General features: G+C 52.0%; 15 protein-coding genes, 2 long non-coding RNA genes and 1 pseudogene across 31 annotated transcripts in view; 9 read left to right on the top strand and 9 right to left on the bottom strand.

Annotated features, from left to right (window-relative positions):
• The window catches only part of NALF2 (NALCN channel auxiliary factor 2), an 18914-nt gene extending 1886 nt beyond the window's left edge, over positions 1 to 17028 (top strand). Inside the window, exons 2-3 of the mRNA XM_069015108.1 lie at positions 15953 to 16124; positions 16619 to 17028. Of these exons, the coding sequence (XP_068871209.1) occupies positions 15953 to 16124; positions 16619 to 17028 (582 nt within the window). The remainder of the gene's footprint in view (positions 1 to 15952; positions 16125 to 16618) is intronic.
• Positions 17029 to 22143: 5115 nt separating this feature from the next.
• LOC138110351 (SAP30-binding protein pseudogene) lies at positions 22144 to 26303 on the bottom strand (annotated as a pseudogene).
• A 9879-nt stretch (positions 26304 to 36182) lies between these two features.
• On the top strand, positions 36183 to 97699 carry EDA (ectodysplasin A). Of its 5 annotated transcripts, none has more exons than XM_069015106.1 (8): positions 36183 to 36531; positions 71974 to 72079; positions 88361 to 88390; positions 91472 to 91651; positions 92459 to 92493; positions 92597 to 92648; positions 94954 to 95069; positions 96447 to 97699. In XM_069015106.1, exons 1-8 carry the CDS (start codon positions 36253 to 36255, stop codon positions 96696 to 96698), a joined length of 1050 nt encoding a protein of 349 aa, XP_068871207.1. In that variant the 5' UTR covers positions 36183 to 36252; the 3' UTR covers positions 96699 to 97699. The 5 variants fall into 5 exon arrangements, with proteins under 5 accessions (XP_068871207.1, XP_068871206.1, XP_068871208.1 ...); XM_069015105.1 differs by having other exon boundaries at positions 94954 to 95075; XM_069015107.1 differs by having other exon boundaries at positions 94945 to 95033.
• Positions 97700 to 101235: 3536 nt separating this feature from the next.
• On the top strand, positions 101236 to 104236 carry LOC138110197 (transforming growth factor beta activator LRRC32-like). Its single transcript, XM_069014910.1, has 2 exons — positions 101236 to 101733; positions 102281 to 104236. The coding sequence occupies exons 1-2, from the start codon at positions 101236 to 101238 to the stop codon at positions 104222 to 104224; spliced, it is 2442 nt and encodes an 813-aa protein (XP_068871011.1). The 3' UTR covers positions 104225 to 104236.
• Positions 104237 to 110728: 6492 nt separating this feature from the next.
• Positions 110729 to 114544, top strand: LOC138110196 (protein Wnt-11b-like). Its single transcript, XM_069014909.1, has 5 exons — positions 110729 to 110799; positions 110887 to 111107; positions 111517 to 111794; positions 112502 to 112794; positions 113544 to 114544. Exons 1-5 carry the CDS (start codon positions 110729 to 110731, stop codon positions 113716 to 113718), a joined length of 1038 nt encoding a protein of 345 aa, XP_068871010.1. The 3' UTR covers positions 113719 to 114544.
• Positions 114545 to 118554: 4010 nt separating this feature from the next.
• On the top strand, positions 118555 to 123453 carry IGBP1 (immunoglobulin binding protein 1). The gene is made up of 6 exons (XM_069015102.1): positions 118555 to 118774; positions 119287 to 119586; positions 120755 to 120950; positions 121833 to 121918; positions 122562 to 122665; positions 122933 to 123453. Exons 1-6 carry the CDS (start codon positions 118584 to 118586, stop codon positions 123079 to 123081), a joined length of 1026 nt encoding a protein of 341 aa, XP_068871203.1. The 5' UTR covers positions 118555 to 118583; the 3' UTR covers positions 123082 to 123453.
• Positions 123454 to 124710: 1257 nt separating this feature from the next.
• Positions 124711 to 129212, top strand: LOC138110346 (diacylglycerol O-acyltransferase 2-like). Of its 2 annotated transcripts, none has more exons than XM_069015099.1 (8): positions 124711 to 124818; positions 126304 to 126432; positions 126508 to 126615; positions 126868 to 126938; positions 127016 to 127220; positions 127935 to 128109; positions 128201 to 128403; positions 128546 to 129212. In XM_069015099.1, the coding sequence occupies exons 1-8, from the start codon at positions 124779 to 124781 to the stop codon at positions 128698 to 128700; spliced, it is 1086 nt and encodes a 361-aa protein (XP_068871200.1). In that variant the 5' UTR covers positions 124711 to 124778; the 3' UTR covers positions 128701 to 129212. The 2 variants fall into 2 exon arrangements, with proteins under 2 accessions (XP_068871200.1, XP_068871199.1); XM_069015098.1 differs by having other exon boundaries at positions 124718 to 124818; positions 126238 to 126432.
• A 761-nt stretch (positions 129213 to 129973) lies between these two features.
• P2RY4 (pyrimidinergic receptor P2Y4) lies at positions 129974 to 135294 on the bottom strand. Of its 2 annotated transcripts, XM_069015096.1 has the most exons (3): positions 135169 to 135294; positions 131881 to 132752; positions 129974 to 131641 (listed from the first exon to the last, which is right to left on the bottom strand). In XM_069015096.1, exons 2-3 carry the CDS (start codon positions 132297 to 132299, stop codon positions 130501 to 130503), a joined length of 1560 nt encoding a protein of 519 aa, XP_068871197.1. In that variant the 5' UTR covers positions 132300 to 132752; positions 135169 to 135294; the 3' UTR covers positions 129974 to 130500. The 2 variants fall into 2 exon arrangements, with proteins under 2 accessions (XP_068871197.1, XP_068871198.1); XM_069015097.1 differs by lacking the exon at positions 131881 to 132752.
• Positions 135295 to 136202: 908 nt separating this feature from the next.
• Positions 136203 to 144403, bottom strand: LOC138110347 (phosphatidylinositol 3,4,5-trisphosphate 5-phosphatase 2-like). Its single transcript, XM_069015101.1, has 25 exons — positions 144267 to 144403; positions 143256 to 143319; positions 142569 to 142701; positions 142372 to 142489; positions 142155 to 142295; positions 141921 to 142008; positions 141713 to 141799; positions 141468 to 141575; positions 141265 to 141379; positions 140973 to 141079; positions 140683 to 140785; positions 140090 to 140286; positions 139717 to 139834; positions 139513 to 139609; positions 139202 to 139340; positions 139023 to 139122; positions 138672 to 138760; positions 138365 to 138446; positions 138175 to 138264; positions 137976 to 138092; positions 137804 to 137892; positions 137548 to 137635; positions 137191 to 137346; positions 136994 to 137075; positions 136203 to 136916 (listed from the first exon to the last, which is right to left on the bottom strand). The coding sequence occupies exons 1-25, from the start codon at positions 144401 to 144403 to the stop codon at positions 136361 to 136363; spliced, it is 3201 nt and encodes a 1066-aa protein (XP_068871202.1). The 3' UTR covers positions 136203 to 136360.
• Positions 144404 to 148337: 3934 nt separating this feature from the next.
• ARR3 (arrestin 3) lies at positions 148338 to 156087 on the top strand. Of its 4 annotated transcripts, XM_069014908.1 has the most exons (16): positions 148338 to 148565; positions 149809 to 149858; positions 150291 to 150321; positions 150651 to 150711; positions 151061 to 151105; positions 151391 to 151590; positions 151695 to 151754; positions 152000 to 152067; positions 152362 to 152497; positions 152574 to 152658; positions 152765 to 152837; positions 153339 to 153476; positions 153912 to 153995; positions 154257 to 154280; positions 154358 to 154415; positions 155888 to 156087. In XM_069014908.1, exons 2-16 carry the CDS (start codon positions 149842 to 149844, stop codon positions 155993 to 155995), a joined length of 1188 nt encoding a protein of 395 aa, XP_068871009.1. In that variant the 5' UTR covers positions 148338 to 148565; positions 149809 to 149841; the 3' UTR covers positions 155996 to 156087. The 4 variants fall into 4 exon arrangements, with proteins under 4 accessions (XP_068871009.1, XP_068871005.1, XP_068871008.1 ...); XM_069014904.1 differs by lacking the exon at positions 155888 to 156087 and having other exon boundaries at positions 154358 to 155803; XM_069014906.1 differs by lacking the exons at positions 154257 to 154280; positions 155888 to 156087 and having other exon boundaries at positions 148340 to 148565; positions 154358 to 155803.
• A 741-nt stretch (positions 156088 to 156828) lies between these two features.
• On the top strand, positions 156829 to 173069 carry RAB41 (RAB41, member RAS oncogene family). 2 transcript variants are annotated; one of them, XM_069015095.1, is made up of 9 exons: positions 156902 to 156991; positions 158350 to 158408; positions 160134 to 160187; positions 162194 to 162293; positions 165100 to 165205; positions 165482 to 165593; positions 168392 to 168485; positions 170109 to 170175; positions 171016 to 173069. In XM_069015095.1, exons 2-9 carry the CDS (start codon positions 158383 to 158385, stop codon positions 171078 to 171080), a joined length of 624 nt encoding a protein of 207 aa, XP_068871196.1. In that variant the 5' UTR covers positions 156902 to 156991; positions 158350 to 158382; the 3' UTR covers positions 171081 to 173069. The 2 variants fall into 2 exon arrangements, with proteins under 2 accessions (XP_068871195.1, XP_068871196.1); XM_069015094.1 differs by lacking the exon at positions 162194 to 162293 and having other exon boundaries at positions 156829 to 156991.
• A 2317-nt stretch (positions 173070 to 175386) lies between these two features.
• PDZD11 (PDZ domain containing 11) lies at positions 175387 to 177541 on the bottom strand. The gene is made up of 6 exons (XM_069014903.1): positions 177409 to 177541; positions 177203 to 177286; positions 176665 to 176721; positions 176312 to 176410; positions 176166 to 176226; positions 175387 to 175503 (listed from the first exon to the last, which is right to left on the bottom strand). The coding sequence occupies exons 1-6, from the start codon at positions 177493 to 177495 to the stop codon at positions 175469 to 175471; spliced, it is 423 nt and encodes a 140-aa protein (XP_068871004.1). The 5' UTR covers positions 177496 to 177541; the 3' UTR covers positions 175387 to 175468.
• A 250-nt stretch (positions 177542 to 177791) lies between these two features.
• On the top strand, positions 177792 to 195356 carry KIF4A (kinesin family member 4A). Of its 2 annotated transcripts, XM_069015092.1 has the most exons (31): positions 177792 to 177854; positions 178058 to 178187; positions 178268 to 178382; positions 179090 to 179280; positions 179527 to 179616; positions 180189 to 180355; positions 180521 to 180615; positions 180797 to 180916; positions 181939 to 182114; positions 182593 to 182654; positions 183339 to 183474; positions 183930 to 183988; positions 184188 to 184293; positions 184926 to 184991; positions 185276 to 185455; positions 185840 to 185943; positions 186175 to 186319; positions 186789 to 186899; positions 187383 to 187466; positions 188072 to 188185; positions 188386 to 188541; positions 189100 to 189194; positions 189625 to 189754; positions 190572 to 190742; positions 191097 to 191204; positions 191379 to 191456; positions 191539 to 191640; positions 192278 to 192427; positions 193191 to 193307; positions 193963 to 194085; positions 194605 to 195356. In XM_069015092.1, exons 2-31 carry the CDS (start codon positions 178065 to 178067, stop codon positions 194788 to 194790), a joined length of 3660 nt encoding a protein of 1219 aa, XP_068871193.1. In that variant the 5' UTR covers positions 177792 to 177854; positions 178058 to 178064; the 3' UTR covers positions 194791 to 195356. The 2 variants fall into 2 exon arrangements, with proteins under 2 accessions (XP_068871193.1, XP_068871194.1); XM_069015093.1 differs by lacking the exons at positions 193963 to 194085; positions 194605 to 195356 and adding an exon at positions 193499 to 193911.
• Positions 195357 to 198427: 3071 nt separating this feature from the next.
• TAF9B (TATA-box binding protein associated factor 9b) lies at positions 198428 to 203777 on the bottom strand. 2 transcript variants are annotated; one of them, XM_069014901.1, is made up of 7 exons: positions 203705 to 203777; positions 203537 to 203618; positions 202782 to 202918; positions 200660 to 200794; positions 199910 to 199991; positions 199214 to 199327; positions 198428 to 198747 (listed from the first exon to the last, which is right to left on the bottom strand). In XM_069014901.1, exons 1-7 carry the CDS (start codon positions 203753 to 203755, stop codon positions 198587 to 198589), a joined length of 762 nt encoding a protein of 253 aa, XP_068871002.1. In that variant the 5' UTR covers positions 203756 to 203777; the 3' UTR covers positions 198428 to 198586. The 2 variants fall into 2 exon arrangements, with proteins under 2 accessions (XP_068871002.1, XP_068871003.1); XM_069014902.1 differs by having other exon boundaries at positions 198428 to 198726.
• A 3216-nt stretch (positions 203778 to 206993) lies between these two features.
• Positions 206994 to 245941, bottom strand: LOC138110342 (fibronectin type-III domain-containing protein 3a-like). Of its 2 annotated transcripts, none has more exons than XM_069015089.1 (27): positions 245867 to 245941; positions 241092 to 241182; positions 229908 to 230043; positions 226645 to 226720; positions 225725 to 225801; positions 223925 to 224153; positions 222723 to 222995; positions 221787 to 221842; positions 220567 to 220721; positions 220249 to 220308; positions 219043 to 219181; positions 218203 to 218256; positions 217402 to 217523; positions 217137 to 217311; positions 216605 to 216691; positions 216151 to 216289; positions 215585 to 215653; positions 215162 to 215280; positions 214954 to 215059; positions 214228 to 214403; positions 213607 to 213720; positions 212938 to 213087; positions 212319 to 212599; positions 211645 to 211857; positions 210913 to 211079; positions 210096 to 210217; positions 206994 to 209507 (listed from the first exon to the last, which is right to left on the bottom strand). In XM_069015089.1, exons 3-27 carry the CDS (start codon positions 230001 to 230003, stop codon positions 209190 to 209192), a joined length of 3573 nt encoding a protein of 1190 aa, XP_068871190.1. In that variant the 5' UTR covers positions 230004 to 230043; positions 241092 to 241182; positions 245867 to 245941; the 3' UTR covers positions 206994 to 209189. The 2 variants fall into 2 exon arrangements, with proteins under 2 accessions (XP_068871190.1, XP_068871191.1); XM_069015090.1 differs by lacking the exon at positions 245867 to 245941 and adding an exon at positions 245712 to 245848.
• Positions 245942 to 249112: 3171 nt separating this feature from the next.
• LOC138110191 (uncharacterized) lies at positions 249113 to 252192 on the bottom strand. Of its 2 annotated transcripts, XR_011150819.1 has the most exons (4): positions 252138 to 252192; positions 251965 to 252060; positions 251629 to 251773; positions 249113 to 249284 (listed from the first exon to the last, which is right to left on the bottom strand). It is a non-coding gene; the product is annotated as an uncharacterized lncRNA (long non-coding RNA). The 2 variants fall into 2 exon arrangements; XR_011150818.1 differs by lacking the exon at positions 251629 to 251773.
• Positions 252193 to 254753: 2561 nt separating this feature from the next.
• Positions 254754 to 258647, bottom strand: LOC138110268 (uncharacterized). Its single transcript, XR_011150845.1, has 3 exons — positions 258581 to 258647; positions 254891 to 254956; positions 254754 to 254808 (listed from the first exon to the last, which is right to left on the bottom strand). It is a non-coding gene; the product is annotated as an uncharacterized lncRNA (long non-coding RNA).
• Positions 258648 to 259751: 1104 nt separating this feature from the next.
• CYSLTR1 (cysteinyl leukotriene receptor 1) lies at positions 259752 to 265367 on the bottom strand. Its single transcript, XM_069014900.1, has 2 exons — positions 265317 to 265367; positions 259752 to 262927 (listed from the first exon to the last, which is right to left on the bottom strand). Exon 2 carries the CDS (start codon positions 262880 to 262882, stop codon positions 261845 to 261847), a length of 1038 nt encoding a protein of 345 aa, XP_068871001.1. The 5' UTR covers positions 262883 to 262927; positions 265317 to 265367; the 3' UTR covers positions 259752 to 261844.
• Positions 265368 to 273789: the final 8422 nt, after the last annotated feature.

The raw sequence follows: 273789 nt of genomic DNA, 5'->3' as shown, positions 1-273789 counted from the left end.
GGAAGACGAGTTTTGAGGGACACCTGGAGTTGCAGGGCAGCTCTTGGAGTGATGTTCTTGCCCTGGGAAAGTGCAGGAGCAGCAGCAAGAGCAGCTCTGGGACACTGAGGTGGTGTCTTACACCAAGGGCACGTTGGTGACATCCTGGCCACTACAAGGGTCGCTTTTGTGAGGAGCTGGATTTGAGCAGTAGCTTGTGCTGGCATTCTGGGCCCGGGCCAAGCCAGGTAATTACAATCTGCTTGCCCAGATTCCCCCTGTGGTTTCCAAGGGACGTAGTATTCAGCCTGCTCCGAGTAGTTTGGTCCTGCTGCTCCGCTTCTGCAGGGAGTTCGGTGCTGTCCATTGTGCTGCTCCTGCTCCCACGGGCCCAGCAGGATCAGGGTCTTCCTTTGCTGTGTCTGGTGGAGCACAGACATTCCAGCTTCAGGCTTAGCTTCCATCCCTGCTGGGAGACCCAGAGAGAAAAGTGAAAGAGGTGAGAAAATAATCGTTACGTTGGGACTCCACAGTATGTAGAAACAGAGCTGTGGTTCGGTGAGTCTCCATTAAGTGTGCCTGGGTTTAACATCCTTGATGGGAGAGCAGGAAATGTGCTTGGGAGACGCAGAACTGGAGGCAGTGGCAGGACTCGTCCCTCTGAACTGGTTCCGTGTTGTGTCAGTGCATCCCTAGAGCATCTGTGAGCTCCAGCCTTGCATTCCACAGGCAGCACTTGGGAAGCAACAGGAGGCACGAGCAGCAGGGACAACCTGTGCACACTCCTCTGGGCCACCTGTGGGGAAGTTCCCATGGGAGTGCCCAAGTCTGCACACTCCCACCAGAGCCCTCACAGCTCCCATCCTTTTGGTCACTCCTGAAAATCAGGCTGCTTAATTCAAGGCCATTCACTCCATATTTAGGTGCCTTACCCTAGCCTTTCACATCCATGAGATTCAGCTTTTTCCTCTCAGTGGCTGTTCCCCATCTGTGAATTGAGACTAGTGCCAGACCCCTCCAGCATTGTGGTGACGAGCGAGTTTTGGCCTGATTTCGAGTCCTCTGGACCTGAGCAGGGACTGCAGTTACTCATTGCCCTGGAAGAATGTGGCTGGCGGGATTTTTGAAGCAGTGTGAGTTCGTAATTCCCGTCCAGATGCTGGATAATACCTGTTTGTGAGGGATGGCAGAGCTGCTGCTTGATGGTGATAACATCTGAGAGCAAATAACAGGAAAATAGTTGAAGAGTGGAGGAAAACAGACTGGAATGTGCAGCTTGGCCAGTGTGAGAGCTCCTGCAGAGCCCTCACAGCAGGATTCTGGCTGCAGGAACTCTGGAGCTGGAGAAACGGGATTTAAAGGATAATTCTGGGACACGGGACCATGGGAGCAGGGCTGTGCATGGAGAATTAGTGCTGCTTCCCTTTCACATCCCTGCCATTCCATAACAGCAGCTGGAAAATTGAAGATGGGGAAGCACAGCAGCTCCAGCTCACCTGCACACGGCTTCCCTCTGCAGAGCCACGGATCCCTCTGGAATTTAGTCCCTAAGAAGTGTGGCTCAATAGACAGCTCACAGGGAGCTCTGTGGCAGCCCAACCACTCCGGTGATTTTGGCTCTTTATTCCATCTGATTTCAAAAAACAGCAACACCAAATCCCAACCGGAGCTGCCAGTTCCTTCCTCAGCAGCAGGTTTAACCCCGAGCTAAAAATTTGGAAGTGTGTGAGTGTTGTGGACTGGATTCAGGAGACACATAATTCCTTGTTAATAAATCATCCTGAGAGCTGCGCTCATGTTTTGGGGGGGAAAGGCAGGTGCTGCCAGGAGGGGAAGCAGCATTCTAAGCATCCCAAACCTGGATCTGTCTGTGCCTGGAGACTGGGGAAGACTGGACCAAAGTCTCCCTGGGAGATAGGAATCCCATGAAGTGGTGGGGTCCGTGTGTAATTCAGATGCTGAGATTACTCAGTGCTGTAATACTCTTCCTTTTTATTTTCTGCTTGGGGATCATTCCTGGGCAGATCCCACTTTCTGCATATGTTGTTATTCCCGTCAGCTTCCAAATCACTCCCTGGAAATGTTTTACTTGTTACTCTTGCAGCTAACCCTAGAAATCCCCTGTGGCAGTGAAGACACTGAGACAGTGAACCATGAAGATGCACTTCTGGAGTTTATTGTTTGCATTTCCCATTTGGTGGGATTTTAGAGGTCTGGCTCCCACAGGGACCCTCATGGACAGGGGCTCTGGCATCCTGTGGGACAGGAGGGAGAGAGGGAAGTGGGTCCACAAGGTCCATCCGTCTTCTCAAACACATTTCACCTCTTGCTGTGAGGATCTGCCTGCCAGCTGGTGTGTTAATGGTGCTAGGTAGGGATGATGTGGAGAGAAGGTGGAGAATGCCTGTTTTTCTGAGCATAAGAGGGGAAAAGTCATTAATTGAGTTGGGAGCAGCTGCCAGCCACCTCCATCTCACCTGTTCCTGTGTGACTTGTACCCTTTGTCACTGCAAGGCACAATGAACTTGGTGCACTGAGCAGTTGTGGGGACACTTTGGAGCATCCTCCAAAGGGGTTTGAGGGGGTCATGACTTGGGGACATGGATACTGGACTCGAACAGCCATCAGGAAATGTGGGGTAGCAACAGCACTCAAACTGTCAGCCCAGGCTTTGCAGGACTTAGTGCAGGAGGAAATCGCAGTCCCTCCAAAGCAATGCCCTGAGGGATGCTTAGGGCTGGTTTGTGCCTTTTTCCCATCTTTCCAAACAGGAAAAGAGCAGTGTTGCTCTGGCTCAGACGCCAGATGAGAGCTTTGCTCGTGCCAAGGCCAAGCTCTGCGTGCTGGCTCCCGCCCCAACAGCTCCCAAAAGTGCCCCCTCCCACCAGCCCTGGGGCAAATCAAGATCTATGGGACAAAGCCCGCGGAATTAAGGAGTCATTAGGCTTCGAGAAACAAAGCTGTGGAGAGAGAAGGGCTGACAGGCAGGAGGGGGCTGGCAGCAGAGCTGGGCAGGCCAGGCTGGACAGGACCTGTAGCATCTCAGATGTGATTAGATTATCAGGTTTCTCTGCACATGGGCCCGTGGCTGTGGGATCTGGTTCTGCACCTCTGGTTTCCCTGGTACCTCTGGCAGGGCAGGATTTCGCTCCCAAGGCTTTGCTGGTGTTTCTGTGCCACGGGTGCGCAGTGATGTGGTGAGAAATGGAGGCTGTTCCTGCTCTGGCATCACCCCTGGCACAGCCCACGTGGAACAGGGAGAAAATCCCCAGTGCCCAGGTTCAGCACCCTCTGGGGTCCTGTTTTCTGGCTCCTGTTTAACTGGGAATAGCATCAGCAATCGGCATCCCTACAGAGCATCCCTCCCTGTGGAGCATCCTCTGGAAATCCAAGCCTACTGGGGGCCAGGAGCTTTGGGAACACCATGTCTTGGGGTTATCACAGTGCCAGGGACGCCTCTTGGGGGAACCAAAGCAGCGTTTTACCTTCACAAAAGTATCTCAAGTTGAGTTTATTTGGGCTTGGCTTATCCAAAATGCTGCTCAACCTGGTGCACTCCTGCTCTGAGCCTGGATGGCTCCTTGCACAGAGGGAAGGTCCCTTGAGAACCACAGCAAAAGTGGTTTCACCAAAACCTTGTGCTTTTTTGAGGGAGTTACTTCAGCAATGAGCCTTCCAGAGAATCTGTGCATGGGTGACTGCAAAGCTGCACCCGGGACCTGGTCCCCTCCGAGCAGCAGCACCTGGGAGGGGAGGAGCTGCTCCCACACATCGTGTCAGCTCCAGAGCTTCTCCTCCAGAACCAGCCTGGCCAGTGAGGCATTTCATGAGGTGAAGAAAGGTTCCAGCGTGAATTCCAAAGTAATTCCAGCAGATCAGCGCAGTCATTTGGCAGCTTGAGCAGGAGCACATGCACGAGCTTAGCCAAGTGTGCGGCTCCGTGTTCCCCACCCATTCCGTGGGAGCAAAGGGAATTTTTTGCAGCCCTGCACAAAGATGTGATTCCATTGTATAAAGAATTTGGGCCAAAGGACTGTGGTGGGTTTGGTGTGCAGGTGCTGTGGCTGCAGCCTCTGGCACAGCCCAGTTCCAGTGCCTTGTGTCTGCTACTTCCTCGATGCTTGAAAACTGAGATCAAGGCTTGGAAAAGAGGAGAAACGAAAACTGAACTGATGGAAGGAGTTTTCCCTGTGGAAAAAAAGGTGTTGAGGTGTCAGGAATGCACCAGTGGTACCTGGGACTTTTGGGAGGGCTGCAAGCCAGGAGGCTTGCGGATGGTGCTTGGACAGTCCTGAGTTTAGCTTGGGGTTGAGACATCTCAAGCTGCCTGGGAGTGTGTGGTACGCTGGAGGCTGGACCCACACAGGTGCTGTGGAGTGAAGCAAAGGGTGCAAATGGGAGGGATTTATGGGGGATTTGGGGGGTGTTCAGCTGCCTCCTTTGCACTGGTTGTCTGTCAGTCCTTGTTGTCTGCCTGTCCTCACCCGTGTCTGTCAGTGATGCTGCAGGGAAAACCCACAAGTTCCCCAAGGCAGCAGCAGGTCTCCCTGGAGCAACAGGCAGATCAGCAAGTGGTGCAGGGATGGCGAGGGAGGGTGAGATCTGTCTCCATCAAACTGTCACCAGCAGAGCTCCAAGTGCCGCAGGCTCCGGCGCCGGTTCCTGCTCTGTGTGCTGCCAGCTGTGCCTGCTGCCGTCAGTGCCGGATGCAAGCCCAGGTTCTTCTCCACGTGTGCCCATCCCTGGGAGCACAGCGGGCACGGGGACTTCGGCAGCAGGGTGGAACGAGCTCCTCAGAGATGCCACCTCAGCAGCTGGAGATGGAAAGTATCTGGCTGCTCTGTGGGGTGCGGGAAGGCTCTGGGAGTCGGGAGCTCAGCAGCGCGTGCGGTGATATCGGCAAAATGTGGGCGCTGGGAAAACAGTACGACCCCCAGCCCCCTTGCTGTGCACATCCATTGTCACAGGCTGCCTGTGGTAGTCCAGATCAGGGTTGTCTTGCCACACTGCTATTCCTACCAGGCAGTGATTCGTGCTCCCCGTGGACAAAGGGATGTGCTAGTGCCATGGTGACTTCCAGCCCCACGCGCATCCCAGGGAGAGGAGGCGGCACCCCCCCACACCAGCACCGGGAAGTGGGGGAGGATGCACAGCGTGTCTGCTTGAACCCAGCTGGACCTGCCCTCACAATGGGCTTCTCCTGGTCCCTGCCTGGGGGCAGGATTCTTTTCCATCCGGAAAGGAGCCGTTCCTGCCCAGCGAGGATCACACATGGCCTGGCCTGACCCCAGCACCTGGCAGTGCCAAGGATCACACACAGAGAGGGCTCGTCAAAACATCCCATGGCCCCAGGCCTGTCCCTAGGGATGTCCCACAGGCTTTTTCTCCGCTTCGGGCTCCAGAGCTGCCCTCCAGGGTGGGAGGCAGGCAGGCAGCAGAGGCAGGATGTACTTGGCTGCCGGGGGCTATTCCCGCTGTCACCGGGATGCCATTAGGATGCGACTCATGCCTGGCTCCACGCAGGAGCTCGGCTCTGCTGTCCTTTGAAGGGCAATGACTCAGGGACAGCAGATCTGTGAATGAGACACAGAGGCTGCCTGGGCAAGAAGTAGCCATCTGTCCACGCTGCTCCAGCCCCATTCCCGCAGGCAGAGCCGGCAGCTGCCTGCCTGGGATGGCTTGGCTGCTTCAATCTCACTCCTCTTCCCAGCTCCTGGCTTTTCCCTGGGGCCTCTCTCCCAGCCATGCTCCTGGGGTGTCACAGGAGGAGTCCCCCAGATGCTGCCAATGCGGCCACTTTGTTAAAAAAGCAGCATGAAATGGCCTCACCTGGCAAGGAGTTGGTTTTCCAGAGCCCTGCCTGCGCCAGCATCCCGGTGTTCCTGGTCCTGGCTGGAGAAGGAAATGCCACCTGCCCTGCTCATCCTCTCAGGAGTAAAAGATACACGTGTTTGGCATCTCGGCTGGAATCTTATCGCTGCATGGCAGCTCTGCAGCGCTGCTGGTGGGTGGAGGCTGCAGATGGACAGGAGAGCAAAGGTAGAGCTGGTGAGGTGGCCTGGAAGTGGCTGGGATGGGGGTTTTCCTGGTGAGGGGTGTGCCAGCTCCTGGGTTTGCCCAGACCAGGGAGCCTGGACCACCCTGTGCCCACAGGCACCCAAGCGTTCCCTGCTGCTGGTGGTTAACAGAGGGAGAGGAGGCAAGTGGAACTTTCTTGGAATTTTCTGAACAGGTGTAGTTTGGGAAGGAGTGAACAGTGCTGGCAGAGCAGGAGCTGTGTTTCTGTCTTTAATGTAATGAGTTCAACCCTCTTCAGACCTGGGCATCTTTCTGACCTGCTCTTGGTGTTCAGTGTCTTCTTCCTCAGAGCTAGTTGTCTTCCATGTCATTTTCCATGGAGCTGGATGTGGAGAGGAGGAATCCACAGGGCTCTCTGCCTGTGTGTGCAGGAGCAGTGTTTTCCTGCCTTGCCGTGTTGTTTGTTTGTCGTCATTCCTTGCTCTCCCATTCAAATGAGACTGTCAGGAGGCACCAGGGGTTCTGGGATGCCAACCTGACTCGGAGCGTGGTCCTGGGACGGCTCTCCAGACACTTCTTGCTCATGGGAATGCAGGGGAAGCACTTCCACTCTGCAGAGCATAATGAGGGAGAGGGGCGGGGAGAGGGAGAGCCCCAGCCTGTCCTGGGCTTGCTCCAGCAGGGCTCGAGCAGCAGGAATGGGGCTTCCCTGCAGTAGCGCATCCCTTGGGATTGGCTGCCTGAGGAGTGATGCCAGCTGGGAGCGCCTGCCTGCTGCTCACCACGGAGACTGAGAGTTATCCTGGGGCTTTCCTCCCCTGGAAGGGAGCGGGAGATCTCTGCAAGTGGTGTTGAGCCAGGGATAGAAAACCAGAGATTGTGGCTTTCGGGTCTGACATGAGCCATGGCCTGTTGTGTGTCTCCAGCAGTAGGAGCTGCCAGGAGTGCTGATAAGCATCTTGAAATCATCTTTGCCTGCATTCAAGGGACCTGTGGGCACAAGCTGATGTGGCTGTAAGGCCCAGCGTGAGCATGGCAAACTGTGCACTTCCCTGTGACCATGGAAGGTTCCCAGGAGCCAGGATGCTGCTGTCTCCCCTCTGCTTGCGCCAGGAGGGAGCTGGGATGGGCCAGATCCTGCTGCTCACCCCTCTCCGTGGGGTGCACAAGGATGACATGAGGGACCAGGTTCCTCCTGCTGCCTTACACCCTGTCCCATTCCCACTTGTGCCAAGTGGGACCTCATGGGATGCTGTGCAAGGGCCTCCTGGCAGAGTGCAGGATTGGGCCCTTCCATAGGCATTGGATGCAAGACAGCTCCACTGTGACAAGCCCTTGCTGGGCTGCACACTCACACCATCCTGAGAACAGTTTTCCAACCTCACCACTTCCTTGGAAGGGGGATGAGCAAAGAAACTTCTCCCTCGCCCCCATCACTGGTGGGTAATTTATGGCTTGTGGCACTGAAGTGTCTCGCCTTTATTTTTTTATATCCTATCTAATGTAACAGGATGTTCTCATTAGCTGTATAAATGTTTAATCCACTTTTGAATCCTGCTAAGCCCCTGGCTGCAGCAGGATCTAATGGGAGTGAATTCCTCAAGCTATCCTAACGGATTGCAGGGACCTCACTTTCCCTCTGTCCCCAACTCCATCGTGTTCAGCTTCAGTTTTGCAGAGGTCTTTAATTACTTTTTTAACTAATTGGGCTGGTAGGATGGGCTGCTAACTGACCCACTGGTCACCGCAGCCTCACTGGGGGCTGGCAGGTGAGGGATTGTCCAGGATGAAGCTGCTGGAGCAAGTCCAGAGGAGGCCACGGAGCTGCTCTGAGGGCTGGAGCCCCTCTGGAGCCAGGCTGGGAGAGCTGGGGGTGTTTACCTGGAGAAGGGAAGGCTCCAGGGAGACCTTAGAGCCCTTTCCAGTGCCTAGAGGGGATCCAGGAGAGCTGGAGAGGGACTTTGGACAAGGGCCTGGAGGGACAGGACGGGGGGAATGGTTTCCCACTGCCAAAGGACAGGGTTAGATGGAATGCTGGGAGGAAGTTTTTTCCTCAGAGTGTGACAAGGCCCTGGAACTGCAGGTCTGATCTCCCTCCTTCCCCCCTGGGGCATGGCCATGTGGTGTCACAAGGACAGAGCCCTCCAGATGCCAAGGAGAGCTGCTCTCTCCCTGGCCACCAGCTGTTTGTCTCTGTCTCCTGGTGTCCACCCCTTTCCCACACAAACCTCTACACTCCATCTGGCCTTGCCTTCCTGACCAGCTGCTCTTCTCCTCTCTAAAGCCCAGCCAAGACCCTTCTTGAAAGGGGAACACAGAGTGGCAGCCTGGATTAACAGCAGCCTGGGAGTGCTGGTCCCTCTGGCCTCGCCGTGCTCCCGGGCTGGGATCTTGGGACAGGGACTGTCTGTGCCTGGGGTCTGGCAGCAGTGTCCACGAGCAGCCCACCATGGCTGGGCCACCGTGTCCCAGGCACTGCCTGTAAAGGGGACACACCCAGGATGTGAGGAGGGGGGACTGAACAGGAGACTGACATCAGGAATGCTGGGATGAGAGCTCAGATCTGTGAGCAGAGCACTGTCACCCTGTGCTCACCCCCCTTTGAGAGAGGATGCATCTACCCTGAGGTGGAGTCTGATAATAAAATGGAAATATTCCATGGGAATTGGGATGTTTTCTAGCAGTGATCTGGGATCAAGAGCCTCCTGCAGTGGGCTGGGGGCTGTAGGAGTGGTCAGGCAGGGCTGGGTGGCTGGACAGGCCAGATCCCAACCTGCACTGGGAAAAGTGGGAGCTGTGGTGGGAGGCGAAGGGCTGCAGACACTGCTGGGCAGGGACATGGACCTGTGACATGCATGGAGACAGGCAGTGGCTGTGGAAAGCAGGAGGGCCTGGCAGTGGTCACTGCCTTCCTGTTCATCCAGCTGTGCCATTAATTACTGTGATTAATCAATAGGCACAGGCACATGGCCATGTTGGGATGCCACGTGCTCTGCCCCTCAGCACAGGAGCTGCCAGAGGTGTCCAAAGCAAGTCCACAAGCTCTGCTCTTCCAGGGGATGCTTCCTGCTTTGGTACAGCCACGAGCACAGGCTCTTCCCTCCTGGGTTTGTTCCAAGGGGAGTGTGGCACCTGCTGGGATGAGACCAGGCTTTTCCCTGGGCTCTGCACACGGCAGCCCTCGCTGCCATGAGCAGATGGGCAAAGCCAGGAGGTGACTGTGACTGTGGTGTCTGTCCCCTGAGAGCATTCCCAGGGCTGGGAGCTGGCACTGCCACCTCCTACCCGGAGCTGGGAGCTGGCACTGCCACCCCCTGGCCCATCACCTGTGGGTGCTGACGGTGTGCGTGTGGTTGCAGAGACAGGTTGGGGTGCTGGTTCTCCCATCCTTTCCCACTCCAGTTCTTCCCAAGGCACATGTAGAGCTGCCTGATATTGTGACATAGTGTGACAGCTGTTACCTGGGTGTTGAGTGTGTCAGGTGTGTGAGGGTCACACTTTAAAGCTGTTTTCTCTTCATTTTGAACAATGAGCACTTGGGGCATTGTGTGTCTCAGACTGGGTTTGAGTGTCTTGGAGGGGGAAATTTGGGGCTTTTCCCTCTAAAATAAGGAGCGTTCAGACAGTCTCTTTAATCAGGAACTGGGAATTAAAGCTAAAATGCTTTATTTTTAAAATGAAAACTAAAAGTTTTAAGCTTTATCAGCTGCTTCATGAGGTGATTGAGTGGTGAGTAAGTAGCTCTGACAATTTGCTTCCCGGTAATTTGGGAGTGACTTCACCACTGAGGTCAAGGGATATGTTCTGATCCTGCAGGATGTGGGTGGGAAGCCACAGTTTGGGAGCACAGGGGATGTTCCACTGCCCAGGACCATCCCTGAGGATGAGCCTGGTCAGTGGATCCGGACCCCCCTGCATCCAGAACAACACACAACAAGCGGGATGCAGGCGGATGTCATGGATGGGATGGTTGGGGGGGAGCTTCTGGGAAAACCAAACCTGGAAGAGGGGTGGGCTGCAGGACGGTGCAGAGCCTGGAATGGGCACGTGCCAGCCAGCCCAGCAGCTCCATGTGGAGTTTCCAGTGGTGTTTGAGGAACACCTGCTCTGGTCAGGATTCCCACCAGTGCCGTTCCCTGCAGCCGGCATGCATCCATCCCTATCCCCATCCATGGCCCGGGCATTCCTGCTGGCAGCCCCATCCCAGTGCCCACCGCAGCCGCCACTCCGTGCCCTCTGGAGCTGGGTACAATGGGCAGAGGCTCCCCTGGTTGGGAAACGGAGAAGCTGCAGCTCCAGCGCTGTCATCGCCAGGCAAAAGGCAACTTTATATTAAAAATGAAGGAAAAACAATGCAAACCCCATAATCCTGCCCAGCTGTTGGGAGTTTAGGATTGGGTTGGTGTTTTTCTCCCCCCTGTCCTAACCCAGAGCATGTGAATGTGTCAAGGCAGGGATAACAACTCTAGAACTATCAAAGAAACCAAAAATTGGCTGTTCCAGAGATGATGTTGGAACAGCCCATAGCAAGGAGAATTTTTTAAAAAGCCTTAAGAAAGCTGGTTTAAAGCTCCACATTGTTACTGTCCCAGTTAATTGAATACAGTGGTAATTGGACATTGCACATGTGTTTGTGACTCCTCCTGGCTGGCCCTGGACCTCAGCATTCCCTTAATCCTCTGCCATCCAAGGGGGCTCTTCTCTCCCCCCGAGCCTGTCCTGCTTCCCGCGCTGCATCCTGATGTGCCAGAGCTTGGAGAGCTGCCCGAGCGGCTCATTAGCAGTGCTCATTTCCCTGTGTCCAAGATTAATGAGGCACAGCCACTCCAGATGCTCCTCTCAGGCCAGGATGGAATTGTGAGTCCCAGGAACTGCTCCGGGAGGGGAGTGGGCTGCTCCAGGCTGGGGGTCTGGCAGGGAAAGGCAGGGATTTCTCCTCCCGTCTCTGCTGGGAGCTGGGTGCACCCAGTGAGAAGAGGGAAAGGAGGAGAGTCATGATGGCAGAGTCCAACTTCCAGACTGATCCTCACCTCTGGTCCAAGCACACTCCCAGGTCTCCTTCTGGGAGTTATTTTGTAGGGAAAATCTCCCTATTTTCCTTTCTGCCCTCATTATCCTCCCATTTCAGTCTGCATCTCCCCCTTCCAGAGAAGTGGATTTTGGGCTGGGGATGCTGCCCCAACCCCTGCCTCTAATTAAGGAGAAGGGTTTGTTACATTTGTGCCATTAGCAGGATTTTCCTTGGGGAAACTTCCCGAGCATTGATTCCTGTTCAGATGGGAAAACAACAGTTTGTTGTGTTAATTACAGCTGGCATTCCCAGTGGGCATCCAAACTATCCCAAGCCCTGCATCCTCTGCAGTGGTGGTGTATCCCGACAATGCTGCTCCGTTCCTGCTCCTCGGTTCTCCCAAAATGTAGCTGGGATGGTTCCACAGGAAGTGCCAGTGTTTCCAACATTCTGCCAGCAACAGGCCTGGCCTTGAAGTGGCCAGATTTGTGCAGAAATCCTAAAGAAACAGAAAGACTTTGGAAAAGCTGTTTGGTGGGGAATGCTGTCCTGGTACTGACAGGAGACAGAGGGAGTAATGCAGGCAGGGAAGAACTCCCATTTGGCACAGAATTCCCTGTGAAAGCGCTGTCCCTCTGGCTGCTGCTTCCAGATCCTGCTGGAAGTGTGAGCAGACAGGGAGCTTAATTCACTATTGGAAATCCAATTCATTTGGGGTTTTTTTAATGTCTTTTATGATGAGGTATTTCATCCCACCTACAAAATTCCAATGTGAACAGATAGGCTGTCCTCCTCCTTCCATATAAATTGGGTGTCTGAAGTTGGCTCTTTTCCTAGCCAGCCAAATTCCGTGTGCTTTCTTGGAGTCATACAGCCAGTCCTCTGAGCTAAAAATGCAGGAAGAGGGCACCAAACTGGAGCTATTTGGAGTTCAGGTCACTTATATTTACTTGGCCAGGCTGGAGATCTGCCAAAAGGCAGACCAGAATGGCAGGAACACTGATTGCAGCCCAACCCGCTTCCTGAAGAATCCAGAGAGGGCAAGGATGGAAACCAGGGAGCTTTCCTAGTTGATCTAAGCAGGGAATAAATTTCTTCCTGTCCTAAATTCCCACATGTCCTTTTTAACAGCAGAACAAAGGAGATTGTGTGGGATAAGCTTGGAGATACCAAATCTTGAGCATCCCAGGGAATTTGCTCCTTGCCTGTGTCATGGATCTCTGTGGATGCTTGAGGGGAAGATGCTGGGATCTCCTGGAGATTCACCTGTCTCTCAGCCTGATCCCGGTTGAGTGGGAGAGCCCTGTTGGACCAGCAGATCTTGGATGTCTCTGGTTTTGAGTACACACAGGCAGTTTCCATCCTGCAGAGCTGCAGGAAATCCTGCTGCAGCACCTGGAGGATCTGCAGCAAGGGAATGGCAAGGACTGGCTGGGATCAGTGCTTCCCTCAGGGAAGATGAGTGCCCTGGAAAGGGAAGGAAAAGCAGAAGGCACCCAGGGAATCCTGGTTCAGGTTCTGGATGAGTGCTCCAACTCTGCCCTCCCTGGTGGTATCACCCGCTCCTTGCAGTCTCTCCTTTAATGTTTTCATTAAATTCATGGAATGTCCATGTCTGTGACCCCAGCCCTCTGCCTGATTCCCTGATGGGAATCAGCACAAACATTTTAGGGGGAAAACCTGTGGATCTATGCAGAGCCTGCTTGTGCCAGCTGTATTTCCATGGGAGAATGGGATGAGCCTGAGCAGCTTCCTACAAAGCTCTGGGAAATCTCCTGTTCCGGCTGCCTTTGCCACCCAAATCTGGAGCTGAGACAGCTGAGCTGACACCCACAATCCTCTGCTGGAGCACCCAGTGTACCCTCCATGCTGGGCTGCACGTGAGCCCAGGTGGGAGCTGGGATGTGACTGGGATCTGGGAAGCAGCGTGGGAGAGGGTCGGAGCTGGGAAGAAGGCTGGCAGGAGATGGGAGCGAGTAAATCAGCCGAGCTTGCCTGAGTTGTGACTAAAGGGGGAGCGTGAGACATCTGCAAATATTAGAGATGTGTAAACACGGAGCAGGGAGAGGGAATGGTGGAGGGAATGATTGAAGGGAGTGAACTTTTGGATGGAAAAATGTAGGTCAAGTATGAAGGAAAACTTGTAGGCAGCAAGATAAGTGCTGTGAAACAACCTCCTTGGGAAACACAAGGAAGTCCCACTGATGGAGATGTTTATCCTAAGGCAGATGAGGGCTGGAAAAGAGGCTGAGCTGGAGGGATGGATTCAGGGTGTCTGTCCCAGACGGGGCCAGGCACACCAGTGATGCCCATCCAGCTCCTTGTGTGTCATAATTCCCCTTTAAACTACAGGCTGCTTGTGGTTTAGTTAATCCATCCAGCTTTTAATCCTGAAAACTTCATGGCTTTGGGGGGAATTCATCCCTCCCAACTTCAGCCAGTTCAAATTCAAGCAGGTCTCCATACCAGCTATCCAAAATCCTGGATGGTCACCAGGGGAAGGAGCAGCTGCTCGAGCCCCTCGCTGCCGGATGCTCCAAGGGTCGGGGTGTTCTCAGGACACCCTCTCCTTGTTGCTCTAAAGGCAGCCCAAATACTTCAGGTGATTAACAAGGCCCCCCTCTGTTTTGCTCCAGATTACACTGGAGTGTGTGTGGAGCATGTGGAAACAACAGCGTTGTGTCCAGGCAGCGTTGTGTCGAGTCCTCGGATTGGAATGAGGATGTGTCCTGTCTGGATAAATCCTGGGCAGTCAGTGGGTGCTTTGGAGCTCATTTTACACCCCCTGGTGCTGTGTCCCATCAGTGTAAGGTGTCACTGTCCCCTTAGCTCTCTAACCCTCCTTTACATCCTGTTGAGGTTCCAGCAATGACAGGTCCTGCTTTCCCAATGGAGAAGAGCTTACGGGGCTTGCAGAGGGCCATGCGCCACCCACTGAGGGGTCCTGCTGTGTCCTCCTTGCTGTCCCCGTGTCCCCTTGCTCCTGACACTGTCCCCAAGGGAGCAGAGGCCATCAGGGAGGGCACGTGTTGCAGTGGGGGTTGTGGCCCATCTGGAGCACGGCCTCTTCCTCCTCAGCTCTAGGGAATCAGCTCAGGCAGATCATGGAGTCATGGAATGGTTTGGGTTGGAAGGGACCTTAAAACCCATCCCGTCCCACCCCTTGCCACAGGCAGGGACACCTTCCAGTATCCCAGGGTGCTCCAAGCCCCATCCAGCTTGGCCCCGGACACTTCCAGGGATGATGTGTTCAAGGATGCAGATCCAGACCTCAAAACCCTCCTGCTTGTGTCCTCACACTCTGTTTGCAGAGTCATTCCCTCCTCTGGAGCTGTTCCACTGTGTCTCAGTAATTAACATCCAACAGGACAGGGAGAACAAGCACCTGCATTCCCACCTCCCAGGGGAAAGGCCTGGCCACGGTACTGGGGACTGCTCCAAAATGTTCACTCCAAAAATTGTGTTCTGGTGCCCATTAAACTTTTTGGGATGGAAGTTTCACCAAAGCTAACACACTTCTGTGAAAATTCTGGGTTTCATGATTTGGCATTTTCCAGGGAAGAAAAAAAACCAAACTAAAATAACTTGCCAAGAATTTCCCAACCAGCTGTAATCCTGAGACACCACCGTGTGCCAAACAAACGATGATAAGGATCTGTGGAGAACACGGGGAAACAAAGAAGTGATGGGTTTAAAGCCTCCAGAAAATGAAAATGCAGCTGGAAGGAGGAGCATGGGGTTTCTCCAAGCATGCAGAGGAGGGAAACTCATTCCCTTTCAATCACAGGGAGCCCTTTCTAGCTGGTTTCAAAGGAGGCTGGATGTGGTTGTGGAATGACCGTGGTGCTGTCACTTGTCCCCACAGGAGTTCATGGATGAGCTGGAAGTGCCACGGGTTTTTTGCAGCCTGATGGATGATGCACTCCAGGAGAAATGGAGTTCTCCCTCCCTCTCTGCTACAGCCAGTGGAGACAAACAACTTCCCCCATGCCTCATGCTGGGGAGATAAGGGAAATTTGGGAATATGGTTGTAACTGAGGCCGTCTGGGCTATGCCCGGCTGTCTGCAATGGGCACTAGCACACAGAGGCTGGAAGGGAAGAGGGAAACCCAGTTCTGGACAGGCTGGAGAGGCAGGGAATGTGGCACAGCCTTGCAGTCACAGCTGAAGCCCCAGGGTGCTCTTCCTTCTGGAAATGTTGCCAAGCACAGCTGGAAGCATCAGGAAGGTGAACAGAGCACATGGAAGCACCTGTACAGCTGTTTGGTACATCCCAGTGCCAGAACATCCATGGGAAATGAGCAAGTTTTCCCTTTGAGCCACAAGAAATGGCACAGCAGAAGTTCCAGATGTTAGGGAATCAGGAATCTCTCCCAGGACCAGGTGGGGAAGGTGAGGAAAGTGTTACTTGGTGGCAGAGAGGGGCAAGCCTGATGTGCAGCTGCTGTGTGTGTTGCATCCCATCTGCTTCTGTCCAGCAGCTTTTCCAGCAGGAAATTTCCAGTAAGGACCATCTGTTTTGCTGTCCCATGTCCCACATCCAGAGCTGGTGGGGACCAAGGCACTTCAGAGGAGACATGAGTCCTTCCCCTGCCCTGGGGAGCACTGGGGTGTTTTGGGGATGTGGACATCCCCAGAGCGTTTGAATTTTTGTGTGACGGACTGAGCTCTTGGGTCGCTGATGCTGGCAGGATCTGTCACGGTGCCTCTCTGTAGGGGACATGATTCCATGTGGTTATTTAGCTTTATTTTTGTGGTGGACTTAGCTGGATAGACGTGTTCCACCATTGTGACACTCCAGTGGCTTGTTTAAATCCATCGCTGTTCAACAAGTGACCCCGACACACATTTCCCACGAGAGCTGGGAGCTCTCCCTTCCCCTTTTACACTCCAGCTATCCCAGTACTTGGGAAGTGACGTGTCCCTCTCCATGATTTCCCCCAGGCTGTCTACAAGGCGTGGCTGTGCTCCGAGTACTTCAACGTGACCCAGCAGCAGTGCCGGCAGCGGATCCCATGCAAGCAATACTGCCTGGAGGTGCAGACCAGGTGCCCCTTCGTGTTACCGGACAATGACGAGCTGATCTATGGAGGTTTGCCTGGCTTCATCTGTACGGGTAAGGAGGGCCGGGCTCACACTGGGCACGGGGTGGTGATGGTGAGCCCTGGGGAATTTCCAAGCCATTTCCTGCGGTTGGAAGGCTTGTGGGGTGGAGTGGGAGGAGGGGCAGTGTGGAAGCATTGCCTGATGCCAAAACGTGGCCATCCCAAGGGTGCGGGATAAGGGGTTAATGGGGCCACAGCAGCATCTCAGCACAGGAGGTGGACGTCCTACCTCTGAAAGCTAAAGCGTGGAAGGAGCTGCAGGTGATGGATTAAAGCAGGGTGGGGATATTGAAGCTCTCTGAGCAGAATTTGGGGAGCCCTGAGCTCACCTTGCTGGTGTGTGCAGGCTCACAGACATGCTGGGGGCCGGTCCCAGGGGGTGTCTGCATGTCCTGCTTCTCAGATGTGCCCATCCCACAGCTGGCACGCACCAGGGCTCGCTCCCTCCGCAGCCTCATCCTCAGTGTCGCGCTGACCCCTCCTCCTGCTTCCTTCCTTCCCGCAGGGCTGCTGGAGAACCAGCTGCCCGACGAGGAGGCCAAGTGCTGCGAGGTGCAATGGGACTCCTGCGAGCACCCCCCAGACAGCAACGAGGACACATCCCCCAAATCCACGGCGTCAGAGTCGCTCCATTTCCACCGCCACGACCCCCACCTCCATCACCAGCGGCAGAACCACTACCACCTCTACCACCACCACCACCACCAGTACCACCAGTACCACCAGCCCCGCTCCCCGTCCTTGCTGCCGGTCTCCGCGGGGTCTCGCCTCGGCAGCAGCAGGATCAGACTGTGCGTGCTGGTCCTGATGCTCCTCCACACCATGGTGTCCTTCTCGAGCGTGCACGGCGGCGCCGGGGGGCTCGGCCTGGAGGCCCCGCCCGCCCTGGAGGAGAGCGTGGCACGGGACGAGTGATGCGGAGGGCAGAGCCGACCTCCAAGGAGAACGCCAGATCTTTTTCCATAAGGGGGGCACATGCTATTCCTCCAATGGGAGGCACGGGATTGGGGGTGGCGCACACGCACCCCCGCACATCCCCCAAGAGCTGCTCGCGCGGGGCATCCCCGTGGTGAAGAGTCTCAAACGCGCACAGGGCTGCGGGACCCGGCGCCAGAAGGGTTCGGGCAGGGGCAGCATTCCCGGCCCCGCAGGCGCTGGGCGGGCAGGAAGAGCACGGGGGCGGGGGGACCAAGGGGAGGGGTCCCTTGGAATCGAGGGGTGTCCCCATGGGACTGCCGAGTGTCCCCCGGCCGCTGCCGCGAGTGCCTTGGGCGCCCGCGCCTCCCCTGCCCGTGCCGTGCCGAGGTTTGACGGTCGGCCCAGCCCTCATTCCTTTTCTCCTGGGTCTGTGAATCCCGAGGGAGCAGGCGGAGGGGCAGCACCTCCCGGCACAGCCTGGCCCACTCCTGTCCCCGGGAAAAGCCACCAGCTCGGGGCAGAACCACCCTGGTGGGGCACAGTATCCTCAGCGCGGCGCTGCCTCGCTGATGGCGCTTGGGGACAGGAGTGGGACGCTGTGACACTGCACTGTGGTACCGCTCGGGGTTGGTCTCACCGCATCCCAGCTGCTCCTCCAGCCTGGCCTTTCCTGCTCCTTTATGCGAGGAGGTGGAGAGGGAGGAGGAATGGAGCAGGAGGGATGTTCCCAGCATTCCCACGTCCCACTTTGCCAAGTGTCCTGATGATTTGGTGTAACCTTTTCTGTTGTCCTTCCTGGCTGGTGGGACTTGTCTCGGTGAGGAGCTGGGGAGATGTGACTCCAGCAGCACACAGGCTGTGAGGGAGAGGGATCCCACGTGGCAACAGTTGGATGCAGGAAATCCCAGAGGCATCCTTCCATGCTTCCCAGCTACAAATCATTGACTGGATGGCAGGAGGACTGGGCAAACGGGCTGGAGAAATCTGGCTTGGAGGGAGAGTCTCCCACACAAAGAGGCACTAATAAAGCCCAGCTAGGGAGGAGCATTTTTGTGAATAGTTTCAATCCATGGATGCTCCCAGATCCGGAAATTTCTGGGAGCCCAGCTGGACTTGGCCGGGCAAGGTGCTGGCTGGTGCAGCCTCATTCGGCTCACTTGGGGTGGTTTTTAACCTGAGCTCAGCATATCCAGGGATTCAGCCCCAAACAAACATCAGATCCCTAGGATCTGATCCCCAGGTCATTTCCTAGGAAACTCCCAATTCTCCACCCCCCCCTCCAGAACTGTTTCCCAGCATGGACACTGCGAGGTGGTGCCTCCGGGCCAGGCACCAGGGGCTGGAATTTGTCCTGGGTGTGGGCAGGGAAGGAAGAGGGGGTGTTTTAGCACGAGGTCAGGAGTTGGGTGTGAACCCACCCCCTGCTCCCAGAGGGGCTGGGATGGTCCCTCTGTTTCCAGGCTGGCTCTTGACAGGAACCTACAGCAGAGCCCTGCGTGGGTCACTGCAGGAGACAGGGATGGAGCAGGAGGAATGTCCTGCTGCATCCCAAATTGATCCCAGATCCCTGTGAGGGTCCAAAAAGTCCCAGAGTTGATGACCTGTAGGAGTTTTATGGTTTCTAGTCTGTTGAGGTGAAGCAAAACCAAGCAGAGCCCTGTGAGCAGAGCCCCATGAGCAAAGCTACTTCCTGCCTGGCTGGAAGAAGGAAGTACCGGGCATCTCGTGGGAAGCACAGGTTTCCTGACGTTTCCAGCCCATTTCCAGACCAAAGAGGCTCTGAGAAGCAGCTGAATGTTTGATTCCTGCTTTGACTTGAATCTCAGAGCTTTGGGGTGATGTTTACACACCACCAGTTGCCTGTTCCCAAAGTCCTGCAGAGACAAGGCCTGTGATCCCATTGTCCCGTGTTTTTGGGGTGGGAGAGGTGGTGCTCATGGAAGATGGAGAGTGTTTCCCAAGCAGATTCCCTTGCTGAACACCCAAAAAAGTAGGATGTCCCTCATTTGACTATTCCTCGTGACATCCACATAATTTCAGCCTAGTTTACACCAATCAGAGCAGTTGGACATGGAGCAGTTCTGCAAACCGGGATCCAGTTCCTTGGTTTTCTGTGAGCAGTGGGTTGTGGAGCTGCTCTGACAAGGAGCAAAAGCTCCCAGGCAGGCCAGGGGAGGGAGCACAGCCTCCAGGCAGCTGGATCCCAAAGGAAATTAGATTTCTCCTGTACTGCCAAGAGTTAAGCTAATTCCAGGCGCCTCTCTCGGAGATAGGCTGTGTCCAATCTTGGAGCGACTCATCGGGAGAGAGAAGAATAGCCCAGTGTGGTGCGTCAGCAAGTGGCCCTGAGTCACTGGCCCTGTTCATTGTGTCTGTGACACTGAGCAGCACTGGTGGGCACGGCCTGGCCCGGCCTCAGTCCCTGCACCATGTCTGGATCCAGATCCGGAACCATCCTGTGGGATGTGTGTCCTTCTCCCTGCCCCGAGGCCCTTGTGTCTGCTGGTGATGGAGCGTCAGGCCAGGCTTGGGGGTGGTGATGGGTGATGTGGGATTCCCAGAGAAGCTGTGGAAATGTCCAAGGCCAGGTTGGATGGGGCTTGGAGCAACCTGGCCCAGTGGGAGGTGTCCCTGCCCATGGCAGAGGGTGGAACAGAATGGGCTTTAAGATCCTTTCAACCCAAACCATTCCATGATTCCATGATTTCCACAGAGCTGCAGGAGTGAGGTCCAACAGCCCAAGACATCTTCAGGGGGTGCTGGCAGGGATTTGCTGGGAGAACCTGGGAGCTGTGAGAAATGGTTTCACCTTTCCTAACACCAGCTGGAGGCTTCCCTCGGGAGGCCAGGAGTGTGTGCTGCATCCCAGTGGATCGGGAAGTGGAGTCAGTTCAGAACTGGGGTGGTTGCGGTGGCTACTGGGGAGGTTTGAGCTCCATTCACCAGGAGTGAGGAAGCCCCCAGGGCAGGAGATCCATGCATTTTCCAGTCCATGGCGCCTGGGGGGTGTTCCCAGGAGGACGAAATGCCAGAGGGAGCACACAGGATGCGGATCTGCTCTGGGAACACAGGATGGGATTTACCTGCTGCAAGTGGGATGAAAGTGCTGAGTCTTCCCAGAGCGAGGCTTTGGAAGATCTTTTCTTTAGCGAGTCTGGGCTGCTGTCAATAAGTTCTGTGGTTTTAGGGCACCATATGCTGCATTCAACACTTTGCCAATCTCCTTAAACAGATCCAGACAAGGCTGTTCCCAGAGCAGGAGCAGCTGGAAGCGGTGTATGGAGCAGTCCATCATCAGGAGCCCGTCGGATAAAATTCCTGCCTTTGGTCTGACATTACAACCTCCTAATCCTCCATCCCCGAGCACTCTGGCTTTGCTCTCCAAGAGAACAGCCCGGGAAGCAGACGGTGACATTGTCTCACTTAACACCACTGGCATTATTTTTATTACAACATGGAGGGAATGTGCCTGGAAAAGGAGGGAATGTGCCTGGATAAGAAGGGAAGGGACTTCCTTGCCCTGTGCACCCAGGGATGCTTCACCCTAAGCCCTGTGTCCATCAGAGCAGGGGCCCTTTGGAATCCCAAATGCTTTCCCACATTCCCAAAGCCACCTTGGAAAACACGAGCTCTAAATGATTTATCCTACCAGGAACTTACACCCAAGGGGCTTTGTCCTTCTCGTCCAATGATCTCTCTTCTCCCTAAAGAAGGTGCCCTGTGTTGGGATTAATATGTAAAACTCAGCTTTTCCTTCAGTGGACAAACTTCTCTTTGCTCAGAGAAACTTCCCAGTGGGAAGCAGTGATTCCTCCCTGGTGGGGGGGTTTCTCATCCCCAGGGAGGTGAGGGATGATGTTGTCTCCACAAGCTCCAGGTGTGGGGAGAGAGAAGGAGCAAAGGGAGCTGGGTCCAGCGTTATTCCCGGGGTTTGCACTTTCATGTAGCTGCCAGTTGTACAAATTAATTAAAAATAACTGAAGAAAAATCCCAAAGAAAGGCCCCGCTTCCTCTGGGGAACATTAATCATTAGTTCAGTCTTTTTCTTATGAAAATACAGATCCATGGTAGCCCCAGGCAGAAGATTCCCAGGGAGAGCCCTCACCATTCGTGCTCGGAGTTAGGGAAATCGCTTTGAAAGCATCGACAACTAAAGCAGAACATGTTGAGTAACTTGGCAACACTGAGAAAACATCTGGAACTGGTTTTTCTTCAACACATTTTGCTTTGCTTCAAGAGGAGATGTCAGGGCAGTTCATTCACTGCCACTCAGGGCTGCAGGCGGGGCTGGAAGATGCTTGACTGCCGCCTGGAGGAAGGGAATAAAGGGAAAATCCCAGATATCTGCTGCTTCTGGGCAGGATCTTTTGGGGCCAGGCTGTGGAGCGTCCCCATGCTGAGCTCTGCAGATGCCTCCTGGTCTCTGGTGGCACCGAGCATGGAGGTTTGGGATGGGTTGTTGAGGTTGCCTGGAAACGCTGTGGCTGCCCCATCCCTGGGAGTGTCCAAGGCTAGGTTGGATGGGGCTCGGAGTAACCTGCGATAGTGGAGTGTCCCTGCTATGGAAGGGGGTGGCACTGGATGATCTTGAAGGGCTCTTCCAACCCAAACCATCCTGGGATTCCATGATTTCCACAGAGCCAAAGGGAGTGAGGTCCCATAGCCCAGGTTACCCTCATCTTGTGATTCATCCTAATCCCATTCCTGCTGCTGCCAGGGAAAGGAATACCTTTAGGGACTGGTGGAGACAAAGTCAGGACAGAAACATTCCTGGATTCTGCCAAAAAGCAATGGGGCAGTGTACTATTTTGAAAGCAAACCAGCAGGAGATTCCAAGTCAGAACTACAATTTAATAGGAAAATTAAAATAAAGGCAGTAGTACAGAAACACTGACAGAGTCAGAGTACAGCCTGACACCCTGTCGGGCAGGGTGCTGGTAGCAGCCCGATTAAATGGTGGCTGCAGTTCTGTTGGAGTGATGGATGTGGTTCTGTCGCAGTGCTGATCCTGTAGAAAGACCTGGTCCTTCTCTGGAGGTCCAGTGGTGGTTGTGGAGCTCTTGTCCTGTGGGAATGCAGCGGTAGTGCTGCTGTGGTGTTCCAAGCCTCAGATTATATCCAGGTAGGAATGTTCGGTTCCTCCCCCTGGATGGGGCATCTCACAATGAGATGATGTGTTCTACGAGTCATTCTATGAGATCCTTCCTCGGCACGAATCACTCCTCTTCTTCTGGGCTCCTCTTGTTCTCCCACAGTGGTGCTGGATGTTGTGGTGGTTGTGGAAGCAGCGCTTGTTGTTGTACCCTTTTTAATGCCAGTCACAAATTCAATCTTTGCATGTTCTCTCTTGGCCTTCAGCAATTTGTCCATCTCAATCTTCTGGGCTTTAGCTAGTGCCTCATAATACGAATCCTCTGACCAGCCATGAGGATCAAACATGTCCTTTGGGTAGTTTGTACCGATTTCATCAATGGAACAAAACTGGATCAGCTTTTCATAGAGGCTGGGGTTGCAAAATTCTTTTTTCCTTTGGATCATGTAGTTCATGTCCATGGCCTCCTTCATTTTCATCTCATACAGCTTTTGAATTTTATCCTGCAATTGGTTAGAACATCTGCCAGGAGGCTCAGGACCGATTTTGATCTCATCTGGAGACATGTTCCGCACTCCCTCTGAAAAATAAACAACCAGCTCCTGAGGATCTCTTTCCTCCACTTCTGGGAATTTCTTTAGGTCACCAGGCTCAGGTTTTTCAGTCTCTGAATCATCATGTTCTGACTGCCTGCTGTTCTCATCATCCTCCTCTTTGTACCCTTCCTCATCCCCATCCAGGCAGGTAAAGTCGTCTGCTCCATACCCAGCTGAGACCAGGCCTCCTTTCTCTCCCGTGGGCACTTCCCCATCGCTCCCTGCCATGCCGGCCTCGCTGTCCGACTCCAGGTCTGACTCCTCGGCGTAAACGCTCAGCAAGGAAAGAGCGCTGCGCTTCGCCATCTTCCACCTCGGCCACACTACCAGGAGTACCCCGCTTGGGCGCCAAAAATGTCCTAGTTTGAAAGCAAACCAGCAAGAGATTCCAAGTCAGAACTACAATTTAATAGGAAAATTAAAATAAAGGCAGTAGTACGGTGTACTAGTTTGAAAACAAACCAGTGGGAGGCACCAAGTCAGAATAAGAATTTAATGGGGAAATTAAAGAAAAGGAAAAAATAAAAGAAAACACTGGTTCAAAATGACAGAGTCAAGATACAACCTGAGTCCCTGTTGTAGCAGTCTGGCAGAATGGTGGCTGCAGTCCTCCTGAAGTGGTGATCCTGTAGAAAGGGTCTGCTCTTCCTCAGAAGGTCCAGTGGTGGCTGTGTAGCTCCTGTCCTCTGGAAATCCAGTGAAGCCCCCCGTCTCTTTGGTGCTCAGAGTCCCAATTATATCCAGGATGGAATGCTTGGTTCCTCCCTCTGGGTGGAGCATCTCACAATGGGGTAATGAGTCACGAGGCCAAGTGTTGATTAGGCTCGTTAACAGAAGATAGTCCGGAGGGAGTTATCTGTGAGTCATGGGGCAGGACAATGATGGGCCATTAACAGCAAGATAGTCTGGGGGGAGGAGGCAAGGAAACACTGCCCCACCTGATTTCAACAGCTCATGAGGATGGTAACAGAATATACTGCAACCCAGGACATACAGAAACACTGACAGAGTCAGAGTACAGCCTGACACCCTGTCGGGCAGGGTGCTGGTAGCAGCCCGATTAAATGGTGGCTGCAGTGCTGTTGGAGTGATGGATGTGGTTCTGTCGCAGTGCTGATCCTGTAGAAAGACCTGGTCCTTCTCTGGAGGTCCAGTGGTGGTTGTGGAGCTCTTGTCCTGTGGGAATGCAGCGGTAGTGCTGCTGTGGTGTTCCAAGCCTCAGATTATATCCAGGTAGGAATGTTCGGTTCCTCCCCCTGGGCAGAGCATCCATCCCACGATGGGCTGATGTAATTCTTTGAGCCATCCCGTGAGAGCCCAATGGCCCGTGAGCAGAGGTAGCCCCCCACGGAGTGGCTGCTGCTTCCCCAGAGGGTGTAACCAGGGCTGACTCACCCAGAAGATAAGAACATTGCCCTGCCTGTCTTTTGGTTACCTCTTACAACCCAAGGTAGGCGGGGAGTTCTGTGTGTCAGCTTTTTGTGCTTCCCTGGGGCCTCCCCTTCCTGGGGGGTTAAACCTCTCTTAAATTATGCTGGAAAAGTTGGGGAGGGCCATGTTTGGTGTTCAGGTTGGATGTTGAGGAGCTCCTTCAGCCCAAAAGTCAGCTCGTGGCATCCCAGCTGGAGGTGCCACCATCACACAACCCCAAAATCATCTCTTCTCCCACAGAAGGAGCGTGCTCGGAGCTCCTGGATCACCGCAGCCCTGGAGCGGCACAGCTCCCACCATGAGTCCATTTTATTCTGGGAATGGAAGGATTTTAGCAGCTCTTTTTGGGTGTCCTTGGTTTAGGTGGCTCTTTGGGTGACCTGCCAGACCTGCATGTCGCTGTGAGGAAGGAGGAAGGGAGCAGAGGGAATGCTCTGTAGGAGGATGGGCCGTTTTTAATTGAGGATCATTAAAAACTAAAGAGTAATTAATTTTAGGAGTTGTTGGGGTTTTATCAAAGCTCTCAGCCCCCCTCAAAGGCCTGGGCAGGAGATGGGTGAGTTCCTGAGCCCAGTCCCTCCACCCTTTCCTACTCCATGTCTCCAAGACTTGTGTTCCAGGCAAGGCGAGGAGCAGTCTCCAGCCTTTTTAGCCTTTCAGGATGATCCTTTTTCAGCCCAGAAAGCCGACAACTCTGCTTGTTGTAAACTGAAACTCAACAAAAAAACCCCAAGAATTAGGTTTGGCTTATGAAATTTGGGGTTGGTTTTACCATTTTTAAACGTATTTGGGAACTGGACATGCCTGAGTTGCAAAACAAAAAGACAAAAAGAGCCAGACAGTGATTTTTTTAAATTTTGAAACTTGTCAAAACAAGCCAGATTGATCATTATGACCAATTTTTTTTCCTTTTTTTATTTTTGCAAATTGAGAAATGTATCCAGAACAACCCTTTCCCACAAAACCTTTCATTTTCCAGAAAAAAACGAAGCAAAAAAAAAAAAAAATCAATCACACTTTTTCTGCTTGCACAGTTGGAACGGGCGGCAGCGGATTGGGAGAGAATAGCAATTTGTAAGGAATTCCAACCAGCTCTGCTTAAAATAGCATCCAGCCAGTTTCTCCAGGGCAGGAGGCTGGCTGGCTCCGTGGAGGCTGGAGCGAAGCCTGGCTGAGCAGGCCGGGATAACACCTTGGGAATGCAGGGACACCTTCCCCGTGGGAACCCGAGATGCTGCTGCCTGGGAGGAGTTCTGGGGATCCCCAGCCATCCCTCTGATGGAGGTTTGGTTTGGTTTTCTTTTCCAACCCTACCTGAATCCAGCTCCTCCGAGCCTCCTGTTTGGACACAGCCTCAGGATGCCTTCAAAAGGGAGACACTCCTGTCCGAGCACGGGGGTGGGAATTGGGAACAAATTCCACGTGCTGGTCCTTGAGGGAGCCAGTGCCGCGTTCAGGAGGGGTGTGGGAAGGGAGAGCAGGAGGAGACCCCAGCCCCCCATGCCCTTCTCCCTCTGGAGCGTGTCCGAGCTGGGGCTCCCTGCCCTGGGCTGGGTGTCCCAGAGCCGCGGGGGCACCTGTGGGGACCCAACCCCTGCAGAGCCCAGGCTGGTGGTGCCCAAACCCTTCTCAAGTGCTTGTGCCATGTGGGTGGTGACAGAGCTCGGCCCAGCCCCAATGAGGTCCTTTTCCAGTGCGTGGTGGTGAAACACAAACCAACATTGCTGAAGTCAAAGTATCCTTTCTAAGCCCCCGGCCCGGTTTCTCTTTCTTTCCAGCTTTTCCTCCTCCGCCTCCCAGACCCTCCCTCTGTTCCCACCCCCCTTCTGTTTCTCTTTCTCCCTTCTGTCATAAGAAAGTGACTGTGTCCTCGAGGGGACAGTTTTCTTATGCCATTTTATACACTGTGCTTCATGTTTAGAACTTTTTTGCACTAGTTCCTATTACATTTATTTTCCAAACTGGTTTGACAAAAAACAAACAGAAAAAACCCAACAAAAACACAATCCCATGCTATAATTCAGTTGTATTAAAATATTATCCTACTACTCTCTGTGTTCAATAGTCTCTGTACCTGTAATGCTTTCAGTTCTGTTGTATTTTGGGGCTGAGGTTTTCTCTGCTCCTTGTTTAACCCAGTAAAGAAATAAAATGTTAAGAATTGATGATAACTCCTCCTCCCTGTCTCTGCTGTGTCATTGGGGCCACCAGGGTCCCACGGGGACGGGCTCTCCTCAGAACCTGCCCTAAACCCCGCCGCTGTCCCGTGGGGGTTGTTTTCCTGCCAAATCCAATCCCAACTGGAGGCCAGAGAGGCGGGATGGAGGGACAATAACCCTGCCTTAACTGAATTTGATTTCGTAACCTTTCTTTATATTCTTTTGTTTCTTGCCTTCACATTTCTTGCCACGGGGCTCACCTCAGAACAATAGGGGCGAAGGCTGTCACCAAGAGATTCATCAGACAATAATGACTCAACCAGGGTATCCAAATTTTGCCCAGCTGAAGTCCACACCCACGCATGATCTGGAATTAATTCCTCTGGACAACAGAGCCCGGCATGGAACAGAGCGAGGACACCGCGCTCCAAATTGAGCGCTGCGTGCCAGGCTGGGAAAGGCCACGGGATAAAGCTCTGGAGTTACACTGTGGCCATCCCCATCCCAAGCTGGAAACCCTCTGTTTGGAAAGAAGACCAGGAAAAGGAGAAGAAATTGGATGGGGATGGAAATAAATGTTTTAAAAAGCAGATTGAGGCAGGAGGCAAATGGGGGAGGCACCAGCTGTGCTGGAGAACCAGGGCACAGAGTGGGGGATGCTGGAGGGGGAATTTGGGGGGCTGGTGGGTCACAGTGAGGGGGGCTGGGGATGGATAATGAGAGGGCTGCACCTCCCCAGCGTGGGCAGCAGGAAGGGGGGATTCTGTCCCTCTGCCCTGCTCAGGTGAGACCCCACCTGCGGAGCTGCCTCCAACTCTGGAATCCCAAAATCAGAAGGACCTGGAGCTGCTGGAGCCAGTCCAGAGGAGGCCACAGAGCTGCTCCAAGGGCTGGAGTTCCTCTGGATCCAGGCTGGGAGAGCTGGGGGTGCTCACCTGGAGAAGGGAAGGCTCCAGGGAGCGCTCAGAGCCCTTTCCAGTGCCTAAAGGGGCTCCAGGAGAGCTGGAGAGGGGCTTGGGAGGAGGGATGGAGGGACAGGACCCAGGGAATGGCTTCCCACTGCCAGAGGGCAGGGTCAGATGGAATTTTGGGAAGGAATTCCTGGCTGTGAGGGTGGGGAGGCCCTGGCACAGGGTGCCCAGAGAGGATGGAAGAGGTGTTTGGCTCCCCAGACAGGAAAGCGCCCACTGGAGCCTGTCCCCAGCCAGCCTCGGGTGGCCCAGGTTGTCCTGCTGCAGACAATTACAGCAGCCCAGGCAATTCCCAATTCCAGAGAGATTCCTCCTGGGTGTGCCCTAAACTTCCCCAATTTGACAGCCCTGGGGCCCAGCTGGGCTTTAGGAACTACACAAAAGTGTCCTGCAAGGGCCTGGGCTGGTAGCCAGTGTTGGGACGCAGCATTGGCCTTTTCAGGAGAGCATTTGGGATCTTTTCCTTTGGGAATGCTGCTGGCAGGACGTGTCCCGGCAATCCTGGTGCCATCTCTCTTTCCCACCAACCTGCCTGGGGAGCAGTGATGCCACTCCTGAGCTCCCAGGGAAGGGTTTTGGTGGCCACGTGGTGCCCAAACTGCTGCAGCAGCTGCAAATCCACCCAGGAACGTGCTGATTCCCGAGGATTTGATTAGCAGGGATTTGAGTTAAGTGGCTGTGAATTTTCATGGCTATAGGGCTGTGCACATCAAAGCTGGGAGGCAGAGGAGCCAGGGAGAAGTTTCTCGGCTGTAAATTTGCCTCGTGACTCCATAAAAGCTGCAATGGGCAGCATGGAAAGATTTCTGCTGGAAAGAGCCTGGAAAATGCTGCACCCCTGAGAAAACAGCACAAAGGGCTGCAGACCCAAATCAAAGCCCAGGCCTGGGAATGTTTTGAGGTGCGAGATGGGACTCTCCAGATGCTGAAATCCTGGGTGGGGTCTGGATTTCGAAGCTCAGCCCTTCTGGATGTGGATTAGGAATTCCTTTTTTATGTCTTTATTTATAGTTTAATAGAAGGCACACCAGCTCCTGCTTTCTGGGTTATCAAAAAGGAAAAGGATCATTTTGAAACGTGTATTTCTGAACAATTTCAGACCCCCTGAAGCTTCTCCATCCTCCCTGAGCAGGGGAGAACTTGGGATTCATGGAAATCCAGAAACATGACTCTAAAAATCTGCTTGAGATCCTTCTTTTTCACACCAACGCTTGACCATGGGAGATTGAGAATCCTGAAGAGAGAATTCCTCCTCTCAGGAAGGCAGTTTCAGGGTGTTTTCCACCTACCAGGAAGCTCCAGGGTGATTTTAGGCCTTTCCAAGTCTGGACATTCTGGATGAACTCCAGCTGGAGCTCCTCATGTTGGTGAGTTCTGCATTTATTTTTCTGGGATCAAACAGGTTTTTTGGGTGTGTTTATGGCTTTTGTGACTTGACAATGTGATGCCACCTCAGCCAACTGATGAAAATCCTGGAGTGAGGAGTTGACGTTATTAATGATCGTCATTTTCCACATTTTTTGCCTGGAGGACTCCTTTGTTCTCTTCTTTTTGTCTCAAGATCTGTGTTAAGTAAGAGCTTACAATTAATTTTTCATTCCAGCCCCCTTTGCCCCAGCAGAGCCTGGAGGGGCTGTGGAAGGTGGGTTTGTGTGGATTTCCATGGATGCTGTGGGCCAGATGGGTTTTGCTGGCTGATTTCTTTCTCCCTTGCTCTGCTTTTCCTGGTTTCTCCTTTGGATCACGGCCTTGGATCTGTTTTGGTACCTGAGGAAGATCGAGGTTTCACCGATGTGTTTTCTCCACTGAAAAATCCATGTCTTTATTAATTCAGCTTTAATTGCAGTGAAGCTCTTGAAGGGAAAGAGTTGGGGAGGGTTGGGTTTGCTGTCTTCACCTCCCTTGGGTTTCCTGCTTACCCTTCACACTTGAACTGTCACCTTTTCCAAGGAATTCTTACCAAGGGCTCCCACTCAGCTCCAATCTCTGCTCTCTGTGACCTGGAACAGGACCCAGGGAATGGCTGCAGCTGTGCCAGGCAAGGGTCAGGTTGGATTTTAGGTAAAAGTTCTTCCCCCAGAGGGTGCTGGGCACTGCCCAGGCTTCCCAGGGAATGGGCACGGCCCCGAGGCTGCCAGAGCTCCAGCAGCGTTTGGACACAGCTCCCAGGGGTGCACAGGGTGGGATTGCTGGGGTGTCTGTGCAGGGCCAGGGCTTGGACTGGGTGATCCTTGTGGGTCCTTTCCAGTTCAGGAAGCCCTGGGATTCTGTGCCTCTTCTTCCTCCAGTCTCAGTATCTTCCCACCACCCTCTTCTGTCCCTCAGCTGTGTTGCTTGATCTTTTCTCCAAAACTCGTTGATTTTGGGTTTTTTTAAATAGAATTATTTGGGTTGGGATCTTTGGGTCATTTCTACCCCACTCTTGTTCCTTGCAGAATGGGTTCTGTCTCCTCCAAATCCCTTCTCCCACGGCTGGGAGCCCAGCCTAGGTGAAAAACCAGCCCCAGGTAAGCCCAGCATGGGCTTGGAGCAAAGCCTCGCTGCCAGGAGATCCCCTGACATGTTTGTACTCATAAACTTGTCAACATTTGGCTTTTTTGGTCCCTCTTGGGGGAAATTACTGCTGTTCCCCACCCCGTGTCAGCTCTCGAGCCGCGTTGGGAACGGTGCTAAAACCCCCAGTGTGGGAGAGGCTCCGGTGGGAGCTGTCACTACCTCGGGGTCAGGAAGCCAACGGGAACCTCTGTTCCATAAACTGTGAGTTTTTCATAAAAGCCTCTCTAATTTGTACCAAAGAGACTCCAGCACACCCTTGGGACTGGTAAAAATAATAATAGTTTGAGTGGTGGAAGACTGTGAATTTGAAACAGAAGGTTGTGAGATCCACGAGAATTTCCCGTAACATCAACGTTGGACATCAATAAATGTAATTTAGATATACAATGAGATAGCAAAGATTCCCACAAAGAACTGTCAGCTCTTACCTCTCCAGATCTCGGTGAGATAAAGCAGATGTTTCCATCCCATTGATCCAGAGGAACCAGCCCTTCCATCCCAGAGTGCGTTGCCTCCAATCGCCCGGGAATTATTCCTCACCAAAATTACAGGGTTTGCTATTTTTTCAATCATTTTTTTATTCATTCTGAGATGAAATGCACATGTTCCCATCAGCAGGTTTAGCTTAGGAATGCTGCATTCCCAAAGCCAGGAGTCTTCTCATGGAGGAGAGGTGAAGGCAAATGGAGCTGTTCCCTCTGGAAAGGTCCCTCTGTAACACCCAATTTAATCTTTACTATTCCATCCCCAACAAATGGCTCCTGCCCCTTCCCAAATCCCCTCAGCCAGGCTCACATGGACTGCTTTATCCTGCCTTGATCTCACATGGGCTCTGCAGAGGAAATTGCTGCTTTAGGGCTGTGTTCTGGAGGATATTCTGTCTGAGCCTTGTGATCTTTCTCCTCACTTAAATCCACAAGTGCTGGCACGCTGGGAAGAACAAACACGTGGGGTTTTCCTTCCCTGGTTATTGCTGTCATCTCACATTAACAATCCCAAGGCTGGAAATCGCTGAAATCCCGGGTCACCTGGAAACTTAAGCCCCGGATGTGGGGTCCTGTAGCTGGATCAGGGCCTGGGCGTGCAGTTTCCAATCACTGTGAGCAGAAAAAGACACTTCCATATGTTCTCCTTATGACTGTTCCTGCTTTGATATGAATTCCTTGGATTTACCCTTTTTAAAGCCAGGGCTTCAGTTCTTTACGCTGGTCTCGCCCTGCCTCACCCAAAATGCTTTAAAGTTTGAGTTTAGACCAGAGCTGAGCTTTGGAAAAGGGCCTGGAGTGACAGGAAAAGAGGGAATGGCTTCAACTTGACAGAGGGAAGAGTTAGAAATAATTTTGGGAATAAATTCTTCCCTGGCACAGGGTGCCCAGAGAAGCTGTGGCTGCCCCTGGATCCCTGGAAGTGTCCAAGGCCAGGTTGGACGGGGCTTGGAGCAGCCTGGGACAGTGGAAGGTGTCCCTGGCCATGGCAGGGGGTGGAATGGGATGGGCTTTAAGGTCCCTTCTACCAAACCATCCTGGGATTCCATGCTGGCGCTGGAACTGTGGCCGTGTTCCCTCTGAAAAGGATTTTGGTCACTTTATATTTGTCTCTCTTAATGCAGAAATTACATCTTTAGGCTCAAATCATTATCCATGGAACTTATATCTCTAAAGAGAGAGAAGTAAAAGCCGAAGAAGCTGAAATGGGAACAGTGGGCCACAAACCCGGGGCAGGGGATTCCCAGGAGCTCTCCTGCCGGAACTCCCCCTGCCTGGAGAAGACACAAGCGGTGACATTGGGGTTCCAGTTTCCTGTGCCCGCAATATGGTGCTAATCCCATGTACTTCTGGCAGCGGGAAGCCATTCCCTGGGTCCTGTCACTCCATCCCTTGTCCAAAGCCCCTTTCCAGCTCTCCTGGAGCCCCTTTAGGCACTGGAAAGGGCTCTCGGGGTGTGGCAAAGCTGCTGCAAACCCTTGTGCTGCGAGAGCAGGCACTGGTTTAGGTGGGGAGGGGTCTGCTCGGGGCTGTCCCACCTGGACAGGGTGTGGCTCTGTGGGATGGCACCTTTCCCCCAGGGAGCCCCAAATCCAGAGCTGTGCTCCCGGGCAAACAGGCCTGGAAAAGCACAGAATCAATTAAGTTGGAAAAGACCTCTGAGATCGTTGAGTCCAACCCAGGACTCAACAAGACCATGGCACCAGGAATGCTGGAGCCGGGAGAAACCCCTGCCAAGGGGCAGGGAGAGGAGCCCCCTCCCTGTGGTCCCTGGTCAGGCTCCGCGTTAGGGTGCAGCTCCCTCCTTTCCCTCCTCCTCCTCCTTTTCCCTGCCTTTTGGTGAGTGATCCGAGGGGCAGAGCAGGCTCTGGGCTCTCTGGCAGAGCATCTTTCATGTATCACGTCTGCTCCTCGAGGCACAGATCGTATCCTCTTTCCCTGGCACCAGCACAGCCCGAAAGTGGCACCCCCAGGACAATGCCTTGGCCGGCTCCGGCGCTGACCCGGGATGTGGGAGCCGAGGGGTCGGGATGAGGGGGCCAGGAGGCACCGGGGAGGTTGAATAACATGGTGTGGAATATCATTGTTCCAGCCAGGATGAGTAAGAGCACAGCTGAGCCTGGTCACCGACAGCACTTCCATGATTCCGGGGGAGGCAGGGGCTCGGAGACGGCTGCACAGTTGAGAATCAAGACAATGAGTCTATAAAAGTTTAAGAACTGAATAGATCCCAAACATTTGGTTCTCATTATCACCAAATAACATATAAATAAACATACAACAGAACCAAGAGCAGCATCTTCCTTACCCCCTCTGCAAGAAGTTGTGTTTAGGCTGAACTCGGCCTCCTCGCCCAAACCTCCTCCCGCATGCTCCAGGATGGAATCGTGGGGCTGCCAGGCCTCATCTTCCTTCAAAACAGAGCAAAGGCTGGTCCATGCAGGAAAATGAGCTGTCAAAGTGCTGCTGCTCCTTAAAAATCAGCAGTGCAGGGGGAAATGTGAAAATGAGCCCAGCAAGAGCCAATACAGCTTTTTGTTGTTGTTGTTGTTGTGAAAAGCCCATCCAGTCCCACCCCCTGCCACGGCCAGGGACACCTTCCACTAGCCCAGGTTGCTCCAAGCCCCATCCAGCCTGGCCTTGGACACTGCCAGGGATCCAGGGGCAGCTACAGCTTCTCTGGGCAGCTAAATGTTAATTGTGAGAATTCACGGAGTGAGATGAGAGGGACGGATGAATGATCAGAGAGACACTGATGGCCTGAGAGGGGAAATCTTGGAAGAGTCCCTGGCAGAGCTAGGAAAAAAGCCATGAATATGATTCCTTAGTACATCTTGCTCTTACAAGATGAGCATATTGCTTAATCCCTGCCCCTATGGAAGAAGCTGGACACAAATAATTACCTTTCCTGCATGGACAGAGCTCACAGTTACTGAAAAAACAGCCTAAAGCAAAGCAGATTGTATGGTACATCTTGGATCTCACTGAGGAAGAGGAATTGAGATTGCAGCGCTGGATGGAGGCTCTATAAAACCAGGATTCTCCTTCCTAAGGGCTTGTAAACGCCTGTGGATGTGCTGTTGGAGTGCCAGGATTTCAGGTTTTAGGAGACTTTATTGTACTCATGTTGTTGAGAACATCACTGAGAGAGCAAGGGATGGATTTCCTCAAAAGAAAGTCAGGAATTCCAAAGCTTTTAGGTCACACATGTGAAACTCAACTCTGCAGCCGCTGCAGGAATTGCAGCTGCTGCCAAAATGTAAATGGGGAGTGGGCTCAAAGCTGCTTTACATCACACGAAGATTCCCTGATCTGTGGAATTCACATGGAGAGGGGCACTCAGAGCTGCCATGGAGTGCCCTGTGCTGTGCAGAGGGTTGTACCCATTCCAAAGGGAAGGGAGATCTACTAAGCTACAGCAGCTTCCTCCCACCTGTGGTTAAATCCTGCTGGGAAGAGAAGGCGATGCTGGAAAAAAACCAGCAAGTTTGGGAATCAAGAGAAAAAGTCATTCCAAACACATCCTCTGTGTGTTCCCCTCCTCTGCAGCCTCTGCCCACCCTCCCCAGGACCCTCTCAACTGCTCTTTATTTTCCCATCCAGAGCACCAGGGATCCCTGTCCCTTCTGCACCTTCCCCACCCTCTGGCTCCTGCTTCTCCTGGACCAGGACCATTGGAGCGTGGGTGGGATACAGAAAACAACTTAAACCTGTGAGGTTCTTCATCCATGTAATGAAGTTTTTCAGGGATGGCAGAGGAAGGGGAGGAATGCTCGGAACAAGAGGAATTAAAATAAAACCCTGGAGAAATGGCTACCATGGGCTGTGGGGCTCGACTGGTCCAGGTGTGGGGATCCCACTCATTAATTACATATTAATTCCATCATCACATGGGATTCCTTTTTAATCAGTGGGATGCTGATCTGCTCTAGGAGGCAGAAATCCCTCAATTTGAGGATTTGGCTTAAATCCCCGACGAGATCCAGGCAGGAATGCAGAGCTCACATCTTCTCCCTGACCCAGCCCCAGGCTGACCTGACCACTAAAATTCACCTTCAAAGTAACATAAATGACTGGAAAATGGGACGAGGATGCTGCAAGTGTGGGTAGGTCCATGTAGGATTGGGGTTGGGATTTTCATCTTGAAAACCAGGATTTTGGTGGTGCAAGAGTTAGATTTGATGATTCTTGCACGTTCCTTCCAACTCAGGATATTCTGTGATTCTATGAAAACCAGTAACAACCCTAAGCACTCAAATAATTATGAATGTTCCTAAAATAATTGCAAGGTTTTGAACAGAGGGTTCATTTGTGTTTATTCGCTTTTTGCTCCTCGGTTGTTGGGGTTGGCAGTGCTCAATGCTTCCAGTTTTGTTCTTCCCAAATATTAGGGAAACATTTCGTTCTTAAATGAAAACAGAGACTCTCATGGAATTCCATGTCTATGACACAGGACTTATAGGAAAAAACCCTACTGCAGGAAAACAAGGCCAGGAAGGGCTGGAAGAGGTCATCCTCCTCCCCAAAGGCAGGACAAGGCCACCACGGGATCCTTTAGGGCTGTGATCTGTAGGATGAAGACCCCACAAACTCCCAGACAATGTGTTCCAGGACTTGGAAGGGACAGCCTTGTGGGAAACTCACCCTGCCCCCAGGGTCTGGGACCACAGACCTGGCATGGGACCACCCAGCTCTCGGAGCCCACTCAGGGGAGCTCACCAGGAGCCCACCCCAGGGATGTGCTGGCGACAGTCCTTGCTTGGTGCTGGGCCCTTCCCGGAGATCTGGGGATGGCTCTGATGTCTCCCGGCGCTGCTGAGCTGCTCTGCATTATCTGATCCTCCAAAAGCAGCTGGAATCCTCCTCTGCAGTGCCACCTCCTCTGCTGCCATTAACACCTTTTATTTAATCCTTTCTTTCCTTTCACTTCTCTTCAGGCCACCTCTCGAGTTTGTTCAGATCATTTCTAATTTCTGAGTTCAAATTTCCTGGCGGCCTGTGAGCATCATACAGCACCTTATTCATCTCATTATCCCTCTCGCTATCAATTAAACCCACTGACTGGGAATAGAACCAGCACAGGCTTTGCCGACTCCTTTTGAGGAGCTTTAAGGTCCTTCCAAACCAAGCCAGGTGTGATTCTATGGTTCCCTCTCCAAACCCACTCCTCCCTCTGGTTCACTCTTTCCCAGGCTGTTTTCCACCTTCCATTAGTTTCCAGCACTGAGAATGAATCTTTAAAAAGCTGGAGAAGACAGCGACAGCCGCCCCAAAACACAGCAGACCCCTGGGCACACCGTGCTCGGCCGTGTCCCCGGCAGAGCGGAGACAACGCTGCCCGTGCCCGGGGTCGGTGGCGTTTGGCATCCTCCGCTGGCTGCAGAGACAGAGACTGGCGAGACTGCGGTCACCGGGACCGGGATCGGGTCCGTCCGCACCGGGATTGGGATCGGGACGGGGATGTCGGCCGGGACTGGGACCTGAGTCGGAAGCGGGACGGGGCCCTCCTGCAGCGCACTGAGCACGGGCCCACCCATCACCAGGGTGACAGGGACAGGGACCGGGGTCAGGACGGGGACCGGGGTCGGGACGGGGACCGGGATCGCAGGGCACGCAGCGGGGCGTGGCTCCAGGCCAGAGCGGCCCCGCCCTTCATCTACACAGCCCCGCCCCGCGGCGGGCCCAGGCCCCGCCCCTGCCCGCCCCGAGCCCCGCCCCTGCCCGCCCGGACGCTGAGGCGGCGCTGCCCCGGCCGAGCCCCGCCCCGCTCCCGCCAGGCCCCGCCCCGTTCGCGGCCCGGCCCCGCCCCCGCGGGCTCGGCCCCGCCCCCTGGCGGGGCGCTGGCGGCCCGGCCGCGCAGCCCGCGGTGCCCGGCGCGCCCCGGGAGCAGCAGCGCTGGGGCCGCTCCGCGCCGCTCCGCCCGAGCGCACCATGGGCGCGGAGCGCAGGGCGGCGGCGCCGGCTCCCCGCGGCTGCGCCTGCGGCGGCGGCGGCGGCAGCTGGCGGCTCTTCCTCGGCTTCTTCGCGCTGTCGCTGGCGCTGCACGTCCTGACGCTGGGCTGTTACCTGGAGCTGCGCTCCGAGCTCCGCCGCGACCGCGGCCCGCAGCCCGCGGCCCCGCCGCGCCGGGACGGGACGGCGGCGGCGCCCGGAGCCCCGGCCGGGGGCCGCCCGCAGCGCGCGGCCGAGGGCGCGGAGCGGCGCCAGCAGGTGGGTCCGGCCGGGGGCGGGGGGACCGCGGGGGCTCTGCGCTGCTCGGGGCCATCCCCGGCTCCATGCCCGCGCTCGGGTGTCGCGCCCCGGGACGCTTCGGAACGGCCCCTCGGGGGTGTTCGGTGGAAAAAAGGGGGAGAGCCCCGAGCTCTCGGTGCGGGGGTGAAGTGTGGGGGGAGCTCGCCTGGGCTGGGGGTGACGGGCTGCGGGGCCGCCTGCGCTCCACCTGCTGCCCGCCGTCTCCCTATCGCGACAGACCCGCCGTGTGTCCCGACAGCCCAGCCTTGGCCGGGGGCAGCGGCTCTACCCCGGTCTTTGCGGGGACCCCCCGGGCGCGGGGTGCTGCGGCCGGGGAGCCCCGCACGGCTCGGCCCCGCACCCGCCGTGGGCGCTGGGTCCCGGTCCCGCACGGCCTCCGCTCGCTCCCCTCCCTTCCTCCTCCTGCGCTGGGTTCGTGATTTCAACTCTCCCCCAACCCAGGTACACCTTTTGGGTGATGCCTCAGTGTCCCCCCCGCAGCAGCTCCTCAGCCTGTGCAGGACAGGTGGGCAGCAGCCTCCCGGTTGTCCCCAGCCCCTGGGGGGGTCGCCTGTCTCGAGAGCCTCTGGGAGAGCCGGAGCGGAGCTGGGGCCTCCGCTCGCAAACTTAGCTCATTTTTTCCAGGCACGAAACCTCGCTGCGAGCAGGATAAGCTGGAGGAAGGAGTTTCCTCCCCTCCGAGCCTCCCGAGCGGATGGCCCGCTCCCCCAAGGTGCCGGGTGGCTTTGCCGCGGAGTCGCAGCGGGGTTTCGGGGGAGATGCCAAGCCCTGCCTCGGCACCCCGGCGGTCCTCGCCTCGCTGGTTATCAGTGTGTGGGGGGAAGGACAAAAATAGCTTTGATAAAGCGGCGAGTTTGGAACTCTTCCTCCCACTTGGCAGCGGGAGCCGTTCCGCCGCGCCGGCCTCGGCTGCCCCCGGGAAAGCCGGGCTTGCGCTTCCTTCGCTGCCTGGATCCCTCAGCTTCCCATCATAAATCCAAGTTCAGCGTTGAACCGGAGGGAAGCCGAGCTCCCGGGTCATCGCTCTGCACTCTCCCCTCGCTGCCCCTCGAGCCGTGTCAACACAGAGGGAGCCGGAGCAGTTTGATGTCGTGCTGGGATTCCTGGGTTGTCTTGGAATAGCGCGCGGCTGGAGTGCCTTTCATGTTATCGTGCTGGATCTGTTTAGGCTTTCGAGCTCTTCTTTCCAGCGAGTGTATAATGAAATACCAGGGCAAATACTTGAGGCGTTCATAAATTACAGCGTTAGATAATTTGTCTCTGGATGCGGACGGAGCTCCGAGCGTCGCTCGCTGCAGCTGACGGACTCCAGATAAGGTAACGCTAATTATTTATTTCTTTATTCTACATCTGGCCTGTCAGGCTTGAGATGAAATATTCTTTGGGGCACATTGAAGCAGTTGGATTGGAGAGAAAGTTTGCTGGTAGTAGGGACATGGGGAAGGAAGGCTGAGCGTCCCGAGCCACTCCGGTTGGGAACGGCTGCTGTGACAACGAGTGATTAATGCGATTTTTAGTGGTGCTGCTCACCCGTGTCTCGCTGATTTTCTGCCGTGAGTCGATGTGCAGCTAATACAAGCACTTTGGGTGTCCTGGGGTGCTGTGAGTGCATCCCTTCAGTGATTAAAGCAGTGAAACGAGGGCTTTGCAAACAGCTTTATTTAGCAAGTTATCATCAAGCTTTGGGGTACGAGTGGGGTTCCTGGCAGCTTTTCTAAGCTGCGCTGCTGATAAACCCAAAGTGTGATCCCATATATGTGATGGTCGCATAAATTAGGCCAAAATTACTAAATAATTAATTCAAGAGATGTGATCAATGACATTTCTCTCCTGGGGACCATGGTCAGAGTCAGGGTTCATTTGAGGGGGACCCGACATCCCAGTGGCCATTGTCATGTGGGCCCTCAAAAGTCCTTCAGCTGCTGAGGTGTCCTCGGTGAAGAGGCCGAGTGCTGACTGTGTGTGTCGTGATTGTACAAGCTGATTTAAACCCAAAAGATACTCCTCTTCCTGACCCATTTTTATTCATTTTTAAATTATTTTGTTCCCCCCCCCCTTCCTGACCTGAGGCAGGAGGAAGAGGAGTGCGGGGGAAAGGATGGGGAGTGATGGTCAGCGCTGAGATTTTGGCTGAAACCTCACCTGGCTGCGTGCCAGAAATGACCTCATGACAGGAGTGAGATTTGGCAGCTCGATAACGCCCCGCTTCCCTATCTCACAGGGTATCCAAATATGTAACTCATTTGGGATAGAAGGGCAGATTTTCATGGCAGAGGTTGAGGCATTGTAGTTCCACATCTTTGTCCCAGAACCCGCCGGGTGTTGCATCACCACATTGGCTGCGAGATGAGGAGTTTGTTAGAGCTGCTTTAATTCGTTGACTCTTCAGTGGCTCAGAGGTGTGAGAGAGGGTTTGGGGAGCGGTGGAGCCTTGCCTGGTGGTATAAAATCCAAATAATTCCTCCGGATGGGTGTGCTGTGGGATGGGAGAGGGATTCTGTCAGGCGGGCTCTGCTTGCAGAGATCCACATCAGGACACTGTGTCCCTTTAGAGGGGTTTGGGCCTAAATTAAATCGTGTTTTGCTGTCAAAAAATCATCCAATCATCCTTGCTATATTTGAGCTGTGCAGAGCATCATTCCCATGCTTTTTCTCCAACCAAATCAGTGTCGTGCCACGTTTCTACCAAAACTTCGTTTTTGGCCAATGCTGGGTGAAGTGAGTGCCCTGAGAGTGTCCCGAGATGGGGATAAAAACTGCCAAAGCCCGGGAATGGGATCAAATGCCGTCTGTTTTGTCAAACTAATTGTGGAGGCACTTGCAGCTGGTGGGGGGAGGGAGAGGAGCTGCTGAGTCATCCAAAAAAATGTGCTGAGCAGCAATTTGCTTGCTGGCATTTCACCTTCCCGGTGCCAAGGTGTCTGTTCTCAGTCTCCACTTTACACCTTTTTAACGAGGGATGTTCCCACTTTGGAGCAGTGCCTACATCGGCATTCCTGACCTGGGCATTGCTTTCATGGAATCCCAGGATGGTTTGGACTGGAAGGGATCTCAAAGCCCATCCAGTGCCACCCCCTGCCATGGGCAGGGACACCTCCCACTATCCCAGTTTGCTCCAAGCCCCATCCAACCTGGCCTTGGACACTTCCAGGGATCCAGGGGCAGCCACAGCTTCTCTGGGCACCCTGTGCCAGGGCCTCACTGCCCTCACAGGGGGGAATTTCTTCCTTTCTTTTCCCTCACCACTGTGAAATTGTAGTTATTTTGCCCTTTTTTGTCAATTCTGGCTCCAGAATAAGAGACAGCACTTGGTGTGATTGGCATAAAGGCTCTAAAAGTGTTGAAGCTGCTTCAGAGGCTTCTCCCGCCCTGAGCATACCTGGAGCTCATCCATGCGTCCTCATCCCTGTGTCTGGTTCCTGTATCCCAGCTGAAACCTGCCCAACGTGCTGAAAGCTTTGAGCAGAGCTCGTGCTGGAAAGGCCTCTCCAGGAGCAGCCTCAGCACTGGGTCCTGTGGGCTCAGACCTTTAAATCCCTGTTCAGGGCCCACGTGTTGGGATTTCAGGGGCTCTGATCCTGGGTTAGGGAAAGGCTGGGTGTGTGCAGAGGAAAGATGGTGATTAGGGCTGTGCCTCATGGTGGGTTTTCTCTCAAATTCCGCTTTGTGGCCGTGCTTGTAGCTAGAGGAAGCTCTCAGAGGGTAATAAAGGGAGCCGGCAGAGCTCTATGGCAAATTCGGCTCTGGTTACCTTCATTCACAACTCAAATTCTCGTATTCCTGCTGCTGTTCCTATGAATATTCCATGCAAAATTTGGCTTCAGTCCAGAACTCCTCCTGTTGAGATGCTGCAGAGTGGCAGGAGCTGGCAGTGGCTGCGGGGTGTGCTGCATCCCTTGGGAGATTAAATACAATGGGAGCTCTTCCCGAGGGCTGGAGGTGCATCCCTGCGTGTCCTGAGGGGTGAATTCCTGGTTTGAGGAGAAACCTTTGGCTGTGTGGGAACAGCCCAGCTGGTCCTTGGGAGCTGTGGAATCACAGAAGGGTTTGGGTTGGAGGCGACCTCTCAAGGCCATCGAGTCCAAACCCTCTGCCACGGGCAGGGGCATCTTCAGCTCAGTCAGGACCTTCCCAAAGTCCTTATTCCCAGATTTATGGTGCTGCAAGAGTGCCTTTCCTTCTGCTCCCCGGTCTCCTCCACAGCTGAGCTGGCGTTCCTTCATTTCTATTTTCTGCTCATTCCATGAAGGATAAAAACTGTGACTTTGTGTGAGGACCAGGATGTTTTATCAGCACTTACTGAGTTCCTTGATGGAGAGTGTTGTTGCCAGAGTAAATGTTTGACTGATCCATGACCAAATTGCAGGGTTTTTCCACAATTTTTTGATGAGTTCCCTGGCGAACCCTCAAACCTGGGTTTTTAACAGCATTCAGTGGCATTCCAAAGTTATCTTCCCCTTAACCCCAGAGTAAATAGTGCTGTATCAACCCCATATTATTTTAACCTTTTAACATTATTTTTCTTACCACATAATAACATAAATCTTCCCTGCTCTCCCATACACATGTAGTGTCTTGTAATGCTAATTAAACTGCACACCACCCTAATTTTGCTCTCAGACTAATCCAATATATTTTTCTTGACTGGAAGCCAAACCCTGAGAGCTTCAGAGCATGCGGAGCTCTCATTCCAGTCTTATTATATGTTAATGGCTTTATATTTTAATATCTTTCAACACTTGGGGAGGTTGTTATTTTTAGAGGTGTCTGGCTGCAGAAGGTACCGGTCTGTGGGGGGTTTGGGGGATGCGAAGCACTGAGTAAACTCCGTGCGGTGAGTAAGTGGGAAGTGTGTCTCTGAAGAGGTGTAATCTGTCAGGATCCATTGTGCACGAACGTGGAGTTACAGGGATGCGATTTTTACCATGGTTAAGAGGGAGATTTGGCTGCAGTTTTGCCGTGGTTAAATGCCTTTATGGGGCGGTTGCAGTGGTAAGCACTCTCTCGTTAAACTCTGGATTTGTGTGCTAATGGTGCCGATGCCAGTCGGGCCTGGATGCTACTACAGCAGGAATAATCACTCCCAGATGGGTGTGGATGGAAACGAGCTCTTTCCCTAAGCCCAAATGAAACGCTGTTGTAAGTGCAAAGTCCTAATGATGCAGGACCCCACTGATGGGGTGCCAGCCCTGTAACATCTTCCAAATGGAATTGCCGGCATCCTCCTGCCTGGCTGCACCTCAGCTCTGGGGATGGAGCTGAGATGCGCTCCTTGGGGATGGCTCTTGCAGTAGAATCCCAGGATCTGCTGAATTGGAAGGATCCCGTCAGGTTTGGGATTCATTGCACGGTGTGGGGTTGAGTTGTGTGGCTTTGCAGCCACGGGCATTGTGTGACATGAGGTGGCATCGTGTGGGGATGGTCTGTGTCCCTGGTATGAGGGTCCATGACCGTGGGGAGCGTTTGTGGGGTGTGGGGATGGTCTGTGTCCCTGGTGTGAGGGTCCGTGGGGAGGGTTTGTGGGGTGTGGGGATGGTCTGTGTCCCTGGTGTGAGGGTCCATGTCTGTGGGGAGGGTTTGTGGGGTGTGGGGATGGTCTGTGCTCCATGATGTGAGGGTCCACGTCCATCGTGTGCGGGTTTATGTCCATGGGGAGGGTCCACGTTCCGTGGCTTTGCCGTGGTGGGAGCCGCTTGCTCGGTGGCTTTGTGGCAGTGACTTTGTGGATGTGGCTTTGCCGTGGTGGAGAGTGCAAGGGGTTCTTTGTGCTGCACGGGGCTGAGGTCACTGCTGCTGTGGCAGGACATGGCCACAATGGCTGGGAGCTGCTGGATGCTCCCAGGAGGGAGGAGGAGGAGAGGGCTGAGGAAGAGTCGCCTCCTGCCAGAGCTGCCTCTGGCTTGGCCTTTGGGAGCTCAGGCCCCTCCTGGCTCCCCTCCTGGACAGTGCCGGTGTCCCAGGGGTTAAATCGCATCCCTGTGTGACACCAGGGTTAAATCCCGTGCCGGGCCAGCGGGGTGCTGTCCCTGAGTGTCGCCTTTGTCCTTTAATCGCTCTTTGCAATTCCTGTCACCTCTGGGCTTTCAGCCTCTCCCCAGGCACAAAGCACTCGGAGCGGGGAGACAGGGACGATGTTCCATGAGCTGGCACTGGAAGTAAAATCCACCTGGGAGTAGGTACAGGCTTTGTGGTTGTAAATTACCTGCAGGTGGGAGGGCTGGGGAGCTGCTGTGTCGGGTTGTCCTGAACAGACCCCATTGTGCTGCTTAATCCCGGAATCCCAGCGTGGTGTGGGTGGGAAAGGACCTTGAAGCCCATCCCATTCCATCCCCTGCCCATGGGCAGGGACACCTTCCACTATCCCAGGTTGTTCCAGCCTGGCCTGGGACACTTCCAAGGATGAGGCAGCCACAGCTTCTCAGGGCATCTTCCCTGTTGTTTCTTCTCCCTTTTCCATTTGTTATTCTAATTGGATAATGCTGGCATTCCTTCCCAGAGAGTTGAGAAGATCAGAGTGCCCTGTCCAGGAAAAAAAAAAATCAAATACCAATTTTTTAATCTCATTCTTATTTGATAATAATATTTTTATTTTCTAAAAATAACTAAATCTTTGAATTCTTCCTTATATTTTCTGATCCATGAGGCAGCAGTGGCTTTCCCCGGGTTTCCCAGGGAAGTGTGGGGCCAGGGATGTGGGGCAGGCACTAATGGCCTAAACAGACCTCTGTGATCCTTCCAATCCTCTCCACGTGCTGGGCTCTGTGAAATTAATCCAGGAAATCATTTTGGAGCAATTATTTCCTTCAACTTTGCAAACAAGTTGCTGAGCTACCCTTAACCAGCACTTTATTCTAATTTTCCCATGGGATAAGAAAATAGGATAAGGCATTTAAAGCTGGCAGCTGGAACTGTTGCCAGCCCAAGAGGAGCAGTTCAGACTCAGAAATGAGGGGTTTATTTTAATTTTTCACTGCAGTTGCTGCTGTTCCTGTGGCTGCAGGAAGGCTCTGCCTGGAAAACTTGAATTCTCACGTTTTCCCATAAAACGTAACCTATGGCGGGAAAATGGGATCAAACAAGGAATCGCTGGATGGGCAGCTGATGAGGTGCATTTAGAGAGCAGGATGAAGGAAAGAGTTGGGTTTTCTACTGCAGCTGTTTGTATCTTTTGAGTGATAATGAACTCAATGAGTAGCTGGCTGCCTTGGGGCTGTGGATGGGCTTGTTGGTGCTTGCTCCGTCTGTCTGGGGTGTTAACTCTTGCTGGGAAGGGGGGAGATCCCATCCAAGGGTAAGGGAAGCCACCAGGAATTACCTCTGTGTGCTGTCAGTGTAAATTCTGGCAGATTTTTAAGGTCAAAAGGAGGTTTTTCTTCTAGGGGGGCAGGAAGGCAAAGTTCAAAGCTGTTAATTGTCAGTTTTAAAGGATTATTAAATCTTCTTTTGGGCATTATCTTTACTGCCAACTTGGGGTTTTCTCATGTTGTTGGCAGGAGTTGTTCTGGCTCAGAACATGGCTCCTGCACAGATTCCTGGGCTGTGCACGGCCTGGTGGTGAAAAGACAAGGGGTGATGGGTTTAAACTAAGAGGGTTGAATTAGACTGGATATTGGGAAGGAATCCTTCCCTCTGAGGGTGGTGAGGCCCTGGCACGGGTTGTGTGGCTGTTCCATTCCTGGAAGTGTCCAAAGCCAGGTTGGAAGGGTCTTGAAACACCCTGGGCTAGTGGAAGATGTCCCTGCCCATGGCAGGTGGTGGGATGGGATGGGCTTTAAGGTCCCTTCTCACCCAACCCATCCTGGGGTTCATTCTCTGGAAAGGGAATGTGTGCAGGAAAAGTCCTTGAACTGAAAGCTTCATCTGAGCCTTGGGAGCTCAGCACTAATCCTGGCTCAGCTGAGCTTGGCCTCTGTGTGTGGTGAGATGCTGAAACCAAGAGAAAAACCCAACCTTTTGCTGGCAGGGTGGGTTTTGCTTAGGAGATGGGAGAGCCTCCATGCTCAGCACCCGCAGGAATGCTGTCTGATGTAATCCCTGGATCCCCTGTATGGAATCCAGCACTCCAGACTCAGTCCGGTGCATCTCCCGCCTGTCTCCAGGGGCTGGTTCTTATTTTGGGCTCAGCACCAGCAGCAGAGGGGCAGGAGAATCCCTGTGCCAATGCCAGGAGTGCTGGGAGCCAGTACATTCCTAATAAAAGCAGGATTTGACTTTAAACACAGCTGCTCGGCAGGTCGTTCACACTCCTCTGTGAGGCTGCGGGGCTTGGGCAACTCCAGATGTGCTGTGTCCATGTCCTGGCTGGGATGGAGCTGCAGGATGAGCTCTGGGAAGTTGAGGTCTTCAAGTGTTAAATCCCAAGCACTGCTCCTGCAGACTCAGCTCCAATCCCGGCGTCTGGCGCACGTTTCCAACAACAGCCTGGATTTGCCAAGGAAAATGACGCTGGATGCAGCAAGGAGCTGTCAACTCTTTCCTCCCTTCGCTGCCGGGCAGCTTTTCTCCTGCTTTTCGGAATAACTGGGCTGTTTGGAAGTAATCTGGAATCTGGGGTTCCCAGCGATGCTTTCATCCCCTTCCCTCCATCCTCACCCCATTCCAGACAGCAGCACCTCACATGGGGGCTGCAAGGTCCCTCTGCAATCCCGTTGCTGAGGTGAGGGCTGGGTGTCACGTTAAGCTGAGAATAACTCAAGTTCTTCTCATCTGGTACCTAAATGTTGGACCGGGGGGATTTTGGCTGGAATATTTAAGAGCTTGTTCCTAAAAAAGGCTTTCTGAGCCTGGATTTGTGCAGATGGGTTCAGGGGAAGATTCCCAGAGATCCCTGGGCTGGTGTCCACCCACCTTGCTGACCATGAGCTTCTCTCTTGGGTCCTTCTGGCTCAAAACTTTTTTCCCCATCTCTGAAGATGCTGAAACCCCAATTTATAAATGATAATTCTGCTAATGAGGGTTCATGGGGTGGTTGGAGCAGCACCCTTCAGTCAGATCCCTGTGAAGATCCCGTGTGGCTTCAAGTGCATCAGGTACTGAAGGAGTTAAAAATTCCTGCTGCTGGTGCACACAAGCAGCGCCAGGTATCTCCCAGGGGATCCAAGTTTGCTCTCTGAAATCTGGCAAATAGCAAAAATTTTGATGTCTGTGAACAGCAATCACACCCTGAGGCGATGACGGCTGACAGGGAAGGGCTCCTGACATATTTACCGAACAATTTTCTTATCATGAAGTGCTCAAAAAGCCCAAACCTGGAGAACAATAGCAACAAAAACCCCACTTCGGGGTTTGTCAGCAGATGCAGCTTGGAGATAAATTATTTTTGCTTTTTGTTTGACTCCTTGGCATTTAGGGGTTAATTGGAGCGAGGCCAAGTGTGGTGAGATAGTGCCTGAATCAGAGTTTTGAAAACACTGGTGTTGGAAGGGTTTTAACTTTTAACTTTTAACTTCTGTGAGGCTCTTAGAGGCTGGTGAAGAGGTAGGTTAGAAACAACTAAAGGAGAACATTTGGGTTGGGCAGTAAAAATTGACTCTGGGAAGGGCAGCCTGGGACCCCAAAAGCATCTCAGCCCCCACCCCAGCTGCGTTTCCCCTTGTGCTGGGGCTGGAATTGGTCTGAAGTATTATTAAATGGTAATAAAGGGGAATTAAATGGGAATAAATGTCTCTGTGAGGGTGTTGTGTCCCGTGCTCATCCACCAGCCCCTCTGTCCTGGTCGTTGTGTGTGTTTGGAGAATGAAGGAAAACTGCATTTGTGAGACATGGGGGGCACTTCGACACGAAACATCAGGAACAAAGTGGTAATGTTGGTCCTGATCCAGCTGCTCCCCTTGAGTTCACTCTGATACAGAAAGGCACTGGCCTGAAACTGGTCCAGAGGGTGTCCAGGATGCTCTGTGAACTCTGGCATGTGGAATTCTGAGCAATAAAACTTTGGAAGTGCGGCCTTCAAGGGCTATTGTGGAAGGAAGGGCATAAGAAACATGACACTGGGATTGTGATTCCTGGCAGGAATGCTTTGCAATGGGGAAATTTCAGTTTGGTTTGTGTTGCTTACATGCCTTTCTTCTCGCTGAAGGGCAAATGACAGCGTCAGCATTAAATGTGAGGAGCTGACATCTTCCCATGAAATATGCCCGCCGTCCCCAGAACAGAGCTGGAATTATTGCTGCTCCAGAAATCTGCCTTCCCTGGTCTCTACTTTTGGTCTCACCCCGAAAGGGACCCAACTGAAATGTTCCTGCTGATAAAGAGGTTGGTTGTGGTGGGAATTGTGCTCCGGGGAGAGGTCTGAGAGCAGGAGGAGCCGTGTCTGAGCTGGATGTCCCTGTGTCCCTTTTGGCCTCTGGGCTCTCGTGTTGGGACGTGTCAGCCTGACGGGTGCCTGAGATGGAACAAAACCCAGGGCAATTGCTTGGATGTTTGGGGTTTTTTTAAGGCCACTTCTCTGGGTTTGAAGATCTTGAACTTCTGTGGGGAAAATTTATGGTGGTTTAGAGATGGAAGAGATTGGCCATGTTCTCTGCGATGCCCTGTTGGTCCTGTGTCCCCGGCAGCTTCTGTTGTGGTGGCTTTTAGGTTGGTTGGTTCAGCTGGGCTTGGTGTAGCCATGGCTTCACCCCACAGGGTGAGTGATTTAAGGAGCTTTGTTGACTGGGAGCCAGTGGAGATGTGTGTGGCAGCTGGAGTTGCAGGAGGATGAAAAGTCACTCGGTTTATCTTTACATCCAGAGAATGGCGCTGCTCGTGTTGGAGATCAGGAATTGCTCATTGGGCTGGCTGAGTTTGGGCCCCTCGTGGATTTTTCCGCCAAGATCTGCCAGAGTTGTTGTCCATGGGGAAGGAGAACCTGTCAGGCTGCTCAGGAGGTGCCGATTGTTGCATCTGCGGAAGATCAGCAGGGTTGGGCTTTGTTGGTCGAGAGGCTTCAAGGGACACCTTGCATGGGAAGGGCTGTGCAGCCCTGGCACAGGAGTGGTGGAGTCCCCATCCCTGGCAGGATTTAACAGCTGGGTGTGGCACCTGGGCACATGGGCAGTGCTGGGGGAGTGGTTGGACTCGATCTCAGAGGGCTTTTCCAACCTGAATGATTCCATGATTATTCTCAGGTTTCTGCTATCACTGCACAGTGCTGACATGCTCCGTTTGGAAGAACTTGGGTTATTCCCTGCAGGATCCTTGTTTTCTTCTTTCCCCCTGAAATCTCCATAACGGAACCATTTGCCCATAAATGAAGCAGAATTTTTGGCCAGCTCTTGCGCACACCTGTGCATTCCCGTCACCCACCAGGAAATCGCTGCCCTGAAATGTTGCTCCTAAAATATTTGCCGAGGAATGGTTTGGGAAAGCTAAAAATTATTCTTTTGAGACTTCTCTCATGGTCACTTGTGAATTAAGGCTGCACAAAAAGAGGTTGTTCAAGCAAATGAACTGTTCTTTGAAGCAGTGGGGGGGGTCAAGATGGGAGCGTCCCCTTCCCATGGGCAGGGACACCTTCCACTATCCCATGTATCTCCAGCCTGGCCTTGGACCCTTCCAGGCATGGGGCAGCCACAGCTTCCTCCATAAAATGATGGAAAACACTGGACTGGAGGGGCTCTGGTGAATATAGGATTATTTAATATACAGGATGATTTAATTTCTGTTTCAGTAGCTCTGTTTGCCATCGGGGGCTGGGGTCAGCCGGGGTGAGGGAGGAGGATGGAGGGGCTGAGGCAGCGAGTCCCTGCTCCACCAAGGCAGGATTTCCAGTAGGAGAATGCCCTTGGAAGAGCGTGTGTTTGTGCCCACAGCCATTAAGCTCCATAATCTTGGTGTCTGTATCGACTTACAAATGAAAGCTTGCAGTAATTTGGAGCAGCATTTGAATTGTGAGTGGTAGTGATGATGCTGAGCTTGTCTTTTAATGCTGAGTTTAGAGGCTTTGAGGTTTGGATTAAAAAAAACTTCAATGAAACCACAAAAAAGACATTGGAAGCATAGCTGAACAGGTGGAACAAATTTGTTAAATCTGTTATTGGGAAAACAGCAACTTGCTTTTAAGAAATAAATCAATCTGCAGCTCAGTGTTTCATAATGAGGAGTGGGATAGGAAAATCTAAAAATATCTCCAAATGAGAGCTAATGCTCCGAAGGAACAGATCCAAACTAGAATATAATATTGCCCATTGTGGTGACAATAAGGATTTTAAAGTTCATTGAGATCCTTGCTGGGATGCAGATGGGACTTGAAGAGCCAGCATATTTCCCTTGGCCGGGTCCAGTTTTTATTTGCATAATAACTTATTATATGTATTGCCAGTAGCTCGCAGAGCCCCTGGTCAGGATTGGGAAACCACGATGAGTTCATCCCCCTCTGCCTGCTGAGACAATATATTCCCCAAGAACTGGGAGGGAGGCATCTCTAGCAACTAAAGCAAGTGATTATGTGCTTGAAAAGGCAGGAGAAAGCAGAGTTTTAACCCTGTGAACCTTTGTGTGCCTCGGATCTTCTCACCAAGACCCATTTCAAGGGTCTTTGTCCTTTGGCTGCCTTTGTCCCTGTCCTTCCTCCTGTGGTGTGAGCTATAGCAGCTGATTTTAATGAAGTCAGGGAGCTTTTCCAGGTGGAAAATGTGTCCTGGGTTTTCAGGCGATGGGGCATCCATGCTGTGGTCTCTGTTAATTGTGGAACCACGGAATGGTTTGGGTCAAAAGGGGCCTTAAGGATCATCTCATCCCACTCCCCTTTTCTGCTCCTTTCCTGAGTTTCCCCTTCGCTGTTTGGCAGCAGAGCCAGCGCCACTTCCATTTTTCTTGGAAAGCGATTCCATAGCCTCATCCCTCTCTCTCAGCAGGTCCTTCCTAGCGTTATTCCAGAGTTTTCCTTGCTCAGCAGAGCCTGGGTGCTCTGTCACACGCAGCCAGGCCAGGCTGGGGCACTGCCATCACCTTTCATGCTCCATCATCCCTTTCCTTTGGGACTTGCTGTGGGCTCCTGGGCTCAGGGGGCTTCTTCCAGCGCCGCTGTGGAGTAGCTGCTCCCAGCTAACCAAATCCACATGGACAGCTGTTGCTCAGAGGAGAGTGGATAAGTGCATCCATAAAGTTTGGGATTTGCGCCGGAGGGAGCGCAGCCGGTGCACGGCCATCGCTCTCTGGGAGCCCTCGGCACTTAAACCCGGGGAAACAAACCCCAAAACCTCTCCAAAGTCCAGGTTCTGGTTGGGGGAAGAATCAAGGTGTTGTGGAGTTGTAAATGGAAATGCCAGTTTTTCACAGCCGGATGTTCCTGTGCACTGGGACCAGGATTGCTCAGGGACAGGGATTGTGTGTGATGGCACAGCTTCGGTTTGGGGGCAGAGAATGTTTACCTGAAACTGCTTTAGGCTGGATTTTAGGAAATGGTTCTTCCCCCAGAGGGTGTCGGGCACTGCCCAGGCTTCCCAGGGAATGGGCACGGCCCTGAGGCTGCCAGAGCTCCAGCAGCGTTTGGACACAGCTCCCAGGGGTGCACAGGGTGGGATTGCTGGGGTGTCTGTGCAGGGCCAGGAGCTGGACTTGGTGATCCATGGGGGTCCCTTCCAACTCAGGATATTCCATGATCCTGGTTTTGGTGTGATGAGCAGGTGGCAGTGCCACTGTCCTGTGCCAGGCTGAGATGCCCTGGGGGTGACAAAGGCCAGTGCTGCCGGTGCCTTTGCCATGGTGCCAGGTCCAACCAAACCATCGGGGCTACCATTTTCCTTTGGAAGCGATTCTGAGTCCAGGGATGCTTTTCCAATGCTGGAATTCCCTAACAGCTTTATAACAGCACTTTCTGCCCCAAACCTCATCTCAAACTTCAAGGATTTATTTCTCACCTTGCAACTGTCACCGTCACCAGCCTGGTCATTGACCCTCCCAGCTGGGATCTGGATGGATCCACAGGTTTGGAAACTCCTTCTGTTGCTTTAGTGCCAAGAGGGGCTGGTGTGGTGCTGATTTGGGAAGCCCTGCTCTCCATCTGCTCCCGTGGTTTGGGAGAGCTGGGGTGTGATGCCCAGGACCCCCACTCCGACCACGCTGGGGCCATGGGATGGGGCGGGGCCCCGCTGGCCGGGAGCCACCCGGAGCGGCCGGGAGGCAGGGATTTGGCATCCATGGGTGCTGCTGGAGGTGCCAAAGCTTTCGGGAGGTGCCAGGGACTCGCTCTGGCCACGCCGCCGGCGATTTTTCAAGGCCGAGGGGTTGGTGGAGCCTTTGTGTTCCTGCTTTGAAGCCCCGGCCTGAAAGTGTTGTAATGAGATTTTATGATGTATTCTGGCAAGGCCTGGTTATTTTGTGTGTGGATTTATTGTCTAATGAATTGAGTGATTTTGAAATGTTTTGTGCAACGCTTTTTTGGAAAGGACATTGTATTTTGTTTATGGGACGTGTGAGTTTTTATGAAACTTTATTTAGCTTTTAGCAAGAATAATCTTTATTCAACAAATAGTGCAAATAAATCTTTAATTGAACAAATATGTGCCAACTTTCAAACACAGTAACAAACAATGACATGAAACAAGGAAACTTTGGAACAATATACAACTTTAAACATAGTATTAAAAAAACCCCTCAAAACCAAAAAAACCACCAACCCCAAACCCCTAACAAAGCAGATTTTGAGCTGTGTAGAAGCGCAGGGATACGTGCAACCTGCCAAGCTGGAGGGAGCAGAGCAGGGAATGTGGTGCCTGGTGGCTTTCCAGGGGTGCCCAGGGATTGGGGTGCCCCCATGCCGGGGTTTGGAGGGAGTGGGAGCTGCTGGATGTGCCTGGGCTGTGGGAGCAGATGTGGAAACTTTCCATGTGTGTCCCTGTCCTTCCTGGGCCTTTCCTTGTACATCCCTGTTCTTCCTGAGCCATTCTTTGCATGTCCCTGTCCCTCCTGAGCCCCCATCCCCGTGGGGCATCTCCCGCCCCAGGGAGGGATGGGGGGCACCCAGGGGTTGAGGATCTGCCTCTTCCAGCCCCACGTTGTCTTCAGGGGCTCTGAGCTCTGTGTTCCTGGGTTGTCCTGTGGGAGCTGCCTGGGAAATGGGATGAGCATTCCCTGCTCCTCTTTATTCGTGCCCGGGCTCGGCTGCTGCCGCTTCGGTTGGAAATGGAGATTCCCATCCCCTGCACTGCACGTAGCTGGAAATCCCTGAAAAACTCTCAAATCCAGCATAAAAGGGTTTGGAATGAGGGGTGGAAACCCTCAGCATTTGCTTCTTTTCAGTTTTTGGAATGCTGGTCTTTAGGGAAGATGGGCAGAATCACCTTTCTGTTTATTTCCTTATTAATCTGATCCTACTGGATTTCCTTCCTTGTTCCAAGTATGGGATGTTCCTTTTGTATCCCTGGAAATATTTCAGGCCAGGTTGGACAGGGCCTGAAGCAACCTGGTCTGATGGAAGGTGTCCCTGCCCATGACAAGTGGTGGAACTGGATGAGCTTTAAGGTCCCTTCCAACCATTCCAAGACTCTTTGCAAATAGTTATCCTAAAGTACAGAAGGAGTTCAGTACTGAGGATGCTCATAGGGCTGCTGCTTTTCCCTGGAATTTCCTATATTGATGACAACATAACTTGGCAGGAGGAGACCAAACTCTGCGTTTAAGTGACTTCCCTACATCTTCAAACCCCAGGAATATCAGGAATATGAACCCTGATATTTCTCCTTTCTCTGGGAGGAGCGTTTTCAGCCCTTCACTGCCCTTTTCAGCCCTTGCAAGTGGAACAAAAGAGCTTTTCTTCTAAAAGTGAGCCGTGGAATTGGGTGTTAATGGAAACTAATTAATGCTGAATGGAAAATTCCTTCTCGGCTGTATTTTGCCATTCTCTTTTGTAGCTCCAACCTACCAGACCTCTCTCGGGCTGCCCATACTTTTCCCGGAAGGATAAATGAGGCTTATGTTTCCAGAATGGGAGCTGGAGGCATCTCACCCCTCCATGCACCCTTGGCCTGATCTGCCCCAACCTTCTCCAGACCTTTGAGTGGCCCCAGAAGGGCCCAGTGCTGCTCTGTGCATCCAGCTCACCTTCAAAGCCCCCTTTTTCCTTGGATTTGGCCTCATTTTCTGTTTCAGGCAATCACAGGATCATTCAGGTTCGAGAAGCCCTCTAGAATCGAGTCCAACCCTTCCCCAGCACTGCTGAGGCCACCACTGACCATGTCCCCAAGTGCCACATCCACATGGCTTTTAAACCTCTCCAGGGTTGGAGACTCCACCCCTGTGCCAGGGCTGGACAGCCCTTTCCCTGAGAAATTTTCCCGAATATCCAATGGAACTTTCTGTGGCACAGCTTGAGGCCGTTCCCTCTCCTCCTGTCCCTGTTCCCTGGGAACAGAGCCCGATCCCCCCGGCTGCCCCCTCCTGTCAGGGAGTTGTGCAGAGCCACAAGGTCCCCCCTGAGCCTCCTTTGCTCCAGGCTGAGCCCCTTTCCCAGCTCCCTCAGCCGCTCCTGGTGCTCCAGACTCTTTCCCAGCTCCGTTCTCTCCTCTGGACACAGGAAAAGCCCAGAAGAGCAGCAGGAGATGGTTGGGTTGGGGAGAGTTTCACCCCATTTGTAAATGGGAAGATGTTGATACCGAGGAACTTTCGTGGGCAGAGTGGCAGAGTTGGCTGAGCCAACATTTTCCAGCTGGATCTCCTGAGCACAGCCCTGAGCCACCAGCTCCAGCCAGAGCTCTGCCTAAAGCTCTCTGAGCTCTTCTGGCCTTTCAAACAGAGCCAAGAGCCCAACTGTGGAGGGAAACACCTGCCTGTGCTTTGTTTTGAAATCCGTATTAAATCAGGAGATCAAGGAGTCGCTGTCCATGCAGAGGGATCGAGGAAAGCCATTGATGTGCCAGATGTGTGGTTGGAACATCTGTGGTTGGAGGTGCTCTGCCCAGGATTTCTCTGCCGAGGAAAGCAGGGAGGTGGTGCCTGAAGGGGCTGTGAGTGGTGGTCTCCTCTCCGTGGTAAATCCATCTTTTTCCTTAGGTAGGACATGGTTTGAATCCATAGAACAGCCAGGGGTGGTGTTAAGGATAAACTTGTTGGATTCGTGATTGGTGTTTTTAATGACTTCATTTCCCAGGTAGTGAGGGGGGATAATTCCCTGTAGGAGCAAACTCTGAGCATCAAAGCTGTTTGTCCTTGCTGAGCTGAGCTCCAGACACACCCGGCCTCCAGCAGAAAGTGGGATGGGGACTGTAATGTTGGGAGCTGTCAGTATGGAGACGTTCCCCATCCTCCTCCCTGGATGAGCCCAGAGTAAAGGGACGTTCCTCAGGCTGAGGTTGCATCTCACGAGGATCAGGAGGACAGTTCCGTCTGGCATTAGGACTGGCGTCCTTCCAGAAGGCAGGAGGGAAAGGAGCACTGGCAGGATCTTGGTGCTTGGCCAGTTTGGAGATGGATCCCAGTTCAGGGTGGTGAGGTCCAGAGCACAGACTGAGGTGTTCACATTCCTGTCTCACTCCCTGTGAGGAAAAGCTTTTTCTCGTGCTCACTGTCCATATTTCCATGCCTTTCCAGATCTCCCCATCCCTCCCGGGTTGTGGCTGCAGCCATCCCTCTGCAGGGTGAGGGCTTGGAGCTGCCCCTTGGGCTGCTCCTGGGTGGGAGGATATTCCCACATCCCTGTGGGATCTGCTGGTGTCTGTGTGCCATGGCTGCTTGAGCTTTTTGCCCTGGGATAGACCAGGGTCCCGTCAAGCCTTGGCTGCTGGGATTCCTGTCAGCACATCACCTGCTCCTGGTTGGAAGTGGTAAGTCCTGTCTGGCTCCGTGTCAGCAGCGTATCAGGCCCACAAGTGCGTTGGCAGGAAACCTTCCTCTCTGCCAGGCTCTTGGATCACAAGGGGAGGATCAACCAGATGTCCTCAAAATCCTGCATATCCTGAGGCTGACCTGCAGCCGCCAGGGAAAACTTCACTCCGTGTCCATGGAATCTCTCCCAGGTTTTGTAAAGACAGAACCATTTCGGGTCTTTCCATCCCTCCTGCATCTCCTTGCTCCGTGTTGGGCTCCAACCCCCTTTGGGGTGGTCAAAGTGGGACCTTGTGAAAGACCAGAAGGGTGCTGAGCTTCTCCTGCAGGGACTGCAAGGAATGTGTCTGACACTTTGGCTGGTTTTCCCTATGGATTTAAGGGGGGGATCAGGGCAGCAGGGCTTGGAGGATGTCCACGATTCAACCAAAAAAATAATTTATTTGCACCAAGTGTGGCATTTAGATGCTTATGGATAATCAGGAATAGTGTGTAGGATTCATGGTACCTGTCTGAAATAGCTCTGCTGGAGCCCCAAACCAGACCCTGAGGGTTTGGGTTTCAGACCATCCTCTTGCTCCAGGATCTTCCTTTGGAAAGAATGCAACATTCCGTGCCAGCAGCTTGTGCTGCCCCAAAGATCCTCCTGTTTTTCGGATGCAGATTTTGATCTCAACCTGGGAGTCAGAGCACGCACTTGAACAGCATCTTAATGAGCTTATGGTTGAGAGCTGTTTATTATCTGTTAGAACAGGCCTTTTATTCCACTGGCAGCCTAATTTGCATGGTTTGTTGTAATTAACACCATAAAATGTTTAAACAAAAGTACAGATAGAAATTAAATTTGCGGGCATTGAATTCAATAGCATCAGAATAAACCTTTGATTTGTTTTTTTCCTTTGGCAAGAAAGTGATTCACTCAAATTAAATTTAGGAAAAGCTCTCAGCTTGGAAGGAGGGATTTAATGAAAAAAAGGCATCCCAAACTGCTGGAGCAGCTCGGGAGAAAGCCGAGATTTCACTTGGACCAGGCTGCTGAAGGGAAACTCAACTGTTTTGGGTGGGAGAGGTGTCCCGAAATCCTGCGTCAGCCGATGCCAGCAGCACACGTGCAGGAAGGATGGTGGCTTCGCTGTCCATCTGTTCCAGTTTTCCATGCTCTGGCAACTGTTTTGGAGGCACTGTGGGGCTGGGATTGAGGCAGATTGATGGGAGTGTTCCCTGCAAGTGTTCAAGGGCAGGCTGGACAAGGTTTTGGAGCAAGCTGGGATAGTGGGAGGTGTGAACGAGATGAGCTTTAAGGTCCTTTCCAACTCAACCCCTTCCAGGATTATTCTATGATAGTTTGGACAGTCAACCTGAGGCTGACCTGTGGGTGAAGGGGTTGGGAATTGTGTTGTATCCCAGCCATTCCTGAGGGGCTGGAGGCATTTTCCAGGGGCTCCTGTGGCAGTACATCCCCTCCTAGTGCAGAGCACACAAGGTGGCTGTGGAAAAGTCTTTTATGGCACTAAAAGAGGCATCACCGTGTCCACCCCCAAATGAAGTCATCAAACCCAGGCCACTTCTGCTCTGATTTATGCAGCAAACATTATAAAAAATTATATTGTGAGCAAATGGTCTCTGGGTGAGGTTTAGATTCCCTTCTATTGTTTGGGATTTGGGGTTTGGTGTTATGGCTGGGATTTGTATAGTCAGAACTAATTTGTAGCGTCTGGGACCGAGGCTTGGGGTGGTGCAGGAGCTGGGATTGAGCTGCTGGAGACGTCAGTGGGGGGGAGCACGTGTTCCCTGGTGTTGGGGCTGCCGGGATTTGCGCCCTGTGGGTTCTTGGGAGCTGATCCAGCAGGAATTCTGGTCAGAAAATAAACTCTGAGAGTTTAACACATCTGTGTCTCTCTCTGGATCTTTGAGGTGCAGAGTTGGGGTTTGGAGGGTGATCCACAGGTTCATGCTCTGCATCCCAAGGGATTTGTCCAAAATTTCCTCAGTGAGGCGTTGCTGTAGAGGATATTCCCCAACAGGTTGGGTTTTGAAGCTTAGAAAGGTCAAAAAAGCTCTGTCCCAAAGGTTTGTAGGATGAAAATTGGGGTGGTGATGGAACAGATTGAAAGCTTCAGGTCTTTGCCAGCCCCTGGGCAGTTCAATAAACTTAAAGTGGCTTTTCCTCCTGGATTTCCTCCTGAAATCCCTCTTGGATCAGGATGAAAACCACCACCAAGGACCTGCCTGTGTAGAGGACATGGAAAAACTGAGATAAGTGAACTTAAAAGCAACTTTTTAAAAGAAATAAAGCTGGTGTGCACCAACACCTCGAGGAAGAGTGCTGAAAATCACATTTTCTTGGGCAGGTCATGCACAAACTCAATTTTTAAATTAATTAATTAATTCCTGTCACTGCAGCAGAGTGTTCTCCATGTTGGTTTATTCTCTCTTTTAAAGCATTTCTGTCTTTACCTCCGCCTCCTATTGCTCCACTGGTTGCTTCTCACTCTTTCCCAACTAAACCTCTAGAAGTTCAAGGATCCATGAGGTTCGTGTCCGTTTAGGATTATTTTTATTCCCTATTTGATTACTTGGGTTGGTTTGCCAGGAGAAACCCAGCCCTTCACCCACCAGATGCTGCAGGTGCTGAGCATTGGCTGTACAGAAAATAAGAATTAATTTAGCACGAGTTGTTTGACTTTGGGATAAACTGGGAAGAAGAAGCATCTTGCTGTGCCAGCACCTGCTAACAGCACAACTTTGCTGGTTTGGGAGGGATTTGTCATGCCCAAACTGGAGATTTTGAAGCAGCAATAAAGCTTTTTCCCTCTCTTCTCAGTTGCTTTGTAGTGTAAAGGGCCAGGTAGGGCCCTCTGCTGGGGTTTGTGGTGTTAATCAGTGATTAACAAAAGAAAAGTTGTGAAATTAGGGAAGACATGGAATTTAATGCCTGCAGTTTGATAATTATGTGATTGAGGGCTTTTTCACTTCAAATTAGAGGGTTTTGGTAACATGATAAGCTGCTGTTACATGTCGGAGGCACAGGACTTGAATTTGAAATTTGTTTTTTCTAGCAGTGGTTTTTACGAACATATTCTCCCTGTATTTACTGTCAGTTCCTGGCTTCTCTTTTTCTTTGGAAATGACACATTGGGAACAATGTTGTCAGAGTTTGGGGGGGCTGGAGTGAGATTTTTTTGGTTTAGGCAATGGAGACTGAATTTTTGGCTTGCTATCCCTGGTCAGCTGATGTGCCCCATGACAAAGGTGACCCCAAATGGGTCCTTTTCACCCCAGACCATCCTGTGAGTGCGGGATTCTGTGTCTGCACATCAGAGCCCGGGAGAGCAGCTCAGCCTGGGAGCGTGTCTGGGCAGGGGCAGGAGGGAAACGGGGAGCAGAGCTGCTATTAAAGGGATTATTTCCAACATTATTCATCAGCCAGGCTTGAGTGATGGCCTCAGATCTGGTGATGTTTGTGTTGGGGGGTTGTGTGTGTGTTGCTGATGGGAAAGCAGAGCCTTGCTCTGGGGGGGAATTGGTTTTATACTGGTTTTGTACCAGTTTTTGGGAAGTGTTGGTAAAGAGGCTGCTGTTTCTATTTACATTCCTATTTACATTTATATGTATATATTGTATATATATATTGGGGCTTTGGGATAGGGGCACTGTCCATCCTTAGCCCATGAGCTGGGAGCTGCCTCTGCAGGGGAGGTGCCATGGCCATGGACATCTCCATGGACACAGAGCCACAGAAGCTGTGGCTGCCCCATTCCTGGAAGTATCCAAGGCCAGGTTGGATGGGGCTTGGAGCAACCTGGGATAGTGGAAGGTGTCCCTGCCCATGGCAGGGGGTGGGACTGGATGGGCTTTAAGGTCCCTTTCAACCCAAACCACTCTGGGGACTCTGATCTTGTGCTCTGGGCTTTGAGAGTTTGTGACCCAGGTTGTGCCAGTACATTTTCCTTTTCCCTGGGTCAGAGTTTTCCTGGTCTGGTTGTGATGGGAAGAGCTGACTGCCCTGACTGTCAGTGGAAAGACTCCACTACCATGTGAGAAGTGTCTCAAAATCTGCTTGTCAGTGAATAACTGCTGCTAAAACAGAGGAGCTGGTGTCAAGAGGAGATGCTGGAACATGGGTGAAGGTTTAGCTGCAGCACAGCTGAGGGTTCAGGAGAGATGCTGGAGGTGCTAAACAAGGAAAAAGTTGGAGGAGCAGCTTCCGCTGCTGCCTGCTTACACATTCCCTGCCTGGAGTGTTCTGCTTGCAGTAAGTGCTGCTTTTTCATTTCACAGAATCACTGAGGTTGGAAAAGCTCTCCCAGATCATCCAGTCCAACCTGTGACTACCTTGTCACCCAGCCCAGAGCTCTGAGTGCCACGTCTGGGCCTTCCTTGGACACCTCCAGGGATGGGCATTCCAAACCTCTCTGGGCAGCCCCTGCCAAGGCCTGGCCACCCTTTCCATGCAGAAATCCTCCTGATGTCCAGCCTGCACCTCCTCTGGCACAGCTTGAGGCTGTACTTGAAGTGAAGATCACTTTTGGTTTCCTCGTGCCTCTGCTGGAGCGCAGGGTAGTGATGAGCAACCGCTGTTTGTTGTGGCTGTTGCCACCTTTCCCTCGGTTTTCTGCCTAATGCCTGGCTAAGGAATTATCCTCATGAATACACGGAACAGGCACAGCTCCTGGCTAGAGGGATGAGAGCAGCTAATCCACAGGAGCACAGCCCAGCCTTTTGTTGCTTCCCGTTGTGGGGAGTTGTGCAGAACAGCATTTGTCAACACTCGGGGCCTGACAAAGAGCCCCTGACGGCTGTGGGTGAGGCCAGAAAGCAGGGCCGGAGGGGAAGGTGTTGGGACTTGCTGCTGGAGCCGTGTCTGCACACAGACAGCTGGTTCAGAAATCCCTCCTCTCCTCTGGGAATGCAAAACTGACAGTTCTTTTGGCATCCCACAAGGAAGCAGGTTCAGGAGGTGCAGGGAGCTCTGCACGCTCAGGCCATGGGGAGTTGTCTTTCAGCAGTGAGGTGAATTTGGGGGGGTTACAGCTTGTGCTTCTGGGGTTTCATCCCTTTTAGATGTTCTTTCTCCTTTTCTCTTTTTTTCTTCGACTCTAAAAGTTGAAAGAGGCCTTGGGTGGCTTCTCCTTTTGAAAGGTGACCTTGCTGCATAAAGTTGTCCATACCCAGTGATATATGGGAGCATCTGGGAATGAGGGGAGGCTGCTCATTAATTCCCTGAATTTCTCAAGGATCACGCATGTACCTCAGGATCCCTTCCCAGCATTGGTGAAATGTTCCCCCTTTAATCCCAGCCCTGTGTGAGGAGCTGCCATGTGTAGGCAGAGCAAAGAGAAGTGGGGAATGGGCTTTTTTGGGAGTCTGGCATATTCCAGTAGTGCCGAGTGTGTCTCTATTAGTCCAGTGTGTGCATCTGTTATTTGACTCTGGGCCAAAGCAATACATTCTCCTCCTGCCTCCCTGGCCACTCTTTAATTAATTAAATGTAAAAATTCAGCCACAAGCTGTAGGTGAAGGTGCTGCTGGGGGAATGGGAACTGCTACCAAAATACCATCGTTAACTGGTGGTGTCATTCCCAAATAATCCGTTTATAAGGCCGTTTTATTGGTAGTTTCTGTGCTTTGCTACTTCCAGAAGATCTCTCACCAGAGGCTGGTTCCTGCTCTGCTCACTCACTTCCCACCTCCACCCTGCACCTCTCCAGGCTAATCGTAAAAATCAAATTGTTTTCTCTGCAGGAGAAACAAAAGGAGAGTCAGAATTGAGGCTGATGGGATCCAGACCAAGCATTTCCCTCTCCTTTGGGTGCTGGATGTCCGAGCTCTCTGGGAATTAAAACCACCAGATGCATTTCTGCCCTTGGGCACCCCAAGCTCTCTGCAGCAGCATTCCCGGTATCCTTCTCTCCACATGGGATCCTCAGTCATTTGGTTTTTCCTGTTGTAATGTTAAAAATTTCTGCTGCCCTGGATTTTATTTGTGGGTTTTTCAGGCTTAGCAGGTAATGGTTATAAATGGAAATTTGACTGCAGCACGTGGTTTCTAGCTGCAGTAAATTCATTCCCTGCGGGCTTGGGGACGGATCCCATGTGTTTTCTCCAGTGCAAATGGTTGTTTCAAACATCCATCTGCTTTATCTGCTGTTGTGTTTACAGTTCCCCTTTGTAGTTCCCGGCAGCATCTCCTCTCTCTCCTCTGCTTTTGTTTATTTAAGGTTATGGTAAAATATCCCTCTGGTTTGGAGCTGTTTTGTGGGAGCCTTTCCCAGCTTGGCTGATCCCAGGGGTCAGGGAATAAAATATCATGACCTGATCACCCCAGGGGAATCCCACAGTGGTGGTTCCAGCTGGTCCCTGGTGTTGTTGCTCTTCGGGAATGGGATTTTAGGCAAATCCTGCCCTTGACCTTCCTGGGTTCTGCAGGCAGCATGGCTGGTCATTATTGAAAAATAAAGGGTTTAATCCACTCAATTTGTAGCAAAAGCTGACCAGTGGACTTATCTTTGTTTGGGTATTGACTTGTGTGATGTCCCTGGTTGTTTGTCTGTCCGGGATGATTTAGGAAACCAGTTTCAACTTAAGAAAAAAAAACCCCAAAATAATCCAACAAACAAACGCAAACCAAGCTGTCTGAAAAATCCTAGGAGGATATATTTGATACTTTTTCCTGGCAAAAGTTAAACATTTTCCATCCCTCTTCAGTTTCAAGCCTTCAGAAGGTTTGTGGGTCCTTCTCCAGCACGTGGTGCTGCCTCTCTGTGTCCATGTCCGTGTCCAGGCGGGAGCCGCAGGGAGCACCCCAGGGCTCCACAGACTTTGGAGTTTCCCTCAGGTTTTGTGTCCCCATCACAGGCAAAATATGACCCAGGATGACATTTGGAGAAGTTGCAAAATTCTGTCTGTAAACAGTATTTTATTTTTTTTTTCTTATGCTGAGCCTCGAGCAATGTCACTGCTTGTCTCGCACAGAGAAGTAGGAAAATAGTCCCTGGCTGCAGGAGGGGGTTGTTTTCCTAATTTTCCTTCACCACAGCAGCATTTCCTGTTACTGGTGAGTGTGTGGAGTGCCCTGGATGAGACCCCAAGCTCATGTGTCACCCCAAGGTGTGTTGTTGGTGTTATATGGGACACTGGAGAGGGACTTTGAGAGGGGCCTGGAGCGCCAGGAGGAGGAATGTCTTCCCACTGTCAGAGGGGAGGGTTAGATGGGATATTGGGAAGGAATTTCTGGCTGTGAGGGTGGGGAGGCCCTGGCACAGGGTGCCCAGAGGAGCTGTGGCTGTCCCATCCCTGGAAGTGTCCAAGGCCAGGTTGGATGGGGCTTGGAGCAACCTGATCTGGTATCCCCTTGGCAAGGGGTAGAACATTTAAGCCTCCCTCCAACCCAAACCAGTTTAGGATCCTGTGGTCTTGAATTCCCTGTCCTGTGCTGCTGGAATTGTCTCTTTTCCTGGGTCAAAAGCTGCTGGCCAGCTCCAAATAGTCCAAACCAGCTGAGCCTCATTTTAGCCACTGGGTATGGACCTGTCCATGGAAATTTTTTTTCTGGCTCCTTTTTTTTTTTTTAAACCTTCCCGTTTTTTAAACCTTCTGTTTTTTTAACCTCCCAGTGCCTCAGTTTGTCCATACAATGGAGAAGCAGCTGTTGCAGAGGCATCCAGGAGCTGGAATATTAAATCCTTTACTACTTTCCTTACTTAAACTCCTCTCAACAAACAACTCAGACAGCACAAAACCTTTTGCTTTCAGCCTCACAAAGTCAGAACATGTCATAGGGGATGTTGAGCGAGCGCTTCCCCAGCGCTGCTCCCTCCCAAGAGCTGCCCCAGCCTGACACGAGGCAGCTGTGCAGCAGCTGGCCTGGCCGCCTGGCTGGAAACATCTGGACGGGCTGCGGCGCATGGCGGGAGCCGCTGAGCCGATGCTGCTGTGCAGCCTCGGGCGCTGTTTGAAGACGTGCGTCGGGCTCTGCACTTCAAAGCCCGGCTCAGAAAGGCTTGGCTTGCACAAACTCACACCTCTGCCTCTGCTCTGGGGCTGCCGTGGCTCCCACCTGCAGCCAGAGACCCAGGAATGCCCTGGTTGAGGTTTGTTTGCTGGGAAGATAATGGAATTCTGTGCTCAGCTTCAAGAGCCACTTGCTCGTGCTGTGCCAGCTGCTCGTGCTCGCTGGCCAGGCCGTGTGGGCTTGGGGATGGGTTGTTTGGATGGAAAACGGAGCTGTTGCCATGTGGAGAGGGAGTGGGGAATGTTGTTCTGATTAGGAACCGTCTGGTGCTTGCAGCAGCAAGTGGAGCTGGGTTTGGCAGCCCCAAAGCCGGGCCTGGGGCGGCCGGGGATGCGCACAGTGCTGGGACCGGCTGTGAGATAGCGGCTTGTGGAAAGCTCACATTCCTGAACTCCTCCCAGCGCCTTTCCCGGAGTTTCTACAGCACATCCTGGCGATTCTGATCCAGCTCATCCCTCATAGCTCAGGGTTGTGCTGTTCCAGTGCACAGGGGATGGTGGGGCAGAGCCAGCCCGCTGCTCACAGTCGATCCCACGGCACCGCTCTGGGCGTGCTCCACAGAGCCATCAGGGATCCTGTGTGCCTCCTCTGAGTCCCTCAGCCGCCCACATATCCCAGAGCACATTCCAAGGGCGAGGAGATGGCACAGCTGGCAGGTGGATCAGGCTGCCACAGGTTTGCTTCTGGAAGGATCCGTCCCAGAAGTGCTGGGGTGTTGTTTTCTCTTTGTGCCGGTGGTTTGCGTGGGTGCTACGGCTGTGGGAGCTGCTCCAGGTGTCCTCAATTCCAGAGGAGACAATTCCTGCTGCTGAGCTCACACAGGCAGGGGAAGCCAGGCCAGGAGGGGACTAAACAGCAGCAGAATTTGAGGGGTTTTTTTCAATGAGGGTGGTTTGTACCACCACTGACACAGGGTGCCTGGAGAGGAGGTGGATACCCCAACCCTGGAAATATTCAAGGCCTGGTTGGATGAGACTTGGAACAACCTGGACTAGTGGAAGGTGTCCCTGCCCATGGCAGAGGGCTGGGCCAAATGGTCTTGAATGTCCCTTCCAGCCCAAACCATTCCATGTTTCTATAATCCAGTTTTTGGGAAGCAGGATGTTTATCTGGAGGCAGCTTCTGCGGTGCCACGTGCTGAGAAGTCCCTTGGTGCTCCCTGGATCCAGGGCTCGAGGGGACATTCCCTCTTCCCCCCATTCCCATGCTGTGTCCCGTTTGCTTCCGAGGAGTCCCTGTAGGATCCGGAGTTTTGCAATTCCCGCATGAAGGAGCATCTCTGGCACCGCACCCAGCCCTGCCTTGCGGGGACTTGTTCCCGTGGCTGTGCCCGGAACGGAGCCTTGCAGAGCTCTTAATCCTGTCTGCATGAGGTCATTGGCTCCTTGACGTTAATTGCAGGGGATCTGATTAATTAGGCAACAGAGCATAATTTATTTGAGCAGATTATTGTATAGAATTAACCAGGCAGTCCCTGTCTCCCACCACAGTTCCATGCATCCCTGCAGGTGTGGGAATCGCCATTAAAACCTTCACCCTCAAAGTGGATGGCTGGGTCATAACTGGATTATTTCCCAGTTGCTGCAGTGGACTGTTTAGCCACATTATTTCATGGATGCATTATTTCATGGGTGTTACAATTTCAGCAGACTTGTTTTCATTTTAATTCTATTTTATTTGGACTACTTGATTCCCTCCTCCTGTTTCCTTCCCTTCCATTTTTCTTCTTCCAATAAAATGTCATAAAAATTAATCCCTGCTGAAGGCCAAATTTAACATCCAGTTTGAGAAAAGAAGATTTTAAAGCCCTTGTGCTAAAAGGGGGAATAAATGCGCTCGGACAGGAAGTGTTGAGTTTGTTATGGAGCAAGGAAAAATGTTTTTAAAACTTTATCATAGAATTATTGAATCCCGGGATGGTTTGGCCTGGAAGGGACCTCAGAGCTCATCTCATTCCACCCCCTTTCCATGGCAGGCACACCTTCCACGAGACCAGGATGCTCCAAGCCCCATCCAACCTGGCCTTGGATACCTCCTTAAACAGTTTGATTATCTGAACAGCAAAAAGATTTAAAACTTATGAAGATTTTTGAAGATTTCCCCCCCCCAAAAAGACAGGAGGGGCTGTCTGAGAGCAGGGACAGAATGATGTTCATCAGTTCCAGTGTCTGGCAGACGTTCTCCTGTAACTTTCTCCCGTATGGATCCATCTCCATGAGTGCATCCAAACCAATTCTTTGCTGCAGCTGGCCCCATCCCAGGCAATGGGGCTGTGTAGAATGGAGATAAAAGGAAAAATACCAGAGAACTGAAAAATGCCATAACTTTGGGTCCTGCAGCCACATTCCCAGTTGAAGGCTCTAGAGCAGGATGTGGTTGGTCACCTCCTGCAGGAAGGGGTGGCTTGGTCACCTGGAGTGTTTGTCTGCTTTGGAGATGGGTTCAAAGAGGGGACTGTTCATTGAATCAGCTGCTCATCCCAGATGTTGGGTTTTCAGTGTCCTGTCTCATGAGAAACGGTTGGAATTGGTGGGAGTTGAAGGAGCTGAGTGGAAGAGAAGCACCTTCAGTGGAGATGATCCAAAGCATCCTCTGGGAATGGTCCCTGTGCCTGTTACAGTCTGTGTTACGTTGGTTGTGGAAGCAGTTGAGGTAATTGTTCCTGCTATGGCTATCAGGACCTTCCAGGTATTCCTAAAGATGTTTTCAAACCTGCCAAAAGGAGGTTTTTGCCTAAGGGTGGTTTTAGGCCACCCCAGGGTGGTTTTAGGCTGGAAAGAGCCCAGTTCTTCATTTTGCAGGGAACAGAGGTGTGCCAAGAGAAGCAGCAGAGTCCTGAATCTCTTTGCTGGAGCAGCTCCTGACTTGGGGAATATTTTTAAGAGGGATTCTGGCTTTGAGGAAGATTGTGCTGTTGACCTTGTTCTCCTGGGTGTGCTGGAAAAGCTCCAGGTCATGAGGAGCAAGAGCAAAGGTGCAGCTGGAGAAAGAGAAAGGAGGAGGAGGAACTATGGCTGATACGGAATTGCTGAGGGTTGGGTTCTCTTATAAAATGCATGAATATTTTGGGAATATAACTGCTCATATAAGGAAGGAATTGCTGTTGGAATGCAGGAGAAGAGCCCATGACCTCCATCTGGAGGGGGGCGTAGCCCAGCTGGCTGAAAATGGGCCTGAAAAGGGCTACAAAAGCTAATTAAAATGTGAAAAACTGAGAATTCCTGCTAATAGACAGCAGATCCCTGCCTGGCTCTGCTTCACAGCTAAATTTGATTTCCTTGGGAGGCAAAAGGAACTGATTTAAGTTCCTTACCTTGCTGACATTGATCCTTCTCAGCGTTTAACCAGCCCGTTCCCAGCGAGGAACTTCCCACGGCTCTGCCGTGCCGGACCCAGAGCCCGCAGCAGGAATCTCTTACTCCTGCTACCAGTAAAAAATTCACTGCAGGTGTCTTCATGTGCAGTGTTAAACTCCTCTTTGACCTTGTTCTCCTTACATCTGGGTTGTGTTTGAGCTTTCCCTTCAGTGCCAGCAGGTGTAAGGAATGGGAAGCCTCAGCCGTGGCTCAGCTGGAGCCGTGTCCACCTTCATGGCATTGTCCCTCCATCAAAGTCCTTGTGGGAGCCACCAGCTCCCCTGCAGCCCAAGGCAGCTCCAGGGAAAGGTGTCTTAGCCAAGTGCACGGACAAACAGCCTTGTTAAACAAATTGTTCTCTTCCAGGCTTGAGGTGGTGCTGGTTTGGGGTCAAATTTAGGGATTGAGGTGCTGCTACAGTCAGGGAAGGTTGTGGGGTGTGTGGAATCCAGGGATTTGGACTGTGGACCTGGTTCCATTTTGTGCTGAAACAAATTTTCTATGGAGGTTTAGGACAGAAAGTGTTTCTCAGGGTTCCATAGGTTATTCTCTCTGTGCTGAAGGAATGCTAGAACCTTCCTTCTCCCATGAGGAGCAAATCCACCCCCCGACTGCCTCTGCCATGTTCTTACCTTCCAGGTGTACCTGCATTTGCTCCAGGTTCCCTGAGCTGATTGAAAGTAAAAATCAAGTGGTATGTTCAGTTGGATCAGTGGTGGAAATGTAAATATCTGGGATGTTGCTTATTGAACTAAGCTGAGTTTGAGCTGGGGAAGGTTTGGATTAGAGGAAAGGAGGAAATTCCTGTTCAGACTTGGAGTTGTGGGATGTGATCACTGTCGTCACAGGTCTGCTTAAAGCTCTGTTCCACATGGAAAGGAGGAAGGGAAAGGGAAGGTTTTGGGAAGGGTCTGGTTCTGAAGGGAAGTTTATAAGGTGTGTTAATTGTTCAGATGGCCATTAATTCCCTGTGTCCATCGCTTTGGCTCGGACTGAGAACTGGCAGTTGGATTTAGGGTTCTGTGCTGCAAAACAAAGTGGCTGTCGTGGGTAATGAGGGTAAAACACCAATAAAATCTTGGGAAAACCTGCTCCCTACTCTTTCACTGGTCTCCAGTGGTAGTCTGTTACTGCAGTGCTTGGAAGACCCCAAGTGTCATTCCCTGGCCTTCTCCAAAGTGGGATTGCAGTCCTTGGGAGAGGCTTTCGACCCGGGGACGGGGATGCTCAGCAGATTGGCAGCATCTCAGATCCTGTTCCCAAAAGCCCTGGTGGCATGTTCAGGGTGTAGATGTGCTGAGATGGGAGTTCCTGCCTGCTGGCAGGTGCTGTGCCCCCAATCCATGGCATTCCATGGTCCGCCTCCAAGCCCAAGGTCATTTCTGTTTTCTAGTGGTCGAATACTCCCTCGAGTCCTTGGTTGTCATTTTTGTGAAGCTCCTCATGAGTGTTGGGATGGAGGTGACTCTGCTGTTATAGCTCCTGCCTGGACCAGAGCTCAATCCCTCCTGCCAGCCAAACTTCCCACCTGGATAAGCTCCTTAGCATCACTGGTGTTTCTGGATTATAGAACAGCTTTGGGTGGAAAACGCTTTTGAAGGTCCCTGTTGGGTCTGAAAACCTTGGTGAGGATCCTTGAGTGCAGATTGGAATGAGGGGGAGTTGGGATTTCTTATCAACTCCAGGGTGAAGGATTATGCCTCTGGGATCTTGGGCTTCAGGATGAACAGCTGGAAGAGCGGGAATGTGGCTGGAGTTTGGAGGGAAGGATGAGAGGGGTGAAGCAACAGGGACCAGAGGAGTTCTGGGCACCTTGAAGGTGAGGACCAAACTGGAGCTTCACACAGAAAAAGCTGATGGAAGGGGTTTGTTATGGTGAGGAACCCGCTCCAGAGCCCTGGAAAGGATTCCCACAGCCAGCTGGGAATACCAGGTTTGGGGAGAAAGGTGGGTAGTGCAGATTATCCCATCTCTGCTCCACCTCTGGTCCTCCCAATCATGGTATTGATCACATTCTGTGAGTTTTGCAGGCAGGGCTGTGGCTTGTCCTGCAGACAAGACACAGTGTCAAAGTTCTGTCATGTTGAAATGGGAATTGTTCCCTCGTTTGCTCCTTGCATTTTTATGAGGAGCAAGAAACAATGACAAAAACAATTCTTAAAATATGTTGAATGAGGTTTCTTTTCAATAAAGAGAAGCTACTCCCCGAGCTTCTTTCTGGGCTGGTGGAGTATTAATTATCTACTTGATCATTTCTTTTTGCACCACGTGTGACCAGAGGCAAAGTTCTGGAGGACAATGGGGCTGATATTCAAGTAGCTGCTCCTCTGAACCACAGGCTGAACTTGAGAGCACCAGAAAAACAACAATATTGCTTGCAGAGAATGCTGCAGCAGAGCCTGGGCTGCTTCTTAGGCTCCTCACACTAATAATCTCCCAAACTGCAAAGGAAGAGGGAATTTAACTTTAACAATCCTGTTCAACACTCGTGCAAGTGGCTGAGTTCATGCTTGTTTTCTCAGGTGCTTTAAGACATGGAGCTGTGAGTTTCTGGATGAGATCTTTGGCTGGACTTTGTCAGGAGGAATTGGGAGCTGTTGGAGGCAGAAAATCTTTGGGGTTTTTCTCACATTTCACCCGAAAGGCTTCGTGTACCTGAAGGTTTGAGTGTTTTTCCCAGTTCTACAGGAGGGAGACTCTTGTTCCTCCTGCCAGCTTTGCCTAAGGACAAAATCCACCTTTTGTGCAACATTGTGTAGGTTGGGTTGTATTTTTCCACTTCAAGCTGTTTGACCATTGGAAATACATTCCCTTGGTGTCCAGTGGCTCTTCAAGAGACTTTTGGCAAGGGCCTGGAATGACAGGACAAATAATATTTTATTTTATGAAAACTGATAATGCCTTTCTTTCTTTATCCTTACTTGCATAGAGTGTGGAATGTCCATCCTACAAATGAGTTTGAGTGACAACAGGCCCCGTTATTTTGGGAGTTCCCAGTGTGCTCCCTTGGCATCCATCCTCCAGAAGCTTTGTCCAATGTTCCCAGGCAGGTTCTGCAGGGAAAACTGGCTCTGTGTGCCTTTGTTTTGCTTTATTTTGCCCAGAGAAGCCAAGGCAGATCCGATTCCCTCTGACGAGCGGTGCCTGCGCTATTGTTTCCCAGGTTATTTTGAGGAATGGCTTCCCCTGGGATTTTTCCCATGTTGGCTTTTTGACCTTTTTGCATCCTATAGTGATTCTCTTGATTAAACCCACGGTGTTTCTAAAATTAAAGGTGATTTGAGGGCATTAGGTTGGAGGAGGAGGGAAATGGGGATTGTTCAGACTGTGCAGGGAAAATACCTGTTCCCAAAAAAGAAGCTGCGTGTGCTGGACTCCTCAAAAATTCTCCAGCTCTACAAGTGCAGAGGCTGAGGGAATCAGTTCTCTGTGACTTTGAGGATGAGGAGTTTCGGTGAAATCATGGACTAGGTAAGAATTCCTTTTAGAATTCCCCAGAAGGTGCCAGAGCCAGGGTGCCCCATGAGCCCAGGGCTGATGCAGAGGTTTGGGTGGGAAGGGAGTGTAAAGCTCATCCCACCCCCTGCCACGAGCAGGGACACCTTCCTCTGTCCCAGGTTGCTCCAAGCCCTGTCCAACCTGGCTATTTGGACACTTCCAGGGATCCAGGGGCAGCCACAGCTTCTCTGGGCAACCTGTGCCAGGGCCTCACAGGGAGGAATTTCTTCCCAATATATTACTGATATCTCGTGGGGGCTGAATGGAAAAAGCATCCGAGCGGTGCCGGCCACGATTCCCAGCCGGACACAGACGGGCCCTTCATGGCCGAGCATCCCCCGACCTCGGGCAGCTGCAGCCCTGGAACAACGGAGCCCTTGAGTCCCAGAGAGGGACTTGGCCTTTGGGAACTCGGATGGCTGCAAGAGGCTTGGTCACCCTTTCCCTGCCCCTGACCTTCCCAGGATCTGAGCATTCCCTCCATCCCGAGCCAGACCCCTGACCCCTCCGTGCCAGTCACTGGAGGGTCAGTGCCATTATTTGGGTAATTCAAAGCACTCTGGAAGGTGTTCCCTAGGGATAGGCCCCTCCCTCTCTTTGCTCCCACTGGTTGTGTCCATTCCCAGGTTGAGTGTGGAGTGCTGGTGTGTCACTGCTCCTGGAAAACACCGTTTCATGGGAGTTGTCCCAAAGCTGCAGCTGCTGTGGTCACAGTTAGTGTCACAAGCTGCTTGTATGGGTTTATTTCCTAAGTAAAAGGTGTGTTTTAATCACTCACCCTCACTGTCATTTCTCTTTCTGACTAGAAACACAAAGTTTAATGGACAGATGACTTTTAGCCAAAATGTGGTGTTTTTCAGAGTGGTCAGTGACAAGTGACATCAGATTAAAACCTGGAGCAGAGCAGCAGAGTTGGGGTTGTTCAGCCTGGAGGAACAGCCTCTATTTCACAGTGTTCTGTAAAACTCCAATGAAAATCCAGGCAATAACAGCATTCCAAAGTCACGCTGAGGATTTCATTGACATTTTCACCTGAATTATAAAGCAATTTGTTCCTTCAGTTTAGTGCTGCAGTGTTTCAGCGTGAGTTAAATTAGGGGTTTAAAGAAGAATTCACTTGTTCTCATCCCTTGCTCTGCTCTGGTGTGTCAGAGAAGGTGCTGGTGGTGCCTGCAGGAGCATCCTGCTCCAGTGTTCCACACCTGGGCAGTGCAGTGGGATGTGGGAGCTTTGGGAATGTGGGCACAGGGAGCTGTGCCCGGTGTTCTCGCCCTTTACTCCTTGTTGCAAACAGGAGCCTTCAGCTCTCCATCCAACCCTGTAACTGGTCTCCCTCAGGCAGATAAGTTTTACTCATCGTTGCTTTTTTAGGGATGTTTCAAAGCCTGGTAGGGAGACTTTGGGAAGCTGATTCCAGGTCATCCCACAGGGTTTCGGGCTCCTTTCAGCCACAGCATCACTGCAATGACAGACACCCAGGAATTTTGCAGACCTGCCTGCACAGGGACAGAAGGAAATAGCGACAATTTGGGAATCTGAGAAACGCTTTGGAGGGTTCTTTTTGGGAAACCAGAGAGTTTCCAAACATTTCCATTTGCGAGACTGCACCGGAGCTTGTTGGAATAAAGTAAAATGCAGATGTAAAATCTGAACGGAGGCCTGGGATGCTGAGGTTGGGAGGGGAGCTGTGCCTGGGAAATACCTTGGGAATGCGCAGGGAGAGGGGAAGTGAGAGCCCTGGGGCTTGTGAAAAGCCAAGGGCCTTTAGCGATTATTGCTCTTGATAGGGACTTTTATGGGCTGGAGCTTAACGAGCCCGGCAATTCAGGGGAGGTGTTTGTTCTCCTCTGCCCTTTCAAAGATGCTTTTGATGCCCCACGTTTTGTTCTCAGAACAATGATGAGCTCGATAACCTGTGGGGCTGCTTTTTGAAGCCTCCTGGATCTTATCTTGGGCTGTGTTTGGTTTTGCCGTGTATTTACAGCTTAAATAACCACCATCGGGTTCCTTCAGCAAGAAAACCCATCGTGGTCGGAGCAGCCCTGGCTGTTGGATGCAGTAACGCACAGAAGGTGTTTGGTCCCTACTTGGTCTTTGAATTCCCTTTATGAAGTGGAAATAACAGGAAAACTCCGCTGGTGATGAGCTGGGATTCTTGTTTCTAACCCCGAATTCCAATTTCTGGGTGGGGATGTTGATCTGTTAAAGAGTTCTTAAGGCAGCAGCAATTTTTTCCTGAATAAGAGGTCGCTACATAAAATTTTTGCCTCTTGGCAAAGCTCGTGTTACAAATGTTGCTGTAGGTTTAAAGTGTTAATTTATGTGGCATATTGGGTTGGATTTAAAGGTCCCTGAAGACCTTTGAATCTCAGTAGCTAATGAGGCTTGCAGAGGAGAGCTTGAGAGAGGAAAAACTTACTGGTAGTGAGTAATTCTGGAGAAAGAGCTCCAGGATTGAGCAAGTTTTGAAGAGAAAAATTAGGAATTATCGCATCGGCCTTTGAGGTGTTTGATTATTTCCAGCCATAGATCTCCCTGCAGCCCTGGCCTGCAGTCCCCCTTTCCTGGGGGAAGGGTTCTCCGTGCTGAAACGCCTCAGGAGGAGTTTTCCCAAGTCTCAGACTGCTTCCAAGGGGACACATCTCCTTGGGATGAGCTGAGATCCGTGAGCAGCCATCTCGCGTCTCCCGCTCTATCCCTGATGGGAAGGATTTGGCATTTAGGCTCCAATCTCTCAGCCTGGCTAAACCAGCCTTGCAGAGATGCTTAAACTTGTCCCTTTTCTTGCAGCTGGCCTTGCTGAACTTCTTTCACCCCGAGGAGAAGCTGCACGTTGGAGAAGAAGGGAGACGCGTCCGTCGGAATAAAAGGAGTAAAGGCAGCGAAGGGCCCGACGGTGAGTCCTGCTCAGCTTCTCCCTGATTTTGGTTCCCTCCCAGATGAGGAATTCCAGGAGTTCTGATGTCTGCAACTGCTTGTGTGAATTAATGCTGTTTAGGAATTCCATCCTTGACTCCTCAAACTGTGATCATTTAAGGCTTTAGTTTGTACTTGTTTGCCTTTATTTGTTGTCCTGCACACCCGGCTTTGCTTAAAATCATCAAGGAGCTTTTCACAATCCAACAAACAGCTGGGAACATCTGCATCCCAAACTGGTGACTGCTCTAAGGGGGTTTTGCATTGCTGTGTAGTCTCAGGTGGGGTCAAAGCCCGTGTGAAGGGAAGGCAAAGTTGTACAAAGCTTGGATTAAAAGAGCAGAAAGGTTCCTGATTTCTTTGTGAGGGATTTGATTTCCAGTCCTGGCTTTCCATCATTGTCGTGACACAAAGACAGGAGAATGAACTCCTGGAAGAGCTCCTGTGCTTCCCTACTGCAGGAAAGCACAGATCCCCTTTTACAGGAGAGGAGAAAGGACTGGATGCCAGGGAAAGCAGCACAGAACTGATGGATCCATGGTCTGTGTGCAGCTAAGCCCGAGTGCTGACTCCGTTATCATTCTTAGTTTTCCAGCCCAGCTCTGTGAGTTTCCCATCTCCCCTGAAACCTTCACAGTTTCACAGTGCAGAAGCATTTCCCTGTGGCTCTGCTCCAAGAAAGAGCTTGGTGAAACTCCCTGGATTCCTCTTCCCTGGAATGCTGACAAGTCTGATGCATTTGGTACAGACTCCCTGAGTGATTCCAGCCCAGTGTGGGCCATCAGTTTTGGAGCCGGTGTCTCTCTGGTGCTCAGATGGCTCAGGCAGCATCCCAGTCCTTTTCCCAGTCTCCTTGAAATCTATCCCAGTGTCTTCACAAGTCACTTGTGTAGTAGCAAGTTCCCACTGGAGGCGAGTGGTGTCGAAGGAGCGCTGCCAGCAGATGTTGGGAGGGATTAACTTCATCCCTCAGGCTGCCTCTGCCTTGCCAGATGTGCAGAGAGCTGCTAAGGAGAGAACGAGAAGCTCAAGGTTGGTGTCTAACGAGGGTTTTGCTCATCACCCTTGTGCCCATTGTTGGCCTTTCATGCCTGGCAGTCCTTTCCCAGATTTCCTTGCTGTTCCCTGGATGCTCAGAGTTGAGCCACTCCAGAAATGCAGAGCACTTCCACCACTTATCCAGTCCCAGGAAGGGAACGGAGCTGGGGAAGGGGCTGGAGCACCAGGAATGGCTGAGGGAGCTGGGAAAGGGGCTCAGCCTGGAGCAAAGGAGGCTCAGGGGGGACCTTGTGGCTCTGCACAAGTCCCTGACAGGAGGGGGCAGCCGGGGGGGTCGGGCTCTGCTCCCAGGGAACAGGGACAGGAGGAGAGGGAACGGCCTCAAGCTGTGCCAGGGGAGGCTCAGGTTGGACAGCAGCAGGAATTTCTTCATGGAAAGGGTGGCCAGGCACTGGAAGGGGCTGCTCAGGGAGGTTTGGAGTGCCCATCCCGGGGGGTGTCCAAGGAATGCCTTTTCCAACCTCACTGATCCTGTAACTCTTACCTGTGTCTTTTTGAAAATCAGGGATTTTGACCCCACAGGTGATGGAGATGGGGAAGACTGCCAGAGTGACAGGTTGTGTCCCTCTGGCTTTGGCAAGTGGTTGCCCTGCGTTTGCCCATGGTGGTTCTAGAGCTGCATTTAACAAGTGGGAGCTGTCAGGGCAGGGCTTGACCTTGTAACAACCATAAAATCGAGAAACAAACAGAGCCACGGCCTTGGGGAACTCAGGCTGTTTGTTTTAGACCTGCGTGAAGGAATCTTGCTGTCAGAGCAGGGCAATGAATCATTAAACTAATAAATAAAATCATGTCATGGTCCTGATAACACCATTTTCTTTGTGAGTTTCGCAAAGGGAAAGTTGATCAAATCTTTGATCTCCAAAGAGCCTCCCGAAGATAAATGTGGCTGAACTATAAATTCCCAGAAGGAAGGAGATGTGCTTTCCACTTGAGGCCTCGCTAATATTTGTCTGGAATTAATTTTATGAACTTTCAAGTGCTTTTACACATGCAGGGAAAGACCAAAGTGATCCGAGCGTGGAGGCTGGGGTTGGAGGGAGGCTGCTCCGACCCTTCCTGGCTCTTCCAGTCCTGCTCATCCTAGTACCAACAAGGGGCTGGCTTTGATGATTTATAAACATCAGGGAGAACATGGTTCCTTTCCCAAAAGCTTTTTCTTTTTGGAGGATTTGCTTTCAAGCCTTTTGCTGTGAAAGAGGCGGGTTTGGGACAGGGCAGAGCTGGTTCCGTGCGGTCAGGGGAGGGTGATGGCCCTGGCTGTGCCCAGAGCACGGAGCCACAAGGAGGGAACATGGGAGCAGCAAAGCTGCTTTAGTGCCTCGTTGTTAAAAAATGCAAGGAAAATTGTGTGCAAAGCCATCAGCTGGATCCTGTCACTCCCCACATGACTCTGGAATTTCAGGGGCTCCTCCTTGGAGGACTCTGGTTTCAGCCCTCTGACCCCTGATATGTTTTATGGTTGGCTTTGCTTAATTTTGGGTTGTGGCCCTGCACCCATGGTGCCCTGGGGCCACTTAAAGCAGCCAAGGTCATGTCCTGGCCCAGGTCCCTCTCCTTGTCCCTGCATCCCTGCAGCCCTGGGGCATCCCAGGGGATCACTGGGGGCTGGTGCCTGTCTCAGTCCTGGGATCATCATCTTGAAGCCACTTTCCAGTCCATGTCACCAAACCCGACTTCTGCACAGCTTTAAAACCTGCCACCGGTTTTTCCAGCTTCTCAAGGCCCAGGATTATCCTTTTCCACTCTATTTTTCCTGCCTCTTTTCTCCTCAGCGTTCCCATCTCCACCTGTAACTTCATTTCCATTAATTCCCTAAAACCTGCCCCTCTCCAATGCCTCTTCCCTATTTTCTCCTTTCCCCCTCCTTCCCTTTTGCCCTGGTGTATTTATGCTGCCGTGGAACCGCCGCTGCTCCCAGATGAGCAAATCATTCTGGAGCTGCTAATTAGCAACAGTTGTGCTAAAAGGAACCATCAAGGATGTTAAATTAGTCCACTTTTAAATAAACTGTGTATGAAATGTTAGATCTCTATTCCCAGAGTGCCAGTAAAAATGCTGCTGGCTCTTTGCTAACAAAGCCAAAATCTGGGAGTAGCATGGTTGTAACTCCAGAGACAATTCCGTGCTCTGGAGGTTAGAAATAATGACAGAGCATTTACAAAGCAGATGTCAATAGGACTGTTTAAAAAACATTGTTTTAAACAAATAAAATAGTTTCTTTTTCTCCTACTTTCATCTCTGTTCCCAGTTAGATCCCTGCTGGGCTGCTTTCCTGATTTCTGGTTTTTTTTCACATTTTGGGTTTGGGGTTGTTGGTTTGTTGGTTTGGGTTTTTTTTTCCTTCCTAGATTTTTTTCATATTGAGCTTGGTGAGAAACATCAGGGGTTGTTCTCCAAGCTTTGATTGGGAGCATGGCAGCTGGGAAGAGGCTGAGCAGATGGCTGGCCTTAAGCTGACAACAATTTGGTTCCTACTACTTTGGCAGTTCTTCCTGCCGAGGAAAGTCCTGGAGGAGAACTCCAGCGCTGCAAATGGCTTTGGCTTGAAAGGAAAATGACATGCTGGGGAATTGAAAGCTCTTCCCCATCCCTGCTCCTACCTGGAGCTTTGGAAGTGATGCTCCAGCTACGTGAGTCCAGTTTCACCCTCTTAGGACTTGCTCAGTGGTTTTAGGGTGATTTCAGTGTGGTTTTAAGATGGTTTTAGGGTGGGTTTAGAATGGTTTTACAGTGGTTTTAGGGTAGATTTTGGATGGTTTCTGGATGGTTTAGCAGGTAGCTAAACCTGGCTTTTAGAGTGGTTTTAGGGTGATTTAAAGATGGTTTTAGGGTAGATTTTGGAAGTTTTCTGGATGATTTAGCAGGTAGCTGATGCCAGCCTGGCTTTCAGGGTGGATTTAGGAGGATTTTGGATGTTTCTGGGATGGTGTAGCCAGTAGCTACAGGGCTGCCAGCTACAGGGCTGCCTGGCTCCCCCTGGACAGCCCCCAGTCCCACAGGTGCCCTGTCCCAGCCATCCCCCTTTCCTGACCCAGCAGCACTGACGATGCAATAGGACTTTTTTTTCCGTGTTTTTTTTTTAATATCCAGCTCACAATAGCAACTTTTCCTGCTGGCTTCCTCTCCTGTGGAAAGGGCAGGTTCGTCCCTCTGCCTCCAGAACAATGGGTGCCTTTGTGTCGGCCCCGTGCAATTCCCAAAGCCCCGGCATTCCCAGAAACACAGATGGATGCAGGGCGATAGAGCCTTATTGTGCTCCGAAACCATGGTGATGAGCACGCAGTAAATACTGGACATTTCCTGGATCCTGGAGCACGGCAGACGCTCCCAGAAGGAAAGGCTCACCACAAAGTGCTTGTTCTTACTGATTTCCCCCAGAATTTCTCAGTGATTTCCCCCTGAATGGGAGAAATCGGGAATAATGTGATGTCTTAATCTTTGGGGATAAACTCATCCCCTTCCTGGGATGTTGCTGTCAATATTTGTTATTACTGTGATAAAATTAAGGCTGCATCTTATTTACATATCCCTATCTCTGTGTTATTCCCACGCTTATGATAACAGGGATCTGTTTAAGTCTTGTCCCTAAAAGTCCCGAGTGTTGTTTAGGTGTCAGTTCCAGCTCTGGCACAGGTTGCCCGGAAAAACTGTGGATGCTCTTGGAGGTGTTCAAAGCCAGGCTGGATGGAGCTTGGAGCACCCTGGGATAGTGGAAGGTGTCCCTGCCCATGGCAGGGGGTGGAATGGGATGAGCTTTAAGGTCCCTTCCAACCAAACCAGTTTATGATTCTGTGATTCTTTAACTGCTGGAGCCCAGAATTCCTCACTGAGCTCTGCTATGTTGCTGCCCCAGCTGGATGTTAAATAGGAAAAGCTGGGAGAGGCACAAGCCCAGTTGTGTGGTGTCCAGGGCGAGGAATTGTCCCGGCTCACAGGGATCACAGTGGAATAATGGTCAGTGTGTCCTGACCCATCCACAACCTCCCTTTGCCCCCTGGCTTCTTCAGCAGCCCTTCCAGTTGGGGTCTGGATTGTTCCAGAAGGAACTCTGCTTCATTATTCGGATGTTTACAAAGCTGTGATGAGGTGCTGCTGATCTGGTCCATCCCTGTGTGCTCTGGGCGTGTTTGTCCTTCCCTGGCTGGGATGAGGCCGTGGGGTGGCCGCTGGGAGATTTGGAGCTGCTGAGGATGAGAAGGAATTCTCTGGTCATTGTCACCTCAGTGGCACTTTCAGACACTTGCCCTGACTGCACTTGTGGGTGGATTCTGAGCTCTCAGGGGCTGTGCTTAAACTTGACCAGAGCTCAGCTCCTTTTCCAGCTGCGCTTTGAGCAGCGAGCGACATTATTGGAAGTGACTGGTGATTCCGTCTGAATTCCACTCCTGAGACCCCGGGGCTTTTCGGAATGCCCCGGGTCAAACACTGAGCTTCAGGAATCTCACAGAGTTCCTTGTGTTACAAAACAGGGCAGCACTAATGAGAGGAGAACAGATGTTCCAGAGGGGCAGGAATGTGGCTGCAGCTGAGCCCTGAGTGCAGCTGAGCTGCACCGAGCACTGGAAATGCCGGACTCCTCTGGAAGCTGCTGCTCCCTTCCCGCAGCGTGAGAGGCTCCATTGTCTCCCTGCTGGAGGATTTGCAGCTGAGCTTTGATTTCGATGAAAAAACCCTCAGCCAGGGAGGTTCTGCAGGCTCAGCACGTGCTTCAGGCCTGTCTGGTCGCTCCATGTGGAGGAACTGGTGCAGAGCTGGATCAGATCCACCTTCCCCACCTGAGGCCTCCCCCAGGTCCTGCCCCAGCAACCACAGGGATCCTTCTTCTGCAGATTTTGGGATGAATAAGCTTGTTTTTCTGGCTGGGGGGTCATGGCAGGGCTGAGGGGATCTCATAATCCATACATGTATCTCCAGGGGGTGTCAGGATGGTGCCAGGCTCCAGGACAAGGGGCAGTGGCCATAAACTACAACACAAGAAGTTCCACCTCAACACAAGGAAGAACTTCTTTCCATGAGGGTGGCAGAGCTCTGCAACAGCTTCCCAGGGAAAGTGTGGAGTCCACCTCTCTGAGACATCCCAAACCCATATGAACATGTTCTTGTGTCAGCTGCTCCAAGGAGTGACCCTGCCTTGGACTGGATGATCTCCAGAGGTCCCTTCCAGCTATCCTGGGATTCTGTGAACAGCCAAACCTGGGGCTGCTGCTCTGGTGGTGGCAGCTGTGATTGTCCTCACTGTGCCCTCTCCGGCCGCTCACCGGAGCCCTCTTGGCTGTCACAGAGCAGCTGCACCAGCCCAAAGACAGGCCCAGAGCTGCAGAGCTCCGGTGAGGAATTCTTTAGGGAAAAAGCTGTGAATGAGGCTGAGCTTGAATGTTTTCATGAGGGCTTTGTTGGCCGTGGAGACATTGTTGGAGTTGTATCTGATCCCACTAATTCCAGCAGGATTTGGGGAAGTGCCTTAATTGGTTTCAATGGATAAATGCAAGGGTTGGCTGAGCCAGGCAGCATTCCCTGTGTCCCAGCTGCTGCAGGGATTTCACTTGGGCTTCCCAAGAGCGGTAGAGTCTCTCCTGGGTTTCCTTTTTTCCCACTTTTTTCCCTTCTTTTTACCGCTTACCAAATTCATCCAAATCCTCCCACAAGTGGTGGGATCTCTCTTGGATTTCCTTCTTTTTCCCCCTTCTTCCCCTTTTTTTTCCCCTCCCCTTTCCCTGTTTTTAGGTTCATCCCACTGTAAGTATGTGTGGATGCACATGGGTAGATCCTTGGATACAGATCCCACATTTTTCCGTGTAATTAAACCATCAGTTCTCAGGCAGCTGCTCAATGCCATGGAGGTTTTCCATCCAATTAGGCAGGATTATGGATGGGAGGAGGAAAAACATATCAAGTTCTGCAGGGGTGGGACAGTCAGAGAGGTTTCCTCCCACCTGCCCTCGATTCCTTATGGATAACCACGGGAAGAGCTCGTTTCAAACATCCAGCAAACAATTTGGGAGAGCCTCTTGTACTCCCGCTTCAAACCTTGCTGCTGCCCCACTTGGGAATCGTTTCTGCTGGAATTCATGACATATGTTCGTTGTTTATCTTAGTGGGATGTGACTGAAAATGTCAGAGTGTTTTGTGTTAGGCAACAACCGAATAAAACAAACAAAATAAAAACACAGCTGTAACGCTACGCTTCAAATTGTTGGATTTAAATATGTGGGATTGATAGAGGAAGCAAGAGGGTGCAGTGGTGGATAGAAAATCAGCCTGGTGACTCCAGCCAGCAGCCAAAAAAAGCCTTGGGATCCTCAAATTAGAACTGGGAATGTTGTCTGTCAGCTCTGCACTTGGAATCCAACCGAAATGCCTGAAGGGAAACAAAAGGCACATCGCATCCTCCTTCCAGAGCCAGCCAGAGGGTGGAAAATGAAATATGATGGCCACAGGTTCTGGTGTGAACCCCAGGAACTTGGCTGGGACTGATGATGTGGGAGCGGAGCTGAGGAGGGTGGAGATTTCTGTTTGATTGGCCTTTTGTGTTTTTGAGGAGGCAGTGCAAGAGGATTTTGCCAGCAACAGTGGCTCTGGAGTTAATTGGGAGCAGGATTTTGTCTTTGCTCGTGACCACATTTGTGCTGTGGTGTTCTTGCACCTACTCAGCGACTGGAGCTGGTTTTTTAGAGCCTTCTGGTACCAGCAGCCTGTCCTGGTGCCTTGCCACTGATCCCAAGGTGGATCTGGATGGGTTGGAGGAGGTAAATCACCTTGGTTGTTCCTTGTGTCCTGTAAAGCCTTGGAAATTCCCCTTGCAGTGAGCAGGGACATGTCTGCCTTGCTCAAGGAAGTGAGGAGGGATTTTCAGCAGAGAAAGTCTGGCTCTTGGAGAGCAGAGGTGAGGTTGTAGGGTGGAGAGAACCCCAGGAGGTGACTGAATCCAGCCTCTCCTCCTAAATGGGACCAGCATTGTGGCAGAGGTGACAACAGTGGAGCTGACAGACCGCTAAAGGATGGGCTCTGTTTCATCCTGCTTCTCCTACAACCCTACACCTGTAGTTTTCCTCATGCCAAAAAGCCTTTAGGAAGGAGACACACAGGGCTGGTGGGGCTCTACCTCACCTCCCTTTGGACAGCCCTTTGAATCCCATCATCCTTCTGAAGGTGGAAAAACCTGTGGAATGCACGAGCACAACTCATTCATCCTGCTCCTTTTGTCCTTTCCAGCTGGGGTTTGCTCCCCATGTCCCCTTTACCTGGAGCAAAACTCAGGTTGATGAGTGGTTGTCCCTTAGGTCTGTCTCCTGTTCACACTTCAGTTCTGATCGTCTGATCAGATTTTTTTCCTTTGAATATGATTAAAGATCAGGATGAACTAGATCACAACCTACTGCCACTGTTGGCATTATCTGTAAATTTAACTGTCCTTAGGAGCTTCACCAAATTATTCCCTGAGGAGTCCTGGGTTTTGTCAAACCGAGCAAAAATCTCTGAGTACTGGCAGGAGAAAATAAACTTTCTCAACAGCAAAAAAAAAACCTGTTCCTGATGAGAGCTGACGTGGTCTGAAGCTGTTTGAGAAGAGAGATTGCGGCTCTCTGGCATCTCGTGTCGCTCCAGGGATTCCAGGGATGAGCTGTGACTTCTCTCTGCTTGTTTTCAGCCCGATGAGCTTGAACTGGGGGCTGGTGTTTGGGATCAGAGGAATGGGGAGGGAGCAGGCTACTGATCCATGGAGCTCCTGGAGCAGCATCTGCTCATCTGGATGACACATGGATGGAGGTTTGTCCTTTGGTGGAATGCGAGGAGAGGAGCAGGGAGGCAGCAAAGGCCACTCTCATCCCTAAGCCACCACATGAGAGATGATTCCCAGCCCTTCTCACACCCTGTGGCCAAGCAGCCCCAGGAATGACCTCGCTGCAGGACACTTCCCCTGGAGACGCATGAAAAGTCCATCAAAGAGATGAAGAATTGCCTCAAAAATTGGATGGAGCCAAGGGAGTGCCTCAGAAGAGTCCAAAATGAGCTGCAAACTGTCCTTGATCTCCTGGGCTGGAGGAGACTGGTTTTGGGCTGGGGCAGTTCAGTCCAGCTGGGGGGTCACTAGTGTCACTGTCCCCGAGCCATTTCTGGGGACTCAGCAGCCTCTCACTGCACAAAGGGATGGGCTGACACGAAGCAAAGGCTCCTGAAATTCAGGGCTTGTGTTGTGCAGGTGGAGCAGGCTGGGATGGCCCTCTGGGAATGGCATGGGACCCAGATCCCACTGGATGAAGGACAGGGAGGGATCGCTGCTTTGTGGGGTGCTGTTGTGGGCCATCTCAATTTAATGTGTCACCAGGCAAAGACCATTAAGGGTGGCTGTGTTCGTGCATGGATTTTGAGGAGTTTTAAAACAAGATTGAAACAAAAGCAGGGAGAGAAGGAAAAGTGGTGGCTGAGGAAAGCTGGAATGCCCTGGGCTCTGCCCTATGGACTCACACATCCCACAGTGGTGTTTCATCCTTCCCCTACTTTGTGCCATGAATTCCCTCCCCATTCCCTTACAAGACACATTCCCCGTATTCAGATTTATTGAAATTACTTCTAGTTCACACCCCTGACTTGGGTTCCTGTAAGTGTGGGCAGCACCTTTCCTCCACTCTCAGCAGAAGATTTCCCTTCTGCATCAAAAACCACCCTGGGAAGACACACCAGAATTCTGTGGTAGCACAGGATGTGATTTACTTCCTGGATGTTTTCCTAGATTTATCATTTATCGTATTTTCTAAATAGTCTGGAGTTATAATCCCAAAGCTGCTCTTCAAGCCCCGTTGCTTTCTGTCTGGAGTTGGTGAAGAAGCACTTTCTTTTCAGGAAAAAGGGAGAAAATTCCTCTTGTTTCAGTGTTTGTATCACTGACTGGATAGTTCAGTAGGGTCCAAGAAGCTTTCATCTGGATAGACCAAATTTCCTGAAAATGTTGAAAACATATTGGTTCCAAACCTCCCCCAAAACCACATGTTCTAGATTAGGCATGTGTTGGGAGCTAACATCCCTCTTTCCCCAATCCACTGGAATCTGGCATTAATAACCCCACACTTAAAAATATTTGAAAAGCTTTGCATTTCTCCTACCCATGGGAATGAAGTGAATGTCACTGCACCAGTGCTGGAAAGGCAACAGCCGAGTTCTGGAGGTTTCTTGTTCATTGGGAAAGCTGACATCCTGGATGGCAGGAGGTTCATCACCGCCTGGAATCTCAAAGAACACCTGAGCTGCTCTTTCCACCTTGAATATTGGTCAAATAGGGATAGAGGGGTTGGTTCATGGGTAGGACTTATCCCTGAGTCCTCGAAGTTGGAAAAGCCCTACAAGATCATCCAGTCCAAGCTGTGACTGATGCCCATCTTGTCATCAGCCCGGAGCACCGAGTGCTACATCCAGGCCTTCCTTGGACACCTCCAGGAACGGGCATTCCACCACTTCCAGTGTTTGAAAGGACCTACGAGGCAGCCAGAGAGGGGCTCCTCGTTAGGAACTGTAGTGACAGGACAAGGAGAAACGGTTGCAAACTGGAAGAGGGGACATAGGTTGGACATATGGAAGGAATTCTTCCCTGTGAGGGTGGTGAGGGGCTGGAATAGATTTCCCAGTGAAGCTGTGGCTGCCCTATCCTAGGAAGTGTCCAGGGCCAGGTTGGACAGGGCTTGGAGCCACCTGGGCTAGTGGAAGGTATCCCTGCCCATGGCAGGGGGTGGAATGGGATGGGCTTTAAGGTCCCTTCCAACCCAAACCATTCCATGATTTTGTGACTTAATAATTTAATGTTTATTTTATGAAGGAGTCAGAAGTGACGTGGTGTTTCTGGATGATGCTGACATCTCGTTAACCACCAGGATTTTTGTCTCTGATCTGTAACCTGGGATGAGGATAATTCCTCAGTACCTCCATCCTCTCATCTCCCAGGGAAGAATGGAGATAGAAACACAGAAGTGCCTCAGTTGAATTATCTGATCTTACACATCCCCAAACCAGAGTCACACTTAGGTAAGAAGGGTGAGGATATTCCATAGTAACGCAGTGCTAGCAAATAGGAGAAGGATCCATAATTCCCAATGCATGCTGAAAACAGGTTGGCACGGTCTCCAAAGGATGGATGGATGGATGGATGGATGGATGGATGGATGGATGGATGGGTGGATGGATGGATGGATGGATGGATGGATGGATGGATGGATGGATGGGTGGATGGGTGGATACCCAAAACTGGTGGCTGCTGCCATGTACCTTTCCCAAACTGGATGAACACCTTGAAGACATCTCTTGATGTTATATCCAGAATCAAATGATGCTGCTAAAACATGTTTGTGGCACTCCATGGTTTTGTCCTGCTCTTGGCAGCTGGGAGTTCTAGCACGTTCAGTACCTCCTTAGGTGTATCCTTTGTTTGACTCATTCCTATAATGGTCAACCTTTTATAGGTTTGATATAAAATCAGCGTAATTACAAAGATCTGTTCCCGTCCATAAAACCAGTTGGAACTGTTTGGCAGGAATTTAAACTATTTCTTGTTAATCCACACACAGAGCTAATAAGGGAAGGCAGGGGTTTTTTAATATCCTATTTATATCAGCAGATGTCCTAAAGAAGTTTGGGATATTTCTGTATTTATAGTAAATCATAGCAGTGTGTAGCGTGCAGAAAGAGAGATTGGAGGGGGGGAAAAGTCAACTCTATTAATCTTGCTAAGAGCAAACATGTCACATGTAATATCCTTGAGTTGCATCACCATCTGGGATTTTTCTGAAGACCTTGGAAGTGATCCAGCAGATGGTAGGGCTGCAGGAGCTGGGGCTGGAACCTGCTCCCTGAAGCATGGGGAGATGTCTTCTGCTGCTGGCTGGGCCACAGCTGGGGGTTTGCACACCAAAAACTCATCTCTTGCGAATATTTTCCTCAGCTTCAAGTGAGATGTTTGCATCTGAACCCAAAGTGCTTCTGCCAGAAGGGACTTGGAATTCCTTGCAGTGGCTTGGAATTGTTTGGAGCGTTCCACTTGTGGTGGCTCTGTTTGGGTTGGGGGTCTTTTGTCATCATATAGAGACATCTTTCCTGCTTGTACTTTTCCCTCCAAGTTTGCCACTCTTGCTGGCTTGACATTCCCTCCTTTTCTGATGTCCTCCCCTTTTATTTTCCCAGCAGCTGTGGAAAATCAGCTTTTGGAGGAGTCAAGCTCTGGAGCGCTGCTCACAGCCAGGGTGTCCAGAGCCCAGCATGCAGCATTCCTGCTCCCACTTTTCCTGGGGGAATCCCGTCCTGTCATGAGGGATTCAGCTGGCCCGAGTTACTGCAGCAGAGTCAGGGGCTTTTCCTACAGGAAATCCAGGGAAAGGGAATATCAATGGTAGGAGTAGATCAGATATCTGGAATGTTTCAAGTGGCAGCTTCACTAGCGATGGTTTCGGTGGTTAGGCAAAAATAATCCCAAAAACAACATTCCAAAGGGACTGATGGACTTTGGTGAGACTTTCCAGCTGTGGCCTGTGACACAGGAGGGCTCACTCTGAGCCAGAAGATCCCCTCGAGACCTGTGGTCCTCCTTGGGAACCTTCTCATTCCCAACTCAATTGTCTCGGGGAGCAATTTGGATGTGCCAGCGCTGTCCTTGAAGCCCTGCAGGTCTTCTCTTTCTTTAGCCTTTCCCAGTCGTGCTCTCGCCCCTTTCCCAGCGTTGATGGCCACCAAGGCGAGCTCACTTGCCACTTCTTGCCCTTCCCAGGAGCCTTTCTGTGGAATTCTTCTCATTTCAAGTCATCTTTCTGTATCAGATGATCAGGATTGACTTCACTACTCCTAGGATTTCCTCACTCCTTCAGTGAGTGGCAGCAGGATTTCCCCATGTTTTCCAGAGCTATTCCCATTTAAGGTTGTGTTTCTGCCTTGCCTGGCTGGGGAGCAGCAGCTGAGCATGTGCAGGTGTCCTCCAGCATCCACCAGAACACTTTATTATTTCCCATGTATATATATTTTATAGGACTGTATATTTTGTTGGACTGAATCTCATTCCATGCTTATTATCCTTCAAAGCCATCCAGCCTGTCCTGTTCTCCCAATCCTTTTCTGTATTAACAGTTCCAGCCAACCTCCCTCGCCCTAAACCAAGGGGTGAACAGAGCTGACAGCTCCTTCAAGGAGGGATCAGAGTTTAAACATAAATTTAATTCCAGTTGAAAGATGGGAAAAGTAGAAGGGGATGGACTTCCCGAGGTCTGGGCCTGGTCTGACCTCAAAGGAGAGCAGACAGCATGTGGAAAGGGGGTGGGAGAGGTGGGATTAGTGGGAAGAAGGACAGAAATCAGGAAGAATAACTGTGCTTGGGTGTCTGTTGCATTCAATCCCAGCAGACAGGACCACCTGGATCTCTAGGACATTCCTGGTGGATATGGAAAGGCATGCCTGAGGAGCAGAAAGGTGCACTCAAGGTTATTCTTGTAAAGAAGGGCAAAGAGGTGCCAGGGAACAGCTGAGAGGTTGGGTTGCTCTTGGATCCCATCAGGACTGCAGTAAATCCTCAACTGCAGCATGGCAAAGTCCCTGAAATCAGGGATGGGAGACATTGATCAGTCAGGAATTCTTCAAGTCAAACCAGTTTCCTTCTCCATGAAAGTGGCAGGTCTGTAGACTCTGGAGCAGCAGAAGATAGTCTGTAATTTGGTTTTTTATACAGCTGTACAGTGGAGGAACACGGTGGATACACCCGTGATCCACATCTTGGAGCGGAAAAGAACAGAGTTTTCTCTGAGACTATCCTTGGAATCAAGGCCTGCATGAAACCACAGTAAATAAACGTGGGTTGGATAACAGGCTTTGAGTCTTGAAGCCTTTCCACTGGAGGAATGGGATGGGGAGGTGGGATTGGCAGTGTGGGAGAAGGGTCTGGGAAAGACTCAGGTTTGCTTAACTTGTAGGTATTTAACCATCAATTAAGAGGTAACCAGTGGGTCAGATATATCATGGAATCCCAGACTGGATTGGGTGGGAAGGACCTTAAAGCTCACCTTGTTCCCCTGCCATGGCCAGGGACACCTTCCCCTATGCCAGGTTGCTCCAAGCCCCATCCAGCCTGGCCTTGGACACTTCCAGGGATGGGGCATCCATGATGTTATAATGATATTATCTGTGTGTTCAACCACTGCATTTAACAAGTATAAATATTTTGAAAAGTGTTTTAAAATATTTTAACAAGTTTAATGTTTAAATATTGGGTTGTGGCCTCTGAAAACCCTGGCAGAAAGGATTTTTTAATTACCATTTTTCTCCTCTGCATGTCAATGTTGGGACAACATCCATCAAGCCAAGTTTTCAAGCCTTGTGCCTCAGCACCTTTAGTTCTGAGGGGAATAGTGATCTGAAATTTTGGTGGCCCTCAGCTTAGACTCAGTAATTTATTACCATTTTAGCCTAAATGGAGCAGTAGCTCATGAACTTCCCATTTTGAGCAAAACCAAGGGAAATTCTGCTGTATCAGAAGCTTCAGCTCCGCACTCCAATTAAACGATCCCCCCCTGCTCTCGGGAGGCGAACAGATGCAAACCCCAGAGAGACTCAGAAGCTCCCAAGCTTAATAAGCCTGGCTTTTTTCCCCCCTCGTGTCAGGAATATTTTTGTGTCTGTCGAAAGCTCCACTTGCAGATCCATAACATCTCTCTCTGCCGTGCCTGGAACAGATGCGTGTGTTGTAATATAGACTGCGAACATTGACATCCCATGTGGTTCTCATTCCTCCCAGTCATCTTTGAAGCTAATTGGATCCAGCCAGCCCAAATGTGTCTGGCTGGCTGCAGCTATTTGTACTTTCACTCTGGTTCTGGTGCTAATGGTGGGATCTATGGAACATGAAATAAACTCTCGTGACTCCGAGGGCTGCCGAGGCACAGCCGCTCGCGTCTCGCTGGGTTGGGATGGGCTGGGATCTTTAAATGGGATTTTTTTCTTCTTCTAATGTTGTTCACTGGCTGGTGGCTACAGCAAGGACTGGTGGGGCTCAGAAGTGCAGAATCAGGAACCTGGTTGCCCAGCCTAAAAGGTTTTGCAGTCTGGTGTGGCTTCCTAGTGGGATACTGGGATGGCGTCATTAGGAACCCATGTGCTGTCCAACCTGTGAATATTATAAAAAATACTATAAAAATATTACTAAAAATAGCAAATTAGCAGAAATTGTCATTTAGATAAGAGAATCATAGAATGGGTTGGGTTGAGTTGGAAGGACCTTAAAGCTCATTCATCCCCATGGGCAGGGACACCTTCCACTATCCCAGGTTGCTCCAAGCCCCGTCCAGCCTGGCCTTGGACACTTCAAGGGTTGGGGCAGCCACAGCTTCTCTGGGCACCCTGTGCCAGAGCCTCAAAGGCAAGAATTTCTCCCTAAAATTCTAGATAATACCATTTAGAGATAATGTCCTTTATAGATAACACCATCATTTTCCCATGACCCAACAGCACAATGTAGGAAAATCAATATTCCTGTTGGAAAGGGATCAGTAAGGTTGATGGGTAATTTCTCTGGTCCTTTCCTCTAATTATGCATGGGAAAAAGGCTCTTCTGTTGGAAATTTACCTTTCCCCAACCCCTCAGACTCAAAGCAACCTCATTACCTTCAATTGGTTATAATTTTATCTCCGTTAAAGCTGATTTCAGTCATTGCTGTGCTAAAGCCCAGGTTTTAGAGGGATTTCCCTGATGAATAGCGAGGGAGTATTTGGGGATTTTTGCAGTTCATTCCCACTCATGATGAATTCTTGGGGAAGCAGTGGAACATGTTTCACACTTCAGCCTCTGCTCACAAAGTCCTGTCATTTCTCAACTTCACTGTAAATATTTTCTCTCCGTGCTCGGGAGGTTTGGGTTCCCATTGTTTCAAACAGCCAGTTCAGAATAATTCTTTGCTTTTGTGGTTTTTTAGGGTTTTATTCTTACTTTTAAACAATTTGGCTCACAAGGAGTCAGCAGGGGGTTGGACCAGATGATCTTTAAAGGTCTCTTCCAACCCCAACCACTGTGTGATGCTCTGAAATTCGGGTTACTGCTCTCAGCTGAGACCATTCCTGTGCTGCTGCATGGGTCACAAGTACCTCCGTTGTCCACTTGGAAAACAAAATGGCAGTGGGGATTTTCTCTGATGAAATGATCCCTGAATTTCACTAATTTTCTTTTTATTCCCCCCCCTTGTAGGTCCAAGTTCAGTGAAAAACAAGAAAAAGGGTAAGTTTGAGTTTTAACTGTATTTTCCTTTCTGTGCTTTGTGAATTCTCTTTGACAAACACGAGGGAGAAACCAAAGGCAGCTTCCCTCTCCAGGAAAGGCTGGAATAACACCCATAAGCACCCCTTAAAACTTCCTTAGACACTGAAGGAAGTTAATTATGTTGTACAGAACTAATCGTGAAGGTTCTCCAATTGAAGAGTTGAGTTGAGTCAGTGCCAAATACCAGGAGTTGTTGCTGTTTGCCAGCCTTGGCAAAATTCATCCCAATCCTGCCAACCTGCAGCTTGGATTCTCCTTCAAACCCACCAAACTCAGTGTGGACACGCTTTGCATCCCACTTTTCCTTGTGTTACCATTTTATGAGCCCCTTCTGGGTGTTGCTCAGCCCTCAGGGTTTCGTGGATTTGCTGCTGTTCCTCAGGCAGTTTGCAGAGGATTGCTGGGATTTGGGTTGTTCAGGCAGCCCTGTTTGGGGGGTTCCTGATGCCATCCTTGTTTCTGTAGGACTGCTGGGAACACTTAGGGTCCCACACTTAGGGCCCCACATTTACTACAAGGAGGTTGAGTGAATCCAAGGATCTGAGCAGCCGAGTTTTCCGTGTCCGTGCTACTGTATTAGCACATCAAATGGCTTTAATCCTTCGATGCAAACTCCAGAGCCACAGCTGAGAGGTGGGAACAGGCCACACTTAGCAACTTCATTTGTATTTACTCTGAGAAGCAGCGTAAAATTTTATGTTGGAGAAGTTTGTCCTAACAAAGCTCAACCCGCGTTCAATCAGCCCAACAAAAAGCAACTGATGGCTGCAGCCTCCGGAGCAATTCCAGAGGGGCAGGGGGATCTCATGGAGCTGGATTGCATACAGCTGTATAAAGTAGCTTAATTTTATGGTATTGTCACATTTAATTCTTCTTAGAGTTGCAGTTCATTGTTTGATGAGCGAGGGTTTTGGAGAACTCCCTGCTTCTGCCTGCTCCGAGTTTCGGAGCCCGTGGGTGCGGACATGGGAGACTTGGCAGGCTGGGATTTGGATGCTGGGAGCCTCCTTGGAGACCTGATAAGGGAGCTATCAGATAATAAATGGAATATTTTTTGTCTTGTGAGGTTTGTCAATGCAGAGAAGTGGTTGAAATGCCCTGAGGGAGAGGAAAGCACAGAAATGTGTCGCTGGGATGAGCAGTTGTGTCACTGCTGAAGCAGCAGCTCCCTGAGTAGCAGAGCAGATTTCAGAGGCAGATGAGTTAAACCAGCTGTGATGTGCATCCCTCTGGGGAAGGGAAGCCTGCAGTGACAGCAGCAGCACTCCCAGCTCCCTGTCTGCAATCCTCCCTTGGGATGGCCTGGATTGGGGGGGTGTCAGTGAGAGGAGTTTGGTGTGATTTAGGGAAAATGGGCGTAGTTCAAGGGGATCATTTCTAAAGCACGCCATCATCCCGAGGAGGAGGAGTACTGGATTAGAGGAAGGCTGGATTGTGGCCAGCTCAGGTTGGAAGTCATGGCTGCTGATCTGGACAGAAATATTGCTGTGGACATTTGTCCCCTGAAGCCTTTTCCCACTTTTTGTAGGACACCAGTGTGACTTTACTCACCCCTGCTTGCTTTAACTTCATTTTCTGCACATTTCAATTATGCCCACAGTTGTCCCACCCTAATGTCCTTGTGTCCTTGCTCCTGGCTAGTGGCCATCCAGAGATTCTCACTCCTGTGCTAAAACAGATGGATTTTTCCTGACACTTCTGTCCATTACAAAGATGGATATTAGTAGAGAAACAAGTACATAAATGTACTCAGAAACTATTCCAACAACCATAATTTCATATCCCAACTGCCGCTGTCATCTAAAAACGAGTTTAATTCTGTCCTACTGGGGACCTTGTGGCAGCAATTGAAGCGATTTTGCTCCATTTATGCTCCTTGGCAGAAAAGCTGTTCCAAAGTGGCATTTTAAAAACTACATCAAAAGAACATCATTTTTGTCAGGAACGTGGAAAATCAGGAGAGCAGGGACCAGGCTTTCCCTGCAGAGCTTGTTTCATCCCACTCTGTGTACGTAGGAGTCACTCCTGATGTGGCTGTTCCATTTCTCTTCCTTGGGACACGTGAGGTGTTTGAGGATCATGGTAGGGAAGAAGGTTTTTACCACAGGGCTGGTAAAATACTGGCACAGGTTTTCCAGGGAAACTGTGGCTGCCCCATCCCTGGAGTGTCCAAGGCCAGGCTGGACAGGGGCTTGGAGCAACCTGGGCTAGTGGAAGGTGTCCCTGCCCGTGGCAAGGGTGGGACTGGATGGGCTTTAAGGTCCCTTCCAACCCAAACCCGTCTGGGATTCTGTGATTGTAACAGTTCTCCAGTGCTTCCATCCCCTGGATGGGTTTAGTCCTTCCCGAGCCACTCCCTCCATCCAAAGCCCAAAATACTGAATTATTTTGAGGCACAAGCAGCACAGGGGCTCCTCCAGCAATGCTGGAGTGGAGCTGGAGCTCAGCTCTGAGCTGCCCTCTGGAGGAGACCGAGCCATGGGGATCATCTCCTAATCCTAGTGTGCAACAGGTAGGAAGGATTATCCCGGTTTTCCATCAAAACCCAGCAATCTGAGTAACCGTGGAGTGGTTCATCTGGACTGTAACACTCCAGCCTGGGCTGGGTGCGTTGGAACGCGCTCTGGGAGCATCCTGGCCGTGTCCAGAGATCATCCCAGATCTGTAGGGATGTGACCAGCTCCAGGGCATGGGATTTGAGGACTGACCCCGTGCTGACAGCAGAGTGACCAGAGCTGTGACCGGAGCTGTGGGAAAAGACCCCCTGAGCTTCCATCCCTTGGGAGGCCCTGGAGAGCCCCGGTGCCTCGTTTAAATGTAATTCCCAACAAGAAGGAGCCTGCAGGGTGGTGACCCGGTCCTGCCCTGTTGGCAGCATTGTCCTGGTGGTGTGGAGCTGTGGGACACCCACCCCAGCTGTCCTGAGGCTCCTCCTCATCCCTGCCTGCAGCCAGGAGTGACCCATCCCCAATCCCCCATTTCCTGCCGCTCCAAGCCCACCCCACAGCCCCAGGTGACGCCTGTCCTTGTGTTTTCCAGGTAAAAAGGCTGGTCCTCCAGGGCCCAACGGTCCCCAAGGGCCACCAGGGCCTCCCGGGCCGCAGGGTCCCCCCGGCATTCCCGGCATCCCCGGAATTCCAGGCACAACCGTGATGGGACCGCCCGGCCCCCCTGGCCCGCCGGGCCCTCAGGGACCACCCGGAGTGCAGGGTCCCTCAGGTAAGGATCTGTCCGTGCCCTCTGCTCCGAGCGGGGAATGCCGAGCTGGGAATGCCGAGCTGGGAACGCCGGAGGTGTCACCGGAGTGTCCGGATGCGATGGCACAACGGCCTGGAGCAGGACTCGGGTGTCCTGGGCCATGTGGGACCGGGCTTGGAGCAACCTGTGGAAGGTGTCCCTTGGCACAGGGTGGAACTGGATGGGCTTTAAGGTCCCTTCTAACCCAAACCATCGTGGATTTGTGGGATTCTGGGATTCCATGGCTCTAAATGGCCAGGAGCCCCTCAGCTCCGTGCTGTGCTGCCACAGGCATCTCCTCCTTAATTCGGATTTGGCTCCCAGGGAAGGGGATGCAATGAATGACCTGCAGAGGGAAACTTGGCATCCTGGCAGCCAAGAGGTTTTATTCCCACTGTGGATCAGGGAATGAGTTGTGCAATTTTTCCTTCTAGTAGAAACCTGTTGAATAACGAAGAATTTTGATGATTGGACAGAAATGCCAGGAATAAAATAGGGAAATGTTGGATGAATCTTCCTCTTCCTTATGTGTTTTTTTTAATATTTAGTATTTCTATGTTATGTATTTTAATATTACCTGCCCCCCATACTTCTCCTCCTGTTAAAACAGAGGTTTAATGGTTATAATGGGGTAAGAAAAGTTATTTGTATGGGGGCTTCAGGGTTATTTTGGGGTAAAAAAATTTATTTGTTAGGGGGTTAAAGGGTTATTTTGGGGTAAAAGAAGTTTTATTTATGGGATTCTTCACTCAACCTTCCTCTTCAACGATGTGGAATTGCCTTTTGCAGGTGCCACAGACAAGGCCAGCTCCAGAGACATCCAGGTGGGTTGATCTTTCCATGGGAAAAGTCAGCTTTGGGGGGGGATTTTTGTGGACTGGCGCAATGCTTCCCGCTAATCCTCAATCCCTGTGCTCTCCCTTGCAGCCAGCTGTGGTCCATCTCCAAGGCCAAGGCTCAGCAATCCAAGTGAAGAATGGTAAGGATCTCTTGATAATTGTGGGTACCCTCCTGCACCCATAGAATTCCTGGGTCCCAGTCCATCCCATGACACAGCTCCCAGATTTTTCCTGCACCCATGGCCTCGTACCTGGATCCCAGTCCATCCCATGACACAGCTCCAAGATGATCCCTGCCCATCCCTGCCTTCCAATACCCCTGCCCAGACCCCTAGAGAAGAGTCTGGTGTGGAGTCTCCATCCCCATTTCCCCTGAGCTCCTGTTTATCTCCCAGATTTTTCCTGTTCTGTACATCCCAGTAATTTCATCCCACTAAATCTCCCTTCTCCCTGACCTCCAGGTACACCTTGTGCCTCCCCAGCCCCTCCATGACCAGGTCTTTTTCCCCCCCATTCTATTTTAAGCCCTCAGTGGATCCTTGTTCCATTTCATCCCCACTTGCCCATTTTCCTCCAGTTTCCCAGGAATTTAAGGCAGGGAAGGCACAGTGGTGTGAGGACACGGAGGTGTCCAGCCACCAGCTCTTCCTGGGATCCTCTGAGCACCTCTGCCCCCACCAAGAGCCTGGAATCCCAGATCTGGCCGAGCCACTTCCCATCCGCAGGCAGCTCCTCGCTCTCCTCCTCCTCCTTCCTGGATCCCCATCCAAATTCTCCCCAAGTTCCTGCTCTCCTTGCCAACAGCTGGGGCTCATTCATCACCTCCTGCCTCCCTGCTCTGGCTGTGCTGGAGTGGAGCTGCCTTGTCCCCTCCCTGAGTCCCCACATGCAGCTCCTCAGGAACCACATCCATCCATCCTTACCCCAATCCCAGACCGGGAGGAACGCGGCTCCCGAGGGTGGGGGCAGCAGGAAGGGGCTGCAGGATCCCTGTCCAGGAATTCCTGCCTCACACATGGGATGAGGAGGGCTGGCCACTGCTTCTGTGGGAAGGCAGCTTTCCCTCTCGGCAGGCGTGAGCAGCGGCAGCTGGAATTTCTCATGGACAGGGACATGAGCTTACAGCTCCCCAGAATTAAAAGGAAACCGCCCATTCCCAGGAACAATGTGAGGGAAAAGATGCTGTTTGCTTACGTTCAGAAAGCAATTATCCCTTCGTTACTGGGAATGCTGAGGGTTTCCAGAGGGAACGCTGCTCTCTAAGAGCGGGAATGCCCTGTGAGTGTCCTTCCCTGCTGCTCGGGAACAATCCAGAGCTGGGAGCCAGGAATGCTGTCCAGCTGCCAGCCTGGCGAGCTCCAGCTGGGGGCAGGGAGAGGAGAGGCAGATGGAGACTGGGAGGAAGAGAGTGGGATTTGACAAACTGAGGCACCTACAGAGAGATTGGCTCAGAGATTTGAAGCTCCCAGCAAAGTCTGTCCCTAGGTCTGTCCCAGTTATCCTGGTGCCAGAGGACTGGGTGGTGGATCCATAAATCCCTGACTGTGTTGAGGGACCCCAGTTAGGGGTTCTCTGTTGTGATATGATGCAATATCCTTTTTGTTTTTAAAAACCTTAGGAGTTGTAATGGCAAGGGTTTGTTAAAATTATCCCAATGACAAAGTCAGGAATGGTGAAGTCAAGGAACACCAGAATTAAAATCAATTGTGTGGCCCTAAGCTGCTCTCCGTGTGCCTGGAGAAGTGAAGACTCCAAGGAGCCCATTCCAGTGCCTCAAGGGGTACCAAGACAGCTGGAGAGGGACTTGGGACAAGGGCCTGAAGTGACAGGAGAAGGGGGAATGGCTTTAAGCTGAAAGAGGGTGGATTTAGATGGGATGTTGGGGAGAAATTCCTCCCTGTGAGGGTGGGGAGGCCCTGGCACAGGTTGCCCAGAGAAGCTGTGGCTGCCCCATCCCTGGCAGTGTCCAAGGCCAGGTTGGACAGGGCTTGGAGCAACCTGGCATAGTGGAAGGTGTCCCTGCCCATGGCAGGGGGTGGAACGGGATGATCTTGATGGTCCCTTCCAACCCAACCCATTCCATGGTGGTTCCCTGATAACCATTCCCATGGACACAGTAGAGAATAGGGATCCAACAAGCTCAGCTGCAGGATCAGGAGGAGGCAGGTCTGTGTCCAGCCCTGGGATGAGCAGAGCACAACAGGCCTTGCACAAGGGTTTGAGGATGAGAACACGGAAGGTTGGAGGGACAGGCGACCCCACAAGCCGTGGTGTGCTCAGAGCTAGAGAGGAGTCCCTGCTCCCACTCCCTAGCGTGCAATCCTGGGATTCCCTCTCCAAATTCCCTGCTCTCTGTCGTGCTGTGACTGTATTTGTGTTGCTCCTGCGCTGTTCCTCCTGACGGGTACTGAGTGACCGCCGTTTTCTCATACTGAGATCTTTCAGGTGGAGTCCTCAATGACTGGTCTCGCATCACTCTGAACCCCAAGGTGTTTAAGCTGCATGCCCGCAGTGGGGAGCTGGAGGTACTGGTGGACGGCACATACTTCATCTATAGTCAGGTAGAAGTGAGTACGGTCCTAGGCTAACTCCTCCTATTCTTGTGTTCCGGTGGAAGCCTTGCATGAACCACGAGAGGGCTCCAGACAACAGCCAAATGCCAACAGCTCGTGCGGAGCTGTAACCGCTTCAGGATGGGCGTGGGGAGGAGTGTCACACCCCTGTCACCGCCGGGACACCACCCGCCAGGGATTAGTCACTGAAAGCACACCCCACAGCCGCCAGTCCCGGGGCTGTCCCCCCAGATATCCGTGTGGTCATTCCCTGAGCCTTCCGAACCTCCCTGCAGGCAGGGCGCTGAGCTCGGCGCTTTAAAGGACCCGAACGCTGGTCATTTGGGGTTATTTTGGAGTTGTGTCACTCTGGACTCCCAGCCCAGGTGGTTTGGCCAGATTCCAGCCCAGGTGACTCTGTTTGCCTCACCCTGCTCCGTGTAGCTCCATCCCAGCACCGGCTCTGGGATGAAGTGGGCCATGGGTGTCAGGTGCTCTTCTGTGGAACTGGTGACACCTGTCTAGTTGGGATGGGGACAGAAAATACAACTCCACATGGGCCAAAGTATTACTGTTTCCCAAGTGCTTGACACTGATTGCTGGCCACAGTGTTGGGCCACTGAAGCCTCATCGTTCGTGGTCCGCCAAGGAAAAAAAGGGTATTCAGTGTTCAGGCAGCTCCTGCCTCCAAAAGAGCTGGATTTCCTCTCTCAGGAAGAAGCATCTCCCTGAGACTGACTTCTCCTTGGACAGGTCTTCCTCCTGCAGTTGTTTGGAATCAGAGTGTGAGAGAGGGTTAAGTGAGGACAAGTGGAGTTACAGGGCCTTGGAAATCAGGGAGTTCAATCAGTAGAAACGCTGTGAGGTGATTTCCTTCCAAGCTGTGGAGGTTGGGAGAGCCTTTTCCCTGTAGTAGCTCGTGCCTGTGCAAGCACCAAGTCCAGTTACGCAGGAGGCAGCTCCCAGTGCACCTTAGGGCAGTTCTGATGTCACCACTAAAGGAGGCTCCTGGCACCAGGAAGCAGGACTGGCCAGGTAAGTGCAAGAGGCCTTCAGTGGAATGTGTCTGTCTGTGTGTGGGATGAGGAGCTGTTGTAGCACACAGGGAGCCCTGCATGGCTCTGTGCAGGTGCGTCCCTTCCCTGGAGTCAGCAGGATGGTAGCTCAGCCTTAGGCACATGGATTCAGGGGGTTTTGCATGCTTGGGCCAATCTGAAACGGAATAAAAGAAGTTCCTGGGCTTGGGGCTCTTCCTGCCTCGCACAAGTCACCTGTGAGTGCAGGTGTTGGGGCTAGGAGGGGCTGCACACACCCCCAGGACGCTGCACTTGCTCCCCACACCCCAATCCCGTCCCTGACACCTCTCTTCTCCCTGCCCCACATCAGGTCTACTACATCAACTTCACTGATTTCGCCAGCTACGAGGTGGTGGTGGACGAGAAGCCCTTTCTGCAATGCACTCGGAGCATCGAGACCGGCAAGACCAACTTCAACACCTGCTACACGGCCGGGGTGTGCCTGCTCAAAGCCAGGCAGAAGATCGCCGTGAAGATGGTGCACGCTGACATCTCCATCAACATGAGCAAGCACACGACTTTCTTTGGGGCCATCCGCCTGGGAGATGCACCGGCATCCTAGAGAGGAACTTGGCGTGGCCAAGGATACCCACGGAACTGCACAGTGCTGCTGTTCATAAAGCGTATCAGTATTTCAGGGGTTCTGTAATCCGGCCATAAAGGAAACTGATCCAGAGCTATTTATTCCTATATGTGAATGCAGGAAGCACAACTGTCCTCTGTGACTCGCGGGGAGACTCGGATCAAACCGAAACGCTGGTGGGGAGAGCGTTGTGAGGAGGAAAGGCTGTTGGGTGTGCCTTGTCTCAGTATTTCAAGTATTACTGCACTGATACTCTGCTCTGTGACCTTCACACGAGGCTTGGTGGGAGAGCTGGGGGCTCTGCTCGGATGTTGCACTGGCGAGAGCGTCCCAGGCGGGAGCGGGAGGACACGGACTCCTGTCCCAAAATCCCAGCCAGGCTCCTGCTTGTGCACGCTAACGACAGCCAGGAAGGGGTTCTGGCTTCCTGCCTTCCCAGGGGGAGCTGGAAGGGCCGGGGGCGAGGGGAGCTGGGTGAGACAGGGTCAGTGGTGTTTACATTCATCCTCAGGAGGAGGAGGAGAAGTGCCTCGACCTAGAGCTTGGAAGCAAAAGCAGGAAGTGCGAGAGGAAGAGGAATAACTAGAGCAGGCTTAGCAGATAGCAAACTGCCTCCACATTCCAGAAACCACCAAATCCCAAAGAAAACGCCGATTCCCGGGTCCAGGCCTCTGCTCCTTTCAGCTCCTGCCCTTATCCCAGAGGTAACCTTGCCCCAGCGGGGGCTGCCTGCAAGTACTGCTGCTGTTACAGCAAGTTGAGTTGGGCTGGGGGTATTTTGGTTTTGGTTTTTTGGTTGTTTTTTTTTGTTTTGTTTTTTTGGGGGGGAGGGGGGTTTGTTTTGTTCTTTTTAATTAATATTTTTCAAACCAGAACACATTTCTACAGGCTTCACCAGGCCACGTAGAGCAGCCACAAGTACTTGTGACAACACTCGGAGGAAGTTTGTTATGTTTAAGAATAAAATATTCAAACAGGAATTTTTTTTTTTCTGTTTTAATAGCAACTGTCCTGCTTTTAGATGTGGTTTTTAGCCTTCTGCCCCCCCACCCCTTTCCTTTTGGCACCCTCCTACCTAAAATAAGTGGTGATGGAGACTTTAGCAAAGGAAAAAAAATGGGATTTTAAAATCTGGTCCAGCATGAAGTCACCACTTTTTCTTTTCTCTGAGCCCTGCTGAGTCTAGTCGTAACTCGATTTCTGGTGACTAATAGAGGAGCTGGGACACTATTGTTTCTTTTGGCTTCTTGAGCAACTCTGTCCCGTTACCTCCCCTCAGCTGGGGAGACCTAAAGCCATAAGATGCTCTGGAGCTGAGGCAGAGGCACAAATTGCTCTGTTGTGTCAGCCCTTGGCTCACACTTGCTCGGCTTGGTTGGGTTTTGTTTCCCTGTGTTTCTTTCCAGAGCCTGTTTGTGCTTTCAGGAGGGAAGTGAAGTTGCAGTCTGTGTGGAAATGGGACAAGTCCCAAAGTGGCACCTTCAGCCAGAAGCAGGGAAGGTTTTGGGGACCTCAATGCCTGAAGGGGCTGCAGGAGAGCTGGAGAGAGCTGGAGACTTGGGACAAGGGCCTGGAGTGACAGGACAAGAGGGAATGGCTTGCCACTGCCACAGGGCAGGGTTAGATGGGATATTGGGAACGAATTCCTCCCTGTGAGGGTGGGGAGGCCCTGGCACAGGGTGCCCAGAGAAGCTGTGGCTGCCCCTGGATCCTTGGAAGTGTCCAAGGCCAGGTTGGATGGAGCTTGGAGCAACCTGGGATAGTGGGAGGTGTCCCTGCCCATGGCAGGGGGTGGAACTGTTTGATCCCTAAGATCCCTCCCAGCCCAGTCCTGTGATTCCACGATCTCGGTGATGGCTCCATGCATAGGTGGCTCACGATCACCTGCAGGGTGTGGGAGGGACGTGTCCCAGCGCTGTGCTGTGGCCACGGAGGGTCCGCCCTGCCTGGAGCATTCCTGGCTCCACCCCTAGCGAGTGATGTCCTTTGCCAAGTGTTGCAGTTCTTGGGAGACAAAAATTCCTCGGGGCAGCGGCGTTGGCCGCGGCCTCGCTATTCACAGGAGCCGTGCGCTTCGGGAAACAACTGCGTGACAAATGGGCTGCTCTGCCTTTTTAGTGGCTTCTCCTCCCTTCAGCCTCGACATGTGGGACGGGCAAGAGCCTTGGGGGCTCTTCACTGGGCTCTGTGGTTTTCTTTCCTTTCAAATGGATTAAGAGGGACATGTTCCTGTGACAAGAATGAAGCGGGACAACTGTGTGCAGTGAGAACATAAAGCAAATCGTTAACAGGATTGCTTTAGAACAGGCCTGAGCAGCAAGGCTGGGGGCAGCCATGAATAACGTGGAGTTTGCATTCCTCGTCCCCCGCTGGCAGGATCTGTAAAAGGCTGGAGTGTTGCTGTCCCCTCTGGTGTGTGCTCAGGATATTGGAGGAGAGCAGGAGAGAGCAATTCCTGCATGGAAGTTCCCTCTGGTGCATGCTTGGGATGGAGGAGGGAGCAATTCCTTGATGGAATGTGTTAACAGGCTTTTTCTGGTGCTCACACTAACCGAAGTGTGAGTTGGAGACATGGAATTGGAGCTGGAGAGCAGAGAAAAGCTGGCTGCAGGTGGCCTTGGCAAATCCAGCTTTTTCCTGCTCTCGGTGTTCCCGGTGGGATGTCCTTCCCCAGCCACACCAGGAGCTCCCATGGAAGGTCTATATGGGCACAGCAGAGCACTGGCTGTGCTTTGCGAGGGGACAGCTCCATCCTTCAGGGGTGGGAGAGGCACTGTCCCCTCATCAGGGACAGTCAGGAGTCACCTTCCCAATGCCCTGGGAATGCACTGGAGGAAGGGCAGATCCCATGGACTTGGATAACCAGGTATCCTTCTGCTCCCAAACACCCAGGCTGGAGCCCATCACCTATGGTAGGGATGTGACCTGGGTGGGTGGTTCTGTCCCTGCTCCCTCCACACCTCAGTCCTGCTGCTCGTTCCTCACATCCTTTGGAGACCTCTCCCACAAAAGCCTCGAGGAGAACAGGGAATCTCTCCAACAGATCCTGCTGGAGCCCTGGGAGCCAGCGTGGAGGGCAGGAAGGCCAGGAAGCACAGGAGAGCTGGTTTCAGAGCAGATCTCTCCCTGTTCAGGCCGTGTGGTTCACTCTGCCGTTTTCGTGATCCAAGAAAAGCCTCTCGGTGTTTGCCGGGTCCGATCCACGCCCGGGGCTCCCGCGAAGGGAGTTCACAGCCTCGGGATGCAAATGCCCAGGGATTGTCTGCAGAAGTCCCTGATCCAAATCAGGGACTTTTCAGCTGCTGACAGGGGCTGTGTCACCGCGCAGCCCCATGCCCAGCAGTTGGGGTGCAGGGGGACAGGCCGGGGTTCCCCGGGCGTGGCAGGGCCGGACATGCCGGGGCTGGAGCGCCCCCGGGGCCGGTTCCGCTTTCGGGAGGGCCGGGGGGTCATCCAGAGGTCGGTGTTTCCCTGGCAGGAGCTCACATCTGCACAGATGTGCTGTGTGCGCACAGCTGCAGCCCGGCACCGCGGGGCATCAGCCCAAAACGCTGTCCCTGCGCTGTCACCGCTGTCCTGCGCCCACACCGCTGTCCCTGGGCTGGCACCGCTGTCCTGCGCCCACACCGCTGTCCCTGGGCTGGCACCGCTGTCCTGCGCCCACACCGCTGTCCCTGGGCTGGCACTGCTGTCCTGCCTGCCCCGGCTGCTGGGGACACCAGGCCAGCTCGAGGCTGAGCCACATCCTGAGGTGACAAAGTGTCCCCACCACGCCAGCTGTCAGAGGGTGAGGGGTAACATTCCAGATGTGTAACTGTGTGTATCTATATCTATATCTATATCTATAGATATATAAAAATAATCTGTATTTATTTATTTATGTATTTTATGTCTATATATTATTTTTTTCCTGGCAGACACCTCCAGGATTAGAGCATGAGCTCCATGGCTGAAACTTCACATCCTTGGACAACCCCTCAGCAGCCTGAGTCGCTCCATCACATGGAATTGGCCACACTGAGCCAAAAAAACCCAAATTGTGCATTTTGGAGAGTGCCCCGTGAAGCATGAGGGGCGTGTCCCCAAGGAGTGTGTCAGCACTAGGCGGCACAAGGACAAGGAGATGCTACCACAAAAAAAAGTCTCTGTGGGTGGGGCATAGCTCCGGGTGCACAGATCCCACCTGGAGCTGCCGCAGGGACAGTTCCCTGCTGGTTCCTGCCCTGGGCGAGGAGGTGAGCCGGCAGCCCAGGTGGGGGCACGGGGTGTGACAGCGCGGAGCCCAGCCCTTGCACACCGCAGACCCCTGGGGAGGGAGAGGAGCAGGAGGAGGAGGAGGAGGGGAATTCCAGCTCTGCACATCCCGCTGGGAAGGGGCGCCGAGCCCTGGGAAGCTGTTGTTTTCCGAGAGGGGCAGAGTCCCCTCGGCTGGGCTGTGCTGGGATGGGGAGGGAATGTCACCGCCCGGGTGTGACAGTCAGGTGATCCCACAGCCAGGAGCTGTCCCTGGCTCAGGATGGCTGCAGAGCCCTCGCCAGCTGCCCCTGGTGTCCCGGGAGCTGGCACAGCCTGTCCCTGGCACAGGGAAACTCCCCCAAGCCCTCTCAGCTTTCCTACGTGCCACCTCTGCCTGCTGGCATTTGATGTCACAGCGGGTCCGGCCGGTCACCTGAGCTGCCTCCTCCCCATCCCGCCGTTTCTCTTTCCCTTCCCTGTGGCTTTGTGCCGTTTTTTCCCCCTCTGCGAGCTGATGTCTTTCTTTTCCCACTTCCGTAGCTACGAACACCCACATGCCTTATCTCCTTCCCCCATCCCATCCTGGAGCCTATTTATACAGAGCCTGGCTCCTGCCCAGCCTGCCAGCGACGCCGCAGGAGCGGGACGGGGCTGGCGGCGCCCGCAGCCCAACATGCTCTGGGCTGCTCGGGGATGTTTCCTGCTCTGGCTGCTCTCGGCCATCCTCAGAGCCGGGGCTAGCCCGGAGGCGAGGCCCAGCCCCGCGCTGTGCCAGCAGGTAAGGCTGTTTTCCAAGGAGCACCTGGGCTGGGATGGCTCCAGCAGCGTGGCTGGGGCTGCCAGCATCCCTCTGGATCTCCTCCCTGTGGCTCTCACCTCCCTCCAGCCTCCATCTCTTTAACTTTCCCAGCTTTTCCTCTGTTTTCCTGCCTTCGAGCTCCTTTGAGGTGGTCCCCTACATCCAGGTGCTCCCAGGTCCCTGCCGTGCCTGAGGTGCTCAGAGGATGGAGTGCAGGGATTCCCATGGATGTTGGTGAGGCAGTTGGGAGCCTGGATGGGGAACAGCAGGTTTCTGTCACTCCAGAAAGAAATCAGCTGCTCCCCATCCAGGTTCCCAGCTCCAGAGGAAACCAGGGCGAGAGGAAAGGTGGAGCCCACACAGCACCCTTGCTCCCCCTAAACAGGGATGCTGTGGACCAGCTGGGCTTGGGAAGGGAGAGCAGTGCTCATTCCCACTTCTCGTGCCCATCTTGGCCAGCTGCTGGCTCACCTGGAGCTGTGGCTTGTAGCTCGCCCTCATTCCCACCTTTTCTGTCTCTCCACAGAGCCCCACGAAGGTGTCTTGCAAAGGAGTTGGCCTACGGAAGTTTCCCAAGGAGCTTGGCCAAGGAATTAAGTACCTTGAACTCTCCAACAACTTCATTCAAAACCTGTCAGGCAGCACCATGCCAGGATTTGGGCAGCTGGAGTACCTGGATGTGTGCTTCAACCAGCTGGAAGCTGTGTCAGCCACCGCTCTGGCTCGGCTGCCTCGGCTGCACTCGCTCCTCCTGGGATCGAACCACCTGGACCGGAATTACTTGGCTAACGGGGAAGCTTTCCATCTGCTCAGGAATATAGAGGTCCTGGACCTGTCTGTGAATAACCTGGAGAGCCACATGGCCAGCTGGTACATCAGCAACCTCACCAGCCTGAGGGTGCTGGATCTCTCCGGGAACACGATGACCAAGCTGCTGGCAGGGACCTTCCGGAGCTCACCGCGGCTGCGCCAGCTCGACCTCAGCAACAACTACATCATGGAGATCCAGGAGGGAGCTTTTGAGCCTCTGGAAGAGCTGGAGATGCTGAACTTGGCTTTGAATTCCCTGCACTGTATCTCTGGCTTCAGCCTCACACAGCTGCGAGTTTTAAACCTCAGCCACAACGCCCTGGAGCTGTTCTCCTCCGAGGAGGGAGCGCAGCCCTACCTGCTCCGAGTGCTCGACTTGAGCCATAACAGACTCCTCTCGTTCCCAGAGCTCCCCAAAGCCCATGATCTCACACACTTAAACCTCTCCAACAACCTCATTGCTTCCCTGCTCCCAGGCTCACCCCAACCCAGGGAGTTCGTCCTGCTCTACAAGGAGATGCAGAGGTTCAACAGGACCGTGCATCCCGCGGCCGCTCTGCCACACATGGCTGACCTGGATCTCAGCAACAACCGCCTGGAGCTGTTCCCATTTTCCTTCTTCCACAGCCTGGGCGCCCTGCAAAGCCTCAGCCTGGCGAGGAACTGTCTCCGGGACGTGGCCAGGGAGTTGGCCTCCAATGGCACGGAGCTGTCCGTGCGCTCGCTGGACCTCCACAGCAACGCCCTCCGCGTGCTGCCACACTGGTTCTTCGATTCCCTGCCTCACCTGGAATCCATGGATCTGGGCTCCAACAGCCTTCAGCCTTGTGAGAGCCAGGTGAGTGACCAGGGAAGGGATTTGGGAGTGGATTCTCACACGTCAGCCCCCGGAGACACCTGCACCTCCTTCTACAACGTGCCTCACTTGAAACACCTGAGCCTGTCCAAGAACAATATCTCCAGGCTGCAGCCCTACGCCTTCAACCGGACCCTGCTGCGCTCCCTGGACCTGTCAGGAAACAGGGACTTGTCCATACCCACGGGAGCGCTGGGGGGCTTGGAGCTGTCCCTGCAGGAGCTCTCTCTGAGGGACAACCAGATGGACGAGAGCCAGGCAGCGCTGCCCTGCCTGGGCACGCTCCGAGTGCTGGACCTGTCGGGTAACCGCCTGAGCCTGCTGCCCTCAGGGCTTTCCTGCTCCCCACTGGAGAGCCTGGACATTCGGGATAACAACCTGCAGACCTTGGGAAAGCTCGGGAGCTGGTCCCGCAGCCTGAGGGCCGTGTCCGTGGCAGGGAACCCCTGGAGCTGCTGCTCGCTGGGCTGGCTGGACACGCTGCGTGCGGCCAGTGTGGCCGTGCTGGACCTGCCCCAAGCTCGCTGTGCCTTCCAGGAGCACGGCTGGAATATCTCAGCCCGGATCACCAGCACTCCCCACTGGATCTGTCCCCAGCCCAAGGGCACTGCCTCCCTGGCTCTGCTCGTGGCCCTGGTGGGCCTTTCCCTCCTCAGTGCCTGGGCTTTCTGCCTCCTGAGGAAAGGGCGGAAGGCTCCGGAATGTGCGGGACTCGGGAGCAACAGGGTGGGAGTCTCCCAGCCCCATCCCAAAGGAGAGGGGCCAGCCGAGGAGAGGCCACCTGACAGCGTCACCAAAGTGTAGCCCAGACCTGCAGCCATGGGTCAGAAATCTAATTATTATTAATAATATTAATATTAATATTAATATTAATAATATTATTGTGGTTTAGGTCTCACTGGTACCTGCGGGATTTGCGAACCCAGTGGCGGGAGCGTGGAGGGTGCTGGGCTCTGAGCCACCTCCCCTTCTCCAGAAGGGAGATTCCCCCATCCCCTCTGATCCCTGCCAGGAATTAAACATGGGATTTGGGGTGCCATCACACATTCCCATCACTCAGCACAAGAAGCCAAGCCCTGGGCTGGCTGCACTGATCACCCGCCTTCCTCCACATCACGCTCAGCTGGATGGGAATTGTCTCCCTTGGGGCCACCTGGCTGTTTCCCTGCTTGCCCAGTAGCCCCTTTAAGAAGGTTTAATAGCTATACTAAATCCCTGCTGCTGCTCCTGAAGCATTCCCTTTTCCAGGAAGAAGCAGCCAGGGAATGGGAATGAGAGTGGGAATGGGAATGGTGCTTGGTGGTGGCTCACAGTGCTGGGGAAGGGAGGGGGGATCTCTGGGACCCTGCCCATCTCTCTGCTGCCTTTCCCTGCTGCGGATGCTGGGAGGAATTCCACCCTGTCCTCACGCACTGGGACAGCAGGAATGGGAGAAGTGGGAGTCTGTGCTGTCCCTGGCTGGCGCAAGATGTCCCACCCTCGGTGCCAGGACCCCCAAAGTGACAATGGCAGAGGCAGCTGGTCCCAGCACGGGGTCAGTGCTGCCCAAGTTGTGGTCCTGGATGTATTTGGCACCCTCTGAATACCCCCCCAAAGCCAGGGATGACCTGGACGCTCAGACCCCAGCTCAGGAAGGCAGCAGGAGGAGGTGTTGAGTGGGATTGTCACTGTGTGATGTTGTCCATCTGTCCCTTGAGTGACCTGTCCAGCTTCCCAGGGCAGAGTGGGAGCACCTGAAGGGCTGGGCCAGCTCCAGGAAGTATAAAACTGAGGCTGCAGTGAAAACTTTAACCTTTCACATCCATTTGGTTCCACCTCGGAAGTCCCCAGCTGGGCCCAGTCCCCTCCACACACACCTGGTGGGTTGGAGCTGTGGGAACAAAAGGGTTTGGAAGTTACTTAAAATCCCAATTACTTCATTTTCTTCCTTTTTTTTTTTTCTTTCAAACTTATCATGGTTTTACTGGGAAGCAAAAAGGGCATTTTTGGTGTCAGATATGTCAGGGCTTCAGCTTCCTGTCCTTTGCTGGGCACCCAGCTCCAGGACCCATGGTGACTTTGGTGGCCCCCACATTTCCACCCCTGCCGGCTCTGTCCCCAGTGCTGTCCCCAGCTGCCATCCCTGGGGAGCTGCAGCCAGCTGGGCTCTGGGCATGGAGTGTCCCAGGAGCTGCTGTGCCCACCTGGGGCTTCTCCCCAGCACTGTGTCCCCTGTCCTCGGGTGGCACCTGAGCTCCCTGGGGCAGGAACCTGCTGTCCCAGTGTCCCCAGGTGAGCTCAGACTGTCCCTGGGGCAGGGATTTGCTTTTCCAGTGCCCCCCAAGTGCTGGGACAGCAGGTGGGTGAGCTCAGCACATCCCTGATGCCGTGCCAGCCTCCTGCCCCAGCACTCGGTGACATTGCAGGGACACTTTGGGGCCCAAAGTGCCTTCACTGGGTGTTTCTGGTGCATTTCAGTGGCCTCTGCTCCTCGTTTAACCCCTGCCCAGGCCGTGCTTCCCACTCGATCACCAGGAGATGTCCTGCCCTTTGTGCTGCCGCTCCCACCGGCATCTTCCTCGCGTTAGGCTCGGAGCTGGGGACGGGCGGGGACACCACGCACCACCGGGTGCTCAGGGACACCATGTGCTGCCGGCACTCGGTGCCAGGCGCTGCCTCGGGCATCCTGAGTGTCCCCAGCCGTGTTTATCCAGTGTCGTGTCCCCGCGGAGCAGCAGCTGGCGGGGGTTGACCCCTTCGGGGCAGTGGCACTTGGGGACAGCAGCTGCTGATCCTGAAGTTTCTCTGGGGATTGAAGCATCTGCTGAAAAATGTACTAAAAATAGGGGGGGAGAATCCTGGGGCTGATTTTTCCCCACAGAAAAAGCTCCAAAATAACTGGACTCGATCTTAGAGGATTTTTCCAACCCTAAGGATTGTGTAAAGCTCAGGGTAAGGGGGGAAGAGGTGGAACTTCCCAGGCCAAGGAGGGGCTGTGAAGGTGTGGAAATGAGCCAGGGCAATGGTGTTGGGTTATCACTGTTATTGATGTCCGTGTGCTTTCCCAGCTCAAAGAGAAACGGGATTCCAGGTTGTGGTTGCATGGATTTGCCAAGAATTGAATCCAAGGGCAATGTCCCCTTCTCCCAGCCCCAGGAACAGCTTGGCCAGCAGCAGGGCATGGGGTGAGCCTGTGTTGGCCCAGGGGACACTGGGGTGGCATGAAACCACATTTGTGTCCTCAGAACCAGCACGAGGCCAAGAGAAACCCAGGGTCTGTCCTGAGTTCTGCACTGCTCCTCATCCGGAGCTTCCCGTGCTTTAGGCGAAATGGTTTCCCTATCCCAGGCATGTCTTGGCATCTCCAGCATTTTCTTGATCCAAAAGGAGGGCAGAAGATCTGTAGAATATTAAATTTTGAACAAATAAAGCGGCGATGCCAAAAATGTTGCATTTTCATGTCAGGCTGGAGAGTGGTGGGAGTGTAAATTTTGGTCTGACAAAAAAAGCAGCAGTGATTAAAATGTTGTGACCATTGACAAATTTTCTAGAGAACTGGTTGAGAAATCCAGCAAAACTCATTCTTTCCAGTGGAAAGCCTTCACATTTCTCTGGATCTGCATTTTCAAAGAAGAATAGATTTTTATCAGAAATTTCCACCGAGCTGTTTCACTAACCCGGGCGGAAATTACCTTCCCTCAACTCACTTCAATTACAGCAGTGCTTCTTCTCCCCTTTCTCTTCTTTTTTTCTCCCTGGACATGATCCAGAGCTTCATCTGCTGCAGGAGCTGAAGGATATCCTGGGAAGTGCCTGGCCTATCTCTCTCCTCAGGCCACCCCAGCATGGCAGAGCGAGGAGAGCCCTTTCTCCTCCTCTGTGTTCAGACAGAGCCTCAATTAACCCAGACCTCCCCCATGCTGATAAGATAAGGAAGATAAGGCTTCCTTTCACCCAGCAGAAGGTACATCCCCTTCCAGAGGGCTGCTGGAGGTACCATTTCTTTCCTTTTCCCCCATATTGATGCAGTGCCCATTCCCAAATCCTTTGGATCTCACCAAAGCCCGTCCTCGTGCCATGTTCCAGCTGCCTGGGATGTGCTCCTGGTGAGTGTGGCGCTTTCTTTGTGGCTTTGGGACGGGACAAGAGGCTGGTGGCACCTCCAGGACACCACCCTGTGTGCTTCCCATCCGCAGGGCTGCTTCCCATTATCCCTTCCTGCCACAGCGACTCCGTGACTGGCACAGCTCCCCTGGCAGCTCTTCCCAGCCTGGGGGCAAGGCCGGGCGTGTCGTTCATGACACTTTTCCTCCTCTCCAGGGGCTCTGGCCGGGCTGGGACCTCCATCCCGAGGCGCCTCGGGCTGTGGCAGATGGGGAACGTGTCCCCCCGGGTCCGCCCGGCCTTGCAGAGCCCTGCAGGGTCACCTCCCCGGGCTGGGGGGGAGCAGATGCTGCCACATGTTCTGCAGCTGGATCCTCCCTCCCAGCTGTGCCTGGGCTGCCTGCACGGGGACACTGCCAGGGGCACAGGCAGCTCTGTCACAGGCAAGTGTCACCTCCTGTTGTATCCTCACAGCAGGTGCAGATCCGCTGGCCCTGCTCCCAGATTTGGGACTCTGTGTGGCTGTGGGGATAGGTGACACTGGGAGGATCTGCAGGATCAGGTCCCTTCCACCCCCAGCCTGTTCCCAGTACCTGTCCCGTGCTCTGCTCTGGAAAGAGGAAGGGGACGGTGTCCCTGAAGGAAAGCAGAGCCCCACGGCAGGACGGGCTCCTGCCACCCAGGGTGATTGTCCCACTGTCCCCAGGCTCCAGAGGGAACAGGATGCTCCCAGTGTCCACCAGCAGCAGGAATCTCACCCCCAGCCCCTGGGCTGTGGCAGGAGCTGGGACGTCAGTGCCACATGACCACGTGCCACCAGCCCCTGCGTCACTGTCACCACACTGGCACAGCCTCCACGCAAAGGATGTGGCTGCTCACGGGGTCGGTCGGTAGGTGAGGGTGGGGAGCCGAGGTCACCGGGTTCTGCGGGGACACTTTGGTGGTAGGGGAACCCCTGGCAGGTCTCTGGAGTCCCGTCTGAGCCTGGGAACCACAGGCCATGGGGAGTTGGGATGGTGCATGAGGACGCCGTGTGCTCACACCAGTCACAAACCACTCACCGGTGTTTGCTTTGGCCCCTGTCTGAGTCCCAGGAGTGAGGGACACCAACCTTTGGCCATCCAGGACAATTCTTTGGTGTTCCTCCACTAAAGCCTCATGCCAGGAGCTCCAACCCAGCACCAGCTCTGCCCCTTGAGCCCCTCCTGGAGCTGTCCCCTCCCTGTGTCCCCAGGATGGCCAACACCAGGCAGGTGGAGGGGACCTTTCCCTAATGTTCTCCTGGCTCCTTTGGTCTCCCTGCTGCCAGTGAAGCCTCAGCTGAGGAAGGGAAGCCTCTCCTGGGCTGGGAATCCCCTCCTGCCTCCCTCCTTCCCACAGAGCCAGCCCAGCCTGGGAGGGGAAGGAAGGGGTATTTTTAGCACTCACCCTCCGGTTGTTCCAAGGATTGATCTAAAAAGAGGAATTGACGTTCAAAGGAGGGCTGGCTTTGCTTTAAAAGGAAGGGTTTGTGTTTTTCCTACTACTCAGCCATTGCAAAACTTTCCTGTGAAGAGGGATTGGTAAAAATACCTCTGGTGGGAGGTGGCAGCCTGTGACATCGGTGCACAGTTCCCTGTGCTGGCACTGCTCCCCTTGCCCAGTCCCCAGGGTGAGCTCCCATCCCAAAGCAAGGGATGGGGTGGGACTAAGCTCACCTGTCCTGGTGCTGATCCCAGCTCCCATCACCTGTGAAGGGAATTCCCTCCTGCCAGCCCATCCTGGAGTGGTTTCTCTCTGCATTTCTGCTCTCCAGCAGCTTTTCCTGACCGCTCTCACAGCTTCTGAACCTCCTGGGAACTCAGGTGCCTTCCCAGCTGCCATCCAACCCCTGTGTTGTCCTGGCAACACCCTGGAGATTCTCCAGGTCCCAAAACGAGACCCCATCCACTCCCTGAGAAGACGTTAACCTGGAAGCCAAAAGGGACAGACCCCAAAACACGGGATTTGGTGTTTAGGGAATATAGACTTGGGTTATCCCTGTGTTCCTCCTTTTCTCTCCGCCCTTTAACCAATCCCCTTGTAACTGCTCGGGATTTGGGAGTGACCTGGGACCCTTCCTCAAGGGCCATTGCTGCAGCACAATGAGCTGTGGCCTTTGCATCCCGAGGGAATAATTTGGGAAGGACAACAGCTCAAGCCCTGTGTGCCAGTTTTAGTGCACACGATCCTAAGTCAAAGGAAGGTCACGAGGGGACAATGATCAACCATCCAGGCATGTCCTGCCAAGGTGAGAGGTCACGGAGGGGTGACAACCAACTCCCAGTTCGGTTCTGTCAAGGAAAAGCACTTTCCAGAGAGAGGGGAAGTAGCACAGCCAGGGAGAAATTGAAAGCCTCAAAAGTGGGTTTCAATCTGTGACCCTTTCCAAGACCTGGGGTCAGCTGGGCTTGTGTCAAATGTCACCTCCCACTCTGGGAAAATCCCGGCCTACCTGGTTCCTCACTGGCACCAGGCAGCACTTTTGGTTTTGTACTTGTAGGAGGGAGAGATCCCAAGAAATGCACCTTGTGACAGGCGCGTGCCAGCCCTGGCTGTGGCACCCTGGGCAGCTCCTGCCTGCACTTCAGGGCTGGTGCCTGTGCCAGCTCAGGGATGTGCACTCCTCTGGGTCAAGGAAAAATGTACTTTTTAAAGCTTTTTGTGAAGAAAATAAGAAAAAAAGGTAGAAATTTTGGGCCTGTGCTGACCCTACAGGAGAGCACAGCCAGGGGGGTTGGGCTCTGCTCCCAGGGAACAAGGGACAGGACAGGAGGACACAGCCTCGAGCTGTGCCAGGGGAGGTTTAGTTGGATATTAGGGAAAATTTCTCATGGAAAGGGCTGCCCAGGGCAGTGGTGGAGTCACATCCCAGCAGGGATTTAAAATCCGTGGGGATGTGGAACTTTGGGGACATGAGCAGCACTGGCCTTGGCAGCGCTGGGGGAACATCCTGCAGTGCTGGTCCCTCAACCCCCTCCCAGGTGCTGTTTGGCGACGGTCACTGCTAATGACAGCTGGACCCCCCTCCAGCCCCTCCTTGTCCCTAACCCTGTGAATGGCACCGAAACCGCCTTTGTTCCCCTCCCCGGGGGGCAGGACTCGCCACCACCGCTGCTACAAAAGAGGTGGTGGGGCCGAGCAGCGCCAACCCTGCTCCCTGTCCCTGTCCTAGTCCCAGTCCCCATCCCAGCCCCATTCCCGGCCATGGGCCGCCCCGCCGCCGCTGCCACCGCGCTGCTGTGCCAGCTGGGCCTCTCCGCAGCCATCCAGTGGCTGTGAGTAGGGATCTCCCCTTCCTCGGGGCTGCCCCCGGCTCCCTCGGGGCGCTGTGGCCCCTCGGTGACGCCCAGCTCTCCCCACAGCGGGCTGGCGGGCAGCGGGGTGGCCTGGAACGAGAGCCAGCACTGCCGGCTGCTGGTGCCGGAGCAGCTGCAGCTGTGCCGCCGGCATCTGGAGGTGATGCCCAGCATCGTCCGGGCCGCCCGCCGGACGCAGGCCCTGTGCCAGCAGAGCTTTGCGGACATGAGGTGGAACTGCTCCTCCATCCAGCGTGCCCCCAGCTTCGGCCGCGACCTGCTCACAGGTAAGGGATGCTCCTCCCGCCGTGCCGCCGCTCCCGCTCTGCCCCCGGGGCAGCCCGGGCTGGCGGCGCGTTCCCGGGTGGCTTCTGCCTTGGATTTCTGTTTTGGAGTAAATATCCTGCCTTTACGCGGTGTTAATCCTGCGTAACTTCCATCTGGGGAAGGTGACAGACAGGAGCTTCCATTTCAAACAGCTGCCAGGGCTCTGAAAGAAGCGGGGGAAGAGGTGGGGATACAGGCTGGACACGGGCAGTGCAATACGGGGGGGCCACAGGTTAAAATATAAAAATGGGGAGGCCTCGGGTTTATCCTGCTGCAAGGTGAAATAAAGAAACTCCTTGCACTGTGAGATGTGTGAGAGGGGAGTCTGGCTGGGCGGGGAGGAAGGAAATACCCCTGTTTTCTCCGCAGGAACACGGGAAGCCGCCTTCGTGCACGCCCTGGCAGCAGCGGCCGTGGCCCAGGGCATCGCCCGCTCCTGCGCCTCCGGAGAGCTCCCGCTGTGCTCCTGCGGCCCCGGCCCCTCCGAGCCCCCCGCGCCCGGCTCCCGCTGGGGCGGCTGCGGGGACAACCTGAGCCACGGCCTCCAGCTCGGAGCCGCCTTCACCGACGGCTCCGCCAGAGCCGGCACCGGCGGCGCGGCCGGGCTCAGGGCGGTGAACCGGCACAACGGAGCCGTGGGGCGGGCGGTGGGTGCGGGACCCCCGGGGCTCTGCAGTATGGGGTGGGGGATATGGAGCCCACCAGGGCTGCTGTAGTCTGGGATGGGGTGCATGAGCCCCCCGGGACTCTGCAGTGGGTCACACAGTGGGGCTGAGCCCCCCGGGACAGACGGAGCCCAGCACCCCTTGCTGCAGGGGCAGAGGTCCCTGATTTAAGGCAGCAGATACCAGCCAGGTTTTGGGGATGTCCTGAACATCGGGAGGCAACTAAATGGTTAAAAAGTGTGTCAGCAGACACCCCCCACTGCTTCCCACCCCCAGACATCCCACACCCTTTCCACAGCCAGCACATCTGACACTTCACACCAGTACTCCCAGTTATCTGACACCTCACACCAATACTCCCAGTGCTTCTTTCCACCCTTCTCACTGGAAACACAGCTCTTCCTGCCCCTCTCCACTGGGCTCTCCAGCTCATCCAGTCTATTTGCTTCCATCCACTCCTGTTCCCCAGGTGAGGCTTGGGAAGCCCCCAGCCCTGCTGTCAGCTCCCATGGGAAGTTCCCCAAGGATCAGGTTCTTATCAGAAGGGATTGAAGCAAGGCTGAGCCCCTGATCACCCCCTTATATTCAGCTCTGAGCTCTTCCACCCCTTGAAACTTCCCATGGGTGTCCTTGGGAGTCAATCCCTGGGGTTTGAGAGGCAAACTCACCTGTTTCTCTGTGCTCTGCAGGTGCTCAGGGACTCCCTGGATACCAGGTGTAAATGCCACGGGGTTTCAGGCTCCTGCTCAGTGAAGACCTGCTGGAAAGGGCTGCCAGAGCTGGATGAAATCGCCTCTGACCTCAAATCCAGGTACCTGGCAGCCCTCAAGGTGACCCACCGGCTCGTGGGGCCCAGGAAGCAGCTGATCCCCAAGGAAGGGGATGCCAGGCCAGTGACAGAGATGGACCTTGTTTATCTCATCAACTCTCCCGACTACTGCACCCCAAACCCCCAGCTGGGCTCTCTGGGGACACAGGACAGGTAGGAAGAACCCAGCCTCTTGTTCCAGGAGTGCCTGTACCGCTGGGTTTGAGCGGCCTGGGAAGCTGGCGTGGATGGGCTGGGGTGAGCTTGCAGCAGATCCCTGCATCCCCGAATCTCTGAATCCCTGTCTTGTGAGACCCCACCTGCACTGCTGGGTCCAGGTCTGGGGACCCCAACACAAGACAGAAACTGGACTTGTTGGAACAAGTCCAGAGGATGCCACGGAGCTGCTCTGAGGGCTGGAGTCTCTCTGCTCTGGAGGCAGGCTGGGAGAGCTGGGGGTGCTCACCTGGAGGAGAGACAGATCCAGGGAGAGCTCAAAGACCTTTCCAGACCCTAAAAGGGCTCCAGGAGAGCTGGGGAGGGACTTGGGACAAGGGATGGAGGGATGGAGGGACAGGACAAGAGGTAATGCCTTCCCACTGACAGGTTTAGATGGGATATTAGGAAGGAATTCCTGCCTGTGAGGATGGGGAGGCCCTGGCACAGGGTGCCCAGAGAAGCTGTGGCTGCCCCTGGATCCCTGGAAGTGTCCAAGGCCAGGCTGGACAGGGCTTGGAGCAACCTGGGACAGTGGAAACTGTCCCTGCCCATGGCAGGGGTGGCACTGGGTGATCTTTAAGGTCCCTTGCAACCCCACCATTCCATGATTCCATGACCCTGCTGCCTCCTGCTCTGGGCACGCCAGCTCTGGGAGAGGCCAGAGCCTGGGAGGGCAGGTCCCCAGGTACCACATCTCTCCCCAGGCCGTGCAACAGGAGCTCTGTGGGCAGTGACAGCTGTGACCTGCTGTGCTGTGGCCGTGGCTACAACACCTACACAGAGGAGGTGACGGAGCGCTGCCACTGCCGCTACCGCTGGTGCTGCTCCGTGGTGTGCAGGCGCTGCCGGCGCAGCCTGCAGAGACACGTCTGCAAATAAGGAGGAGAGCTCATGCTGGCACCCACCAGGCACGGCTGGACACCAGGAGCCCATCCCAAGGGATGCCCCCTGCAAGGAGGAGGCTCTGCAGGAAGCCTTGTCTCTCATGGAAAACCTCAGACTGAGAGATTTTGGGATGCTTCTGGTCCTTCCAACCCAGACCTCAGGGCAGGACAAAGCTGCCCTCCTGCAGCTGGTCAGTGGCCAGCCCTCTGTCTCCAGCTGGGAGAAGCCATTGATCATTCCACAGGCCCCTTTCTCCTGGGGGAACGGGGACCCTGGGCTGCCATTGTCCCTTTGCAGGAGGATTCTGACAGCGGCCTGAAAGGCAGGAGTGATGGATGGGAGTGGGTGGAGTTATCCACTGGGAGAAGGCTGCAGGGATGGAATGCTGCTTCGGGTGAGGGGGTCATGGGCAGCTCCGTTGGGAACAGGATTCTGCTGTGGGCTCATCCAGGATGTTCCTCCTCAGGGGAAAACACTGCTCCAGTGCCCTTTGCAGCATCTCATTTGCATGGAGATGGTGCTGCCTTGTTGATGGCAGAGACACCAGGGACAGGAGAGGTCCTGGGGGTTGCCAAAACTGGGCAGCCTGGCAAACCCACACCTGACCGTGTGTTAACAGCCCAGCCATGGCATCACTGTAGCTTCTGTCCCCATGTCGGAGGTGGGAGCCCACTCACTCAGTACGTGAAATTCTCGTGGCTTGTCCTTCCTGCCCCTCCTTCTGGCCCACTGAGGTCTTCAGCCCACTCCTTCCACCCCTCAGGGCCAGGTGTGTTGGAATTCTGGCCTGGAGAGGGGACACGACTCCAGGGCCTTGGGGAAGCAAGAAAGAACCTTTAGACTCTGTACTTCCTGTAAGCGGGATTCTGGTGTGGGATTTAAAATAAATATGTTATAAATATGTTATAACTCTCTGTGCCTTGTTTTCTAGGACAATATTTCCTCCCTGTCCTTCCCAGCTGGTCCTGGAGAAAGCGAGGCTGTATCCCTGTGTCCATAAAGCCCCGTGTCCATACATTTCCTTACACATATCTGAGGACCAGCTCACTTTCAACTTTCTGCTTCTCACTGGCCCAGATTTGCCTTTAATTACAGATCCCTGCCAGCCTCAGCTCCTGTTTTATCCCCTGCTGCCTCAGGTCTCCAGCTGCCTGGGAACTGGCTGCCTGGGATTCAGGGCTGGTGCTGGAAACTGCGGCACTCCAGGGTTAATTTCTGATCCTTGGGAATGCGGGCTGGACTAGCCAAGGGTGTTTGTGAACAGCAAGGGGTTGGGAGTCAGGGGTGGGGGCTCCCACATTTCCCTTGGCGGAATCTGGCCAAGAGCTTGGGTGGGATAAGATTCCTGCTGGTGCAGCCTTTGGAGAGGAAGGGTGAGGCCAAACGAGTGCTGGAGAGACTCCACAGCACCAGGAGGACAGGTAAATGGGATGGGAATCTTCGTGTGGATTCCTGCAGCTCCCAGAGAGCTCCAGCAGCTCCGCTTTATTTTTGGCTCCCATTGACTGGAGTTGGCCGCGCTCAGCCCGAGCCCAGCTGGGCGATTACTCATTTCCATATCCATTCCATCATTTTTAATGGTCTCTGCTGGGTCACGGAATCAATTCATGAACTTTCCTTGTAAAACATCCCCTCCCCTTAATGTGCTCCAGGTTTCCGTGCGAGCAGGGAAGGAGTCGGAGGTGGCTCGAGAGGATGCAGGGGCTGGAAGTTGAGCCCGAGCTCAGGGAGCGCCAGGAGGGAGCTAACCCTCGTTATCAGTTGTTAATGTGCCATTGACTGGCTCTGCCTGCTGCCATCTCCCTTCCCAGAGCACCTGGAAAACCGCAGCTGCCCAAGGCCGAAAGCTATCTCGAGTTTTCCTTTTAAAATGCAATTAGGGGTCAGTGCCCGGCATTCCTCAGGAAGAGGAGTTGCAGCGGCCAGGCTGCAAAACAGCCGCAGTTTCTGTGTCCGGAGGGCTGCAGGTACTAAATTAGGATTGCCTCGGTGCCTTCCCTCCATCCACCTCCCAGCGCATCCCAGATCACAGGGAGGTGACACCGGCAGGGGCTGCGAACTCCGCCGCGCATTGCAAAACGAGCTGGTGAGAGGAGAATAAAAAACCGGGAAGGATCTTGTGGAGAACTCCAGCCAGGAGGGTGGGAAATGTGATTTGCATTTGGTAACTACAAACACGCAGCGCCTGGGGGAGAGGAGCCACAATAGCAAGGAATGCCCAGGGGAGCCGTCGGGATCCCTCCTAGAGAGGTCCCGTTGGAATTTCTGCCTGGGAAAAAGGCAGGGTCAAGTGCTGAATATGCAGAATCCACTCCTCCTCTCCCTCCTTGATTCCAAGCCCGACAGGGAAGAGCTGGGAAAAGACTGGAGGGGTCACTGTGCAGCCGGAATCCTGCGGGAAATGGGAAGGCGTCGGAATTAGTTGGAGAGTGCAAAGGGTCAGGCTGGCAGGGGGTGAGAACTCTGGGACAATGCTCTCAGTGGGAGCAGCTGGGATCCGGGCCCACACCTGGAATTAGCAGGGATGTGAGATCTGCAGGGCTGGGAGCATCCCCCAGGAGCCAGAGGGTGGATGCAGTGGGAATGATCCCTGCGTTTTAAGGGGTTTTAAGGGAGTAACGTTGGTGTGAATGTGGTTATTTGTTGCTGGTCAAACTTGTGCAAACAACAAAGTCTGGAGGAAGGCGAGTGCTTTTCACGGATTCTTTTGATTTTGCTGTTAAAACACTGATTTATTTAGTTTTCCTTTTATTTCTTTATTCGTTGACTATTATATTATAATTGAATATTATAATATTCATACTGCATAACTCATTCCAGGAGGGTAACCTGAGCAAGGGCAACAAACTGATTGTAATTAAGTATTTTGGAGGAAGGATGACTCTGTGTTCAAGGATACGTCGGGATACCTCTTCTGCATAGCCCTGGATTGCAGCTCCCATTGGAATGTGGATCAGGACCTGCACCTGCTTTCCCTTGTGCTGCTCACAGAGCTGAGCCAGAAGGAGGAGAAAGCCCAGAGAGGGGCTCAGCTGTGCATCAGCATCTCACGGAATCAGGGAATCCTGGAATGGTTTGGTTTGAAGGGACCTTAAAGCTTATCCAGTTCCACCCCCTGGCACGAGCAGGGAACCTTTCACTAGCCCAGGTTGCTCCAAGCCCCGTCCAACCTGCACTGCTGGGAATATTTGGGGGATGTTGCTGTGACCTTTGGGATGGTTGGTCCGTGCACCATCACACCACAAGACACACACATGAGTAAACGCCTGTATTTAAGGAAAAACCCTTCCCTCTCTGTTCTCCTTTATTCCCGGGCTGTTCAGCAGTGCTGTGGTGCTCTAAGGACGACAAACAAAAACAGGGATTGTCCGTGTGGGGATCTTCAGCTGAGGGACAGGGACAAACAGGGGTGAGTAAGAGCCATAAGACCCGAGGGGGATCCAGCTGCAGCCTGAGGAATTTTGGGTGTAGCTGGAAGGTCAGTTCTGAAAGGGGCTGCCGGGGGTTCAGAGGAGAAGCAGCTCTCCGTCCCTTGGAATCATGGAATTCTGGGATGGTTTGGTAGAAGGGACCTTAAAGCCCATCTCGTTCCACCCCCTGCCAAGGGCAGGGACACCTTCCACTATCCCAGGTTGCTCCAAGCCCCGTCCAGCCTGGCCTTGGACACTCCCAGGGATGAGGCAGCCACAGCTTCTCTGGGAAATCCATTCCAAGGCCTCCCCACCCTCACAGGGAAGGATTTGATTTCTCCCAGGCTGGGCAGCCATTCCGGTGAGGAGGGAGCCTTGGGACTCTCTCCTCTGCCGAGCAGACACTGGTGGCCATGAAGCACCCTGGGGCTGCCATGCCGCTGGGAATATCCAGGAGATCCTCCCATCAGCCCAGACCTGCGGCCGGACAGGTTTTGAGGACCCACAGCGCTCCTGGGCTCTGTGAGTAACAATTTATTGCCCAATCTGACACAGGCATGAAGAAAACAAACAGAATAAATAATAAACTGAGTCATCCTCAGAGGCTGAGTTAGAATTACTCAGCAGTAACGAGCAGTAGTAGTAGTTGCTACATCCATACTTTGCTCACAGACAGGTCAATCACCTGCATTTCTAAGGGAAATAACCTGCTCCCAAAAACACAGATTTAACCCTAACCTGCCTAATGCCTGGTTGAATTTTAGAGATTTTAGGAGCGAAATAGATGAAAAAGAAAGGAGAAAGGTCGCATGTCCCACTTGTACTGTAGAAAGAATAGAGAAGAATAGGAAGCTGCTGTGCTTAAACAAATAAATTTATATTTTTTGACATCCAGCACTGCATTATCAAGGATCTCCACTGTGTACGCCTTTTATACAGCAAGAGAACGAATGTTTTCTGCAAATTTATCTTAATTATCCACATTTTTTCCCACTTTCCCAGACTCCATCCCAGTGCTCCCTGCCAGGACCCGTGCGAGCCCGTGCGCCAGGCAGGACCTGGCAGGGAAAACAGTGCAGGCACTCGAGGCCTGTGAGCGCCCCCGGCCGCGCCGAGCCGTGCCTGCCCGCGGTGCCCGCCCGCCGCGGGGGTCCCGGGGGGCTCCACGGCCGCGGGGCGAGCGCGGGGCCACCACGGCGCCCAGCGGGGCCACCACGGCGCCCAGCGGGGCCGCTGCCCCTCAGCCTGCCCTCACCAGTATGGCGGCACCCGCGTCCCGGCTGTGTCTGTGCCCTCCCCAAGAGGGCGCCCGTCCTTGTTCTAGCAGTGACCTCCCCAAGATGGCGCCCCGTGTGGTGGCTATGGCAGTGACCTCCCCAAGATGGCGGCCGGGGCCGGTACGGTCGCTCCGGATCGTGCCGGAAGTGGCGGCGGCGCCGTTCCCGGCCCATGATGGCGGAGGCGGGCGCGGGCGGCCCCCGGCTGGCGGAGCTGCTGGCGTTGGGACAGCGGCTCTGGGACGAGCTGGAGGCCAGCACCGAGCCCTCCTCGGGAGCCCCGGCCGTGCAGGAGAAGGTGCGACAGGGGCTGGACGCGCTGCAGCGGGCGGCGGCCATGGTGGCGCAGCTGGAGCTGTTCAGGTGAGCGCAGGGGACGCGTCTGAGGGGGACAGGGAGGGTCCCCGGCCAGGGCAGGGGTAGGGCGGGAGCGGGACAGAATCCCAGAATCACTGAGGTTGGAAAAGATCTCCAAAACCATCGAGTCCAACTTGTGACCGATCCCCACCTTGTCACTAGCCCAGAGCACCGAGTGCCACCTCCAGTCCTTCCTTGGACACCCCCAGGGATGGGCACTCCAAACCTCCCTGGGCAGCCCCTGCCAAGGCCTGAGTGCCCTTTCCATGGAGAAATTCCTGCTGCTGTCCAACCTGAGCCTCCCCTGGCCCAGCCTGAGGCCGTTCCCTCTCTCCTGTCCCTGTTCCCTGGGAACAGAGCCCGACCCCCCCGGCTGCCCCCTCCTGTCAGGGACTTGTGCAGAGCCACAAGGTCCCCCCTGAGCCTCCTTTGCTGCCCCAGCCGCCCCTCACAGGATGACTCCAACCCGTTTCCCATCTCCATTCCTTTTCCTGGACTCCCTGATCTCTCCCTCGCAGCGAGAACGAGGAGCTGGAGGAAATCGCCTCTGCCGACCTGAAATTTATGCTGCTGCCGGCGCTGCTGGGAGCCCTGACGCTGAAGCAGGTGGACCTGAGCAGGAGAAGGGAGCACCTGGAGGCTGCCCGGGAGCACTTCCTGCGCTTCCTCAGGCTCTGCAGGAACTACGGGCTGGGATCTTTCCAGCTGTCCCCCGGCACCTCCAGCGAGGAGGGAGCCGGGAGCCCCTCGGCCCCCCGGGACCCCGCCCAGCCCAACCTGGTGGCCATGGCCATGAGTAGGACAGCCAAAATTGAAAGGTGGGTTCTGTGCAGTGGGAAGGGCTTTGGGAATGGGTCTGGGAGGAGCAGGAGCCTGAGGCAGTGCAGGGTTGGACAGGGAAGAGCTTCCCTGGGCGTTGGAATAATTTGATCATCAAATGCTTATTTTAAGAGATGCAGCTCATTGTTTAATAGGTAGGGCTGGAGAGGGACAGAGTCTTCAGTTTCTGGTCTCTGAGGAAAACCTGCTCAAAACCCTATAATTAGCTCTTTAATCTTTAATAATTAATTTTACCATTAGTTATTTAATCACTGCTGGCAGAATAAAGACTTCCAAACCGTTAATTTCCTACCAGTGGGTACATTAGAGCTTGAAAAAGAGGTGGTTGGTGCCTTTGGTGCTTTGGTTGGGATTTTGGCCACTGAACTGCTCATTGTGGCAACACTGGGAGGTCCAAACTGGGCTGGACCTGCTTAAATTGGATAGAAAAACATAGCAAAACACGATTTATATTGTAATTTGGAATGGTTTCTTGTTTAGAATTACTCTTTTATGCTCCTTGTCCTCTCATCTCCCAAAGGTTCTTGGTTCTTATTGTTCATTCTTCAGGTGACAATAACTGAGGGAAGGAGGGCACAAGGATTTAGTCTGGAAGTGTTTTACAGGAGTAGTTTCCCCTTTACTAACTAATTCCTGAAAAAGTAAAAATAAATTTCGCTTGGAAGTTTGTTATATAGGGAGTTCTCCCCTTTAATAACTAATTCCTGAATAGGTCAAAAAGCCAAAATTATATTATAAAAAAAACACCTGCACGCACAAAACCACCTGAGACAGAAGTTGGAAAAGTGTTTTATTCTCTTTGTGTGCCATGGAATCAACTCAAACCAGCCATTCCATTGATTTTTCTCAGTCCTGCCTTCTCCAGGAGACTGATGTTTCCAGTCTTGCCTAATTTTACCAGGAAGGTTTCAGTTTCCAAGGATTCCTCAATGTTTGGGAGAAGAATAAAACCATCGAGGCCCCTCTGAATTTAATGTCATTTTACAGCTGCTTTTAAGAGACAGGAGAGGCTGAAATTCCAACAGGAACCAGCACAACCTCCATGAAATTTTGTTGAACCTCTTAGAAAGGGTGGTAAAGACTCCAAGGCTGGGCTGGGCCGGAGAAAAATGATTCCATGATCTGATTTTGCTGTGTTTGAGCCAGATACAAACAGAAGAAGGAGCTGGAGAACAAATTGGCCTCCATGAGCAGCTCGGTGGAGAGCGGCACGGCGGATGAGGATCAGATCCGGGAGTTTTACATCCTCCAGATCCAGAAATGGATCAGCACCAGCCTGGAGGAGACTGAGAGCATCGAGCAGGAGCTGGTGATCCTGAGGAGCAGGGATGCAGCCAGGCAGGTGAGGGAGCTCTCCTGGAATCTGGGTGCTGCAGGATGGGCATGGTGGGATGAATCCCAGAGGAATTCAGTGGCAGAGCTGGAGTTTTATTCAGTGACTTCCCAGCTGGAATTGGGCTCGATCACAACATGAGCTGGTGGGGTTTCCTTCATTCAGAATTCAGAGTTTTGGGTTGGGTTCTGCTGCCACATGTTTCTCACAGTCCTGGTCTTCTGGAATGCTGGAGCTTGGAATATCGGAGCTGAACTGGGCTGTGCAAAGGCTTTTCCTGGGTTCTGCAGATCCCTAATTCTGAAGATCAGTTGAATTTGGGAATTAAAATAAGACCCCTGTGGTTTCTGTCAAACCTCCACTCCTGGTCTGCAGCGTGTCCGGGTGTTACAGCCCTTTTGGAATGACATTCCCACAGAAGTGCAATCCCTGTGAGAACGTTATGTCCAGGATTTCTGTGACCTGGGGTGTCTGCTGGGAACAGTGGCTCCTGATGTGCTGGCACAGCCCCCTGGCAGGGCTGCTTGGGGGGGTCATTTTGGCACTGCAGGACTCAGCTCCTCCGAGGTGCCCTGGAGATGCCATGGAATGATGAGCTCGGAATGCTCCACTGGAACAATAACAACATTTCGTGCTCTGCTCTGAGCTCAGCCCTGGCAGCTCTGCTCTGACCCCAGCAGGTGGCACAGAGGCACAGGAGGTGATTCCTGTACAGGCACAGTTGGAATTCCTGATTTAAACCAAATTCAGGCCTGGATTGTCCATCCTGGGGTGTTGCTCTGAGAGCTGAGGTGTTTTCCCCTCTACAAGAGCTTTAATGACTTGGGAGTGGGAAGCAGAGGGGGAATTCTCATCCCCACAATTCCTTGGTGACTGTTGTTTGCATCCCAGGCTCCAGCAGGTTTCCGTGGCCCTTCCCGGCCAGCCAGAGCTCCAGTGAAACCCTTCATCCTCACCCGGGATGCTGCTCAGGCCAGGTATGGATTGGGATTATCCAACCACACTTTGAGGCAGGACTCTCATGTCGAGTCTAAAATATTCCATCAAGTGCAGAAATCCAGGTGGTACCTTCATGTCTGCATTTCTGTTTGTGGCACCCTGAAATCCATGCAGGAATTTCAGCGCCTGAAGCACAGAATGGGATAGAAACCAGGTTTCCTGTCATGGCTGGCACATGATTTATCCTGAGCTTTCCATGTATCTGCTTCAGTTCCCAGGGGTGTCCTGGGGACACCTTCCCCTGTTCCAGGAGCTCCAAGCCCTGTCCACCCTGGCCTTGGACACTGCCAGGGATCCAGGGGCAGCCACAGCTTCTCTGGGCACCCTGTGCCAGGGCCTCCCCACCCTCACAGGGAAGAATTCCTTCCCAATATCCCACCTAACCCTGCCCCCTGTCAGTGGGAAGCCATTCCCTGTGTCCTACCACTCCAGGCCCTCTCCATCTTTCCCTCAGGCACGGGAAGGCCACAGTTGGCTCACCCCAAAGCCTTCCTCAAGCCCTCCTTGTGCCATCCTTATATCCTTAGCACAGATTGGATCATGGAATAGCCCTGTGCCTGTGCTCCTGCTCCTTCCAGGGGATTCCATTGCCTGTTTTTGCCTGGTTCTGTCCCACTGCAGGGTGTTTGGAGCTGGCTATCCCGCGGTGCCCTCCATGACTGTGAATGACTGGTACGAGCAGCGCCAGAGGCAGGGAGTTGTGTCCACCCCTCAGAGGGTTCCAGGTATGGAACAGAGATGGGAACAGGGGATTTGGGAAGCCTCTTGAGGGGGTGGGCAAACAGGGATGTGTGCTTGGCCTGTCCAAGACCAGGGTGGATGGGGCTTGGAACAACCTGGGATAGTGGAAGGTGTCCCTGGTGGCACTGGATGGGCTTTAAGATCCCCTGTGACCCAGCCCATTCCATGATTCCCACTCCTGCTGCCTGGCAAGCCCAGCTCCCAGCAGGGCTTTGGGGAACCTGGATCTCCTCCCTGTCCCTCCACTCCAGCAGGTGCAAGTGACGAGGAGCTGCAGAAGCAGCAGCAGGAGACACAGGAGGAGGAGGATGATGAAGAAGCTCTTCGGAAAGCTCGGGACTGGGACGACTGGAAGGACACACACCCCCGGGGCTACGGCAACAGGCACAACATGGGCTGATGCTCTGGCTGCCAGCAGGGCCTGGAGATCCTGGGAGAGCAACCTGGAGAGGGAGGAGGGAATACAGTGTACATAGGTGGAGCATCCAGGAATTGCCTGGATGGGCAGGGGACAGGGTGGCAGGAGGACACGTGACCCCTTGCTTTGGTTCGCATTCCGTGTCAGACTGGGGGCACTGGTCGTGCTGGGGGGTGCCCCAGAGCTCTGAGGGGCAGCTCCATAAGGGTCAGGCTCCCTCTGCCCTCCCAGGTGGAGGCAGCCTCCAAGGGGAGCTCCATGGATTTGGAAACTGCTCTTTGTATTGTGGGTGGATGTATTTATTTTTTTTTCCTCTCTATTTTAAGCAAAATAAACTCTCTTTGTGCTGCCTCGTTCTTGTTGTTAAATTCCCTTGCTTTTCATCCCAAGCTTTTCCAGAGGGTGAACCCTGGACTCTCTCATGGATCCCACAAGGGACAGAACTGGGACAAATGGTGCCATATTCCAAGACAAAGTAGTCAATGTGCTTTGAAACCCTCTAGAACAACCCCTGAAGGGGGAGAAACTCTCTGGATCCCTCTGGCACCATTCCTGACTGGGGGAGAACAGGATGCACCTGTCACTGGGTGCTGGCACAGGGCAGGTGTGTGCAGGAAGGTGAGGAATCACAGCTGGAAGCTCTGGAAGTGCCCAGTATGGGCTGGTAGCTGTGCACGGACTTGTTCCAAACCTGGTAAAAATACTGGGATGGAAAACAAAACTTGGCTGGTGCTTTGTGTCACCTGGAGCAGTGTCACCTGCACAGTGCCTCCTTGCCCTGGGACACTGGGATTCTGTGACAGTTTGGGGGTTTTCCTTCCTATTAGCAGGATTTGGGCACAGCTGGGCTGCAGGAGAGCTGCAATCCCTGTCCTCGGAATTGATCCTCGCCCAGGAAGCCTGCAGGGAATACGGTCCTTACTCCCAGGTACTGAGTGCCTACAATTCACAAGAGGGGTTTGTGGGTTCCAAATCTCCCAGGAAACGTTTCTTACTTTCCCACCACAACCCTGTGGGTGTGTTTATCCCTTTCCTGCACTAATGCTAGCCAGAAATTCCTGGGAGCACCTCTGGAGAGCTGGATCTTGAGAAGCAGCTTCAGGGACTTACTCCCTGTGGATTGTCACCATTCCTTGGGCTGTTGGCCTGAAGCCCCACCTCAGTGCTGACTCTTTGCTGCTCCTATTTCCCTTTCTCATCATTTTCCCCCTCAATCCTCTCCAGATAGCGCTCCAGGCTTCCTGGGCAGGAGGCAGAGTGCCCATCCTGGGGCTGGGAGCAGCAGGAATGGTCTGGTGGCTGTGCAGCTTCGGGATGACATTTTTGGGTGGCTCTGGGGCTGTCACACGGCAGTGTTTGTGACATACCCCAGCGTGGATGGTACCATTCCCAGGGGAATGCAGCAGTACTGTTCCCAGAGGAATTCAGCCCCTGCCAGCACCGGCAGCCGGGATTTTCCAAGGAGCGGCAACCGCCCGGCACGGCAGCAGCGCCTCACCCTCGGTGTGACCCTTCCAGCTCCTCTCCGTGCTGCTAATCCCAGCTGGAGCAGGTCCCCTCCCCTCAGCAGGGCCGGTGTCCCCCTGGTCACCTGGTTAAAGCCTCTGGACGCGCAACCCGGCGCCCTTTGATTGCCCAACTCACCTTTCCAGCCACGGCACCACGGCGCTCCTGCCACCATGAAAACCATCATCGCAGCCTGCTCCCAGAATCTCAGTGGTAAGAGATTCCCAAAGCGGGTTGGGATGGTTCCCGATTCTCCAGCAATGCGGGGAGCTGGTGGATGTCACTGCTGTCGGCTTGCTTGGGAGTGCTGAGGAGAAAAGGGGGTGTTGGGAGCGATTTGGGGACAACTCCACAGGAAAACGCACAGTTGCTCCACAGGGATGAAATTTCGGATGACATTTGGGAATGTTTCACACAAGACGCTCCTGCAAATTCCAAGTGTTGGGTTTGCAGAGGCTCCTGTTGCTGTGAATGGGGCCGGCAGCAGAGCCCTGGGGTGTTCTGTGTCTGTGCTCTGGACTTCCACGGAGCTTTTGGAATGGGAGCTGGGAGAAGGATGTTAAAAAGCAACTGTTTGGTGGGCACAAGTTTGCTGGGAAGAACTCTGTGTCTTCCCTGGGAAAAAGAAGGGACTGGATTCTGCAGGTGGCTGGGATTTGGGGGATGTGGGGTGGGTGGAAGGGATCTTTCAGAGCCCAGCATGCTGCATGGGAGAAAGCAACAAAAATTCCTTACTGGAAAAATCCCCCATGGGCCAGAGATGGCTCCAGTGTTTAATTTATTTCACTTGTCCCATTCCTGCTTTGGATTGAGCTGGGAAGAACTGAAACTCCACCAGCTTCCTCAACCAGTGGTTGGTGGTTCTCCTCTGACCCAGGGGTCCCTGACTTGGGGAGCCACAGGAACAGGGCTGCTGCCATGTCCCCCTGATCATCTCTCTGGCCAACATGTGGATTTGGGGTTGTTTTCCCAAGAAAACAAGGTTCTTGTGACACTGGGGTGGTCTCAGCGTGGGGGACCTTTGGCCAGGTGCGCTGTGCTGGCAGGGCCGGCACCTCGGGCCCGTTTCAGGGAGCAGGGACAGGGCCGTACCTGGAGTTTGGATCCTGGCTCCCAGCCCAGGGAGGTTAATGGTTCACCAAGGTCGGCTGGAGGGAAGGGGTGGCAGGGGGAGCGGAGTGGCTGCGCTGCCAGCGGAGTGTCCCTGTGGGGACACAGTGGGATGGCCACCCCCGGCCACCCTGGCTCGGCCTTGCCGCTGGCCTCGGCACTTGCTGGGTGTGGTGCCTCCCTGCTGCGCCATCTGAGAAATCCCCAAGTCCCCTGGGACCCTGAGAACACCAAGAAAGGCACGGGAATGGTCCTGTCCTTGGGGAACTGGGCATTGAGCAGGATGTGCAGCTGCTCTCGGCCCCGCTGGTGCACGGAGCTGTTGGGCTTGGGGGTGCCCAGGTGCTCTCTGCTCTGGGGACAGCCCTGATTGCCCAGGGCCACCTCCTGGAATGGTCCAGAGCTCCCTGGGGATGAGCATCTTCCATTCCGCCCCCCATATCCCATCCCATCCCTCCTCACCCAGCTGCTCATCCTTCCCATCCCACCTCCCTCCCGGCGCCCCTGGGTGCTGGCCGGCAGCCCGGTGGCCCCGCCCGTGTGCGAGCCGCGCTGTTTTGGGCGGCGGCCGTGTCCCCCTCTCCGCAGGCAGCCGGGCCAGCATCCAGACTGCCCTGAGGACGCTGCTGGCCGTGCCCTGGCCCTCGCAGCGCGACGTCCGCTCTGCGCTCCAGCTCCTGGCCGTGCTGCAGTGGGTGCTCAGCTTCCTGCTGCTGGGTGAGTGAGTGGGGGGCTGCGGGGGGGTCCCCAGGGGGGCCACACACCCGCTCACCCCCTGCCCGGCTCCCGCAGGGACCGTCAGCCTCCTGCTCCTCATCTACCTGCTGTTCACCAGCCTCTGGCTCGTCCCCGTGCTCTACCTGGTGTGGATCATCTTCGACTGGGACACGCCGGAGAAAGGTGGGGTGGCCGTGTCCCCCCTTCCTCCAGCTTTGCAGCATGACGGGGGTGGGGTCCCCCTTTCCCCGGGTCCCTCCCAGAAAACGGGGAGCACCACGCCCGCCCTGCTCCTTCCCCCCGCTCCCCCATCATCAGCACCACGGTGGGAAGCGGGATGCAGCGGCCCGCGGGGAGCGTTTCCCTGGCATCCTGCTGCCCGCTGGGCTGGGCTGGGCTGGGCGTCATCTCCTGTGGCCCCTCCCGGCTTCGCAGGTGGCAGGAGGCTGCCGTGTCTGCGGCGATGGACCGTGTGGAAGCACTTTCGGGATTATTTCCCCGTGAAGGTACGGCCGGGACGGGATGGGACCACCCAAAAGGCGGTGCCACCGTCACGTCCCCGTGACCCCTTTTGTCCCCGCAGCTGGTGAAGACACACGACCTGTCCCCCAGCCACAACTACATCATCGGCTCGCACCCCCACGGCATCCTCTGCGTCGGCGCCTTCTGCAACTTCATCACGGGCTCCACGGGCTTCGAGGAGCTGTTCCCGGGCATCCGCTCCTTCCTCACTACGCTGGCTGGAAACTTCCGCCTGCCCGTGTTTCGGGAGTACCTGATGAGTGGGGGTGAGCGGTGCCTGCCCTGCCCAGCTCGGGTGGGGCTGTCTCGAGCCCCTGCCCGCCCCTCTCTTGCCCAGCTCTGCCCGCAGTGCCCACGGGCAGGGGGTCCGGGGGAGGGGGCTGATTCCTCTGAGGGAAATACGGGAGCGATGGTGCTCCCGGGAGCAGGCAGGGCAGGGATGGTGCTCTGCCTGCACCGTGCCTGAGGGACACCTTCACCTCGCACCCTGCCTGAGCTCCACCTTCACCTTGTCCGCACCCTGCCTGAGCTCCACCTTCACCTTGCTCGCACCCTGCCCGCACCCTGCGCGCACCTTGCCTACACCCTGCCTGCACCCCTCCTAAACCCTGCCCGCACCTTGCCTACACCCTGTCTGCACCCCTCCTAAACCCTGCCCGCACCTTGCCTACACCCTGCCTGCACCCCTCCTAAACCCTGCCCGCACCTTGCCTACACCCTGTCTGCACCCCTCCTAAACCCTGCCCGCACCTTGCCTACACCCTGCCTGTGCCGTCCCTCGCCGCTGTCCCCACCCTGCCCTCACCGCTCCGCCCGCCCCCTGCGCCCCCCTGCCCGCTCCCTGCCGGCAGCAGGAGGAGCCCTTGCACGGTCCTTGCGCTGCTCCCACCAGCTCCCATCGCTCGGGGGGACCCTCGGCGGTCCCTGTCGGGTGCCCGGGCACTGCAGTGCCGCAGCCCCGGTGCTCCGTCCCGCCGCAGGGCTGTGCCCGGTGACCCGCCGTGCCATCGGGTACCTGCTGTCCCAGAAAGGCACCGGCAACGCCGTGGCCATCGTCATCGGCGGCGCGGCCGAGTCGCTGTCCTGCCGGCCCGGCGTCACCACGCTCATCCTCAAGAATCGCAAGGGTTTCGTCCGCATGGCCCTGCGGCACGGGTGGGTCACGGCTGGGTCACCGGCACTGCCATCCCCGCGGATCCCGGGAGCCCCCAGCACCCCGTCACCACCCACCGTGTCCCCTCCTCAGGGCCTTCCTCGTCCCCTCCTTCTCCTTTGGGGAGAACGACCTCTTCCGCCAGGTGGTCTTTGAGGAGGGCAGCTGGATGAGGAGCATCCAGCGGCGCTTCCAGAAGATGATGGGCTTCGCTCCCTGCCTGTTCTACGGCCGTGGCCTCACCTCCAGCCGGTCCCACGGCTTCCTGCCCTTCTCCAGACCCATCACCACAGTGGGTGAGCGGTGGGGCTGGGGGTCCCCAGGGTGGGGGGTAAGGGGACACCCCACAGTGGGTGGTGCTGGAAGGCATCTCCTGGGTTGTGTCCCCAACGACCCCAGTGTGTCACCACCATCCTGACCCCTCTCTCCTGCCGGCAGTGGGGGAGCCGGTGGCCGTGCCCAAGGTGGAGAACCCGAGCCGGGAGCTGGTGGACCGGTACCACGAGCTCTACATCCATGCCCTGCTCAAGCTCTTCAAGGAGAACAAGACCAAGTATGGGCTGTCCGAGTCAGACGAGCTGCACATCCTCTGAGTGCCACCAGCGCCGGCCCCGTCCTGGCTCACGAGGGCTCTTGCAGGGGGAATTTCAGCCAGCCTGGCATGGGGGACATGCGGGTGACAGTCCCCACTCTGGCCCTCTGCTCCTCCGACCTGAGCGGGAGGTGGGAGGAGAGGGGGAAGCGAGGGGGAGATTGGGAAAGGCTCCCCATTGCAAGGGGTTTGGAGGGGCTGTGGGTGACACAGCTGTCCCCTGCAAGGGGCTGGTGTGGGGCTGGGGCCAGCAATGGGCACAGTCCCCCTGGAATAACCAGGTCACCACAAGCTGAGAGAGGGGCTCTCATGGGAGCAGGGATTGATGTGGGGTCTTTGGGGTGGCATCCTGATGATGAGTGGGACCAGCCTGGGGGGACAGCCCACCCTGGGGTGGAAGGGGGACACTCCTGGACTTGGGGACCTGTGGATGTGGCCTGAGCCAGGACCACGTGGCCCTAGATGAGCCTTTCCTGCCATCTCCATACCCAATACAGATTTCCAACCTCCCAACTACCGTCTGTGTGTGTTCCAGAGGTTGGGATTGGCAGCACTGTGGTCGTACACCTGCACTGTCCGTGTGGGTGCCCTTGTCACTCAGCGTGTCCCCTCCCTAGCAGTCCCATCTCCAGCTGGGGCAGTGTTTGGCAGGGCCCTTGCACCGCTCAGGTGCAGCCAAGCAGCTCCCAGGTGCACCTGGGCCACGTTGGATATAATGGGAGGTGAGGGGCAGCTCTTACTGGTTGAACTGGGCTCAGGAGGGAGGTCTCCTGCTCTGTCTGCTCAGCGGTGACTGAGGGGCTCTCTGGGTGGGACAGGGATGTGGGGCTGGGATGTGCCATCCCTGGGGCCCTCTCCTTGCCCTGGACAGCTCTTGTGGGATGTGGCTGTGTGTGACTGGTGCAGTGGCTGGGGTGTGATACCCCAGTGACGCTCTGGGTGCCCCTTTTTAGGCACAGGCTGGCAGGACTCGCAGGGTGTGATGGGACAGCCCCTCCTGGGGCTCCCCTGTCCCATCCCTGCCAGGCTGGCGTGGGAGAGTCAACAGCACTGATACCAATCTCAGAGCGCTGCTCTGCGCAGGCACTTGGTCAAACAAAAGGCCTGGGTAAACATTTGAGGAGCAAACACCCATAAAGGGAAATTCCCAAGAACCTTCCTGTAACCACAGGAGCTCTGGCTCATCCCTCGGGCCTGCCCCAGTGGATTTTCTCTGGGGTGAAGGTGAGTGTCTTGTCCCTCTTCCTTGTGCTGAAGGGAGAACCAGGCCTGAGTGTAGAGAGGGGAAGGGGCTTTATTTGGGGTGATGGGCAGCAAGTGCTCCAGGCCGTGTCCCTCCCCCTCTGCCAAGGCCAGCACTGTGACAGGGACATCTCTGACAACCTGCCCAGCATGGGCTCTGTCCCCAGGTTCAATCTGGTCCCTGTGTGTCACCACTGAGTCATCTGGAAGAGCTGTGTCTGCACAGCGAAGCACCAGTGTCCCTTCTCTTTAGTGACTTGTCAGCCCCATGTGTCCCTAGGAATGCTCTGGAATGGAACACCAGCCTGCTGCCCCAAAAGAGCCTCCTCAGTGTCCTTCCCATTCCCATGAGTGCCCAGTGGCTCTCCTGCCCTGCCCAGCACCAGCACCCTCCTCCCACAGGATCCCAGGGCAGGGCTGGGACCAGCCCATGGCCTCCAGCCCTCAGCCCTGAGGGGCTGGGCAGGGGCAGCTCCGGTCTGGGGACCTGGGGGTGCCCACACAGGGCCCTGGGGGGGCTGCAACTCCTGGAGCCCAGGGCTGAGGTTACGGGATCCCCTCAGCACCCGCCTCCGCTGCGTGCGGTCCCGGTCCCTCGGGTGACACTGGAGATGTGGCTGCCATCCATGACGTTGTCTGCGAAGGGTGGCACCACGGCCAGGTCCAGGGTGGGCATGGGCCGGAGGCGCTGGGCAGCCCCGCGGCGCAGCCACCCCCGGTACTTATCCCCGGCCATGAAGTACAGAATGGGGTCGAGGCAGCTGTTGATGCTGGCCAGGGGCCGCGTGACCTTGTAGGTGAAGTTGACGATGTTGAGGGTCCGGCAGTTGGCCTGGAAGTAGCGGGAGGTGTAGTAGAGGGTGCGGGTGATGTGGAAGGGGACGAAGCAGATGGCGAAGACGACGAGCACCACGATGATCATCTTGATGGAGCGCCTCTTGTAAGAGGGCATCCGGAGGTCAGGGCTGGAGAAGTTGGACTTGCAGAGCCGCTTGGCCATCAGGCAGTAGCACAGGACGATGATCAGGAAGGGCACCCCAAAGAGCAGGGCCATGATGGAGGAGCTGTAGTGCACATAGTGGTCGAACTCCTCGGGCTTGGTGGTGTCGTGGCACACGGTGATGTTGCCGTTGGAGCTGGTGGTGACGAAGATGAGGTTGGGAATGAGGCAAATGGTGACCACGAGCCAGGCGGCCATGCAGATGATGCGGGCCTGCTTGGTCTTCACCCACTTGAGGGAGCGGATGGGGTGGCAGATGCCCACGTAGCGGTGCACGCTGATGCAGGTGAGGAAGAGGATGCTGCTGTAGAGGTTGGCATAGAAGAGGAACCGCACGATCTTACAAAGCCCCGTCCCGAAGGGCCAATTGTTGCGGTCGGCGTAATAATAGACCAGGGTGGGCAGGGACAGGACGTAGAGCGTGTCCGAGAGGGCCAGGTTGACCATGTAGGTGGTGGTGGCGTTCCAGGGCCTCATCCTGGAGATGAACATCCACAGGGCCCAGGAGTTGAGGGGCAGCCCCACCACGAAGACAAAGCCATAGGAGATGGGCAGCAGGATGAACTTGAACTCCTCGTTGAAGACACACTCTGCCTCAGGCTCTGTCGTGGTGTTCCCTCCCAGCCAGGGAGCCGGCGTCGGTGTCCACAGGGCAACTGGGAGCGTCCTCACTGGAGCAGCCATGTTCTGCCAGCCAGACCTAGGGAGCAGTTCATAAAAGCACACTAGTCACTGATCCTGACCATTGTCAGGCACGAAGCATGGAAGGGAGCCAAAGCTGCCAGATTTTCTCCCCCTCCAGGAGCTCCGGCCACTTTGATTTTTCTCTGGTTTTTCTCAACTCGCGTGCTCGGGCCTCGCGGGGAGCCGGGGGGGCTCTCGGCAAAGCCTTCCCTCTGCAGCCCCTGCACTGACACCCATTAATCACCCGTTAATCACCTCTTTGAGCCGGCGCAGGGGCGGCTGCGCCGCGCGGAGCCGGGAGCGGGCCGGGGACGCAGCTCCGCGCCGGGGACAGAGCTCCACGCCGGCCCCGCCGGGAACAGCCCCACGGCTGCCGAACAATGAGACCTTGATGAGCACCAGCAGCCCCCGGCCAGGGCCAGCGCAGCCGCTGGGAAGCTGCCGCAGCCTAATTGGCACCATCCTGACAATGCCGCTGCTCCCGAAGGGCTCCTTGGGAGAAGAAAGGCGGGAGGAGAAGAAAGGCTTGTCCGGGGGAATGCTGTGACCCAGAAAAGTCCTGCAGGGGCTGTTAAAGGAGCCTTTGGGAGAGAGTGTCCCTGGACAGCGAGGAGCCGCCGGGTGTAGGGAAGGGATGAACTGAGCCCTGTGGAGAGGAGCTGCTGGAGCCGCATCCCAGCTCACGGCAGAGCAAGTTCACAAGGCCAGCAGGACATTCCCTCCTGAAAGCATTAGGATCAAAGGCTGGGATCTGTGAACTCCTGGGAAGTCGGCATGAGGACAAGCTGTCAAAGTTCAGAACTCTCTTCTCGAGGGAAAAGGGAGGTTCTGCCACCACCATGGTGTCCAGCAAAGGACTGGTGAGGGCTTCCTGTGCCTTGACCACACCATCCACCATCCCTGGTGAAACGATTCCTCCAACAGAGGATGGATGCTTGGATGAGTAACCGGAGAGCAGGAGCTGCTGTGCTGCTGGTGGAGGTGAAGGTGTAGCCAAAACCATATTTGATGGAGAGAAGGCTGGAGCATCTTCCAGTTCCCTTTGTCCAGAGCTCACCCAGGAGGTGACAGGCACCAGGACAGAGGAGGACTCGGGGCTCAGGGATGCACGTTGGCTGGAGCTGGTGCTACAAGGTAGAAGGACATGTCCTCTCAGGCTCCTTCATCCCTTGGCTCCCTCATCATCCCCCTCCCCTTTCCCTTTTCCGTGAGGATGAGCAGGCTTCTCCCAGCAGGAATATCCCACAGGGTGTATCTGTGGGATCATCCCTGCCACGCCCTGCCTGGAGAGACACCCGGGGTTGACAGAGGTGCTCATAAATGACTCAGCAGGCAGGTGGGACAGTGGGGCCGGGCCCCTCCAGCGGCGCTCCTGGGGCTCTGTTTGAGTTGCAGGCTGAGTGCCGGGCCCACATCCAACACCCTGCGGCTGCCGGCCCGCCACAGCTCCCGCCTTTATCGCAGGGATGAGTTCAGAGAGCAACAGGCAGGTCCTGATCAAACATTAACAGTGGGGAACAACTTGGTTTGTTTTCCCAGAGCCAGGAGGGAAAACAAGCGGTAGGAAAATCTGAGCTTGCAAGCGAGGTGCCAGTGGTGGTCCTGGCCCAGGAGCCACATGTCCCCAAGCTGCTGAGGACAGGAGGGACCAAGAGATTCAATTTCCTCTTCCAACCTCTGAGTGCAAGGGAGCACAAAGCCCTGAGCCTGACCAGAGTGGAGCTGCTGCAGGTTCAGTGTCCAAAATCAGTATCCCTGACACAGATCACCAAGCAATTAAGATATGGAGAAGACAGTAAATAAAAATTAACTATCGAGTGTGAGAAATGCATAGGGAAAAATCCTGAGCAGCTATGGAGTGCTGGACTGCTCAGAGGAGAGCACAGGCACCCAGCTTCTGGCAGCTGATACAGCCTGAGCGCAGTCAGCAGTGGGATTTAACCATTCCCAAGCACATTCCTTTGAGGATAACCCCCGAAAAACAGAAATGCAGAAGAAGATGACATTTGGCAAGTTATATCTCAGCAGGTTTCTTGCTTCCTCATCTTAGTCACAACCAAAATCAGTGATTCAAGTTACTGATTCACATCAGTCCAGCCTGAGGACACATCACCACCAGCCCCATTCCTATTCCTTGCAAACTTTCCAAGCAAAACTATCCTTGGCCGTGGGTTTTTGAGGAGGGATCGAGGTGTGAGCCAAGAGTTGGAGCAGGAGATGGAAGGCACTGCAGGAGAAGGACATGGAGCTGGAGAGATGGAAGGTCCTGGAGGAAGAGGACTTGGAGCAGGGAGATGGAAGGTGCTGCAGGAAGAGGTGGTGCTCCTGTTCTGCCCGTTTTGTGGATCCACAAGGAATGCTGGGGAATCCCTTGCCCATGACAGACACATCTCCCAGGGATGCTGCCTATGGACTGGCCCCTGGTGTTCCCCAGGAAGCAGCCAGGGGTCCTGGAAAACACAGCAGTAGCCATGGGCCAATGGGAAGGGGCAGGGGCCAGCTGTGGGACACACGTTGAGGGCACGTGATGCCCTTGCCATAGGAATGACAGCTTTCCCCCAGCTCCTGGTCCTGCAGATGTGCCCAGCCAGAATGGTCCTTTGGCCCCACTGGCAGCACCAGTCCCGGTGGGATCCAAGGGTTCCCCCAGCCCTGGGGATTCATGGAGATGTTGGAAAGGCTCCAATAAAATGAATGAGTGGAACAACACCAGAGCAGACTCTGCCTCAGAGCCAAAGCCCTGCTGGTGGGACAGGATGGGAATCGTGGTGTTGGGGATCATAGAGCAGCAGGCAGGAGCTCGGAGAGGGGAGTTGAGAGCAGATTTTGGATCAGCTGCCAAGGGATGGGTGAGCCTGGGACTGGTTGCTGCTGGAGCATGGGAAAAACAGGGCTTTTCTCCTCGCCTAAGCCCTTGGAAATTGCAAAACAAGGGGAAATTATGCAAAACATCCTGCAAAAGGACCCTTGTCCCTAATCACCACGTGGTTGGTGCAGCCAAAGCCCCGGCACAAGGGGATGTGACCTAATTCCAATCCTTCCCTTCGCCTGGAAGAGCAGCCAAGGCACGCTCTGTCGGGGCACCTCCCCGGGGACACCAGTAGGGCCGGGCGTTTCCCTCGCTGTCCACCCCATCCCCTGCCCCGAGGTGACCCTGGGCAGGGTGGGGGTGAGGGTTCCCTTCCACCCTTGCTGGGCTGTCCCTGTCCCCCTGGGAATGGGCAGGAGCCCACGGTGTCAGGCTGAGCCACGGCAGCACCAGGGCAGCTTCAGCCCATGAGGAAACAGAGATTTGGGGGATGGAGAGGAGGATGAAGGAGAGGAGGGGCTCACACCGGGAAGGATGAAGGCCCTCGGTGACAGAGAAAGGAGGTGGCGTGTTAAAGAGGAGGCTGTACAGAGGGATTTGAGGGCGGCGGAGGGCTGGGGAGAACTGGCTGACCCCCACCCCGCACCCATCCAGCCCTGCAGATCCCACCTCTGTCCCTCGTCCCCGGAGCCCAGCTGGGACTGTGTGCCCATGGCAGGGCTGTCCCGGCTCACCTGCAGACCTGGGCGGCTCTCAGGAGTGGGGCCCCCACGGGGACAGCCTGTTCCCCACGCGGGACGGGGCCATGCCGGGGGCTGCGGGCGGCCCTGGCCGTGCCCTGCCGTGCCGAGTGTGCCCGCTTCCCGCGGCCGGGAGCAAAGTGCCCAGGGAAGGCAGGGCTGGAGGCGGGCAGAGGCGGAGGCAGGAGCTGCCGCAGGGTTCAGCCCCACTGCGCTCCCATCCCTCTGTTGCCCTCGCAGGCTTTGGGCCACCTGCAGCCCCCGAACATGGGGCATGGTGGCCTGTCCCGTGGGGTCACAGCCCTTTTCCCAGGAGGACCACGGCCCCTCAACCACGAGGGCATAGCCCCTCATCCTCGGGCACCGTGTCCCCCCGCCCATGGCTACCACATCCCTCCACCCATGGGGACCATGGTCACCCAACCACGAGGTCCATTGTCCCTCACCCATGGGTTGTGTCCCTCAGCCCATGGGGACTACGGCCCCTCACTCATGGGGATCACAGTCCCTCAGCCAAGAGAGTCGTAGCCCCCCATCCCTGGGTCCCGTGGCCCCTCGGCCGCCCCAGGGCAGCCCCCCTGCCCCCCTGGGTCCCGGGGTCCCGCAGCCCGCGGCGCTCTCCCGCTGGCCCCCAGCCCTGCGGGGCAATCCTGAGGACAAGGTGGCCACTGCCACCTTGAGGCCAGCCCGGGCATCGTGTTCCCAAAATCGGGGCCACCTCGGGTGTCGCATAGCCGGGACACTGCCGGGGTGTCCCTGTGTTTTTGGGGAGCACCCCGCTCCCTGTGCCGGGCAGAGCAGAGCGGGGGGGACAAGGGCTGTGACAACCGAGAGCTTTGCGACGGGCAAGGGCAACCTCGAGGGGTCGGTGTGCAGGGTTCCCATGGAACAGGGGGAGGTGAGGGGCAATTCCTTGACCATCCAGGACACCGGGAGCCAGTGTTCCCTCACCCGGCCCGGCACTTTCCCTCCTTGCCCTTGCGCAGAACCAGGTGTGCAAACACGCACCCAAGTCCCTGACGCTTTATTCTGGATAGTGACAGCAAAGGGAATCCTGTAAGGAACCAGCGCAGCAGCTTCGGGAATTGTGCTGAAGGGAAAGTCCTCCGGGAACACCGTCTGAGCAGGGCTGAGCAGGAGGGAGCAGCTGCCGAGGGCACGAGGGTGCCCAGGGCTGGCACAGCTGTCACTGCATCCTGGCAGGCTGCAGGTCGGCGGGAGGAGGAGCCTGAGCCTCCAGCTCCAAAGCACCCAGCGCTCCCCGCTTCCCGAGGGGCTTCGGCGCTTCCCGGCAGGGCCGCGGCGGCGGCTCCAGGGCGGGGTGGGTCTGGCGCAGTGGGACCTCGTGTCTGTCCCCCCTGCAATGCGGTGACACCTGGTCCAGCTGGCTCAGGTGAGTGGCCACATACAGCGAGCAGTCGCCCAGCCCCGCCGTGTCCCTCGTCAGGACGGCCGACTTGGGTCTCTTGTGGTGGCCCACTCTGGGGGGGCTGAGTGGGTGCCCACGGGACGGGCTCGGTGGCCCACAGCGGGGCCGGACACCCCACGGTTCCTCCTCTGAGGGCAACGGGACCCGCGGTCCAGTGGGGCTCCGGCTCTGCTGGCCCCCGGTCGAGCCCTCCGCCTGCTTCTTGGGGGCTGCTCCGGGGGCCGGGAGCCACGCGTTGGGGACCCCCTCGAAGATGAAGTAGGCGGGGTTGGTGTAGCCGCTGGCCGGCTCCGGGAGGCTGCGGGGGCGGCTCCTGCGAAGCACAGGGAGGAAAAGGGCTCAGCATCCCCCCCCCCGGGGCTCCGGCAGGGCTGAGCCCACCTGGGGTACCTGAGGCGCTGCGGGCGTGGGTTGGGGCACACCGGGGCCTCTGCCGGCGGCTCAGCATCCTCCTCCTCAAAGCTGATCCACTCTGCAAAGACAGAGCGGTCTGGCCTCACCCCACGGCCGGGGGCCAGAGGACAAGGTGGCCCAGGGTGTCCCCGAGCCCAGGGCACCGGGAGGGGGCTGCGTGCGGCCGCCGTTACCGTAGAGCCTCTCGCGGGTGCCGCAGCGGCCCCGGGGGACCCGGACCCGCATCCAGCCGCGCACGGAGCCCGTCTCCTCGCCCCGGTGGAACAGGAAGGTCTCGAACTGCTGGGCCGTGGTGCCGATCGCTGACCTCACGGCGAGGCAGCACTCGCCTGCGGGCACAGCGTCAGCGCCCGGGGCTCGGGGGGCACGGGAGCCCCCGTGTGCAGCAGCACCCGGAGCAGGGTGGGTGCCACGGTCCCTCCTGCCGAGCTCCAGCTGCCAACCTCACACTCAGCCGGCTGTAACCTGGGGGGCTGTGCTTGGCACCACCGTGCCACCATGGTGGCCCCAGTGTCACCATCCCCACGTACCATAGGACTCGCAGCTCTCCACGCCCTTGATGCTGAGGAGCAGGTGCTGGTCTCCCAGGTACTCCAGGTCGGGCAGGATGGGGTTCAGCTGTGCACAGAGAGGGGGTGCTCTGGGGAGGCTGCTGCAGGGTAGGGGGCACAGGGTGGCTCTGCCCTGGGGTGTGGTGACAGCTCCAGCCCCCCTTGGGGCTCAGGGTACAGAGCCAGCGAGAGGGATGGGGAAGAGGAGGGATAAGGATGCTCCAGGGCTGCTCACCACAGGCAGATGCTTGGAGGACCAGCCCAGCTTGAGGAATCCAGGGATGTCACAGTTCTGGAAGGTGTTCTCCCCGCTCCGCTGCACCTCTGTGGGGGACAGAGGAGGACACAGCTCCAGCCAGGCCAGCTCACCCCCCCAGCCACCCCCTGCACCTCAGGCACCCCCTCACCCTCCAGGCAGTAGGAGTGGAACTCGATGTAGCACTTGCTGCGGCTCGTGGTTTTCAGGATCACCTCGATGCTCTCCCACTCGATGCAGGCCAGCGCCTCGGGGCTGGAGCCAGGAGCTGCAGGCAGGTCCTGGCAGGTCAGAGCACGCCAGGGCTCACCCCAAACTTGGCCCAAGGGGTGATAGACCCCAGCCCTTACCCTCCTTAGGCACAAACTGCGACGTCACTCCCACCTCAAAGGTGGCAAAGACAGGTGAGTGGTCACTGGTCACGATGTCATCGGTGCAGCCTGGATGGTGGGAGGGGCAGCTGGGACACAGTCCCCAAGCCCCGGGGCCCTGGGTAGCACTAGCTACCCCTGGCTGCTCTGTCCCTGGGGTCTCACTCACCGTAGGAGTTGCAGACCACGTGGGTCTCCGGGTGTGACTTCCACAGGATGCGGTCACACCACGAGGGGACATTGATCCGCACCTGGAAATGGGGAAAGCAGCTGGTTCAGTGGCCTCTCGGGTCTGGCTCCCCCAGCCCAGCATCCCAGCACCCCAAAAAGTGAGTTCCCTCCTGCCCAGACCCTATTTTGGGAGGGAACAGGCTGATGGAGATGTGGGGACTGAGCATCACCAGACAGCCCCCTCAGCACCCTGCTGTCCCTGTCCCCAGATATGTCCTGCTTGGTGGGAGGCCTCTGGAACTCACCCCTGTGGGCTTGGACTTCTGCCACACATAGGTGTCCCGGGTGCCCCGCTCGTACCGGTAGGTGGGAGGGAAGGAGATGTCACCCTCACCTGTAATCATGACACGCAGGTGGCACAGGGACCATGGCCCCTGCCTGTCCCCAGGGGGTATCATGGTCCCCACAGGAGGCTCACACCGATGGCTGGCACCCCTGGCCTGGTTCACGCCAAAGTCTCCCAGGCTCTGGGCACTTCATGCAGGGCTGTGCCAGGAGAGGTGACCCCCGAGAGCTGGGGGTGACACGGGGAGGGCTGTGGGGACCTGGTGCTGGTGTCCCAGTGGGAGGAGCAGTGCCCTTGTCCCCACACTCACTGAACCGCAGGAACACCTTGTTCTTCTCCCGCTCCAGGTTGAGCTGGTCAACAGCCAGGAGGGCTTGGAAATCCTTCTTGACTATGTGGGTGAGGATGTCCTGTGCCAGGAGAAGGGACGGTGACCCCCGGGGCTCCTCTCCCCCCGCTGGCTCCAGCCTGGCGCCTGTGGGGTCCCACCTGCATGTCCATGTCCAGGCGGTAGTTGAGGTCCCCAAACCAGAAGAGGTGGGTGAAGCGCAGGGTGAGGTCGAAGCCCCCCAGACGTTTGTCCCCCAGGGCCAGGGAGTGCAGGATGTCACTGTAGTTCTGGTTACGCCTGCAGGGGGGACGGCAGCACCGTGTGAGCCACCCCAGGGCCACCTCACCCTCATTCTGCCCCCTCATTCTGCTGGGGACAGGGACAGCCCCACAGGTCCTCAAGGCACCTCCAGCACCCTGAGACACCCACCTGCCCCGGGGCAGCCCCATCCTCCCTGTCCCTGCATCACCTGTGGGTCTTCTCGCTGCCAGAGGCCAGGTGGCAGTTGACAAAGCCGAAGGAGGTCCCGTTGAAAAGGAAGGAGACACCCACAGCTCCCTTGTTCCCTGCAGGGATGTGCCACCACTGAGCTCTGGGGGACCCAGAGGTCCTGTCCTGGCCCTCAGGCTGTCCCCTCCCTCGGGGTCCTCTCCCTGCCCCATTCCATCCCTACCCAGTGTGTTGGCGATCCCGGTTTTCACGCTGGAGGTGTGGACGTGGCTGATGCGCCGCTGGTGCTCCGGCTTCACCAGCACCACGATCTTGATGCTCCACAGGCACTGCAGGGCCACCTGTGGTGGGGCAGGGGGTGAGCCTGCCTGGCCCCCATCCTGCCCCACGGCCACGGGGGATGGGGCTGCACATGCAGGTAGGTCAGCAACCCATCCCTGACTCCTGGGGATGGCACTCATGGAGTCCGTGGGGCACAGATTTGGGGTGATTTGGGGTGGGGGAGGACCCGAGGGCTGGGGTAGGAGCCATGGGGCAGTGGCTGCTGGTGCCCAGCCCCCCGGGCCTGCCGGGGCCCAGGCTGTGCCCGCCGTTACCACTCGGTAGTCGATGGCCATGAGGGTCTTGAGGGAGGCGCAGAGGAACTCGACCCACTCGCGGTCACCCAGGGAGTTCTCCTGGGTGCCGATGACATAGATGTCGTGGGGGATGCAGGCCGTGGTCTCGTCCTGTGTGTGCCCCAAGCCCCTCGAGGTCAGCCAGGAGGCCAGGGAGCGGGGTGGGGGTGTGCTGCCTGCGGGCAGGGACACGGGTCACACAGAGGGGACGTGCCAGGCTCCCGAGCTCCTCTCCGGCACAGGCCCCGCCTGTCTCCAGGAGCTGCCGGGGTTGGGAAGCATCGTGCCGGCCCCATGGATCAGCCGTGTGCATCCCAGACTGCTTCTGGGATTTACAGCCCAAAACTCTCGTGATATCCCAGCTCCTCTGTATCCCCAGCACCCTCCAAGTGAGCGGATCACGACAGGACAGACAAAGCCCGAAGCAGCCAGGTCGGCATCTTCCCCGGCCTCCTCCTCCCACTGACCAGCTCAGACCTGAGGTTTCCTGGGACACCTCCCAAAACTCACCCAGGCTCACAGCGAGCCACAGAAGCCTCCCAGGACAAGGCCACCTTCTCCTGGCCCCTTACCCATGTTCCATGTCCCGACATACACTGAGATGAGCTCAGGCTCATCCAGGTTGGAGTGCTGGATCTTCATCAGCTGCAGCAGCTGGCAAAAGGCCTCTCGCTTCTGCGGGGGGGTGAGGGTGTCTTAGGGAGGCACAGCACGCCAGGATCAGGTGGACATCACCCCCAGGCATAGGAACCGGCTTGCAGGGGTGGTCTCAGCCCCGAGACCACTGATTTGCTGTTTCCCATATTCCCAAGGGCCCCATATTCCCCCAGGAGACGCCGTGGGCACGGCCAGTGCTGCTCACCCGCGCGCTGGGGAAGATGAAATCCCTGCTCAGGCTCTTCTGGTTGTCACGGGCACACATCAGCCTCACCTTGCTCTGCACACTCTGGTACTTGATCAGCTGCAGGACTGCAGGGGGTCAGGGGGTCAGCGGGGCGATGGTGGCCCCCACCTCCCACCACGGGGCAGTGTGAGATGGGGGCTTGGGGTGTGACAGGGCATGTGGCCCATCCCTGTGGCATCAGGCCTATGCAGGGAACCCTACAGCCCCAAAAATCCCACTGGCAGCCAGCAGGGATGCGGCAGCCCCTTACTTTTATCCTGTGGGATCACCTCCTCGGGGGAGCCGCTGCCCCGCTTGGTGACGGTCACTGTCCCCAACTCCACGTCCACCGTCAGGGCCGCACGCTGGGACTTCCCCACCTTCACCTGCACACAGGGACGCGGCTCCGGAGTTGTCCCCACACCTGCCCTGCCCAGCAGTGACTTCGGGGTCCCACCGTGCCACCAGCCTCACCTCAAAGTTCTGCACGGCCAGGGGCCTGGCAGCTGGCGGGGGGGCCACGGCCACGCTTGGCAGTGCCAGGTTGTGCCTTGTCACCGTCTCCTGCAGCGACTTCAGCACCTGCCGGAGAGACGGGCACTGTGCTGGGGGCACTGGGCCAGCGGGGAGCCCTGGGCTGTGCTGCCGCCAGAGCTCGGTTTGACAGGGGGGTTAATTTAGAGGAGGGGTAGCTGTGCCTCCAATGTGGGGTCAGGCACCTTCTTCTCCAGCGAAGAGAGGAGCTGGTTGACAGTGGATATCTTGTTGAGGAGCAGCTCCAGGTCCGGATCGCTGCTCAGGAAACCCTGCTGGGGAGGATGGATATTTTTGGAGCAGCACAGCGGCGCTGGACCTGTGGATTCCTCGCTGTGGGTCTGGGCTGCACCACAAGATGTGGAGCTCCCTGGGATCTGTAGGGGCACTCACCTGCTCCCTGGCCGGGCTGCGAGGGGACACAGGGGAGTCGAACACCCTGGCCAGGGTCTCCAGACCCGCCAGCGTGAAGTCGATCTCACTGCAGAGGAGGAGAGAGCGGACGAGAGGCGGTGTGGGCGTTTCCGTGCCTTGACACGACACTCAGCCACCGAAAGGGGACGGGGACACGGTGGGTGGCCCCGGGGGGTGTCCCCGCTCCAACCCCACTGTCCCCAGGCCACTGACCTGTGCAGTGCCCGGCAGGCAGTGGCGAGTGCGGTGCTGAGGTGCCGCAGCTGCGGGTGCCCGTGGCACAGAGCCTCCAGGTCCAGCTGCACGTGGTGGGTCAGGTACTCGGCCATGAAGCCCATGAAGTCACTGGCCGGGCTGGGAGAGAGGTGGACATAAAGATCGCCCCTGGGCATGCCCATCCCACCGCCCAGAGCGGGCAGGGGTGCGTTACCTGCTGTGGACCTGCTCCTGCAGCCTCTGGTGCAGCTGCTGCGGGATGTGGGTCCGGCTGGAGGGGGGAGCGCCGGGACACGGCACCGTGTGCCCCCAGCCTCGGGCATCCTCCCCGTCTGTGGGCAGAGTCACCAGCTCAGCGGGATCCTCCCCTCTCCCAGCCTGGCACAGCCCCCGGTCCCTCCCCCGGCTCACCCGAGTCCTCGTCCGGCCTCGCCCGGTGCACGGGGTGCAGCAGGGGGGTTACCAGCCCGTTGTTGGGGTGCTGGTAGGCACCGATCAGGTCGGGGAGGGTGCGGAAACACTTGGCTTGGATGCCCTGGATGGTCTGGGAAGGCAGAGCAGGGGAAGCACCATCACATCCCCTCCTCTGCCAGGGCAGCCCCAGCCTGCCATGTGCAGGGGGTCTGTCCCCCAAAATGTGCCCGTGGTGAGCTGGAAGTGCCAGCTGGACACCGGGCCCGTGGGGTGAGGAGCATGGGGGCATCAGCTTCCTTCAGCAGACAGGCATTCTCCCTGTGGACACCAAGGATGCTCTTTTAGGGGGCAGAAAGGGCAGCTGCAGAGGGCTGGGGACCAGGAGAAACCCTGAGGGGACTTCGAGGAGGGGAAGCGAGGCCAGGACAGACCCCGTGGGGACAGGCAGTGATGAGGTCAGTGGCAGGAAGGGACAGTGTCAGGATGCTTTGTGCTGTCGGGAGGCAGCCTCCGACGGCCCCGAGCTGAAGGAGTGGCTGCGAAGCGCCCGCATCCTGCAGCTCGTGCAGGAAACAAACCACCGCACTGCTGGCACCGCACCCCGGGCCCTCCGCAGCTGCATCCTGCCCACGCCCAGCTCCGAGGCACCGCCCGGGGCCGGGGGTGCACCCCTCCTGCACCCACCTGCACGGAGAGCAGCCCCTCGTCATCGGGGAGGATGCGGTAGGTGTAGACGTGCCTCTGGAACCTGGAAAGAGCAGGTGAGGGGCCCCTGCCCGCTGCCCACGGCCCCGTGGCAGCGCTGGGGGCCCGGCCCTGAGGCAAACAGCCCATCCCCTCCGCAGAGAGAGGAACTGAGCGAGCATTTCCAGAAATAAATCATCACCCTCAGCTCGGGGTCTGTGGGAGGATGTGCAGTGTCCCCCTGCTTCCAAACAGCGTGGGACAGCCGTGGCTCCAGCAGCACTCACTGGGGTACCCACAGCGCCATGGCTCCGTGGCTTTTGGCCAGATAGAGCCCTTGCCATGCTGCCTGTGGGACCACTGCACATCCCTGCCTGTGCCACCACCCTGTGCCACCAACCTGGACTCTGGCTAGTGCCCCGCATGCCCGGTGCCCTTTGGCACCATGTATTTACAATTTGTCCCACAAAAAGGGCCAGGCCAGTGAAGGAAAGGAGATGCATCCTGCCAAACCTGCCCACACAGATGTGTGACAAGCAGGCAGGAAGGGGGCAGAGCATGAGGGGTGCAGGCAGCAGGAAGGGTGCAGGCAGCAGTGTTCTCAGGGGTTGCACACCTGGTTCCAGGTGTAGGCATGGCAAGAGGCCCCCATACTGGGGGTTGTAGCCCCAAAGCCCCAGCATGGGAGATGCTCACAGGCCAGCAGGCAGCTCCAAACAGCTCAATGTGCCCTGAATTTGGGGTGATCCATTCAGCAGCCATGGTGCTTGGCAGGGCTGCGGGCCCAACCTTCATTCTACTCCCAAGGACACAGGGTTCTCCACTGGCCTGAGCTGGGGATCACTCAAAACCCCGGTGCCAGGGAGCTGCCACCCCGCTCACCCCACTGGCATCCCTGCAGATGGCCCTTCCATGAGGTTTTGGCAGTGCCTGGCGCAGGGAGAGGCACAGAGGGAGGCAGGCAAGGGACAAGAGACAGAAGCCACACGCAGAAGGAGGGCAGGGACTCACAGGAGGCACAGGGCGTATGCCCCCTTCACCGACTCGCTGTCCCGCACCAGGAAGGAGCCGTCCCGCCCGGCCTTGGCCAGTAGCCCCTCGGCCACCACCTGGCTGATGTCGCGGTGGTACCATCCTGCTGCCGCCATCCTGCTGCGCCGTGTCCCCGCCCCAGCCCCACATCCAGCTCAGCAGGGGCTGCTGGCAGTCACGGGGGCTGCTGGGGCGGGTAAAGGAGGGGGTGGCGTGGGGACACCGGGCCCCCGGTGCCCGAGAGCGGTGCTGGCTGCAGGTCCCGGCGGGTGACAGGGAGCCACCGAGGTGATGCTCATAGGGACGGGGAACCCTGCGGGCAGGCAGCGTGGCAGGAGCACCAGGGGGGCAGCTGGGGGAGGCTGGAGGTCTGGATGATCCTCATTACGGAGGCTCCAGCCTGCAGGGAACACGGCGGCAGATCAGCGAGGGGATCCTTCCTGTGGGGGGTCACAGGAAAGGTGGCCCTGGGCTACCATCCTGCCGTGGTGCACGGCGAGGACAGGCCACGCTGGTGGCACCCAGGGGTCCGACCTCACCCGACACACTCACCGTCCCTCACAGACGCCGTGCGGGGCTCCCGTGGCCCTTGTGGGGTGCTGTGGGCAGCGAGCTGAGTTTTTGGGGTTCAGCCGAGCGGGAGCGGAGCGCTGATGCTGCTGGGCTTCCGCCGGTGGGTCACACCGGCCCCCTGCCCGCCACGCTGCCCCTCGGGGCGGCAGCTCGGGGTCACGCAGTGCCCACCGCGATGCCCTCGGTCCCCGCCCCGCGGGCCGGGCTCCCCCGCTCGGTGCTGCTCGCTCGGCACCGCGGCGGCCGCGCTCTTCCTCCTTCCGTGCGCCCAGCTCTCCCCAGCCCCGGGAGCGGCCTCCTCGCTCCTCCTCCAGCCCCGCTGCCGGGGCAAGGCAGCGGCCCCGCGGGCTCGGCACGGCGGGGGCAGCGGGGCTGCTCCTGGAGCGCGCTCCGCCTCCACCGGCTCCCTCCTGGGGACTGAGGGATGGGCAGAACCCTGGGACAAGGGACTGCCAGTGGTGCAGGATGGCAGAAAGCCCCTGAAGTGTATTTGGGGCGGTGGGCATGGGTTGGGCTGCCCACTCCTGGGGACCTGCTGCCTGCGCTGGGGCCGAGCTCTGCCCTTGGCAGAGAGAGACGGAGCTGCTGCGGGCACCGGGCACCCACAGTGGCACTCATGTCACCTCACCTGTGTGTGCCCTGCCTGCAGGTGGGAGGGAATTGGGGGTCAGGGGCTTCCGGGAAGGGGTTGGGAAGCAGGGAGACTTTTCCCAGCAGGACAGGGTTCGGACAGCACCGCAGCTCCTGGGTGCAGCCGCAGAGGTTTTACTCCTCGTGGCCGGGCGGGAGCGGGGCCACACGCGTGCGGTGGCTCGAGCTGCCAGGGTGATTAGCAGCAATTAATTACAGATGAGCAGCAGCCACCGTCTTCTGTCCAAGTGCCTGGCAGCTCCAGGGGGATAGAGATTCTGGAGAATCAGAGTCCTGCTGGAGGAGGATGAGGATGGAGCCAAGCCACGCTCCTGGCTGTCCACCACCCTTGGCACCCCTGCACATCCCGGCAGCCCTGGGCCAATGCAAAGAGACTGTGCCCCCCCCCCCCCCCGCCCCAGCCCACCAGCACAGATGTGCCAAAACCCCCTACGAGGCTTCCTCCTGGGTTCCCATCCTCGAGAGGAACCTGTGGCTGGGCCTGTGAGAAGTTGGGCCACCTGCTTGGTTTTGGGCTGGTGGTTCTGGTCACACAGCAGCAGGTGCAACTCTGCCCAGCACCTGCTGTAGGGATACACAGAGGTGGCAGCTTTGTGTGGGGCTGGAGACCCTCATCCTGCTGGAGCCCCAGTCCCACCAGTGATGCTCACTCCCGTTGCTTAACAGCACGTCAGTAATTCCTGGCAGGTGAGGAGTAGCCTGTCTCCCGATTAATGCCATCCACGCCGCTTAATCCGGATCAGGGGAGGAAGCCCTGGAGCTCTGAGGGGCTTTGGGAAATCAGCAGAGCCTGCTGTGAGTGTTTATGTAAGGTGGCTGCGGTGTGCAGTGCCAGAGGCAGAGCTGGGACTGTGCCAGAGGCACCTGGGAGCTGTGCCAGCACCTGGGCACAGGTGAGGTTGGGAGGACAATGTGGGTTCACTGGGGCCAGACTGCTGAGGGGCTCTGGCTGCACCAAGGCTCCCTCCAGAGCCTGTGGATACAGGAAGCCCCATGGCCCTTCCCTGGGAAGGCAGGATGCTCCAGGACACTGTCCCTTGGGACAGAAGGATGAAGCCAGACCCCCCCCACACTACACCAGCCCCACATCCACTGGTGTCCTGCCCCTCTGGAAGTGGCTCCTTGAGCTGTGCTTCACAGTGCATGCACCTGGAGGGGTGGTGGGATAAGGAGATGAGAGGAACCTCTGGCCATTCATTTACACAGGAAAAAGGAAGAAGGCCTCTTTCATTTCCCTATTATTTTGCACCCCTCTTCCTTCCACAGTGCTTGGTTTGGAGCACGGCATGAACGTGGGAAGGGATGTGGGCTCTGGCCATCTCCCCACTGTTTTGGGGAGGGGAATTATCTGGTCCTCATCTTGGGCAGGGCTGAATCCACCCAGTTTGGATTAGGCTGAGCTGAAGGGGCCCGTGATGAGCCCTGCTCTCCATCCTCACCTCACTGTGCAGACCCTGCAGAGCCAGGGAGCGGCCCTCATTAAGAGAGTAAGGAAGAGCCACAAACAAAACTCAGGATTAGATGCCCCGGGCACAGTGCTGGGGGCCCTGGCCAGGCTGAGGGTGTCCAGGTGGGGCTGCCTCCTCCTCCTTTTCCTCCTCTTTCACCCTCCAGTGTGAAGGTCACAGTTCACGTGTCCCCCTGACTGTGGCAGAAATAGTGCCCGTTAATCTGGAACCTAAGCAGCTCTCCTGTGTGCAATTAAAGAGATCACAGGTCCTGGCCCCGGGGAACGTGTGCTGGCAGCTAAAGCCCTGGCAGTGGGGCTGCTGGGGCTGGCATGCCAGGGTGGCTCCAGTGGCTCCCAGTGGCCATGGGGGAACAGGTGAGCTGTGTTTGGGGGCAGTTGGTACCCAGGTGTTGAAGGTTGTTGAGCTGATGCAGGGTCCTGGGAGGAGGCACAGCTCCTAGCAGGGATATCCTGATCCTGGTGCTCCACTCTGGGGGATGAGCCAGAACCAAGCACAGCCCCAAAGGAAGGGCTTGAGGGATGGTGGGGATGAGGAGGATGAGTGGGGCCCTGCTGGAGCAGTTTGTAGCTGCCCTGGGCTGTCCTTGTGCCCCATCCCTAGAGCCAGTCCCACAGCCGTTCCCATGGGAGGAGTATCCCACACAATGGCTGTGGTTGGGATGGGCTTGCAGTGGGAATTCTGCTTGCCTGGCAGCCATAAGGTAGAGCCACTCTGGGCTTTCCACAGTCTTCCCTCTGCAGCAGCAAACCTGGAGTTAATGATGCGCTAATCGGGTCAGGCCAGGCCAGCCTGGGAGTTACGAAATGATGCTGGGCTGGGCAGGCTGTGCTGGGGACAGTGGCAGCTCTGTGTCCCACCCCCAGGGGTGGCTGGTCCTTCCCTCATGGTTCAGGGAGGGTGAATCCTGCCTTCACCCCATCATCTTGTACAACAGTGTCTTGTGGGGAGGGTGTCCTGTGTGCCCTGGGCCACAGCAGGTCACCTCTAGGTGACTGACCACATGGGCATGTTGGCCATGCAGGAAGCTGCTTGTGCCTCCATCCATCTGTTATCCAGCCAGGAAGGTGTGTGAGGGGGGGAGAACTCCAGGCTGGTCCCTCCTTCTCTGCCATCTCCGCCATCTCCATCCAACCCCATGCCCAGGCCCAGCCCATCTCCCCTTGCCATGGGAGCAGCTGCAGAGAGCCCCTGTGGGAATCCACACCTCACCAGGAGCAGCGCTTCCACCTCAATTACCATCACCTTGCTCCTAAGCCCGCTTTGCCAATCCCCCTAAGCTGCTTTCCCAGGGCTCCAACAAGAGATGTATTTATGGCCCACTCTTACTCATGAAGCGTCTCCCCAGTTAATCAACTAATAGGATTCTTCCCGCAAGTCCCTCTCCCACGGAGCCCTCACACACAGACACACCCGCCCTGCACCCCTGGCCAGGGCTGAGTGGGCGAGATCAGATGCCAGGGGAGGGACAGCCCGGGGGGATATAAGAAGCTGCAGGACTGGGAGCAGCCCGTAGTGACTGGGTGGCACTGGGACGTGCTGGGAGAGGAAGAGGAGAACGTCTGTCTGTCCATCCACCTGCCGGGTGAGTGCTGCCTGGGCCCTGCCAGTGCTTCGGGGTTCTGAGGGTTTGGAAAACACTCAGGGCAGGGACACTGCTGCTGGACTGTGGCTGGAAGGAGGGTGGTTTATGGTTGAAAAACATGGACAAAAAGGATCCCAGTGTTGCCAAAGGACATGGCACAAGGGTTGGGTAGTGGTATGGGACAGCTGAGCCCAGCCAGGGAGGGTCCGAGTCCCCTCTTTGGGGCTTGGGAGATGCAGAGCAGGAGTTCAGCTCTTCTCCCCTCTGCCTTTCATTGCCTCATCCCCAGTTCCCAGAGTCTGGAAGGGGCCAAGCTCTGCTCCCACTCCCTTTGGACTTTCTCACCCTGCGAAGATTCCCAAACTTCACATCCTACAGCACCCAAGGGCCTCTAAGATCCTGAGCTTGGGACTACTCCCTTGTCTTCCCGCGGGGAAAAGACTCATCCCCTCACCCCCATGGCCATTTCTTCTCTCTCACCAGCTTTCCTGTGGTTGTGTACAGAGGAAAATCTGTCCACGTGCCCCTGGGGCTTAAAATCCTGCCGGGGCTTAAGCTGTGCTTGTGTCAGAGCTGTCTATCCCTAAGAGGCTGAGCTCATCCCGTCCAATATCCCGAGAATCAGCTGGTGATCAGTGGGATCTTACAGGTTCTGTCTGGACGCAGGCTCGAGCCAGTAGAGCTTGGGCAGGGCTGGGCAGCTCCGGCCCCACTCCCAGCATAAAGGGATGGGGATGGAGAGACTGTGTGCCCCAAGACTCCTCTTTCCATGGGGCAGCTGAGCTTCCCTTGACCTTTCTCCCTGTATTTTCCTCACTTTCCTGTGAGTGACAGAACAAAACAAGCCCATTCCTACCACTGAGCCATGACCGACAATTTCCAGCAGACCAGAAAAGTTCTTAAAATTGAGACTCTGTAAGGCCTTTTTTTCATTTCCTTGCCTTTCCTAGTCTTGAACCTGCTCCACTGGGAATCACTGCTCTGCTTCCTCTTTTCTGGAGCAACACTCTCCCTTTTTCTCTCACACTCCATCACCTTTTTGGCTTGGAAAAAGGAGCTGGCTCAGCTCCCATGTGCCGCTCCAAAGCCAAACCTGGAGCTCCTGAGCTCTGCAAAGGTGGCAGCACCGTAGCCCAAGGGCTCTGCAGTTTGTTGGGACATGCAGGATGTTGGATGGTGGCCGTGGCTGGGGCTGCCTCTTCGCCAGGACCTCATCCAGCACTTTCCCTGTTTCTCCCCACAGATTTCCACCTGGAGATTCCTGTGCTGACTTAAAATGGCAGAAGGAGCAAAGTAAGTATCTTTATTGATTTATTTATCTGGAATTGGGATGGAGCAGGGCACTGCAGGGCAGGAGCAGAGGGAGGAAGTGAGACCCAAGCTCCCCCAGCTGCTGTTCCCAAGGGCTGGAATGTGAACTCCCATGGAGCTGTCATGGAGCCAACAAAGCCCCTTCTCCGTTGCGTTGGTCTTTCTCACTTGTCCTTAAGACACAAAATCCACCCACTCCTGCATGGTCACCCTGAGCTCAGGAGCACATCCCGGGGTAGCTACACAAGGTGGGTTTGGCTCTGAATTTGCAGGACATGGAATTCCCCAGGGACAGAACACCCTGGTGTAGCTCTTGGTGACGCACCACATTTGCAGGGCAGTCCGTCATCCCCCCATGCACCATCCAGCCTTGTCCAAGGCATTCCCAAACATCTGTCTCTGTTTTCTCCACAGGGTTTTCAAGAAGACCAGCCCCAACAGCAAGGTGAGTTTGTGTGCCCTGTCACCTCATGTGGCCAGCCCAAGGTTTAGGCTGTGCTGGGATCCCTCCAGGCTGGATCTACCCACAGGATCCAGGCTGGGTCTGCCTTGCCTTTGAAACCTGATTGATTCTCAGACCTGCCACGATGTCACTGCAGGACTGGCTTTTCAAAACAGACATTAAAAAATACCCTGATAGGACCCCTTAAAGGTGATTCTGGTCCAACCTGGTGACAAACCCCACAACACAACTCAGGGCTTTGAAATTTGGGCCAATTCAATGACAAACATGTTCTTGTTTCCTCCCTCCCTTTCCCCATGTGGTGCCTCCAGCTTTCCCTCTACCTGGGGAAGAGAGACTTTGTGGATCACGTGGATTCAGTGGAGTCTGTAGGTGAGTGGGGCTGTGCCCAGCACTGAGGGAGAAGTACAGGCAGGAGAGGCTGGGGAGACCAGTCCCAGTGCTGGGGGCTGCTGGTAGAGCAGGAGGAGCAGGAGCAAATGCCATGTTTTCCTGCAAGTATCCTTAGGAAGAGTAGTGGGGAACTGGACAAAGCCCCTTTGCAAAAGAACCCAGCCACGCTGCTGGTGGAGATGCTGGAGAAGGCATCACCATACCCCTTGGTAGCAGGTCCTCTCAGTCACCTTCGATGTGGATTATTTGGGTTTAAAAAGCTGTGTTTTAGCAAAGACCTTCCCAGGCAGCTGAGCTCACCGGTCCTTCTCCTTTTACTTGTTTGCAGATGGTGTCTGCCTGATCGACCCGGAGTACCTAAAGGACAGGAAAGGTATTGATACAGAAATACAGCGTGAGGGAAGGGGATGGAATCAGTTCAAAGGTCAGCAGCAACCTGGGACTGTGCTCAGGTTAAAGCTGCTCCAGGTCACCTACAGCTTGTTGTCCCTCGGGGCCACGGCAGCAAAGGACACAAGGAATCCTGTTCATATTTAGTGTCTGAGGTCCTGGGAAGTCTCATTTCTGCTGAAGAGTTTTTGAAATAGTTTTTCTTCCCTCTTCGTTCACCCCCTGTGCCTTCCCTCCATCCCACCCTTGCCCCTCCTCCCTGGCTCAGTGTACGTGACGCTGACCTGCGCCTTCCGCTACGGCCGCGATGACCTCGATGTGATCGGCCTGACCTTCAGGAAGGACATCTACGTGCTGACCACCCAGCTGTACCCGCCCGTGCCGGACCAGGCCCCCAAGACCCTCACTCCTCTGCAGGAGAAGCTGATGAAGAAGCTCGGGGAGAATGCCTACCCCTTCACCTTTGAGGTAGGGGCTGGTCAGCCCCTCCCAGCCACGTGGCTCCGCGGTGTCACTGGGGTTCAGCTCTGGACACGCCCTTTATTCCCTTTTTTCTCTCTTTGTCTGCCCAGATTGCCACCAACCTGCCCTGCTCCATCACCCTCCAGCCCGGGCCAGATGATGTGGGAAAGGTGAGCTGCTGTCCCCAGCCTGTGTCCCCTGGACTGTCCTCCCTGGCAGGGGATTGAGTTGTGGGGTGCTAAAAATGAGACTTGATTCTCATGGCCCATGGGGTGAGGGGTGGGAAGGGAGGATGGCCGGAGTCAGTGCCAGATCTCTGGGAATGCAGTTGAGGAAGGAAGGAAGGAAGGAAAGGAACCTAAAGCTCAGGCAGCTCTGAGCCCCTCCTGCTCAGTGACCATACATGTTCCCCCAGGCCTGTGGCGTGGACTTCGAGGTCAAAGGATTTTGTGCTGAAAATCTGGAGGAGAAAATTCACAAAAGGTATTTTCAGGGGATCCCTTTCCTGCTCCATGGCCCTAAAACCTAACCACAGGATCTTTTTGGGGTGACCAGACAGGGGTCAGGCTGAGGACCTTCTGTCAGCCTGTGCTGTGCTTGGATGGGGAAGTCTGCCTGAAACTGGGGCAGTGGTCCCCGTGTCATGTCCTAGGAGCCAGCTGAAACCTGCACCCTTTGGCTGGAGACACTGTGATGTCCCCAAAGAGTCCCTGTGCCCCCTTGAAGGCCTTGCTGACGCTGTGGGGGACACTGGGGGTGCCACCTTTGTCCCCACAGGAACTCTGTGCGCCTCATCATCCGCAAGGTCCAGTTCGCCCCGACAAAGACGGGGCCGGCCCCGAGAGCCGAGACCACCCGGCAGTTCATGATGTCAGACAAGCCTCTGCACCTCGAAGCTTCCCTGGATAGGGAGGTCAGTAGGGATGCTGTCCCCCCAGGGCCAGGGACCAGGATTTCTGGTCACATCACCGAGCCTCTTCCCATTGCAGATCTACTACCACGGAGAACCCATCAACGTGACCGTCAACATCAACAACACCACCAACAAGGTTGTGAAAAAAATTAAGATTGCAGGTGAGAGGGGGAAGAAAGGGCATGTCCCAGCACCCATCACTGTCAGAGATGGGGACTGTGAGCCCCTGCCACGTCACCAACACGGCTCCCCCTTGTCTGTCCCCAGTGGATCAGATCACAGATGTGGTCCTGTATTCCCTGGATAAATACATGAAGACTGTGTGCACCGAGGAGATAAAGTAAGGGACCAAGGGGCTGGAGGTGATGTGGCATCTCTGAGAGGGAGGAAAGGAAACAAGGAGGAGGAGGATGGGAGAGTGATGGGGAGAAGGGATGTGACACAGTTTTACACCAAGCAGCAAAAATCTCTGGGTTAGAAGAGCAGGTGCAGAGGAAGCAGAGGAGAGGGAAGGCCATGGACAGCGTCCCCCCAGCACAAGCTGGTGGTGGCTGGGAAGGTCCCTGGGGAAGGTGCACAGCTGCTCCCAGGCTTCTTCATCTCCTCACTTTGCATTTTTGAGGCCAGACACAGCCTCTGCCCCGCTGAGAATGAGGAGGGAGGGAGCAAAGGCGGCGGGGAGAAAAAAGAAGTGGTTGTAGAGGGGAAAGAGAGGAGGGAACGAAAGGAGGAAATGGCCCAGCAGCTGTGTGGGGAGGGCAGGGCTGGCCCTGCACAGGTGCCTGCTGTGATGCTGAGCCCCCGAGGCTGGGGCTGGCTCTGAGCTCTCCCACCCTTCCAGTGAGACTGTGGCCGCCAATTCCACCTTCACCAAAACGTACTCGTTGACCCCCCTGCTCTCGTCCAACCGCCAGAAGCGAGGCCTCGCTCTCGATGGCAAACTCAAGCACGAGGACACCAACCTGGCCTCCACCACCATGTAAGGGCTGTGTGGGCTCCCCCTGCCCCCCATCACACCTTCCCTTCACTTCCCCCTGCTCAGGATGCTCTGGGCTCCCACCAAGGGGCCCTGAGCCCACCCCATCCAGCTGGAAAATTTAGGCATTTTGTGGCACTGTCACAGACCCCCCTCTCCATCCCATAGGAGAGATGTAGCTTCCCAGCTCCAATGTTGTTCAAAGCTCTTGGATCCCTCTGCAGAGCTGGGCCTTGTCTTGGAAGGGGCCTTCAGAAGCTGCTCAGTGGCTTCACCCAAGTGCCCTCTCCTCTCTTCTCCTGTTTTCTTCTCCTGCTAATCCCCAGCACATCCCATGTATGGCAGGACACAGATAAACCCTGGGAACTGCCAGGGGGGAATGGATGGGGTCTGAAGGTAGCACTGCCCCCTCACTGTTCCCCTCTGCCTTTTTCACAGCCTGAGACCTGGCATGGACAAGGAGGTGCTGGGCATCCTGGTGTCCTACAAAGTGAAGGTCAACCTGGTGGTGTCCCGAGGAGGGTGAGGCTCTGTGGGCATGGGAATCAGGGATCATCATCTTGGGCTGTGCTGGGGGATTTTGTACCCTGGGGAAATGGGAGAGGACTCACACCATGGGCCCCCTTGTCCCTGCCCTGCTCCCCTGCGGGCACTGGGCTGCTCTCTGACCCCCACCCCACCACCCCTATTATCAACCATCTTCCACCTCATTATAAAGCACAGTCTAACACCTCCCCTCCTCTGCCTTGGCTCATTTCTGTCCCTTCTCTCCTGCTGCCACAGCATTCTGGGGGATCTCACTGCCAGGTAAGGGGGGCTGCCTGTGGGGCTGAGCACGGGGCTGTGCTGGGCAGGATCCTTGACTGAGCTGCTTTTCCTTCCAGTGATGTTGGGGTGGAGATGCCCGTCATCCTCATGCACCCGAAGCCTGAAGACAGTGAGTTGTGTGTGGGATGCTGCCAAAAATCAGCGGGGAAGAGGCACTTCTGGTTCAGGGGGAAGCTGCCTCCGTGCCAAGGGCCCTGCTCTGCCCTCTCTGGGATGGGCACAGCTCCAGCTGTCCTGGAGCAGGGTGGGAGCAGTTTTCCCAGGGGATAGGCACAGCTGTCCAGCTGTGCTGCACCCACCCTGTGTCCTGGAGCAGGGTGGGAGATGTCTTCCCCATAGCACCCTTCCCAGTGTTCCTCTTTCCAGGAAAACACACAAGAACTAAGGAGAGCTGTTAGTTGAAATGTCCTTTCTGTATTAACCTGCACAACTTTTCTCTCCCCCTCCCTCTCTCCCTGTGCTTTTCACTGGAGTACAGCTAAGCCCAGGTAAAGAGATGTTCCCTCTAATACACAAACCACACAGATCCATCACAGATGGATGTGACATTCCAGCTTGAGGTTACATCCTTGGATTAAATCACCCAGATCTCAAAGCCCTGAGCCTGTGTCACAGCAGCCACTCCCAGAGGCAGCAGGAGGGATCAAATCCTAGGATTGGGATGTGTTCTGAAAACTTCCAGGGCTTATTTGACAACAACTCTTGCTGCCACCACAGCAGCTGCAAGCCCAGGCCTTGCCCTGTCCCTCAAAAGCAGCTGGCAGTGTCTTCCAGCCACAAATGCCACCACTGGACACAATATCCCCATGGTCACGGTCGCCACACAGAGATCTCTGGGCTGCTGGAAGTCACATCCCTCTGCTCCTGCACATTCCCCAGCACCAGAGGCCTCTTGTCCTCTCACTCAACTTATTCCATCTGAAGCCACAGCTGGGAAGCTGCAGTGCCAAATCCATTCCTGACAACCACGGCCCTGCCTTGTAAAACCCCAAAGGTTTTGGGTCTGGTTACAACCTGTGACAGGACATGAGTACTGGGATTTGGGGCCTGGAAAACCAGGCTGCAGCTCCAGGCTTTCACACCTATCCCTTTCACACCATCCTTTTCCCAGCTCAGTGAGACTATTTAAACTTCTGTCATGCAAATCTCTTGGTCTGTACCCACCCTGGCTCCATGTAGGTTTTGCCAAATCATTTCACATTTCCAAGCTTTTGGAATCCTTTTTGCTGACTTCTTTTTTCTGTTTTCTCCCCTACTTTTCACTTTATGCTCTCCCTTGCTGTCACTTGCTGCTCATCTTTCTCCAGAAGGTAACTCAGCTCTTTGTTTTCCTTTCCTTCTTTTCCCTTGGAAATGCAAAATATTGTCTTAAAAACCACCAGAAGCTGCAGGCCCAGCTCCTCGGGTCATGTAGGCTCACAGTGATGGGGCCTGGGTTTGTGTGCTGGGGCCAGGCTGTGCCTCACAGTGACCTGAGTGTTCCCTGGGGGTGACAGGGCGGAGTGGCCACTGCGTTGCCCCATTAGGAGCAGGGTTTGGGCTCAGCAGGGATTTCCCCTCCTACGGGCTCACTGTGCTCTGCTCTCCCTTCCAGCGAGGAGGACATTGTCATTGAGGAATTTGCTCGTCAGAAGCTCAAGGGAGAGAAGGATGATGAAGATGAGAAGGAGGAAGCTGAGAAAGAGGAGAGTTAAGCTGCCAGCCCCCCACCCCCCATTCTGGGCTGCAGCCACCTGTAGTGTCCCCACTGTGCCACACTTGGCACAGCCCCCTCAGCCCCTCACAGTCGCCATAGGTCCCCCTTCCTCCCCAGGCTCCCGGCACCCACTCCAAGCCCTGGTAGTGGTGGTGAGAGCTGCTGCAGCTCATCCCGGGCCCACCACGGTGCTCCCTCTTCCCGTGGGTACCAGCACAGGGACAGGGCGAGTGCGATGGCCCCAGTCGAGTGCATCACCAGCGTGGCTGTCACCTGCCCGTGCTGTGCACAGCTCTGTGACACTGATACCAATAAACCCACCCGGTGGCCCGGTGCAGGCTCCGTGTTGTGCCTGGGGGGGAGCATCCTGTGCAGGGGCGGATGAGGTGATGCAGGACCTGGTGGAGCCAGCGCCGGCTGGGCCCGTCCCTGCTACAGCCGGGCCCATCCAAGCTTCAGCCGGTACATCCCAGTACAACCATCCCTGGTACAGCCAGACCCATTCTGCTGCACCCATCCCCGGTACAGCGGGCTCCAGCCGCACTACAGCCGGGTGCATCCCGGTACAGCCGGCCCCATTCGCGGTACAACATCCCCGCTACAGCCCGGGCACATCCCGCTACAAGCCGCAGCATCCTCGCCCCGGAGGCCGCCCGGTCGCCACGGCAACCGCCCTCCCCGGCACCACGGCAACCCCCTCCCGTCGCCATAGCAACCGCCCTCCCCGGCACCACGGCCCTCGCCCTCGCCGTTGCCATGGTCCCGTCCCGCCTCCCGTCGCCATGGCAACGCGCCTCCCCGCGGGGCGGGCCGGCGGTGACGCGGCGGAGGTGACGCGCGGGGCGGTGGTACCGGAGCGCTCGGCGCTGTCTCCTTGTCCCCATCACGGCTCCCGCTCGGCCCCCCCGCGCCGCCATGTCCGCGCCCGGCAGCGGCGGCGACTTCGGGAACCCGCTCAGGAAGTTCAAGCTCGTCTTCCTGGGCGAGCAGAGCGGTGAGCGCCGGGCTGGGCCCGGGCGGAACCGGGAGGGGCCGGCGGGGCGGGGGGGGGAGCGCCCGGGGCCGTGCGGGGCCGAGGCCGCGCCGTGCCCGGGCTGGGGGACGCGGTTCGGGCCTGGCGGGGCTGTGCCAGGGCTCGGGGAGGGGCGGCCCGGCCTGAGGCCTCCGCGGGCGGGGCTGGCGGGGCCCGGGGCTCCGTTCCCGGCCCTTCCCATCGGCCGGGGCTCCGTTCCGCCCTCCTGGGCCCGCAGTGCGCCCGCAGCCCGTGCGGGGAGGCGGCCCCAGAGCTGCGGGGGCTCCCGGCGGCCGCGCTGCCCCCCTGGCCGCGGCCTCCCTTCCACCCGCGGGGGTTTTGTTTTGCCTCAAATGGCCTCCCTTTTGTGCCCCTTCCTCGGGAACAGATGGATGAGTTGTGTGTTTTCCTTGGAATCGTGGTGTTTCTCGCTGGGAGTGTCCAAGGCCCGTTGGAGGGGGCTTGCAGCCACCTGGGCTATGGAAGGTGTCCCTGCCCATGACAGGGGTGGAACTGGATGAGCTTTAAGGTCCCTTCCAATCTAAACCATCCCTAGGTTGTTACTGCTCAGCTTCTCCTTGAGCCTGGGACTGGAGGGTTTTCCAGAAGTTCTCTAATTTGCCAGCCTTTCCAATGCAGGATTGACATTGCTGCTGATAGGCATTTGTCTAATCTGTTTTTAACCCTCTCCAATGTTCATAATTTCACAACCTTTTTGGGCAATTTATTCCTTTTTCCCCTTCCATCCACGTCCTTTGCATTTTTCTTGGCTTCCTCCAGCTTCCTGAGCGAAAATTTGAGCTTTATCTTTGTTTTTCACTTCTTGTCAGTTCTGCACTTTGTCTCTTGATGGTATTTGGAGATGTAAATTTAAAGTTTTGAAGCAAGCCACCAGAGTTTGCTCTGTATCTAAAATATTGTTGCGAAGGAAGAGTGGGAGTGTGGAATGCTGTTTTTCCATGCAGCCAGAGGCAGCAGAACAGCATCTGGGATATCACCTGCTTTGTTTTGATGTTTATGTCCCAGACTTGGGGATTACATAAGGAGGAGAACAGGGTAACAAAGCAGATTTATTGCTTGCCCAAAGCAAACAACTGGTTCCTTGTTATCCACACACCTGATTTGAGGGCTAGGTTATCTCCATGATTAATTCTGGACCTGCAGAGGTTGATCTGCCTCTGTCATTTTGGGAATGAAGTTCCAGCTGGCTATTTCCCAGGAAGGTGTAGCTGGAATGGCCTGAGATTGGCAGCTGCTGTCAGATCAGTGCCACTCCCAAAGCAGTGCTAATTTTTTTTTTTCCACTGCTGCTTGAAAGTAATTTTTCTCTTCTCTTGTAGTTGGGAAGACCTCCCTGATCACCAGGTTTATGTATGACAGTTTTGACAATACATACCAGGTATGTGATAGTAGTTATTTGCTTTTTAAATATATATATATATATATATATATATATATATATATATATATGCATAAATCTATTCCCTGCTGTTCAGATGGATGCTTGGGAGACCATTTCTCCGTGAGATGTCAGTTCAAGATCAGCTGAGAGGTTAAAATGTGCCGTGAAATGGAGATGAAGCTTCATGATTAAATGAAAGCATCCAGTGTGATGTCAGGAAGCGCAGTGTCCAGAAAGGCAGCAAGGTTTAGATCCCCTTTGGATGTGGGGTAGATCCCCTTTGGACGTGGGATAGATCCAGTGAGAAACCTTGAGGAAAATGGGGAGAACGTTGTTTTATGGGAAGATGACAGTCAGGATTTCTGGTGAGGGATATGGGAGCCTCAGGAGACGAGGAATGAATAAAATGCCAACATCCTCTGACATTCTTGGTGTCTGTTATCTTTAGAGCTTCCATTTAAGTTGGAATAGTTGAGTCTGGAGTGTGTAGATGGATCTGCCAGAAGTCAGCTTGGTATATTTTGTCTCTCAATTTTTTTATTCCTATTTTTTGACTAAAGGACTAAAGATAGGAAAAGCCAGGGAAGTCTTGGCAGGCAAAGAGGGGGGTGGGGATGAAGAGGCTGCAGATGAAAAGCAGAAGATGTGTAAGAGGCCTGAAGATTTTGGGAAGAATTAATTGCATCAAAGGCACTTAGAAATATTTCAAGGGAATATCAAATATCTGTAAAGCAGATGAGGTTGGGGCTTTCTCTTTTAATTCAGCCTGAAGGAGTTACTGGTTTAGATTGGGGTGATTTGAAGTTGAGGACAAGTCATTCACTGGAACTGGATCCTCTTGTGCTTCCTGTGTTTTTCCTTTTCCTGTGCTTCCATTCTTTTCCTGCCTCTTGTAAGATGCTCTCATAGATTTATTTATTGCTTACTGTAGCTGTTATAAACCATGGTCTGGGTGGAAAATAGACCTCCCAGAAATAAATTCTCCCTCCCAAAACCGATTGTGTTGCTCTTTTCCAATTATCCAGTGGTCCACGTTCTGCTGGAACCCTCCCAGCACAAGCTGTGTGTGTTAAGAGTGGGGATAATCTACCTAAAACACTCAAATCTGTTACATCAGGAGCTCTCTCCTCTTTCCTGGGGTTCTGATGGGCTGGGACAGCTCCTTGACTGAAGTGCCTGGGAGTGCACCTGAGTGCATTATTTTAAATGTCTTTGTGCTGCAATTGCTGGAGCAATGGGAATGGGAGTGGATGCAGACCTGCCAGGGAAATGAAGCTGCTGAGTGTCACTGGAAGCACATGCTGAAGTGGAAAGGCCTGGATAAATGTGGCTCTTTAGCTTTCAGTTGCCCATATTTTATAGATCTCGTTTATTCTACCTTTTGGGTATTTCTAACAAGGTAATTCTTACCAGACTGAATTGGGGCAGGCTAGAAGGAGCTGCCTGCTCAGGTATGATCTGTGTGGAGACACAGGAATGTCTGAGGTTAAAATCCAGACTCTTGAGGTTCTTGTGGAGCTGAGAAGTGTTGAAGAACGCTGTGAAAGGCAGCTGGTGCAGATCCCCAGATTGCTTTGGTTTTATCACCTCAATTGAAGGCAATTGAAGGCAAATCACTTCACCAGCCTCACAAGAAGTTTGTGAACATTTCTGAGAATTTGTGCAGAAAGATGGGGATGCTGGAAGGCGAGTCACAGCTCCTAATGCTTCTCCTCTTTCCAGGCAACCATTGGAATTGATTTCCTGTCCAAAACAATGTACCTGGAGGACCGCACGGTGAGTGGGGTGGGGGTGGGATGGCTGGGAGGGCTCTTCCCCCTGGCCCTTCCTCCAGCAGCTGCTGCAATCCCCCAGCAGCTGCCTGAGAGCCAGCCTTGCTTGAATCCCATCACTGGTACAAGATCTGATACCCCTATCAGGTGCTCCCAGAATTTGCAACTCTGCCTCTGGGGTTGTCAGGATACAAAGGGCTGAGCAGACCTCAGGTACCACAGAATATTCTGAGCTGGAAAGGACCCACATGGATCATCCAGTGCAGCTCGTGAAGCCAATAAAAAGCCAAGGAGTTGGTGTTCCAAGTCTTGAAGTCCTTCATGATTGGACCTCGTTCTTCCTCTTAGGAAGCTCCTGTGATAACACAGCTCTGACCTACTGCAATAAAGCAATTTAGGGTTTAGCCTGCATGAGATTCCTGTTTACACAGAGACCCCTCATTCCCTTCTCCTGGATTTCCTCTCAGTATTTGTGGGTTTGCTCATGTTTTGCCAGTATTTGCCTTTTTCCCAGTTTACTGCTGTGTGAGGAGTGTGACAGAGCTGTGGGGAGCAGGGGACACTCTGTGTGGAGCTTTGGGCCTCCTGCTTCAAAGAAGTCTCTTCCCAGCATGTGTGATGAGTTTCCTGAGAGCTTCTCTGTCATTTTATCAATGATTCACTCTTAGAAAAGCCCTTCCTTAACCTTTGTTCAAGGCAGAGATCCTGGGAATGCTGCTTGACACCTGTGGACGCCTGTGTGCTGTTGTAGCGCTGTGGGTTTCTCATGGTTGTGTAAGTCAGGATGCCATTCACCTGCTGCCCTGCTATCCCAAAAATACCATTTTCCTGCCAATGTTGGAATGCTGTTAGCTTTCCTGATTGTGTAAGTGGTCCACAGAGCCCACAAAGCCTGTTCAAATAACAGAGGTGTGGAGTGTAGATAAGAGGAGGGACAAATACAAGCAAACAAGCTGGGAAAATTCAGACACTGGAATAATTTCTCAGATGTGCTTAATGCTGAATTTTGCAATAGGCTTTGATTTCTGGGCTGGAAATGAGGAATGCTGAGCCTCCAGCTGGGATGTGTGCTTTGGTGGATTTGATGTGGCCTTAGAGCAAATAATGCATCCTGAAATTGTACCTGTGCTCCGTCACTCAGCTCTAAATGTGGCCTGGACAAGCCAGCAGAAGGGATACTCATCTGTGGAAGTGTCCAAGGCTGGGTTGGATGGACTTGGAGCAACCTGGGGCAGTGGAAGGTGTCCCTGCCCATTGCAGGGGTGGAATGGGATGAACTTTTAAGATCCAACCCAAACCATTCTGGGATTCCATGAAATACATGTGGAATACATTTGATTCTTCAAAACCATCTCCCAGGAAGGGCAGCTGTGTGACATTCCCAGCACTGGTATGTGTGGCATAAAGGGAGCTGGAGCCACCAGAAGCCCCATGCTCAGTCCTGGCTGTCATGAGCCACATCCATGTGCCAGTTCCCCTCATTCCTGAAAGACCAAGCAGTATTTCCTTCTCTGTGTGTCCATATCTTCCCAGCCTTGTTGGGTTGCAGGGCAGGAGAAGTCAGCCTGGAGGGCGGTCACTGTTCTGTGTTCCACCACCTCCGGTTTTCCAGTGGGATCATCCGGACCAGGGTGAGGTGGTCTGTAGGGGCAGGAGTCCCACATCTGGCCAGCTGCTCGTGTGGCTGTTCTGGCAGGATCCCTGAGGCCTGCCTGTGCATTTCCCTCGTTAGCAGGTGCTGTGAGGAGGGATTGTAGGGCTCTCCTGGTTTCTGCTGTTGGTATGTGTGAGATATTCCCGGGTGTGTGGAGGGAGGGATGTTCCCAGACCTCGGGAAGTGTCGCTGCCTCTTTTCATGTTTCTGTTCCATTTGAACTTTACTTTTGTTGCCTGAGTTTTGCTTTGCAACTTATTTTTATTTATTTATTTTTATTTCACTTGAGTTTTGGTTTTGTTCTCCATTTTCCTGCTGTTCCCTTTCCCCTTCCCCTGCACTTTTCCATTTCCCAGATCAGGCTGCAGCTGTGGGACACAGCCGGCCAGGAGAGGTTCCTCATTCCCAGCTCCATCCGTGACTCTGCTGTGGCTCTCATTGTCTTTGACATCACAAGTAGGTATCGAGCCCAGGGTCTGCAGGGACCTTGCTTGTAACACATATCTTTACTCTGGAAGTGGTGGTGGTACCTAAAAAGAGCTAAAACAGCTCATTCCCAGGACTGGGAATTCCTGTGTCTGTGCTGGTTGTTGGGAGCCTTTGGAAAGCTTTATGTTTTTCTGTTGTGTTTTTTATTTTTTTTAACTTCAAAATTATTAATTTTTTTTTCATTTCTGGGTAATGAGACAGGCTGTACAAGTAACAGCTTCAGGTGCCAAAGCAAAGGAACGTTGTCAGAGTAGATAAAACAGGACAAGACCCTTTTAAACAGAGAAGCCATGGAGTGACTTAGGAGGATTCAAGATTCCCATTTAGTTGGAAAAGAGACCTGGAGATTCATGAGAGAGCTTTTGAAAGAGGAGAGATGCAGCAACCATAATTTCTAAAGAACAAACAAGCTTAGAGGGAAATTCTCTGTGACTCTTGACATGAATGTTTTAGTACAAGATAGGAAATCATGAAGAGAATTATTTCATTGTAACTTCTTGCTGTTGATCCCACTTGATCTGGTGGGGGTTTTGTTAATCTCCAGTATCAGGATTTATATAAATTTCCGTAAAGAAAACAGCGCAGGTGGAAAAGCTCTGGCCCAGCTTTATTCTTTTACCAACAAGTTTTGAGTGAGGACCAGGCATTTGTTTCACTCTGCTAAGCTGAAGTCCTTAGCAAACAATAGGCTGTGATTTATCCTCACTATTCAGGGCAAATAATTTCCTGGTCTTTCTCCCAGTCCTGAAGCTGGAGAGAATTCTGGGGGAGTTCCTGGTTTGGTGCAAATGATGTCAAACTGGCCTGTGTGGGGAGCACGGAGATGTGCAGGTGGTGGCTTGTGCTGGGGACTCTTCTGGCTGAGGCAGCGGGGCAGGATGCACAGCTTGGCATCATTTTTCCCACTGTACAGGTACAGAATGCTGTTTATCCAGACAGCTGGCAACATTTTGCCAGTCCAGGCTGTTCTTAACAGCTCCCAGCCATGTCAGAAGTAATTAAGTGACAGCTGATCTCATAATTCTTCAGTAACGGGCTGATCTTTGCAGATAATTTCATTTTTTCACTGCTCTTAGTGACGGAGAGGTTTAAAGTTCTCATGTGTTGCAGAAGGAACATGCTCAGGTACTTCTGGGGGGCACAATGAAATTGTTTAGTTATTGTTGATGTGCTGGATATCCCAAAAGGCAGGTGGAGAGATCCATGGGGGGAGTCCATACTCAGCTCAGGGCCTCTCCTGAAGGTTGTTCGTGAGGGCTCATTCCTTGTGTCCCACAGTGGTTATTTATATTTTCCCTTCTAAAATGGGTGCACACAAACCTGGACTTGTAGAAATGCAGCAAACCTGGGTCACCTCAGGAGTGTCTGTGTGGTTCCTGCTCACTGGAGACCTTCCCTCAAAGAGCATCACCCTGCACAAATTACAAATTAAACAAATTACCTGGGCCAGCTCTGTGGTGCTTCTTCCAGTTGCCTTGTGCCCGTGAGTCTGAAGGTTTGGGGTGGTTCAGCCACCACCTGAGCGAATGTTCATGGTGAATATTCCAGTGTAGCAGCACTGTCCAGGGAGGGTGTGGAAGCTTGGGAGGTCCAGGAGCTGTTGGGATCAATCTGATCTTCCAGCTCTGCTGTGACACTGCCCAGGTGCTCACAGTTTGTCACCTTGAGTTTCGTGGCATGGAGAAGAGCCCTGACTTCTGCTCCTGTAATCAAACCTGCCTTCAAAATGAAGCAAGAGCTAATTGCTTTAACTATAAGCCCTAATCTTCCTTAAGCCCCAGAGCATCAGCTTGACATTCCCTGATGTAGATAAGATGATGTTTTGAATCTGGCTGCAGCCCTGTGCTTTATCAGCTTCTCTTCCTCTTCTAAACAAGCAATCATTGGTCCTGGGGAAGTTGCTTTTTCCTTGATGAGCTGCCTCATTAACCAGTGCTCTGCCTCCCTGCTGGGATTTTTCCTGGCTGTAAACTGGGAACCAGTGGCTGCCTCCATAAAACTGTTGGGAGTGAGGAGCAATCCTCTTTTCTGGCACTGTGGGGTGAAGGAAAAGGAGGCACTCCCAGTGCAGAAAGCTTTTTGTTTGGAGTGTTTTGGGAGTTTTTGAGCAGTGCTGGTTCAGCCAGGCAGGTCCCAGGCCTTGGAGCTGTCATATATAATAATATATAACAGTATATAATAACAACAGTTTGTGTTTGGGGTCAAACTCTACCTGGCCCAGCATCTTTGTGACTCCTGTGCTGCTCTGGAAGGGAGAACCCGATGCCCTTTGCACCACCTGAACCCTGCAGTGTGTAACATTTGCTCTCATTTCTGCTGGGATTTAAGTTACCATTGCTTTAATCTCACATGAAAATCTCCATTGCCATCATCTGGATGCTCCGTGCTGGAGGTTGGATGCCGTTTTCCTGCCTGGTGTCTGTCCTGTGGGAGTTGCCCCAAAAGCTTTGATCAGAGATGCTCCAGGCTACGAGTCCTGTGGAGGTCCCATCCATAATCCTGGGAGATCAGTGCTGTACTGTTGGCTACCCCCAGCAATGAGGTGGTAGCCAAATCCTAGAGATGTTTGGGAATAGCAGGATCTCTGGGCAAGCAAAGGAGGGAATTAAAGCCCTTTACAAACAGATCTGGGAAACAGCTTTGCAGTGGTTGGATTTGGGGCGAGATGACAAGGTCACCTCAGCTGCTGCAGTTGGCTGTGGAAGTGGCCTTTTCCCTAAAGGGCTTTCCTGCTCTCTCTCCTCTCCCTGGTGGGCCGGGCTGGCCCCAGCAGGTCCGGCTGCAGCTCTGGGACACGGCGGGGCAGGAGCGGTTCCGCAGCCTCATCCCCAGCTACATCCGCGACTCCACCATCGCCGTCGTGGTCTATGACATCACAAGTGAGTGTGGCCCTGTGGCAGCACAGGGCAGCAGTGCTCTGCTGTGTCCTTGTTGGAAACACCCCATATGAGCAGAACTGAGAAGTTACAACCACAAGTTCTGCAAAGATCATTAAAATCAGAAATGTTTTCCCCCCTTCCTTGTTTTTCCGTCTGGGCGGGAAATCATTTATGTGGGGTGGGGAGGTTTGGAGAAGCACCTGAGTACAAGTGAAGCATTCTCCCTCTCCTGAAGGAGTTTTATCCTCAGCTTTGCTGTTTTGTTCTTCCCTGCAGACTTGAATTCTTTCCAGCAAACCTCCAAGTGGATCGATGACGTCAGGACAGAGCGAGGCAGTGATGTCATCATCATGTTGGTGGGGAACAAAACCGACCTGGCAGACAAAAGGTAACGGGCCAGACTGGGCCCTGCTGCCCTGCCCAGACCCACCAGGGACTGGGGCCAGACTGGGCTTAAAACAAGGCTTGGTTTTAAACACAGCATCATTTACTTGTCAGGAAATTCACATTTCTGGTTTCAGCAAAACTTATTCCCTTTTCTCTCCTACAAATAGTTTTAAACTCACCTAAACCCACCTAAAAAAATTACCTAAGTGGTTCCACACCATTTTCTCAGTGGGGTATTTTGTCTGATTTTCATTTTCACACTGAGGTAAAGGCTAAAAGCTGCCTGCAAAAGTGAGGAAATCAGCTGATTTTCCCTAATTTCCCTCTCTCTCTCTGCATGTGCAGCTGAAAGTTCATGACGGTTTCTCCTCATTAAAATGCAGCATGAACTTTTGTAGGATTGATCTAAAAGTACGAACTTCTCTGGGTATCAATTTTATGTCACACACATAGCACACACTGAGCTTGTGGATGTGTGTGAGGAAGCCAGATCAGCAAAACCCAAACTTCCCCAAGAGACCCGAAAGTTTAATTAGACTCCTAAAATGACACAGACTTAATGTTTTGGGAGGTGCCATAAAATGTTTTGCTTTAAAACTCTTAATTCTCCAGCACTTCAACCAAAATAACCAATGTAATGGGTTCTTAGAAGAGCACAGGCTTTACTTTGTGTTCCTATTTCTAATCCTTCTCTGGATTGTTGATTTAACAATAATTTTGTTGAGTATTTTCAGAGATTTTTGTTCCTTAGGAAGGTATCAGGAGCAGTGGAGATAAGGGAAGGTTTTTATTCTAGTGGGTGGTGCCAGAAGCAGTTGGCAAAGGGAAGATGGAGTAAACCAGGCAATTCCAACCCTTCCAGCTGAAACAGCCTCACACACCCCAAAAATGTGGGCTTTGGGTGTCAGGGGATGTGTGAGGGGTTGGAACCACAGGGGATTTTGATCTGATGCAAAGAAAATCACACTTCACAGGGAAACACCTGGATCTCACAGCAAAATAGTCTTAAAATATCAAATCCTTTGGCTGTTCACAAGACTTTCCTGATCAAAAGAGAACAATTTATAGATGAAATTCATGTTTTCTCAGCAAAATCTTGCATTTTTATTTGAGTATCATTGTTTACTCTGTTTCTTGGGATGATGGGCAGAGTGATCTGAGTGTTCCATTGTGGGACATTCCCACATTTTAAGTTCCAGCCCCAGCTTTACTCACTCCTGCAGTTGAACATTCCTTCAGGATGTGCTGTGATGTATATTTTCTCCTGTGGTTCTGGTGGTTTTGTGTCCCAACATCCCCTACATCCCTGGCTGTTTGCCATGCAGGTTTTTAGTTTTCATCCCCTGCAGGGAAAGCAGGGATAATTCTACTTGGCTTTTCCCACTTCACTGGGAAGCATTTTGAGGTGTCCTATGCCTTGCACTTTGGAAATATTCCTAAAACTTGGTTCTCAGGGCTTCAGAAGTGCAATAAAATATGTCCAGCTCATTTTGCTTAAGAATTCCATGTGTGATGAACTCATGGTTTGTCTGTGAAATCATTCACAAAAGCAAAATCCAAGATGTTCTCCCTGAGCCAGCTCTGGATTTTGACCATTGAGCCTTTCCCATGCCCTTCTGGGAGCTGGGAATAACTGCAGCTCCCTGATTGAATAACCTGGCATTTCTAATTCCTGTCAAAGTCCAGTTTCATGTGAAACTGGAAAGCCCAGTGGGATCATTTCAGCCTTGGAGTATTTCCTGATGGTGCACAACAGCTGGCCCAGCACTGCTGGAAGAGTTCAAAGTACCAGAAAATGGTTTGAAGCAGCTACAGCTGAAGTTTGTGCAGCACTGGAAATTTGTATTTTAAGAGGGGAATGTGACAGCAGTCCTGGGCTGGGCTGGCACTTGGAATGATGGGGAAGGGAATATCTGGGTGCCAGGAGCAGGAGCTGCCTTGCCTTTCTTTTCAAAGGAAGTTGGATTTGTGTGAGGCTGAAATTCTGGGCCTGTAAGGCTGGACAAAGCCACCACTGGTGTCACAAAGGTGACATTTTTTGAGGCAGAATACAGGGGAGCCTTTCATCCACTGATAAAAACCGGGGATGAGGCAAGTTCTGAGGCCGAAAAGCAGCACTAAAAATAGCCCTGTTCCTGTTCAGTGCAGCCTGTTGAGTTTTTCATTCCTCTCAATGTTGCTTCAGTTGGTGGCTGGTTTATTTTTTTGTTTGTTTTTCTTCTCCCTGCAGTTTTCTTTCTCTCATTTTTGAACTCTTTTGCTTTGGTTTGGTTTTTGTGCTCTGGGATTTGTTCCCATTGCTGGAGACAGGTTTCTGTTAAGGATGGGGAGGGAAAAGCCCAAGAGCTGAGTGTGCTGTGTATTGAGAGCAGTGCTGAAGCAGGATTAAGTGGGACACAGGGTGGTACTCTGAGGGGCAATTCCAGGTGCTTGTTCCCAAGCTGTTGCACTGTCCCTGCTGCTGGAGCCTTTCTGGAGTCTTTGTGTCGCCTCACAACACTCTCTCTGTCGGGTTTGAGAAATTCCCTGTCTCAGTGTGGGGATTTTTCCTTCCTTGGAATGCTGTGGATGAGGCTCAGATGTTCTGCACGAGTTTCATCCTGTGCTGCTCATCTGCCACAACTCCAGGTGTTCCCTGGGGAGCTTCCCTGAGGTGGTTTCACTCCAAGCTGGAGGGTGGTGCAGCCTTGAGGGTCCTGAGGTGGGCTGTACCCTCTTGGAGGGGGAGCAGCAACTCACTCAGAGCCATCTCTAACTCTTCCTCCTGTTCCTTGTGTCTCCGTTTTCCACCTTTTCCAGGCAAATCACCACAGAGGAAGGGGAACAGAGAGCCAAAGAGCTGAATGTGATGTTCATTGAGACCAGTGCAAAGACTGGGTACAATGTCAAACAGGTACATCCATGTGCTGTTCTCCAGCCAGGAATCTGTCCCTCACTGCTCTGGGTCTGCTCCAGGGTGGGGTTTGTGATCCTGCAGGAATTTCCTCCTGTTTAATGCCAGCCCCTGAGATGTTTCTTGGTTTGTGTAGTGGAAGCTCCTTTCCTATTGAGTCAATGATTCCCTGTCAAAGCTAAACCTTGAAAGAAAGGAGAACTCACTCCAGAATGTGCGGAGGGAAAGGGGAAAAATCGTTGTTTTGTGCAGCCTGTCAGCTGGAATTTGGTTTGGTGTGGTCCACAGTCAATGCACTGTTTGCTGAAATCACTGCTGACATCAGGAGGGAGAATTGTTTCTGCACTGGAGTAGAAGTTCCTCCTTCTGTTTGCCAGCCAGAGAATCTTGGAATGTCGTAGAAGAGTTGAGGCTAGAAGGGTTCTCTGGATATCATCCCTTCCAACCCTCCTGCTCAGAGCTGACTCCAGCTGAGTTTGGAATATCTCAAAGGATAGGGACTGTCCAGGTGCCAGTGTGTGATCAACCAAACAGCAAAAAAACCCTTTACATTTTTGTTCTAAGCAGAATTTCTCAGATTTCTGCTTGTGCCCTTTGTCTCTTGCTTGTGACTCCCATCTCCACTGGTTCAGGGATTGTTCTGGATGTGACAGAGTTTGGAATAAGGAGGGAGTTGGGAAACATCCTCAGGAGATTGCTGCACACCAGCAGCTTGGTACAACCTCACAGTGAGGTTAGGAGGCTTTGGGCTCAGTTTTTGTGGCTGGTCTGGATCGAACCCTCTTTAGTGTTTGATTTTATCTCCTGTTGCCTTCTTTGCCCAGTGGGTGTTTGTGGGGAGAGCTGGGATTTGAAGGCTGCAAACTCCAGCAGCTCGCTGGGACCTTGGTTTCCCAAGGAACACCCTTTGGAGGGGTGGCTGAGGAGCCCCTGCCAAGCTGCCAGGAGGAAAATCCTCAGCAGCAGTGATTGCTCTGGTGTTTGGTGCAGTAGAGTTCAGCAGCCTGGCAGTGTCTGTGCTGTGTGAGGGCAGCAGGATGAGCTCCAAACACTGAGAAATTTTGCAAAGCCATTTTCTGGATTTTCTGGGGATAAATAGCCCTTCCCAGCTCCAGCACATCCTTGCCAGTGTAACTGCAGCTCCCTGGAACCAGCTCAGGAATGGCTGTTTGGCAGCAGGACCGACCTGAAGGGCTGGGCTGTAAAAGCTCAGTTATTCCACAGGGGAATATTCAGTGCCAGGTGAGTGATCAGAAATCCCCAGGTGCTCACCCTGTGTGCACAAGCAGAGGCTGGACATGGTAAATAGTGTTTAGTGAGTGCAGGAGGGAGTTCCATGGATCCCTGGAAGAATGTTAGTAATTAATTCCATGTTCTCTTCAAGCAGGACCAGGTAAAATAAAACTGTGGGCTTTGTAGGTATTGAACAAGTTCTTTAAAATAAGTTCTTTCAAACCTGTTAAATTTCCTGCATAAAATTCTCATGGCATTTTTGATCACTGCCTGCTGAACTACCCCCTTAATGACTTTATACAGCTCAGACTCCAAGTCCTGCTGTAAAACAATGTTTTTAAGGGGATTTTTTTCTGACAAGCCTTGAGCTTCTCTCTTGCTGCTTTCCAGCTTTTCCGCCGTGTGGCTGCTGCCTTACCTGGGATGGACAGCACACCAGAGAAGAGCAAAGAAGACAGTATCCTTGTTTTCCCATGGAATTGGAATTATCTGGTGTTAAGTTTGGCTTACTGACTTTCTTTGGCACATTGTGGGGATGGGTTTTGCAGGCATGTGGCTGAAACAGGACATGGAGCTGTTGGAGTGTGTCCAGAGGAGCCCCAAAATGAGCAGAGGAATGGAGCAGCTCTGCCATGAGGAAAGGCTGGGAGGATTGGGATTGTTCAGGCTGGGGAAGAGAAGCTTTGGGGTGATCTCACTGGGGCCTTCCAGGATGTGAAGGAGCCAACAAGGAGAATGGAAGGGGAATATTTACAGTGCTTGGAGTGACAGGACAAGGGGGAACGGCTTCCCACTGACAGGGGGCAGGGTTAGGTGGGATTTTGGGAGGGAATCCTTCCCTGTGAGGATTGTGAGGCCCTGGTACAGGGTGCCCAGAGAAGCTGTGGCTGCCCCTGGATCCCTGGAAGTGTCCAAGGCCAGGTTGGATGGGGCTTGGAGCAGCCTGGGGTAGTGGGAGGTGTCCCTGCCTGTGGCAGGGGGTGGCCCTGGGTGATCTTTAAGGTCCCTTCCAAGCCAGACAGTGGTGGGATTGTGTGACCCTGTTTATGGGCTGGATATGAATGTACACAACTAATGGCCAGCACAAATTCTGCTTTTCCAGTTGAACTGAGGCTGGAATTTTCACAGTTTTAGAATGCCAGAGTTTGTTACTCTTTCTGTCCAGTTGGGCTCCATCCTCTGAAAGGTCTCACCATGTCCCTGGCTTTGCAGTTAACCCTGTGCAGGCAGGCCATGGAGAGACACCAACCAACCCTTCCAGATGCTGTTCTGGGTGATTCCTTGACTGTCCCTGCAGTGATTGACATCAAACTAGAGAAGCCCCCTGAGCAGCCAGTCACGGAGAGCGGGTGCTCCTGCTAACAGCCCCTGCCAGCAGCACCCCCGCCCGGCCGGGCTCCCCGGAGAACATCCCGCTCATTGCCACCCCTCTGGGGCTGGAAAACCATTCCTAAGCGAGCGAATCCCTGTGTGCTGGTGGGGAGCAGCCCCGGCCGCCCCTCTCACTGCATGGTTTGAGCCCTGAGTGCAGAATGAGTGTCCTGTCTTTTGAGTTTATTTTTTTATGTTGTAGCACTTTGGCACCACGGTGCCCTTCACACTCTCTCCCTCTCTCTCTCTTCCTCCCTTTCTCCCCCTGTTCCCACCTGGAGCCTCCCTGCTCAGATGTATCTTGTGAATGCCATGGAAAAGCTGCCGAGTTAGGGAAGACAAAAATGAAGCTTTGGGGGGGTGGGTTTTGCACCTTCCCTCCTGCCTTGCATCCTCACCCTGCCCTCTCCAGCCCCCTGTCCTGCATCCCCACTTCCTCTGGTGAAAGGCTGCTCCTTAAACCGGTCACTTGGACTTGCCTTTTTGGACTCTGCAGGTTCCCTGTTCCCAGGCTTTGCTTCCCGCAGGGCACACACCCCGTTAGCTCCCTGGTTTCTGTGTTCCGTGGATGATCCTGGCTAACTCTTGCTCACAACTTCCCAGTTTTGCCCCTCATGTCACACAGGGCCCTGGAAAGCCCCAAACTCTGAGAGCTTTGGCCTTGTTGCTCCCGTTTGTGTGGCAGGAACATCCCAGAGCCTGCTCCTCTCGGCTGGAATCTCTTCCCATCCAGAGGATGTTGGTGAGTGTTGGCTGCAGATGTGGGGGAGGAGGAGGGAGCAGAGGCTTTGCAGCCCAAGGCTGGGTGGGGAGAGATCCTCAGGGATTCTGGAAGCAAACGGTGGCCTGGAATCCATCACTGCGGGGGCAGTACCTGCCCTGGGAGTCATGGATGCTCCCCAGGCTCCTTCCCTGGTCTCCATTCTCCCGTTCCTCCTCACGGAAGCTGCTTCATGTGGAGAAGGAGAGCCACAGCAAGAGGGAAGGGCAACATTCCACTCTCATTCCCAGGTTGCTGCTTGCTGGAATCATTCCCATTGCCTCTGCCCTTGGAGCAGATGCTCTGGGATTGGATCAGCAGCTGTTTCACTCCTGGGAGAGTTTTAACCTTTGCCAAAGCTGAGGGGAGCAGTGGCAGGGAATTCCTGTCACAATGGGTGGAGGATTGGAGGATTGGACGCTGCTGAAGGGAATTCTGCTGTCACTTCCCAACCTTAGAGGTTGGAAATTGCCTCCTCTCCCTGAGCCCCTGCTTTTGAATTAATTGATAGAGCTTTTCAGAGATTTCTTAGGGTTTTGGGTTCACCAGAAGTTGGTTTGTCAGTTGGCAGAGAGGAGAATTTCACTGTCCTTTGCCCACCTGGCCTGTGTGACACGGAGGATGCTGGGGGTAGGACAGTGACCACGGTGTGACCACGGCTGGGGGTCAGTGACACTCCCCTCCCCTCCCCTGGCAGGGTGTCCCTCGGTCCCTGACACCGTGTGGGCACCTGGGGGTGGGAAGGGACAGCCCCGGGCTGGGATGTGGCAGCCCTGGGCTGGCAGCAGGTCAGAGTGCCCCAGTCCCTTCCTGTCCGGGCGAGCTGGCTGCAGGAGGAAGCTGGGATGTGACTCCCCACTCCCCGCCCCTGTCGGGAAGCTGATCCCATTCCCTGTACATAGCCCATTGTGGGAATTGCTGGTGTCGGTGTCCGTGTCTGTAGAACAGGTGTTGCTGTCCCTCCTCACGGGCAGCTCTGCTGTCCCTTCGTGTTGTTCGAGTCACGGACGGGGCGGGAGGGGGGAGACCCCAGTTCCGGGGCGGGGGGTAATTAGTGGAATCCAATAGTTCCCTTCCCACTGTTTTTCTGGATGTGTTCCTGCCGTGTGTCCGGCCCCGCTGTCCTGTAGCTGTAGCGAGTAAGTGTGACTGTAACTCTGAGTAAGGACTGTGTGACACAGCCACAGTGTATCACTAAATAAATAAAGTTATTTCACCAACATTGCGCTCTCCTGCTGCCACACTGGGGCTGGGGGGCTAAAAGGGGTTTGCTCTGAGCTGTGACATTCCTGGCCTGAGTGGGGATGGAGGAGGAGGAAGGATGGAGGAGGAGGCATGGAGAACGAGGAAGAGGAGGAGGGAGGGAGAAGGAGGAAGGACAGAGGAGGGAGGAAGAATGGAGAAGGAGGGATGGAGGAGGAGAAAGAGGGAAGAGCGAGGGAGAAAGGATGGAGGAGGGGGAGAAGAGATGGAGGAGAAAGGTCTTTGCTGACTTGTTGCAAAATGTGGAATATGTAACGATTTTCTCAGGAAGTCTCTTTGACGTTTGATCTTTGTTATTTTCAAGCCTTACCAGCAAAAAAAAGGAGGTTTAATCCAAGAAATTGAGCAGCCAATGAGCTGGAAGTGATGTCCAGGTGTCGGAAGGACAAGTGGCTTGTGGGTGGAATTGCCTCGTTGGGGGTTAGGGCAGGACATGCTTCAATGATCTCAGCCCTGGGGGAGGTTAACAAAGCTTGGGAAGAAGGATCCCTATTTTGGGATAACAGCAGGACCCTGTGGATCCAAACATGAATCTGAAGGGAGCCAGGAGCACAGAGAGGAGCCCTCAGCTGAGCCCTGCCCTGCAACACGCCTGGGACTGATCCTGCTTCTCCAGAAGGACCTGCAGGACCTCTGCCAGTGCTGCTTCCCTGCCCGGGGAGTCACTGCAGCCTGAATCCCTGGCAGTGCTCCCTTCATCCCTGGAGCTGGACGGGGCTTGGAGCAGCCTGAGATAGTGGGAGGTGTCCCTGCCCATGGCAGGGTGTGGGGCTGGATGGTCTTTAAGGTCCTTCCCACCCAAACCATTCCATGGTTTTATAAATTTGCGCCTCTTGGCTCAGTTTTTTCAGTCAAATCCACGTTGCTGGAGCTGTTGTTTTCCCACCAGGAATCGGGAACTGCTTGAGTTCTGGAGGATGAAGTGGACTCTGGTGGCCTTAATGCTTTGCTAATTAACATAACTGAGACATGGTTGTGCCCTGGGAAAGAATCCACTCCTTCCTGTCAGCCAGGTCAGCTGGAAAACACCTGAGTCATTCCCTGGGAGGAACTGCCCAGGGCAGGGGAGACCTTCCTGGAGCTCCTGCCAGGGAATGCTCTGAAGCAGGAGGGACAAGTTCAACGTTGAAATTGTATCTGCAGCTTCCTGTGGAGAGAGCTCCTCTTTCCCTATGGAACATAGAGATTCTGGGAAACCAGTGTGAGACCAGAGAGGTGATAGCTCTCCCTCTGCTCCCCAGGGTGTTGCAGGGGCTTCCAGGATGTTCATTCCCCTGGTGGAAAAGTTAATTTTTAATTCAGAGTGAAAATCTCTTTTCCAGCATCTTTCTCTCACCCCTAGCCTGGCTCAGTGTCCTGCTCTGCTCCTGGAGTTGTGCTGGTGCCACCACAGCCACAGTCCTGCCTTGCTCCTTCCTGGCAGTGCTGGAACACTCCAGGTTAATCAGGGGCTGACTTCCAGCAGAGCCAGTGGGAAAAAAACCCTGAAACAGCTGCAGATCCCGAATTTCCTCCTGTGGGCTGCAAGGGTGGCTGGAGCCGAGCCTTGTCCCAGCATTTCCTTGGAGTGGTGCTGAGGGTGGGTCCATCCCAACCCCCACCCAGACTTCCTGAGTGGGAATAAGCTAAATTCAGGTTGCTGTACTTGATTTATTGATTGTTTATACAGAAAAAGTGGAAAACACCACAAGGAAGAGAAGGCCAGAGCCAGAGCTGTCCGGAAGCCATTACAACGTGATCCCACCAGGCATTTGCCCCTGGATTTGTTGAAAATTAACATGTTTCCTTGGTAATTAACATGTTTCCTTGGTAATTAACATTTCCAAACATCCCAGCCCTGGATTGTGGGGTCTTTATCAGCAAAGAGGCGCAAACAGCCAGAGCTGGGCACGGACTGGGGCTGGATTTTACTCCTGGAGTTCCCAGCAATGCAGAGCAGAGGTGGGACAGAGAAGGAAAGAATTCCATGGCACAAGAGGGTGCAACAGGTGGATTTCTTGGAGAACAATGCCCGTGCTCTGCTCAGGAATGCTCAACAACCAAGGATCCAGGATCAAGAGATCCAAAACCAGCCCAGAATTCACTCAGTTTAAGCCTTGCTAAAACCTGGATCCTGCTGGAGCAGCTGCCCCCCAGGACCCACTTCACACCATCTTGTTCCAACACCCATTCCCAGGAGCACAGCCTCAATCCCCATCCATCTTCCAGCCAAATGAGCCCCCTGGCATCCCTCCACGTGGGAAAGAGATGATCCTGTGCAGGACAGTGGTGCCTCCAGTGACAGCTGAAACGTGAGGTGTCATCTCAGACGTTGGGGAAAAGGAGTGGAGAGGTTTTGGCAGGATGAAGCTCCCCGTTAGTGAACTGTCCGTTCCTTCTGCCGCTGGTAATCTGGGAGGGAGGGACAAGGAGAGGATGGCCAGGGGGAATTACACAAAATGTTCAGGAAAACACACATTTCCAAGTGGAGGCAGCGTTTGAGACCCTCTGGCGTTAAAAGGGCACCCCACCAGTAATGTCAAGTGATTTTACAGCATTTAGAACAAAAGGATTTGTTTGAAATGATTTGTTTGAAATCCCCTCTTCCCCCACCATGTTTTTCTTCTTAATGGCCGCTTTCCATTTTATGAAGAATCCTTGTTTGGCTTGACTTCTCCCTTTTTTTAATCCCTTAAATCTTGGAACTTTATGGGTGCAGAAGGAGAAACTGGGAGTTAACCCAGTCCTTCCCTTCACTCACAGTTCAAGCATCCTTAGGGAGGGATATCCACCAATGGCACCTGTGCCAGAGCTCATCCCTGTGTTATTCAAGGATAATGAGCTACTTCTCCAGCTCTAAATTAACTTTCCCATTCCCCAGCCATCCCACCTTCCTGCTCCCCGAGTTTTCCTGTGTGGGCAGATGAAGCCAGGCCTCATTATCCTGATGTGGTGCCTGATCCCAAATCAACACTGTCAGTGACCTTGGGCTGCTAAACTTGGGTGGAATTGGCAGGGATTTATGGAAGTTTGCTTCCCAAGGAGCATTCCAGGTGCCTGGACCAGGCACTTACTGTAGGGGAAGTACCGGACGCGCATCGTGATCTCCCGCGCCGTCTTCAGGATCTCCACAGCCTGGAAAACATGGAAAGAGGATTCCACACATTCAGTGCTGGGCTGAGAGGCTGGAAGGAGGCGGATTCCCCATCCCAGCGCTCACCTTGCTGTGCTCAATGTCCTGGAAATCCACGTCGTTCACCGAGAGCACCTGGTCCCCCTCCTGCAGCCCGGCCCTGTGAGCGTCCGAGTCGGGAATCACCTGGGAAGGGAGAGCAGGGATGGCAGCAGCGGATCTCCCACAGCTCCCCTCCCACACGGCCCCAGGGAGCAATTCCAAGGGCTGGGAAGAGACCAGGAAGTGGTGCAAGATGCTCTGATGGCTTTGCGACAAATCCCAGCCCCGAGCTCGGGAGGGTGTGAGGCAGCCAGAGCCTCCCTGCACACCCGGCCAGCTCAGCAGCTCCCACGGGCACAGGCAGGGTCCGGGCGGGAATGGCACAAGGATGGACACACCTTGGAGATGAAGATTCCCAGCTGCGAGGCTTTTCCTCCCCGGATGTTGAAGCCCAGCTGTGGGAAAAACCAGCAGGGAAATGCAGTCACCAGGACCCTTCCCTTGGCCCAGTTCTCATCCCATTCCCCAGGACTCTTCTCCCTGTCCAGGACCCTTCCAATTCCCCAGGACCCTTCTCCCTGCTGTCTCCCAGATGGATCCAAGGCGTGGGTGCTGCAGTGCTCAGCCAGGCAGTAGCACCAGTCCCTCTCTTCTAATTCCTGCCACCGGGAATACCTGAGGGGCCCCCGCTCCCATTCCCCAGCAGCTCCACATCCCGAGATACGACTTCGGGAACAACCCTTCCCCCTGCCCACCGGCCCGGAATCTGCCACCCTGCCCGCCCCACGCCTGTCACAGCAGCTCCCTGTGCCAGGACGCTGCCAGTCGGGAATATCGCAATTCCAGCGCGCTTTATGCCAGGAAACGCTCTGGGAACCGCGTCCGGGAACGCGATACCGCGCCCAGGCAGCGCCAGGCCGGCGCCGCCCGCCTCACCTGAGCCCCGGGCGGCTTCTTGAGGACGATGGTGCGGGGCAGGAACTGCGTGAGCTCGTTGTTGTAGTCGGGGTGATACACGCGCTGCGGGGGACGCGCGGCGGCTCAGCCGGGGCCGGGCCGGGCAACCCCGCCCGGCGGGGCCCCGCAGCCGCCGCCGCCGCCGCCCCCGGCCCATCCCCCCGCTCCCCCCGTCCCGGGCTGACCTCGTGCGGCGGGACCCAGGCGGGCGGGCTCTCGTAGGGCGGCAGGAAAACCACCGGGAAGTCGTCGTAGGGCACCCGGCCCTCCATGCTGCCCCTCGGCCGCGCCGCCGGGACGCGCCCCCCGCGGCCGCACCGGGCTGCGATTGGCCGCGGGCCGCCCCTCGCCCCGCCCCCCGCCTGACGCACCCGCACGCGATTGGTTCCGCTCCGCCCTACGCCCCGCCCCCGCGCTGTACCGCCCCACCCCACGGTTGACTCCGCCTCTGCCTGACGCACAGCTCTGCGATTGGCTGCTGCCCCGCCCCTCGGTGACGACAGGCCCCGCGATTGGCTGAGGCTCCGCCGCTCCTGACACCCCGCCCGGTGATTGGCCGTGGCGGCGCGCGGCCCGGTTTGAACCGCGGCCGTTGCGGCGCCGCCATTGGCACGGGCAGCGGCGGTTCCAGGTCAGTCCCGCGGCCGCCCCGCGACACCGGGCAGGGCCAGGCCGGGCCCGCTCCCGCCCCGCTCCCGCCCCGCTCCCGCCCCGGGGCTCCCGCTCCATCCCCGAGCCCCGGCAGGGCCGCTCCACTCCCCGCTCCATCCCCGCTGCCCCGGCGGAGCCGCCGCCCCGTGTCCCGGCCCGCCTCACGGCGCTCGTGTCCCGCAGGCTGGCGATGGTGCGGGAGGACGACAAGGGCATTCCGGTGCGCGTGGCGCTTCGCTGCCGGCCGCTGGTGCCCAAGGAGACCAGCGAGGGCTGCCAGATGTGCCTGTCCTTCGTGCCCGGGGAGCCGCAGGTGAGAGGCTCGGGGGGCTCCCCGGGGGTCCCACAGCCCGGGCGCGGTCACCAGCGCTGCCCCGTCCCTCTCCTCCGCAGGTCGTGGTGGGCAATGACAAGGCCTTCACCTACGACTACGTCTTCGACCCGTCCGTGGAGCAGGAGGAGGTTTTCAACACAGCGGTGTCGCCTCTGGTCCGAGGCATCTTCAAAGGTTTGTCCCAGATCTTGCCCGTTTGGAACCTGCTCCGCTCCACAAAACGAGGGGGGTGTGCTCTCTGAGCCCTCTGGTTCCCGAGGCTGCCTGTGTAAGGCAGTTTCCAGGGAATACCAGAATAATTTGGATTGGAAGAGACCTTAACGATCACCCAGTGCCACCCTCTGCCATGGGCAGGGACACCTTCCCCTATCCCAGGTTGCTCCAAGCCCTGTCCAGCCTGGCTGGGGACACTTCCAGGGATCCAGGGGCAGCCACAGCTTCTCTGAGCAACCTGTGCCAGGGCCTCCCCAGCCTCACAGGGAAGAATTCCTTCCTAATTTTCCTCTGGCAGTGGGAAGCCATTCCCCCTTGCCGTGTCACTCCAGGCCCTTATAAAAAGCCCTTGTCCCTGTTTAAGAATAACACAATGACTTGATAAACATCCTGTCTGGGGATGCTGCAGTGGAGCTGGGGTGGCAGAGAACTTGTGCTGTGTTTCTATTTAGCTCTAATAAAGCAACATCCAGCCTTAAAAAAAGAGTTGGAATAATCATTTTATCTGTGCTTTACAGAGTTTTCAATGCCTTTTTTTCCCTGTCTGAGTTCCTGACTGTGATCTGTACTTAAGCTGATGTAAACTGAGAATTTTCTGGAAGAGTGGTTTTCAAAAATGCAGCTTTCTGTCCTCACATGACTCATTTAGGTGCCCTTTGTTCCCCCAGGATACAATGCCACTGTCTTGGCCTACGGACAGACGGGATCTGGGAAAACCTATTCCATGGGAGGCACCTACACTGCCAACCAGGAGCATGAGCCCAGCGTGGGGGTCATCCCCAGGGTCATCAAGCTGCTCTTTGAGGAGAAACAGCATAGGCAGGATTGGGACTTCGTCCTCAAAGTTTCTTATCTAGAGGTAAAAGTTTGGCTTTTGTCAAGTTATGACTAAAGGGAGCTTTGAGGTCACCTCCTTCAGGTAACAGATACTGATTAAATCAACCCCTAAGAGTCCAGGAGGTTTTGTCAGGAACAGAATTCTGGCCCAAGGTATCTTTCCCTAAAGGGGAAATGAGTAGAATGTGATGCCAAATTAGGCCTCATTTCAGCATAACTGCACCTTTCTTTGGCTGGTAACCCAGAGCTGCTCCTCTGCTGCTTCCAGATCTACAACGAGGACATCCTGGACCTGCTGTGCCCCTCTCGGGAACGTTCCCCGATCAGCATCCGGGAGGATCCCAAGGAAGGCATCAAGGTCTGCCCTGCTGGCTGTGGGAGCAGGAGGGGGTGGCAGGGCTGGGGACTGAAGGGGTTTAGGTGTCATTTTCTGTCATCCCTAAAGCAGTGGGGTGGGGCTCATCCATGTGTTGGGAGTGGCACAGAGGGATCCGAGGGGATGGATTCTCAGGGAAAGCACAGCTTGCCAAGGAGCACATCCAGTCCCTCCTGCTCATCCTCTCTGTGGTTTGTGTCCCTGGGAGCTGTCTCTCCATCCCTTTATCCACACAAATCCTCACCCCATCCTCCAGTTTCCCCCTTCTTGGGACTGGCACAGCTCCCAGCTTGGCCTGGGATATCCATGGATTTATCTCTGGAGCAGGCAGAGGAACTTGGGGGGTGTTTAGTAATAGGTGCTGTGATTCCATGTTCCCGAAGCGAAATTCAGAAGCAGTTTTCCCTGGGAGTCTCCATTCCAGGCCCCTGGCTGGAGGTGACACAGGTTCCTGGGGATGGGCTGGCACAGCCTGAGGCCGAGGGAGGTTTTTCTGATCCCAGGTGGGACAAAGAGGAAGCAGAGGATGAGCAATGTTTCCTTCCTGGCTACAGATTGTGGGGCTGACAGAAAGAAGTGTCACCTGTGCCCAAGAGACCGTGTCCTGCCTGGAGCAGGGGAACAACTCCAGAACTGTGGGATCCACGGCCATGAACTCCCAGTCCTCCAGGTCCCATGCCATCTTCACCATCTGCATTGATCAGAAGAAGAAAAATGACAAGTGAGTGTCATGGTGCAGCTGGTAAGAGTGACTTTCCCAAAATTTCCTCATCCTGGTCCTGAGCTGCGCTTCTCAAGGCAGTTCTGGTTTTGGCTCTCTGAATTTTCAGCTCCTGGGCTACTCCTTTTCCATCTGGGAGTATAAAACAGTTTCTTTCTGCCCTAGGAATTGCAGTTTTCACTGCAAGCTACACCTGGTGGATCTTGCTGGCTCTGAGAGACAAAAGAAGACCAAGGCTGAGGGAGACAGACTCAAAGAAGGTCTGTGGGCTGGCACTGGGGGCGTTTGGGTGTCTCCTCACTTGGGAGTTAATAAAAGAGCAAAGTGCTTCTTTAACCCTTTAATCTGCCTTTTTAACCTTGCTGAAGTTTTAATAAGAGCAGGAAATGAGGAGTTTGGAGCTGTTGAGGTGGCTGTGCTCACCGTGAGCTTTGTCTGCAGGAATCAACATCAACAGAGGCCTCCTGTGCCTGGGGAATGTCATCAGTGCTCTGGGAGAAGAGAATAAAAAGGGGGGGTTTGTCCCCTACAGAGACTCCAAGCTGACCAGGCTGCTGCAAGGTGAGAGAAGATGATGACAAAGCCTAAGTTTACAGGTGCTTTTTAAATAACAAAGCAGGAGAAAACCCCACAGCTCAGAGTTGCTGCTGCAAAGGGATTCATTTATTTAATTCCTCACTGAAGCCAGAGCTTTCCTGGACTCTTATTTGAGGTTGCAAATGCAGTGAGATGGGCTCAAAAGGAGTCCTGCTCTGCTGCACTTTGTGTGACAGGAGGAAACAAGACAAATCCAGGGCATATTTTTGGTGGGGAGAAGGAGGAGGAGAAGTCTGGGAGCAGAGATCTATTATTGTACCTTAATTATAGCAACTCCCTGGGTGATGCCACAGCCAGAATGCAGCTCAAGCTGTCTGTGCCTTCCCTGGGATTTTTTTCTTGGTCTGAATATCTGGTCTTTATTTTTCAGTAGCTGGGATTTGTCTTCTAATGCATTTTATTGAAATTACCCTTTAATTTGGGCACAGCTTTGGTAATGAAATCACTGGGTTTTTTATGGTCATTATTACATCGTTTGGTGCAAAAGCTCTTCAGTATTTTCCATGTCTGAAAGTACCTCATTAAAAACCTGGATTGGGCTGGATGTGGGGCCCTTTTTTTTTCTGGTCAGTAGCTTTAAGGAGCCAATTTGTGTAAAACCAAAGGATGAAGTTCATGCAGCTTTGTGATGTCTTCTTAGCCAATAATTCCTTAAATTGGAGAAAATTCTGGATATTCATGGAGGTCTTGTTACTGGAGGGGAGAAGGGAGGGGCAAGCCTGAAAGAACCAGGACAGCAATGGCAGAAAGAAATTATTAGGGCAACAGCTGGGGCTTCTGGGGTGAAATCTTTGGTTTCAAAGCCTGACTTTGGCTTTTAAAAACCCCCTTTAGTACAGAACTGAGTGGGCAGAGGAGAAAGTAATGAGTGGCACCAAAGTCCAGCTGTTTAATCTGCGTTTTGGGGGTTGGAATCCTTGCATGATGACACTTCACTGTCGTTGTTGCTCTGTGACAGCTTTGATGCTGTTTCTCTTCCTCCCCAGACTCCCTGGGTGGGAACAGCCACACGCTGATGATTGCCTGTGTGAGCCCAGCAGACTCCAACCTGGAGGAGACCCTGAACACTCTGCGTTACGCTGACAGGGCCAGGAAGATCAAAAACAAACCCATTGTCAACGTGGACCCCCAGGCAGCTGAGCTGCACCAGCTGAAGCAGCAGGTACTGAGGGGATCCCTCTGGTTCTGAGCTCAGCAAACATCCAGGGAAGGCACAACCTCCCCAAGTATGCAAAATATCCCTAATGTGCATTGCTCTGTCTCTGGAGGTGGCTGGGAAGGGAATATATGGATATTCCTTGGAATTTTGCAGCAGTTGCTGTGGTTTAAATATCCCTTCCACCCAACAAATCACTGCTTGGTGGGCTACAGGCAGAATTAGAAATACAGAGATGGTTTGGTGCCTTCTTGGCATCTCCTGCCTGCACCCAGCAGTGGGAAGGGGAAGAGTTTTCCCTGGGGTGATCCCAGAGGGAAGAGAAGAACCTTTTATTTGAGGAGTAAATGACTTGAAATACTGTAACAACACCACTCCTTTCCACAGGCAGTGGAAAAGTGGGAATTACAGAGCAGGTGAGTCAGGAAGACCCAGCATCCATGGAGTTGCTACATTTACCAGCAATAATTATTTGTCTCTGTAGGTCCAGCAGCTGCAGGTGCTGCTGCTCCAGGCCCACGGAGGAACCCTGCCCGTGTCTCTCAAGTAAGATTTGTTATTTCATGTCCCATGGATCTGTGCTTATCCCACTCCAGAGGAGCCTCTGGATCACCTTAGCTCTGGGCAGTGCTGTTGAGTGAGGGGAGAACAAATTGATTGCTTTTTTCCCCCCTCTTTTTTCATCCTTACTGGAATTCCCTGGGATATTTAATTTTGTAGCAAACACCTCAAGATTGCAAAAATCTGTTGGAGGAAGTAAAAGAGGAACCAGGAACCACCTCCTGAATAAATACCTCTCTGTGTAAATAAATACCCATCCATCCCTCTTTTCCTCACCCCTCTACCCCTGAAGGTGGGGCAGCTCCACCTCCGTTATCCTTAAAAGCACAAAATCTGGGACAGAGTTGGATTGTGCAGCTGTTGTGTTCTGGGGATGTTTCAAAACCACGTGCATGGAGTTCACAACCTCTGTTTGGAGGTTCTTCCTGCACTCTGGAAGTGTCCAAGGCTTGGACAGGACTTGGAGCAGCCTGGTCTGTGGAAGGTGTCCCTGCCTATGGCAGGGGTGGGACTGGATGGGCTTTTAAGATCCTTCCCACCCAAACCCCATTCTGGGCTAGTTATTGTAAATTATTTAGGGGATAATCATTGTTTTGGAGGTGACTTCAGTGCTGTCACAAAGCCCTGGCCAGGCCATGCTCACACCCAAACTGCTCCTCGCTGTTGCAGTGGCTTGGCCCCCTCGGAGAGCCTCCAGTCCCTGATGGAGAAGAACCAATCCCTGCAGGAGGAGAACCAGAAGCTGAGCCAGGGGCTGAGTGAGGCTGCTGGGCAAACAGCACAGATGCTGGAGAGAATCATCCTGGTAAGTTCAGCTGTCCCAGGAGAGCTCTGAATTGCTGGGAATGAATCAACAGCAGCTCCTGTCCCTGTGGCACATTGGGAATCTCTTTAATGTTCCTTTCACATTGATTCCAAGTCAGTCAGAACCAAGAGCCTTCCAGAGTCTGTTGGCCTTTAGATCTGTGACTTCAGTGGGGAAAGGGAGACCTGAATCTTTCAGTTTTTAACATTTTAAATATTTTATTTTAATATTTTAAATCATCTTTGCACACCTATGCTCTCTCTTCCCCACCGTGCTTTTTTTCCTACTGCCTGCAGTGTCCATCCCTGAAAAAATGCTGCTAAATCCCAACTGGTGGCCCTGACCATGAAAGATCTTTCAGTGCATTGATTTTCACACTGCACATCTTCTGGTGCAAGTTAATCAGCTGAGTCCTGGCTTCTTCTACAATTCAATATAATTCTGATTTCTCCTAGACAGAGCAAGAAAATGAGAAGATGAATGCCAAGCTAGAGCAGCTCCAGCACCATGCTGTGTGAGTGTCCCCACACCCTCCTCCTGCAAAAACATCCTTGGGAATTCAATGGTTTTAATGGGATAAACTGGATCCAATCTGCTGGGGTTTGTTCAGCCAGAATTAATTCAGAGGTTGGGTGGGGGAGGTTGTTCCTCCCTGGCATGTGTGACACAAACTGTGACACAAACATGCCATGGACTTGTTCCCATGTTTCCAGGTGCAAGTTGGATCTGCAGAAGCTGGTGGAGACTGTGGAAGATGAGGAGTTGAAGGAAAATGTGGAGGTGATCCGGAACCTGCAGCAGGTGCTGGTTGAGCTGCAGGTAAGGCTGAGCCCAGGGAAGGGGTAGTTGTGCCAAGTTACTCAGGAAATCTGGGATTCCACTCCAACAGCTTCCCTCAAGGAGCTCAGGAATTAAAAGTATGAAGTGACTCTTGAGATCCACTTCAAAACTGTCCTGTTGTGCTTTAGAGCTGCAGAAAGGCCACTTGTGCTGCTCCTGGCAGGGGGGAAAGGAGGAGTCTCCATGAAAAAACCTGATACTGGAGATCAGAATGGATTTACAATCCCTAAATTGGATGGAGTGTTGTAAACCTGGTGATTTTTATGGACAACATAAATTGCAGGGACCTGAAATTGTTAAATAGAAGCTTCCAGGCTTTGTCTAGTGGAGGAATTTCAGCTCTCCCTCACTGGACATGTTCTCTCCTGTGAGGAGGTGGCTCCCAGTGCTGGAGTTCAGGGAAGATTCCAAGGAATGGCTTTTCCAACCAGACAAGGAGGAGTTTCCTCCCTTTCCTCCAGGAGGAGGACAATGGTCTCCTCTTTCCAGAGAGGTTCTGCCCGGAGGAGAATCACGTTGTGCTTTGCCATGATGTGCCAGCAGTCTGTTATTTCCTTCCTTTTACTTCATATTTCCCTTTTCACCCAAATTTTCTTCTCTCTGTCCAACAGAGTGAAAACGCTGCCACCACAGAAGCTGCTGCAGAGCTGCCGAACTCTGAACAGGATTCTGCAGGTGTAAGTGGGGGGCTCAGCAGTGCACACCTCACTGGGGCACGATTTTGTCTCCTCATCACTTTTATCTGCTCCCTGCTGCTAATTTTCTAGCCCAAATGCTTGATAAATCATCACTCCTGTCTGTGCTGTTTTAAACTCGATGTGTTCAAGGTCAGGAACCTGTTCTCGTTTCCGAATATTTAGTTTTTTTACATAAAAATGCATTTGAAGTGCTCTGTAGAAACAGAGATGATGTCATTGAAGAGCTCTGCATTGGCCTCTCCTCATGGCTGTGTCTCCTGCAGGAAGCAGACGTGGAATCCAAGAGAGCCTCCAACGACTTCAGCACCCAGCACGCCCTGCGCCAGGCACAGCTCTCCAGGGAGCTGCTGGAGCTCAACAAAGCCCTGACTCTGAAAGAGGCCCTGGCCAAAAAAATGTCTCAAAATGACACTCAGCTGGGGCCCATTCAGTCCCAGTACCAGGTAAAGCTGAAATCCTCGTTATTTTCCCCAGTTCACGCTGGGGAGGGAAGGGAGGAGATCTGTCCTAAGGAACCTGTTCTGATTTGGGTCTATTTATTCCTTAAACTGGATCCCTGCTCCCTTGGGCAGTTTGCCCTGCTGTGCTGGGATCTCCATCTCTGAAATGATTCAGTCAGGATGTGGCCACAGTGACTCTGGGCACACCAAAGCTCCAGAGGGTGCTGGACCAGCCCTTGTGACCCTCACACAGCTCTTAGACAAGGTGGTTTATCAGCCTGCTGCAGAGGAATGGGGTTTTTCAAGCTTTCTCTGTCTTAAAGCTTTGCCTCAGGGGTGTCTTTTCAAGGTTTTTATTTAGAGATTTATTCTTCTTGTCCTTTCTAGACCAATATCAAGGATCTGGAGCTGGAGGTCAGCAATTTGCAGAAGGAAAAGGAGGAACTGGTCCTTGCTCTGCACATGGCAAAGAAGGACATCAACCAGGCCAAGTAAGAGGGCTCTGCCTGCAGCTCTGGGGGTGTTAATGTGTCAGAAAATCCAATGTCTTGCACTTCCATGATCTGTGAAAGCTCTTTTTTGATATAAAAGTGTCCCTTTAACGTGCCAGGAGCTGCAGAGAAGCCTCCTGTGGGCTTTCAGCAGCAGCAAAGGGGACAGAGGTGACATTTTTCATGAGGTGTCTCTGAAGCTGGAGAGGATTTGTTGTGGTTTCTCTCCAGGCTGAGCGAACGGCGCCGGAAGAGGCTCCAGGAGCTGGAAGCACAAATCAGTGAGCTCAAGAAGAAGCTGAATGAGCAATCCAAGCTCCTGAAGCTGAAGGAATCCACAGAGCGCACGGTGTCCAAACTGAACCAGGAGATCAGGGTAACCAACAGGCACCTCTGACTCGAGCCACTGCAGACAAAGCAGCTCCCAGGCAGGAGTCCCAGAAATCCCAAACAGGAATCCCAGACAGGAATCCACTTTCTGTTTAGTTAGACTGAAAATAGCAGTTTTTGGCAAGATTCCTTTGGCTACGTGACCACAATAGACAGGTGACTACTGAGATTTGGGAGGAAAAGAAGTCCAAAGTATCTTCTGGCACTTCTGATTTCTTGCCTCAGTCAAATCATTTGACTCCACTTTGATTTCCCTAAATTGTGCCGGTGTTGGTCTTCCCTTTATGCCTAAAAAAATCCCTGTTTTTTAGTACTTTGAGAGTGTCCTGTGTTGGGAGCACTCTAAGATTTCCTACCTGCCACTCCCCACACCTGGCAGGGATGGGGGGAATGGAGGTTGGAGCTCCTCAGAATGTAAATCCTGGATAATTCTTCCAGCCACTGGTGTTTTTCAGGAAATGAAGCAGCAAAGGGTGCAGCTGATGCGTCAGATGAAAGAAGACACTGAGAAATTCAGGCAGTGGAAGCAGCAGAAGGACAAGGAAGTGATCCAGCTGAAGGAAAAGGTGAGCAAACAAGCCCCTCCTGCTGTTCCTTCCTCCAAAGGGGTGCTGTGAGGTTGTTTAACTGGGAAGCTCAGTTAAAGCACTGGAAAAGTGCTGGGAAGGCTTTGAAGAGGAGCTTGGCTCATGTGGCTGCCACCTTTCACCACCTGAACTTGCTCATGGCTGGAGATCTTCAAGCTCACCACAGCTGTGAATCAGCTCTAAGGCAGAAGACAAAAATAGTCAATATTTGAAGGATTTAAAGCTGTAGGGTTTGGCCCCAGCATGGGAGGTTTTTAAACTTCCAAAGGAACGTGGGACCTGCAGGTTGATGAAATCCAGCTGCTTGTGGTGGCTGAGTGCAAAGGACAGCAAACACCTGGAGTTCGGTGTCACAGCAATTCCTGCCCCTCAGTGCCTCACGATGCTTGGGCTGGAACCCTGGGGCTGCAGCCTTTCCTTTGTCATGGAAAATGTGACTTCTCCAGCTGTTTTTCCTTGCAGGACCGCAAGAGGCAATATGAGCTCCTCAAGCTGGAGAGGGATTTCCAGAAACAGGCCAACGTCCTCCGGCGCAAAACAGAGGAGGTGAGGAGCCAACACCTCCTGGAAATTCCCAACCAATCCCTAAAGTCTGCCAGGTGGGGCTGGAGGATGGAACAGGATACACAGAAACCTCTTAAAGGAATTTAGAGGCTGGAAAGAAAACCTTTTCTCTCTGTGGAGAAATCCCTGTTTCTGCATTGTAGCCTTTGAGGAATCCCAGTTAAATTTGCTCCTTAGAGGCCAAATACCTCTGGGTACCAAATGACTCTGAATCCCAGGCTCCTGTGGCAAATCCATGTGGATGCCCAGGGAAGGACGTGGGAAATGAGTTTGGGTGGTGGATCTACAAGCTTGCAGTTCCAAATCCTTTCAGGATGGCTTTGTAAAAGAAATGCATCTTTCACCCCTCATTTTGGGTGTTTTCTTCTACCTTCAGGCCTAGAAGCATCTTCTCTGTAAAGGAGGAATGGCAGCAAAGGAAATAAATCAAGGAGAGGAGTCCTTGAATTAAAGGAGGATAAATTGAGATTTAGTAACCTTGTGCTGTCACTGTCCCAGTGTTTGCCCTGGGCTGGGAATCCCTCGTGTTTCCAGCTGTTGCAGATGATTTGCAGTCCCTGTTCAGCTCTTTGTGGAATCTCTTCCAGGCAGCAGCTGCCAACAAACGCCTCAAGGATGCCCTGCAGAAGCAGAAGGAGGCGGCGGATAAACGGAAGGAGACCCAAAATCGGGGCATGGAAGGAATTGCTGCACGAGTCAAAGTGGGTGACAGCGGTTTTGCATCCCAGCACTGGGCAAACTGGGATTTGGGGTGGGTGCTGCTGGCCTTGGTGGCTGGAGCACAGCAGGAGGAACAGGGAATTGCATTGGGATTATTCAGTTTCTCTGAAATGCCTTCACGGAGAAGGATTCAGACCTGGAGCTGAGATCAGCTGCTGGGTTTTGGGGGTTATTTTTCCAGAGCTGGCTTGCAAATGAAGTCGAGGTTCTTGTCAGCACTGAAGAGGCTCGAAGACACCTGGCAGACCTGCTGGAGGACAGGAAAATCCTGGCAAAGGAGCTCCTTCAGCTGAAAGAGAAGAAGGAGGCTGGAGAAAACCCTCCTCCAAAGCTCCGGGTAAGAGGGAAACTCTCCTTTTCCCACACCCAATATTGTTCAGCAATATTGGGTTCATTATTCTCACTCCTACTTGACCTGTTCCCTTAGGAGATAGGGATGGAGCCCATCCTTGGCTACCCTTGTGGGAGAAAGGGTTAATGTTCTTGTGCTCTGATGTGTCAGGGACAAGAGGTGCTGAAGGAACTTGTTGCTTAATGGAATTAAAGAAAATTTTGTCCCTGAAAGGGCAGTCAGGCTTTGGAGCAGCTGTCCAGGGAAGTGGTGCAATCAGCACCCCTGGAAGTGTCCAAAAAACATCTGGGTGTGGCACCTGGGGACATGGGTGGCCTGTCAGTGTTGGGGGAATGGTTGTTCTCGACACTCTTGGGGGAGCTTTTCCACCCTCAAGGACTGTGAGGGACATGAGTGGGTCACACCCCTTAGCGAAGGCTTTTGGGAGGGAGCAGTGGAGTTGAAGCTGTGGGGAGATGCCTGGAGGCTTTTCCAGCTGGAATGCCTGTAACTGTGGGATTTCCTCCCCTGTTCCTGCCCCGTATCCGTGCTGTGATCCCACAGAGGCGCACGTACTGCCTGGCCGACCTGCAGGCCCCGGACACGGATCTCTCCATCTCCAAGCAGATTGAGAGCCTGCAAACAGAGATGGAGCTCAGGTAAGGCACTGCCACACAGCCCATCCACACAGCCTTGCCTCTGGCTCTTCCCTCCTTTCCATCCCAACTCCCTGGGAGGTGGAAGAGGATGAGAAACATGCAGGCTGATGCTGGAAATGATGAGGGAAAGGTGTGGGTTTTCCTGGCTGGAATTTTTCCAAAATGTGAGGAAAATAATCAGTCACTTAGACTGGGGTTCTTGAGCTGTTGGTGAGCACTTCTGGGGGAAAAACCTCCACTTTTATTTGGGAATGTGAAGTGGAGGCAAAACTCCCAAGGGGAGCAATGCAGGCTCCAGGTGCTCTACTGAGCAGCAAAAATCTCAATTTAAACTAGTTTATTTAATACTCTGGGAACAGTAACATTAGCCCAGACACCAGCCCTGGTTTTCTCCTGTGTTGTAACTCCAAATCCATGAATTCTTCCCCAGGAGTGCCCAGATAGCAGATCTGCAGCAGAAACTCCTGGATGCAGACAATGGAGATCGGGCCAAACAGCGCTGGGACAGCATTGCCACCATCCTGGAGGCCAAATGTGCTCTGAAGTATCTCTTGGGAGAGGTAAACCTTGGCTTTTCCTCTTTTATCCCTAAAAGCAAAGGCTCTAAGTCTGCTTAACCACAAATGAAAGGAAGGAACCAAAGGAATTTGAGTGGAGCTCTCCTGTAGTGGATGAGGTTTATTCCCCTCACAAGTTTGGGTTAAAATGTTATTTAGTGGGGAGAGAAATGTGAAAAACAGGGAAGGGGGAAGTGGAATAGATGAGGGTCTGGAGATAGCAGCTAAAGCTGAGCTTATGGGTGACTTACATGGGAATGGGCAAATGGGAAAAGACAAATTTCAGAAGTGGAAGAAAAGAGAAAAATACTAAAAATTCTTCCTGAACAAGCAGGGAAACGAGGGCAGTGCTGGCTGAGGTCAGGGGAGCAGTGGAATTGGTGTTGAGCTGGGAAAAACTTGCACAAGACTGTGATGGGGAAGAGTAGGAAGTGGGGTGTTCTGGGATCAGGGAAAGAGCAACTAAGGACAGAATTACCTGTTGCTCTCTAGTGCATGGAAATCAAAGGAAAAGGGTGAAAAGAAAAACACTCTGTGTGCTGCAGGAAGGGCAGGTGAATTCAGAGCTGTGAGCAACACCCTCAGCTCCCTGGTTTGCCCTTCCAAAGTGTCTGGCTCTGAATCTCCCTGCCCTCCTTGGTGCTGAGGGCTGGTCCAGCTCCTGGGGTGGCTGGAAGTTACAGGGAGGCTTCCCCTCCATACTGCAGTACCTTTGCCAGCAGGGAATCCCTGTGCCAGCAGGGAATCCCTGTGCCAGCAGGGAATCCCTGTGCCAACAGGGAATCCCTGTGCCAAGCCATCCCTTGCTCTTGTTTTCCAGCTGGTCTCCTCCAAAGTGCAGGAGAGCAAACTGCAGAGCAGCCTGGAGCACAGCCAGGCCAGCTGTTCTGACATGCAGAAGATGCTGATGGAAGAGAGAAACCACACAGCAGAGCTGGAGACAGCCTTCCAAAATCAGATTTTGGTGCAGGAACAGCAACACCAGGAAAAGGTGAATCACAGCTCATGGAAATCTTGGAGTCTGGGACTGATCTCCAGGTCGGCTCAGGGAGAAAGGCAAAGGGGATGTGCTGAAAGGAAGCTGGTGCTGAATATCAAGTCAAATTTTGCTGGATTTTTGCAGATGGTCCATTAAAAGCCAAAGAAATCCCTGTATTTATCCTGTGCAAATTGGTTTACTCAGTAACGTTCCTCTCACTTTAAGTGAGGATGTTACAGGATGACTTTTCAAGTAGGTCAGGGGGGAAATTGTGCTGGAAGTGGCAGGGAGTTCCCCTGAGCCTGGACTTCGATGCCAAGTGTTTCTTTCAGGAATTCACTCCTGTTTATTCCAACTTGCTTGTAGGTTCTGTACCTGCTCAGCCAATTCCAGCAGAAAGAAGCAGCAGAGAAGAGATTGGAAGATTCCCTGAACGAGCAGGAGAAACAACTGCAGGAGCGACTCCGGTTCCAGGTGCCGTGGCTGGGTGTGGCTGGGATCCTTTGGGATACCTGGAATAGGAGCAGGACTGTGTATTCCCTTTGCAGAAGCCTGCATGGGGTGGTTGCTGTGCAGGCTGGAATAGCCCTGGGGGATTTTCTCATATTTCTCTCCAATGAAATAAATTTCCTCTTGACCTACAAACAGGAGGAAGAGCTGGAGAAAATGAGGGAGATGTGTGAGAAGAACCAGGAACTGCTCCGGGAAAATGACACTCTGAAACAGGTAGAGCCTTGTACAGACACCAGAGCCCTGTGGCAGTTGGGTTTGTGGATTTTGCAGAGCTGATTCTTGTCTCTTCTGACAGAAACTGCTGCTCCTCCAAGTTGCCAGTGGCCAGAAGCTCCGGCACATCCAGCAGAGGCCACCTGAGTCTCCAGACTCTTCTTTTGATTATGTTCCACCCAAAGTAAGAGGCTGCACAGTTTGTATTGCACCTGAATTCTTTGCTAGAGTTAATCTTGGCTACTGATAATGTGGTTTTTTTCTTTCTCCCAAGCTGCTTTTGCCAGGCACTTGTTCTGCTCACTGAAGTGGCCCCTTCTGTCCTTTCCAGAAGACCCAAATACCTGCATTAGTTTTTTGATTAACAAACAAACAAACCCCCAAACCTGTTTCCTCATTGTAGTTCTGACTCTGTATCCTCCTTCACAACCCAGGTTGTTTTTCTGTAGCATTCCCAGTCTTTAAATTGTGGAGCAAGGCATGTGTGCCACAGCAAGGTTTGCTGCTTTTGCAAAGAGACAAATCTTAGTGCTGGGAGGAAGAAATGATTTAAAATTCTTTGGACAGGAGTGTGGCACTTGTTTTCTGTCACGTGATGTGACACCAACTCAGACTTCCAAGGATTTGTCATCAATAGTTTAAATCGATTGGATTTTCAATCCTGATAATTGGATCTTTTTTTCCCCCAACCTTCTTGGCTCTGAGGGACTCTGAAAACCTTAATAAAATCAAATAAAACCTTATTAAAATATAAAAATTATTAATAAAATATAGCAGTGTGATTTTTGGGTGGCCTAACCCCTCATGCTCCTGTGTTGCAGCCCAAGAGCCGCCGGCAGACCACGGCCAAGCCCCGGGCACCCAGCCCCGAGGTGGATGTGGAGGAGCTGCTCTCTGACTCTGGGGAACTGAATGATTCCGACTGGCTTCCTGGGAAAGCAGGCAGAGCAGCAAGGAAAAACCTCATGGGGGTAAGATCCAGCTGCCCTTGATCCAGTGTCTGCTGGGGAATCACTTGCTGTGTCCAAGGATTGGGTATGGAGCGGGGAGATGTGGTGTCTCCACTGCTCTGAGTGGCAGAAATGGGTTATTTGGGTGCCTTGGGGTATTTGTGACCTTCCCACAGACACAGCAAAGGTCAGCAGTCAGCAACACCTTCCTGGACAGGTTTTCCCTGTCTAAGTCACCTTCTCCCATGAGAGATGTGTTGTGTCCTGCTGCCTGTGCCTCTGCTTCAGGAACAGCCCTATGAGCAGCCAGATCCCTGCAGGGAGCCTATTTTAGGGAAAAAACAAACAAAAAAAGGGATGGTCTGTTGTGGATCTCTGTTCCCTCTGGGAATCTGCAGCTTCCAGTCCTGACAGAGCCTTGGCTTCCATCTGTCTGTGTCAGTCTGGAGCTTCAGCCTGTGGCTCAGAAAATTCCTGAGGCGTTTGGGGTGGGGACTCCCTCCTTTTGTGGAAGTGTGGCACAGAAACTGGGATCCTTTGAGATCACCTGAAATCAGGCACTGAGTAACTGAAGGTGCTTATCCTATAGATCCTGAAGATGGATCTGTAGGCGGAAGGATTTTATTCTGGATATTAGGAAGAGAATTATGCTGGGAGCTAGGACTGGCAGCAAAACACTTCTGGGGCAGCTTGGGGGTGTCCCTGTCCTTGAGATGCCCACAGCTGGCGGGAGCTGGAGCATTCCAGGAGCATCCTGGCCATTGGATCCCCCTTCCCTCCGCAGTGCTCGTGCAAGGGCCGCTGTGGGAACAGGCAGTGTGGCTGCAGGAAGCAGAAGTTGGGATGCACCGACAGCTGCAGCTGCGCCGCGGCCACGTGCAGGAACAGGGACCACGGCCTGGTGAGTGCTGCTGGCTCTGGGGGTGCCTCAGGGGCTGCAGGGCCTGGATTGGGGCTGGAGCAGAGCTGGATGAAGGGATAATTCCCACACAAGTGTAGTTTGTCCAGACAGAGCTCGTGCACTTTGCTGAAGCTCTGTGAACATCACTAATTAGTGCCTCTCTGGTAACTGAGGACAATTTTCCACTGCAGGACCAGGCTCTGCCACTGGGCGCAGACATGTGGAGATTCACAGCAGAGATTTTCCTGCTCCCACTTCTCATCCACAAATCTGAGGACAAATAATTTCAATTTTCCTTTTGGACTCAGTAAATTAAACTTGTGTCTTTGGCTTCAGACAACACAAAACCTCGACTCGTTCCCAGATTTATTTTTAAGAAGGGAAGAGGTGGTTTGGAGAGGGGGCTGTAGCAGCAGGAAGGTCCATTGAGAAACTGTTGTTCATTGGGGAAGCTGCTCCTAGTGGGAATTCTGCTCTTGGATCTCAGAAATCAAGTGGGGACATCCCACAGTGCTTTAATTATTGCCTATTTTATGGAGCCCTAGCCTGAGCTGCAGCATCCTGTGGAATACTTCCCAGCCGGAGAGCAGGGGGCTGTGGTGGGAAGGGATGGGATGGATCTTCTACAAGAGCTTCACCCTCTGCTGCCCCTCAGGAAACCACAACGTGTGAGGAGCACAAAAGGGACTCGGAAGGGTCCTTGAAGCTGGAAGACCCCACGGAGGTGAAAGCAGGAGAGAGCTTCTTCCAGCCCGTGTGTGTCACTCCAACCACAAAGGTATTCCCAGGGAGCAGGGACAGCAGAGCTGCTGAATGAGGGATCTTGGAGGGAAATCCCCCCAGAGGAGAAGCTGCTGCTGGAAAACTCTGCACAGCTGCAGGCAGCTCATGTGGAAGGTTTGAATTTGCTGAATTCCTACGTTTCCACACTGAAATGATGGCACAGGCTTGCCACGTTTTCCTGCAGCACCTTCAGCGAGGAGAGAGGGGAAGTGAGGAGCAGGGTAAAAATCACATCTGTCCATGTGCAAAGTGCCCTTAAGCTGCTGTGCTCTCTGACCTGGCACATCTCATTTTGCCTCAGCTAAATGAATTCCCTTATCCCATGGGAACTCACCATTCCAACTGCTGAGTCTTCCTGCTGAATCCTGATATTTGGTCCAAAAATTTGTCTTTTTCTTGATTTGAGTAAAAAAATGAAGCAACTCTTGAGGCTGGCCTGGCACTTCGTGTCCTGCTGCCTCTGGTGGGTCACTGCAGCAGTGACTAACTGGAGATGGTTCCTTGTTTCCCACAGGTCCTGCAGGACATTACAGACCAGGAGGTGCTCCTGAAGATTCCCAGTGCTGCTGCCTCCCTCCTCGGGAGGGATGAGGAGTCCCAGGAGAACCAGAACCCCTTTGGGAAGAAGAAGAAGAGGATGCTGAGCAGTAACATCAGCTTCTTCTCAGGCTGCACCCCCATCAAGGAGGAGTTTAACTGACCTGGAGCTTTCCCAGCCCTTTAGGCCATGTTCCTGGTGACTTTTGAGGGAGTTGGACTCTCTTGCTGGAGCAGCAGCTCCTGCCCCTCAGCAAGGGAGTCAAACCCTGCTTCTTGCTGGTCATGTCTCTGTAAATATTTGTGTGTTGGGGCCAGGGGCAGGGTAAGAATCTTTCCTCTGGAATTCCTGGAGTGAATGAGGGTGATTTTCCCGGTGCTTGTTGCCAGTTCCCTCCCTCCTCCCGAGCTGTGAACGCTGGGTACGGTTTCACCTGTAATCTTGAACAAACTGCCTTTGCACTGGAGCTCTGCTCCGGCTTCTTCTCATGGAGCCTTGGAGGAACTTTTCCAGCTGCCCTGGGAGAGCCATGGAGCGAGGAGGCCCTGGCTGAAGTCTTAAACCAGCAGCTCTGGTCAGAGTTCAGTTCAGCTGACCAGTGTCTGACCCCTTTGGCTGCTGGACTGTCCTTATTCTATGAACTTAGACACCTAACCTATGTGAATAATGTAGGAATTTTAACTCTGGTTTGTAGTTTTAATAAAGGAATTACTAAAGAAACCTGGCTTGGAGTTGGAATTATTGTGCACAACAACCCCCAGTCCCCCTGGGCTCTCCGCACTTAAACTTGGTCTCAAAACCAGTCTGGGAGTTGCTGCCACTGGGACCTGCTCAGGTCTTTCTCTCTACACACCCCAACCAAGGTCCTGCTGCTTTTCCTTGCCCTGAGCCCTAAGTTTTGAGTCTCAGCAGAAAGAAAAGGTGATAAATATAACTTATTTTTAATTTCTTTCTCCTTCCCTGGGGTGTGCACAGGGATGTGGGATTTGGGCTGTAGTTCCCTGAGCTAACTGTCTTTATTTACCTGTTGGATGAGGCCTCGGCCACCTTAGGCAATTCCAGGAGTGTTTGGGTTGGAAGGGGCCTTAGGGCTCATCTGTTCCCACTCTGCCAAGGGCAGAGCCACCTTCCACTGTCCCAGGGTGCTCTAAGCCCTGTCCACCCTGGCCTTGGACACTTCCAGGGATCCAGGGGCAGCCACAGCTTCTCTGGGTACCCTGTGCCAGGGCCTCTCTACTCTCACAGGGAAGAATTCCTTCCCAAAATCCCACTTCACCCTGGATTTCAGTCCTCTCCCTGCTTTCCAAGTGTATAAAGGCCCCGAGAGCTGTAAAATGTTTCCAAGTGATTTAAACAAGCATGGAAGTTCTGAGGGCTTATGCCCTAATAGATGATTGTCCTATCCCAAATCCCATCCTATCCTACAGGCCCTCCCATTCCATCCCACTCTTTAGGCTCAATCCTGAGTCAGGAGTTTTGTGCTGAAGAACAGACGTGGCACAAAGACACCAAATCTGTGCTCAGGGATAAAGAGCAGGGGTTGAGGGAAACTTGTCCTGTGGGAGGAGGGAGCATCCCCCGGGAGCAGGGAGGGGACAGAGGTGACAGCAGGGCCATTATCGATATAAAAATTAAATATTTATATAAAATATATATGTAAGATATCTATAGATAGAGGTATAGCTGTAGATGTGTGTGTGTATGAAAGACAACTGTCCCTGATAAACATGAGGATTGTTGTGCATTATCACTGTGCTTTGTATGCATATTGTGGATTATACAATGCCTAGTATAGAATATATAACATGATACACTGCCTATATTACACAAAATAGATACATTTATGTACTCTGGTCTCTAGAACAGGAGGGGTGTGAGCCTGTGCAGGGGGTGGATATCCAGCTGTACAGGAACCAGACTGGGAGGGTTGGTTCTATATGGAACTTTGTAATGATAAATAATGTTCTGGTATGGGAGCACATCCCATACCCACAGTGGTTAGAGAATGGTGTCTGAGGCAATATATAATTATATTATATATAGTATCTTATATATAATTATATCATATATAATATACAATTATATATTATATTATATTATATTATATTATATTATATTATATTATATTATATTATATTATATTATATTATATTATATTATATTATATTATATATAATTGTATATTATATATATTATATATAATAGCAGGGATGGGGCAGCTCTCAACTCTGCTGTGATTGTTCTACAGGAGGTGTTGTTACAGATGGAAATGAGTGTCTGAGCAGTGCATTAGAGGTGTGGCTGTTTATACACGTAAATATAAGGGGGTATAATATAGTTCTAGTATACAGAATATATATATATATATATATATATGAACAGTGTATTTGTGAGAACAGGGTCTGTGAGAGTATGATGTGGTTAATTAAAACAATCCACATTATTTGGTTTATATGGGCAAATAGTGCTGCAACTTAAACATGGGTGTGGGAGGGGGTCTGAGAATGTAAACATATGGCCCTATAGAAATCATCAATAGGTGGGTGTATAACACAAGTGTACAGGAATATTATATATAAAAGATGTTTATATAAAGGTATTATATAATATATGCAAAATACATTGATATATATTACATTAATTGTTATACGTTTATATGTATTACTATATATATTTATATGTATTATATATGTTTATATATATTTATATTACATTGTTATATATTTATATGTATTACTAGATATATTTATATGTATTATATATGTTTATATATCATATATTTATATTACATTGTTATACATTTATATGTATTACTAGATATATTTATATGTATTATATATGTTTATATATTATATATTTGTATCTTTATTATATATTGATATATATTATATATTGGGATATAAAATAGATAATTATATGCTTTACATTATACAGCATATTATTATATAACTGTATACGATGTGCAGATAAATACATGTAACATATAATGTATATGAAGTGTTTCTGTGCATGCATAATTAACTACTGCATATTCTCTATATACATAATCTTATAGTCTATGCATTTTATATATTTTATGTGTTGCATATGATAGAGATGTTATATATATGCAAAAATAATTTATATATGTTATTACAGAAAATATGTTTATATGCTTTACATTATAGATGATGATATATAACATAGACATAGTGACATATATAATTTATATATCAAATAAACATGCATAACTAAGGTATATTCTCCATCTACTTACACTATATTCTACATATTTTGTGATTTGTGTTTGTATTTGTCTTATGTGTTTGTATGATACAGATGTTATATGCAAAAGGTATTTATATATAAAATATATCATTATGTGCTTTAAATTATTTAGCATATATCATTGTATACTTTATAATGCATACATGATATAATTGATATATATGAACTGTTTGTGTGCATGCATATTTAACTACTGTGCATGCTCTATATACATACACTATATTCTATATGTTTTATCTATGTGTGTGTGTAAATATGTATGGCTATATAAATATAATTATTAATATATAGATGTATATATGTATGTGTATATATAGGAAAACTGTCTGGGAGAGTTTTGAGTGTACAAATACATCTGTGTGCACATAACAAATATAGTTATATATATAAAATAATACATACATATAGATGAAAGATTCGTATATATAAAAATTATATATATATATAAATGATATATTAAAAATACCTAGAAAAGCTATAGAAAAACCCCTGCCCCTTCCCCCAGGTGTGTGCACAAGACACCAAGGCCGGGTTACAAACACTCTCCACTTTATTTCCACACTCCCACGGCCCATCCGGGGCCTTCCTGCCCATCCCCACCCTCTGGAGTCCGTGTGAATCCCATGGGAAGGGCTCCTATGAGTCCCATGGGAAGGGCTCCTATGAGTCCCATGGGAAGGGCTCCAGGCCCTCACAAGGTGTCGTAGTCGTCGTCGTCCTCGTGCTTCCTCTTGAGCGGGTTGGGGTCGGCGGCGCCGGGCGGGACCATGTTGGTGGTGATCAGGATGTTCTTGGGGCCGATCAGGGATGGGTTGATCAGGACGTTCTGCACTGTGGGAGTGGTGGGAGTGGCTGTGGGAATCGTGGAAAGGGTTCAGTGAAAGCTTGGAGCGATCCCAGCGTTTTCCCTGTGTTGTTCCAGGCTAACAAAGCGCTGTGCTGCCAGAATGCTCCAGGGGATTCATCCCAAGAGGGAGGATGGGGAAGTGCTGAGGGGGTGAGGACACAAGGGGGAGAGGGAAACAGGAGCCAGGGTGTGAGGGAGCTGCCCAGGATGGCAATGTTCTGGCTGCCACTGCTGTGCTGGGAACGGGAATTAACACTGGAAGATCCCAGAATGAGGGAGAGGGGAAACAATTCCCACACCAGCTTGCCCAGAGCAGCTGTGGCTGCCCCATCCCTGGAATCCCCAATGTGGAAGGTGTCTCTGTCCATGGCAGGGGGTGGGACTGGATGAGTTAATCTCATTCCTGCCGACCCAAGCAGCCTGTGCCTGTGTGATTATCCCTGTATCCAGCCCCAGGAATCCCAGGAATACCTGACTTCCCAGCGGGCTGGGACGACGGGATCTGGACGGTGAAGCGCTGCCCCGCCAGCGACACCGGCGCTCCCACCTTGGCTGACACCGACACGGTCTGGGCTGAGGGGGTACCTGCAATTCAACAACCCACCAAAACAAACCAAAATAAATCCATAAACACTCCTAAAACTCCTTCCCAGTGGCACCTGTTATTAGACACAGTGGGAATGCACAGGAACACAGTGACATCGGATACAAGGAGTCAGATTTCCAGGCAGAGCTGCACATTTGCTCATTTTCCCACATTTACTCCAGCCCTACAGAATTCCAGACTATAAACACACACTAATTTTTAGGGCATAGCCCTAAATTTTAAGACCCTTTTAAAAATGGATCTTTCCCAGTGCTATTTAATTCAGCACCATGCTGGCATTGAGGAAAACAACCCTAAATTTAAGTAAAGTTCTTGAATAGTCCCTTAAATAAAGGATTTATCACAAATACAGAACATCTGTAATGCATTTATGTATAAATGTTATTATAACAATAAAGATTAAATTAATTTATTAAATTAACTTTCTGATGCTGTCAAACAATATAAGGTCAGGAGGCCCCTTTACATTCCCTCAGGAGTTGAAAAGTGTTTTAAATTATTCCTCTCTGGTTTTCCTTCCTAAAATAAAGGTGGGAAACCCCAGTGGAGCTGTTTCCTACCCAAAGTGGGAGTGCTGGGCCTGCTGCTCACGGCGCCCACGCTCAGGCGAGGCACTGTGATCCTGCCTGCTGTGGAGGAGACCTGTGGGGAAGAGAACCAGGGAGTCAGGGAATGGCTTGGAATAAACAGGAAAAGTCCCCCCCACTGAGGCACTGAGTGCTTCCCAGCAAAGGAAATATCTTCCCTCTAAAGCAGAAACAACTGAGGTGGAAGTAAAAAGTACCCTTTAATATCTACACCAAAGCCTGACTTAAGCCTCTGACAACCTGATATTAAACCTGACAGTTCCTCCTGGACAGCAGGAGGAATTTCTTCCTGGAAAGGGAGGCCAGGCATTGGAAGGGGATGCCCAGGGAGGTGATGGAGTCTCCATCCCTGGAAGTGTCCAGGGAATGGCTGGACATGGCACTCAGTGCTCTGGTGGGGATCAGGCACAGGTTGGACTTGGTGATCCTGGATGGCTTTTCCAGCCTCAGTGATTCAGGGATTCTGCAGTATTTCTTTAACACTAAAGTATACCTGTATTTTAAATTTTCCCACGTTTTAAAATTTCCCATATTTTAAAATTTCCATTTAAAATTAACCAACAACAATTTACAAATCCAGCCTGGAGACAAAGAGCACCGCTGGCTCCAAACCGACACACACGCCAATATTCACCCACACCTTCCAGAGGCACACAAACCTGCAATCCCAAAGCCCTTCCCAACCCCCCAGGGGTGAAGCCCTAATCCCTGAGCAATCCTTACCTTCTTCTGCAGGGATTTGAGGCGGTAGTTGGGGGCAGTCAGGCAGTACCTGTCGGGCGGCAGCCGCGGGCCCGAGTACGGCTTGATCAGCGGCAGCGGCGTCTGGTTCTTCTGCCGGGCAATGTCCAGCAGGAACTGCGGAGACACGGCCACATCCCCGTGTCCCAGCTTCATCCCTGTGTCCTGGCTTCATCCCTGTGTCCCAGCTTCATCCCTGTGTCCTGGCCTCATCCCTGTGTCCTGGCTTCATCCCTGTGTCCCAGCCTCATCCCTGCGTCCCAGCTTCATCCCTGTGTCCCAGCCTCATCCCTGTGTCCCAGCTTCATCCCTGTGTCCCAGCCTCATCCCTGTGTCCCAGCCTCATCCCTGTGTCCCGGCTTCATCCCTGTGTCCCAGCCACATCCCTGTGTCCCGGCTTTATCCCTGTGTCCTGGCTTCATCCCTGTGTCCCAGCTTCATCCCTGTGTCCCAGCCTCATCCCTGTGTCCCGGCTTCATCCCTGTGTCCCAGCTTCATCCCTGTGTCCCAGCCTCATCCCTGTGTCCCGGACACATCCCTGTGTCCCGGCCTCATCCCTGTGTCCCAGCCACATCCCTGTGTCCCGGCTTCATCCCTGTGTCCCGGCTTCATCCCTGTGTCCCAGCCTCATCCCTGTGTCCCGGCTTCATCCCTGTGTCCCAGCCTCATCCCTGTGTCCCAGCCACATCCCTGTGTCCCAGCCTCATCCCTGTGTCCCAGCTTCATCCCTGTGTCCCGGCTTCATCCCTGTGTCCCAGCCACATCCCTGTGTCCCAGCCTCATCCCTGTGTCCTGGCTAGATCCCTGTGTCCCAGCCACATCCCTGTGTCCCAGCCACATCCCTGTGTCCTGGCCAGATCCCTGTGTCCCAGCCACATCCCTGTGTCCCAGCCTCATCCCTGTGTCCTGGTCAGATCCCTGTGTCCTGGCCAGATCCCTGTGTCCCAGCTTCATCCCTGTGTCCCAGCCTCATCCCTGTGTCCCGGCTTCATCCCTGTGTCCCAGCTTCATCCCTGTGTCCCAGCCACATCCCTGTGTCCCGGCTTCATCCCTGTGTCCCAGCTTCATCCCTGTGTCCCGGCTTCATCCCTGTGTCCCAGCTTCATCCCTGTGTCCCAGCCACATCCCTGTGTCCCAGCTTCATCCCTGTGTCCCAGCCACATCCCTGTGTCCTGGCTTCATCCCTGTGTCCCAGCCTCATCCCTGTGTCCTGGCTTCATCCCTGTGTCCCAGCTTCATCCCTGTGTCCCGGCTTCATCCCTGTGTCCCAGCCACATCCCTGTGTCCCGGCCTCATCCCTGTGTCCCGGCCACATCCCTGTGTCCCGGCCTCATCCCTGTGTCCCAGCCACATCCCTGTGTCCCAGCCACATCCCTGTGTCCTGGCCAGATCCCTGTGTCCCGGCTTCATCCCTGTGTCCCAGCCTCATCCCTGTGTCCCAGCCACATCCCTGTGTCCCAGCCTCATCCCCGTGTCCCGGCCTCATCCCCGTGTCCCAGCCACATCCCCGTGTCCCAGCCACATCCCTGTGTCCCAGCCACATCCCCGTGTCCCGGCTTCATCCCTGTGTCCCAGCCACATCCCCATGTCCCAGCCTCATCCCTGTGTCCCGGCTTCATCCCTGTGTCCCAGCCACATCCCTGTGTCCCAGCCTCATCCCTGTGTCCCAGCCTCATCCCTGTGTCCTGGCTTCATCCCCGTGTCCCGGCTTCATCCCTGTGTCCCAGCTTCATCCCTGTGTCCCGGCTTCATCCCTGTGTCCCAGCCACATCCCTGTGTCCCGGCCTCATCCCTGTGTCCTGGTCAGATCCCTGTGTCCTGGCCAGATCCCTGTGTCCCAGCCTCATCCCTGTGTCCCAGCCTCATCCCTGTGTCCCAGCCTCATCCCTGTGTCCCGGCCAGATCCCTGTGTCCCAGCTTCATCCCTGTGTCCCAGCCTCATCCCTGTGTCCTGGCCTCATCCCTGTGTCCCGGCCTCATCCCTGTGTCCCGGCCAGATCCCTGTGTCCCAGCTTCATCCCTGTGTCCCAGCCACATCCCTGTGTCCCGGCCTCATCCCTGTGTCCCAGCCTGCTCTGGGATGCCCAGTCCCAGCCGCACTCACGTCCCGGGGCGGGGGGGATGTGAAGGACTGGTCCGTCCGGCACTGGATCGCCAGGCGCACGTCGTCCGCATCCACGCTGGACTTCTTGGCATGGCTCGAGTAGATCTTGGCGTCCTCCAGGATCGTGGTCACGTATCCTGGGGGAAACAGGCTCTGGATTCAGGCTGGGTTAAATGAAGTCTTCCCCATCCTGATCCCGATCCCACCCGGCTGGCACTGAAAACTCTGCGGCCTCCGGGTACTGCTCAGACTGCCCGAGGGCAGTGCTGGATGGCATACTGGGAAGGAACTGGATGGCATACTGGGAAGGAACTCGATGGGATACTGGGAAGGAACTCGATGGCATACTGGGAAGGAACTGGATGGCATACTGGGAAGGAACTCGATGGCATACTGGGAAGGAACTGGATGGCATACTGGGAAGGAATTCTTCCCTGTGAGGGCACTGAAGCTGTGGCCACGTTAGACAGAGCTTGGAGCAACCCGGGATAGTGGAAGGTGTCCCTGCCCACGGCAGGGAGTGGGACTGGATTTTCCTTAAGGTCCCTTCCAACCCAAACCACTCTGGGATTTGTGATTCTATGTTTACTTTTTAAAATCGCAGAATTACAGTTGGAAAAGATCTCCACGGTCACCGAGTCTGACAGGGGAGCCCCCGTGGGAACACGGATTCACACAGCACTTCCCTGCTCCAGACAACACCTTCCTGCTCCCCCCGGCGTTCCCCCGCGCACATCCCGCCCGGCCCCGCTTACTGTAGGCGAACTCCAGCATCTGGTTAATGACGCGCGGCTCGTACTCGGTGATGCCCATGTCCTTGAGGATCTGCGCCATCACCTGCGGGGCGGACACAGGCACCGCTCAGTCCCCCGAGCCCCCCGTTACCCCCCGGTCCCGCCTGGACCCCCCGAGCCCCGCGGAACCTGCGCATCCTTAGGGGCGCTCTTGGGGGACGCCATCTTGGCTGCCTCCATAGTTTCCTGCCACGTGACGCGGGGGCGCGGCTACGGAAGCCGGGAGGGCGGCGTTTCTATGGCGACGCGGCCCAGCGCGGTTGCCATGGAGACGCGGCCTAGCGCGGTTACCGTGGAGATGCGGCCAGGCAGGGCAGAAATTCATTTTACTAGAAATATTCATAATAGGCCAACTGATGCCCAGACCATCACTGCTGGATTCAGTGACCCTTTCCCCACTCCCTCTGCTGCAGATAGCCCATCTGCCCTGTGGTGATGCAGGAAGGGATGTTTTGTTATTTCATTAACAGTTCTGAAGCCACTTTTTAAATTGCCAGCATTCCCAGGATTAACTAAATCCCACTGTTCCCACTGTTCTGAAAATAACAGGTTCTACTTCGGAAGCAAATTTAGAAGCTTTTTAAAGCTGGTTTTCATGGCAGCTGACTGGATTTGGAAGACATTTAGAGTACATTCCATGTGAGTTTTGTCAAAGTTTCTCACTTTCTGAGGCAAAACAGAACCAAAAATAAAGTTTTGTTGTGATTTTGTCAGGCAGGGGATCAGCAATGTTCCAGAAGCAGTTGCAATGTGTTGTTATTATCCAGGATGGTCTGACTGCAGCCAGGTCTGGAGGAAGAGGCTGTGCTGGGGACTCCCATCCCAGCTCCTCAGACAGGGAGAAACCAAAAGCTGCTCCTCCTGATCCACTCCAGCAGTGGCCACACTCAGGTGCTCCGCACCCACAGCCAGAAGGGCATTCAGCACCTGGATCAGCCAACCTGGATGGACACACATCCCAACCCTGACTTGGGTTTGGGGGTCTGGGGGTGCTGGGATCAGCTGGGGGGGAACAGGAGCAGCCCACAGCTCCAGCAGCACCTGGAGGAGCTGGAAAACCCTCATCCAGCACAAGGGGCAGGTACAGGATTCCTGTGCCAGAATTCCTGTACCAGAATCCCTGTGCTGAGGCAGCTCCAAGGCCAAGTCATTTGACTTCCGTGAGTCAGAGTGTGTTACACAAAAACATCCTGGGAGGAGGGAGGGAGGAGGAATTCCAGCCACTGACCTTAGATAACAAATAAAATCCGTTTTCTTTCCTCTTGTTTTAGGAAAGAGGGGGAGAGGAGCTCTTCCATGGGCTGGGATCAGGCTGGAACTAAGCACATGGAGCTGTGGGCTGTCACACCATTTATTCCTGAGGCAGGAAAGAAAATTATGGTTTGCATTTCCACGGGGCTCGGGATTTATCCCTAAACCCAGTGCAAGACTCTTCTGTCCCCCCTGTGCCACCCTCCCCACCCACAGGTGACTTTTCAGGCTGGGAAGCACAACCAGGAGCTACTTGCAGGATTTCTGCCAGGAAAGCAGCAGCGAAAAGACAGGGAGAGCCAGTTCCCACAGGACAGACAAACATCGCCCTGGCCACGGACGTTTCTCCCCATGGACAGTCCTCTGGGGCACAGCTATGCTGGGAATCACGGGATCAGTGAGGTTGGAAAAGCCTTCCAAGACTACTGAGTCCAACCTGTGACCGATCCTCACCTTGTCCCCAGCCCAGAGCACCGAGTGCCACCTCCAGTCCTTCCTTGGACACCTCCAGGGATGGAGACTCCACCACCTCCCTGGGCAGCTCCGATGTTTAACAACCTTTTCTACAAAGAAATTCCTGCTCCTGTCCAACCTGAGCCTCCCCTGGCCCAGCCTGAGGCCGTTCCCTCTCTCCTGTCCCTGTTCCCTGGGAGCAGAGCCCGATCCCCCCAGCTGCTCCCTCCTGTCAGGGAGTTGTGCAGAGCCACAAGATCCCCCCTGAGCCTCCTTTGCTCCAGGATAAATGCAGAGAGACACATTCCATGGGCACCACACGCTGGCCCAATGGAAGAGCAGCCACCCTTCCTCCCTGCTCAGACACTGGGGTTCTTTTCAGCATCGGAAAACAGGAAATGGGGTCACGGCGTGTCCTGGCCCGGCGCCGACTCCTCCGCCTGCCGCGGGTCGTTCATCCCAGGCAGCTGCCGGCCAGCTGGGAGTCATCTGCTGGAGAAATCGGGAGCACAGCCTGGCCACGTGGCTCTGCTCAGGGTGCAGGATTTAAATCCCATAGATTTTAAATCCCTGGAAGTGTTCAAGGCCAAGATGGATGGGGCTTGGAGCAACCTGGGAAAAGGGAAGGTATCCCTGTCTTCCTGTCTGGCAGGAGTGGAACAAGATGAACTTTAAGGTCCCTCCCAACCCAACCCATTCCATAATTCTATGAAACTTCACTGGGGATTTCTTCCCAGATGGGATTTGTGGAGATGCTCAGGGTGCAGCCAAGCAGAGCCCTGGCACACGGACAGGTCTTGTTGTTGAGAGGTGTCCAAGTGCCTAAATCTGCAAGAACAACCCCAGCCACAGCTTCTGCCTCTTGGAAAGGGCAGCAGGAATCTCCCTAACGTCAGAGCCGGAATCTGCTGGACAATGCAGTGCCTGTGCTCAGCTCTGACCTTTCCAGCCCCAATCCCACACGATTTGGCTCCACAAAACTGGCTTTTGAGCAGTCCTTGGGAGCAGAAGAGCTGCAAAGCGCTGAGTTGCAAAGAGCTGAGCTCCGAGGAGGCGGAGGAGGTTTGTTTTGTAGCTGATACCTCTCTCGCCTCTGCCAAGAGCCCCATTCCCGGGTTCTGGAGGAATTTCTGAAGGACTGTGGCAGGACAGATCCTGCTGCTGGGTGTTCCTGCTCCCTGTGTCTGTGTGCTTCTAGCTTCCCAGAGCCTTCCCTTGGGATTCTCTCACACTGGTCCCCACTCCCCTTGCCTCCTCTACCCCAACGTTTTCCAGCTCCTCATCCCTGATCTTTCCTGAAGTGGAAAGTAAATCCAGGCTGAGGGTCCAGCTGTCTCTTTGGAAAGACTTGATGGTCAAAAAAAGCCTTTCCCATCTTACCTTCATCAGCTCATTAAGGCACCATCAGGAGAAATTCCACGCTCAGCAGCAAACGCTGGGGAAGAGCTCGAGGGGGAAAGGCCCTAAGTCAACACAAAATGATGGAAAACCGCCCCAAACAATTCAATTTCCAGTATCAAAGAACTGCTCCACCTCACCTGGGAACTGCAGGTCCTTCCTGCAGCATGAGGAGAAATGGAAGTGATATTCCAAGGGCTCCATTTTCCTGGAGGAAAAGTTAATTCAGCTCTCAGTGACACTGAGCATGTTCCCTCCCCTTATATCACACATGACACAAGTAAGACTAAATCCCAAAAACCACAGGAGCCCGGAGTCAAATTTGAATACATTTGTATTATTTATTGGCTGTATTAAATATATTATCTATTTGATAGTTACAATTTAGTAATACAATGCATGGCAGCTTTAACATACGTTTGAGATACCTCAAAAATGACAATACAAGAAAACTGAAGATACCTAAAATACATTAATGCCACAAGGGTACATCCTTCTGGAATGGACAACAGCTGATGGAAAATCCCTACTGCAGTATAAATCCTGGATATTTTCTGGAAATATAAGCATTTTGTGGCAATTACAAAAGGATTTGATTTCATTTTTTAGCAGTCATGACTTGTTAGTATTTACTCTGCAATCCTAATTTCTCTTTTAAATGAACAGGACTATTATTGCCAAATAAACCTCTCTACAAGTTGGTTCTAAGGAGTTAAGCAAGAACCCTTTGGCAACGGAGATTTGCTGCAGGCAGTTTATCTGCTAAAGGGAGACTATGAGGAAAATAAAGACAGATTGTAAACTCTTCTGCAAACTAAAGACTAATATCTGTATAAAACTCTTTCTGACACTGGAGGGAGAGATTTCTATGATATAATAAATGATTAACTTAAAGTTCTGCTACAAGTAGAACAATACATTCAAACATACTTTTTTTTTTTCTTTCCAGGACTTTTAATCAAAATAAATAGAGTACAAAAATGAAGAGTACACTTTGAAAAGATTAATTTCAGATTGCACCATCAATCTACTGTGAAGAGGATTAAGTGATACTAGGTCATAATTTAGGTTTTCCACATGTGAAATACAACACAATGCCTCAAACTCTAATACAACGTTATTCCTCAACTGCTCTAGGAGAAAGACCCTTAAAGTGATTAATTAATTACTGGAAACACGTCGCCTGTAGCTCTGTCACATCCACCCTCCCACCTACAAGTGCATCGTTCTGATGGCCCAAGTGGAGCCACAGACTTTGCAAAATACCCTAAATCTACCGTTCTGTGGCATATTCCAAACGCTGTTGGCAAGACCCATCCTGAAACATTGGAAATTTCTGAGTTCCAGCTTTCAAAAGCTTTGACCTAATGGAGCCAGGAGCTGCCAGGCTCCTCCTCAGGGATTCACAAGCAGATGGAACACAACAGTCAAATGTAGTGCACAGTGTCCACAAAAATATCCCCCAGCCGACCAGGACGAGTTTCAGACAAGTTCATAGCAGGCTGAACATTCCCAACAGGAAAACCATGGAATGTGAAGCTGCTACCACTGGGATAGCAAGTTTAAAACATTTTATAAACGTTATCTAAAAAGAGTTCTCTCACGTACAATTTGCTCGTTGGGGTTAAGTTAGAAGGGCACCCAAAGCAGGCTGAACTTTTTATTTTTTAGGTTAATAATAGTACAAAAACATTTGCTCAGTTTGAGCCAAATAGTGTAACATTTATCATAAATGCACTCTTTCTCCTTAAAGACAACTCCTGTGCTGTTCTGAGCATGCTGCACAGGGAATTACTTTTCTCTCAGGCACTGAGAGTGAAATGTGGATTGGGCCAAAGCTGCTCAGGACAGCAGGAACATTCCGGGCAGAGCCTTTCCTGGGCATCCCGGCAGAGCGCCACGTCCTGCTGGCATTGGTTTGGATTAAAACCCTAAAAAACCCCGGCACCCTCTACTCCAACACTTGAAATGATTATTACTGAATCCCAAGTATTAAAATAACTGTAAAGTAGTAATATCACTAAGTCAATATTCTGCTTTCCTTCTACAGTCTAGTAAATGTGGTATGCTCTAGTAGGCTCTGCAGTTCTGCTCTAAGCTCAAGCACTTGTGCTGCTGGATTTCATGGATATCAAACTACAGCGAAACCTGATGGAACAGCCATCGCCTCCCGCTGCTCTGGTGGTGCTGGGAAAGGACTGCTCTAGCAATGCCTTCCCTCTCCAACTGGCTGGGATGGGGAGAGAGGAGGAGCGTGCACATCCCCCCAGTGTGCACCGTAAGGCAGCTGATTGCTGTTCTCTAACAGCTCACCCTGATTGCAGAGGCCCCAGGATCACCCTTTCTACAGGAAATCTGTGTCCAGCATTTGGAAAGGATCTGCCAAGCCAGCCTCGCCGGCAGCCAGCAGCAGGAGCGGGAACGCGAGGGGTTCCCAGCTAGGATTCCATTGAACTACCCATAAATACCCCAGAGAGCTCTGTACAGACAGCTGAGCGGGGCCAGCTCTGCCCTACTTGATGACAAAGTACTGGATGACCACGGCAAAGAGGATGGCGACCACGGCGAAGCCGCAGAGCAGCGCGATGGCGATGACGCGCTCCTCGCGCAGCCGCTTCCCGCTCTGCGCCAGCTCCGCGCCCGGCTGGGCTGCGGCGGGGCCCGGCTCGCGGCGCTGGCAGCAGAACACGGCGCTGGGGCTGTAGGGGCCGTAGAGCTCCGGGCAGCCCGGCAGGTCGTGGCACTGGCGGCCGGCGCAGACGCGCGCGCGGTACTCACAGTTCGTCTGCGCGGCCGGCAGCCGGAACCACGGCTCCGGGCCCTTGTACACCTGCAGGAGACAGGAGCCACTTCAGACAGGAGCACCTCACTCAGCAGCAGCACCTGGAACTGCCTGTCCTGCTCCATCCTCGAGTTGCCCTCCTCGACCCAACTTCATAAAATGGCAGCTTAAGTTTCTGCCCAATTCACGATTCATTTAAGTTTCCTGCCATGCCCCATGCTGAGGCCTCACCTGGGCTGGGAGGCTCAGAGAGGAGGAAAAAAATCATCCTGCATTTTCTTCCCTAAAGCTCCTCCACCAGTGTCGACTCTGATTAACAGAGGCAGTGGTACCACACACCAGCAGATTCAAGAATCAACAGCTAAAGGAATTGTTGGAAGAACAGGATAAACCAGCGCTCACCCACTTCACACTTTCTGAAATGAAAAGACTCCCTGTCACCTTCCCAAACAGAATTTCAACCTTCAAATCATAGAATCACAGCATGGTTTGGGTTGGAAGGGATCTCAAAGCCCATCTCATTCCACCCTCTGCCATGGGCAGGGATGCCTTCCACAAGAAATATCCACATCTTTTTTTTGTAATAATTTTTCCCAGTAAAAACCCCTCACATTCCTGATGCTACATAAAAGGTACCTGATCAAACTCTCTGCCAGCAGCAAGCTGAAGGATGTAAACAATAGAATCTCCTTTCATCGGCTGTAGAGGCTCCCATGTGATTTCAAAAGTGTTTTCTTCCAGCTGAATCGCTTTGGGTGCTGGAAAATAAAGTGATTTGTTGGTGTTTCAGAAAAAGAACAATGGAGCCTACAAATGTACAGCTGTCATGCTTAGAGGCAACTCATTCCAATAAGTTTAAGCAATTAAGATTTGTTTCTTTCTTTCTTTTTCTTTTATTTGATGACATGAGCTTAAAAAATGATGATTGTGTTCTGTGTAGGTTACACTTGTTGGTCTTTCTGAGCTGCCAAGATGAGCCCATGATGCTTGCAGAGAGGAGCAGCACTTTCAAGTCACTACAGAAACCAGCATTTCTGTCCATGTGCAGAGCTGAAATTATGTCCTAACCACGGTTCAGTCAATTAATTTTGCTGCAGGCACTCAGCACTGACCTTCACAGTGACTTTAATGATGACCTTTAATGTCCACGTTAAAAAGTGAAGATCAGAGGAATTAACTGTGCCCTCACTTGCTTACACACTGTTGTAACTTTGATGGATAACCCTGCAAAATGCCTTTCCAGCTGGGAAAAGGTAGGAATGCTCAGTTCAGGGGTGGAAGAGCTGCAGTGCAGCAGGTGATCACACCAGAAGGGCCCTTTTCACACCCAGACAAAGCCCCTCAGAGCAAGTTTGTGTCTCTGTCCTTGCAAAGACCGGCTGAGGGTCAGGTTGCAGGACTCAATCCTGCCCATCAGTGGCTTTCAGCCGTTGCCAGGGCAGTGTCAGCTCACCTTTGAGAGGTGCAGGTGGAGACTTGGTGGTGGTGAAAGCACAGACCTCCGAGAAGGCTCCTTCCCCAGCGTCGTTGTACGCCTGGATGCGGAAATGGTACGTGGTGGATTCGCTGAGCCTCTGCACCTTGTAGGTGTGACAGGGACCATTATAGACTGTCACAAACCTGGGGGACACAGAACACACACAGAGTTACCCAGCAATCACCAAAGGTCAGTATCACATGTGGAACACCCGGATTTGAGTTAAGGACAAAGAAGTGATGCTGCATTCTGGGTGTCCCAAGTTTCTCCCCTGCCCTGTTGGGCATCCCACTGAGGCTGTAGGACCCAACTCCTCTGAATCCAGAGAACAACCCTTGAATGTCCAAATTAAACTGAAATTTCCAGGTAAAGCACAGCTGGTCATCCCCTGTTTCTTATATGCTGACCGGACTTTAGTTTAGAATGTCCAAAAATAACCCTGCCAGCAGAGGATGGTGGCAAGGTATTTATTATTCATTATTTATTATTTATTATTTAAATAGTATTTACTGTTTACGAGCAGCAGAAGGGCAAGCTGTTGATAGCATTTCTGGTTGAAAGATGGGAGGCAAAACTGCAAACTAAAGAGCAAACTCTGGGAAGCCCAAATGACTCAGTGGTGCAAACAGAAGGGAGAGTAACATAAAACACCTTAAAAATTTGACATGAAGTGGTAAAACTACAAAATCCTTCATGGTCTGGTCTCACCTGCCAAACCTGTCCTCCATCTGCAGGTTGAACTGTGTAGGGTTGGGAATTAAAGCTCTGCTGGGCCCTTCTCCCCATTTCAGTTTAAGGCTCTGGTAGCTGAAGACCACACATTCCAGGTGGGGAGGGTCAGGAGGTAGTGGTTTGGTTTTGGCTTTCATGGAATGACTGAAAGGACCGACTCCAAAGCTGTTGATGGCCTGTATCCTGATCCTGGGAATGGGAGAGAGCAGCCACATGGTCAGGAAAAGTTCTGGGTAACAAAATGCATACAGAATAAAATTCCAAACAGTAAAGCAATTAAGATGCAGTTAGAAATCAAATCTGAATTCAGCTTTAACCAAGACTGAGGTCACAGAAACACCTCTGCTCTTACCTGTCCATCCATCCTCTTTTGGCCACACACCTGAACATCCCAATGAAAAATTCTAAACTCAGAAACCTTAAAGTCTTGGCTTTGAGACAGAACATGAACCTTAACACCAACCATGATCTCACTCCTGCCAATGTCACAGTTTGAGTCTGGATATGACAATTTTAGGAGGTTTTCTTGGTGTTGCAGGGTGAATCAAGCAAATAGTCTGTAAGCTGCATGAAAAATTAGTCTAAAATTTAAAGCACTACCCTCAAAGGACTTTTAAATCCTACAAATGTGGTTTCAGAATAATTCTTACCTGTACAGGGTGTCAGGCAGCAGATTCTCAAGGACGTGGGTTGTGTTTCTCCCCACAGTGACCAGCTGCTTTTCCCCATACTCGATGTTGTACCCTGTGATCTCTGCCCCGTGGCAGCAGGGCTCTTCCCACTGGATTGCAAGGCACGTGGAGAAAGGAGGGGAAGTTTCCATCTGATCCTCTTCAAGTAAGTGGAGCACGGCCACGGCTGCAGGCACTGACGGGGGGGTGCTCACCACGCTCGTGTCCCCAAACAGCCCCACCCCAGCCACGTTCACAGCCTGAAAGACACCACAGAGGAGTTACCAAATCCCTGTTTTCCAGCCAGGCAGGCACAGCTCTCACAGCCTTCCATGTGTTCTTAAAAGCAACATGGAAGAGAATGGAAAACCTCCTGAATAAAATGTCAACAGGGCAAAGCAACTGGTATTTCACAGCACACTGGATCTAAACTCTTCCACACAGAGGGAATGAGGAGGGACTGGGGAGAAGGGGAAGTGTTTTTCCCAATTACCTTCTCTACTGCATGAGCAGGTGACAGCACATGACTTTATTCCTCTCTAGCTGGAGTTTCTCCCCAAACTGCAAGTGCCCAGTGGCACCAAAAAGCTTTTCCTACCTGGACTCTGCAGTAATAAGTGGTTGCAGGTGTGAGCCCCTTGACCTCATAGCTCTGGCAGGGGCCAGTGTAGATGATGTGCATGGACCCCTCCACCTGGCCCCAGTCCAGCCTGTACTCGGTGATTTCTGCTCCGTTGCACGCCGGGCTCTGCGGGGTGAGGGAGAAATTCTGCTCAGCTCTTGCACTTACACAGCAACAGCACCCAGGGAGAGCTCTGTTACACTGAGACACTGGGGGAGAGTCACAGAAAAGGTTGACAAAGACCTCCAAGATCACCAAATCCAACCTTCAGAAGCACTGGGGTTGAAACCTGAGGTCTGTTCCAAGGGATTTGAAGTGAAAACGTGACACGTGGCTGTAACACCACCACAGTTCACACCAGAATTTTGACTGACTCACAGTCTCTTACCACTCAGAAGAATTAATTCACTATATATTAATTACCACATGAGGAGGATTAAATGTCACCCAATTTGTCCAGTTAAAATTCTAATTAATAACTCCCAAAGTTTACAAACCCAACACAGACATCTATAAAGAAATGGGCTTAAAATATTCCAGCTCTACACATACTATTTCTTTCATTTCTGTGTATCATAAATGTGTCACTACAGTTCTAAAAGCCTAACACTAATTTGGGTGGCACTGGAAGCCACCAACACCTACCTCCCACGACACCACAGCACAAGTTGCACTTTTGCAGGTTATCAGGGGTTTGCAGCACTGCTCAGGGGGTCCTGGAGCAGTGCAAAGCTCTGCCTTCTCAGAGTGGGGGCCAAACTGCAGGAAAACACAACTGCATGAACACAGCAACAGCACCAGGGCAAAAACTGATGTGCAAGTGAAGCAAACAAACTATTTTTTCACTTGACAGGGAAATAAACAGCAGAGTTCAGGGCTCAGTTTCAGATTCCTTCCAGGTACTTGAAGCTGGCCCCGCTCCCACAGGATATCTGAGATCCTCCCACTGCCAGCGTTGTGTAACTCCTCCCTCCCCCAGCCAGGATCTGCCTTCCAGCAGCAGCTGAGGACTGTTTCACAAAGACTTTTATGCAACCAATATTTACCCCACCCTTGTCCCAACCTGGCATGGCCTGCACACACCCCTCTCCACACAATGCTGTTCCCACCCCACCATCTGCAGAGCCTGAGCTGGGGGTAACACATCCAACACTTCCAAAGGCACAAACATCAAGAGGTTCACACTACACAGGCTACAAAACCCCCTCAGCACCATCACTCCTGTCCCTTGTGTACAAGCAGAGATGTGGTGAGTGCAGTGGTTACCCCAACTTTGTTCCCTGCCCGGAGCCAGAAGCAGTAGGTTCTCCCTGGAAGCAGGTTGGTCACTCCAAACTCAGCTGCTGGGCCCTGATAAACCACCCTACGCTCTTCCTGCTCTGAGCTGGCCATCTCCAGGAGATACTCTGTGATCTCAGAGCCTCCATCCACAGCTGGGGGGCCTGGGAAACAAAAAGAGATTGGATTTTTCTATTACTTTCTGAATTCCCTGTTAGGGCGGGCTCTTTGTCATATATCTGAGCAGAAGCACTTCATGAAGCTTGCTTTTCCCCCCCAGATACTGATAATTAGTTTAAGATGGCTTTAATCAGGGGTTTTTTTAAATTTTTTCCCTGTTTTCTTCACAAAACAGTGTACCTTCACTAATTTTTGCTTATCTCCTTTACTGAAGTAACAGTAAGAAAACAAGAGTTGATTTTTAAATTGCCATGCAGGTGTCAGTCATGGGCAGGCAAGAAGCTTTCTTCCTGGAAAATATTTATGTCTGCTTAAGTCTCACTTAAGTATCACCCTACCAGAGGTGGACAGAAGCTTTGGTCTTCTTAAAAAAATCCCACAAAACAAACCAAAGACCCCACCCCAAGCCCAAAAAAACTCTACGGCTATGGACAGTATCTCTATATTTTTATTTTTACTTTTTTTTTTCCCTGAAGATTTTTGATTTGGATGACTGAAATCAGAGCAGTGTTTTACTCAAACTCTGGTGCTTACCCCACTGCAAAGTCATTTCCTTGGGCTTGGCTTTGCCCACCAGGGCCGGGGAGGGGCAGGGCCCGGGGGGAACGGCCGCCGTCGTGACAGTCGTGACATCAGAGGCCTGCCAGGGACACAGGTCATTGCAGAGCACAAACACAAAGCATTCTGCTCAAACATAAACAGAAATGGTTTCCAGAAGCACCTTTCCCCTCCTGTTGCTCACCTGGCTCTCCCCACCTTTACTGGCACAGGACACTCGCAGTCTGTAGGAGGTGCCAGGCCTGAGGTGGTCACAGACGTGCTCCCGCTGGGCTCCGCTGTAAATGGGCTCCCACCTCCCTCCTGAGGGAAGGAAAAGCACTTTACACTTCCAAACCTTCTTAAAAACCCACCTGAAAATTCTCTCACACAATTATTAAGGTAGTCAAACCACAGAATCAATTTGAAATTATTAATTATGCAGAGAACATGTATAACACAACACACACGTGTGAAACCAGAAGTGACTGCGGGAGTGAAGTGTCATTTAGGTTGGAAAACATCTCCAAAATCCAAGTCTAAAACATGTCCCACATCTAAATGTGAATTAAATACCTCCAGGGATGGAGACTCAGTACTGCATTAGTAGCCAAAGGTGATTCCTTACCAACTGATGCCTCCGAGATTTCCAGAAAGTATTTAGAAATGTCTGATCCTCCGTTATCCTTGGGGGGTTCTGAAAGAAATCAACACCTTAAGTTACAGAAGATTTAATATCAAGGCATTGTTTTGTTATCAGCTTTTCCAGAAAACATATTCATATTCATTCAAACAGAAAAGTCAACCAGCAACAGAAACCAGTGTACTTAATTATTCACAATACAATTTTCAGAGCAATTTTTCTCCTATTATTAATCATGATTATGCCAGGGAAGAGTAACTGGGAAAACACTCCCAATTTCAGGTATCAGCTTTTATTTTTTAAGTGAACATAAAAATTATTTCAGCATCACAGTAAACCCAGAGGGCATTAGGACAGCAGTTACTGCTTCCCTAAATGAACAAACAACACTGGGGTACTACAGCCCCAAAATAAACCATTTTTGGGTAATCCTGAGTATTTCTCCTGCAATAACAATACCTGCAGAGAAATCATGAGCCTGAGTTCCTTCTCATGTAATCTGAGAGAGGCTGTCCCACCCCAGCAGCACTGAAACACCCCAAGGCACCTACCCCACGTGACTCTCACACTGTGGGGATGGATCTTGCCCTTTACAACAGGTTTACTCGGGGCTCCGGGTCGGTCAGGTTTGGTGCTGTGCTCCACCACCTCACTGGGGCTGCTTTTTCCTTCACTGTTGTAGGCAAAGAGCTGTTGGAGGAGTGAACAGAATAGACAATCAATGGTTTGTTTAATGATAATAATATATGTTGACAATACATGAGGATAAACATGCTGCTGATCAAAAAAAAAAAATCTGTTAAAAAATCAACCAAAATAAAGACAATCCTTTAAACCAAAATTAGGTGGTGTGAAAAATCTGATCTGAACTTCACCAAAACCTGCTCTAACAACAGATAATTGCTGAGACAACAGGTGAACTCCTGGTGAAAAATTTGTTGGAAAGTGCAAAGCCCAGGAAACTAGGAATGAAACATGAAATCAGGAACAAACTATAATACAAACCCTAAACTTATAGGATGTACTCCTCCTCAGGTTTCTTAAAGTGCATGAGAGCTCATCTCCATTGTACTGGGGCTGGAATCCATAGCCCTAGGAAAGAGAGAAAATAAGGATGAAAACAGTCACTGATTTTTAAGATAAAACAAAACCCAGAGTGGGTCAATCCCATTTTTTTTAGCTCGAACTTCACCTCTGTGCCATGAATTGCACACAATACTTTGTGCCATGAATTGCACACAATACTTTGTGCCATGAATTGCACACAATACTTCATCTCTGCCATGAATTCCATGCAATATTTGATCTCTGTGCCATGAATTCCATGCAATACTTTGTGGCATGAATTCCATGCAATATTTGATCTCTGTGCCATGAATTCCATGCAGTATTTGATCTCTCTGCCATGAATCCTATGCCATACTTCATCTCTGTCATGAATTCCATGCAATACTTGCCGACCATTTATCGGAAGGTAAAAAAAACGTTAATTTTTATTTCAGCACTACCAAGTTTCCACACTAAGCCCAGCACTTACAGAGCCTTCTTCCTCCATGTCCAGGCTGTAGGTGAGGGAGTCATCCGAGGCCACTCCTGCAGGAGGGCTCCATGCCAGGGCCATCCAGGTCACCCCCGCTTCCAGCAGCGTAGGCGGCGCCGGGGCCGGCGGCACCACCCCGGCCGTGCCGAACGTCACCGTCTCACTGAACCCACTGGGGAGGAGATTTGGAACAAGGGTGAGCAGCAGCTGATATAATCCAGGGGGAAACCCATCAGTTGGTACCCCCTGGGCTCCTGGTTACCTCATTCCAATGTCGTTTTTAGCAGCCAGTCTCAGGGAGTATCTGGTGGAGGGAGTGAGCTTGGTGAGCTTGTACTGCTTCAGGTGCCCGTAGTAACACTCCTTGAAGGGGCCGTTCTTCCCCTGGAAAAAAGGGAGATCCACAGTCACTCCCTGATCCCTGCCAAGGTCACCCTCTTCACTCTACATCTTCCTAAATCCCAGAATCTCAGACTGGTCTGGGTTGGGAGGAACCTCAGAGCTTATCTTGTTCCATGGGCAGGGACATCTCCCATGAGAAATGTCATTTCACTCATTTAACAGTAATTCAAAAAGAAATTACTGGGCCTTGGAAATGCCACATCTAATGTAACATAGTTATCCTGAGTCTGCTGATGGTCACCCCGAGCAGTCTTGCTAATAAACCACATTTGGACGGAGATATCTGATTACTTTTGGTACTGTAGATCTGATCAAATGGTGATAAGAACATTGCAGCTGAAAACAAAACATATTTTGGAAGAAAACACATTTATCCCTTTGTAATACATCTCAGCAAGATGCTCAAGAGCTAAGGGAGATTCATGACACTTCCCAAAGATGCCAAATGCTCATCCATTTATAGAGAACACAGGAATTAATGATGCTCTGGATGACAAATGAGGCAGTTTTACACTGTCCTCTCACACTGATCATTTGTCCCTTTAAAATTGTCTGGAGAGTTGCACCAAAATAGCTGCTGTACCTAAGCAAAGAGTATTTTTAAGTATAATTGCTCCACAGATGTCATTACGACTTTTTTTTGTACTAGAAAAGCTCTTACCTCATCCCATTCTAAAAGAAAATTAGTTATTTTGGAACCATTGTCATTTGAGGACTGAAAAGAAAGAAACAATGAAAAAAAGAGTTAAAATCAAGTGGTTGTACTTTTATAAATATTTTTACACACTGAATATTATAAACTCCAACTGCCTTTTAAAACAAGGTTGCTGTGCTACTTCTTTTAGTTCTGATTAGACTATGAATTTTTGAATGGTTTTATTCTATGAAGAAAGCAAATTATATTCTTAGAGCTCTTTTCTTGTGCCTTGCACTGTGTGCTCACCACCTGCCTGAGCAATCTAAGGGTTCACACAAACAACACTTGACACATGAAATGGGAACTTGTTCATTTTCTAAGGACAGATTATACAAATAATTTCACTGAAGTCATTTAGCTGGAACCATTTTTCAGCATAATCATAAGAAAAATATGAAAACCCAAGAAAACACAGATAAAAGCCTCCACAGATAGTGGTTACAAACAGAAGTCAGATTAAAAATGAAAATCTATAAAACCATTCAAAGAAATTTAGTCTGAATGGGTCAGAATAACTAAAAGAAGATTAAGTCATATCTATTTATCATCCAGGATCTCAGGCAAAGATATAAATGCTCTGTTTTCTCCTCTCTGCCAGTTCAGAAGAGCCTTGCTACCAACTCTGTCACACTAAAGCTGCAGGCAAGAAACTCAGCAAACATTGAAAGGAAGAGGAAGGAAATAATAATTTCATTATCAATCTTCACTGAGCAACTTAAAAGGCAACACCTACAGTACACATTAAATTACTGACCAAGCTGATTTAAATATACTGCACAGGAATCCAGCAGGTTTGGTCCTTACCTTCCACTGCAAGCTCAGGCTGTTTTTGGTTCTGTTAATCAGTTTAGGTGCAGCTGGACAGTCTGGCTCACAGCTCTCTGTAGTGAAGCTCACCAGTTCTGAAATGGTTTCTTTGATGGAACTGCTGGTTGCTGAAACTCTATAAACAAAGGGTAATTAATGATGTGGTTGTTGCACTGGCACCTGGAAATTTAAGGGAAGAGCTGGCAGCTTCAGGAATTTAATCCCAAGCAGTGGCTCACGGTGTGTGCACAAAGCAGTGCTGGGGTCACACAGGCTCACCTGCTGACCCCAAATCCCCATTTCTCATCCTTCATTTACTCTGCCATTACCTTCTGTCACAGTGAGATATTTTAGTGCTGAGATACATGTGGGATACAGCATGAAAACTATGGCAGGTGTTCCCACATGGTAACAGGATACCTGACTGGACATGAGCCTTTTGCTAAAAACACCTTAAAATTCAAATACAGCCAACACTTGTGCAGGAGTGTGGGCTAAATCATGAAATCCCATTGTTTCAGAGTAATTGTTTCATGTCTGCAGCAGTCCTGCCCCTTTCTCTGGAAAACACAACACACTGTGCAGGTGGAGCTGTGCCCAGCATTTCCCACACTCAGAACTCTTCCAACAGCTTCAGATCAGGAGTTGGCTCCAGGGAATCTTTACTCCCATCTGCTCCAGTGCCCCAGCCCTGTGTGACTCTTCCCACTGTTCCCCTGTTTGTTTCACCAGCTGCTCTCTCCCTGGCGAGCCCAACACCTCCAGTCAGGATCATTTACTCCTGATCATCCCATCCCACTTCCCATTCCAGCCCATTCCCACCTCCATGCTTGCACTGCTGCAGTTCAGACAAGCAACTTTGTAAACCAAGCTGACAAGTCAGACTTTCAGACCCAAATTCAAGGCTAAATTATTTCATTTACCACTGACTTCAGCCTACAGCAACCTACAGAGCGTTGTTCTAGAAAAATGTTTGTAACTGAGAAATCTGAGAAGACAGAGAAGGTGGCAGGGAAGAAAATGAGGTGGGATTTTAATGAAATTAGAAGATAAATGGGAATTTAGATAGCAAATCCAGTGTCCACAGCATGGTGTGTTTTCAGAGTATTCTTTAACTATTTGTGTCACACCTTTTCCATGAAGCCACAATAACCCTGTCATTCCCATATCCCCTAAAGCATTATTTCCTTCCCAGCAGCATACCTGGCATGATAATCAGTGGCTGGTCTGAGATCAGGAAGTGTAATTGTTAATTCTTCCCCACTGTGAAAAGGCAAAAACAAACAGAAAGCAGAGTTACAGCTCTTCCTCAAACCTCAGGGCTCAAAGCTCATTGAAAAGCAAAACCACGTAGTGCACATTTAAGTTTCCCACTGTCCACGTAACTCTTTAGTGACATTACTTAAAATTTATTTCATGTGAAGTAGGAAGGTCTGCAAGTCAACAAACAGCTCCTGATAGAGAGATTGCTGATTGGTTAATGGTTTAAACATTGTGCTTAAAGGAAGAAACTAAACTTACACATAGACAGATTTAAATTTTCCATTTTTACCACTGTTGGATATTGCTACTTCAAATGTAAATGCTGCTGGACTATGACTATGGCTCTCTCCATTCTGTGAACTAACTGGGAGATTCCAGGACAGAACGGCTGATCTTGCTTGTATATCAGAAACCTATTAAAAGCATAAATAATGCAAGTAAGTTTGCTTTCTGCAAGAAAAGGTTAATTAGTCAAAAACATGGCGTCGCTAATTGGCCTAGGAAGCTCCTCACTGGAGGAATTCTTTACCTTTGGAGTGGGAATATAGAGGCATTCTTTGGATTGCAATGATTTCCTCTTTTCATTACTAAAGGCTTTCCCTTCCAACACCAAACCAACACCACACTGGGGCAGGAAGAGAAAATTCCTGTATCAACGTTTCCATCACTCATTTGGAGCAAATGTTCAGCTGGGGAGTCTTGGGCAGGACCCCAGATCAGATTTAGGCACAGACACCTCCTTTTCTGACAGCTCCCTCACACAATATTCAACCACTGATCCGAAGGACAACAAAGTGTTCTGTTTTCAAGACTCAAAATCTCATCTGATTTATTTTGCTGCTTAATTCCCACACTCCAAATTCTCTCTGCCCAAGGGATCACAGCCCTGTGGTAGCTTTAAGTACAGATGTCAGAAGCAGCAAGGAAAAAGTACTGAAGGACCAAACAACCCCTCAAAAGCTGGTGTAAAGGAACACAACCCGTTTGCTGTGTGGATAATGCAGAGAAGAGCTCATTAAATATGCTCAAGATCAAACACAGACATTTAAATTACCCTCTTCAGACTCTACCTTCCTAAGTAAGTCCCTAAATACTCAAATATTGCTCCAGTTTCTCAAGATAACATAAAAAGAGGATCTATTTGTGTACATTTTATCCTCAATATTCCTAAATCCTCTCTGCTGAGCAAAGGATGGTTCTAAGAGTGGACAAACTTCCAAGAGTTTAGCAGGTCCCTGGCTTGCAAGGTAAAGCCCTCACATACTCTGGAAAACTGCAACAGTGGAATATTCTGGGATTACAGACTGGCAAACTGAGGAACAGTGAATTTCCATAAACTCTGACAACTAAACTGTATTCATCTTCTCTATTAAAAAAATAAACCATTAAGAACCAAGAAAAAGGGACTGATAAAACACAAGTTATTTTATAGGAAGCATAGGCCCAGGAAATAATGGGATTTTAGGGATAATACTTACGACTGGCTTGCCAATGCTCAAGTGAGTATCACATTTCTTGGATTCTGTGTCAGATTCTGCAATTCAAACACAAACCAGATTATCCCAAAGCCTGAGAGCAACCCAGGCTGTTACCAAAAGGCCACCACGAGATGGAGTTGGCCTCATTAGGACTTGAACAATGCTTCTTATTGTGCAAAGTTAATTTCCCCTGTTTGTTTTGGCTGCGTGAGGGGCAGAAACACCAACTATCCAAAACCAACAGTGTTACAAAAACCCTTTTAGTACATCCTGCACAAAGGGGATCTTTTCCTAATGGGCAGAAATAGGTTTTCTTTGACAACACAAAAACATTCCTCCAAAAATGAAAGGTGTTAAAAAAACGACAATATGATCTTATCTCTGTCTTATGTATTTCCCTGGAATTTCTATGGCTAAACATTCCCAGTTTGGAAGCAGCCTGACACTGTCTCAAACCAAAGCAAAGACAATGACACTGCACGAGGTTTTTAGTAACCACGAGGTATTAAAAAGCTGGAATTAGAATTAATTAAACTGCAGCCTCTACAACTGCTCAAATTTTCCTATTTCTTGAAGGTTTAAGTAACTCCCAGTTAAGCAAAAAGTACCACAAACAGTGACAGCAGAAGTTCTGGAAGTACCTACAGATCATCCTCACTGGGAATTTTGGTAAGTCCTGGGTCAGAAATGGCAGGGAAGTAAAAAGGTTTAAAATTAAATCTTCCTGAAGACCTTATTTGATAAATATCAAATGAAAGAACTCGATATTCCAATGATTTCTGGAGAAAAAGAAAAATCTAACCATAAGATTTCAGGTTTCCTCTAATCCTGAGCAGCCAAAGAAATTTCAAAATCCAGCTTTTTCAGAACCTGTTTTGCAACGGATTTATAGAAAATAAGAAAATAATTGAGATTTCCCCTGTCCATGCCACCTACCTCCCATCTCTGCCTCTGGACTGCCCTTTGTTTTTCCTATCTGCTTCTGCTTTAGTGCTCCAACTGCCCCTTGCTGTGCCTTTCCATTCCCATTGGGAATTGTGGCATTGGAAGAATTAAGGACTTTATGTGGTGAGGAGGGAGGGCTGTTCAGTTTATTGTTGGTGTGACCACTGGCTTGTCTGTCCTTTAGTCTCTTCTTGAGGTGTTCCTGCATTTTGAGACTCCTCTCATCCCTCTGGATGAAGTTTGTCCTTCCATGGGAACGAGGTTCTGCACAAAGGGAGAAATTACTTCGTTATCCTGTATTATTCATTTGACATCTGAATCTACAAGCTGGAAAAATCACTAAAATCAGAGCCCCTGCAACTTCCCTGTGCTTTGTCATCTGTAAGTGCAGGGATTTTAGAGTTTGGGGTCTTTTTAAACTGAATTTTTTGGGCCTTTCTCCTGTCAGCTGCTCCAGATCCTGCTTTACAGCTGCCTTTCCTCCCTGCTACAGACACATTTGCAAAAAATTAAGCAAATTTAGGACCCAGACTGAATTCTTCAAACACAGCCTGGGCACTGTTTTACCCTAAAGTGAGTCAAAATACTTAATTACCAATTTAAGCTTGAGAGACAATGAATGGTCTTCCTAAGTCTAACTTGTGTTTTAACTCTTGGTTATAAAATAAGGATTAGAGCTTGGTTTAATTCAGCATAACCCCAGTCCTTCACTGATTTATTGCTTTGTTCAGTTTTTAAATGCAGTGGGTTTGCACTTCACCCTCCACTATGGATAACGACATTTTGGGGGTTATTTTTGTTCACTTTTCAGTCATATTGGGACTAAAAAAACCAAAAAAGCATTCATGTATCAAATTAAATGCATTTCCAATAAACTTCACGCCAAGGCTGTGACAAAACTCAGAAGGCAGAGTTTTAAGGAAAGGTAGGAGCCACTCCTGTGGGATTTACAGTGGCAAAAATAGGGATGCATGGAAAAGACAACATTTATCAGGTACTGCTTTTGCATAATTCCTTGAAAACAGAGGATTTAAGCTTTACACAACCACACTTTGCACATGGTGAGTACCTGATCCACAGGGGTGCTCTAAGTTAATAACACAACCCCTGGGAATGTGTGGAGGAGGCAGGGCCAAGCCCCAGCTGTCCCTCCCGGCTGCTTCCCGGGATTTGGGGCATTCCCAGGCTCTCACCTTGCTCCTGGAACACGTGTGGTGGCGGGTGCTGGTGGATGAACTGGGGTGGGAGCTCTCCTGTGCCGGGCACCGCGGGGAACACGGGGTGAGGGGGGGGTGGGAGCAGGGCGTGGGGGTGGTGCATGTAATGGGGCACGTGGGGGGGAGGGGGGGGATGCATGGAAGGATGGAATTCCCCCGAGTGGGGCACCACCACCACTCTCCGAACTCCATTTTCTTCCACCACCTGCCGGGAAGCGGGAGAAATCAGCTGTGAGTCCAGAGACAATCCCATAAAACACTGTACATTCAACAAGGAATTTCCCTGCTCCAGGTCACACCCAGCACCTGACAGCAGGGGTTTTGCACACCAGACTGGATTCCAGTGGAAACCAGGCATGTTCTGCTGGGATAAAGTGGAGTTTGAGGCAGTCAGCTGTGAGAAGCTGAGCCTCACACCCCAAAGTGCTGAACAATCACAGAGTCCCAGGATGGTTTGGGTGGGAAAAGATCTCAAATTTCATCTCATCCCATCCCATCCCACCCCCTGCCATGGGCAGGGACACCTTCCACAGACCAGGTTGCTCCAAGCCCCATCCAACCTGTCCTGGAACACTTCCCGGGATGGGAGTCCACAACCTGTTCACTCCCACATCATTTCACTCCACTTTGGCAGAATCCAAGAGAATCACCCCTGGGCTCCTCCAGAGCCTGGGAACACAAAGTTATCCCCTCATCTGACAAGAACAGTCCAAGTAACTCAGGCTCTGATTTAAAGCTTCTTTGCAACTTGTCAATCCCTGTCACAACAACCAAGGGAAAACAACCCAACCCTGCAGGTTTCAGGTGACAGCAAACACAGAACAAATAAATGTGGTTTTCAGGCTGAGCAGCTCAGCGCTGCCAGGGCTTTGCCCACTGTTTGCACTCAGGGCTCCATTTCACAGGGATCAGACACTGTCTGGGGGAATCTTTCCTCAAGGTCTGCAGAGCTGAGGAACAGCAGAAGCCTGAAACGCAGCTGGGTGCAAAAAGAAACTGTCTGGAGAACCCAAGAACTCACAGTTGCAAGTTTCAAACCTACTCAGAACACTCCTGATTTTCAACGTCACTACAACATGAGTCCTGTTTCCACATTTGGTTTTAATTATTTCCCTTAAAAATGCATTAATTTAGAAATAAATCACAATGGGAACTGGGAGTATCTCTGGTAACAACACACAGATCTGACCTGCTGTGGCTGAACAACACCCAGGAGTGGAAAATCCATGGGAGTGGAAAAGCAAAGCTGGGAGAGCCCAGGGCCCTGCTCATTTCCCAGGCACGTCACTGGAATCAGTGTTTGCATCACTACCACACTCTGCACTCTGCTCCAGCAGTGCTGCTTTGCTGGATTTTCAGGAGATCAGGGCTGGTAAAGAAAGGGGCACTGAAAATTCTGATGGATTTTTATATTAAAATAGAAAACCTGCAGCCAGTTGGGACTGTTCACATGACCCAGCTTCACCCTGCAAACAGGACTGATGAAAAATAAACATGTGGATCCTGTTCATGGAGCTCAGTCAGTCAATTCAGAGCTGTCCTTGTTACTAAAAGTGTCTTTTGCTGCTGGGAGTAGGATTAAAAAAATCCTGGAAACCGGATCAAACATTACTCAGTAACAGTGGTGACAGAGCCCACAAAAATAAAGAGAAATAGTTGGTGAGTTCAGTGGAAAAACCAGCTTTTTTCACAGCTAAAGTCATCAACAAGTAACAAAAACATTATAAAATTCCCCCCCAAAACAACACACTGCAAGAGAAGGATGAATAAATATACCTGAGATACGTAACCGGGAGGCACAAAAATCGGCGGCATGGAACCGTTTGGGGACATCATGGGGACATGTGCTGGACCTGGCGAGGACAAGGGGCCACTTTTTAACAACCACAGCTTTTCCCACCTGGACACACCTTTTTCCAAAGGTGGGAGCTCACCCTGGAGCCTGAAACACCAGGAATTGCATCCCATTCTCTGCTTGATTATTGGCTTTATCGCAACCACCACGCTTTGGCCATGAGTGTCTTTTTAATTGCACAAAAATCAGTATAAATAATTTGTGACAGCTAAAAATCTGTAGTAATGCAGGCAAATGCAGGTATTGGAGTAAAGCTGATCTAGGAACTTAAAAAAAAATATTTAAAATACATTATTTTTCATGTTAAGCTCAAGGGAAGTATTCCTGTAGGGGATTTGATGAAAGCAGAATGGACACATTTCATATAATGTCATGTGAAATGGTGACAAATACTCCAAAAATGGAAATACTGATAAATTCAACTTGACTTACAGGAGATATTTTGCCCTGACTTGGATTTTCTGTCACTTACTGAGAAGGTAAAAAGGAATTTGCAGGCATGGAGTGGAGCAATGATTCCCCCACCTTACAGCACAGGGAGGTCCCAGTGCCTGTGAAATTTGTTTAGATTATTGTGGATTAAATGCCATATAAATCATGTGTGAAGATCCTGGGAAGACATTTATTCAAGGATCACTGCAAACCCAGCTTTTGGAAATGAAAATCTGCAGGATGCAGGGAATCCTGGCAGCTTCCCAGTGCTGCCTCATTTGTGCTTGGACACAAAGTGAAAAATCTGATGTATTCCAGTGCAGAAAACACATCTGACATCACAGAAAAAAACCAATGGAACAACTCTAGAACCAAAATATCTGGATTCAGGACTTCAGCTTCTCTTTACCTTGAATGCACTGAATGTGTCCATCTTCAGTTGTAATTGTAAATGTTTCACCTGGGTTTACCTGGACAAGAATCACCTGAAAAAAATAAAACAAAAAAGAGGGGTTGGGGGCTTTTTAAATTTCAGGAATTCTCTGTGGGGGAAACCCCTTCTCTTCAGAGACAACAACAGAGCTTTGGCAACCTTGGAGTAAAAAAGGAAGATGAGACACTGATGGGTAGAATGAGATTTCTTCATACTTTTGACATAAAATCCTTGTATTTTTTCTCTGGTTACTACCAGAAGTGCGTCACCTGATACACATGAAATAAGCTTCTAATTTCAAGTTTCCCACTGCTTTTTCTGCTTTTACTGAGGCAATAAATGACCTGAGATTCACACTGCATTCCAGGCTCTTCCCACCACCCCTGCCCTGCAGCTCCTGTAAGCCCAGGTGTGTTTTCCCTGGGTAACTGTGTAAGGAATCCAGCCCCCAGTGACATCCTGCAGGTCCCTCTGGACACGGCCACATCTTCGTGCACACAAATCCAAGTGGAGCTGTGCCAGGCTCACTCCTCTGGCAGTGCTGGGATCCCAAACCATCCCCTCACCCTGCCCCAGCTTCAGGGGAATTTTGGCAGCTGCACTTTTATTGTAACATCTATGATATTACATAGATAATCCTTTAATAAAAGGAGGGTTTGGCCAGGTAAGAACTGCAAGCACACAATTAAAATTCCACCCTGGTGACAGCTGGCACTGCTGTAAAAATGGAAATTAAATGTATTTGTTCAAGTAGCTGTGAAAATCAGTATAATTTTCTTTCATTCAATTTTTACAAAGTATATGTCATCATGGAGTGACAGTTGTAGCAGATAGATGGGACCTAAAGAAATCATTTAATTCCTGGTAAAATGAGCTACACATGACATTAACAAATGAATATGTTCTGTGCTGCCACGTTTTCAGTGATGCAGCTCCCCAGACACCACAGTTTCACTGCTCTCAGCACTGCAGACTCCAAGGATAAACTGCTAAATTCTATTTAACACTGGGGGTTTTTTTGCAGCTTCTGCATATTGGTGTATTAATCTTTGATGTTATTTTTTGTAACCTCCCTTGTAGGGGAGAATCAATGCTCCTTGTACAGGGGAGTTTTACTTTGGGTGGATGAGTTGTTTCTGGATATAAGTAAGCCACCAAAACCCTTGAAAAGGCCATTTAAGCACTCAGTAATTTTTATGATGGTTCCAGGAGAAGGAGAGATGGCAGAGAATGCCTTTAAAAGTGGCATAATTCGCATTAATAATGAAATTTATGCAGATTTGTCACTTCAGAATACAAGTAAATGTATGACTTTAATGCTAATGAATTTCTTGGGGTAAAGAGAGAAGCGGTGTTAATTGTTTGAAGAAAACTGATAATAATGGGCTGAGGATTTGCCAGAGCACAAAGAACAGGAAAAAGATTTGCTGGGGACCCAGGATTCCACAGGCAGAGACTGACCCCAGGAAAAGGCTCATCTTTGAGGGCAAAACTCAGAGGCAAGAAAGGGATCCTTGAAGAGATTCAGAGCCTCTGAGGGTGTCACATCTTCAGAAAATGTTTCAATTAACTCCAGTTCTCAGAATCAGCTCAGGAGAACTGAGGGAAGGATCCCAATTGAGTGCTGCAATCACAGGGCTGCAGCAGTTGGGAGCCTGGAATTCCAGGAATGCACAGGCAACATCTTAGAGCAGTGACTCACTGTAATTAATGAAGCAAATGCAGCCCCAGCCACCTTCCAACAAGGAAAATTTCCAGGAAGCTCCAGCGTTGCTGAGGAGTGGATTTGAGCCAAGTGAGACACGGGGAGTGCTGAGCCCAGGAGCTGCCAACGCCTCCAGGTGTCCCGAGCACCACTCCAGGGCTGGTGGCACCAGCACAGCCAAAGCTGTTCCCAAGCATCAGTCACTGCTCTGGTTTTATCCCTTATCCACACACATTTTTGGAACCAGAAACCCTTCCAGAAAACTTCCAACTTTAGCTTAAAGTGAAATGAAACGAATGGATTAACTGGAATTGGCCAAACACACAAGTCTGACTTCTGGAAACAAATCACTGTACAATAATTAAGGATTAGCCCTGTCCTTCACAGCACTGGCAGTGAAATAATTAAAAATCCTCTGCATTAATAAAGATTCTAAGTCAAGACTCTCTTTAAAAGATTCTGTTTAAACTTCAAATCTGTTCTTCAAATGCATCTCCACGACACAACACTTTTGTTTTCGTTTTCTTTAATCTCACCTGACTGCAAAGTCTCCTCTAGGTTCTAAAAATGCCAGTGACTGTCACCTCCATGTCCCACACACACAGCTCTGGGGACAGGGGCCAATTAAATCTACTTGATCTCCTTTCCTCATGAAACCTGAACCACCTGAGTCACCTCCCAGCTGGGCAGGGCTGAAATTTCACCTTCTAATACCAGAACTTCAGAAACATCTTAGAGACTTTGCTCATTTCCAGACACCCTCGTTGTACATCCATCTCCAGAGTGTGAGGCACAAAGGGAAAAGGACTTTTTCTTTAATAAAGCCCATTTTTCCAAGCACACAACCGAAACACACAGATTTATCATTCTTATCTGCAACAATGACAAATTGAAGGAGATCTCATTTAAACTTTTGCATTTATGGCCTATCAGACCTCAAAGGATGGGAAGAGCTCCCAGTATTTGTAGTACAAAGCACTCAGCTCTTACTGCCAAACACTAAATTCACATTTACTGACCATTTACACATACTTGGGCTTCAAAATTGTCCTGCTGCCACTTTTACCTGCATGTCTAATACTACCAGGGACTTCTGAAGGGTTGTGTTCAACAAAGCTCTAAAGTTTCACCTAAATACACTCAGGTTTCACCACTGCACCATAATTATTAATGATGACACTTAAAACCAGGAAGCCAAGGTCTTTCCTTTCATTTTCCTGTAATAGATTTCCTCTGCAATCCCATGCTAATCTTTATTCATTATTTCACTTTCCAAACCTTTATTAACCCCCTAATTTTTCCTTTGATTTTTGGAGCGTGCAGCTCCATTTTAAAGCCCTCCTTTCACACCTGTCCCCTGGCTTGGAGCTGAATGATTTTTTCCTCTCTCCATTTGCACTTCTGTTTAACTCCTGACATCAGTGCTCAGAACCACATCCCTTCCCAGTTTTGCAGATCAGTAGCAGAGCTGCCTGTTTTTTGTGGAGCCACGATCCCAGTTGCTCCCAGTGCTCCCAGTTCAGGGCTCACTTGCCTGCTGGATGCTGTCCCCGTTGACCATGTGAGGTAGAAGTGGCACTTCATTCAGCAGAGGTGTAGCTTCCAGGGGGGGCGGCTGGTCAGCCATCATTTCTTGGGATTGTTCATGGACACCTGCTCACCTCAACCACCTGCTCCAAGAAAACACAGGGATAGGGTCAGATCCAGCTCTTCCTTCCTTAAATCATTCCCTGTTTGTTTGACAAACTTGGCTTGTGGGGCCCTGCCAACTCAGAATATTCCCAGTGCACCCAAATAGTCCAATATTATCCTGTTTTGCACTTCTGACTCCTTTCATGGAAGCAATAAATATCCTTCTCCCCAAATTCTCCCCTTAAATCATCAGGAATATTCAGCTTGCCATGCCACGAGTGCTGGAATTGGTACCTCAGCACAGCAATTACACAGTAGAGGAATTTACATTTATACAGCAATTTATTCCTAAATCTGCACTTCAAATTCCTAAACTGCTTCCACTCCAGACCCCAAGCTTTAGGCTAACTAATGCACATAGCACATTTACATTTTAGTGATGACCAAAAAAAACCCCCAAACCACGCAATTTCTCCAATACAGAATCTGTCATGGTGAAACAAAGCTTAAGACAACATAAAACCCCACTCTGTCCCCAAATCTTTGACTGAGCACCATGGAGAAATGTGAATGGAAAAGTGCTGCAGAGTCGTGGGCTTCCAGGGAATAATCTGTAATTAGAGCAAGTCAAAATACACATGACACAAATTAATTATAGTCATTAGAGCAAGTCAAGATACAAGCTCCAAATGGCAGGGAATTTTCAGTGTATAGTTAATCCAGCATCCATAAAAAGCACAAGATAACAGGATACAGGAAATGCTGACACTTCCTTCTCCTTTCCCATTACCTCCCATAAACCAGAAGGCAAAATGTGGTTAGGAGAGGCCAATTCCTTAAAAATAAAAAGCAAACCACGAAACAACCCCCTAAATCTGTGCATGAACCAAGTCAGGCTGTTTAGAAATGTCAAATCCTTGTTCAATTCTCCACAAGCAGCACGGAAAGGGCAGTGTTTGGGGAAGAAAAAAGGAAAACAGCTTAATTCTGTACCTCTAGGTCTCAATTTCCAGCAAATTAGAAACAATAGGAGAAATAGAATTAATAGCATTTCTTCTGGTTTTAACTCATTTTGTACAGAAAAATCAGTAAGAAAGCTGAGATTACAGATTTTTCCTGTGTTATCAAGTCAAGGCAAAGGAGCTGGTGGAATCCACTGATAAAACCCCCATTCCTTCTTTGCAAAAGCATCTCAAAATCAGATATAACAATCAATCACACAGACACAAAATGCAGCACAGCAAACTCCTCAAGACTTCCTCAAATCCAGCTCCTTTCACAAGGAAATTGTTTTCCAGGGCTGCTCCAGTAACGATTTTAAGAAGCCAAACATCACTGCAAGGTGCAAGGGCTGGACAGGACCTCCAAGATCAAATTTGTACCAGCTTTGGCCTAAATACACTTAATAAATACACTGAACTACCTTAGCATGGTATTTGTTTCCTGGATAACATAATCTCCTTTTTGTCAGGTTTGGAATTGCCTCTGCCAAGGACACAAATTTTAGCTATTCCACTTAAAAATCCCTGCCTGGAACAGCAAAATTCAGGCAAAGGTTTCTTCCTCTACACCTCTCCCATTTTCTGAGGTTGAATCTAAGCCTTAAGAGCCGTAACAGGAATTCACTCTACACAGGCAAAAGGAAAATTCTTTATTTTATATATGCATATGAATTTCCTGAATCTCTGAATCTCAAAGAAAACAGAAATTAGTACTTAAAATAAAGGGGAAACCCCTTTACCAAAAGGCAACTCCATCTGCATTGAAATTCAACTACCCCAAATAAGCAGCTGCAGAAAAACATGTTCTGAAACAGGGCCCAAAGGCACCTGCAACTTTAAATAAACGTTCAGAGTTTCTGTGCTCATCCTCTGCAACTTCAAATAAAGGCTCCGAGTTTCTCTGCTCATCCCCTGCCTTGGCTGAATTTAATTCTCTCCTTAGGACAAATTGTAGAGCAGAACCCCAACATTCCCGTGGTTGTTAGAACCCTTCATCTCCTGCCTAATGACACAGGGAGGGTTTAATTTACATGGACAACTCCACACAGTTTCTGCTTGCTTAGTGCTGTAACTTCATTTTTCAGAGGAAGAATTTAGTATTTGGAGTATCAGGAAACAATTGGTTTTAAACTGTTAATGATAACTCCAAAAATAGCCAATTTTGTGTCTTAGTAGCAATGGCCATATGGTCAGAGAAAATAGAAGTAGTGACAGAAACAAAACCATCTAAAGAGGTTTTTGGGCAGTTTCACCTGGCTCAGAACGTTGATATTTTCCTGTGCAGCTGGGCTGGGGTGGCTGCAAGTGGCAGAACACTGAGGACAAAGAAGGACGTCCTGACAGATTAGAAAAAAACAAGTTATTTTGGGTTTTAAGCACTGCTTCATTCCTTGAAAACACTGATAAGAGCAGCAAAAACACCCTGCCCTCCAAGGGAGCAGAGTCAGTGAATGTGGGACTCAACCCCTCCCCACTTCAACAGGTAAAACTTTTCCAGGGAAATGAATTCCCAGATTCACCCCCCCAAAGTGTCCATTTCACTTGAGGAAGTAGGTGGTATTTGGGTAAATAAAAAGAGAATTCCTGAAAAGTTATTACATACTCAGCACAATTTCCTGCAAAACATAACAAAGACAGAGCTCTATCTTGAAAAGCCATTTCCCAACACCCTCCCACGGCTGGCCTGGAGCAGGGAATCCAGTCCTGCTCAGCCCTCCCTGCAGGGCAAGGCTGCTCCCAAGGGAAAGGTGGAGGACAATCACCACAGGGGCAGAGGGGAGATTCCAGCATCCTGAACCCACCTCCATCCATGCTCCCAGTCAGGGCATCATGGAATCCCAGGATGGTTTGCATTGGAAGGGACCTTAAATCTCCTCCAGCTCCACCTCCTGCCATGGGCAGGGACACCTTCCACTATCCCAGGCTGCTCCAAGCCCCATCCAACCTGGCCTTGGACACTGCCAGGGATCCAGGGGCAGCCACAGCTTCTCTGGGCACCCTGTGCCAGGGCCCAACCACCCTCACAGGGAAGAATTCCTTCCCAATATCCCATCTAACCCTGCCCTCTGCCAATGGGAAGCCCTTCCCTGTGTCCTGTCCCTCTAGGTCCTTGTCCAAAGTCCCTCTCCAGCTCTCCTAGAGCCCTTCAGGCCCTGGAAGAGGCTCAGAGCTCTCCCTGGTGCCTTCTCTTCTCCAGGAGAACACCCCCAGCTCTCCCAGCCTGGCTCCAGGGCAGAGGAGCTCCAGCCCTTGGAGCAGCTCTGCGGCCTCCTCTGGACTCTCTCCAGCAGCTCCACGTCCTTCCTGCGCTGGGAGCCCAGGGCTGGAGGCAGCTCTGCAGAGGGGCAGAACTCCCCCCCTTCCTCCTGCCCATGCTGGGAACAAGCCCTGGAATCTGGGGCTCCTGGGGACCAGAGCACGTCCAGCCTCTCCTCCACCAACACTCCCGAGTTCCCAAGTTTCACATCATCCCTAATACTCTGTCATTGATCTCAGGATTCCCTAAAGCCTTGGATTTCAACCAATCAAGTCAGCTTGGAGAGGCAAATCCAGCTGGGGGGGTTCATGGACCTGAAGGAACAACCCACCCACAGGGAGAACTGCATCAAAGAGCTGCTTGGTCCACTTTATTCCACCAAATCTCAGGAAGAGCAGCTCAAACTGCTTTTGCCGTGGTCTGTTCTTGGCAGTGAGGGATTTATCATCCCCAGGAACTATTCAAGTGGTCACGGGGAAAAAAAAAAAACAAGGAAAAAAGCACAGTCCTGGGAATTCAGAGGCTGCGCTGACATTAAAGATAATACACTAAATCTTAAATTAAATAAATAAAAATCTTAAATAAATAAAAATAACTAAATAAGCTAAATAATATACAATAAATAAAGCAAAATAACTAAAAAAACCCCAAGAAAAATCCCATCTAGAAGCATTAAAGACCAGGCAAACTTTGTAATTTATGGGAATAAACTGAAGTTTAGTGACTCATTAAATATGAATCAGTAGCAGAATTTGTAGAGGTGTCTCTACAGCTTTGTCACCCTGTCCTGGAGATTTTTGACTCAGTGTGGAATTAAACTGATCAAATTTTAGAAAGGTTACATTTTGCAAAGGCACTTCTGGCCTGATTCATTTCTTTGCAGTGGTTTCTACTACACATCAGCTAAAGGTCATTCCCAAACCTGGCTGAACTGAGGGATGAATTCAGCCCACAGAGCATGAGAGCCATAAAAAAATAAAATAATTGGGATTAATCATCTCAGAAACAAACCTGAAGCTGAAGGAAGTGATAGTGGGCAATACATTTCTAAGTTAAACAGCTTGAGCTTTTGTTTTCAAAGATTATTCAACACACACACATCTAAAAAGCTGAAATACGGTAATTTTTCCCAATAAAATATATTTTAAAGTAAATAAACCCAATCTATGTTGTAAAAATGGGCTCTGAGAAGTGTTCTGGAGTAATTCAACAGTCTCATGTAACATGGTCATGGTTCCCATATTCAAAGGAAGGCAACATTTTCCAGGGACACTCACCCTACAAAGGCTTCTAAGAAAAACAGAAAATCTCCAGGACTGCCCTTCCAGCAAACAATTCCCATCCACAGCGGCTGGGCCTGACCTCACTTCCTGCCATAGTAAAAATGCTGAGCCTCTGGAAGGCTCCAGCATCGGCCTTCCCTTTGCTCCAGCCCAAATTCCTCCCCGGCAGAGCTGCTGGAGCCTGGCCAGCTCCCGAGGAGCCGCTCAGTGTTCATTGATTCCGGGCTCCCATTTCCATGGAAAACAGCTCTTAAGATCCCTGACGGATGGAGAGGAGGAAAGGGAGCTCGTGAGGGCTGTCTGATATGGCATCATCCCGCCTCAAGTCTGGAAAATAGCAGGGATTCACACAAGACAGTCGGAAACTCTAAAATTGTCTCCGATGGTCTGGATCCAAAGTGGAAGGATGAGTAATTCCAGGGCATGGGGGCAGTTACAGACAAATGGCTGGAGCTGGGGATCTTAGAGGTCTTTTCCAACCATAACGACTCCATAAATGTTTTGTAAACTTCTGGGAAGAACTCCCAGTATTCCTAAGCCTCCTTCAGCCGTTTCCAGTGTGCAGCTCAGGATGAGGCACCACATCAGCTCTGTCACTTCCACTGGAATGGCACAGGAGAAACAGCATCAAAATTATCACAGCCATATCTGGAAGAAAGGTTATGGCCAGAAGAATTTTCCAAGATAAACACATCATTCCTGTTTCAATTTACAATTTACAGACATGTTTCTCTTTAGGCACTAACAATGAATTTGCAAGTATTTACTGCAGGGCATGTAAGAACAAAGAGGTTTTTATTTCTTAATCGTAATATAAAAAAATAAGAAAAATTTAATAAACTGAAAAAATAACTTTTTCATTGGAATTGTATCCTTTAGTCATGCTAACAGAATGTGGGATTATCTGTTGTGCAAATGTGTTGCAGCATTATGGATTTTACAAATTTCAAAGTCCCCGTTGTCTCATATTAAAGTATTTTCCTATTATATTAAAAATCTCTCTCCAGAAAGATCTCACACAGACTAAATGGGAGGAACACTGCAGACAGGAGTGGATCAGCTTCATTCCACTGTCCAGAGCAGAAACCAAACAGATTTCATAAACAGTGAAAAATAAGTTTATAATCCCAGACAGAAACTGTCCCAAAGGCTGGATTTTCATTACAGTAAGTGCTGGATTTAAGATGAGAAAGGAGCATATTACTTAAATGGCAACTTTATATTTTTTTTAAATACAGTATGCCTGAGTTAGAAAGAACAATGTGTCCAGGAAGGAGAGAATGAAATTCAGCAGAGACTTCCTGGTTTCCAGGTTCAGCGCCTCATGCAACCTGCCAGCCTGAAGTAAACTACTCTCATATTGCTCTTTACTAAAAGCAGTATTGTATAAACACCTAAAGCTTTACTTACACCTTTTTCTACTAATTATTATTATAAATATTATGTAATATATAAAAAGTATAGCCAATTTATTTTCTCTAAGTGGGAGGAAAAATCCCATGTTCTCTGATAAAGAAGTGTTACTGCCATGCCTTAAAATCCAGATCTCCTGCAAACTGAGGCTCTGAGTATTTTACACACACTCCACTCTGTCAGTTCAACTTTCCATCACTCAGCTCCAAAGGCTGTTAAAAAGAACAACCACAGAGCCAACCCAAAGCCATCCCCAACATCAGGCTAAGGAATAACCTTGCCAAAAAGATCCAACCTTAATTATCACTCCTAAAAACCCCAGATATGCCCTACGCAATTCTGAAGCAGGAAAAATTGGGGAAAAAAAGACCCAAGCTGCCCTCTCCTACCCAAGCTTTTCCAATAAACAGCATTAACAAGGTGTTGGAGGTACCATCCCAGTCCTAAAACAGTTTGTGCCCCAGGACCACACGTGAGATCTGAGCAAGATTAAGGCAAGGAGAGATTTAACAGAAGCTCAGTTACAACCCAAGCTCTGGAGGGACCACCCCCACTCCATAAGTCATCTGTTCCCCACTAAATCCATGTTTTGATTAAAATCCTGGAAATCATTTGTAACGACCCCCGAGGGAATTAGGTCGCAGCATCTTGTGGGAAGTTTGGCTTCCAGCCAGGAGGGCAACACAGCCGTGAGCCTGAAAATGTCCCTCACGATTTACCCAACAAATGGGCCCAAATATTCTGAACATTCAGAGAGCTCACCTGAAAATGTCCCTCACGATTTACCCAACAAATGGGCTCAAATATTCTGAACATTCAGAGAGCTCACCTGAAAATGTCCCTCACGATTTACCCAACAAACGGGCTCAAATATTGCGACTATTGCGAGAGCCTGATCCAGGGATGGCTTTGACCCTGGTGAGGTCTGTGACCCCAGGAAAACAAAAAACCCTCAACAAAATTCCACCCCAGCTCCACACACACAGGACAAGGCTTCCACACTCTGCTCCAAGTGTTTGCTTTCAGCACTGACCAAATTACAAATGATTTTTAATTAAGTATTAATGCTCATCTCTCAGGCTTCAATGCTCCTAAAATTCTCCCTGGAGGAGGGTTAAGATTGGGATGGAAGCCCTCCTTTCCCAGATATCAAAATCCCTAAAAACACCCACAAACAGCAGATCCAACACACCAAGGCCACCGACCTGAGGGATCCTATCAACTTTCATCCTCCTTCCCTCATCCCTCTGGATCGGGTTCCTGAGGGAGCGTGCCAGGAAAGCAATCAAACAATTGTCCCCTGCATCCTCCCACAGCACCTCCCCAGCACTTCAGGATTGTTTTCCAGCCTGAAACTCCATCCCTCAGGATTCCAGGGACAGACAGGCCAATGCCCACCCTCCAGGCTTACACACGTTTTTCCAGAGGCTGAACAACTTTCTGCTGCTCTTCCTAAGAGAAACTCCACTGGGAAGAGCTGGGAGCTGGGCAGAAAAGCTCTGTCAGTGCCCAGAGTGCATTAGATTTGATTTGAGCTGTTATTTAAGATTATGCTCATATTAAGGCCATGCCTGTCCTCAGAATTATTCATTTAGGAGGCCTGTAAAGTTGGCAATAACAGTTTCTGTAATGTAAACATGACATAACTTTTAGATAAATATTTTCCTTCATTGCTTTAGTTCTTTTATGGCTTTTCTCTTATTGCCAGAAAAGCAGAGTTGAATTCTGAGCACTTGTGTGCTGCTTCCTAAGTGACCAGTCCCATAAGCCAAAACTCAAGAGGAGTTCCTGAAAGGTCATATTCCTGTCCTAATCCAAATCCTGCTTCTACAAATATTCCAGAGAACTGAGCACTTCAAAGGACTGAACCATTAAGGTGCTTCATTCTTATTTGAACTTAAAAAAATAAAGGGATCAAAGAATTCTCTAGCTGCAAAAATGTTGTTACAAAAAAAAGAAAAAGTAAAGCTACCTTTTTTCCACCTGTCAGGAAAGGGACACTTTCTGGAATAAGCCAAGGTGCTCATTTCAATGTCTTAAAGCTAAACAAAGCAAAAAACTTCCAAGCTTAGATGAAAAAACCTTTATTAAATGCAATTTAACAATGTACTTATTTTCAATATGATTTTCCAAGTTTAAAACTGTGAATTTAAAGCCACATTATTCTAGGTTTTTTTAGGCCTTGAAGAAAACCAGTATATTTACACACTAACTATATACTATGGAAATGGTTCTCTAAATCCCTTGGAAGCTATGGAAGCAGTAGACACCATAGTCCACAGAAAAGTAATCCCAAAAAACTTCTGCCCAGAGGCACAAGACAGAGCACAAGCCCTGGTGTGTGCCTGGAATTCTCTCTTGGACCTGAACTGGTCAGCAAAAAGGCAGCTGGAATTCACACCTGGAAGGAACACAGAGCTGGGCAGATGAAACAAAGCGTTTCCAAGTGTGCCAAGGTTTGCCAGCTGGGAACTGCAAGTTCCTACAGGGAGCTGCACCCGCTCCCAAGGCTCTGAAATTCAGGAGAAGGATCTGCATAACTCAGCACAAATCCCCCCTACAAGACAAATTTGTCATAAAGTGGAAGTTAAAATTGAAGCCATTTTATGATAACTTTTTCCCTGAAAACAAAAAAAGTTCTGCCCATTTACCAGATTCCAGGGGAAAAGTTCTGCTTGAAAGCCTGGAAGCAACCCAAAGGAATGGCTGTTGTATGTGCAGGCATGTTCCCTCCAACAGGAACACATCATTCCACAGCACCTGGTTCATCCCAGTCCCTCCCTCCAGCCAGAACACCCAGCTCATGGCAAGGAATAAATATTAAGGATATCTAAAAGCTTTTTAAAGAATCTTCCTGTGAGGACCAGGAAAGGTGGGGAATTTAAGTGCGCCCTGAGCTGGGCTGCTCTGCTTTGTCCTATGCCAAACTTGACTGAAACCTCCTGGGATTGAGCCAGGAAAGCACCAAAACTGAGCCCTTTTTAGTGCCAGATCTGGGTGATACCTCCATGAATTTAGGGAGCAGTATGGGATGGCAGACACACTCACAGCTGCTATGAGACAGAGGTGATCCAAAAGCTCTTTTCCAAATGTTTGCATTCTGTATCTCCACCAATTTATTTACTTTAAACTCGACTCAGGGAGGGCAATCACACAGTTTATTAAAACCAACAGCAACAAGATAATTTCCAGGAAAGGCTCCCTACCATGAGACAGAGCAGTCAGCTGCTGTCTAACCCAAAAAACAGAAGGAAAATCAGGACTTCACAAGTGGAACACAAGCAGGAGTTTGTTCCCAGGTTTCTGCAGGCTCTAAGGAAGCAAAGGCTGATTTTCCACCGGCTCTGATCTGCACATCACCAGAGTGCTGGATGCAGCACAAACAGGCCTCTCTCATGTAACAACCCTTTTAAACCAGGACTTCAAAACCAAGCAGAAAAACCCAGCAAAAGCAAAGGATTTCTTCAAAGTGGAGCAGATTAAGCAAACTCTGAGCAAGAAGGAATTATTTTGATACAGCAGCTGAAGACTTTTCCTTGCACAACACCAGAGGCTGGGGCTGTAACACTTTAGCTGAGCACTGGGTCAAATTAGGCTGGTCAGAACAGGTTATACTTAAACCCAGGGCTAAAACACACCAATAAATGACTGTAATTACCACAGCTGAGCAGTCTCGTGGCATCGGACCATGTGCATTTTTTTAGTTCATGGAAAATGCAAGGGGAAAATGCAAGTGTGAGCTCATCGCCATGAGGCTGGAGCAGGAACACTTCCCTCAGTCTGGGTGACTGGCCAGGACCAGCCCAGAACCACAGCCACAGCTCAGCTGATGGGTGGCAACACACTGAAATCATTTGCTTCTGTTTCTGAGCTAGGAATATTTATTTGCAAATCAATGAACCTGCTGGAAGCTTGGGGATTTAATCACAATTTTATGTCACTGCCGAAGTAGAAATTAGCAGTTTTGGAAAACCTAAGGATGACAGTTTATGTCAGTTTTTATCAAGTTCATATTCTAAAAAATCCAGGCATTGAAAAGCAAAGTGACATTTTACAATACACCAGAATGCTGTTCACATAATATCTTCCAAACCTAAACAGTTCCTCAAAATAATTCTCCAAATGGACAAAAATACACAGCTGGGTGACCAGATTAAAGCTTTTCCTGGAACAGCAGAATGTGCTCAAAACCAACATGAACATCTTGCAAGTCTTTCAGGAGCACCAGAACTCCTCCTATGCAAACACTAAACTCTGCCTTCACTCCTGCAAGTAACTGGAGAGGACAAACCCAAGTGACACATCAGTGGTCACCTGAACACCACTTAGCAGAACTGAAAGCAACTGATTTCCATGAAAGATATTAATACTGAAGTTTTTTAACTTCATGGAACAGCATGGAACAGCAGATTAAAAAACCTCATCTGAATTTATAAACTTGCATTTAACCTGCTTAAATGATTTTCCTCCTGAAACACCTGTACAGCTCCAGGGAATACAGCATGATTATCACTTTTTTCTTTATCTCTTGTACAAAATCCAACTGCTGATCATGTTTTGCTTTCCAACATTCCTCGCCAAGTTTTTGACAGATTCCTTTCTGCTCTTCCAGCAGATCAATTCCATGACCTGACCAGTTCCATGAGAAGGAACTCAGTTCCATGACTTCCAACTAAAACCAACGGATCTGAGCAAGGCACTACCAGAATGCTGTCACCCACTCCAGCTGTTCTCTACACAGGAAATGCATTTGGCTAAAAACAGAATTTACTGTCTTTATCCAAAGCAAATTATGCAATTCTCTCCAGGAGAAAACTTCCCGCTAAGTGGGTGAAGGGAGGAGAAAGAGAAATGTAAAAATAGAGATAAGGCTGCCACCTTAAAAAATCAATAATGTTCCTGTGGAACCTGAAATTCTTCTTACCTCAAGAACTCAATCAATTCTTCCTTCCCTAATTCAATTTTTCCATTTGATAAGAAGTCATCCAAAAATTTCTTCCAGAAAAAAAAAGAGTCCTAAGTTTAGAAGTCTGTCAAATACATTCATTTCATCTTGAAGTGTTACTTAGAGACTTAATAAGAAAATAAACACTTCATAAAATCTGGGAGAATCCTAAATTCTGTGTAATTACCGTTGTCACTCTCCTGACTGGGAATTCCTCCTGGTGAGTGCTCCAGTGCCTGCTGCAGAGTAAGCAACGTGTGCTGTCCTCAAGCTTCTTTCTGCAGGCAAAAAAACCCACATTATCATGTTAGTGCCTTGGCAAACATGGAATCTGAAGGAAAACAAGGTGCAGAGAACACCAGAGATTCATGGAAAGACCAGGAGCCAGGAGGGGACAGGCAGTGGGGAGTCCTTTGGATATAACTGTATTTACTTAGTTACCTACTCTATGTATCTGCTCTATCTGCTCTACTCCTCCATACAGCAATAAGGACAGAAAAATCAAACATACCAAAATTTAAATTGTCATGCACACGTTCACTCTCCAGTAAGGGACATGAAAAGACATAAACTGTACATAAAGATGGAAATACAATCCCAGTTTGCTGCTATGGGGCAGCACAGCTTTATTCTAGAAACTGCTTCTCTAAAGATGCTCCAGCAGAAGGACATGAACAGCTCCAGGAGACAGTTAAACCACTGAAGATGTATTTAATAACGTAAAAATCACCACCTTTCTCAAGCTGCATCCAGCACTAAAACACTTCCTAAAATATTCACACACTGAGCCCTCTTTTGGCTGTCCAAACACAGGAAATTTTTGCAGGGATCAGTCAATCCCCAATATTGTTTTGCACAGAATTATTAAGTTTGGAAAAGGTCTCCAAGATCACCAGTTCCAGCCTGTGCCTGATCCCCACCTCATCACCAGCCCAGAGCACTGAGTGCCACATCCAGTCCTTCCCTGCACACCTCCAGGAGTGGTGACTCCAAACTGCCCTGGCCAGCTCCTGCCAATGCCTGGCCACCCTTTCCATGGAGAAATTCCTCCTGAATCTCTAAAGATAAGGCCCAGGCAGGTGCAGTGTGTTCTGCAGTTTTACTGGAACACTCCAAGAAATCTCAGTCCTGGTGGCTCCTGAGGCTGCCTGGAGAAGCTCCCACACAGCAATCCATTGTCCTTCTCACCAAAAAGGTGATACTGTCTTCAAGTCACACCAATGACATCACTTGAAGATGCTTCTGAAGTCTCAACCTAACAAATGTTCCTCCTGAACTACTTTAAATGACACACTGGAAAAATATCGAATATAAAGCATCAGGCCCCAGAGTGAATCTTGGGCAAAAGAAGGCATTTTCCACATCAATCAAGATCCTGGGAACAAGGGGAGATTTACATTAGGATTGAAAGGGCTGAAGGGCTGGGAGCCAGTGGTCTGTCTGTGCTGGTCAATACACAGAAAGGATTGTGTTAGCACCACTGAAAGAATAAATTATCGCTGCTTTTACAATAAGCTCTTCAAGAATGCAATAAAGAGTTCAGTGTGTGCTCCTCACTCAGGAATCCAAAACTTTTCAGTGAAGGTCTGGCTTGCAGCAAAGATAACAGCTGAAAACCAACCATCTTGACCTCGGGAAGCTTCATGACAATGTGCTAAAAACAGGTGAAAAAATGCACAGGTTCCTGCTCCCACATCCCCCAGCCTCGAGCCCAGAGCCTTGAGCAACCCCAGGTTTAAATACTGAGAGTTCAGACCTGACGCTTTCAGACAGACCAAAATTAGAAGTGAGAAACATCATTTTTTTCCTCAAGCCTCTTCCCTGTTGCAGGATTACTAATATTGAGGTTTTCTCATCTGCTTTCAGAGATAATTTTAAAATTCTTCTCCGAGTCAATGAAATCATGACAGGAAATTAAGAAAATATGGAACTAGGGAAGGAATTCTTACAATATTTCATACCCGCTCCTGACTTTGATGCACAATATTGTAGGAATGTCTTCCCAGTCACGTATTTTCTTCTAAATCTGACAAGTTTCCCAATTGTGGAAATAGCAAGTCACCAAATAAAAATGCCACTCCTTCAAGCTTAAAAGATAGATTTTAATTTGCATGAAATTGACCCAAGGCCAGGCAGAATAGGGGAGCAGAATGCTGGAATTTTTCCCATCTGCACGGTCCACATGAAATCTTGGCTTTTTTAAGGACTCACCAAACCTTTCCTAAAAATCACCATAAAAGATGACAATTGTTGGCAGGGGTGGGACAAGCCCCACAGTTAACACAATGCCAATGCCAACCTCCAAAAATGCCATGAGAAGGTCATGAAAAGAGTCATATAGAACATTTATATCCAGATTGGGTGTCAGTGCAACATCAAAGAGAGGTGCAGTTTGTGATCAAGGCTTGTGGCAGGAAATGGATTTGTGTAGACAAAGTTATCTTTATTCTCTCTAAAGGTGAATCCACCAGGAGCTATTGTTTTAAACCATTCTAACATCCAATTCCTCAAAACCACTGTAGGAAAATTAACTACCAAATCACCACCAAAAACCAGCTGTTCCAAGCAGGGAAAGTTGGTATTTGTGCACATCCCCAGCCCAAGGAGCTGAAATCATTCCACTGCATTATCAAAGTGCTGCTTCATTCCAGCTAAAGCCAAGTTTTCCAAAAACTTGCTGCAACAATCCTGAGCTACAGCTGAGAATAACTTGTAAGAGCTTGCTCCAGGAGGTGTGTGAGCCATCAGTACCAGCTCTGTTTATCCACAGGGTGCTCCATGAAGAATCCCAAAATGAGATCGGGGATCCAGTTGAATTAGTTCAGCTCCATAGAAAATGAGATTTATTTGATCCTAGCTGAGAACAAATGATTCCCAGACAACAAGAACGCTCCACAACTTTCCAAGATTTGGAAACAGGAAGGTAAAAAGCCCAAAAAGAGAGGAGAGTGTAATAGCTGGCTGCTTTTCAACACCCATGATCACACACTGAGCCCTGAGAAAGTCAGTATCTTTCCCATTTTACCACCTTATCCTTTTTCACAAAATACATAAACCAAGGGAAGGAATGTGAGTGTGGGAAGCAACCTGGGCTTTGCTTCTTACTCATAGAGATACTGAACCAAACACAAAGTACTTTCTTCTACACTGGATCTTAACTCCAAGGTCAATTCATTGGCTTAAAATACAGAGAGGATGCTTCCCTGGTTTAAATGCTAATCTGAGGCTCAGGAAATCTAGATTCAATTCCCTGCCTCACCACATACTTCCTGTGTGACCTTGGGCCATAAATATTTCGGTGCCTCAGTCTTTCCATCTGTGACTGAGATAGTATTTCCCTATTGAACTGAGTGTTGTAAAGATAAATACATTAGGAAAACATCAGGAATCGCAGGCCACAGCCATACGTGGAACGGGCTGTTGGGGAATTTATCCGTGTGTCAATATTCCCAATCAGGCAGCAGGGAAAGCAAGAAAGGGCTGCCAGTGTGAAAGAATTTAACTAGCACAGGACAGAGGGAAGACATAAAGTATCAGCAGAACGGAGAGAAACTGAAACCTCAATTATTAATTACAGAAGATGTCCATAATTCCAACCAAGTTTTGAAGAGAAACGAAACTCAGAAACCAGCTGCTGGAGGGAGCAAATACACCTGCCAGCAATGCATTATTGCCCTGTTTTCAGAGATTAGCACAGGAACACCTCAGATTTGAGGTGGCAGAGGGGTTGCTGAGTCTGGGGGCAAAGAATTCCTGGAGACTGTCCCCGAAGGGAAGTACCCGCTGCTGAAGTCCCCAACCCTTTGTGAGAGGCATAAATAGGAGTGGGCACAAAGTGGCCCCAGTGGGATCCCCACTGCTGCTGCCCCAAGGCGGGGGGGGGGACGACACAGCGGGAAGGGGGAGGGCAAAAGATGGTCACCAGCCAGGCAGGGGCTGACAGGAGTGACCTCCCCCTGCCCCGAGCCCAGGAGGAGCCGGGGGAGGTGTCTGGGACCGGAGCTGCGGAGCAGCCAAGGGGAACAACTACAAGGCTACGTGGCATTCGCAGGCAGCGGCTGCCGGGGAGGGAGCACGGGGGGGCGGCCAGGGGGGACCTGGGGGGGACGACTGCACATCGCAGCCCCTCCTGGCCCAAGAAACAGGAGGAAAAGGAGAGGAGAGGGAAAGGAGGAGACGGAGAATCTGTGCGCTAGGGAGCGGAGCGGGAACGAGCGGAGGGATGCGCGACCCGCGGCGCGGGCTGGCATTAACCCCATCCGGGCAGGCTCGGCCGGGAGCCCCCGCCCGGCCCCCCCCAGCACCGGGGGTCCGGTTAGCAGCTGCTCCCCAGAAGCCCTGTACCCCGCACCCGCCGGGTCTCCTGGGGGGATGCCCGCGCCCCGCAGGGCAGCGCACCCGGACAGACCCCGGCCGTCTGTCCCGACACCCTGAGCCCTGCCTGCCCGGACCCCCATGCGCCTCGGGCACTCCAGCCCACCCCGGGCACCCCATCCCAGGCACTCCATCCTACCCCATCCTCGGTACCCCATCCCACTACCACCACCACACCCCATCCCAGGCACCCCATCCCACCACCAGCACCCCATCCCATCCCGGTCACCCCATCCTCCTCGCGGTACCACATCCCGCCCCATGTCCCGGGACATCGGATCCCCCTGGATCCTGCCCCCACCTGCCCCGTGCGCCACGTCCACCCCCGAACCTGCCTCATACCCCGGGCTGTCCCCCGCCTCAGAACACCCTTCCCGTCCCCGGGGTCCCGCCTGTCCCTCCAGCCGCCCCCGCCCGGCTCCGCGCCGCCTACCGCCCTCCGCTCCGCGGGGCTCCGCTCCCGGCACTGCCCACCGCGCCCCGGCTGGGCACCGCCGCTCTCCGCCGCCCCGGGGAGCAGCGGGGACCGGGGAAGGGGCCCCGGAGAGCGGCCCCCGGCGGTGCCCGTGCGCTCCCCCCGGCACTGACCGTGTGCCCCGCGGGCTCCGCCGCCTCAGCGCCCGCCGCCCGCCCGCGCCGCCATCATGGAATGCGCGCACCGCGCCTGCGCCGCCGCCGGCCGGGGGCGGGCGGGCGCGCCAACCACAGCCGGCGCGGATCCGCGGCTCCCGGACACTCGCACCCGCCGAAAGCTGCGCGGGGGGGCGGCCCCGACGGGCCGGGGGTGGTGGCACCTGGGGGCGGGTGACCTGTCTGGGCACTGTCCGTGCCTCACGGACACCGCCCGTCACCCCCGGGCACTGCCCGTCACTCCTGGGCACTGTCCCCTAGGCACTGTCTGTTCCGCCGGTCACTGTCTGTCCCGCTCGGGCACTGCCCGTGGCCCCCGGGCACTGTCACCGCTGGACACTGTCCCCTGGTCACTGTGTGTCCCCCTTGGGCAGTGTCACCCCCAGACACTGTTTGTCACCCACCAGTCACCCCAGTGCTCCACCTGCGTCACCGAGCCGCGTTCTGGCCCCCTCGGGGGTCTCCAGTCTCCATCCCCCCCGTGCTACGACGAGGATGGGTGGGGGGTTCCACCTCCCAGCCTGGGGGGTCATGTGCCTGAACCCTAAAACTGTGTCATAACACAAAAAGCATCCATGGTGACGGCATGAAAGTGAGGGGATGACCCCGACTGAACCGGCAAAGAGAAGAAGGAGGAGATGTTTTGTTGCTGGCTGTGCCAGGAGAGGTTTACTTGAATATTACGGAAAAATTTCTTCGCGGAAAACATTGTCAAGCACTGGCACAGGCTGTCCAGGGCACCCATCCCACCCCAGAGACCCCATCCTGGAGGAGCAGTCCCCATCCCTGGAGGGATTCAAGATCCCTGTGGATGTGGCACTTGGGGATGTTGGGTTAGTGGTTGCCTTGGCAGTGCTGGCGAATGGTTGCACTCAGTGGTCTTGGGGGTCTTTTCCAACCTGAATATTCCTGTTATTCCATGATCCTGTGTATCCTGACAGGCAGCTCCATTCCCCTGTCCAGCCTCAGAGCATCCCGAGCCCTGCTCCAAAGAGGATCAAGGGCAGGGGCTGAAAAAAACCCTCCTGAGCTGCCCTCTGGCACATCCATTTTTTCCCTGGCAATTAATGCACCAATAAATCTTACTCTCTTCACCTTGTTTCCACCAAGCAGTTTACACCGATATATTGCCATTAATGTGTTTTAAAAAATGTGCCTCAAACTTGCTTAAAGCAGCGATTTCAGGGATATTTTGTGTGGAATTCAGCTCCATGTGGATGTAAAATAAATGTGACAGCTGTGCTTTTATACAAGCCCCACATAAACCGTGGATCACAGCAGACAAAGGTCACACTTGACATTTATATGCAATATAATGAATGTGTATGTGTGTATATATATCCATATAATAGACATAGAAAGACTAACCTTTTAAAATGAATGGGCTTGTGTTTACCCCTGGATTGATCTTAGATGTGTTCCTAATGAATATAGAAAATTTTATGACGAATAGAAGAAATTGCCCCTTAATGTCAGAGAATTTCTCTCTGGAGACTGGTGGAAGGGGTTGGTTTGCCATAATGAACACCCTGTGCTGGACAGGACTAAAATAAGTTCCCGTCCATCTTTTTCAACAAGCAGGCCCTGGTAAGAAAAGCCAGAAGTGCTGGTGGCTGCTGAATTTTTAAGCAATTAATAGTTTACCTTGTCAAATAAAGGCCAAAAAACTCTCAGAATAAGTTTACCATTTATTTTACTCATATAGACCCATAAAATGATGAATATATTCCCTGCTAATTGAGAGCAAATTGCAAAAGAACATAAAATCTGTTGCATCTGAAAAGCAAAATTTTGTAGCAGAATCCATGGCCAATTCCAGGTGGAAAAGGCAGGAGAAACCTTTTCCTCCTAACAAGATAATGGGTAAAAAATCTCTGCACTGAAATTTCCTCTTCTTTCTGCCCTTTCCACAAGTTTTCCAGCACACATGTGACTCCTGGCCTGATTCTTTGCCCTGTGGAACAGTGTGGATCAGCACATCCCATGTTTTATTCTGGTTGATAAGAACCTATAAATTTGCCTGTAAAATAGATTGAAACCTTCAGACAAGGATTTTGGGGAAAAATAATCTGCTCCTTTGTTTTGAGTCTCACCATGCTTTTGTCCCTGATATTAAACTCTTACTTTCACCGGTGATCCCAAATGGAATTCTTTAATTCCAGCTCCCATTTAAGTCTGGGAACACCTCAGGAAACGTGGAAGACCAGGCCAGCACAGGACCCGGTGAGTGCAGGCCTGCTTTAGGAACAAAAAGTTGGTTAATAATTTCACCTTTGAGAGAATTCCTGGAATCTTCAGCACTGCATCTCAGGAATCTTAGAACTCCACAGGCTCTACCTAATCTGCAGTGCCCTGAGGATTTCATGCTGAAGTGAAATATTTGGGCTTAATTTTTGGGAGATCTCCTGAAAGAGACCCACCAGATGGGATTTGGAAATCTGAAACGCTTTGCACCAAATGAACTTTGCTGCTGCAAGCAGAACTTCAAGGACTGTTTTGACTTCCCAGGCTCGGTATTTTCCATTGCCAGCTAAACCTTACAAGTTGTGACTGGTGGTGGTTGTGATCCCCTGTGGTGATGTCCTGTGCCTGATATCCAGAATAAAGGAGGTCCTTGGGAGGGAATGCTGAGCATTCTTTGCTCTGAAAGCTCCCGGACCCCCCAGCTTTGATAAGGACAAGAATCCCTTCGTAGGTAATAACACAGTGCGGAAAAATCCTTTTCCCCCAGCCTTTCCTTGAATCAAATTTTTCCCCTTCCATTTCCATTTCAAATGGCTCTTATATCCTAACAAGGTGCTCACTGGTCATTCCAGCAAAGCGGTGCAAAAACTTCTGGAGTTGGAGCTCGTTTCCAGTGAGCCTCGGGATGAAAGGTCTCAAAGCTGCCCACGCCCCACAGGCTCCAGGGCTCCTTTAAAACTCCAACTGCTCCAAGTGTGACAATTCCCACACCATGGAAAAGAAATGACCCAATGTTTGCTGCCTACACCCACACTGCCACGGGATGACAGTGGAGGAAAGCTGTTTTTTACAGCTGGAACTGGAAAGGGAGGTGAGGCTGGAGGCAGAGGCGGGATGTTCCAGACGGAAAAGCCGCACAGGAGGAAATATTTGGCGTGAGGAGCACAGAGACCAAACTGCCTGGGAGGAAGGCTCTGATTAAATGGGTCAGGAATTACATGGAACAAGGCTGAGGGCAGCTTTAACTTTATTTTGAAATTCCTGGAGAGCCACAAGGACCGTGTGAGGACAGCAGGTTCCACACACAGAGGCAGCGACGGGATTGGGAAAAGTTGGATTTTGAGGAAATTTTTGCCCAGACTGTCCTTTAGTCTGAGAGGAAGAGGGCATCCAGTCGAGGGTGGATCCAGGCCTGGGAAGGAGGAATTAAAAATAGCAGAATATAAGATCAGAGAACACTTGGTGAAAGGAAAGGGAAAGAGAAAAGAAATGGGAAGTGGAAATGAGTCAGGATGGGAGGAAAGAGAGGACAAATGGGAAGAAATCTGGGCTTATAAAGGAAGGGCCAGCTCTGAAATGGAAAAGGGGAATTAAGGAGAATCTGTCTTAACAAAACAATGGCAAGAGGCAGTGCCAAAAACATGCTCATTCTTCCACTAGAAAATTTGGAATTGCAATTTCATTTTTTTAATTTGCTGATTCAACTGCTCTAGGTGAGTTAATACAAATAAAAGGGCAAGGGGAAAGAAAAATATTAAATAAGTGGAAAAGAAAAGCCTTTGACAGAGAGGGGAGAAAAGAAAGATAAGAGGAATATTGCAATTACAACATATCCCAGTCTGAACGTGGGTTGGGGAGCTTGAACAACAAAAACCTGGATGCACACCCCCCCTCCACTCCAACACCCCACTTATCAGGGGGATTAGCAGCCGTCCTGGAGTTTGAGTTCCAGCCCATAATAAAAATGTTTATTTTTCCATCCTTGGACTACAATAATAACCATGCTGGTTATTTGAACTTGTGTCTAGCAAAGCCTCCCCTCGCCTGCCTTCACTGGGAGCTGCGAGCGCGGCCTCGGAACACATTCCCTCGGTTTTCCCTGGCTACACACAAACTCCTGCTGTGTGCTCTCCAGGAGGGAGCAGGGCAGGGCAGCCTGGCAAACAAACTTCCCTCAAGCAGCACTTTGCTGGGAGCTGCGCTGGCATCTGCAGGAGCAAACAGCGATGCTGGAGCAGATTTTCCACCCCTGTGTGCTGGCACGGCACCTTCCACACCCGGAGTGTTTTCTCCAGGGGGGGATCTGCTCCACAGGGAGCAAACCAGCACTGTGGGCTGTGCGTTTGGGAAGCAGCACAATGGGAAAAGCCTGAAGGGCACTGGGAGAGGGGGTTTTCCTCAAAGGTCGCCAGGACACGCCTTCTCCTCTGCAGGTGCCCTCATCCCTGTTCCACGGAATCACAGAATCCTGGGATGGTTTGGTAGGGAGGGACCTTAAAACCCATCCAGTTCCACTCCCTGCCATTGGCAGAGACACCTTCCAGTCCCCCAGGTTGTTCCAAGCCCCATCCAGCTGCTGTTTCTTTGCTGTTGAACCACAGAAGCAAATCAACAGAAAATGATTTAGGGCTATTAGACACTCACTGGACAAGCAGGTGACACCGGCACAGGGTGGTGCCAGCACCTGTGACCAGTTTTGTCCTCTGTGTCACTAAAATCGATGTCATTTTAATTGAAGAAATTGCACCAAGTTTGGAGATTTTCTTCTGGGTTCAGTAATATGCCCAGGACTCTCTGCCCTCGCAGTGGTTTTCAGCCCCGGTTCAGTTCTGGTGGTGCCTTACAGCAAAACAAGAGGTGTATTAAGAAGAAAATACAGGTGCTTGGCATCAGTATGGACAGGCTAGAATGGCCTGGCAGGGAAGCCTGGCGGGGGATGGAGGTGCAGGTGGACACCACGTTTTGCTGTCTGTGCTTCTTTCTCCAAGCAGGACCCAGAACCGCCCGAGAACCCTGACTCCACACCAGGAACTCCTGGCACGGACCTTCTCCCATAAAATCCCGCTGAACATCAGCCCCGAATCCACAAACCTGTTGGCACAGAGTCACCATAAAAACCAAACCAAGAGCCCTGCTCAGCCCACAACAAACACTCCGGTATTTATGGCTGCTGGAGGTGGCGAGGGATGAAGTTCAGTGCTGGGGAACACCTGGTTTATGATTCCTTCACTCTTTATGTGGCAGAGCCCACAAGCAAACATTGCATGTCCTGACCTCGAGCTGCTCCCACACCTCCCTCTGCCCCATCCTGCAGGTTGGAAGCACAGCAGGGGCTGTTTGGAAAGGGGAATTAAACCCTGGCCCACTGAAGATCTTTCTGTGAGCGGGGAGGAAAAGCTGAGCTCACCCTCATCCCTCTCCTGTGCAGGAGGGAGGGTGGAGCCCCCACCTTGCCACTGGATACCTGTAAATGGTAAAAGCCTGGAGCAGGGAAGTTGTTCCTCACTTCTCTCAGCCCCAGTCTGGAGCTGCTGTCACGTGAGGAGAAGGCTGTGGAACACCTGCCTGGTCTCTCCCACACACCTTTCCTACTTTCTGCAAGGTCTTTCTGCTCTGTTTCTCCTCAATTTATCCAGCAAAGGCCCCGATAGGAATCAAACATCTCATTTCAGTCCAGTTCCAAACACTGTTTGTGTTTACCCATAGTTCTATAACTCTTGCCCCAAGCCAAGAAGCAAACAAGAAAAAAAACCAACCCAAATCCAAACAGGCTGAAGAACTCTGTGCCTCAAGAAAGTGTTGGGAACGGGCAGGTCCAAGCAGAGACCTTGGGAAGCAACGTGGCACCCGCTGGGGCTTCTGCTCCAGAGCAGAACATTCCGCTGGGGAAAACAGGATCTCCTGTGGGATGGAGCCCATCCTGCCTCACTCCCTGGTGTTGAGGCACCCCCAGAGCATGGGGAAGAGGCAGCAGCCATGGCAGCAGCGAGATGGCTCAGGAGCAGGAGCAGAGTTGCTCCCAGGTGGATACAGGGACAGTTCTCCAGCTGACCCGGTCACAGGGACACCAGGACTGGGTTAGGCCGGCTTACCTGGGAATGTGCTCACAGCTCCGAGTAACTGGAGCCTCAGAAATCAAAACAACCATCATTTAAACACATTAGAGCTGGAGGATCCTCGTCCTCGCTCTGGTGATGAAAGGAGAAAGCCAAAATAAGTTCATTTATAAGGCTCTTATAAATCAGAGTGAAGCTGTTTAACAAACCGTCTCTGATGTGCTTTCCTGCGGCTCTGCATGAAGAGAATGTTTCCAGGATGCTACAGAAGCACCTGAATCCTGTGTTTTTATCCCAAACAGGGGATTTCACTCCCTGGGGTGGGCAGGGGCTCGTTTCCCTGCATGGAATTCAGCTGTGAAAGGTCTTTGGCGAGCAGAAGAGGCACCAGAGCCAATGTCTGGAGAACAGAGAGGAGGGGAAGGGAAAAAAAAAAAAAAAAAAAGGAAAGGAAACAAGCAGAATAAATCTGAATTGTAACAAAATTACAGCCTGTATTGAAATCTCCACATTTGGAATTGATTTTTTCCATCAGACAAAAGGCTGAGGGTTCAGTTGTTGAAACCCTGATCTCTTCTTTAACTTGTTCTGAAGGGCACATCCAGGGGAGCTGCAGGTGAGCCCTCAGCAGTGGAGGACTGGTGCAACCTGAAGTGTTCCTGTGTCAGGTGCACTGTGATGCTCCTCCCTTTGTTTGGGCTGTTTCCTTCCTGCTGGGCACATGGAGCAGCTTTCCTACCTTTCCACAGGTTCACTTGTTTTTCTGGCTGCTGCCCTTGTTTTAACTCCCCCACCTCACTTTTAGGGAGTGAAAACCCATTTCCCACCACATTGGCACCAAAATTTCCCTCAGCCCTGTGCACTGAAGGTTTGATGTCCATCCCTGGGCCGAGAGTGCTGGAAGCTGCGGCACCTTCGGGAAAAGCTGCCCGTGCTCCATGATCTGCCTGCTCCCTGTCCACATGGGACTTCAATTGTTTCACTCCAGTTCTCCATTGTCTCTCTTCAGAGCTTTATTTCTTTCCTATCTGGCATTTTCCTCCCTGTCCCCAAACAACCTCTCTTACTTGCTCTCTCCTACAATAACCCCATTCCTCATGATTGTTTCCATTCCCTTTTTTTTTGTTTTATTTTTTATTTTTCACTTGATGGAGGCCTGGGGGCCCCTGCTCTGCATTGGGGGCTCCTCTTCCAGCCACGAAGACGTTGGAGCTGGAGCACCATCGGCTCGGTGTCCTCAGCACTACAGAAAGGACTCTCCCCACTCCAACAAGCATTTTATATCTGATATATATCAGTGCAGAGCCATGAATCAGGTCTGGGATGCAAATAAGAAGCAGCCATATGGTGTGAGGCAGTTGGGAGCACTTCAGGCTAAAGAGGAAAAAAAAAACAACCCACCCAGCAAAAGGCAGACATGCAGCTGTGAAGAATTCAAATATTGGCTCCTCCAGGAAACCTCCACGTTGTCTCCATTACTCAAACCTACTTATTTGTTTGGGGCTAATCATCTCCAGTTTGAGATTGGCATGGATCTGGTTTCCCACCCTCAGAGGGAAGGTCCAAGCACTGATATTCCATGTGAGGTAGTGGCACAAGGAGCATTTCTCAGCTGGCAGAGCAGATCTCCAGGAGACAACCTGTGAGTAGAATTATTGAGGACACTTTAGGAGAGAAAGCAGAAAAAAACCCCAAACTGGCCCCTTCCCACCTTCCCCATCTTCTCTTGCTGTGAAAAATCATCCCCGCTGCCTTCCCTGCTGCTGTGCCTGGTGCTGGAGGCTGCTGGGAGCAGGGAGCTTGGGGAGCCCTTCCAAAGGCTCTGCTCCAGGAGCGCTGGCTTTGCCATTCCCCTGCTCTGGAGAAGGGACTTGGTGGCTCCAGAGGCTGCAAAAGGGACTGGAGCAGCTGCTAGCTGGGGTCATCCATGGGGATGGATGTGGGGATTGTCTGTGATGCTCCAGCAGTGAATTTTCCAATCATCTGTGAGAAAAGCAGAAGGAAAAAAGGGAGGTGGAAGTGGAGTGTGGAGCTGTGACATTTCCTGGGATGTGCCTTGAAGCTGTCTCTGCAGGCCACCACCCCTGGTGCTCATCCTGAGCTGGTGGTGAGCTCAGGATGAACTTTCCAGCTGGACAAGGTGGTGGAGAGTGGCCTGGTGCTCCAGCATCAATCCCTGCCCCTCTGCTTCACTTGCACACTAGGAATAAGTCACTTCCCACTTCCCAGGGCACTCAGGAGTCCCAACTTGTTAGGGGTGAGATAATGGGTGAGATAAGCACAACAGGAGGAGGGCAAATTTGTGGGGGGGATGAGAACTCCTGTGTGCCAGGAAGGGATTTAGGACCTCTGATCCCAGAGTTCCTCTGCCTTGGCGAGGGATGAGGTGGCTTCCAGCAATGGCATTGCCCCATTCCCACCTCCTGAGACAATGTGTTTGAACCACCTCGTGCAGTAAAAAGCTCAGAATGACTCTCTTTGATCTTTTTCATGCTCAACATTTCTACTGGAGCCAGGGGAAAGCCTCCAAACATGGAATATTTGTACCTGGGAATGGCCTCCTGTGACCGGTCACCCCGGAGAGCCACCAAATCCTTCCCCCAGTGACACGTCACCTCAGTGCCTGTTCCAAAAGTTTCTCTAAAAACAAACACACATTGAGAGAACTACAGGACTCTTGTTCCATTAAAAATGAAGAAACGTGCTTTTCACTTCCCCTCTTTGCTGTTACTTCATCTTTTCTCCCCAGATGGTGCCAGCAGCGTCCTCGGGCAGCGCGTGTGGGACATGCGCAGGGCTGGCCTTTTGTCACGGTGTCACTCAGCGAGGTTTGTTAATCCCTGCTCTTCCCAAAGGTTACGTGGCTTTGAAATCCTCCTTCTGATGGATAAAATGCTGTCAGCACCTCCTTAGGGGGCCCTGACCCCTTTAACTTTGGGAAAAGGGATGGAAAATGCCTCACCAACATCAGGGTCTTGCTCAGCGTTGCCTTTTCACCGCTGCCTGTGGTCATCCTATTAATGTATTTCTATATAAAATCAAACCAAATCAATCAATAGAAGTCCTTAAATATAGATCTCTCCATCCAAAAGGAGCCCAAACTGTGTTTGTGTGAGCTAGGATGGCAAGGTGGTGCTCTCCTGTGGTGTTGCTGCACTGAACTTAAGGAAAAGCCCCTGAAGTTTAACATAAAATAGAAACAAAAATATTCCCCAATTTGCTATTTTCTCAGCTCAAATTCTCCCTGTCCCTACAACCCCTGCAGTTTGTATTGACATAATTCTTGTAGTTTGGATAAAGAGCTGGTATTTTGTAAAAATTTCAATTTGCCAGGGAAAGCAGGGACCGAAGCATTTATATATTTTTTCCTGGAATGGAATTACATTTGGGGTAGAAACTTCAGCTTTAACTTCACGTTATCACTCTCCTTGGCTCATGGGAGGGCAGTATTTTTCTGGCTGTGTTGTTTTTCTAGCTTTGGCGGCTAATCAACCATATTTCTACTTTTCCCAGCTTCCTTCTAAGAGTCACTTTACCCCTGAACTGTGCCCTCTCTGAGTATGAAGTGTAAGAGCTGCCTCCTCCTCCAGCAGTCCTTGTTGAAACACAGTTGTTTCAGAGGAACATCCAGTAGAAATAAACAGGGAAAAATCAAAATATACAGCTCTGCTGAGGGGTCAGTGCTGGTGGAGGAGGCCACGAGCTCGGGCACCTCGCTGGAAGCTGTGGAGGCTGATGAGATCCGTGCCTGAGTTTACATAAGCTCAGTGTAATATCGGAGGTTTGCTGGGGTTATTTCATCAGCAGAATTCCCACCATGGGAGAGAGTCACCATAATTAGACATTTAATTTGAGTTGAATCATTGGTGCCACTTTCTGTGGCTCTGGGTGCTCCTGCTCAGCACTGCCCAGTGCTTCCAGTGTCCTCTGCCATGGGCAGATGCACCAGGGACGTCTGCTGACCCTCAGAACAACCTCAGATTCTATTGATTCGTTTTAGTTTTAATTACAGTGGGAGCAAACTCTACCGTCAGCTGGTGTGAGTGGCACAATTTGGATCTGAACAGGCTCCTGACAGATCCCAGGAGGATCTACCCTGGGAGCTGAGGATATGCAGGACTGTCCCCCAGGGCTTTGACATCTGTTCCTCAGCACCTCTGTTCCATTAGTTCACATCCTTGAGGGCTCTTTTTCCTCTCACAGGATGTGATTAACCCTGACTGGAGTCATCACACTGCATCCCGAGAGGAAAATCCACCTGAGCTCAGCCTCTGCCCCCCTCCAGTCCTGCCCAGCCTGGGATTCCTCGTGCATGGCTTGGGAACCTTCTCCGGGACAGGTCTGGGCCACCTCAGCACTGGGGCTGGGCTGCCCTCGCTGAGGGGTCTCAGCCTTGCTCCAGTCTCTTCTCTGGAGCTGGGGACCACAAGCCCTTCCCCACAGGTGAGGACGCTGCTCCAGGTTTGTAGGGAAGCTGCTGCCCTGCCCTTCCCACTGGAGCACTGGGAAAGGGCGAGGAGGAACCCAAAGCAGCTCTGGAGTCCTGTGAACCTCTGGCACAGTGAGTCGGGGTGACGAAGGACGTGAGGAGTGTGGGAGGAGATGCTGCTGACAGGAGGCAGCGGCTCAAGGCCAGTTTGGGGGAACTTTTCATTCCATTTTCCTTGAAAATTCGTGGTGAAAGGGCAGTGTAGCATTTTCCAGCCCTCACTCACGTAAGCAGCTTCCTGCTGTGAGTAACGTGGGGAGGACAGGGCAGAGAGAAGAGGCTGTCTCAGGGTTACTCAGAAAGGAAATAAAGCCTCTGTGATCCTGGGACAGATGCAATTCTAACAGTCCAGCCACAAGCTGCCTTTTGCAATAACTGCTCCCAAACCCAGCAGCTTCGAGTCAGCCCTTTGCAGCCTCCTGGGCTGGCCGGACAAAACACCTGCAGGAACCTCCTGTCCTGTGTGGAGAGAGATTCCCACAGCAGGGACATGGTGACATTGTCCTTGAACCCTGCAGATGTTACTGGGGGGCTCATGGGGCTGCAGGGAGCCTTAGAATCATAAAATACCCTAAGCTGGAAGGGAGCCACAAGGATCACAGTCCAGCTCCTGGCCCTGCACGGACACCCCAACAATCCCACCCTGTGCATCCCTGGGAGCGGTGTCCAAGCACTCCTGGAGCTCTGGCAGCCTTGGGGCTGTGACTATTCCCTGGGGAGCCTGGGCAGTGCCCAGCAGCCTCTGGGGGAAGAACCTTTTCCTAGAATCCAGCCTAAACCTGGCCTGGCACAGCTCCATCCATTCCCCGGGGTCCTGCCCCTCTCACAGGGAGCGGAGATTGGAGCTGCCCTTCAGGAGGAGCTGCAGCTCCTGAGGAGTCTCCCCTCAGTCCCCTCTTCTCCAGGTGGAACAACCCAAGTGACCTCAGCCTTGCTGAATTTAAACTCAAGCAGATCACCGGGGAGTCGTGCTCCTCACAAATAAAGGGATTTTAGGCCAAACCCAAACCGAACTCTGTTTAGTCTTTGCCACCTGCAGCAGTGATCCTGGACTTGGAGTTTTTATTCATGATGAACATCATGGGATTTCGCTACCTCCTTCTATCCCCAACCCGGTGAAGATCCATAGGAATGCATTTATTGACCTAACAAAGGGCCCTTGCTTTGCTCCCGGAGCAGCCTGGTTTCCTCTGAAGCGTAAGAAACCACATTGACAGGAACAAAACGGGCACATTTCCCCCTCCAGTGAAGTCTGCAAATATTCCAAATAGTTGTTTGTACGTGTGGCCGCTTGCAGAGCTGGAACTAAGAGTTTGGGAGAAGCAGGATTGAGTTCTCAACCTTGCTGATCCCAAGAGGGATTTGTAACCCCAAGTGTCAGGCTGGGCTTTTCATCTTCGGGTTTGCTTTCAGGAATGTTTCTAAGACATTTTATTGCTCACTGAATGTTTCAAAGACATTTTAGTGCTGATGGTATTTTAGAATCTGATGGGCTTTCCTTCATTTTTCCTTCTTAATTTTTGCCCCTTACCAGGTCGTACCCTCTGTAGGTGAAGGATAAAGGGCCTGGTGTTCTCCCTGCTGCCACGTGGGAGAAATCCCTTTCCCAGTGTCAGACCACAGTGGAAATGGGGAACAAAAAGCTAAGATTCAGCTGGAGAATTAACTCCTGCTAAGGGACCCAGAGCTTCTCAGTGCACAGATCTCTGGGGAATCCAGGCAGTGGGAATGGATTGAGCCCCTCCAGCCCCAAAATACGTGCCCAGGGATGGGGGGGCGGGAAGGAGGGGGGGGGCAGGAGTCACCATGCTCAGAGTGGGAATGAGAGGAAATCTCTCTTTATTGCTAGTGCTTGGACTTTATTGCTCATTAAACTGAAGGGCTGTTGACTTCTCACATCCTGCAGGAGTTTTATGGGGAAGCAGTTTATGGAATAAGGGTGGGCTCATCGCATGGGCAGTTTCTGAACTTCCCAGCTGTGCCTGTGTGGCAGCTCCCTTTCCTTTGGTGGGAGACAGGCAGGACCATCCCATTCCCATATGGATAACCAGTGTCTGGCAGAGCTTTTCACCCACAGCTGTACTGGTTTGGTCAGAAATAACCCTCCCAGACACACCCAGGCCGAACTGTCACGAGGAGGTGATGCCCAAGGGCTGTACTCACCACCAGCTCCCAGGCACATACTGGGATAGTCATCCTATGGAAAATCAGCGGTTTTTAGGCAAAGTCGAGTGTGCAGTTGGAGCCCAAGGCAGGAGGAGGACACTGGGTCCTCCCGTGGCTGGGTCCTTCCCAGCTGGAGCATCCACCCTGAAAAATAGGAAAAACCAAAAGGAAAGCAGAGAGAGAAACCCAAAGATTGTGAAATAAAGTGCAGGCAGGGGTGGGAGGAGGTCAACACCAGAGGAAACAGGACAACATGACAGGAGAGGAGCTGGGGCTGGACTAAATAAAAAGAGGAAACCTCGGCAGCCACAGGCGGCCGCTCCGGGAGTGGCTCAGCACTAGGGGACACCCTCGGACCAGAAGCTGCAGCAGAAAAAGCCCAGTTTCAAGCAAAAACTCAGCCCACTCACTTTCGTTTTCTCTGTAGCTGTACCAGGGTGACACTCGGTCCCCTCTTCCCAGCTCCTGTCACGGTGTACAGCCCCTAAAAACACCGCAGTTCCTAACTTGCCTCATCCCAGTACCAATTCCTGTTTCTCTGCACAGCTTTCTCTCCAGGTTCCTACTCCTGAGCAAAACCTGCCCGGGATCTGCCGCCAGGGTGGCACTTTTCTGTGGCCCCAGGGCAGGGACATGGCCCAGCTGGCACCCGCAGCTGATGGCAAAGTCCCTCCTCAGCCCTCTGGGCTGGAGCTTTATAATCGAACAGCCCCTGCACCTGCTTTGGGAAAAGCCGAGGAGAAAGCGTTCCCTCAGAAGGTTTCCTCAGCAGTTTCCTGTGCAGGAACCTGGATTTGTGATGTGTCACCACACAAAACAGACAAAAAATCCCCCTCACCAAGAGCATCCCTGCCCTCCAAGTGTCTTCCAATCTTCCAAGTATTTTCTGGCTGTAAATCCCAATTTTCCCAGGTTCCAGCTGCTTTTTGTTGGGCTGCTCCACCTCTGCAAGGGCTACCAAGACCATCAGAAGTCTTGAAGCCCTTGAAGTTTAGGCTCTAACACGTCCCCAAACAGCAGCTCCAGGTGGTGGCCTGAATCCAGGGAAGTTGGGCTACGGCAAAGGCCAGTTTGACTGGAGCAAAATAACTCCCCCAACATCTGTGCTTCTCTAAGTGTTTATTACACCACCATAAATTATTATTATTTAGCAAATATTACACCCTGGTGCTGTGTGCAAGTAAAATTTTATTGTAGGGAAGAAGAATCTATAACACAGACTTTATAACAAGCCACAGAAAAAACAGTCATTAAAAATTCACTTGCAATGTTTCCATTTCATTTTCAGGAATGTTTTTTAAAACAGGCTTTCCTATTGCACAAAAAAAAGAGAAAGAAAAAAGCTGCCATTTCCTTTGCCATTACCATTGTCTCATTCAAATAAAAAAAAAGGCAAAGGGTTAAAAAAATACCTCTGGTACAATAAAAATGCTTTGCAATATATACATACATATCTATATATATATACACACATTTAGCTTTACTCTTCAGTATTTTAAACTTTAGGAATGGGCATGCTATTCCTGCATATTCTGAAACTCTGTTTCCCATGAGGATTTTTATTTACAGTTGCACAATGCCTTTAAAGCCTTGAGACACAAGTGGACTACTCAATGCTGACCCCTGAAAAGGAGTTTTAGCCAATTCTTCCACTTTTTCCCTGAAAAAATTGGAAATCCTTCCACTTCTTTTCCCTGAACGATTTGCAGTTCTGGCTTTGAACTCTTGGCTCTGCCCTCTGGGGGTTTATGGGGTCTCTAACTCTCCTCTACAGCAGCAGCTTTCAGCCCTCTGCCACTTTGTCCTTCAAATTTAACAAAGGAATTTCAGATCTCCTTGGAAATTCACATCCATCATTTGTCCTGCAGGTGAATTTGGTTTTTTAAGTGCCTTTTGCTGAGCCAGGGCTGTGAATTCACACTCTAATTATGTGTGCAGATAATTTCTCCAAGCCAAACTCCTTTTGCTCACTGTTATTCTTCACTACTAAAACTGTTTTCTTTATTCAAGATAACATCAAGTAACTTCATAAATACCATATCCAAACACACTTGCTGTTCATTTATCAACTCCTTCTCCAACTGAGAGCTTTAATCCTACAAGAATTTCTATTTCTGCTGGGATGTGTCGCAGATCTCTGGCCGGGCTCTGCTCCAGCAGAGGCAGGAGTGCTACCTTCCTGCAGATCTCCTGGAAAAGTACAGGAATGTTTCTCTCCATCTAAGAGTTTGAAGTTTTTCTTTACAGAAGAAACATGGCCCAATGTTTCTCCAGCATTACATCTCATCCAGACTCAGATTTTGGATCTCCAGCTCTTCCTAAAGATCTTTCCAAGGGCCAAAGATCTTTCCACGTTGCCTCTTTGCTGCCAGGTGTGGGTGAGGTGAACACTCTGGAACAGGATCAAACATCCTGGAGAACTTTATTTTTATTTATTATTAATGTAACACCCTTGGCCAATAGTTGAGAAAGGCAAATCTGACTCTGAGCATGCAGAGCTCCACTTTTACCTAAAACTTCCCCAAAAACTGGAGTGATATTCTGAATTGTGCAGCCATCACTTCAGTCCCACTGAAATAAGTTTCCCTCTTATCCTTATTCCTGAGTTATCCTGCACAGTAGGATACTGCAATTTTACAACTGATCCCACAGATTTTTCTAGAAATTGGGAAAATACTGGCAAATGTGCTGCCCACCAAAGCATCTCGAGCTGCTTGGTGGGGGTGGGAGAGGGGCCCATCCCGATTTGCAGCCAAGGCACAGCCCTGGGAGCCTAAAACACACATAATGATCATAAAAACCAAAATGCAGAGGCAGCTGGGAGCAGGGCAGGAATTATCCCGGCCTCGCTGTGTAAATAACTTGGCAGCCGTTTGAAGATCCAGTGAAAACTCTGCCCTCGTTTGTCAGGAGCTCCCCACCCGCTGCAAGCTTTGTTTACATTTCCCACTGGCTCAGGGAATTAATGCTCTTGGAGAGTTGTGAAATGAAGCAAATGCCCAAACACAGCCTTGGAAGGGGCTTTGGGAGTTCAGCAGCAGCTCCACAGTTTGCTGGTGGTGGCTGCTCTGTCCCACGTGGCTCTGGGGGTCCCAGGGGCTGCCCAACCCCAGCAGTGGCTCTGCCACCAAGTACCACAAACCAGGGACTGTCCACAGTTATTTAACTGCAACAAAGGCTTGCAAGCCTCCATCCCATCTTCTGGAAGAGTTCTGAGATCTCAATCCTCCACCAGAACTCTGACGGGAACATTTAACCTCCTTACAGAGGGGCCACTGCTGCCCTTCCATTCTCCTTCTGGCTTTCTCCAAAGGGTTCCTCATCCTTGTCCTTCACAGAGATCTTTTTCCTGAAGGCTTGCGACAAGCTGGAGGAAGATGCCTTCCTCAGCGTGGTGAGTCTCTGCCGGAAGTTGCCCCCGGAGAAGAAGTAGAGGAGGGGGTCAAAGCAGCAGTTGGCAGCTGCCAGGGGCAGGGTGACGACGACGGCTTTCTGCAGGAACACGGCGTCGCCGCAGCCGGGGCCCCGCAGGCGCAGCGCGTGCAGGTGCACCGTGCGCAGGACGTGGTACGGCGTGAAGCTCACCAGGAACGTGGCGGTGACGATGACGATCATCCACACGGCCTTGCGGCGGTTGGCCTCGTTCTTCCGCAGGGAGTTCCGCAGCAGGGTCCGGATGATCATGGTGTAGCAGATGGTGATGACAATGAAGGGGAAGATGAAGCCCACAAAGAGGGCGATGAAATCCAGGATCACCACCAGGTTTGTCTTCTGGGAGTTCTCTGGCGGTTCAAAGCACTTGGTCTTGTTGCCATACTGGTACGTCCCGTTCCGCAGGAAGGGCGCGCTCGTCAGGGTGACAAACACCCAGATGCCAACGCACACAAACTTCGCCTTCTTCTCCGACACCAGGCTGATGTGGCGGACCGGGAAGACGATGGCGATGCAGCGGAAGAAGCTCATGGCCGTCATGAAGAAGATGCTGCAGTAGAGGTTGACGTAGAGCGCGTAGGATGAGAGGCGGCACAGGAAGTCGCTGAAGAACCAGTGGCCCTTGTGCACGTAGTAGATGACGCGCAGGGGCAGGGTGAGCACGCACAGGAAGTCGGACAGGGCCAGGTTGAGCATGTAGACCTGGAAGGCCGTTTTCTGCCGGTAGGTGCGGATCAGCACGTACAGCACCACGCCGTTTCCCACAAAGCCCATGATGCTGATCATGGAGTAGAGCGTGGAGTAGACGCTGTTGCGGAAGTCGTCGATGGAGTGGTGGCACGACAGGTTGGGGGACAGCGCTGTCATGGTGCCCGGCTGAGGCACCAGCTCCTCCTGGGGATGGTGTCAGGCCTGGGGGTGAAAACTCAGGTGAGGCAAAGCAGCACAGGAAAATAAATATCCATGATGAAATAAGAGGAAAAACCTGTCATCCCACTCAGGAGAGAGCTGGGAAGGGATGTGGATCTGATCCATCCCCCACTACATCCACCTTTCTTCATGTGGTACCAACAACAGGTTATGAGTGACAAAATGTGACAGAGTCATGGAATCGCATCACAGGACCATGGAATCCTTATGGCTGGAAAAGACCCTTGAGATCATCAAGCACCACCACCCTGATCACCACTAACCCATGTCCTGACGTGCCACATCCATATGTTTTGGCACATATGATGGCTCCAGCACCTCCCTGGGCAGCCTGTTCCAGGGTTTGCCCAGCCTTTTGCTGAAGGCATTTTTCCTAATATCCAATCTAAACTTCCCCTGGCACAACTCAAGGCCAAGTCCTCGGGACATTAAATTATCAGGAAATCTCTTAACTCCTCACAAACTGAGGCAGCTACTCAGCAAAACAGCAGAGAGGGATAATGAAGGTGACAACAGCACTATGGAATTTAAAATAGGAGGAGCAGTCCTGGACCCTAATAACTGTTCAGCCCTGACTCTCCTCTTTTTTTTATTAATTTTCAGTTTCTAATGGTTCAAACGCGGAACCTCCCTTGCAGCCTGAGACCGTGAAAAGCTGCAAGATCAGAACTGCAGGAAAAGAGCCAGCTGAAAAAACAGGACACCACAACAACAACAAAAGCAGAAGCTGGGTCAAGATCAGCCATGACAACCCACAACTGTACCATGAAAATGCTCAAATTTGCTGTTAAATGTATTTTCATCCATAAAAATAACTTAGCAGCCTTAGAGTTTCTGTCTGTCCCCGGGATTTACTGAAGTCAGAATTCAGAACCCCTCTGGGATGCTCAAGGCTTCCACGTCTCAGTCAAATTTCAGCTATTTTGGTGTTTGTACTCTTTCAAAAGAGTCCTTTGGTTATCTGCAATGCACAAACGACCCAAAGCTCAGCAGGTGTCAGCGAGGGGACTGTCACCACCGAGGGTACAGGGGGTGATGTTCACTAAAAATCCTCATCAGACTGCACAAAGCCACCAGTCCATGTGTCAAGGACCTTTTATGCTTTAATATATAATGGCCTTAAGTCCAGCAACCAGCCCACGATTTAAGCAACGACTCAAGGTATTTGTCCAAAAGACAAGCAAGACTTGTTTTCTATTGAATTTCTAAACACAATTTGAGTTTTGCAACCAAAAGGAAACCTGGTGATCACAATCAAACTGCTCAAGTGTGAGAGAGCATCACACCCAGAAATGTATCTGTGAAAACCAACAAGAATCCCACAAAACAGCATTTCCCAGCTGAGGGAAATCGTGTTTATATTTGCATCGTGAATTGAAGGCAAATATTGCTTCTGCCACTTTTTTATTTCTACAGTCACGGTTCACCGAACCATTTATTTGTGTGTTGGTGAATTCAGCTCACTGGGAATGTGCACAAGTGAAAGCGAACCACAATGGATGAGAAAACGTTCCCAAAGGGAGCAAAACCCTAAACAACTGCTATTCTCCCAGTCTGATGCAGCACAGATAAATCTAGAGTTTGTCATAGAATCACAGACTGGTTTGTGTTGGAAAGAACATTAAAACTCATCCCATTTCACCCCTGCCCTGGGCAGGGACACCTCCCACTAGTCCAGGCTGCCCCAAGCCCCATCCAACCTGGCCCTGGACACTTCCAGGGATCCAAGGGCAGCCACAGCTTCTCTGGGAACCCTGTGCCAGTGTCTCACAAGGAAAAATTTCTTTCCGATATCCCATCTAACCCTGTCAGTGCATTCCCTGTGTCCTGTCCCTCCATCCCTTGCCCCAAGTCCCTCTCCAGCTCTCCTGGAGCCGCTTTAGGCACTGGAAGGGGCTCTAAGGTCTCCCTGGTGCCTTCCCTTCTCCAGGTGAACACCCGCAGCTCTCCCAGCCTGGCTCCAGAGCAGAGGGGCTCCAGCCCTCGGAGCATCTCTGGCCCCCAGTAGATTACACTCAATTTAATTACACAACTCAAAAGCACAAAGTCGCTGCTGTCGCTCGTCCCAAGCACGAACACGAAGCGTCCCCATCGCGAGGAGCGCTCCGGGCGCTGCATTCCCCGTTCGGAGAGGGACGGGAATGCCCCAAAACACCAAACGCCCCTCACAAGCCCCAAGTCCGCTCTGCGAGGGGACAGGGCAGGAATGGAGCGATCAGCGCGGCGAGCGGCCGCTAATTAACGCCGCAGCTCATTAGCGGCGCGGCTGCGCTCCGGGGGATATAGAGCGGCTCAAACCGGGACATGCACAAGCGGGGGGCACCGAGGCAAAGCCCCCACCCCTTAGCCGGAGCCCCAGCGCAGCCCTTACCGGAGCGCTGCGGGATCGGAGCGGGCGCGATCGGTCCCAGGCGCGCCCCCGCCGCTCTTAAAACGGGGCGCGCCCCCGGCCCCGCCCCCGGCCCCGCCCCGGCCCCATCGGAAACCTTCAGCTTTTCCAGAGTGTTCCCACCTTTCTAGGAAAAAACACTTGAAAGCATCCCAGCCGTGCCCACGCCCCCCAGTCTGGTGTGAACTGACGGGGTCCCCTCCCTGTTTTTGTTCTGGGAGTAATTTACTCCTGCTTGTAACTGGCAGGGAGCTCATCTCTGATATCAGAGCTAGCAACCTTGTTTAGAAATAGTTTTGATGAGACTTTTCGATTTTGGTCTCATCGGAGGGAAAAGAGAATTCTCATGAATTTAGCAGTCTGTTCTTCCAGCATCCCAAAATACAGTTTATTTGTCTCTCTTTTTTTAAACAGCTGTGGCTTTGCAAGAAAAAACCCACCAACCAAACAAAAAACAAAAAAACCAAAACAAAAATAAAGCAAAAAAAACCAAAAACCCAAACAAAACAGAACAAACTCCAAGGCTGTGTCTAATGAAGTATTACTTTTCTCAACTTTGAATATTTTAAGTGTGGGCTGTCCCACCCTGAATTTTCAATTAATTATATTGGCTTTCTTCTGAGGATATATGATATGCTGTTCCCACCTTTAGCTCAGGAGTTAAGGAATTCTTCTATTCTCCCATCCCCAGTGGATTTGGCTGGCATGTGGATGGTCACAGGGAGCTGTAGCCCTCAGGGTAGGGGGACGCAGCAGCTTTTGGCTTCTCTGGGGCAGTGGGGAATCCTTTGGAGGAAGAAACCTTTATCCATGGTGGGAACAGCTCAAAGTGGCACTGGAGCATCTGGAAGTGTCCAAGGCCAGGTTGGACAGGGCTTGGAGCAATCTGGTCCAGTGGAAGTGTCCCTGCCCATGGCAGGGGTGGGACTGGATGGGCTTTGAGGTCCCTTCCCACCCAAATCATTCCATGATTCCATGAGCTAAGCCAGCCCTGCTGAACTCACCATGTGGGTCACTCATGGACATCTCCCTGTCCTCACGGACACCCCTGGTCCCCACCTGGTGCTGGTGTCCCCAGGCTCAGCCTGCCCAGCTCTGTTCCCAATGTTGGCAGCAGTGATGCCACGTCTTCCTGCTGTGAAGCCACCCCAGCCCAGCTCTCCCTCGGTGCTGCCGTTGTGTGACCTCCTGGGAGGATTCTCAGCCATTTTCCTGCCCCAACTCCATTTTTCTGACTGCTTTTGGAGTTTCCAAGCCACAGTGTTGTGGATGTGGCAGTTTCTCTCTGACCTCGCTCTCCATGAAGAGTGAAGGTGTGTGAGAAGGAAATGCACCTCTTCCCTCTGCCCTTCTCAAGAGTTTCCCACCTTTCCTCACATACCCATGCCCAGTAAGCCTGTCCAGCTCCCAAGAGCTGCTTGGCAGCATACTGGGAACAGTCAAATCACAGGATCATGGGATAATTCAGGCTGGAGGGGACCTCAGGAGATCCTCCAGTGCAACTCCTGCTCGATCCAGGCCAGGCCAGGCTGCTCCGGGCTTTGTCCCACCTGATTTTGAAGACTTTCAAGGATGGAGGTCCAAGAGCCTCCGAGACTGGACAATTCCTTGCACTGCCTCCAATCTCCTGTGCTGGGAGCTGCCTCTGGAGTTTGTTTTATTTGTGGTGCACATTCTGCTGTTACTCCATTCTGCCATTCCTTCTGCTTTTTTTGGTACCTTTTTTGGCCATTCCTTCTGCTTTTTGCTGCTCAGTTTTGTTTTTGTTTTTTTTTTTTTTTTTGTTTTTTTTTTTTTTTTTCTGTTCCCTTTTCTTTTCTGCCTTTCACTCTCATGAACAGGAAGATTTCTAGTTGCAAAGTCAGGCTGAGGTTGCTGTGGGATCAAGGAGGCTGCTGCTGCTCCAGATGGATGAATTCCTGGAGGAATGAGGGTGAAGAAGACCCCAACAAAGTGATCCCCATCGGTTCCAATAAGAGAAATGTGATGCTCAGGCTGTAACACCTCTGATTCCCTTTCCACAGGACAATGGGATAAGGAATAAAGGCACAAATGAGGCTTTGGAAATCTGTCTGGGACCATCCAAATCTGGAAAAAACCTGACCATGCTTTAGGGTTGTCACTTAGCACTAACCCTCCATTGCCTTCTCCCCTGGCCCTCAAATTCCTGCAGGCACCACATTCCAAGAAGTTGAGCCTTTCCTCAAGTATCCCAGATGCCATTGACCCAGCACACTGCTTATCTCTTTACTGCAAGACTTCCAGACAACTTCCTAAATGCCTAAATGCTTCCCAGAGTGAACGAAAAATCCCTCCAGCATTGGCAACTTCTTCCACTCTGGCTGTTTAAGAAGGGGAGAGCAGAAAGGTGGGGTTTAGTGAGGAAGCAAACACCTTGATAACAATGTTGCATTCTCTTTCCGCTCCTGTGACTTCCCAAAATAAGTCCTTTCTCTTGGAATCTTGTGGGATAAGGATGGTGTCCCAGCTTCAGACCTGCCCCACGGTATTTGGCATGGACTGGGCTGTGTGACACCGGCAGGGGACTCCCAGTGGCAATGTCAGCTGCAGGATTTCTCCAGAAAAGCAGGACTGTGGTGATGCCTGAAATCGGGCATGGAGACCTGGGAATGCTCTGCCTGCCCTGAGTAGCTGGACTCAGCCATCCCCACCTGGAATGTGCGTGGCTTCAGTCGTCATCCCAGGAATGTCCCTCCTGGAAGTGAAGTAAAGCACAGGAGGAAAGCAGAAGGGAAAAAAAGAGAGGGAAGGAGGATGGAAAACTTTTGGTGGGGGTTAATGAGGGCAGTGCACTGGAACAGCGCCCCTGGATCTGGCAGGGATGCGCTTCCACTGCAAAGGGGTGGGAAACCGGAGGGAAAGGGGAGGTTTGGAGACTTCCCCCAGTGTGAGTGGAGATGAAGAGCCTTTCAATGCAATGAATCCTTTGCCCTGAAGGCCGGCAGCCCGCAGTCATTCTGAAACAGGTGCGTTGTGCTCCGGGAAGCGCTGGGTCAGGGCCATCCCCCCCGGCGCGGAGGCGAGCCCGGAGTCAGCCCCGGGCTGCCTGAGTCGGCGTTTGGGTGACACAAAACCACACGGAGGAACGACGCTGTCAGCAGCTGCTGTGCGATGCCTTCGGCTCCCTCCTCCTGTGCTTCCCCTTATTTGGGGAAGTCATTTCTGCTTGCCAAGGATGTGGAATCCCTTTGCTGTATCAGCTTCTGCACGGCTCCCGTCCCCCAGTGGGAGCTGCTTCTCCAGTGGGTCGCCCCTTATTGTCACCTGAACGTGGGTCTGTTTGTTCCCTGGGCTCAGCACAAGGAATTCACAGAATCACAGAATATTCTGAGCTGGAAGGGACCCACAAGGTCCACACAAGGATCGTCAAGCCCAACTTTTAAGGGAATGGCTTATCCAGGGATCAAACCCATGCCTTGGTGTTATCAGCACCTGGCTCTAACGGAGGGAATCTGAGTTGATGTCACACTTCCAACACTGCCCCCATCTCCCCTTGGTTTTTAGGGATTGACATTAATGAGTGACCCACCCTTGCAGCTGCAAGAAGCTGCTCCATCCCAAGCCATGAGGCCGACAAAGCTCCCTATTCCCTGGTTTTTGTGGGAGACCAGAGCTGGGGAACTTCCTACAAAGGGAACTTCAGCCCTTGTCACTCAGCCCTTCAAGTCCTACTACAAATACAACTTTTTGAGTGGCTGCTGAGGAAAGAGGACTGTGAGAAGATGGGGAGATGGTTGGACACCCTCAGCATGGTCTCCAATCAGCATTTTCTGGGATAAAGCTCTTGCTCTACTGAGATGAATAAAATAAATTACTCCCAAGACTGAGTGTGAGGACCACATTCAGCAGTCCCACCCTTGTTATCCCAAACATTTGGAGAATGATGCTCTTCTCTCACAGGCACTGATCTCTCCCCAGGAAAAGAGGTGGGGATGGGGATGGATGACAAGTCTGGGAAGGACCAACTCGTTGTTTCTGTTTCCCTGACAGGGTTTCCTCTCAAAATGCAAACCCAACAGGGAGAGTTTGCATTTTCTGGGAAGTGGAGCTGACAGGGTGTGGGGATGGGGACAGGGCTGCCCCTGCTGCCACAGCTCCTGGTGCTGCAGTTCCACTCCACCCTAAATTGATCCCCTTCAAGTTTGGAGGGAGCTTTGGGACAGAGGACAGACATTTCAGGTTCTTCTGCCAAAGAAAACTTCTGGAAATAGGGCTTTTAGGGACCCTCAAACCTGCTCCAATCCCGTCACCTTGTACAAAGGGAGAGGATGTTGCAATCAAAGGATGATTCGTGAGGCCAAACCTCCAGACAAGGACCCTGAGCCATCCTTCTGCTGTGGTTGGGTTGGTGAAGGACCCAGCACTGCAGGGGAACTGACCCATGTGCAACCAGCTGGTCACACTCTACATGTGGATTTGTGAAAGAGAAGGCTTGAATTTGTACCTCTCCAGAGTCATTATGGGATGGGCTCCACCGGGCATGAGTCCAGCAGTGCTGGGTGCCAGGAAAAGCATCCCAAGTCCCTGATCAACCACCTCAGAAAAATGTTAAAGCCGTCACAAAAACCTTTGAACTGCTGACTTGAAAAGCTGCATTTCCTTGATTGGGGTTTTTTTGTGGTTCCAATGTGTCAGCCTGTGAGAACAAAGAGCCACTCTGGCAGGAGATGCTGTTCTGATAGAGCCCATTGCTGCTTCCCCTTCCTGTTTTGTACATGAGGGCTGCAGCAGATGGGGCAGATAGGGCTGAGTTTGAGCTCTGCCTCCAGCCTTTCACAAGTCCCATCACAGAGAAACGGCTCAGGGAATGTGCAGCATCCCTCTTAGATGGAGCACTGTCAGGGAAAAACAGCCTGAAAATGTTTTCCCATTCCTGATGGTTCATTTATGAGGAGCTTGGAAATTCTGTGAGTGCTCCTGGTTTTGTAGAACTGATGGAAAATCTGTATTATGTCCAAATCTCTCCAAATTACTCTTTCACCCTAGTATTTTTTTCCAGAATGGGACAGACCTAAAGGTGCATTATTGACCCTCAGGCTGGAACTGGGTGTGAGGGTCCTTGCAAGTCACCAGTGACTTTAACCCTCCCGACGGGGGCTAATGGGAGCCTTTCTCACCCACAAAAGCAACATTTTAACTCTCTGATGTTCATCCTTTGACAGCAGAGTTTCTCATCACAAAACCCACAGAATTCTTTGTCACTGGACGATGAGAACACAAACATCCCCCCTGGGAAATCTCAACAGTACAAAAGCAAACATTCCTCATGGAGAAAATTTGCTTTAATCTTCTTTTGGAAAGTAAACTGAAAAGCCAGAAATAGCCTGTGCCAGTTGCCATTCTCTTTTGGGAAAGGCATTGGAATAAACAGCATGAAAATATGTAGGTTTTTGGCATCAATATTATTTTCAGGGCTTGTAGCACTTGGAAATTTGTTCAAATCTAAACAGAGAGGCAAGTTCATGTTCATGTGAAATCATGAATCACGGAATAGCCAAGGCTGGAAAAGAGCTCGAAGATCCCCGAGTCCAGCTGTCACTGGTGGCTGTTGACGCCTGTATTTATTTACCACATCTTGTGATAGAACATTGCTGCTCAGGCTTTGAGGATGCCAGGAGAATTATCTGGGACATAGCACACACCCAGTATTTTCCACAGAATCCTGGAGATCATGTTCAGCATCTCATGTTGGAATAAAACTGCAGCCCCTGCCAGAGGCTTTTTCTCAGGAAAAATCCATCAGGATGCAAATCCTGCCTTTCACTAGAGCAGCTCCATGTTAGTTGTGGGGATACATCCATGTGGAAATCAGATTTTCCTTAAAAGCTATTAAGAAGAAATGCCTGGTCAGCTAAACCTCCATAATTAATCTTTGATGATCAAACATGTTTTGCCACGGGATGAACCTTTTAATTATTCCCATTTTATTTTATTTGCACCTTTGCTCTCTGTTCTCATTCCCAGTTTTACCCTGGGAAGACATGGGGAACACAAGGATAAGACCAGCTTCTCAGGAGAAATCTCATTTTTCAGTTTCTACGCATTAACCACCAGGAGACCTGGAATCATGGAATAATCCAGGTTGGAAAACACCCTGAAGATCATTTATCCAACTGTGATCCAGCACGGCCAAGCCAAGACCATGTGCCCAAGTACCATTTTATTTCTTTTTCAGTGACATCCCTGGATTTCTGGCTGTATTTAGGTGGTAAAATGATCTGCACCAGGGGGATGATTCTGTTACTGACTGACAGGGAAAGCCCCATGTCCATGTCCAAACTGAGATCACTTGGAGCAGCCTTGGAGCTCAGTCCTGGGCTTCTAATTCCCAGAGGAATACAACAGGTATCAGGTGGACCCTGTGTGAATGGGGAGAGAGATAAGATCTTGGAAGGATATAGTTAAAAACCAGCCAAAGTAACATGGGAAAAGCCTAATCAAGCTCTTGGAGAAAGGAGAAGGCAGGGTGGAACCTGGGGCTGGACACACCCGGCCTCTTCAGCCAAGGGAAATGTCAGGGCAGCCAAGGCCAACCCGAAAATTCACCTTTGGAGCAGAATGAGCTGGAGCACACAGCAGCAACAACAACAACATTCTGGTTCCTCCACCAGCTCTTCGAGGGCAGGGTTTGCAATTGCAGCACGAGAGTTGGAGACGAGAACTGAGCCCTCCAGAACGACGGATCTGGAGCATCAGATATGCAAAGTGTTTGGTGAAAAGCACCACACGAAGGAGTGTCAGAAGCTTCCTGTTCTTTTAGCATTCAAGCTCTCATCTTGATGGTTTGGGTTTTTTGTTTCCTTGTTGACTTGAAAGGAAAAATGCAAAGAGAAAGCCCCTGATGAATGATGACTTAACCAGGCCCTTTGTGCAGAGCTGAGGGCAGATAAGGAGCACCAGGAATTTGTGAAAAAATGTTCCTACAGCCCCAGTGCCCACCTCCAGCCCTCCTGCAGCTCTGCTTCTACAGCAGATTGCGGCAGATATCACCAGAAATCTTTATGAAATCGAAGTTTTGGTTTTAATTGTTACAACCTCTCATTTCCTGAATGTCACCAATAGATCTGCCTGAAAATAATTCACATTTTCCATCAGATCGAGGAATTGTGTGGTCTGCACCACCCTACACCACCACACTGAGCTGCTTGTGCTCCCATCTTTTGCTCCAAAACTTCTGTCCCATCCTTTCTGCTTGGATTTCATGACGTGTGCTCTCAGGCTAGGCCAGCTATCAGCTCCTGATTGGCCCAAAAACGCTTCCTCTGGGCTTTGAATCATCCCTCAGTTACATAAGTGTCTGCTCTTATCTCCTGTGCCAAGAATGGCTGTTTGGGGTTTCTCACTGGAGAAGGTTTTTACTCTTTTTCTGCCACGATTCCACTGCTCTGTGCAGCCCAGGCCCATAAAATGCCAGGAGTAGGCTTTAGAATGGAATATTCACCTGGGTTGGGAAAGGACAGGGGAGTAGCCAAGGCAGCCAGAGGGAAAGCTTTCTTCCTAAAAAAAAAAAAAAAAATAAATACATTAAAAAAAAAAAAAATATATATATGTATAAAATTCTATCACACAAAAGATCATCTCCCTTGAGATCAGTGATGTCTCAAAGGTGCTCCAGGACGTGGTGGAGGCTGGGGATGATCCCAGCCCAGGCTGGTGTCCATGGTGTCCCTGCTGGGGACAGTCAGGACTGGGACCAACATTCCATGAGTGTTGATCTCCAGTTCAATCCAGCAGCAATTAAATGCATAACTTAATATTAATAACTCAAATATTTATATGCAAATACAATAACTTAAAGATTTATGACCGTGTTGAGGCTGAGTTTGGGCAAGTTCAAGACCAAAGAGAACGTGGCTGTTCCCATGCATCTGGAGAAGCCACAGAATACAAAAATACTGCCAGCAAAGAACAACTCTGATGGGGGGCATCATAAATAACTCACCCTGATATTGGTGGAGCTTTTGCAAAACTGGGACACGATTCTGTTGGAATTAATGACTTTTTAGCCCTTTCCAATGGACTTCCAAGTGCTGAGAAGCAGGGAGCTGAAGGATTCCTGTATCCATCACCTGGTACAGCCTGGAGTTCATCGCCCATTGCCAAAAAACACCTGAAACCCGTCTTTGTGCTGCTTCTGAGCCATCATTTTGTGAGTTAGAGAGGTGCAGCTCACTCCAGTCAGTGCCACTGCTGGATTCAGGTCTTTCCCCAACTTTCTTTGAGCTCCCTGAAATAATGTTTATGAGATTTTGTTTCCTTTTGGCCACACTCTGAGGACTCACAGATATAAATCACCCCAGCACAGCTCGCTCTGTTTAGTCTGTGTCTTGTCTGCGTGTCAAAACCCTGTTGGCTTTGTAAGGTCAGGCCTTGGACTGACCCCCACCCCCTGCCCCTTCTTGGGAGAGTTCAGATTCTGTGCAAACTCTCTGCA

This window comes from Aphelocoma coerulescens, chromosome 4A (genome assembly GCF_041296385.1).
Source record: "Aphelocoma coerulescens isolate FSJ_1873_10779 chromosome 4A, UR_Acoe_1.0, whole genome shotgun sequence".
Classification (NCBI taxonomy): Eukaryota; Metazoa; Chordata; class Aves; order Passeriformes; family Corvidae; genus Aphelocoma; species Aphelocoma coerulescens.
This window is presented reverse-complemented; position numbering and strand designations above follow the sequence as displayed.

Bases quoted from the DNA above. Each gene is read 5' to 3' on its own strand.
- EDA (XM_069015103.1), top strand. From the start codon at position 36,253: ATGGGCGCGGAGCGCAGGGCGGCGGCGCCGGCTCCCCGCGGCTGCGCC. The intron at 88,391-91,471 runs GTAAGTTTGAGT...TGTGTTTTCCAG, and splicing joins AGTGAAAAACAAGAAAAAGG to GTAAAAAGGCTGGTCCTCCA. The intron at 95,076-96,446 runs GTGAGTACGGTC...GCCCCACATCAG, and splicing joins TCATCTATAGTCAGGTAGAA to GTCTACTACATCAACTTCAC.
- LOC138110197 (XM_069014910.1), top strand. From the start codon at position 101,236: ATGGCTGCAGAGCCCTCGCCAGCTGCCCCTGGTGTCCCGGGAGCTGGC. The intron at 101,734-102,280 runs GTAAGGCTGTTT...GTCTCTCCACAG, and splicing joins GCCCCGCGCTGTGCCAGCAG to AGCCCCACGAAGGTGTCTTG.
- LOC138110196 (XM_069014909.1), top strand. From the start codon at position 110,729: ATGGGCCGCCCCGCCGCCGCTGCCACCGCGCTGCTGTGCCAGCTGGGC. The intron at 110,800-110,886 runs GTGAGTAGGGAT...CTCTCCCCACAG, and splicing joins TCCGCAGCCATCCAGTGGCT to CGGGCTGGCGGGCAGCGGGG. The intron at 112,795-113,543 runs GTAGGAAGAACC...ATCTCTCCCCAG, and splicing joins TCTCTGGGGACACAGGACAG to GCCGTGCAACAGGAGCTCTG.
- IGBP1 (XM_069015102.1), top strand. From the start codon at position 118,584: ATGATGGCGGAGGCGGGCGCGGGCGGCCCCCGGCTGGCGGAGCTGCTG. The intron at 118,775-119,286 runs GTGAGCGCAGGG...TCTCCCTCGCAG, and splicing joins GCGCAGCTGGAGCTGTTCAG to CGAGAACGAGGAGCTGGAGG. The intron at 119,587-120,754 runs GTGGGTTCTGTG...TGTTTGAGCCAG, and splicing joins AGGACAGCCAAAATTGAAAG to ATACAAACAGAAGAAGGAGC.
- LOC138110346 (XM_069015098.1), top strand. From the start codon at position 124,779: ATGAAAACCATCATCGCAGCCTGCTCCCAGAATCTCAGTG. The intron at 126,939-127,015 runs GTACGGCCGGGA...TTGTCCCCGCAG, and splicing joins GGGATTATTTCCCCGTGAAG to CTGGTGAAGACACACGACCT. The intron at 127,221-127,934 runs GTGAGCGGTGCC...GTCCCGCCGCAG, and splicing joins GGAGTACCTGATGAGTGGGG to GGCTGTGCCCGGTGACCCGC.
- P2RY4 (XM_069015096.1), bottom strand. From the start codon at position 132,299: ATGCGGCTCCAGCAGCTCCTCTCCACAGGGCTCAGTTCATCCCTTCCC. The intron at 131,642-131,880 runs GTGATTAACGGG...ACTGCTCCCTAG, and splicing joins CCCTGCGCCGGCTCAAAGAG to GTCTGGCTGGCAGAACATGG.
- LOC138110347 (XM_069015101.1), bottom strand. From the start codon at position 144,403: ATGGCGGCAGCAGGATGGTACCACCGCGACATCAGCCAGGTGGTGGCC. The intron at 141,380-141,467 runs GTGAGGCTGGTG...CCCTGTGTGCAG, and splicing joins TGGCCGTGCAGAACTTTGAG to GTGAAGGTGGGGAAGTCCCA. The intron at 137,893-137,975 runs GTGAGGGGGTGC...TGTCCCCCACAG, and splicing joins CCACTCCTACTGCCTGGAGG to AGGTGCAGCGGAGCGGGGAG.
- ARR3 (XM_069014904.1), top strand. The intron at 151,755-151,999 runs GTGAGCTGCTGT...ATGTTCCCCCAG, and splicing joins GGCCAGATGATGTGGGAAAG to GCCTGTGGCGTGGACTTCGA. The intron at 152,498-152,573 runs GTCAGTAGGGAT...TTCCCATTGCAG, and splicing joins AAGCTTCCCTGGATAGGGAG to ATCTACTACCACGGAGAACC.
- RAB41 (XM_069015094.1), top strand. From the start codon at position 156,913: ATGTCCGCGCCCGGCAGCGGCGGCGACTTCGGGAACCCGCTCAGGAAG. The intron at 165,594-168,391 runs GTAACGGGCCAG...CACCTTTTCCAG, and splicing joins ACCGACCTGGCAGACAAAAG to GCAAATCACCACAGAGGAAG. The intron at 170,176-171,015 runs GTATCCTTGTTT...CTGTCCCTGCAG, and splicing joins AGAGAAGAGCAAAGAAGACA to TGATTGACATCAAACTAGAG.
- PDZD11 (XM_069014903.1), bottom strand. From the start codon at position 177,495: ATGGAGGGCCGGGTGCCCTACGACGACTTCCCGGTGGTTTTCCTGCCG. The intron at 176,722-177,202 runs GTGAGGCGGGCG...TTTTTCCCACAG, and splicing joins AGAAGCCGCCCGGGGCTCAG to CTGGGCTTCAACATCCGGGG. The intron at 175,504-176,165 runs GTAAGTGCCTGG...CCTCCCTCCCAG, and splicing joins CGTCCGGTACTTCCCCTACA to ATTACCAGCGGCAGAAGGAA.
- KIF4A (XM_069015092.1), top strand. From the start codon at position 178,065: ATGGTGCGGGAGGACGACAAGGGCATTCCGGTGCGCGTGGCGCTTCGC. The intron at 184,294-184,925 runs GTAAGGCTGAGC...TCTGTCCAACAG, and splicing joins AGGTGCTGGTTGAGCTGCAG to AGTGAAAACGCTGCCACCAC. The intron at 185,944-186,174 runs GTAAGAGGGCTC...GTTTCTCTCCAG, and splicing joins AAGGACATCAACCAGGCCAA to GCTGAGCGAACGGCGCCGGA.
- TAF9B (XM_069014901.1), bottom strand. From the start codon at position 203,755: ATGGAGGCAGCCAAGATGGCGTCCCCCAAGAGCGCCCCTAAGGATGCG. The intron at 202,919-203,536 runs GTAAGCGGGGCC...TGTTTCCCCCAG, and splicing joins GATGCTGGAGTTCGCCTACA to GATACGTGACCACGATCCTG. The intron at 198,748-199,213 runs GTATTCCTGGGA...CGATTCCCACAG, and splicing joins CCAGCCCGCTGGGAAGTCAG to CCACTCCCACCACTCCCACA.
- LOC138110342 (XM_069015089.1), bottom strand. From the start codon at position 230,003: ATGATGGCTGACCAGCCGCCCCCCCTGGAAGCTACACCTCTGCTGAAT. The intron at 217,524-218,202 runs GTAAGAGCTTTT...CCTTTTTTCCAG, and splicing joins TTCTTTTAGAATGGGATGAG to GGGAAGAACGGCCCCTTCAA. The intron at 211,080-211,644 runs GTGAGACCAGAC...TGTGTCCCCCAG, and splicing joins ATGGAGGACAGGTTTGGCAG to GTTTGTGACAGTCTATAATG.
- CYSLTR1 (XM_069014900.1), bottom strand. From the start codon at position 262,882: ATGACAGCGCTGTCCCCCAACCTGTCGTGCCACCACTCCATCGACGAC.